General features: G+C 51.1%; 3 protein-coding genes, 1 non-coding gene and 1 pseudogene across 7 annotated transcripts; 3 read left to right on the forward strand and 2 right to left on the reverse strand.

Annotated features, from left to right (window-relative positions):
* Window positions 1-293: 293 nt before the first annotated feature.
* On the reverse strand, window positions 294-175411 carry ABR (ABR activator of RhoGEF and GTPase). 4 transcript variants are annotated; one of them, XM_045526195.1, is made up of 23 exons: window positions 174231-175411; window positions 91207-91391; window positions 69704-69802; window positions 63641-63826; window positions 57968-58075; window positions 54778-54838; window positions 50288-50340; window positions 49578-49718; window positions 47708-47829; window positions 45999-46164; window positions 43629-43751; window positions 43185-43260; window positions 42584-42688; window positions 41499-41573; window positions 38465-38562; window positions 38000-38131; window positions 9664-9723; window positions 9268-9377; window positions 8415-8554; window positions 7201-7335; window positions 6197-6302; window positions 3627-3774; window positions 294-2960 (listed from the first exon to the last, which is right to left on the reverse strand). In XM_045526195.1, the coding sequence occupies exons 1-23, from the start codon at window positions 175273-175275 to the stop codon at window positions 2871-2873; spliced, it is 3564 nt and encodes a 1187-aa protein (XP_045382151.1). In that variant the 5' UTR covers window positions 175276-175411; the 3' UTR covers window positions 294-2870. The 4 variants fall into 4 exon arrangements, with proteins under 4 accessions (XP_045382151.1, XP_045382152.1, XP_045382153.1 ...); XM_045526196.1 differs by lacking the exon at window positions 174231-175411 and adding an exon at window positions 135660-135783; XM_045526197.1 differs by lacking the exons at window positions 91207-91391; window positions 174231-175411 and adding an exon at window positions 77536-77895.
* On the reverse strand, window positions 145152-145365 carry LOC123620716 (annotated as a pseudogene).
* Window positions 175412-196260: 20849 nt separating the features above from the next.
* Window positions 196261-196469, forward strand: LOC123621296. The gene has a single exon (XR_006729038.1). It is a non-coding gene; the product is annotated as a small nucleolar RNA U3 (small nucleolar RNA).
* A 25639-nt stretch (window positions 196470-222108) lies between these two features.
* On the forward strand, window positions 222109-222834 carry BHLHA9 (basic helix-loop-helix family member a9). Its single transcript, XM_045525475.1, has one exon. It carries the CDS (start codon window positions 222109-222111, stop codon window positions 222832-222834), a length of 726 nt encoding a protein of 241 aa, XP_045381431.1.
* Window positions 222835-230292: 7458 nt separating this feature from the next.
* Window positions 230293-242270, forward strand: TRARG1 (trafficking regulator of GLUT4 (SLC2A4) 1). Its single transcript, XM_045526988.1, has 3 exons — window positions 230293-230679; window positions 241772-241948; window positions 242049-242270. The coding sequence occupies exons 1-3, from the start codon at window positions 230293-230295 to the stop codon at window positions 242268-242270; spliced, it is 786 nt and encodes a 261-aa protein (XP_045382944.1).
* Window positions 242271-283617: the final 41347 nt, after the last annotated feature.

Here is a 283617-nt window from a genome sequence, read left to right on the forward strand (position 1 = left end):
ACATCTGTCCTTGGTGGAAGGAACTGTAGCAGCAAATGCAGAAGGCGAGACCAGAAGCTGCCTGGCTGGCGCTTGACCTGGAAGGTGGCCTCTGTGACGAGCAAGGACAGGGCTTGGGCTCACCTCCCCCACACTCTGCCCCCGTCCCCAGGGGCCAAAGGGGAGGCTCAAGGGAGAGAACTAGGTAAATAGATTCCTGGAAACTCCCATCTGGATGCAGCTGGAAGAGTTAAATATTTAGATTGGTGGTCTTCCCTGGACTACTGAGAACACAAACATCCACACCACAGGGATGAGTTTTGTGCAAATGTTGGGGCTTTGCATTTTTTTTTTTATTAACATTTTCCTCTCACATGGTTTACATCAATTTATAATAATCTACATAAATTGAAACAGAACATAGACAAAAAAAATATATCCTTACCAACTTATTAAAGTCAAATATTAATGAAGGGTCCCATCCCACCTGTATCAGCAAAAACCGGCAGCCATCAGCCATTGCCCAGCAAGGACAGGCATACCTGGGATTCCAGTAGCCTGTCCTGGGCTCCTGTTGGCACAGCCCACCCTGCTGGGCAAACTGACTGGGAGTTCTGAGCTGCACAGTCCCTGTCTCTCAGGAGAACCCACCTAGTATTTCCTTGGTACAGCTTAGTCCAAGTCTGGCACCCGACCCTCCCCACTCAGGGGTAGAACTTATAAATATGAGCCTTTTGCATTTCTTGGCCCTTCCAGCCTTGCTCCTATTCACATGTTGCCTAAGCAAGCTTGTGGGCTGCAGGGCTCCCTGATGCTAAGAAGCAAACATTCCTTGTTTAGAAGGTGGGAGGCACCCACTTTGGGGTGTAACTAGCTCTGCTGGGCCTCTAATTCATTACTGTCAATCACTTTGGAAGCAAGCAAGAGCTTTCCATGCCACGCACCAACACCTGAGTGCCAACCAGACCTCAGGAGTGGTCAGATGCTGGATTTAGATCCAAGTGGCATTCCTTCCCCTTCACCTCCCATCCCAGGGAGCAGGACTCCTTGCTAAGCTGCTAACTGGCAGCTGGGTGGTCAGTATTCCAACGTGCACAGAATATACACCGTTCTGAAGGCAAAAGGTACACACAGGATCAGAAAGGACCCTGCCTCTCACTGAGCAAGCACTACAGCTTTAGGGCCAGCAGCCCTTCTTCAAGACCCAGTCCTGAGTACAGCAATGAGAGCTGTTCTCCCCAGTCCTGAGGGCCTAGAATCTACTCTCTGCCACATGGAAGAGGCCAGGAGCTGTGCTATAACGCAAGCCCTTGTCACTGGAGTGTCTGCCCTCCTAGGCTGATTGCCACAGCTGACAGCTGCTGCTCAGAGGGAAATTGCACTTTGGGAATACTCACTCCTTTCCAGTACTGAGCAGTGGTTCTCGAAGTTCGGACTGGAACCTGCTGATCCCTTACTCAGGACTACAACGTCAACAAGGCGGGCCCCTTGCAAAACCTGGTCCCAAGAGATGCAGGTGCCTGTGATTCCTTGTCCTCCCCCAACTTCTGAAGTTTCCCAGAATTCACTCAAAACCTACATCCAGAAGCCAGGGGTGGGGTGGGGGCAGCACCATGACAGCTGGCTGCTGGACTGTGCCTTTCTTTCCCAGGTCCTGGAGAACACGTGGCAGTGGGGCTGCCCCGTGGCAGTGCTTGGTTGTACAGGATGTGTGTAAAGTCTAAGGCAAGAGCACCACGAGGTACTGAGGTGCCAGGTGGCCTCCTGGGTAGAGCCTGCCCATTTCTGGACACCCGCTTTAGCCATATTAGCTGCCCTCCAGGAAGCCTGGCTCCACGAGAAAAGCCGTGACAACTTGCTTCTAAGAGTGTGCCCCCCACAGCTCAGGACACCCCGTGCCACTGCCGTTGCCCTGACTGCTCATCCTGTCTCGCTCCTCAGCAGCCTGACTGTGCCCCCGCCTCCCCCAGGTTCTCTCCTGACTCTGGCTGTCTTGCGAGCAGGTCACTTGTGAGTCTTCACACTCAAAGGAAATAGAACACCAGGGGAAAAGGAACTGAAAAGCAGTAGAAGAAACAGTCAAAGGTGCCTCACTGGTAGGCAGGAGACAGAGCAGATAAACCCCAGATATGGAGATTCTCTCGTGGAAAATTCCAGAAATGAGCTCTCCAGCTTTGTGCTAAGCTGAGGATTAGTGTGAGTCTGTCTCCTTGTCCAACATTTGCACAGGCAGCAAGGCAAAGCAGATGTGCTTCCACAGGTGGGGGCAAGGAGAGGGCCGGGGCAGCAGGCGGCAGCAGCAGACGGGCTGCCACCGCCGCCCAGGGCCTCTGCAGAGCTTTCACGGCGATGGAGCAAAAACCGAAGCTGCACATGCACGCGGGCAGGCTGGGAAGGAGGAGAGGGTGGAGGGAACTGGGGGGAGGCTGCCAGGAGACTGCAATCTGGGAGCAGGGCCAAGAGAGGAGAAGCTGGCAGCGGTTATACAGCGCAAAATAAAAGCCCTTGGACTGGACTCGGGAGGAAAGAAAGTGTTGGAGGAAATGAAAGAACAAAGCAGGCTGTCTGTGTGCCCACACGGAGTCGGTCACTACCTTTTCTGCATGACAAATATACATAAAACAATTCCCGAACAACACGGAGCATTAGACACAACTAGAGGTACAGAGGGCAGGAGCCCAGGGTGTGGCGGTGAGGCTGGGGCTGGTCAGCTGGCTTTGTACAAGGTGGCACAAAAGATGCACATATTCCAGTTCTTGGAAGTCTGCTTCCCTTGGAGTCTGGAGTGCTGGGTTTGGGAGTTTTCTATTGCAGTCTTTCAAGTCTGTGTTAGGCCCCTGGCTGGAGAGGCTGGCCCTGGCCACCCCCCCTGCAGCTGCCCCCGCCTTGGGCTACACGTCGGTGGAGAAGTACAGTGTGTTCCGCTTCAGTTCTGCAAAGGAGATGGGGGGGTGCTGCAGGTAGTAGAGAAGGACCTGGACCTGTGGGGAGACAGGGGAGATGGAGGCTGAGGTCCTTGTCCTCCCGGCCTTCCTCATCTACTCTGCTCAGAAGAAATGGTCCCTGGGCTGGGGTAAGTCTCCGCTGCCCCTCTTACTCCCCAGGCTGGTTCCGGCCATTGCCCCTTCCTCAGCAGCCCAGCTGTGTTTGCCCTTGTGCAGCAGTAGAGGGCGCTGCAGGGCAGACAGTAGGGGAACCTGGGGCCACTTCCTAAGTCATAGGCTTCCAACCTGATGTTGAGGTTGGCTTTGGCTTAGCAGCCCTGCCTCGGGCCCCTGCCCTGGGTCTCCCAGGTATCCCAGGGAAGCCTCCTGACCCTGGAAGCAACCTCAGAGCTTCCATGCATGAGGACGGACCCCTGGAATATTTCTGTACTGCTGAGCTTGTTCTCTGAGACCAGGGTACTCCTGGGAATGTCACCAGCACCTAGGACATTCTCTGCACCCTTGTCTAGGCTCATACATTTTGTTTTGGCCTGGGAGGGGCAGGACAGTTCATAGCTCTGCCTCCCCAGTGACACCCTGGAGACCATCAACCCAGCTTCCCATGAAGGGAGAAGAGTGGGGACTTTGAGCTGCTCTCTACCTGTAAGGGGACTTATCTCACCCCTCCACCACCCCCGTAGGCCCGGGCAGTGCTGGTGATACCTGTGCCATGACGTCATGGGACCAGATGTCTGCAGCTGACGTGAGGTGTGCTTTGCTTTCCACTTCTGAGGGTCTCAGTAACGTGGGGCCAAACACAGTAGCCAGGTTGTGAAGTGACATTTTGTTGATGGGCTCCTTCTCAGCAACCCTGAAAGGGAGAGGAGGGGAGAAGGAAGTCATTCCTCAGCAGCCCTTGGAGCTCAGGACCCTTGGCTAAGCCACTCCTGGAAGGGCTCTGGAAGGCGCTCACCTAGCCTCCCTCTCCTAAGGGTAGGGTCCGCCTGGTGGGAAGGGGGCTAAGCCAAGGGACCAAGGCCCCAGCTGTGTCCCCATGTACTGTTAAAGCAGATTCCCAGCTTCTGGGCCACCCCAGAAGCAACGGGCGTAACCAGACATCAACTCCCACTCCTTTGCCTTACAGAGAAGGGTATCACTGTTCTAAGAACTTTCCCTATGATAAGTCATACTCATCACAGTGCTTTGGGGTAGGTACTATTATCATCATCCCCACTGTGGAGATGAAGAAACCAAACCAAAGCACAGAGAGGTTAAGTGACTTGCCCAAGGTCACTTGCACGTGGTAGGGCTGGGATTTGAACCCAGGCAGTGCGCCCTAGAGCCCATGCTCTTAACCCCTCTGCTGTCTACCCAGGATCAAGCGCTCAAGCTGTGCTTCGTATCCTGGAGGAAGAGTCACCGTGGGTGGGGCAGGGGAGAAAGGAAGGGAGGGCCTGGGGCCCTGCGGCAGTTGCTACTAGACCTAGGGCTCTGTCTGCTATGCTGTGGCAGCAGCAACCCTAATCCCAGATGAGCCCAGGGGCTGTCTTTCCGTGCCTTTCCAGAAGGGTCTGCCTCAAGGGACCCCAGAGTTGCCTCCCTTTGGATCTGTCCCTGCTTCTCTTGCGTAACAGGCCAGATGCTCCGAAGACACTTCCCCTGAGTAACAGCAGGAGCTGCCCTCTGGGGCTGGCGTCCAGGCAGGCCCAGTACCACCAAACACATCAGAGAGGCTCTGGGTCTCCCTCAGTGCTAGGAATACTTCTGGGGCTGAGACCCACTAGCCCTGAGCAGTGCTACGATGCCATCATCCCACCCTCTAGGCGGGAGCCACGGGGACGCTTGTTGCAACGCCAACAGGCAGCTGTGCGGACGCCAACGCCCTCGGACGCCAACGCCCTCGTATATCTCTCTCTCTCTGTCTCTCTCTCTCTCTGTCTCTCTCTCTCTCTGTCTCTCTCTCTCTCTGTCACACACACACACACACACACACACACACACACACACACACACACACACACACACACACACACACACACACACACACACACACACACACACACACACACACACACACACACACACACACACACACACACACACACACACACACACACACACACACACACACACCCGGCCAGGGACCAGATGTGGGAACAGACTGTGCCCAGTTCCCAGGGCGGAAAACCTTAATGAATTTTCCCTTCCTACTCCTCTGTGTGTCCTCCCCACAACGCTCGCCAAACTATTTGGGAATTGGTTAGGGCTTTGGTCCTGGCCAAACCAGAGGAAAAATGTCTCATAATGGGGAATTGGTTAGGGCTTTGGTCCTGGCCAAACCAGAGGAAAAATGTCTCATAATGGGAAAAACAAGACACCAGCCCCAGGCGCGTCCAGGTCCCCACTGGCCCCGCCGAGCCGGGCCTGGCTGAGCTGCAGCAGGGCGCAGGGCCTGGGCCTGAGGGGGTTTGAGCTCAGGGAGGAACTGGTCTGCAGAGCAGCCCCCTCTCGGGGGGGGGTCCCTGGTCCTGCGTGGCCAGTGGATTTAAGGGACGCCCAGTGACTTCTCCCCACTCACACCTGGGATTAGTCCTAGGCTCAAAAGTGAGTCCTGAGGACACATCAGGGCTAGTTTCAGTTCTGAACTTTGCTGCAGGCATCAACTTTCGCAGTTCTTGGTTTGAGGTGACTACGGAAAAGGTGGAGGAGAAGGTGAGAAGGGTCTTAGTTTAGGATTTAGAAGATGTAGGTTCTAAGGACAGATCTGCTACTAACCCAAGCAAGTCCCCGCTGGACTTGGGGACTCAGTTTCCCTATCTGTTAAATGAGGTGTTGGTCAAGATTGAGTTTCAAACTTTTTGACTGTGGCCCACAATAACAAACATTTTGTGTTGTAACACAATATACGTGTCTATATGTAACTGAACAAAACAACAGTACTTAGGTTCACTGCTTGCTGTGTACCCTAACGCTGTCTATTCTATTGCATTTTAAAAAGGCTAAATTGACTGAATGAAATAATGATGGGTTGTGACCCACTGGTTATAAAATCCACCTACAGTCCTTGCCTCCAGCTGAATCATTCTATAGCCAATATTTGAGGATGCTATTCGGACTCAAATATTCTCAAAACAAGAATGTGAGTGCAAGAAGTTGGAAAGCAAACCCTCACCCTGCTGCGGATGGGCCGACAGAGGCCAGCACCCACGAGGGGGGGCTGAGGCCATGTGCTCCGTAGCCGGGGCCTGCTCCGGCGTCCCCGCCCTCCCCTTGGCTGGGCCCCTCCCTGCTACCTTTTCAAGTGTTCCAGCAGGAAGAGGAAGGTGATGAGGTTGGGGTCGGGCAGGGAGCGGAGCAGGTGCATCATGCAGTTTTCCTTGGCAGCAGGGTCCGACAGGGCTGTGGGGAGAGATGGGGTTCAAGCAGGGTTCAGTTCCCGGGGCTCCTAGCCAGAGCCCCTGTGGTCAAGCAGCTGCCCGGAGTACAGGGAAGCAGACCCTGCAGGGAAGGGCCTGGCGTCTGGGTGGGCTGGGGGCAGCTGGCTCCTCCAGGAGGCCCCAGCACGACTGGTAACCCAGGCAGAAGGCAGGCGGGAGGCGGGCAGACCCCTCCTGCCCTGGCTGCACGGGGCTCAGCCGCTGCTGCCGCTCTCCACGCCCCGTCTGTGTGGCTAAGTTTAAGCCAATGGTGACATACGCTGCCAGTGGTGGGAATGTTTTCTTTCCACCACCTCTGATGCTGACGCATGGGAGCGAGCAGCCTTCCGCGGGGCTCCTCGTTCCCCACAGGGGCTGCCCCTGGAGAAGGAAAGGCGGGAGGGATGCACTCGGGCCTAGATTTGGCCCAGGAAGGTGGAGGCAGAAGGCCTGCTGGCCAGGGCCCTCAGCGCAGGGGACAGATGAGTGAGTGCTCCTTCTGGGAGGCTCAGCAAGAGCCATCTCCCGTGCCCTCTGGCTGGACTCAGCCTCCTCCTTGGCTCAGGGATGCTGGCTTCTGCCCGCTCACCTCAGGGCAGGCTTCCCTGGATGCCTGAGTTTCCAAGCAAGGAGACCAGTGTGCAAGTAGGAGCCACAGAGGGCTGCCCATGGGGACATGAGAGGAGAGAGGCAGGCAAGAGAGGGCCTGGCTTTTGTACCAGGTCCCAGCCAGCCACCTGTCGCCCTCTGGGCCCCTCAGCCACATGGCCCCAAGACACTGGGAAGACCACTGAGCAAAGGAACCCAGATATCTTCCCTTTTCAGTGGGCAGCGAGCCCTAGCTCAGCCCCGCCCAGCCCTCAGGCCCTCGGGAGCCTCACCGATGCCCTCCATGAAGGCTGGGTAAAGCCGGTCTGTGAGGAGGGGCTCGGGCAGTTCCCGGAAATAGAGCTTGAGGGTGCCGGCGATGGCGTTGATGTCCATGTCACTCAGCATCAGCAAGATGTCCTTGTTATCTGCAGGGGTGGGGGCAAGGTCAGAGGCTGGACAGGCGGCCCTGCCTCATCCTCTGCCCATCCTGAGACAGCCCCCACCCACTCCATCTCTGCTTCTGGTCTCCCCCAGAAAGGAAGGATGTAGGTAGTGCCCACAGGTGTCTGTAGCTCAGCTCTGTCGGTTGGGGTGGCGGGGGGAAGCAGAGACAGGCTGGGGTCTGGTCTGCTGTGCTCCGGGGAGTGGAGGGAGCATCACCCGGAGCTCTGGAGCCTCGTCCACACCCTACCCTCCTTCCAGTTGGAGTCTCCCCATTGCTAAGCCCCTCTCTATGGAAGGCACTGCCCATTTTTCACACCCAAAATCATGTCCTGACAAAGCCTCAGCTTCCAGGTTGCACAGATGAGCCAAGCGTCAGCACGTTCCCAGGCCCCGTCCTGTCCTCTGCCCCAGGCCCCCCACTCAGTCCCACACGGAACCATCACTGCCTGGCCAGCTCAGGTCTCCTGCTATGGGTCTGCTGCTGCCGCTGCTGCGACCTCAACCAGCAGGAGGAGGGGAGAGGAAACCAGAAAGGTCAGGCCTCCCCACTGTGGCCGGCACACAGTGGCAGAGCTGCCCCACAGCGCACTTGGGGCCCTGGAGTCGGCAGAGGGGAGCGCGAGCCAGCAGGCCCAGGCTCAAAGCCCTTTCATTTCCCTGCAGCCCACTGGGCACCCAGGAGCCAGCAAAAAGCCAGGAACACAGATTCTGCAGTCACGTCTGAGTTTAAGTCCAGGATCAAAACCTACAAACTGAGTAATCCTGGGCAAGTGACTTGGCCTCTCTGAGCTGCTTCAGTTTCCTTATCTGTAGCAACGGGTGAGAGATTAGAGGGGAGGGAGATTACATGAGAAAATGCAAAAAAAGCACTTGCCGCAGAGGCTCAGAAACGGTCTGCCCCATGCCATGCTGGACTGTGCGCGGGTCGCAGACCAGGGCTCCCCTGCCACGGGCTAGTGTGGGCCTCTCGTGGACAAGGGCTCCTGGTTCCCCCGTGCTCTCCTACCGGCCCTGTGGGCCTGCTCGCCCCCCACCCCCAGCCTGGGCCTCCCAGACTCACTGGCATCAAAGACGGCCTTCAGCGCCTGGATGTCCGTGGCCACCCCCGATATCCGGTAGATGCCGACCTCCTCGATGCCCCTCTTCTCCACCTCTTCCACACACTGCCGGACGATGTAGGGCACCTTGGAGCGCTCCCGCCTGGGGTAGGGATGTGAGGGGAGGGTGGAGGAAGTTCCTGCTGGCAGCTAGGCTGTAGCACCCCCACCCCGGCATACCTGGGCCTTGGAGAGCTCTAGCCTCTGGGATCAGGGGTGGGGGGACCAAGGAGAGGGCTGAGAAAGAGGCCGTGCCACCCCCACCCCACCCAGCCCACCCAAAGCCTCCTGCCGAGGGAGATCAAGGATGCTGCAGGAGAACATTTTGGAAGATAAGGCCAAAGACTCTGGGGAAGGAATGTTCCCTGAGATTCAGGGGGGCCCAGCAGGTAACCTCCATTCGGGAGGTGGGTCAGGTCCTGAGACACAGGGACAGAGGGCGTGGTGAACTGGAGGACACATGCCCGTTCCTGGGGAACAGCCACTTCCTGGATTCCAGCCTGTTGCTGCTGAGCCAGAATGTGTACCCACGGTTGACAAATCTTCCCATTTATTATGAGAAGCAGACAAGCTGGGATTTGCACATGAAACCTCCCAGTGTTTAAATGCTAGCTCATTTATTTCTAAAACATTGTGAGAGCCAGAGCACACACCTCTGCAGGCCACTGTGGCCTCCAAACTGGCCGTCTGTGACTGCTGAGCTGGGGGTGATTCATTAGGTGCCTGGCACGGGCACAGGCGGGGCAGCTGGGGGCAGGGGCTAGCAGGGACCCGGGGTGCTGATGCCAGCACTTAGACACCGGAGGCGGCACCTACTTCGTCACCACGCTGATCTTCACACCAAAGACGCCGGTCTGCTTTTTGGACGGGGTCCTCTTTAGGCTCATGTCCCGGCTGGTAAACTTCATGGAGAATTCCACTTTGATCTGGTCGGGGAGGAGGCAGGCACAAGTCCCTCAGGGCATGAGTGCCTGAGGAATGCCTTCCCAAACACCCAAACACCAGGGTCCCCCTCCCCAGGACTGTACACAAGGGCTACCTCTAGCACCCAGGGCTCCCTGAACACCTGCGAGATGGTTTGGGAAGGGCAGGGCAGAGCGGGGAGAGAGGGACCCAGCTACAGGAGGCAGGGGCAGCAGAGCGCCCAACGGAGCAGCCAGAGGGCAGGGCCACCCCCCCACCGCACAGACACCTCCACCTCTCCCTGCTCACCCCGTTCATCTCAATCACGTCTGTGTGCCAGTTCTTGGTTTCTACAGCTTGTGGGTCCAGCTGCAGAGAAATAGAGAGAATGTGAGTGAGAGAGGTAACAGCTCAGAGACCAAGCCGGAGCTCTCCCTGTTGGTCAGCACCTGCTCACAAACCAGCTACACAGGAAGGCAGAGCGAGGGGGTGAGGGGAGGGCCCTGATGTGGATCTGGAAGTCAACCTTTCCAGGTGACCCTAGCCCTCAGGCCCCCCCAACGTTGGCTAAAGAAGGACACCCCTGGGAAGGAGGTAGGGTGCACTGTTAGGTCCTTCTGCCCACCACCCTGTGAGATGGGCATTATTACCCCATTTCACAGATGCAGAAATGGAGGTTCACAAATGGTAAGCAACTCGCTCTACTCCTGAATTGGAGTCGTCAGGAGAGGATAACTTGGGTGAAGCAGTTGGCTCCCAAGTAAGCCAATACCCTAGAGGGGAAGTCTCCGATGTGGGCTGGACCCAGGGAGGTGCGGATACCAGGGGAGGGGCAGAGGCGTCCCTCTCGTGCGAATGTCCCATACTGTTTCTCTAACTCAGAGGCCTTCAAACCATTTTGCTTGTGCACTCACAAACTAACTCTGAAAACCGATGCACTCCCTGACACATTTTTAAGTCAACATCTGAACATTTCCACGGCAAGTTTAAGTAGTTGCAAAGAATATACTTTCCAGAATAATGTAAATATTGTCATTTTAAAATAAAGTGGGCACATCATTCTTTCAAGTGTATTCAGTGGAATCTAAATACCATAGCGATATAATTCCCACAATCATCCATTTAAAAAATACATGAACAAGCTCTCTGTTCCTTTCCAGAGACCCTGCATTGTTTTTTTCTCCTTTCTATTCCATTTCTCCTAAAAAATTCTGTCCCAGTTTTTATTTTTATATTTTCGAGTCTTTTATTCATCACCCTATTATATTGTGCTTCCACAAAAACATCTGTATAAATGGAAAAGAAAAATTTCCTGGGACTACAAGGCTCTGAATATTCAAAAGATATCCAGGATTAGTTATTGCCATGATAAGCGGCACACACTCAAAAACTGAGCCCACAGATGTGAATACACATTAAGCAGCAAAGTAACATTTTGGTCGACTTGTATCTCTTAACGAGATGGGTAGAACAGTTTTTGTTTCAGTTCACATATCCATATGAATATTATTTTCATATAGAGTGAAATGGAGTTCAGTACCAATTTTTTTTTTTAATTTCAAAAAAACCTTTTTATTTAGGGGGTACCGCGTGTTTTTTGTTACATGGATGAATTGTATCAGGCTGACGCCAGGGCTTTCAGTGTACCCGCCAGGAGAACAGTGCACACTGCACCCGACAGGTAATTTTTATCCCTCGCCCCTCCCACGCTCTCCCTTTCTTGGTTTCCAGTGTCCATCACAGCTCTTTGCGACCATATATATCCAGTGCCCATTCTGTTCCCGTTTTTTTTTTTTTTTTTGGTTTTGTTTTAAAAGATGTGGACGATGACACATTTTGTTCACATAAATAAGCAGATGAAGCTGAAAAGAATTTTATTATAGTGATGTTATGTGATACTTTAACTTCTTTCCATGTTATTTGCCTTCAATTGCATACAACGTACTTAGTATGGAAATTATTTTAAACGATCTCTCAGCTGACAACTAAGTCCTCCATCGGTTTTGTGGAAGGCAAAGAATTGGATACCACTTGACTTCTGAAAGGCTTTGTAACCGGCCATTAGAGATTTTTACTTTCTCAACACCTCCAGGGGCATTTCTAAAAGCCCCTCTGTTCGCCACCCAGGAGGTCTGGGCGCCCCCACAGCAAGCCTCGGGCCTTCATCTGCAGAGGAGGAGAGGGGCCGCAGCGACATGCCAGTTCTTGGGCAGGTCGCTTTTTGGCAATAGCACCTAGGGTAGCTCAGGATTTGCAGACTGAGTCCCTTAAAGCTCTCCCGGCCCAGGCAGCCCTTGGAGAGTCTGTGCACCCCAGGGGTGTGCGCCACAGCATGAGCACTGCTGCTGTAACAGGCCACCACCACCACAGAAGGGAAACTGGATCTGGGTCAGCCCAGGCTGGGCCAGGCCCTGCAGCTTCCTGCAGCTCAAGGTAAGTCCTTCCCGCACCTTCTGTCACTGGCTGGGGACAAGTGGCACTCAAGCCTCTGACCGGGTCTGGGGTCTGCACTTGGCTCACCCTGGGCCCTGCATCTGGGCTGGCTGTGGCCCAGGCCTTGTCTTCAGCAGTCAGTTCCCTGCTGGAGGAGGGATGGGACTGAGGACGGGGGTGGGGCAGAGAAAGTGGTGTGGAGAGACGCACGCACCCCTGGGGGAGAACCTCTGCCTCAGCACCTCCTCAAATGCAAGGCAGGCTTGAGGCCGTCACCAACCCAGCTGCTGCACAGGTCCTCGTCCCTGCTGGGTCCCCAAAGGAAGCCCCAACTTTCGCCTCACTTTCCTGAAACCTCCCCTCCCCTCTAAACTTCTTTTTGTTCCAAACCCTCCCTGCCCCTTGTAGCTCCTTCATCTCATCTAGGCTGCTGGCTCTCGGACACAGGGCCCGGGTCTGTCCCCAGGTCTGTGCCCCAGCAGTGGCCACACAGGGCAGAAGGATCTCAAATGCTTTTTGTCAACTGACCAAGGCAGATGATACCCTTGGGAGAAATATTCTGGAGTTATCATGCCCCCTTCAAAAATTTTTTAAAATTATTTATTTATATATTTTTATTTTTGTAGAGATAGGGTCTTGCTATGTTACCCAGGCTGATCCTGAACTCCTGGACTCGAGGGACTCTCCCCTGCCTCAGCCTCCTGGGTAGCTAGGATTAAAGGCTTGCGCCACTGAGCCCAGCCCTTGATTTTTCATTGACACATTGTAATTGTACATATTTATGGGGGGCAATGTGGTGTTTCGCTACTGCCCCTTTTCAAGGCAGATCTCTCCAGGAGTCAGCACAAGCCTCAGGCCGATTCCACGGCACCCGGTCAGAGTCCTCTGCCCCAGCTTCCCGTGACCTGGCACCTCCTGGCGGCTGCTACAGGCTGAGCCAATGGTCCCTTCCTGAGTGCTGGAGTGGCGTCGGACACGGCCCGAGCAGGGGAAGTGCAGGACTGGGAGTCAGGGACACTGGGTGTCCCACTCAACTGTGTGAATTTGGGCACGTCATGTAACCTCCCTGAACCTCGATTTCCTCGTGGGGGTACCCGTTCCTACCTCACAGGGTTGTTATGGGAAACAGTAACCACAACGGGCATATTTTGAGCACTTCCTGTAAGTCTGACAAACCCTTTACACAAAGCATCTCAGTTAATCATCACGACAAGCCTGTGAGGTTTAAGCCTTCATAGCTGCTCCCATTTCACAGATGCGGATGCTGAGGCTCAGAGAGAATGAGGAACTTGCCCGGTGCCATCCATCCAGGCAGTGAGGGCTGGGGTCCACATCAAGTCTCCCTGGCTCACTCTTTCTGCTGAAGCTGCAGGGTAATAGGCAAAGTCTCTAACCTGCGCTGACACTTTGCAGCAACGACGGCAGCTGCTGTTACCACAGTTTACTCAGAAAGGACATCAGGCCTCCTGGCCCGTGGTCTCACCCCAGGGTGTGCAGACCTGGGTGCCGGCAGGCCGCCTCCAGTGCAATCCTTCCTTCCATTCCCTCCCTCCCTGCAGCGTCTGTTCCCGCTGCCTGGTGGGACCCTACATTTTCCTGGAAGTATGAGAGACAGGGAAAGCACCGCCTGATGAGAAGGCCTCATTCTACCCCCGCCTCTTCCAGAGAGCCTTCCTGGATAGCCCCAGGCCACAGGACTTGGCAGCTGCTCTCTGCCTTCCTGGGGCACCAGCGTCCCACCCTGCACAGCCTGCCAGGTACTACATGCCCTCGTTTCACACGCTCCAGCCGTCAGAGGCCAGGCCTGGCTAAGGTGCCACCTTCTTGTTTTGCTGCGAGTCCCTCCCCTACCCCTGCCATCTTCCTAGTGCCCTCCGAGGGAGGCCTGCCTAGGCTCTCGGCGCCCTGACAACGATGCTTTGTCTCCCAGGAGGCCGGCAGCCTCCAGATACCAAGTCTATTTCAGGATGTCATTTAAATACAGAGAAGGGAGGGTGGGGAGTCGAGAGGGACAGGGCCCATTTTTCCAGAGAAATGCTGTTGCCTGAATTGCTGGGGTTATTTATAACTCCTGGGAAATGTGGACTCTGCTATTTCCTGATTAGATTAGTGCCGGGTGAAGGAGCCAGGCCCTGGCATGTCAGGGGACAGGAATACCTGCCTGCTCACCCTCTATGCCCAGCAGACAGGTGCCATCCCTGGGCCCCAGGGAGCAGGTACCTGGGGGACATCAGATCACCTGAAGGAGGGAGACTGTTGGGACTTGCAAAGGGTCAGGCTGGGGAGACCCCCCAAGGGCACCTCCTTCACACACACATACACAGTGGGGCTCCCCCCAGGTGGGGCACAGGCAGGGGACAGAAATGGGCCACAAAACATCTAGGAGGAGGTTATGAACGACTGGGCCACACACAGTCACTAAGAACAGCTCAACTATTTTCTTTTTGTCTTAAATTTAGCCACGGTCAGATCATGTCTACATGTTCAAACCTCTCCCAAGAGAGACACTGAGCTTTGGGGCTGGTGTCTGGGAGAGCACCAGGTCCCCTGCCCCAAAAACCTGGGCCTCTGCCGGGAGCCCTGCAGGTGGCTGGGGGAGGCCGCCTCACCTTTCTGGACCGAAGTGGCCTCCTGTTTAGGACAGGAAGCGCCCAAGCCACCCTGCAGGGGGGTGAGAGGATTTGAGGTTCCAAGGGCAGGGCAGGAAACTCTGTGCACACCTGCACATCGTCCAGGGCTGAGTGTCAGGAGTGTCCTGGGGTCCCCTCTGAGAGGTCTAAGCCCTTCCTCCCAGCCCGTGTCCCACCAGCCTGCTGCAGGTGACCCCATCACTGCTCCTTCCCTCTGCCCGTTCATGGCCAGCTCCCAGCGCTTGAGGTGTGGGGCACTCTCACCTGCGGGGTCTCCATTCCTGCTCCCCAACAGGTGACAGAGCCACCTTCAAACCCGGATGCTTGACTGTTGAGCCACACTTTCCACCATACCACACCAAAGTCTTCTGGGATGGTTTTTGCCACCTCTCCTTCCCATAAGCCCTTATATGGGGTCCTTCCATCTACAATAAGGGGCCTGTGGTGGCCCCATCTATGGGCAGCTGGGGCTTAAGGGTCAGAATTGGCCGCGCAGTGGACGGGAGGTGGAGGCATGAAGCAGCCTTCAGCCACCGTTACCCTGGCTGTCACACAGGGGCTGGCTGGATGAAGGGAGCCCTGAACACAGTATCGCCAGGGCCCCCAGGGGCTCCCAGGCTCCACCACTTCCCCATAGCCCCAACCTCCTGCCCCCCAACTTCCCTTCACTCTTGGCTCTACCCCACCCCTGGACTCTGAGCCCCAGGCCTGGCACCCCCGTCTTAGAAGGTGGGTGGACTTCCCTGCAAGCCCAGAGGTGGTTTTAGAGGTTAATAAAAACTAAGTGCTTCCTGACAGCAGGGCAGTAAATCCAGTCCCCCTAAGGGGCAGGACGGGAACACTAGAAAAGGACTCAGGAAAGACCTCACTGAGGTCTGCCTGCCCTGGAGAGGCCATGCACGGCGGGCCCTGCGCCAGGAAGCATGTCCGATGGTGGCTGTGTTTCCTGTGGCTCCCAGGCCGGTGGCCACGGTGGCAGCCCTGGGCCGGCTTTCCTCTGCCCTCCCCCAAGTGCAACCAACGCTCAGTGCTGGGTCCCCTTGGGACGCCGAAGCCAGCCTGTCATTGGGACGGACCGCAGGCGTGAGGGGCCTGGTAGGGCTGGCAGTGGGGAACCGGGGGCTGCCAAGAGCCTGCCTCCCCTCCCTCGGGGAGGGCACTGGAGGATTCCGTCAACGTGGCTGCTCTGAGACCGGAGAGAGGCTGGGCGGAGAGGGAGGGGCCGTGGGGCCCGCAGCCTGGCTTCCAGCTTGGCAGCTGGGTCAGGAGAGACCAGGATCAGGCCCAGTGAACTCTCCTCCTCTTCCCAGGGCCCTGGCAGCCCCACCGTGAGGCCGAACTAGCTTTGCCCCTGCAGCCCTCGCCTGCCGGGCCGGGTACAGCAGCGCCGGCCGGGTGCCCTGCAGCCCAGGTTTGGCCAGCTCCCGCAGGCCGGCCGCGGCCGCTGACTGTGTTACACGGCACCCACCCAGATGAGGCCACTCTGCCGGGGCCTGCCTCCCCTCCCCCTCCTGAGAACTCTGAAGTCCCCGAGGCCCACGTATGGAAGGGGTTCAGCAAGCAGCACAGAGTGAGGCCTTTACTGAAGCCAGGTTCGCCTCTTAGCGCCCACTGCAACCGGCCCTCCCAATGCTCCCGTTCCAGCGGCCCCACCTGCCCCAGGCTGGGCCTGGCGGACCCTGAGGAGGAGGAGACAACACTCCAACCTGGGCTGCTCCCGGAGGCCCCCAAGGCCAGGCACACGCCCCAGGCGGGCCCACCCACCACTGCCTTCCCCGCCCCAGGCAGCCTGGAGATCTCAGCAAACTCACAGCCGGGAAGCTGGGGCACCACGCAGTCAGGGCAGGGGCAGTGGGTCGCTCTTGAGAACAGGAACGTGGCGGGGCCCAAGCAACACGGAGGCAGCCCTCCGCAGCTCTGTCCCCAGGGGCCACCAAAGGGGTCAAAGTCCCAGGCAAGAGGCTTGCTGGGGTCCTGACCCGGAAGTTTCACGCTAGCTGCTATGGGAAGGCCAAGGGCCTGTAAGACCCCCAAGGGCTGAGGCCTCCCTCTGGACTCACAGTGGTTCGGTGAGACTTCCACGAGTCCCTCTTTGAAACGGACTTTATCCTCCCGGGCCAGGCCAGGAACCGTTTCTGGCTCAGAGCCTCTGTCAGTGAGAACGAGGGGTGCCGGCAACCCCACCGCCTGCGCGGGCTCTGAGGGACCCCCCACAAGCCTCGCCTCCGCGCTGCGTCCCACGTTCACTAGACACTGTCGTGCCCGTTCCCATGCACAGCCCGCGAGGCTGGGTGCCGCACACAACAAGGCTCCCGAAGTCCCCGTTTAGGGCACGCGTCCCTGACCCCAGCTGGCCCCATGACCACCCAGACAACCGGACAACTGAGAAATGGCCGCAGGGTTCCATGGGCTCTGGGCAGCCTCCTTGGAGGTCACAAGAGCTTGTGTCCCGGCTGAGCTGCCGGGGTCTGAGCCACCCACGTGACCTTATCTAGGTCACTCTCTGAGCCTCAGTTTCCTCACACACAGACCCGTGTGGGTAATAATAGCGCTTACCTCGTAGGTCATCCCCTGACTTACGTCAAGGGCTAAGAATACTGCCTGCTACTCAGCATGTGCTCAAAACGTATCATCGTCACAAAAACTGTGTTTAAACTTTCCAGTGGCTTCCCACTGCAGCAGATTAAAGGCCCAACTCCTTGTCGTGACCTGCAAGGCCCTACATGATCCGGCTGCTGCCCCCCTCACCCCGAGAATCTCCTACAGGCTCCACGAGGCCTCCGTCCGCCTCTGAACGCGCCTGCCTCGGGGTTCTTACCTGGAATGCACTGTCCCAGATCCTTCATGGCTGAACTCTTCCTGTCATTTAAATCTTAGTCCAAAACTGATCTCCTTAAGCAAGGCCTCTCCCTCCCCTCTAATCTACTACCCGGGTTTATTTTCTTCACAGCATTCGTCCGACCTGAAATGACCTTGCTTATTGACCGACGACTCCCGTGGATAGGGTCTGCCTCGGGCACCCCTAGATCCCCAGGGCCCATGGGCCCCGCACGTGGAAGGTGTCCCATCCACATTCATGGACCAAGGGAACAAACTAGGATGTGCAGGGTGGAGTCAGCAAAGCCTCCCCTCCAGGGTTCCTCCAGGACAGAGCCAAGAAGCCCTACATTCCTGCTGGCCTCCCTTCTCCCGTGTTCACTGAATGGCTGGCACTGGCCCACGCGCAGCCCTGTGACCCCCCTACCCAGACTCTCCCAGCGTGTTGAGGGTTTATGGCTTAGGACTAGGAATCTTGAGACACGGCCAAGATCATCATATGAACTGGATTCTGAGAGATCATCCTGCTCAGCTCCTTCATTGTGCTGATGCCAGAGAACCAGAGAGGTGAAGAGATTTCCCCGAGGTCACACAGCAAGTTAAAGCAGTAGACCCAGGATTAGAAAGACTGAAGCTTCTTGATGCTGACCAGCCTGGTGCCCTCCTCCTCTGGCACCCTGTGCCACACAGGCCTGAGGGCTGGGGGTGCTCCAAGGAGGAGGCCTCCCAGAGCATGGACGAGGCATTGGGCATCTGGTGGGAAGGGGCGCTGCAATGTCACTGCTCTGGCTGTGCCCACCTGAGGCAGCAGCCCCGGCTGGGGTCGCTGTCCAGGATAGAGATCATTCTGCTCTCACAGTCTAAACAGGGCTGGGAGATCTCTGCAGGGGTCCTGGGTCCCTCCCAGCCTCCCTGAGAAGTAGTCCGTGAACAGCTCCCAGGCCACTTCCCACCTCTCCGAGGCCCATCATGGGGCCAAGCACAACGGGCCTTAGTGTAAGGCTCCCTGGGATCAGAACTGACACCGGTTTTCTCCTGGGGATTGGGCAGGCAGGTCACAGGTGCGGGAGGCTGTGTGTTCCTCTGAGGTACTAGGGAACTGGCAGAACACACACACCCTCTCTGCCTCCAGCATGATTGGATAGGACAAAGGAAGCCAAAAAATAGCACCTGTTGACCAGTCCCCAACAATATGGGCACTTGGCAAGGCCACTCAGCAGAGGGCTGCAACTTGCCAGACTAGTGCCCCTTGACCAACACCTGGCAACTCCCCCAGACCAGCGCCTGCAGGAGTTTCTTTCCAAACATCTGCCCTCCTGAGCCTCAGGCCACGCTGCCTCTGGATACGACTGTAGCACTGGGCTCAGGACGCTCTGGCCTTTCAGGGATCCCCTTGGTTGGCAGGCCCAGTTCTCCCTGGTCTGGGGCCATCCAAAAGCTGGGGCGCCCAGCCCAGCACAGCTGACTGGCCAAGCTGTCTGTGCTCCCCAGGTGCCAAGAAACAGCGCCTTGCCAAGTCCACGGAGGGAAGGGGTTTCGACCTCGGGGTCCGTGGGTCCCTCTGAGATAGCACAGCTTGTCCACGTGGCTGGTCGTGTCTGGGTCGGCTCTGTGACCTTCCCCAGGTTCTCAGAGTCGAGGATTCCTGCTCTGTGGACTCAAACAGGCTCTTGGGAGCCAGCTTGACAGAGAGGCAGGACACTGTCCATGCGGACCCAGGAGTAAGGTCTTGTCACTCGAGGGGGTGGGCAGGTGCTGTGGAAATATGCATGAGAGTCACCCTGTCCCCGCTTCCAACCTACCAGCTGGCCTGGCCACAGCTGTGGCCCACATGGAGGCCCCGGAGGAAGTGGGCTGGCGGCAGGGGTTTCCAGCCTCGGGGGGAGCCCGCTCTAGTCCCCGTCTACAGCACAGGGACCGCACAGAGCTGTGGGTGGGCGTGCGGCGGTGAAGACATGGACTCAGGCAAACAAGGCAGAGGGTGCCCGGGCAGAGCGGTAGGCAGCCAAGGGCAGGATAGATTTCTGTTGCATAAGGTTCCAAGATCTTTCTTGAAGCCCAGAGCTGGAGTATGAAATAAAGTCAACAAGCCCACCCACGACATATCTGTGTCTTGCACCAAGCGCGTCCTCAGTGGCAGGAGCAGGCAGTGAATGGCTGAGTGAAACCTCTGGGGATGTGCACATGGTTTGCAGACATGTGGTTTAAGAAGAATTGGGAAGTAATTGACAGACTCCTAGAGGGACTAGGAGCTGTCCTGTGGTGGCAATCAAGCGGACACAGATGGCCTTCATCCTGAGCCTTAAGCTTACCCAGACAAGTGGCCCAAAGGGGTCTCCCCATGCTCTCCTTCCGTAGGTAGCACCTCTCACCCTCCTTGTATGCAGGGAGTAAACCCCATCACTCCGGGTGGGCTCACTCTGGGTCTCAGCAACACCAGCCTCTGGCTTCTTGAGAGAAGCTCTTTGGGAGCAGCGAACTCCCAGACCCACGGAACACCCCCTTGAAGCCCAGACAGGGTCATCAGGAACTGTCCTCAACTCTCCTCCACTCGCCTGGCCCCTGCCAGTCCAGCCTGAGTCCTACCTCTGGCCCCTACCTGGCCTGGTGTGGGTCAGGGGCAGCTCTGCCTTGGCTGCAGAGCTATACAAGGACCTCGATTTCCCCGCCAGACAAATGCTCCTGGCCTGGCCTCGCTTCAGGGCCCTCGTGACCCTATTAAAACCTTTGGAGGCTTCAGGCGCTAGGAGTGGGATTCCTCCTTCAGCCCCTTCCCCTCTTAGTTCAACCTAAGAATCTAGAAGCAGGAAGGATGGGAGGAAGAGTGAGGCACTGAGCCTGGTCTACTTGAGTGTGATTTGAGGCAAAAAAAAAAAAAAAAAAGGAAAAGGAAAGTAGAAATGCAAAGTTAAATACCGAGAGCACTGGCTGAACCCACAAACCCAAATGCCACGTGTCTCCTCTGCTAAATGCTGGCACAACAAACCAACTGCCAAGCCAGGGGCTGGAATGAGGCTTCGGCCCTAGAACTCTCCTTGGGGATGAGAACCCAACCATAGGCCCTCTGGGACCCAGAGGAGAGTCCATGAGTGGTCCCTGCCTCCTCTCCCCTGACAGTCAGAGACTCCTGGGACCAGAGGCTCCACACTATTTCAAAGGCCTGGTTTTTAATACTGGGGGCCTTCCCATCCGAACAGACTCTTCAATCCCAGCCCAATGTCCCCAGGTGAGCCACACTCCCCCTTCCAGCCTTTCATCTTTAGCTAAATGGGAGCAGGAGGGACACAGGTGTCTTTCACATCCACGACATCAAACCCTAAGGGCAAAGTTAACGAGGAGTTACTGAGGCAACCCCTCCTGCCGGGCTGGGCAGCACCTGGCTCCCTTCCCCTGCCCACCTAAAGCACCGCCTGGTCCCAGCCCTCCGCTGGCAGCGAGCCCGCTGCACTGACAAGAACAGGTTGGCACGGCTGGGGGAAGAAGGAAAGAGAACAGTGGCAAGTGGCTTCATGACCCTGCCTGCTCACCCACTAGTCTACGCGCAGTGAGACAGGCACAGCAGGGTGGATGTCCCTCTGTCACCCGCAGTGCAGACCCTGTGTCCGCGACACTGACACACTTTGTCACATAGCATGTGTTAGCACACTGAATCACCCACCACGCAGAGCAGCCAAGTGCCAGAGCCACCCCACAGTGGCACTGACGCCAGCCCGCTCAGCAGCCCAGCGTCCGGCTGGCCCGGCCGGCACCCTTGCCCAGAGTCGCTGTCAGACACAGAACTATCAGACACCAGCAGAGGCAAACCCGGCTGAAGAATTCCCAAAGTAGCTTCCTGGTATTGCCAGCTACAAATGTGCAGGGAAAGGAGAATTGAAAGTCTGGGACTTTCGGGTTTAAAAATTGTCCTCTACCTGCCAGGCACCTCCCCAGAGGGGCAGGTGAACCAGAAGGGCTCTGTTTGGCCAGCACTGGGCCAGGAACCTCACTGGGTCCGTTTCTTGCCAAGCTTGAGGTTTGGAAATGGATGGTGAGCTTTGGGCTGGTGTCTGCCGGCCTCAGCAGGGGCTGGGGAGGGGATGGCTCCATGCTGCCGGGCACAGACAGCTGCCTCAGCACAGAGGGGCTCTGCTAGCCCGGTCCCCAGGGAGGCTGAAGGTGACACAGGGGCCAATGCAGCACAGCTCAAGTTGCTGCCCTGCCCAGCACTTTCCAGGAATGATGTCACCTCTGGGAAGTCAAGTATGCCCCACTGGCAGGAGAGGAAACTAAACAAGGAGCCAATCGGCCCAAGATCACTTCCCCTCTGCAGGTGCCAGGAGCCTCGAAGCTGGCTGGAGTGAGAGCTTGCACAGAGGGTCCTCCTCTAGCTACAGGAGGGCTTTCAAATCCCCAGCACAGACTAGCTGTGTTGTCGCTACCTTGAAGGATGGGCACGGCCCTAGCCAGCAGGGACTGGCACCCTGTGACATTTAGGTGACTGATTTGGTCTCAGAGTTATCAAGCGCTTCCTGTGTGCGAGGCACTGGGTCTGGCTCTTCCTCGGATGCCTGATGCCAGGGCCCAAAGCCAGCCCCAGGGCAGCCTGCCCAGCTGCAAGACAGTCCACTTCTATCTCCGACTTTAATCCCAACTCAGGTCTGGGGCTGTGGGCAGGACGGGCAGCCTGCCCTGGCACAGTGTGGTCTGAGCTGCCTGCTGGGTCAGGAACCCCCTGGCACACTGATTGAGTTGCTTGGTGCCCAGCTGGCACTGGGCCAGCAGTCAACTTGGTGGTCCCCGAAGGGGACACCTACAGCCCCCAGACTCAGTCGCATCACTACCGCCCCACAACCCTCCCCCCTCCTCCTGGGTGGGGAACGATCCCCCACGCCTGGCACAAAGAAACCCCACATGGCAGATGGTGTTGCGGTGCCCCTCGGCAAAGGGGCAGCCAGCAAAGTCCACTGGATGCAGGGGGGTCAGGTCTGGGCTGGACACGGAGGGAAGACACTGAGACCCAGGAGCCCCTTGCCCTGCTGCCGTGGTATGGACTCGAAGCAGCCAGGCAGAGCGCACTTGCGTAGGAGACAGACTCCCTTTTCCTGAGACAGACACAGATGCAGAGAAAGCCGCCACGGTCGGGGTGGCAACCAGCATCCAACGTTAAGTTAAAGCCACTGACAGCAGACACACACATACCCCAGCCTCTGTCCCAGGACTGCAGAATGGGCCAGGAGCCGGAAAGGGAGAGGCCCCAGTGGCCCCCAACCCTCCCGCAGTCCTTCTAGCCCAGCCCTCTCGGACCCCTCCAGTCCCCGCTAGCACCTTGTGGCGGAGCAGCTTGCTGCGCACCCGGCCCCAGAGCCGGGCGCCTGTGTTGGGGGGCCGCTTGCTCCCCGGCTCCTCCAGCTGGTCGAGGCAGCAGCGCTCCAGAGGTTTGCACACCGCCTTCAGGCTGCAGTCGGGCTGAGGCAGGACGTCGGTCATGCCGGCGGCCCGGCCGGCGGGGCCAGATCCCAGCGGGGACGCAGGCACGGGCAGCGCTGGAGAGGGACTGTGCGGAGCGTTCGGCCCGGCGGTTACGCGAGCCGGCCGGGGAAGCTCATGGTGCGAGGCCGCCTCCTCCCCTGCGCGTCCCTCCCGGCCTCCCCGGAGACTGCAGCCCGCTGTGCCCCAGCAGCCGCCGGCCGAGCGCACCGCCGCCTCCCCGTGGCCGCCGGCCTCTCCCCGCCCGCTGGTCTCGGGACGCCCAGTGCGTGCGCCACAGACGGCCGGGCGGCCCCCGCCCCCACCGAAGGAAGTGACTCAAAGGAGGCGCTGGAGCTGCCCCTCCAAAAAACCCAACCCCGGGCTTTAACTCTTGGCAAGCTGGCGCTGCCTCTCACCGACTGCGACTCTGCGTCCCTCCCTCCAGCCCCCACTAAAGTTGAACAAGCAGCTAAACACAATCCAGTCCCTTCTAGTCCCTGCCGTAACTCCTTCAGCACCGTGCTGCTCCCGGGCCGGGGGTACCAGGGAGGCTGGGGGCCAAGCCAGAGGGGGCTGGCAGGGGCTACGGCTCCAGGCAGGAGCTGCGTTTAGGCCACGAACAGCTGCCCTCCTCCCCTGCAAAGGACTCGCACTGCCCTGGAGCTCTGCTCCCTGCCCCAACGCCTGCCCCAAGGCACCTCCCTCAGTGCCAACTTGGTGACAGGGCCACACACTCATGGACGGGCACTCACAGCCCTCCTTTCTGAGGACTGTGAGGGATAAAGAGGACCCCTAGTGTGGCAGTCTCCTGGGCTTTAGCACCCTAGCAGGAATCAGGCCACTGTGGGTCCCCTCCAGGGACATGAGCAAAAGCCAAAGATGAGACTGGTCACAGATGTCCAGCAAGAGATGCTCCTCAAATGGCCACTTTTAACCATGGCCCTGTGCACCTCACCAAGAAAGGCTTCTGCTACCAGGGAAAGAGGACGCTAGGGACAACCGGCCACATGCCTGTGCTGGGCACAGAGTAAGAACTTGTTCTGACCCTCAAGTCAGTGAACATTCTAACTGAAGAGTGGGAAGTGAATCGTGTCTGGAAGCGACATCGCAAGTCAGAGTATGGTATTCAGAGAAAGGAGAAAGGCCTGAACCCCAAAAGGTTGGGGTACACAAACCAGAGGTGTCCAGGAAGTCACATCGCTGCAGAGCTAGGCACATGGAGGAAGGAAACCAGTGTTTGCACAGCACCGGCCGTGGTGCTACCCGATTGCATAAGACTCACATTTGTGATATTGGTATTACTGTCCCCGTTTTAGAGACGTGAGAACTGGGGTTTGGGAGGTGAAATTCTCGAGGGAGGTCATGCAGCTGCAGGTGAGGCGTGACAAGTCCCCTCCAAAGCCCTTGGTGCTCACAACCACTGTGCCCTGCCCAAGCGTGGAGGGTGCTTTGGATTCAGGAAAAAGAGCTCAGTCAGGATGTTTCTTGGCTGTCCCCGGGGCAGGTGGGTCAGGACACAGAGACCTGTCCTTGGCATCCGGAATGCTCCTGCTAGGTCTCAACCAGCAGACGGGTTTTAGGATTTTACCTCAGAGCCCTCAGTGTTTTTTGAGCAAGGGGTGGCTTTACCGCAGAGAAAGTCAAGAACTGGTCATAGTACAAGCTGCCCATCACTGAGGCTCAGCACGGGAGCGTCGCCGTGCCAGCCCTCTACGTACAAGATTAACTCACTCAATCGCTCCCCAACGCTATGAAGGAAACACACCCCCACTTTACCTTTGAGGAAACTAAGGACTTTGAGAAACTGAGCACCTTGCCCAAGGCCAGGACGGGTTGGGACACACACGGGGGTCTGGCTAACTGCACAGCCTACGCCCCCACCCCTGTGGGACCCTGGTGTGGCAGGGTCTGGTCCTGTGCTGCCTTCTGCCTGGCTGGGGGACCCAGGGCAGGGCGGCCAGGCCAGCCCACCATTTCCGGGGCTCCACACTGCTCACCCCCTTCTGCACAGCACAGACGGGACCGGGCTGCCACGGCCACACGGGATCCCACACACCTGAGCAGAAGCTGCCCAAAGCCACGGTGGCTAAATGGAGGCTGAGCTACAACAGCTTTGCCAGCGTCCCCCTGAGGGAGAGGGGGTGAGACCGACAGAGGCAGGGGCACACCTGTGTCCCCTGCCCAGCTGAGGCCTGAGTCCCTTTTCCTGACCCATCTCTCACCCGCCACTTCCAGGGCACCTAGGTGCTACCTCTGAAGACAATCTTCCTCTGACCCCTCACGGGAAGCCCCCTCACCACAGCCACAAAAGCCCTCTCCTCCAGGAAGGCTCTGGGCCTTTCTCCAGGCTACAATCCTTCATCCCATTCATTTCATTCAAGAGGTAGTGAACGAGGGCCTGGCTGTGTGCCCGAGCCTGGGGTGGGGGCTGAGGAATCCCGGAGATGAACCAAAAGCCGGCGCTTGACAAAGCTGCGGGCCCCAGAGAGGACAGACGTGGACGTCCCAGGAGGCAGAAAGGCATCCAGCACATATCAACTCTGCACCTACTATGCATCATACCCAGGTGGACAAAGCATCACCTTTGCCCTCAAGACACTGGTATCATGCCGTCAGGACAGCACAAGTCAAATGCTGTGAGTGTCAAGAGGAAGGAGAGAACATTTCTAGCTGGAGGCAATCAGGGAAGGCTTCGTGGAGGAGATGGGGTGGCGCGGGGCCCTGGGCGCTGTGGGGAAAGGCCATCCACCCCAGCCGGGCCCCAGCTGGACTCCATCCCTCTGGCAAACATGCAGTTGCTAGTTGTGTAACTGGCTGGGGAGGTGCCATTATACTTGCTTACCATGTCGCCTGCTGCAGCAAGCACGCTTGGCACTGGCTGGTTAACTTCAGAACTAGCTCCTTGCTGGCTTTCTAAGGTTCTCTTCCCTCTAGCTGGGTCACATGCCACAGGGGTGCAGTCTGGGAGAATGCTGTGCCCCTTCCTGCTGCTGCGTGTGTGGGAGAAGGGGGACAGCATACACCCTGTTCCCAAAGCCCTACACTTGTCTGTCTTAGGAACCCCAGGCCCAACACTTGTCTGGGTAAAGCAAGCTCTGATTGGCTGAGCGATGGCTAACTGGTCTCCATGGTGACATAAGCTCCTTAGCAGATGGGTAGCCGAGTTGGGAGGCTCTTCCCTTGAGATGCGCATCTTTCCCTTCCTCCCCTGGACTGGGGGCCCCCTCTGGGGACAACACAGATTTGCTTTCTCTTCTCCAAGCCAGACTCACTCCTTCCTGGAATCAATGGTGGCGGGTGGAGGAGGATTTGTACAAGACAAACGTCCCCAGCAAGTTCCTCAAAAGCAGCAGTCTGACTTCTAGTCCTTCCAAGCTTGCCACGGACCCTTCCTCATCTCTGCTGGATGGGCCAGGCTCAGGGGACCCTGGCCCCCCCGGAAGTGACTGCATTCCCTCCTCCCACACGACTTCCATCCAGCCACACCTTGCAGAACCTCCTCTGAGGACATGCAAGGGCCCCCTGGTTGGATAAACAGAGCCTGGGTGGTACGGCCCCCACGAACAGATGTCACTGCCTTAGGAATTAAAAACATTCCTAGTGGACGGTCCCATCCTCCCTCATGCCCTCCTCAGGCTCTCTGCCAGAGGAATGAGAGGGGCTGCCCCTAGGGAGATGTGGGTGGGACCCTGGGTTATACCTAGGGAGGGGACACACCACCCGGCACAGCTGTGACCGAGGCAAAATCAGGTTAAAGTGATCAGCAGCGACATCACTGAGGAAAAAAAGGTCAATGGAGAATAATACACATCCTGAGACATGTGGGTGGGAGAGGGACCGCCACAGCACTGCCTTGGTGACAGTTGGGGGTGGGGACAGCTTCCACACAAATGCTGCAGCCTGTGAACACCGGGAGGAAGGTTCTTTCTCAGAACCTAGGGATGTGGCTACGGCTTCTCTGGAGTGACCTCCTCTTCCCACTGGAATGTCTTTCATCCCCCTCCAGCCCATACTAGAACCCAGATTCCCTGTCTTGTCCTCTACAGCTAAGCCAGGAAAGGGGGTTTCTTTCCTTTTCTTTTCTTTTTTTTGAGACAGAGTCTCACTCTGTTGCCCTGGGTAGAGTGCAGTGGCGTCACTGCAGCCTACCACAATCTCAAACTCCTGGGCTCAAGTGATCCTCCTTTCTCAGTTTCCCAAGTAGCTGGGACTACAGGCGCGCACCACCACACCCCACTAATTTTTTAGTTTTTTGGTAGGGACAGAGTCTCACTCACGTTGCTGAGGGTGGTCTGGAACTCCTGGCCTCAAGCAATCCTCCTGCCTTGGCCTCCAAGAATGCTAGGATTACAGGTGTGAGCTACCTTGCCCAGCTGGAAAGGAGGATTCTGAGCAGCCAGCTAGAGCAAGGCCACAGGCACCCCAGTGGGGACAGCTGGGAGCCAGGGGTGGGGGGGTGGGGAGAGCCACCTGGCATATAGCTGAGTGTGAGGACCGGAGGGATGTGGCCTGGGTCCCTCAAGAACACTCCTCAGCCCCGGCAGAGCACGGCATGGGGGGCGGGGGGCCCAAAGGAACAGAGCTGGAGGCAAGACGCTGGTGGACAGTGAGGCAGGGCCCAAGGTCACGAGAGCTGGAGGGAAGCCTGGGAGTGGGCTGCCCAAAGACAGGCGTGGGGGTCCAGGTGGAGAGAGAACCCAGCAGGGCCGTGCATGGGTGCCCAGCTGTGTGCGAGTTTGGGGGAGGATGGGATGTCACAGGGACAACGGCAGGGAAGTGGGGATGGGAGTGTCCTCCTAGTGTGAATGGCTCTGTGGTCCCTGTACTCCTACTGTGTGTTCTCACCATTTTCTGCACCTACCTTAACCAAAACCTGGATTATAAGGGCAGAGGTCTCCCCAGAAAGAGAAACTGAGACCCATTTATGCCTTCCTATCTGCCCATCCCATGCCCTGAATATCTGCGATGTTTGAGGCCTGCATTAGGCCCAGGGATGGGAACACCTTGCTCACAGTCACCGAGCAGCCAACGGTAGAGCAGAGCCTAGAAGCCACCTTTTCACTCATTTACTCATTCACTCATTCATCGCTGAATGGATACCCACCGCGTGCCAGGCAGGGCGGCCCTGTATAGCTTACAGTCTAACTCGGCCAAACTGAGCTCCCCAGGGGTCTGGTCCCTGCCTGCTCAACAGCTGCGCATGGGGGTGGGGTCACAGCAATCTGACCTCCCAGTCCTAAGTGGCTATTGGTGGTTATACAAAGACACCCAGGGTGGGGCCGGGGAGCAGCGTGGGCTTGAGGTTCAAGATGTGCACAACGTAAGGAAAGGCGGCAGGCAGGACTCAAAGCTAGCTGCTCCACAGCCCGGATCAAGCCTGCCCAAGGTAACCTGCTGTCCTCCATCTCCCCATAGGCCCGCGCCGGCTTCTGGGGAGTCCAGAGTACGTGCCGTTTCCCACACAGCTCTGTTCTCCGCCCTGCCTGGCCACCTCGTGCCAGTGTCTCCAGGGTGCTTGGTGTTTCTAGGTGGACAGGAGAGGCTGACACAGCCCAAGAGCTTGTCTGCTGCAGAACTGCCCTGGCAGCACATCCCTGGCAACCTCTAGCAATTCTCATGGCACATTTAGTCACAGAAAAGGGTGGAAAATCCATTTGAGCCTTTGGGAACATCTTGCTTATCTAGAACCAAACCCACCCAGGGACAGAGTGGTCAGAACATGCCTCCCCTACCCCAGGACACAAGTCACAGCCGGGAGCACGCCCAGGAAGGAGGGTGGTGTGGTGGGGTCTCCCAGCACTGCCAGTGGGCAGAGGACCCCCAGGCCACACACGGAAGACAGGACCACCTTTGGCAGGAGGGGCTGAAACCTTAAGGTAGGTCAGGGTCTGCTGAGCCTCCTGCTCCTTCTTCTTCCTCGGCTGTTGAACAAGTCCCTTTCACCCACCTCTGAGCCCAGGGTGGCCAGAGAAAGCCCCAGGGAGCCAGGGAATCTGGGCCAAGTCCTGCCTGGTCACTGTGGACTCAGTAGCCACTTTTCCTCTCTGGACTCAGTTTCCCTACCTGTCAAGTCAGGAGCTTAAACCAGACAATGGTCTTCAGTGAAATTTTTTTTTTTTTTTTTTTGCAGAGGACCCTGCTCCTGCCCCTTTCATAAATGAAATGTTGTGCCGAAGCCTCCCTGCTCCCTCGCCCCTGCCCCCGGCCCTAAGTCAGACAGAAGCAGAGGCAGAGAGTAGAGGCTCTGGCTGAAGTGAGGACATGGGACCTACCTGTTCATACCTCCTTTGTCTGCCACCCCCTGGCCTGCCCGGGGGCTCTTCAAGACCCTCCCTCCAAGTGACCACAGCTGGAACCTGCGGTTCCGTGTGTGGGCTCAGAGTCGTTCCAAGGACGGTTCTCGTGAGAATGCTGTTTCTCTTGCCCACGGCCCACAGCTCTCGGCCCTCGCGCTCCCTTGGCTGCGGGAAGTGTGGAGGTCAGGGAGGTTAGGGGCTTTTTAAGGCAACTTCCTGGTCAGAGGGCTGGATCCAAAACTCATGTCGTATCTCCACCTCCCTCCCTGCTTTGGGAAAGCGCTGGGCTTCTGCTTGGCTGGTGTGCATCTTTCTCAGTGGCTTTACAGTGAGATAGCACTGATGTAGTCGGTCAGCCTGGTGTTTCTGCTGTTTTCTGGGTCACCTTGGTTCTCAAGTCACTCTGGGGTTTGCTGTGAAGCCGGTGCAGCTCAGCTGTCGCCTCCCAGGGCACAAGCACGCTGTGCCCAGCCCACGGGCAGGATGTCCTCACGCAGTGCCACCACTGCCCACACCCCCCGGTGCCACAGCAAAGGCTGGGCTGGCCGGAGAGGCCTCTGGGGGTTTGTAGCTGCCGCAGGCTTGAGGGAGGCCAGCAGAGCCCAGCCGAAGGGGACCCCTTACTGGTATGGTGTTCAACGGCAGCCTCAGCCCTAGCTGAGTTCCCTGGCAATCCTGCTAAGTCCTTCTCTCTAAGCTTGCAGAAAAAATCAAAAGTGGGACCACCCTAGGGACCAGTTTTTTGGATCCCTAGGAGAATAAGGCAACAGCCTGTGCCTGCCGGGAGGTTAGCTGCTTACTGAGTGCACCTCCATGGCTCCTTTAATGCCCGTAGGCTTGAGAGGACGTGCTCTGGGGGTCACCCAAGGTTGGCCAGCTGGGGTCAAACCGAGTCTTCTGCCTCTGAGTCTGAGAGCACCCCCCATCCCAGAGCTGAGAGGAGAGCGCCCTTCTTTGGGTTTGTTGAGAGGCTGGATGTTCTCGGGGCCTGGATGAATCGGTTCCCAAGGGCCTCTCTGGATCGACTTCTCTGCTAGTTGTCCCTCCTTCAGGCAGGTCCGGGGCAGCGGGCACCACGCTGGCTGCCGAGGTGGCATTCCTAAGTGGGGGAGCAGGGGGGCATGGAGGGAGGCTCACGTCTCCATCTGCTCCCTATTGAACGCTTCCTGTCTCCAGAACCCACTGGGCAGAGTCCAGGCTCCCCAAATCAGGAACACCTGGGAAACAGAGGCGGCCGAGCAGGGACGAGAGGAGAGAGTTTGCGATACACGTCTGGAAAAGCTTTGGATGCAGGGCGGGCACTCTCGTGGGACCCACCCCTGGCTTTTCCGCTACCCTCCAAGTATAATGAGGTGTCCAGAACTGCCTTGAAGAGTGACAGCAGGTGGGACGCTGGGCCGGATGGCAAATGGGTCTGAAGCAGCTGGGGAGGGTGGGGCCAGAGCGGGACAATGGCTCCAGCGCCCTGGGCCCTGGGAGGAGGTGGTATCTGAGGCAAGGAGCAGAGCCAAGCCTGGTGCCCGCCTCTCCTGTCCCATGTGCCTCTGGGTTGGCACAGTGGTGGGGATGGTGGCAAAGGAAGAGCCCCATGGAGGGCAGCAGGCAGCAGGGACGCAGAACACCTGGCCCAGGCAGGTGCAGGGGAGGGGGCCATCTTCCAGGCAGGGAGCTGCCTGGGGCTATGAATGTGCCAGGCGGGGGCCTGGGGGGCAGGGGTGGTGGCATGAGAGGGAATGGCCTGCTTTCCACAGCCCACTCTGCCCTCCATTCCAGGCAAACCAAGGCCTCCTCCAGGCACCAGGGGTCCAGCTGTGGTCAGTGTGGCCCCTAAACGAGGCCCTGAAGGTTGGATGGGAGAAAGGCATCAAGGACCACGTTAGTGGCTTGCTGTCTTTGCCCAGGAGGGGCTCACTCAGGCACCACCCATGAAGAAATGGAATGGGTCAGAGCTGGAAGGGGCTCTGGGTCACCTAGGCCAAGGTCCCAGCGCCCAGGCTTACAGCTAGCCCGTGGGACCCTCAGGCAGAGTCAAATGGGGACAACAGACCCCTCGGGGGCCTGGGGAGGGGACGGGATGGGGAGCCCTTGACTCCTGTCCTAGCAGCCTCTTGACCCTCTCTTGCTCCAAGTTTCCTCATGCTCCGCAGAGTAATTGAAACCAGAAGCTGCTCCCCAGCCGCTGACAAAGGCCCCTTGTTCCCCAGCTGCTCACTCTGCACTCGGCCCGACTGCACCAGGCCAGGCTGAGAGCCGCTGGGGAGGGCCTGGAGCTGCCGGGGTGGGGCCACAGCAGGCAGTGAGGGACCAACCTTGACTTCCCCACCCCCTGAGGTCGGTTTGTCAAAGCCAAGTCTGACTCCATCAGCTTAAGGAAACAGATGCAGCCTCAGCCAAAGGCCAAAACACAGGGGACCACTTGCAGGTGACAACCTTTAGGAGAGGGAGAGGGCTGCCAGACAAGCTACACCCAGAAGCCCTGGAGGGAGGTGGTGGACAGGGTCCCTGAACCTGCCACTCAGGGCAAAGGGCCCTCGTCATTGAGTATGGACTCTGTGCCAGGCTGTCAAGGGCTCCACGGACTCTCACATTCAGCCCTCAGTAAAGCCCATTTCCCAGGTGAGGAAACTGAGCCTCAGAGAGGTAGAGTAACTGATCCTGTTCTCCCAACTACCGAATGGAGAAAGCCAGACTCCGAGCCCAGATCTGCCCAGGCCCAGCCTCAAAGCCCCTCTAACACTGGCTGAGTGATCCAGATTCCCTTCTGTTTTCTTCACTAGATGTGAGGTCCTGTCCTTCTTTGTACCCACAGCACGGTGCCTGCCGTTTAGAGGGGACTTGTTAAACAGAAACGAATGAATAAACTAGGGAAAGCAGGACATGCATGTCACAGCCCTGGACACTTCTAGGTGCATTCCATGTTTTGAGCCACACGAGCCGGTGATGCAGGTAGAGTGGGAACAGTTATCTCCACTTAATAGATGAAGAAACTGAGGCTCCAAGAGGTCAAGGGACCAGGAATTGGTCTCCTGAGCCTCTGTCCAGCGCTCCTCCCACAGCGTCAGGGTGACTGTATTCCACACTCGACACTTCTAAACCACGGAGCAGTGGAGGACACAGGAGACCCGAGGGAAGAAGGGGCAAGGAGCCAGGGCCACCTAAAGGCCAGGGGCCCAACTGTTTTCTCCCACCATACAAGGTTACTAGTGAGCAGTCACGCCCTGGGGGCACGGGGCCCTGCTCTCATTACAGCCGGGAGTAATGAACACATGGCGTGGGGAAAGACCCTGCGTCTGGGGAGAGGGAGGCTACGCAGCCTCCATCCTCAGAGATGAGGCTCTTTTGCTCACCCAAAAGCCAGATCTTAGGTGCAAACAACCCAAATGGCCATGGATGGATGGACGGATGGATAAATGCATGTGGTATATACACACAATGAAATTATTCAGCCTCTGAGAGCAAGGAAATTCTGACACCTGCTACAATGTGGACGAAGCTTGAGGACATTATGCTAAGTGAAATAAGCCAGTCACAAAAGGACAAACACTGTCTGATTCTACTTATATAAGGTTCCCAGAGTAGTCAAAGTCACAGAGACAGAAAGTACAGGTGGTGACCAGAGGCTGGGGAGTCATGACTTAGTGGATGTGGGGTTTCAGTTGGGGAAGATGAGAAAGTTCTGGACGTGGGTAGTGGTGATGCCTACACAACAATGTGAATTTACCTAATGCCACTGGGCCGCACACCTGAAAATGAGCAAAGTGGTGAATTTTATGTTATGTATATTTTACTACGGGTTTTTTAAAAAGAATATATATTAAGAGGGCCTAGATATTGTCAGGTTTGCCAGTCTGGGCTCTGTGGATGCTCCCAGTCTTAAAGGCAGGGGACTGGCTTTCATCACCTCCTCCCGAGCGTCATTTATAATGGCTCTGATCTCGCACAAGCTTCCACGCCCCAGGTAAAGAATGTCAAAGGGATCTCCCCCCTCCCTTGCCCCTCAGTCCTGTCCCCTTCAGACACAGGCTCTGAGCTCCAGAAGGGAAGGGGATGGAGGCAGCTTCCCACTGGGCCTCTGCTTTCAATCAGGGCCGAGGGTGTTACCTCCCCAGGCACGGGGACAGCTGGAGCTTTCTTCCTGGGCTGGATCCCTGCCCCTTCCCACCCAGGGTCTTGAGCACGCCTGTGCCCAGGGAGGGCTGCCCTGGAGGGCTTATGGGAAAGTCAAGCTGCCTCCCACGCAGGGGGAACAGAGATGGGGCGGTGAGGGGGGGGTGCACTGACCCCAGGCTTGCGGGTGAGCTAGGGAATGGGGGTCAGGGGAGCAGGGAGGCCGGGGCAGAAGGGCTCATCTGGCTTAGGTAGTCTGGGGTCAGAGGCAGGAGCTGAGCTGCGGGGCCCTGAGGGGAAGCTGTCTCCTCTGACCCAGCCAGCCAAGAAGGACTGGACCCTGGGAATATGCTAATCAGCCACCGGGTAGGTCCCAGTTGGGGACAGCACATCTGGAGCCTGGAGCAGCGTGGCTGGAAATAGACTAAGATAAACATACACGTCCCCTGGGACCACGGAGCCAAGGCAGACTAAGGGGGCCTCCCAGCTGAGCCGTTACCCTGGCCTAAGCTGGGCTGAGCACGGGGCAGCAAGGATGAGGTGGATATGGGGTGGCCTAGACAGCCAATCTAAGGTAAAGGCTCCTTAGGTCTGGAAAAGGAACGGAGGACCCCTGAGCCTGGAAGGGCAGACCTGGGCCAAGCTGGTGGGGTCTTTCACTAAATTTGCAGTGACAAAGGACAGACCCCTGAGAGTCACAGACTGCCATCCAAGCCTGTCCCCACCCCGCATCTATGAGCACCTCCCTCCACTCATGTGCCCTGCACCTGACCAAGCCTGACCAGCCTGGGATCAGGCCCCTGAGTTTGGAGCCCTCATGCAACCACTAACGAGCTCTGCGACTGTGGCCACGGCACTCACCCTTTCTGGTCTTGGTTTCCTTCTCCTCCAAAAGCAGGACTGGATGAAATGCCCTCTAGGATGCCTTTGGTCTAAAGCCCCCACTAACCTCTTCATTTATTCATTCCTTTAACCTCCCTCCTACCTGTGTTGCTTGAGGCAGCCTGGCTCCTTCATTTCCTGGGCTGCTCCCTGCACATTCCTTCCTCCCTGCCCTGGCCACGCAGGTCCTACCCCCGGATGCCCACCCCACTCCTTTCTGCTGACCCAGAGCCTGCCCACCTGGCTAGAATAACACAAAGCCCTAAAATGGCAATTACCGTGCTGGCCATTGTATCAAATGGCTTATATAAAGCACATAAAGCACTTTTGACAATGTATCAGAAAAGGTATTTATAAAGACTGGCAGATCCACAGCCCTAGAAAAAAGGAGGTGGATGACAATAGCACATGAAAATAGGAAAAAATATAAAATGCTCACTATGATTAAAACTATAAAAATGTATATACCCAAGGAGGGGAAAAGGCACAAAGTAAAATGGCTGTTTCAGAGGAGTGGGAGTAGGGATGGTTTGTGATTACGTTTCAAGTCTCTTTACCATTATTGCAATTTTCTTCCTAACGTAAATATTGCTTTTGGAATTAAAACAACCCAGTGCTTCCAAATCTCTCCCACTCCACCTCCTCCTGGAAGCCTTCCTAACTCCAGTCCACGGTCCCTCCCTTCTTTGGATTCCGTTTCTATTTTATGACTTACAGAACAGTTGGAGGCCGTCGAGCACCTAGAGACGGGCTCTAGAGCCAGCTGCCAGCCCGGCTCAAGTCCTGGCTGCCTGGCCTTGGACAGGTGACTTGACCCCTAGGTGCTGGCTCTCTCATCTTTATAATTGTGATAATGTTCTATGCCACAGGGTCCTGTGCAGATCCCCCGAGATAGCAGATGGAAGCGTCTAGCATAGTGCCGGGCTCACCCCAAGCTCTCTGACGTCATGGTTACTGTTGCATCTCGCACCATTCCCTGGCAGCTGGGCATGTATCGGTACACTTGCCTTTCCCATGTGACAGTGGGCGCCTCCGAGACTAGGATCCTGGCACCTCTCACTCGGCAGATGCACAGTGAGTCAGTCCCTCCCCCATCCCCCCACTCCTGTTGCTCTTTTCCTTGTGTGCTCATTCTACTTCCTCCCAGGCACCAGGCAGAAATGTCCCCTGCCCAGAGGTAAAGGACTCCAAGTCAAAGGAAGCCGTAGGCTCCCCTTATGCCATAAAGCAGGGTCCTGGTGTGGAACATCACCCAGGCGCCTTCTCCAGACCACTTGCCCTGCCAGGGCCCTGGCTGGGAGATTTCCTGATGAAGGCCTGAGACCGGGGACACGGCACAGAAGAGCAAGCATGGCCTCCCTGCACACTGTCAGCAGAGGTGCCCTGGCCACGGTGCTTAACCTTAGTGCCTCAGTGTCCTTGTCTGCAAAATGGGAGGACATGATTGTTCTTTTCCTTGTAGAACTGCTGCAAGGATCACATGAGATCACACTTGGGAATGGGCCTCCAACAACTGCCAGACACACATGGTAGTGATCAGTGCTGCCATTTGTCTGTCACTACATGCTGCCCCCACGTGCCGCCCCCAGCCTCCTGCTGCAGATGCCCTGTCCCCACTGCCACATTGGGAGCCTCGTTGCAGGAGCAAGTGCCTGCAGCTTAGGCAACCTCTGGACAGGCTGAGTGGGCGGGTCTTGGAGAGAAAGGGGGACAGCAGAGACAGGCCTTCTTCCTCCTGCCCTTCCTACAGGTCACCAGAACATCCCTGAGGACTCGGCGCTACCTCAAGACCACCTTTAGCTCCATCCTCAGCACCTGCTGGAGAGGAGCAGGGCCAAGTTCCAGAGGCTGATGGCAGGAAGGGACACGAGACGCAGCTGTGGGGACAGACTGTTCCATGGCTCTGTGGGGCTGGCCACGTGGGAAAGACTGGTGCAGACTCTCCCCCCAGCCTGGCCATCCTTGGTGGCTCTGAGGGCTGTCACGGGGCAAGACTTTATCAGCCATGGCACCCCCCGGGGGAAGGACACCCCATCGGCCTCTCTGATCCATAGGAAGGCTGGTCAGATGCTCTGTAGCCGAGGGCCAGGGGCTGTGCCTTGCAGAGCTGAGTGCTGCGAGACTTCAAAGGCCTCCAGAGGGCTGTGGCTCTGAACTGCCCGCTCACAGGCCCCGGTCAGCTGGCAGCAGGAAGGTTTGTGTTTCTTTTAATATCAACTCCCAGGCATTTAACATTCCTCGAAGCTTAAACACAGAAACATTTTCCTTACCAGACTGTGCTTTCTGCTCTGCCAAACATAACCTGGCTTCCTCCCCTTCCCCCACTGCCTCCATCTGCTCCTGTCTCCACGATGTAATGATTTATGGTGTGTCTCCCCCGGGGTTTGCGCAGCTGAGGAGGAGGAAAGCGACAGGGCTGAAGTCCAGGTGGGAGAATGCTGCCTCTGGGCCCTGGGAGCCGAGTTTTCGAGGGGTTGGGTCCACAGCGCCCACAGAGCTGGCTGCTCTCAGTACCCCCTTTAACTCTTCCATTTCCCAGCCACCAATGGCCCGGGAGTGTGGCAGCCGGTCATGGATGCACCAGCCCAGAACCCCTTCCCTACCTGTCCCTCTGGCCCAGCCCAGGAACATGGAGACAGGGCTCCTACCCCTAATCCCTGCAGAGAGCAGGTTCTAGAGACTGCGTTTAGAGAGCACTCTCTCAACCCCCATTTCCTAAATAATGAAGGACTTACAGTTGCCTAGCAGCACTGTTTCCCTGGCGACGGTGCTGAGGAACGGGGTGCAGGTGCCACAGCGTCAGGAAGGGACGTGCTCAGGAACATGGGGCAACATGAGGCAGATGGCTGGGCCCCCACCAAATGGTGCCATCCCTCCTGTTCAAACGCGGGAGCCTGAGATAGGTGGGGGAGCGGGAGACCCACACAGGTCCCAAGAAGCAATGTCACCAAGGACACCCAGTTAAGAGCCAGATGTCAAACTCTGCAGCCTCAACAATGCATCAGAGAACAAACTCTTCTTGCAAAAAAGCATCCTTCAGCTCCCTGTTGTGGACAGGGCTATCCCAGCCTGAACCCAGATGGTGTCTGGGGCAACTGTTACGAAGCCCAAAGCACTCAATGCCCTTGGCTCAATCCCAGTATATACAGTTATTGTTTCCCTTCATTTCATGGTCACAGAGTCTACCCACAAGCCAGCCCCCTTGTGTCATAAGCAGGAGGCCACACAAGGCGCCACACAGGAGTGTGGTGGCTCCATGCTGAATGTCACCACTGCCGTCCCCCTAAACCCAGCCTATCCCTCCTCCCCAAGCCTAGTTCTCTTGACAGGCAAGTGAAGAGCAGCCCATCTTCAAAACTGGCAGAATATTCCAGAAGCCTTCTTCCTACATGCAATTATAGGGAACCGAGAAACACAGCTGAGGCACATATGCTCTTAGCCTGACTGAGGACCTGCCTCTGCCAATACTCAGAGAGCCCACCCCAAGCCGATGGCTCCCAGCACAGGCAAGGTCCAGCAATCCTAGCAACAAGTCAGATACCAGCCCCCCAGCTGGATCGTAAGCCCTTCTGGAAGAATGGCAAACGCCTGGGCCACGTGCCCACTCCTGTCCCATGCCTATGGCAGACACTGTTCATCAGCACAGCACTCTTCCCCCTGCTCACGGACACAGCCTCAGCATCCTTCTCAACACAGCACTCCAGGAAAAGCCACCCTAGACGAAGGCTTGGATGTACAAATGAAGGGAGCTGCTCTTGGGCCCTTCGGTCCAGCTTGTGGAGGTGTGGACGATCCACCTGAGCCAGGTGTGGACGCCGGAGGAACTGGCACACGTGGGTTTCTGGGGTTACCGTCAGACGCCATCTCTAACAGGGAGAACAACCACCTTGGGGAACTTTTCTCAAATCAGCTTTAAACCAAAGTCACAAAAGGCATAAAGGGCACCTTGACCAAGACGAGTGAGAAGGACTCTCAACTGGCACCACCTCCTGGCAGCTGTCCAAGCCTCGCCTTGGTATCCTGGACCCTCACCTGGATCTGCCCTTTGCCCATGATCTTGTCCACGATCTCGTTGTTGTCCTTGTTGACCTTGGTCTTGTCGTAGCACTTGTCGTAGCACAGGATCCTCAGGGACTGAGAGCCTTCCAGTTCAATCTCAAACTCCTGGGGGAAGATGGGACAAGGGGTCTTGAACCTCCAGAGCAGGGAGACCGGGCTCCCTTGCAGGTACAAGCCTCAACTTTGCAAGGGGTGGGTGAGCAGGGCCCACGAGAACCACAGGACAAGACGTGGAGGGGCACCTTCCTGGAGCTCCCAAAGTCCTGCGCACCACTGATGAAATGGACTTTGGGCTGAAACTGCAGCGTCCCACACCCATGGACACAAAGCTGGTCCAACCAACCGCCTTGGCCACCCCAGCAGATGGGAGGAGGGGGGTGGGCACACTCAGTGACAAACTCAGGGGTCCCTGCAGGGACACCAGCCCCCTCCACTCACCTCATCCCACTTGGGCTCTGTCGTGTCCCGGAACACCCTAGTTTTGGCTTTGCTGACAAAATAGCCAAAGGAATCCACCTCCAGGGTACAGTACAGGTCTGCAGGGGGAAGGACAGATAGAGACACACTGAGTGAGGGCCCTGAGGCCCAGGAGCGGGCCAGAGTGGGGCTGCTGGTGGTGAGGGCTCGGGAAGGAAGGGGGACAACTCACCTGCCCCTCCCAGCTCCCCATGGGGTGGCATCTTGGCATTCTCCTCCCGCTGCCCTGTGCCTCCTGGCTCCTCCTCCTTCCCTGCCCTCTTCTCAGGTGGCTCTGGCCCTCCCCTCCTCGTCCCTGCACACTGCCACACTGCATGAAGTTCCCTCCCCAAGGCCTTCCCTCCGCACGCTGACTGAAGGAGCCCCCAGCCCCCAGTGCTCCTCCCAGAGTTTCTCAACAGGGGCATCATGGGCGCTTGTGGTGGGAGGCACGGCAGGCGTTTAGACCCCTGGTCTCCGGTCCTGAATGCCCGCAGTAACCGTGACTATGATGACCAACAAGGCCCCCACATTCCCGGGGCTCAGCCTGCTGTTGTTTTAGCTTTAACTGAAGCGATCTGTGTGTTCACGGTCGCTCTTCCCTCCACCATGTGAACACTGCCGGGAGAGGCCTTGGGTTTTCTTACCCACCAGCGTACCCCTGGTACCAAGATCAGGGCTTGGTACACAGCAGGCACACAGCGAATGCTTGTGGGACAAATGAAGGAAGCTCTTACCACCACCCGGGTGCTTTGAGTAACAGAGCGGTGGAGGGCTGGGGCGAGACGGCGGGGGCAGGGCTCGGCCTAGCGTTTCCATCTGGAACCCTGGCCCTGGGCTGAACAGCTTCTCCTCTCTATCGGACCGGGAGACCACAGCACTGGTGGTGCCCCAGGCACTCTGCAAATCCACGCATTCCCTCTGGGGCTCAGACCCTGGCAGCCCTCCCACCTCTAGGGGCGCTGCCATGGCTCTCTCCCAGGGTGCTGGTGGGGGGATGTCTTTGAGACACTGCAGCCAACCCTCTGCAGCATGAGCCAAGGAGCAAGGGGCAGAGGTCAGAGGATGGCTGCACGGCTCAGGCCACCTCTCTGATCAGCCCCACGGGCGGCCCAGCTCTCCTATGGAACGGGGAGTCGAGCTTGCCCCCGCGAAGTCTCTAGCTGGGCGCAGCACAGAGCGGGTCCAGGTGGGTGTCCGAACACGCAAGCACGTAGCACGGATGAGCAGGTGGACAGTGCTAGCGGCCTGTGCACACGCCTCTGCCAGATCGGGCTGGGGAGCAGGTCTGTGTGGCCGAGAGACAGCCATCAGCACCGACTGACTTTAGTGTGAATGAGGCCTCCATCAGGGGACAGGGGAGAGCTCACAAAGTGAGGGCTCTGGAGTCAGACTGTCTGGGTTCAAATCCCGGCTCTGCACAAATGTCCTAACTTCTCTGCCTTAGTTCTCACATCTGTGAAACAGGAACAATGGCGCTGCCTGCACCCTAGGCCCGACTGTCCACACACAATGAGTTTACTAGGACAAGAAGCTACAGCTGAAGACACACAAGGCCTAGCCTTAACCCCTGAGTCAGAGTGAACATCTGAGTGGGTCAGGGCGTGGGAAGAAGAAGGAGGTGAAGACAGTCTGCAGGGAAGGAGAGGTTTGGTAGCAGCTCATCCTCTTTCTCACCACCCAACCCAGTCTGGGGGCAGAAGACCTGCTCCACCTCAATGGGCCTGTGCTCTGAGGGCCACCCAGCCAACAGCAAGCGGGAGGGGCAAGACATCTGGGCACCATGGAGGTGGGAGGCGCCTGGTGCAGCCTTGGGTTTGTTAACCGGGAAGATTCCTGAGTAGCAGCCCCCAAGGAAGGGGATTCTGTGGGTTCGGGGAGGGTTCACGAAGCATCCATGTTAACAAGCAGCCTGGTGATGAGAGCGGTGGTCCCGGCCAGACTTTGAGAAACGCTCTCAAAGGAAGAGCTTGGGCTTTGGTGTCAGCAGACGTGGAGTCTACGGCACCGCCTGCTGCCTGTGCAAAGGCCCCTGGAGCCCTCTGAGCCTCCGCCTCCTCGAGTGGAAAAGGGGAATGGCACCAGTGACCTCAGAGGGACGCCAGAGGATCAGAGCAGATAACGAGCCTGAAAGGCTTTGAACGTGCCGAGGCACCGTCCCCACGCTGCTCGTGTTCTCGTCTTCTCCGGGTGCACGGCAGGTGCTCTGTACATTAACCACTTCAGCATTCCCGAGCCCCTGTTCATCCAAGAATAAAGGAGACCTGGTTCCTGCCCTCAAAGCCCTCATAGCGAGAGAGGCAGCTTATGTGACAAGCAGCATGAGAGGTGCCGAGTGTGATGGGAACACAGAGAAGGGAGGCCGATTTCCCCAGGGGCTCGGGGAGGCTTCACAGTCAGTGTGAGCTGATGGCTGTCTGTGGGCCAAGGGCATAACCTCTGCGTGGTGCGCTGCAGGGAGAGGCAGGGGCAGACCTCACCGGCCACACAGGACAGAAAGGGAGTGGGAAGGGGCAGGTGGAGAGGAGGGGCCCTGGGTTTCTGATCCTGTGTGATGTTAAGTCCTTTCACCTTTCTCAGCTTCCTCATCTGGCAAATGGGTAGAAACTGTTAGCTGTCTGACTCACAAATTCCTGTGTAAAAGTATAATGTCTGAAGCTCAGAGAGATTAAGAAACTTGCCCAAGGTCACACAGCTTGTAATGGGCAGACACGGGGTGGGAGCCCAGGTGTTTGCAGCTCTGGAGTTTCAGACACCTGGACAGAGGACTTGAGAGAAAGCAGGCCTTGGAGACAAAGGGCAGGGGTAGCCCCTGCCCAGAGGAGCCCGTGCCTGGCCTTCGGGGGAATGTCCCGCATCTCAGGGCATGCTGGCAGGGCAGGGCCCCAGCCTGGGCGGACCAGAGCAGAGCAGGTGGGCAGTGGGAGACCCCACGCAGTGGTCCCACAGGGACTTTCTGTGAAAGGCTGACAATGGTCCACACTTCCTCCTAGGGCGGGTAGGCAGGGGCACTTACTGGCCGATTGCTTAAATCCCTTGGCAGAGTGGACGATGACATGAAGGAAGCCATAGAGCCCAGGGGACTCGTCGTCTGCAAGAGAGAACAGTCCCCAGGCAGGGGTAGTGAGAGGCGCACCCCCTGCTCCATCCCAGGCTGGAGGGGAGGCAGACGGGGCGAGACGCAGCCTGAGCCTTGGTCTGACAGCACCACCTGGTGGCCGCATGGAAAGTTCCCTAAGCGCACTGCTTCCTCCAACACGAGCACCCCAGGTGGTGCAGGGGCCCTTGTCCCCTCCCCTCTGCCCAGGTAGCCGGCCTCCACCTACGGTCCTGGCCAGGGATTTGGTACCATTCCCCTGAGGCACTCTCCCTCCCTCTGAATCCTGCCTATCCCGTGCCTGCCCTCCTCAGTCTAGCCTTTCAAAGCGAAAATGGACTAATATCGTAAGTCACTCTGTGCTAACAGAAGAGAGAAAGCCCAGCTGTGTGCCCTGCTTGGGACACAGAGGTCCCTAGAAAACCTCCATATGCAGGGGAGAGCGTGCCCTCAAAACTCCTTTCGCAGAGCAGACCTTCTGCCAGCACCATGGACAGCTAGAATGGACAGCTGCCAGCCCTGGTCGCGGCCCTCCCCCGCCCAAAAGCCTCCCACAGGCTCCTCGGCTTACAGCACGAACACCAAACTCCCTTGCATGGCATTCAAGGCCTTCCAAGAGCCGGTCCCTGGAAACTTCCAGCCTTATTTCTCAGATACTACTCCACCTGCCCTCTTCCCTCCCCCTCCCCATGCTTCAGCCTTTTGCTTCCATTATCAGACTGTTTCCATGGATATATTAACAATACAGTCCCCGTGCACCAGAACGCCAGATTCTTCTCTCAAGCCAGAGGGGGCCCAAGGAGAAGTTGGGGGCCATCCTGGGACTCAATGCACTGTAACCCCTACTCAAGCTCTCTGCGTACCTGGCAACTGAATAGTCCCAGCACAATGGAGCAGGGATCAGTCATTTGCAGGCACATGTCTATCTGGGTACTTAAGAAAGGCCAGCAATGCCCTGGGAGCCGGGACCTGCCGGCTGGGCAACCTCAGGTTCTAGTCCTTACCGTCTTTATTGCTGGTGACAGGAATGTTGTGTACAGTCCTAAGCTTGAAACAGGATCCCGTGAGCACCTGGAGCTCCACTGAGCTCAAGACAAAGGCCTGGAGATCTGAAGGAAGAGCCAAGAAAGAAGGGAGCATCAGTACTGGTCCACTAGGACCTGCTGCCTTTCCTTGGGGGCTGCTTCAGAAAGATACCTTAGTTCTAGGAGCAGAGTTTGGTCTTTGGGTAGGAGGGAAAGACTTGCAGATATACAAGGACTATTGTAGGTGCTGTTAGAGGGGTCAGAGTAGAAAAATCTAACTGAAGGGGTTCGTGTATGTATGTGTGAGAGAGTGAGAGCAAAAGAGAGAGGAAAAGGGGGGCGGGGTGACCTTGGGCTCTGGGTCCAATCCTATTACTAATTCATCATGTCTTCAGCAAATCACTTAAATTCTTTGGGTCTCAATTGATTGGTAACATCATCAAGTGCCACCTCCCTTGCACCTTCTAGGGTGACTATGAAGGCGGAAGAGGAGATACTGGACATAAAAAGCTTGGAAATGCAAAGGCCCATCACTGCCAAGAACACCACCAGGGCAGTGCAGGACGGAGCAGGACTTTACCCTTCTTCTGTAGTTTCTGAATCGCTTCTCTCCATTCTGACCTCTCATAGTCCGAGGACAGTAGGAACAGGTAGCTCTGAAGAGAGGAGATGAGAATTCAGGGGGGTGACCACAGTTAGGACAAGCATATTCCCCGATTCTGGGGCTGCTAATAAGCTCCTTCTTACTCAGGCACGCCTAAACTTGGAGAAAGAGGCAGCTGGGAGGGGGGCCCTCCTTCCTGGGAGGAGTTGACAGAAGAGGCAGTGCCAATGATGGCCAGCAGGGGGCACTGGCTCCACACCAGTGGGGAGAAGGAGTCTGGGGCTGGCGCCATGGCAGCTTCCTTGGGGAGTGAGGGCCTGAATCCCTGATTTCCACAGGTCAGGGCCAGGAGCTATACAGAGTGGGCAGCTCTGGGCTAAGGAAGGTGCCTGTCTTTGTCCCACCCCTCCCCTTCCTGACCTTTCCATTCCGACTGTGGATCCGAAACGGGATTGTGGGGGAATTGAGCAGCAACAGGAACTCATTCTCAAACATCTTCTTTTTCAGGCGCTCGATGGCCCGGCTCTGCCCTTTGTTGGCTTTCTGCAGGGACGGAGGGCACAGTGGGTTTCCCTCACACTCAGACACCACCACTCACCCAGCAGCTCTAAGTACAACACTCCCCTGTGTATTAACCACCCCTTTTCATTTTCTACATTTTGTGATGTTTTGACATCTTGAGGGGTGTGGGGCAGCCCTGGGTGAGGAGAAACTGCTTCCCCAGGGCTGGCTAATTCCTAAGACTGTAAATGATAACCCTGTGAACGCACCTTTCATATGCAAACCAACTCATCTCCCCAGCCACCTCCTTTATCCAACACTCACCCCCCAAACCAGTATTTCCTCTGCCCTAATCACCCAGGACCAGGGGCCAGGTAACTAGAGACCACCTAGAGCCTGCCAACAGTACTCGAACTATCCTAAACTGCTTCCCCTGCCCCGCCTTGCTTCTCTGCAGAAAACACAACGAAGCTGGCCCTCCTTGCCCCTCACTCCTGCCTCCTGTCCAAACCTGGTGCTTCCCCATGTGGCCATGTGTGGTGTGGTGTCTCCTTCTCTTGGGAACTGTAAGTAATAAAAAATCTTTCAGTGGTATTAGCTTCTCTGTATTGTCGCTCTGTCACCTCTTTAAATTAAATCCTGGGTACGATAGAGACACCTTGCTTAAAAACCTCAGATACCTTTCAGCATAAAGCCCTATCTGCTGGCCTGGCACCCTAGTCCCCCACGGCAGGGTTCCAGCCTCCCTGCCCTGCCTGACAGCACACCATGCTCCACCCTGTCCCCTCGGCTCAGCCTCATTCTCCAACAAGCCTGCGTACCCTTCTCTTTCTATTTTCCAAGTTTACTTTATAAAGATCCGCCCCCCTTATTAAGCACTGTTACACTTCAAGTCTCAGTTCCATTACCATCCTAAAGCTTCTCAGTTAGAATTAATCTCCGTAACATTTTTTTTAAAACCCATCAGGACTGGCAAAGTTGTAACAAATGCTCACAGCCAGTGTTGTGACAGTGTGGGGAACAGTGACTTTCATTCATTGCTGGGGGAATGTAGCGGACACAACTTTTTCAGAGGTAAATCTGGCAATTAAATGCACACACCCATTGCCCCAGCCATCCCACTTGTACAGAATCTACTATGGCAGCGGTCCCCAACCTTTTTAGCACCAGGGACCGGTTTCATGGAAGATAATTTTTCCACAGACGAGGGGTGGGGAAGCAGGCAGATCTCAGGCAGTGATGTGAGCGATGGGGAGTGGCTGTGAATACACACAAAGCTGTGAAGCTTCATAGACAACACCTGTGCCTCTCCAATCACTCTCATCACAAGTGTCATGCTCTGTGGTCAGTAATGGACGTGTCTGCCTGCTCCACTGGACAAGGAACTCCATGAGGCTTGTGGCACACTCCTGGCGGCCAGCAGCCAGTGGAACTCAGTAAACTTTGAATTGAAACTCTTCCTTCCATTTTTGGGGAAGGCTTCTCCTGCAGTGCTTTCTTCTCGCCACTGTTTTAGAATATATGAACTGAAGGCTATACATTTTCCTCTAAAAAGTGCTTTGGCCATATCTCGTGGGTTTTGCTATGTAGTGCTCTCATTTTCATGCAGTTCTAAATGGCTTGCAGTTTCCATTTTGATTTCCTCTTTATCTTATAAGTTTTAATTTTCCAAGCATATAATTAATATTCTACTTGTTGATTTCTAATTTTACTCCACTGTGAACATGACCTGTATGCTATCAATTATTTGAAACAATTTGAGATTTCCTTAGTGGCCTAAAATAGGATGAACATTTGTGAATGTTCTGCGTAATGTGACAAGAATCTCAGTTCTCTGCCAGGGCACTAGCTTCTATGCGTTTTTAGGTCAGGCATGTTCATTGTGGTATTCAGGTCCTCTCTCTCCTTATTTATTTGCTTACTTGGTCTGTCAGTTTCTGAGAGAGGCTTTCCAGGTCCTTTCTCTTGCAGATGTCCTGCTTGTCCCTAGGAAGGCCTTGTTTTTCTCTTGCTTACCTTTTCTATAGTGTTCAACATACACTGTTCTCCAGGAAACTTTCCATAGTTAACCCACCTGAATCCTGACTCTCTGGCCCTCCCTCCATCTGCTCACAGCTACTTTGACACAGGCTCTTTCCCTTAACACACTAAAGGGCTCCCACTCTTTCATCCTGCCCCCTCTATCAAACTCTCAAACCTTACAACTTCCCCTTCTTCCACCTCCCCAGCACACTCGGTTCAGAGACCCAGTAAGAATGGTCCCAGGTCCAGACGCCACGCTGTACTCACCTCCTTCTGGATTTCACTCTTGAGGGCAGAGATCTTCATTTTCATGTCCTCCAGCTCGTGGTCTGGGAAGGGGTGCACCTGTGGGCTGGCCTCAGACTCCTCGGGGGATGGAAACACTAAGTCGGCCAGAGGGATGTACCACTTACAGTCATATTGCTGGTGCTTCCTGCAAACAAGCCAGAGGGAAGTTGAAGGGCTCTTCAAGCCTAAACTGCTGGGCCCAGAACCAAAAAACCACTGGAAAGGGATTTACTGAGAACTTGTCACAGGCAAGAATGATCTTGAGGAGATGATCAGGAAATACACACTTAGAGTAATGAGAACAGATTCCAGGGTCAGCCAGCAGTGAGGACTCAGGTTCTGCACCTTGCCAATCTTCCGACTCAGTACAACTGATGCTTTTAAACATCCCAAACCGCTTGAGTGTCAAGAAGAGGGAAGCCTTCCTGGTTGGGCCCACATATTTCTATTCCCCATCTCACACCCTTCCCTCCCTTCTAGCCTATCCATACTTAGCTCACATTCATCATCCTTTAGGCTAGAGATAGAATACAGATGTTACTCTGAATGCCAACTCTGATCAATGGGGTACTGGATTAAGGATGATAAGGCCACGTCCAAGTCTTGTATGAAAGAGTGCCGTGATTGATTACTAATGTCTGCTGCAGGCAAAGGACTGAAGGCAGAGGCATGTATGCTTATTATTACCATCACTGCTTTAGAACTATCTCAAATGTGATCTAGTTCCAGGGAGCCATGCCCTTTATTGAAGTTCATAATGACCTCTCCTTCTCTGACTTCCCTGAGGACTTAGATTTGCACCTCTCATTCTTTCCCTTAGTGTTACAGTGAGTGCATGGGCCTGTTGCCCCCTGTACTGTAAGGTGGTGTATGTGAATGTGTAGAAGAATGTGTGAATGATACTGAATAATCTTTTCTGTTCACGGCACGGAGCAGACCCATATTTGTAGGTATAGAGATGGAGGTGGAAAAGAGCTTTCAAGTTAGACAGGGTTCAAATCCCATCTCCTCCACTTCTAGCTGTGCGACTTTGGGCAACTGATGTACCTTCTGTAAGGCTTTTCTCTCATCTGTGAGATGAGGATAATAATAACTACTTTGTGGAGTTTTGGGAAGAATAGGAAATAATGCATTCAAAGCATTTGTCACGGCACCTGCCATGGCATAAGCCCTCAATAAAGGGTAGCAGTACATTGAGTGAATATTCACAGAATTGCGGTTAGCAAAAATTCAGAGATGTCTAATAAAAGGAGAATGCTTAAGTAAATTATGGCATATCCACTTGTAACATCATGCAGGAAAGTAAAATGATGATTATGAAGATTAGGCAGCAACAGGGAAAATGCTTATGACATGAAATAGAAAAAGCAGAGCCCCAAATTGGGCATTCACTCTGATTACAACTGTACGAAAAAACATGAGAACATTTTAAATAAGGGAAAGAAATATAGCAGCAGGAGACTGATGCTGATGTGCGGGTGGGTGATGGCTTTCTTTCTGTAACGTCCTTATATTATCTTTATAATTAAAAACATGACTTATTTTTAGAAGTCTACGTAGTGAAATAAAATTAATTAAAATATTTTTTAAAAGGAAAAAAGCCAACAACTTGCCCCAGGTTGGTGAGGGCTCCACAAGGAGCAGGGTCTGGTCGCCCCCACCGCGCCCCTGGGCTCCCACGCACTCACCCTGCGGAGGTCTTCTTCAGCTTGGCACACAGTAGGACATCTGTAAAGAGGAAGACGTGCCGCAGCTTCCGAGAGCTCTCCGACACCTCCACCAGGAAGCCATCCTTTACCAGCTGCCGCGTCTAAGGGAGATGACAGACCCCCCCAGCCTGCTCAAGGGGAGAGCAGCCGAGGGCCCAGCCTGCGCCAGGGGCACTGTCCAGCCAGGGAGGGCTGAAGGCACGGGCTGGTCACATGGACACAGGTTTGACTCCAGACTGCCACTTCTCAACTGTGATCTCAGGCAAGTCCTCTGACCTCTCTGAATCTCAGATTTATCATCTATAGAATGGGGACAATGAAATCTGCCTCATAGGGTGATTCATCCAGATGGTGTATGTAAAACAGCAAGCAGAGTGCCTGGTGCATAAAATATGAGCAACCAGTGGAGCTCTCAGCAGCTCCCACCTGGGTGCACCCCATCGAGGACGACCTGGTTTCTCCACCCTGGGGTACGAACAGCCCCCGGCAACCCCTCCCAACCGAGCCTAAGAGGTTGGTCTAGTTTGAGCTCAGCCTTGACCTGGAGACCCTCTCAGGACTGTTTATGCTACTTCTCGGTGGATTCCTCCACCCCTGCCAGCAGATGGGAGACCCTAGGCCATCCTCAGTGGGGCTGCAGCAGTGACCTAGGGGACCTGCAGCCAACTCTGACCTGGGCTCTGGATGGTCAGGAGCATTTTGCTACAGGTGGGATTTCCAGAGTTTCCTCCCGGCCAATGGGCTTCTTGGGAGCTGTCACAATCCGTCCCAGCCTTTCCTGTGTGTCTTATATGACTGCAGCAGGAATGAAAGGAGCCGCAGCCCTCACCCCTGCTGCTCTGACTCTCATTTTTAGTTGGGATTTGGCAGCCACACATATGTGTGACCTACATATGCTGCAATATGTAGGTGAGCATATTGAAAGTATACGATTAAGATAACCTGAAACTGATGGTGCTCTAAGCCCTCTGGAGATTTTGCAGATGTCCCCAGAGTAAAACAAACTAGTAACATTCCCGGGTGTTGCAACCCAGCTCCAGGAACTGCACAGAGACAATTCTCCATGCCCCATTAGTCACTCTCCAGACCTGTTCCTCATGATTCTCTCCCCAGGAGACACTGCAGCCTCGTAAATGTAACAAAAGAGCATAAACCCAGTCAGCCTTCACTCCTAAATGCCACTTAATTACGTCTATTGGACAGGAAGCATTTTATCTGGGCCAGGCTGCTGATCCACGAGGGCAGTTGTCCCTCTGATTCTTCACACTGCCTCCCCTCACTGGGATGCCCCCCACCCTTCTGCCAGGAAGGCACAGGGGACTGCCATACCACATCTAGGTGCCCACATGGGACGTTCCAGCAACCTGGGTGGCCGCAGCCACGTCTAGTCCCAGCCCTTACCACTGCTGGGCTCACTCCCCAGCTCCCCCTGCTGTGACAGCCCATCTAAAGTGGCTCAGAGCTCCTGTTCCCCCAGCCTCCCAGGGGACCCTGACGGCATCACACTGGCCAAAGCGGGGAGTCTGCATTCAAGAATGAGGTACGCGGAGGCCAGCTTCCCTGGTATAGGGGACAATGCACGGGCCTGCAGACAGACGGCCCCAGGTAAAGAATCCAGTTCTAATACTTAAGGCTAAGAGACTCTCCAGGCCTAAGTTTCCTCTTCTGCCTCATTGGATTATTATGAGGATGAATGAGATGCTGGACTTAAAGCTCTTAGCCTTGGGCCTGAAATGCCATAGGTAGTCAGGGTGGCCAAGGACTCAAGACCTCTCCTTGGCGGGGAATGGGGGTCGGGGTTGGAGAAGTCTCAGCCTGGGTGCGAGGCTGCGCTGGGCCCTGAGCTCACCTCCCCCTTGGGGGTTGTGACTGCAGTCCGGCGGGGGTCAATGTCCTCATTGATGCTGGACAGGAAGTTCTGGGAGATGCGGAGGGCATCCTGGAGCAGTGGGTAGTCTGGGTGGTCCACAGGTGTGTGCTTCAGCAGGTCCTGGGAAGGAACGGGGGTGGTGAGCTGGGGGCAGCGGTTCTGGGGCTCAATGGGAAGACAGAGGGGAGTGCTCAAGCCTCACTAAAAGAATTCAAACGGTGGGCACTCAGGGACCCACACTCACGCCTGCCAAATCTGAACTAAAAATGAGAGTCAGAGCAGCAGGGCTGAGGGCTGTGGCTCCTTTCATTCCTGCTGCAGTCATTATTCTTTCCCCTGGTGGGGAAAGCCAGGTGGAGGCTCATCTCACCAAGCAGCTGGGAGAGAGACCCCTCTACCCATTCCACAGCTGCTCCAAGGACACTGGAGACCTCAAGGCAGGGGATGAGGAAGCAGGAAGTGCTTGCCTCCTAGGGAGTATTTGGCCAAATGTCAAGCTTAGTAGCCAAGCTATATTTAGCCCCCGGCCCCGTTGGCATGGTTACCATGGGCCAGGCAGGCGCAGTCAGGCCAGGGACCCTCTGCCCGACTCCTTGCATGGGCTGTTCTCAGTGACTCCAGCGCCCCGGGTGTCGTCTTCCACCAAACTCTTAACCCCTCCCTAGCCATTGAGAGGACTTGACACTCACGTGTAGGACCAGGGTGCTCCGAGTGACTCGGTCAATGGGCTTGTATAGCAGAGCTGTTGGGAGAGGCAGGGAGAAGGGGACAGGACGATGACATACCAGGAACAACTTGACACCTTAGAGACCGGCTCTATCTCCCAACCCACCTTGCTTCCCCACATGAAAACCCACTTGCAGGAAGCCAGAGCGGGCCCATGGCAACCGCTGCCTCCGGTCTCACTTCCCAGGGTAGGCCAAGGAGCGGGACAGGCAACACAAGTCCTGGCAAGGCTCCCCCACCCCTCCCTCCTTGTCTCGCCTCCCACCAGGGCCATCCCCCAGGCCTGTACCCCCACCTGAATCCCACAATGACACCTTGCCATGCCCCGGAGAGGTCCAGCACACTCTGAACCACACCCAGGACCCCAGGATGTGGGGAGGAGACGTGCAGTTTTTCCAGGAAGAGCAGCTCCCCCGTGCCTGGTCATTCTCCAGTCACAAGCCTGGCATGGCTAGCCAGCATTGGCATTGCCCATTCTGACCCCCACAACTGGCCACACCGACAAACCCCAGACAGGACAGGCAGGAGGGAGGCCAGGGAGGCAGGCCAGAGCGCCACTGAAAGGCTCTGCTTTCAAGCAGGTGGCAGCCTGAGGGACAAAGATTTCCTGAAGGAACTCAGGTCAGGCCTCCCATATGGGAGCCCCAAATAGGCTGGAAAATGTAAGCTCAGCCAGGCCCCCATGTGCCATACCCCTCTGCCACTCAGATACCAAGTGAGGATTGCTGGGATTCAGCAGGGACAGGTGGAGGTGGCAGCTGGCAGACCAACACTTCCAAACATCCCTCCTGCGGAGCAGCTGTGCCCCGCCCCTCCCAACATGGGGGGCGGTCAGCTTCAGTCCTGCACCTGGATGCCTCTGTCCGTGGGATCATGACCTTTGGCTTCCTGCCACAGAAGCAGTAAGAGGAAGGAGGACTCTAGACTGGGTGCCCCATAGGATCAGGTTGCGACAGATCCCAGAGCTGACACTCATGCCCCAACCAGCCCCCAAACCCAAGAGTCCCTCAAAGCCCTAGATATAAATACCCCACACTGCTAGGCAGAGCTTCAGGAAACAATCTGCTGGCTGGGAAGAAGATGCGGGCTCAGCGGGGTGCCCTGAGCCTTATCTGCAAGTCTCTGCTTGGCTGCCCATTTAGAATCACTGGGGGAGCTCTTAAAAGATACAGATGCCTGTGCCCCACCCCCATCAACTAAATCCAAATCTCTGCTGGGTGAAATAGGGTATCAGCATCTTTAAAAAGCGCCTTTGCTGATTTGAACATATAGTAAAGGTTGAAAACCACTTCCTATGACTTATTTGTAGCCCTTTCTTGTGTAGCAATTTCTAGAGACCCTCCCCATGGGCTAGGAGGGCTTGAATGGGCAGGACCAGGCTTGGGGTGTCCTGGGACACTGAGGGTACAGCCCAGTTCCCAGCTGAGGGTGGACCCATTTCTAAGGCTGTTTAAAGCACCCACCTGTGGCCCAGCCCATCTTTGGGGGAAAATCACCCCTGAGGACCCGAAAGACCCAAAAGAAAGCACAAGTCCAGCGGACACCTGCCAGGGTGGGCCCTTGAGTTCCAGCCCCAGGGAAAGCTGACACTGCACCGTCAGCTCCCTCCAGCCCTGTCCAGGTCCCAGGAGGAAGAGGTTTCTGACTAAGCTCAGAGGTCTGCACAAATGGCGGGTCGGCTTTCAGAGGGGTTATTAATATGCCTGTGGTCATCTTAAGAGTCCACCTGACTGGGGCTGTGGAACGAGTCCTAGGAGGGCAGCTGGGAGGAAAGGTGGGGACAGGGGAGGTACAGGGGCAGGGTGCCGGGGCCACAGTCAGATATAGACGGAACCAGGCCAAGAAGAGCAACCCTGATGTTTGAGCTCCCATGGCCCCCGCATGTCTGCATCCCGGGGAATTCATGGTGAGGAGGTCACTGTTGCCCTAGGAGCTCCTGTCCCTTCATCTGTTCCCAGGCCCTGGCAGGCTGGCCTGCTTCCTTCCGCTGCCTGGGCCACGCACCAAGTTGCAATGCCTGTCCCTCCCCCTCCTCCAAGAAGCCTTCCCTGACCAGGACCTTTGCAAACAACACCTGCAGTGTCTTAAAGTCAGACCGTGGACGTGCAAGCTGGTCTCGCTCTAGTTTGCAGGGTACTCATTCTGCCCAATGGTGCTGAGTTAACTGCTGTTGTGTGTATTATTTCCTGGGATTAAAATGGAAGCAATTCTCACTAGCCCCATTTTACAGATGAGGAGACTGAGGCACAGAGACATTAGGCAACACGCTCACAATCACCAAGCTATAAGTGGTAGCTGGGCTTTGAATTTAGGTCTACGCATACTCCTAACTTTGAACCTTCTCCTTCCTTAGTGGGGGGGTAGCTACTGTAAAAGCCCAGTGAACCGCAGGAGAGTTCTCAGGAAAATTCACCAGGGATGGGTGAGCCTCCTCCTTACAAGCCAGCTCCTTCATTCCTTGCACCCCACTTTGAAGCTGACTTCAAGACAGTATGGCAGGGACCGAAGATCCAGGTCCCAGGTCCGTTTCACTAAGACCAAGCTTCCTCTGGGGAGGGAGGAGGAAGCGAAGGGCTCATTTCCCTTCTAGTGAGGCAGCATCGAGACCTGACCAATTCCCAGGCCAGACCAAAAAGAGCATTTCCCCTCTGGTTCTCCAATGGGCCTTTCAAGTGCAGCTGTCCTCCTGCCCCAGGCCCTTCAGAACAGAGTTCCTGTGGCTGTCCTGCTGAGGCCACCAGAGGCGGCGGCTCGGAGCTTGCTTCCGTCATGAGTGGTCTTCACACAAGATGGCCTGAGAAGGTGAGGGGACAACGGCCCTGCACAGCCCCTCTTGCACCGCGGCCTCTGGGAAGGAGCCCAGGAAACCTCATCATCTCTCCTCCAGCAAATTGCCACCCCCCACTCCCTTCAGCCTTCAACAAGGAGCTCTGGGTTACCACGGAGATGGGAAAGCAAAGTGACTGAGAAGGGTGCAGAGACAAAACACCTGGTAGGAGGGAAGAGGAAGGTCCTAAAACCAGCCGCCTGCCGCTCCAACACAGGGGCCCAGAGCAGCTGGCCTGGAGGCAGCACTTGCCCCGCCATCCCGCCGAAGGCAGCGTGGGTCACCCCTTGGCACTTCTTGCCTCCAAGAGCAGGGCCCACGGGCTCCTGGACAGCTCCCTGCCCAGCCTGCTGCAGCCTCCTGTGAGCAACAGCCTGGCTGGCGGCATGCACCTGTCCCAGGACACCGGCCCCCCGTGGCGGAACGGCAAAGAGGATGTTCCAGGTCCGTTTCATCGAATGGTGGGCGTGTGACCTTCACAAAGCAGCAGCCTGCCACACCCCCCTGTCCACAGCAGTGCCGACCTGCCTTCCACACTAAGCGCCCAGACCTCACTCGAGGGGCTCCGGTGGCTAGAAACACGCCTCCCCTACCTTCCTGCCCTCACAACCGCCCCATGGCCTCCCGCTGCCGCCGTGGTGAGCGGAGGCGGCCAGCGCGCTCTGCGCACACAATACCCTGGCTGCTCAACCTCCTCTCGTCTCCCCAGAAACAAAGAAACTCCCAACTTCTCCCTTCAGTCTGGGCTGGCGCCCTCTCGGTTCGAGGCGCTGCTGCCCAGACCATCTGCCACTCTCTGCCCGGCCCTGTGGACCCTCTCTCCAGCCTCAGGCTTGCCCTGCCTGCAGGTAAGCCTGACACTTTCTCTCCTTAGGAGCCTCTCCAGGAAGTTGCTCGAAGCCTCTCCTAACTCACCAATTCCCCACGGATCCTCAGGGGGACCTGGACCCATCTAGCCCGGTCCTTCCACTCCAAGGCCACCCTGCCCTGAGGGGCCCCCAGACTTCAACTCCAGGCCGGACACTGGCTGGGGTGGAGGCAGATGCAGGTCCGGCCACTTGCCCACCCTCCTTCCCTGCTGCCCCCAAACCTTGCCGGCCACATTTAAGCCCGCGCCAGCCAGCCCCCCAGAGGCGGGAAGTGCACCACCTCCCATGGAGGGGCGCGGGTTACCATAGGTGCAGTTACAGCAGAAGCGGATGATGAGGAGGATTTCCATGGCAGCCTCCGTCCCTGCGGCAGGAGCGTGCAGCCATCGCTCCCGGCTCCCCGGCTCCCATCAGCAGCCCGGCCACCCAGCCACCTTGCCGGCTGCTGCTGCACAGCCTCCAGAACCAAGCAGCCGCTTCCAAGTGCTCCTCCAGCAGGGAGGAGGGGAGGGGAGGCGAGTGGAGAGGGGAGGGGAGGGGAGGGGAGGGCGGGAGCAGCCTGCTGGCACCCTAAGGAGGAGCACGTTTGTAGCTGGCTGGCTGCCTGGGGACGAGGCTGGATTCCTCCCTCGCTCTCGTGCACGAGCACACGCTCACACGCGCACATAAGCAGGGAGGGCTCTGCTCTCACACAGCCCGTAGTCCACAAAGCCAGACAAAGGAAGGTGACTGTAATCCAGCCCGTTCCCCAAAGTACCTTCCATGGTGACTGACGTGTGGCTGTCCTTGGAGTCCTTGGGACCTTTCACTTTGAGTTCCTGCCAAAGGGAAGAGAGGAATCACTACCTGGTCTGTCCCTCCACCTCCCGCCCTCCACTGTGCACACTGCAGGAAGAGGGGCTCTGAAACCCAGGGGTGCAAATGCGAGAAGAGAGACAAAAAAACCCCATGGACATGGGCCTGCCTCTGCCTCACCACCTAGATCCCCTGTGCCCACACCTGCGATCTCCTGGAGCCTCCTGGAGTCCAGAGGCTGGGGTGTGGGCAAGAAGGAGGGGACTCTAGGTAGCAGAGACAGGACAGGTCGGTAGGGAGCACTGGGAGAATGGGAATGCCTCAGCCTCGTCCCCTAAGACCCGTCCCCAGCAACCCTGAGGGCCTTCCAGAGAATGAGCAGTGGCTAGAGCAGGACCCCACCCCGCCATCCCCCCAGCAGCCACTACTGAGGGATCCTGCACATCAGCCCCGTGCAGACTGGGCTTGAGTCAACGAGCACCAGGTGCTCCAGCTGCTCCTTGGGCCAGGAGCAACCCTTGAAATAAGGCAGAGGGGTCCCACACACCTGCACGGGGGAAGCAGGGAGGTGGCGGACTGGGGCAGAGATGCTGAGCTCCACAGGGCAGTCCAAGCTACATCCTACTCTTATCAGGGGGGACTCAGCCAGCCCCCAGCACCCCCTGGCACCCCCTACCCCCCAGTGCCTGTGCTGGGCAACACAGAGGAAGCTGCAAGGGAGGAACAGTCTACACCCCTCCTGGATCCCACGCCAAGTGACCCAGTAGTGAGTGCTGGAAACAGACTCCAGGGATGGCTTATCTCATCCAGACCTCTTCTATCCTCCTGTAGAGAGAGAGGTTCCAGTCCCAGCTTTTGCTAACAGGACAGTGTGGCCTGCAATTGGAGCTGTAATGCAATCCCCACTTGGCAGACCGAGTGCACAGAGCCTCGAAGAGGAATGTCAGGGGAAGGCAGGGGCGAGGTGAGGCCAAGGTCAGGTATATTGCCCACTCTGCTTGGGAGAGCAAATGCCCGGAGGGCAGGAGCCCCACATTTCCTACTTCTGTCTCAAGCTGTTTCCAGAGAGAGGAAACCCCCAGGGACTGAGCTCGGGGCGTGTGCGTGTGCGTGTGTGTGTGTTCATGCATGTGTACGCGGGGGTTTACTCAGCTTCTCCAGCCTGTGTCTCAGGCTGATGCCTGGATTCCCAGATTTAGGGATTTTTTCTCCAGGCACTACCCCCCCTCCAGTGCAGCCTGGAGGTATGAAATCACTCCTGCTGCAAAGCAGAAGAGTCTAATTGCAGTAATTAAGTGGCAGTGCCAGCAGGAAGCAACAGCGTCATCGAGTGAGTCAGAATGAGGAGCCACCTGGCAGAGGGCCATGGGCCTGGCTTTGCCCTCTGGGATGGGCAGGCTTTGAGAGGGGCTTATAGATGGGGGTGCAGGGGTCTCTGCCTATGCACAGAGAGCAGGCAATCAGCCCGGGCTAAGAGGAGATCCCACACTTTTGGGACCATATTTGACCCTGGGCACTTGGGCAGCCTTGGCAGGGCCACTCTGAGCACAGACCAGGGAGTCCACTTTGTTCCAAGGGAGGCCTGGAAGCTTTGAGGGGAAGCACTGTTTGTCCATCCTCATGACCATGTGGAAGGACTTCCCCACCCCTCACTCTGTCCTCCCAGGCAAAGGGTAACTCATCTGATCCATGGGTTCTGGAGAAGAAACTGAGCTCAGCCCTCCTCTCTCTGTACGCTGAGTTAGAGGGGTAGGCTCTGCCCTCGTTGTAGGGAGGGGTCTGTGGCTCCCCACCCCTGCCAGGGACTCGACAGATACACTTAATTCCAGAGGTGACGTGTTAGCAAGCCCAGCGTGGCTACAGATCCAAATCCACATATTCCAACCCAGCTTTTAATAGTAATCAAGCTGACATTTCTGACTCCATCTGTCCAACTCTTGTGCTGCCTCTCAGTTGATTGCAAACTTGGGCATAACCCATAACCCCAGCAGTTTCAGGAAAACCATCCTGTGTCTCACCAACTTTTCTAGTGTCAGAGTTGACACAGAGAAAGCAAAGGGCCAAGACAGGCCTTTGAGGCAGGACTTCCAAAACTGCAGAAATACCGGCCCCTCCTCAGAACCAGAGGTTCTCTTGCCCTAAGCTTGGAGCCGGGTGCTGTTCTTACAAGGCCAGTGGTTTAGGGGTGTCACTGAGGTCATTTGGATAAAAGGATGAGCGAGGCTGTGTTCCTGAAGGATCCTAGAGCAACCATGCCCTCCACAACTCAAAAAATAGGAAAATTAGCTGGGGGTGGTACCACACACCTGGAGTCCTAACTACTTGGGAGGCTGAAGCAGGAGGATCACTTGAGCTCAGCAGTTTGAGGCTGCAGTGAGCTATGATGATGCCACTGCATTCCAGCCTGGGTGACAGAGTGAGACCCTGTCTCAAAAAAAAAAAAAAAAAAAAGGCAATGGCCGATGATGCCACACCTCTGCCCTGCAGAGGAGCATGGAGGAAAGGCTTAGCTGCAGTAGCAAGAACAGGTATGTTCCCAGAGGGTCTAAGGCTTCTTCTCCACATAAGTGGTCCCTGCCCTTTGCCCTCTCTCTATAGGATTATAGTCCCAGAGTTGGCAATGATCTTAAAAGACTACCTAGTTCAGACTTCTTCAAATCTTCCTCATCATAAAAATCATCTAGAAGCTTTTAAAAACAGACTCCTAGGCCCTACCCCAATCTTTCTGAATCAGAAGCTCCAGGGAAGGTGCCTAGAAATCTGCATTTTAAACAGGGCCCCAGTGATCCTTATTAGGCACGTTTAGGATTAGCTGGACACCTCATTCTACAGAAGAGGAAACAAAGGCCAAGAGAAGGGAAGTGACACACAAGATCACCACATTGTGGGAGAATATGACCTTTTTTTATTCCTTTTTTTTTTTTTTTACCTCCCTTGTTCCTCTAACCTGAAATTGAATAATGATAAAAAAAATCAAACAAATCAATATTTCTATATTGAAAGGGAAAATGTAAGGTGCATGAAAACAGATATCAGGCTAAGTGTTACCCATTAGGGTAACCACTTCCCCGACTGGCAGGCAAGGGCAGGGAGACCCCAAGCAGCCCCCAAAGCCCAGTGTTGTTGGGGGGGCTGCGAGGGGAGCTGCCTACCTCTGAGATCTTCTGGAACTGGTTGTTGGACTGGCTGCACTTCTCAGCTGTCTCCAGAGCAACTTTATAGTTATCCACAAAAGCTTTGTACACACCAAGCTGGCTGGCCTGCAGGGAGGAGACAGAGAACAGGGAGAGAGGAGGGTGGGTGTCGGGTGGGGAGAGGATTAATGAATGGATGAAAGCGTAAACCGGAGCAGCTGGGGCTCCCTTCGCGCTCAGAACCTCTCACTCAGCTCCAAAGGGCTAGCTGGGACCTGGGGGAAAGGCAGGGATGAACATATTACAGTATCCTTTTGAACTTGACAGTTTCCATGGAAACTGGCTCAGCCAATAAGGTTAACAAGAGGATACTGGGGGTGGGGGGAAGGAGGGTAGGGCCTTTGTTGGCATGCTAGAAATTCAACTCATCACAACATTTGGCTTCCCTTAGCATCATGAAGGTCTCCCAGGGTTTGAAGCCCCTTCATGCCTCACATTTCTTTCAACATCCTAGAATTAGCTGGAGCAGGGAGAGAAGGGGGTGGCGTGGGGTGGGGTGAGGGGTGAGCACGTGTGACCTGCTCAGCCCTCCCTCCCCATGTGGAGTGTGGGGCACAGCATTTCAAGGTGCCGTCTTTCCGCTTCCCTCTGCCTCCAGGTCCCCGTCCCCACCTCCTCCCGCTCCAAGGAGGCACGGCCCCCGCCTTACTACAACATCCGCATGTCACTCAGAATCTAACACAAAGCTTTCTGTGACTTATGATCACAGAGAGCCTCGCCTCCTCTGGGAGGCAGGGCAGATCCCATCACCCCTTACTGCAAAAGGGGAAACCGAGGCTCATGAATTCAATTCCTCAAATAGTTATGGAGAGCCCTCTCTGGACTGTGCGTACGCATTTCCTCTTAAGAGAGCAAAGGGTGGAAATTCAAATTAAAACCACAGTGAGATACTATTTCATATCCATTAGAAGGGTCAAAATTTAAAAGTCTAATGCTATCAAGGGTTGGCAAGAATATAGGGAAATATGAACTCTTATAAACTCCTTGTGGGGTGTAAATTAGTACAATTATTACAGGCCAATTTGTCAATAACTAATAAAGCTGAAAATAAGCACAACCTCAGCCTACTGCTTAAGCAAATCCACTTCTACACACACACTGTAGGGCTACGCTATTCAATATAGTAGCCACTCGCTGCCTGTGGCCACTAAGCACCTGAAATGTGGCCAGTCCAAACTGAGACGTGCTGTTACGTGTAAAATACAAACTGGATTCCAAAGGCTTAGTGTGTAAAAGAGAATTCAAATCACCTCATTAATTTTTTAATACTGATCACATGTTGAAATGATAATATTTGGATCTGTGGAGGTAAATAAAATACATTCTTGAAATCAACTTCATTTGTTTATTTTTACTTTTAAAAATGTGGCTACGAGAAAATTTTAAATTATATATATGGCTCATAATATATTTCTCTCAGACAGCGCTGCTCTAGAGAAACCTGCACGTGTGTGTGCCCAAGGAGATGTGACAAGGGTATTCACTGCCTGGTTCTTCCTCCTCCTGGTGGAGGTCCCGAAAAAAATGCTTACGAGTACACACATGCCAGTGATACTGAACGAACTAGGGCCGGGCACGGCGGCTCACGCCTGTAATCCTAGCACTCTGGGAGGCCGAGGCAGGCGGATCGTTTGAGCTCAGGGGTTCGAGACCAGCCTGAGCAAGAGTGAGACCCCATCTCTACTAAAAAAATAGAAAGAAATTAGCTGGACAACTAAAAATACATAGAAAAAATTAGCCGGGCATGGTGGTGCACGCCTGTAGTCCCAGCTACTCGGGAGGCTGAGGCAGGAGGATCGCTTAAGCCCAGGAGTTTGAGGTTGCTGTGAGCTAGGCTGATGCCACAGCACTCTAGCCCGGGCAACAGAGTGAGACTGTGTCTCAAAAAAAAAAAAAAAAAACAAAACAAAACTGAATGAACCAGATTACGTGTAGCAACACCAACAAGTTTCAAAATGAAGGCTGACTGAATTGCAAAATATGATATGCATGTACACTTATACACATTTTAAAAGTACATGCAACCAGGTGTGGTGACACGTGCCTGTAGTCCCAGCTACATAGGAGGGTCACTTGAGCCCAGGAGTTCAAGTTTAGGCTGGGTAACACAGCAAGACCTCGCTCTCAAAAAAAAAAAAAAAAAAAAAAGTACATGCAAAGCCAAAAAAGAGATATAGATACATAGTAACACTACAAACTGCAGTCTCCAAGGCTACACACAAAATTCATGCCAGTAGCTGCTTCAAGAGGAACGGAACGCAGGGAGCAGCTTCAGCTTCATCTGTAATGCTTTATAGCATTTTCTTGATTAGAAAGTTTCACTATGTAACTTCAGAGCTTGGCACCTGTTAATTCTCAGAGGTGAGTACACAGTTGTTTGCTATGTTATTCTCTAGATTTTCTGATTAAAAAATTTTTTTCAACGAAGTAGCAAGGGTATAGCTGCTGCCTGGCTCCGTTGTGGGCACCTGCTTCCCACCAAGGTGCTAGAGAAAGTGGACTGGCGCTGGGCCCGGCACAGATCACTCCGCTTTCTGCAGAATTCTTGTGCTCCTCAGCGACCCAAAGAGGCCGGGCTGGGGTGATGGGGGCACTGCCATCACCCAGGCCTGGAGCCTCCCAGGACAGAGCCCTTCTCTGAGGAAGCTGGCAGGGTGGGGTGGGGCTCTGAAGGGTCCAAGGCAGCCAGGAGAGTGAGAACTGGGTGCCTGGGGGGAGTGAGGCCAGAGCAGTGCAGGTCTCAGCCCCAGAGGGGCCAGACTTAAAAAAAAAAAAATTGCAGGGGAGGGGCAGGAAGGGATGGAGCCTGTTTCCCTGTTTCCTTTTCCAGAAGGAGCACTGGCCCATCGGAGCCCCAAGCTACAGGAGATGTGCTAGACAGTCGCTTCCTACGCTAGAGTATAAATCATTGATATTCTTCCAGAAAAGGGTTCTCCTTGTCCCCTTCCCCACGAGAAGGATAAAGCCTGGGTGCGCAGGTTGGTACACTGCCCTCCCATGAGCCAGGAGTAGGAGCCACCTGTGTGCCACAGGTCATCCCAGGCACTGCCATCTCCATGGTCACCCGAGGCTGTAGGGCCCGAGGCCCAGCCTGCCAGGGTCATTAACTGGGAAGTGGAGGTTGCTTGGAAACAGCAGCTTGGCACTGGGGTGATCTCATAAAACAAACAGCGGAGATGCTAATTCCCCTCTCCTGGTAATGAATAATCAAATACCCAAAGACTTCAGCTGAAAATAAACTGCCTCCAGATGCCCAGGCCTCCACCAGGCCCTCCCCAGCCTGTAGCCTCAGGGGCCTCAGACACCAGTTCACGGTGCTGGGGAGGGAAGGTGGGTAGCAAATGCATGACCAGGCCTGCGGAGCAGAGCCCAGAACAGGCAACAGCAGGGTCCAAGCAATGAAGATAAACGGCAACAGCCTTCCCTCCGTGCTGGGCTACTCGCCCTCCCACCTGGGTTTGCTCTGTCTGCCTCCTGAGAGCTGAGGACAGGCTGCCCCTCCAGCCAGTCAGCCCAGACCCCTGGGACCAGGGAGTTCACCACCCTGAACTGAAGGAGCTGGAAGCATCTGGGTCAACTACGACCAGAAGCGTGGAGCTCCCCAGGAAGGATGCCTTCCTTCTGGGGTGCCTCTTCGTAATAACAATGACAATAATGGTAGCAGCAATGATTAGTGCGTATTTACTAATTTATGCTGTTCCGGGCCTGTTCCAAGCACTTTCAGTTATTAACTCACTCTCTCCTCGCAACCACCCGATGAGGTAAGTACTACTACTAACCTCATCTTTACAGATGAGGAAGCTGAGTCACGGAGAGGTTGGGTAAGTTGCCCAGTAACAGGTTTGGTCTGGGATTCAAACCCAGCAGTGACCTGGTTCTAGAAGCTGTGCTCGTCCCCACAACACTGCTGGTCTCAAGAAACAGGGCTCTCAGGATGCGGATCTCAGGCCCTGCCATGTGTCCCTTATGCCCTTCCACGTTCTCCCTGGACCCAATGGTCAAGGTCATGGTGCATTCATTCGTTCATTCATTCATGTATTGACCTTTGGGATGGTTCTAAGGGGTCTAAGGAGAGGAAAATACAGTCTGTCCTCCAGGAGCCTGTGGTTTTGGGGAGACAGGCAGTTACAAGCTCACTGAGGGGATGACACAGAGGCCACATTCAGGGGCTGGGGAAGGCTTCTCTGGGGAGGTCACTCCTAAGCTGGGAACTGACCAGGAGAAGCTGGACAAGATGGGGAAGGACATTTCAGGCAGATGGAGCCGCAAGTACAGAGAGGCCAGAAAGTGCCTGCAGTGTGAAGTGGGAACAGAAAGTCCAGTGTTGGGGGCATGGTAGGCGGAGGGAGCAGCCAGAGGCCAGGGCTGGGCAGGGACCAGCATGCAGAGGGTCCCATGAGCCCTTCCTCGGAGCCTGGCCTACGCAGTGGGCAAGGGGGAGCCGCGGAAGGGACTGGAGCTGGGAGAAGCAAGGTCTGGTCGGGGTTAGCTGACCCTCCTGCTGCTGGACAGCGGGAGGTGGGAGCCACTCATGAGGGTCCAGGTGAGGGTCACTGGTGGCCAAGAGGGAGGGCACCAGAGCGGGTGGAGAATGAGGTGGCTGTGAGTGACATGAAAGATGTGGGCTCCATGGGACGAGGAGGGGGTGGGGTAGGGCTAGGGTAAGGCGGGGAGGCACCAAGGATGAGTCCAAGGCACCCACTGAGATAAAGACAGGAAGCAGAGCAGAAACTTCAGAGATGCTGAGTCCAGTTCTGAACATGCTGAACTTGAAGCCCAAGGAGTGTCCAGCAAGGTATTTCTCCAGCCTAAGCAAAGCCGAGCTCTGTCCATTCAACTGGTCTCAGGGCAGGGGAGGGGAAGGGGTTGTGCGCTCCCTGCTCCCCCAGCCACGCACACCCAGAGAACCGCACCCACCACCCACCCTCAGACTCCTTCCTCTCCTCCTGGGCTGTCAGAAGTTATGGTAGGAGAGCCGGGTGGGGGGCTCTGTGGGTCTGACCTGGGAGTCCCCCAGGGGCACACAGCCAGAGATAGAGGGGGGAGATTGCATCATGGAAGCCCTGGGAACCAGACGTCTGTGAGCATCTCCCATCACTCAGGCTGGACATTAATCCTTCCCTCTCCCGCCTTTGCCCTCCTCTGCGATGGTTGGGGGGGCTGGGCTTTCAGTGTCTTCTGCTCTGGGACCTCAGGGGAGGATCATTAGCTGACACAGTCTCCCATCCAACTGCTTCATTTTGCAGAGGCAGTGCTGAGATTCAGTGAATCCCCAAGGTCTCAGGTGAGCAGTCTTTGCCCCCCAACCAGGCACATGCCCCTCTGTCGGCTGAGGGACAGGGGACCTGAAGCCCAGCAGGGAGCCTTCATTCCAGCACTGGCTCCACGGTGCCCCCATGGGGAGGGCGACACGGTGCTCTCCCAGAAGCACCCGTGCACACAGCCTGCATCCGCCATCCCTAGAAGCACCCCCGGCGCTGCAGCAGGGGAGGCCTGGCGTCAAGGCACCAGGCCCAGGCGCCCCATAAAGAAGAGGCCCAGGCTTTCCTCCAGGACTCAGAGATAACCCAGGCCTCCAAGGAGGCCAAGAGGGCTGGGGCGACCAGTCCCCTCCCTCACTGGGAGACTCACCAGCTTCTGGAAGAGGTGGCCCATGGTGACCTGGCTGTCCCACTGCTGCACCTTGGGGCAGAGGTTGTCATAGAACTCCTTGTGGATCTCGTAGATGTCCTGGATCTTGTAGAAGATGGTCTCGATCTGCTGGATGGTGAGCACGGGCTGGGAGGTGGTGGCTGTGGCCTTCAGGGGTTTCATGGGCTGGGAGAGAGAGCAGAGGTGGGGGGTAAATAAGCCACTGTCAGCAGGCCCAGGGCAGATCGGGCACTGATTACCCTTCCCACCACGCGAGTCCTGCCTAGACAAGGCTACCAAAGGCAGAGCACCCGAAGTGTGGTCTGTATCAAGGAGCTGCTGTCACAGGCCCCAGCAGGCCACAGGCTACTGCAAGGAGAGGGATCCTACCAGGCCCAAGGGGTGGTGCCAGAGCACACCCCTGCCACCCGCCACTTGCTTGACCTCAACAGCATCCTGCCCACAGCCTATACTGGGTTTGCTTGTCAGTTTAACAGGATCCATGTCTTTCTTCCACAATGGCCTCATGTCCTGAGTCATAAGCTTCCTTGTCACACTTCAATGGAAGGGAGGGTTGATTGGGAACTCACCCCTTAGCTGTTTCCTTTCAAGACTCAGAGGGTAGAGTCTTGAGGAGACTCAATACCAGTCTCGGCTTTACGGATATACCAAGTTCCCATCACTTAGCACAGGGAGAGAAGCAGGTGGCACACATGCCCTCTCCTACTTTCCACACCAGTGGCAGACATCGCTAAGCGACCACGATGATCCTTTCCACTGAGCGTGGTTGTAACCTCAGACTCTGAATGCCCGGGTTGACATGAAAATGAAACCTATCTGTCTTCCCTGCTTGTTGGCACCAAGAGGCTCCAGGACCTGCAAGTGAAGAGGCTGAGGTGACAGACTGAGGACCTTCCTGCAGCACTGGCTGGGAGCTGGAGCCATCACCTTAACGCCCAGCACTGCGACTGTGGATAATGGGGCTTGGGTGCGTTTTCTTCAGTGTGATTCTCTGTGTTTCCTACATCACCTACCAGTAAATATTAAATGTGTGATTGGAAGAACCCGAAAGACGCCCAGACTGCAGGAGACAGGGTCTGGTAACCAGCCACACAGAGAAGGCATGGCGGGGAGGGCACGTTTGCCCGGATGAGAGAAGCCTGAGTCAGATGTGGTTGCTGTTCTTCATGTACCCGAGGGCCGTGTGGGAAGAGGCCACTTAGTCTGGGTCGCTCTGCGGACCCACAGGCAGTGGGGAAAAGTGATGGGGTCAGATTTGGGCTCACTAGAGCTGTCCTCCACTGTCTCAGATTAGGTAGTGAGCTTTCTGACAAGAGGAGCATGCTAGCAGAGAATGGGTGACTCTGCTGAAAATGCTGGACCGCAGGGGACACCTACACTGAGGGAGACCAAAGCTATCGCTGGCTCCCCCTGCACGATGACCACCAGCTTGAGACACCCGCGGCAGCCACACTTCCAGCCACGCTTCACTCCACCCTCCCGCCTGCCTCACTCCGATGGCGGAAGGGCCCAAGTCAGTCCAGAAGAGGAAGTCTCATCCACTCCAATACCCAGACAATGCTCCGACTTCTGGCTGCCTCATCTTCTGAGCTCTAAAAAGTCCAGACACAACAATGAGGGCAGGAAAAAGCAGAGCCCCTGCTTCTGACCCTTTCAGTGCTAGAACCAAGCGACCCTCAGCGTCCAGTTCTTGCTGAGGAAACAGGACGAGGTTCAACACGGTGCAGGCTAGGCAGCGTGGGTATGAGTCCCAACTCTGCCACGTAATAGTTGTGGGCACGTCACTTAGCACCTCTGGGCTTTTCTCTCTGGCAAGGGAAGGAGTGTCGCTTTTATGCCCATGCAATGATTTATTTGGCTTTCCCTGGAGGTATTTAGGCAGGGGGGTGATGGGGGTCCAGTTTTCTTTTTAGGAGATTATTTTTATGATCCATGATCTCTGCTCTTGAAAACTTTATCATTGATTTGGATGAAATGGACCAACACAAATGAAACAACTTAGTGGATAACGCTAGGGAGGCTATACCCAACTTGGACCATAATACCAACCACGTGGTTCCAAGGTTGTGTGGGAACAGCTCAGAGGGCTTCATGGAGGAGGTGGACAGGAACAGGGTCTTGGAGGTTGGGGAGGTCTGAACAGGTGGAAGGGTGCGGTGGGTAAGAACGCCAGGCAGGGCAACAGAAGGAACCAGGAGGCAGGACAAAGGGAATACTGCCCTCCCAAGCCCAGGGGGGTGGGTTGGGAGCGTCACAGTCTCCTAACACTCCGTGGAGGATACAGAGCCTGCTTCAGGATCAACATGATAGAGTTTATCCTTTCCACCTCTACGCAGGATCCAATGGAGGGGTACAAGTCGCCACAGAGTCCTACAACCACTAATCCTGTCCCTGCCCTGGTGCAATCCACACAGGAGAGGGAATAAAGGAAACAGGGAGGGAACAGTCCTGGGAAAGCAAAGGGGACAGGGTTTCTCGGAAACCACTGAGGTGGCGCTCATCTGCTGCCTAGGGAGACAGACACAGAGCTGTGCTTCCTCCTGAACCTCCCACTCTGTCTACAAAAGGGGAATAAATGACACTAGCCAGCAGCCAGTCACATGCATGGGGCCTGCACTTGGGGCATCAGAAGATTCTCATGACAGGGACCTTTGCTTTTGCTCCTGACTTCACTTCAGGGAGGAGAAAGAGCTGGGCGTGTGCCTTTGGCTGGCCAGACCTCCAAGGCAGTTATTTTCATCTGGTGAAGCTCCACACATAGGCCTCAGGGGCAGGAGGGACCCCCCGAAAGGAAAGGTGACCCATACTGAGCTTTGACCCAGCACCGCTATTCTGCCGAAGCACTAGCACACTGGTCACCCCTTGCCTCCTCTCCAGTCCTGCTGCAGAGGGCACGGGTGGCCCTGGCTCTCTATTTTATCAGGGGAGAATTCTTTGAGGACCCGAGTGACCTCAACCCTGGCTCTCGATTTCCCAGCCCCAGTGCTTCTCAGGAAGAGGGGCTGGTTCTGACTTGCCAGTGGGACTTCACACAGCCATTTGTCTGCTCTGTCCTCCAGCAACTGGCCTTTCTTTCGAAACAGGGGACAGAAATCTGCCCACTTCCTCCATCTCCTACCCCAGAAGGTCTGGAGGCTGCTGGGAACATTTGCAAACTCTCACCTGGGTTACTCCTCCCAGGAGCCCAGAGAGGAAGGTGTCATTAACCTGGTTTACAGATAAGGGGCCTGAGATGCAACAGGACTATGAACTCTTAACAGCCAGAGCAGCATCAGAGAGAGGAGGTCTGGTGGTGGCCTGGCAGTGGGAGGGGCTGTGGGCAATGGCCCCACACCCTTCGGTCCCAGTGCAGAGTCTGGCAGATGCAGAATTACAATGCATTTGGTTTTGTCTTCCTTCCTTAACCCCCCACCTCAGCACAGGCTCCCAGACTGCACTTGTAATCTGAGCCCACCCAGAACCCGGAGAGTTCCAGAAGATTACCAAACCTGGCCCCAGCCTGCAATGGGGCAGGAACAGAGGCTCCAGAGTGGAGTCCCTGTCTATACCTGTGTACACAGTCTTAGGTACACACCCTGCCCTTCCCACATCAGGAAGTGTTAAACTGAAAGCAGACAAGCAGAGCGAGCTGTGGGAATGGGGGAGGGAGCATGGAGGAAACAGATTTTGTTCTCCTCTGAGCCGGCCCCTTTGTCAGACCACCCTGAAGAGCAGAGGGTTTTAGCTCCCTGGCAGCTGAGAGGGGAGGGAGCGAGCTCAGGTCTGGAGGAGAGGAGGGAGGGCTTGAATCCCCAGCCCAGAGGTTTATCATCCGAGGCTTTGGTTGTGGAGGGTCCTGCCCCTCTTCCTGAGCCCTCCAGCCACAGCCTGGCCGCCCAAGTAGTCCCTCCCTCCCTCCCACCTGGGCTCCAGAAAGAACCAAGCAGGGGCCCCATGAACAAGCTGTGGTGGTGTGGAGGGAGTCACAGTTTTTGCCTTTGGGGCATAAACTGTTAGAAAGGCAAGGCAAGGAGGGGCTGTCTTGGCCCCTAAATCTGTTATCTCTGCCCAGATGAGGTGGCAGGTTGGGACCTAAGAGTTTCATGTCTGATGAGGACAGGTGCCAGGCCCTCCTTCAGGGCAAGGGTGTGTTGACAGAAACAAATAAGCCCTAACCTGTCTTCCCTCCCAGCCCTGGAGAGAATGACATTAGCAATTAACATTAGGCTCTGTTCTCAGAGCTTTACATGCAAATTCCTTTAGTCCTCACAACCCCATGAAGAGAGCAGTATTTGTATACCCAGTTTGCAGGTGAGAATAATGAGGCACAAAGGCTCATTCTCCTGCTGAAGGTCTAAAGCCAGTAAGCAGTCAAGCAGGGATGTACAGCCAGGCAGCCCGGCTCCTCTGCTAGAATGCCTTTCAAATACGCATCCTGTTAGTAACAGCAACCATGCTCCCTTTTTTGGTACAGCTATTCACAGCTTATAAGGTATATTTCACATATGTGTGACTGGCGGTCTGCCTGTCCTCCTTCCTCCAGCCAATATTTGAGTGCCTTAAGGACCTGGCATTATACGAAGTCCCAAAAGGATCACCTGATCTTCTCAACCCCATGAAGAAAGAGAGAAAAGGTATGGTATTATTCTCATCTTCAGGTGAGGAAACTGAGGCTCAAGGAGTTTATGCATAGCTTAACCAAAGCCAGTGGTTTTTGAACCCACAACATACGTAAGAAATAGTGGGGCCCAGTAATTACATACATATATGTACACACATACATGCACATACATGCAACAAACCAAAAGCTTCATGAAACAGTACCCTTACTATGTGTGATGCATGCCATTTTGTCTTTCATTCAATTTACGATGCTGGTTCAGCCCACTATACTGATTTCACAACCAACTGTACTAATTTCACAATCCACTAATGGGCTGAGATGCACATTTTGGGAACAGTGCAACAGCCTACTATTAATGGCAGAGTCAGGTCTCGCCCTGGTTCTGGCTGCAGACCAGAATCTTTATCCACCTGCCATTACTGTTCCTCACTTGGAAAACATCGCTGTGCATACCGATAAACTCCTGGTGAGATCTAACACTAACGTAGCCCGGAGTGTTGCAAAGTATCTTCACATTTCAATAGCCATTCCTTGGGTAATAAATACCAGGTCCCCTGGGACACTGAGAGACAATATTTCATGTCATAGCAAGTACAGAAACGTGTATCTTATAATTCTTGTGAGAATGAGTTTCCACTGATCCACACTTACTTATCTTATCCCCCTTTTTCTGATGATTATCTTATGTCTCACACTGCAAAACACCCAGAGGAAAGAACTTTATACACCACAATCACTCTGCATAATATCCAGACGCATCTAATAAGCACTTTCTTCCGAGGCAAAAACGTCCTACATCTGTGTAGTACTTTTATCTTTGGGAAACATTTTAATATTCCCCTCCCAATCTGATTCTCACAACAATGCCTCCGCTTTGGAAAGAAAATGGAGGCATCTCTACCAGGGGCTGAGGCTGGTCTAGTGCCTCAGAGCTATGGTGCTTCTCAAAGCAACATGGACAGCCTCGCACCTCACGTTTCCGGACACAGGGCTTTAGGACAGTGCTAACGGTCCACTTTCCCAGGAAGGAGGAAGGACTTGGACCAAGGATGACAAAGAGGTCTCAACTTGATTGACTGGTAGAGACTGCCCAGAACACAGCGCGGAGGTGGCGGCCAGGCCCCCTCTGGGACAGAGTGCTGTCATGGATGTGCCAGGGTGATGGGCAGGGGGTGTGTCTGCCATCCCTAACCTGGCTGTCCTTCTGCTCCTGCCTTTTCCAGAGCAGGGTAATGGAGAGATGGAGCCGAGAGGCACAAGCCCTTTCTGGCAACAACCCTGGCTGCCTGATGCCCAGCTATGAGCAGAGCAGCTGCAGACCGTCCACAGGGAAGGACTGAGGCAGGTCCCCATACCTCTCCAACTCCTGAAGCAGTTTTAGAGCGTGACATTGTCCACCGGGGGACCGGAAGGGGCCCCAGCGCATACGCTGTACTCACCAGCAACAAGGCTTCCAGCTGGTTGATGTAGATCTCTTCGCTGGCCAGGAACCCCGAGAGAACCAGCTTCCTCATCTCCAGGCCTTTCCCTGCTTCCACCTGTACCAACACAAACCCAAAGCCAACAGCTCATTAGAAAAGAGGCCACAATTTGGAGTGGCCTATGTCTGTTTTCTTGCCTTTTGTCTCTTCTTTTAACTCACACTTTCATAAGGAATAAAAGCCAGATATTATTATAGAAAATTTGGAATATACAGCAATATAAAAGGAAAAATACTCATATCCCTGCTGCTAACATCTTGCTTTGTTTCCCTCTCCACTTTTTCCCCACATTTCCTTATTTTATATCCATCCATCCATCCATTCACCGAGACAACCTAATAGTGGTGACAAGGTACAAGGGATCCACCCTTTGTCTGTTGGGCAGTTTAATGGGGTGGGGGTGGGGGATAAGGACATTTAGGAGGGAAAATCAGAGTCAGGACTGAGGCAGGGCATGGTCACAGCAGGGGCCCAAGTGTAAGTCTGGGGGACCGAGGGGGCTCCCAGAGGAAGTGATGTATAAACTGAGAGAAGTGGGGTACAGAGAATGGAATGGAAGTGGGCGTGGGAGCCCAGACTTGCGGCCTTCTAGCTACACTTTTGACTATACATTCCTTCCTGCCCCCAGGGGCTCAATCCCACAACAGAAGGTACAGGCTGTGGGCCCCTCAAACTTAGCTCCACACGCCCCCAGCACCTCCTGATCACCTGTGTAAGGCACAGACCCCAACTAGCCCCCTCCTCTCTCCAAAACTGCTGCCTTGTTGGCCTTGGCTGCCTGTCAACTAGCACAGTGCCTGGCACAGAGAGAGAGCACCCAAAAGACCTTCTTTAGTGAAAAGACTATATGTCATTCTTCTTGTCATCCAGGAGCCCTAAGTGTCACTCTTAGCCCCTTCTTCCTTCTCTCTCCCTCCCCTCTGCCACATTTAACCCCCAAGCCCTTCAAACTTCCTTGCTAATCTCTCCTACCTCCTGTTCCCTTCTGTTCCACCCTCCCCTCCTCTCTGCTGCGGTTTCTCCTAACTGACCTCTACCTCTCTCCCTCCCTCCTCCTTCCTGTCCACACACCGGAGCTGGATCAATCTGCAGAGAATGCACCTTCCCTGATGCTTGTCAAGGACCTAAGATTAATACTGCAAAATGTGATCATTTGGGGATTCAACTAGGTCATTTATTCATTCAACAAATACATACTGAATGCCCACCAGGCCTGTAGATGCAATGGAAACAAGCAGACAGTAGTTTCTGCTCTCGTGTGGTTTAGAATCTAGTGGGAGAGACAGACATTTAAGAAAATGAGTGAGCAAATATATGACCCTAAACTGTGACATGAGGTCCAGCATGTGCTTTACTTAAACACCTGCAGTGGCCCTATGTCTCTCCCTACCCTTCCCATCTCCCCACCAGCCATGAGGTCTCTTTGCCTTCCCAACATGCTAGGAGTGTTTGGCCTCTGACCTTTGGTTCTTGATATTCCTGCTGCCTAAAATGCTCTTGTCTAAATCCCACCTTTCCTTAAAGGCACCTCATTCCCTGCCCGGTGATTTCTGGAGGCCTTTGCAGCCCCCGAATCACACTCCTCTTCCCTGAGGCTGGCACCATGTGATACACCTAATGTTTACCAGGGCTTATGAGTCCTCTATGCTCTTGCCCCCCAAACACCCCATCCAGGTAGGTACTATATTTTATCATTATACAAAGGGAAACATACAAGACTCAAAAAGAGAGAAGTCACACGACCAGGAAGTGGCAGAGCTGGGATTCCACCCCAAGTCCTCCAACACCAAATTCCGCACTCTTCCATTGCTCTGATGATTTCTTCACTCCCCCATGCCTTTTTCAAGCATCAGATGCTTGTCTGGAATCTCAAAGAGATCCCTTTCTTCTTCTTTTTTATTTTTATTTTTATTTTTTTAGAGATGAGTATCTTGCTGTGTTGCCTAGGCTGGTCTTAAACTCCTGGCCTCAAGTGATCCTCCTGCCTCAGCCTCGCAGATAGCTGGGATTACCGGTGTGAGCCACCACACCTGGTCCCAGATCCTTTCTGGGTATCAAATGCACACCCTTAACATAGGCTGGGAGAGACAATGAGACCATCAGACACCCATAAGCCTGAGAAGAGCTGCTTTCCCCCAACTGGATGACCTGTCCCAGTGTGTTCTCATCAGCTTTCCCAGGTGCACATTCTTCCCACCTGGTCCCCAGGTGAGGCGCCTTTGCCTCCCATCAGCAACCTGGATGGCAGATCTGTGCTGGAAGCTGCTGCCCCCAAAGTCTCTAAAATGTTATTAATATCTGATCCTGGGGTAGCTATGTTACCCTATATGATAAAAGGGACTCTGTAGATACGATTAAATTTGAGATAGGGAGATTACCCTGGTCACCCAGGAGGGCCCTATATAATCATAGGGTCCTTGCAAGAGGGAGGCAGGAAGGTCAGAGTCAGAGAAAAGATGTTGTGACAATGGAAGGGGAATGCTACGCTGTTAGCTTTGAAGACAGAGGATGAGGCCATGAGCCAAGGAATGCGGGGGCCTTTAGCAGCTGGAGAAGGCAAGGAAACGGATTCAGTCCCCTAGAGCTTCCAGAAATGACCAGCTCTGCTGACCCTATATACAGACTTGTGTAAATGAGGATAAATTTGAGCTCTTGCAAGCCATTACATTTAATGATGATTTGTTTCGGCAGCATTAGAAAACCAATGTAGACTCCAAGCTTTAGGGAAAGACAATAGTTATTTATCAATGACTTCATAAGTACCAGGAACTGTACTAAGGGCTTCTCATGGGTCAACTAGTTGGAATCTCACAATCTGGTAGGTTAACCCCCGAGGGGAAACTGCCAGCTGCCTGAACGCAGCCTGGGGCATATCCTTGAGGAACAGATCAGAGCTTGGAGCAGGGCCCCCAGCCCCACCCCCTTGAGGTCAAACCCTAGGTGGCTTCCCCTTGCTGCCCAGGCCTGACAAATGGGAACGCAAGCTCCACGCTGGGGGTTAGTGCTCCCCTACTGCGCCCCACTCCCCAGCTGTTCCCTGCTAACCAAGGATTTGCCTGAAGGCTTGGCAAACACCCTCTAAAGGAAGTCACTTGGTGGCACACTGAAAAATGAACTGTAGAGCTGGTTGGACCAGGATGGGGTGAAGAACTGGTGATCTGCAGGCCCAACCACAAGCCAGCCTTCTTGTCTCCTGGCATGACCACGGACCCCTCAACCCTGGCATGGTCCATTTCAGCCCTCCCCTCCGGACTGCCATCTCATGATCCAATCTTGAAGGACTGGTTTTGAGGAGAAGACAGCTCAGGAAGACCTATCCCCGCCCAAAAGGCAATAAAGAGTCACCCCCAGGAGTCCCCACTCTGGGCCACATTCACTCTGAAGTTCTGGCCGGGATGGGAGTGAAGGTGTCAGAGAGCTTAAAAATGTGGAATTAAATGTGGTGCATTTTACTAACAGGAGGTCTGTTGCTCAGTTACCACCAAAGACTTCTTCCTTCTCTGCTTTGCTTTCCTCAGACCCCATATAATCCTGGTTTAGAACTGTCTGGAAATTCACAATTTTTTTCAATCCTTGTGGGCCTATTCTTGTCTCAGAAAACACCAGGACTCCACATTCATCCATCCACTCCCCGCTATGTGCCGGGCACTGGAAATACGAAGATGAAGGAGGTGGTCTCTGCCCCGCCCAGAATCCCCATGTCAATTCTTTACAGAGTTCAGGGCCCCCCAGCCTCTGCCACGCTGCCCGCCAGCCCCAAGCACGGGGAAGCTGCCTGTCCCTACTGCCTCCACGGGCAGAACTCAGCCCCTGCTGGGCTCGTTCATCCATCCTTGGCATTTTACCAATCTGCTAGGCTGAAAGTTTTTCAGCTTGAAGCTGCCAAATCAAAGATGTCAGGTCACTCTGGTAGGGGCAGTATCTACAGATAAGGCTTGGCCAGCTCTGGCTGGGTGTTTCAGAGAGTTTAGAGGCTAAATAAAGCCTCTAAAGATTTGGTTCTAGGCCAAGCCAAGACAAAATCTCTCCAGGAGCCTTGATCTCCTTCAAGACAACAGTGAGGACTGCCTTTCTGGCTTGATCTCCTCCAAGACAACAGGCAGGGCCGGCTCTTTGGCTGCGATTCAAAGCTACGGAACAAGCAGCAAGGGACTGAGACTCCTCGGAAACAACAGAATTTGGCTCATGGGCCACACTGCAGGATCTGCTCAGAGTAGAGGCCTGGGGGTTGTGCCCATGGCTGGGGTTTTATACCTACACCAAGCATCAGCCCCTCCCGAGCTGAGGCAGTGCAGGGACATCCAGAGACTTTCTCTTCTTCCTAACAGGAGGCACTGGGAGGTCTCTATCAGCTACTGCCTCAGCAGAATTTACAGCAGAGAGGACAGGAGCAACCATGGGGGAACCAAGACCAAATTCCGGCTGCCCTATTCTGAAGGGTGGATCCCCATATGCCAGGCTCCCTGCTGCTGTCTAAAGTTTTAGGCAGGCCCCAGGGGGTCCAGGCAGTGTTTAGAAATTTCAGTTATTCATATCCTACCTTTACTATTTTGCCATACTCATACACTACTAATATTATTTACTTAATATTTTCTTTACAATTGACTTTTTAAAAAACACCGTCTTATCCTAAGCATTATATTTGTAATCACAAGAAAGATATGCAAGTCATATTTTTTTCTAATGTACATTAAAATATATACTTAACTACTAAAGTGCAAAATAAATATCCAAGTGCCACCTAAAATCATCTCTTAAATCACCACATGTGGCCCACACTTTGGAAAACACCCACATGGGGGACACAGGCATGGCCACTGCTTCATGGGGAGGAGGCAGAAGAGCCCTGGGCAGGTGAAACAGAAATACAGACGTTTCAGGCAATCCATTAAAAACTGGCACAGAATCACACCTGAAGGGTTAATCTGCATTACAAAAGGGTTTTTTATTCCTGACAAATGAGTTCCTTTAAATAGCAGCTGCTACAAGGCCCCCATCAGCCCTGCATACTTTTAAATAGAACTGTATGAAGGATTTTTTTGGAAAGTGTACACCGTTTTACAGATGGGAGGTGATGCTGCTGTCAGTATTCTCATCGTTAGTTTGTAGATCAAAATTCCTCAAAGGAAGTCTGGGTTTAGAGATGCAGTAAACTTCAGCTACAGCTCTGGACAAAACCACTACCAACTTCACATCTATCCCCCAGGAAGATAAAGCATCTTGGAAATTACACTAAAAATGGGATTGATTTATAGGACTGGCATTTGGGCATATGCTCAGAACACAACTATTATTAATATTTAAGGTAAGTGCCCCTGAAGTAAAGTAATAGGAAAGACAGAATTGTCTTGGATTCCTGCCAGTGGCCAAGGAGTGTGCCAAGACTACTGGCAGCCCAGGACAAGAGTGCACCGTCCAGAAATGCCCCTCGGCCGTGCACGTGCGTACACGCATATGCACACACACGTGTGTACTCACACACCCTGTCTATCCCTCACTCACCTGGAAGTGGTCTCTCCTCCTCTGAATTTGGTTCCTTTTTATCAGAACTCTTTGCATGGCCCTGACTACTTTTGCACTATATTCCTATTGCCTGCGTACTCGCCCCCTTGCTCTGAACTCCTTATGAGGAAGAACCATGCCTTGCTCATTTCGTCTTCTCTACAGCGACAGGCAGAGTGCTCTGAATAGAACACACCTGACAGGTTTGTTAATGATGAATCAATCATTCCCACCTTTCTGCAGCCACTTTGCTTGTCTTCCGTCTCTGAGGCCAAGCCTGGTAGAGGAGGAGGGTATTCTAGGATGAGACAGGGAGCTTGGATTCCCCCAACACTTAGGCAAGGTCCCCTTCCCCCATGCTGGAGACAAGTTGAAGAACACTGTGGCAGCAAAGCAGAGGGGAAGACTTCATCCAGGTGCTCATGGGGACCTGGGAGGAGTGGCATTTTTAGGTATGATGCGTGTCCAGGCCCCCTGGCATCCACGTGCCACCTCCTTAGAGCACCTCTGAGATGGAACAAGGCCAAGGACTTGGTACACCTTCATGAGCCCCAATGGGCCTCATTCATTCTGCAAATTCTCAGTGGCACCATCCACACACCAAGCACTGTGCGGTGTTTAGCAATGAATACAACGTGGCCCTTGCCCTCAAGGAGAATAGGACATAACTAAGAAGGCAGATGTCTAGAGTTCCAAGCAGAATGAAATGTGGGCTGAGACTGAGGTATAAGCCAGAGTCCAGAGACATGGCGGGCCCATGAGGCAGCTATGGGTGGGCCCCCATCTGTGCCGGGGAGGGCTTCTCAGAGTAAGCCCATTAAGAACCCCACATCCCACCCATCCCACACACTGCTTAGCTCCCAGCCAGTGCTCATGGCTCATGAGCAGACTTTTCCCATCCTGTTCCTGGTGGGGAGGCTGGTCAGACTTAAGAGCAGAGGCCTTCGTGGGCCTACTGAGAGATGTGACTTACCCCCAGCGCTCCAAGCCAGCACCAGATTGGAGAACAAGGGGTGGGGGGCCAGGGGCCAGCCACTGCCAGCCTCCTGCTACAGCGGCTCTCCACTCCCCACCCCAGCCTGCAGCCACTGCTCCACCCAGACTCCGTGCATCAGCCATCTACCATGGATCTGCAGTCTATTTTTACCTCCACTAGCTCCTCCTCAGAGCCACACTGTAGTGAGGGCGGGGCAGGGCTGTGATCCTCATCTTCCATGAGGAAAGGAGAGGCTCAGAGAGGCTTAGGGACAGCCTCCCATCCCCAGCAGTGCTCTGTGTGCCACGCCCTCTAGGGCCACAGATGGGCACTCTCTGCTGGGCAGCCTGGCTTGGCAGTCTGCAAACTCCCTGTCATCCATCTGTTCTCACTGGCCCTCCTTCTAGCCACAGAACAGAGAGGGGCTGAGCAAAAGTCTGAGGTTAAAGCCTGTAGAGGTGGATCCAAGAGAGATAAAGGAAGAACTGTGTGGTGTGCCATGCTAGACTCAGAGCTGGCTTGGTTCCAAGGGGGGAGCCCTGCGCCTGGGGAGGGGGCAGAGAGAAGGCAAGGGGATTAATGCATCCACTCCCCTCCTGTTCTACCTCGACAGGACAGAATTGCTGCAGAGAATGCGCATGGCCCCAGAGTGGGTCCAGCAGATGCTTCCTGCCTGTTCCCACCTTGGCTGCCCACCTGGCACCTGCCTCAAAGCCAGTTGTTACCTCCCCTCCCTTCAGCTGATCCAATTCTTTCCATTGAAGGAAGCTCAGTGACCTCTGGCTCTTGACCTTTCCTAATGTTCTCTTGCCTCAGCCCCAATACACCAAGTCTCCAGTGTCCTCACTAGGAAGAAGGGGGCTCCTTTGGCCCCTACTTCATCAGTGTCCATATCCTATGGATGCCACGGAAACAATGAATTATTGGCCACCGGTTTCAAGTCAGTCAGCTCCTCTGAGGACAGCAGGCTCACCCCACTGACATGCCCACCAGGTGACTCATGTCACTGTCAGAGAAAGCCCTCAGCACAGCTGGCCTGGGGAAGGCCGGCAGCCACTCCCCCTGAGGACAACTGGTCCAGGAGAGGCAGGCACTGCTCCTCTCCCCCAGGAACAGCTGCCGGTGGGCACAGCCCCTAGCATCCCCTCGCAGGCAGGCACGCGCCAGCCCCGCTGGCTGAGTGCGGGGCTCCCCCTCGCCCACGAGGTCTGTGCACGAATCAGCCATTTCTGCCCGCACACTGCTTCGGCAGCGAGCGCTGCCAGCCCTGCCCCCTCCCCGACAAGCATCCAGGGCGTGTCACGGTTCCCACCTTCACAGCCACCAAGAAGGGGGACCCTGAGCCGGGGCTGGTCGGGGTTCCCAGCTCGCACTCCTCCAGGAGAAACACATCTTCATCCTCCAGAACCTTGTCCAAAAAGCCTATTGCCTCCTCTTCCTCTTCCATGGCAGCCGGAGCCCGCGGAGGGCAAACAGGAAGCAGGGTCCACGCAGCAGCAGCAGCCGCCGCCGCCGGCGCCGCGCCGCCCAGGAGGCAGGCGGGCGGGCGGGGAGGGGAAGCGCGCGGGGCAGGCCTACACCAGCACGCTGGCCTCCCCGGAGTCCGTCCTGGCACCTGGCCACGGGCTCCCGATGAAAGGCTCCATTATGAACCTTTTCCTGCTGCCGCTTTCCAGCCCTCCTGCGCGCGGGCCGCGGGCCCGCCTCCCGCGTCCCCACCCCGAGAAAGGGGAAGCGAGGCCTCCGGGCAGCCCCTGCCGGCCGGCTGGCCGGCCGCCTCTCGCGGGGAGCTCGGCCGCCGCCGTCGCAGGGATGTCACCGAGGCGAACGCGGCCGGCGGCGCCGCAGCCAGCGTCCTCCGCGGCCCTCCGGGGTGCGCGCGGGTCGGCCGGGCGCAGGCGGGGCCCCGCGGCCGCCGCCCTGTACCCCGCTCCGCTCGCCGCGGCCGCCCGCCCCCCGGGCTCGGGCTCGGTCCGGGCGCCCCACAGCCGCGTCCCCGGCCCCACAGAGCCCGCCCTTTCTGGACTCCGAGGTTCGCGTTTGCTGCTCTCAATACACAGGAAATGCACGTCTTGACTTGCGAGGTGGAGCCGCTCGTTCCCGCTCTGTGGTCACCGGGCGAGCGGCTGGCGGAGGCTTCTGGAGCGGAGGAGGGAGGGAGGAGGCCGCAGCCGGGCCGGGCGGGCGCAGGGGGAGGTCTGCTTCCCAGAGACAGGCCTTATTTACAGCTCGCCGCGAGCCGAGCCGGAGCAGGCGAGCGGGCAGGGGGCCGACAGAGCAGCTTCCCCGCGCAGCCGCCCCCGGAGGCTCCCTGGAAGCCTCGCCAGCCCGAGCCCCCTTCGCACCTCGGCCTCAGGCTCCAGCACCTTTGCGGATGGGCGGCCCAGGCCTGGTGAGAAACCACAGCTGCCATCCCCAACACGGCTGAGTGAACAAGGCTTTGTAAAAGAGAGGCCGGCCCTGCCTCGCCCCAACAGGCGCACAGTGCCAGCCGGGGTCCCCAGCCAGAGGAGCAACATCCCCACTCCCAGATGCTGCCGAGACTAACAGTACCACCCCCCTGGAGCAGAGTCCCCTCAAGAGAGCCAGGCCCACAAGGTGAGGGAACACATGATCCAGGACAGGTACCATCGCTGGCCCTGCCTGCTCTCAGCCTGCTTCCCTGGGCTTCTTCCACGGTTACAGAATCTAAATTCACCCAGAGAGTGAAGCTCACGTCTCGCTACCTAGTACTGATCCTGAGATGCACATGCCCCTACTTTCATGGGGGAGAAGTCTAAGGGCAGCACCTAGGAGCAAAGAAAGCTCTTTCACAACACAACACCCAGGGCAAAGGTGGCAAAGGTTGCACACCCATGAGGCTGCAGGTGCTGTAAACCAGTGAAGTCAGCCAGGTAGGGAGGGACTGGGTGAGCTGAAGACACCACTGCTCAGCTCCAGCTGACGGCTGCCCAAGGCAGTGCAGGCTCGATGTTGCCTGATCTCTGATTGTTCAAGAGAAGCTAGAATCTGGATTCTTACATGAAATCTTCTGATTTTAAAAGGATGGCAAGTCATTTACATTTTTTTAAAAGTGCAGTCTAAATGAATCACATCTGTGCCCTGAATTAGGCCCACAGACCAGGGGACTGCCTTTCTGCTTGCAGCTGGTTGTTTCTTTGGGAAGGTCAGGAGGGGAGTATGTGGGTGGGCGTGTGTGGTGGGAGTTCCCTGAATATCCCCTCTGTCCCACTTTCTCACTGGACCTGGCATCTTGGAATCAAAGTCACCTTCACACACAACCGACCCACTACTTTTCTTTGTAAACCTGTATAGTAAGTCCAGGTGATGCAGTGTCCGAGGCTGTCCATCAACGCCTCCTGTGTCTAGCACCAGCCTCGCACGCACATATCACATTTCTTGTCAGATGACAACCGTATGGCCACAGGCTAAAGAGTCAAACTGTCAAACTGTTTCCAAAGGAGGGTCCACTGTGCACCATCCTGAGCCCACGTGGTGCCATCTTCTCTCTGCTCCACTGGGCACCTCAGCTGAGACCAGGGCCCTTTATTGAGCCTCCAAGCTGGGTGGAAGACTGGGAGGAGAGAGGAGGACAAGGAAAAGAATGGACGTGGTTTCTTATCCCTACTCCCTCCAAAATTCTGTGGAAGCTCTTGCCATTCCATTAGCAGCAGAGAACCTGCCTTCACTCAAGACAGGCCCCATCCTGCTACCAAAGCTGAAACACAGACCAAGGGATTTGGGGTGGGCTCTCTGGGGCCCCAGGGCTAACAGCCTTTGGTCCCAGCAGGGTTCAGCAGAGGCACACCCCTGTCCCCCTGCTCCAGTCCCCGGTTTTCCCCTGTCCCTGCCCTGACTAGGTTATAAATAGCCCAGGCACATCTGAAGGGCCTTTTCAGCCACAATTCCTCATTTGGTTTGGGCGGGTGAGGCTGTTCCCAGGGCTTGGGAACAACCGGGCCTGGCATTCCCCAGGGCACAAGTGTGCCAGCTCAGGGCCCTGTGCCACAGGTTCTTCTGTCTCCCGCCCTGTGGCTCCAAGTGCATGGCTGGGCTGCCCACACGGGTCAGACAAGCAGGCGGCATGCAAGAAGGACCTAAAACCCCAAGGGTCCCTCCTGTGTCCCTTCCCCCACCCAAGAGAACATGAGGTGCCTTTAGAAGTCTCCTGGAGCATCTCTCATGGCCTTACCCAGGACGGTGAGATCGACACCCACTTCTTCCCTAAAACCCTGAACCTCACAGAAGCTGCTCCCCGAACATCCAAGGCATTTCTCCCCACCCCACCCCAGTTGGCTGGAAATTCCAATGAGTAACTCAAATGCCCCCTCCATCGGACAGAGACTCCACTCAGGCCCTCAGTCGTCCCCCTGGAGGGGAAGTGACTCACAAGTCCCATGGTGTCCCTCCTTTCCCTTACAAATGCCCTGAGCCAGCCCTGGACCTGAGCGTCCTCCCTGTGTCCTCCACATTGCCTGCTTCAGCCTGCTCCAGAGTGCCCCCCAGATTGCCTTATTCCAAAGCCAGAGCCTCCCCCTCCCACCCCCTGGCCTCTGCAGCCTGGACTTCCTCAAAGCCCTCAGCTCCCATGCCCATGCAAGTGCTACTTCTGACAACTCTCGGGTTTAGGGTGGCCCTTCTTTCTCCTGCCTCCTGTAAACGTGGGCATCACCCACTGGGCCCCAGGCCTCGGCCCTTGTTCTCTGCCCTTGGAGAACTCATCCCTCCTCACTTCCAGCCCAATGGCAACCTGTCACCATCTCCAGGTGTTTTGCTGGGTTCTAAGTCTGACACCTACACTGTCTGCTGGATCTCCTCATTTGGAAGTCCCCAAAACAGCCCACATACCTGGACCCAACGACCCTTCCTCCTCCTTAGCCAGCTTCCCCTTCTGCCTTCTCCGCTTCTCTTAGTGGGGCCACCATCTTGTGACTCTTCCTTCCCTCAGTCCCCACATCCCTTTTACTAAGTCCTTCAGTTCTTCCTTCTTTTCCTTCTCCAAAGCCACCACCCCAACCAACGTTTGCAGCATCTGACACCTACACAGCCACAAGAACATTCTACTTTGACTCCTGATCTTGCCTGTCCATCTATCTGTTCATTCATTCGCTCGTGCATACCCAGAGAAGGCCTGGCATGACAGACACACAGATCTGTGAGACAGGGCCCTTGACATTAGTGGTTCTTGATCTGCTAGGGGTGAAGGACGTACGAACAAACGAGGCAGCGTCCTCATTTATCAGCCACAGTGGGAACAAAGGACAAAGGCACTAACCCTGCCTGAGAGGCAACGCTTCAGAGGAGAGTGGCTTCTGAGCAGTGTCTGGAAATGAGGAAGGGTTTCCAGGCAAAGGGAGGAAGCCTAAAAGGAAAAGGCTAGAGGACAGAAGAGAAAAGGGGCAGGAGATGAACTTGGAGAAGTGGCCTGGAACAGCACTGGGGAGGGTGAGGGGCATGAACTCCTCCATGGGCAATGAATGGGGCACCCACGGAGATTTCTGACACCCACCAAATCCACATCTCAAAGTCTCCAGTGGGTTACTTCCCACAAGTGGCTTTCTCCTACCCTCATCCTCCAACCCCTCATTCCCTTACCCACTCAATCAGCAAGTATTGATCAGTTGCCTACAATGCATCAGGCACTGTGCCAGCATTCAGAATGCACCAACAGGGGACAGTATGCCTACCTCCGTGGAGCTGATGGTCCCAGGGGCAGACTGACCACTGTGATTAACTCCTGGGGCAGTGCCAAGGGAGGGGCAGTGCCAGGGAAAGGGCACAATCTTAGAGCTATGCAGTTGAGGAACAACTCTTCTAAAAAGGATAACATGGAAATACCTATTGTGATTTTAAATGTTCACACCTTCTGACTCAGCAATTCCACTCGAGGGAAAGTCTCTGAAAAAGCATTTCTATAAGGGCACAAAGATATATGTACAAAGATGTTCACTGCAGTGATATTTATACCAGCAAAAGACTGGAAACAGTCCAAATATCTATCCAAGGGGATTAATTAAATGGTTTATGGTACATCCATACAATGAAATACTGTATACAGTCATGAAGAGGAATGCGGTAGATCTTTAATCACTGGTATGCAAGATGTCTAAGACTCATTAAGTAAAACAAGAGCAGGCCAGGCACGGTGACTCATGCCTGTAATCCTAGCACTCTGGGAGGCCAAGGTGGGAGGATCATTTGATGCCAAGAGTTTGAGACCAGCCTGACCAAAAGCGAGACCCTGTCTCTACTAAAAATAGAAAAATTAGCTGGGTATGGTGGTGTGTGCCTGTAGTCCCAGCTACTTGGGAGCCTGAGGCAGGAGGATCGCTCAAGCCCATGAGTTTGAGGTTGCTGTGAGCTAGGCTGATGCCACAGCACTCTAGCCTGGGAGACAGAGCAAGACCCTGTCTCAAAAAACAAACAAACAAACAAAAAAAAAAACCAAAAAACCAAGAGCAAACTACATAATAGTATCAATAATACAATCCCCTTTAAAAAATATATGTGTATAGTTTATACACGGAAGAAATAAGGAGAATCATACAATCAACTCTTAGCAGAAGTTCTTTCTCTAGGATGCAAGTTGAGGGGACTTTCACTTTCTACATTATGTATTTCTACAAGATTAGAATTTTTAGTGATGCAATAGGAGAAAATAAGTGAAAAAAAGAAGTGTGGTAAGTGCTACGATTGGGAACACAGACTGAGCTCTGAGGGCACAAGCAACAAAGGGGGAGTCACAGGAGCCTCTCTGGAGGGGGTGACATTAAAACTCAACCTAAACATGAGCAGGTTAGCCATGACAGTGGGGCTGGGAGATCAACAGGAAAGAGACTGCGTGAGGCACAATGAAATGAACTTGGTCTGGCTAGAGGGCAGCGAGTGTTCATTCAACCAATATTTACTGAGCACCTACTGCGTGCCAGCCACAGTTCTAGGCACTGGGGACTGCAATGAGCAAAAGTTGTTATAAAACCAACAAAATTTCTCTCTTCTGGAGCTCACATTTTAATAGGGAGCTGGCCATGAGGCTGCAGAGGTAGGTAGGAGTCAAGTGGTCAGGTCAGGCAGGGCCCTGACAGCTATGGTAAGGGTTTGGATTTTACCAACTAGGCAAAGAGATGGTACTGAAGGGTTTTAAGCAGGGAGTGATGTGACCATTCCTTAATGCGTCCCTCCCACTGACATCAGATTACTCTTTCTGAAACACTGCTCACTCTGTGCCCACAGGAAGCCACTAAGTCAGCCCAAACAAGGGCAGTGTGGCTGATGACTCAACCGATCACACTGCTGATAACCTCAGCAAGGGCCAGGCACATTCTCACCTCCAGGCCTTTGCTAGTTGCAGTTCTTCAGCTGGAAGCATCTTCTCCCTCCACTCTGCTTAGCCCTGGCACTCCCGACTTTCTCGGCAGAAGCTCAAGCCCCACCTCCCAATCTGATGGAGCTCAGTAGATCTTGGGCCGATGAGAAATGACTCTGAGGGGCCAGTGCCAGGGCAGGCAGAGCTGCTATAGCTGCAGATGGAAGCAGATGCATCATCTCCCCAATAACTTTACTCTTCTCTCTGCTTCCCTTTCTCTGTGATAATAGAAGTTACTCCAGAAATCGTACACAGAGTTCAACTCCATAAAGCAAATGTTAGGTATGAGCCAGTGCGTGACACTGCTTACACAGTAAAACAAATGAACAAAAACAAAACTCCCCTGGATTCTGGATTTGAATCCTCTGCCTTCTGCCAGCTGTGTGATCTGGGCAAGTCATTTAAGGTCCCTGTGCCTCAGTTTCCTTGTCTGTAAAATGGGGATAATTGTAGCACCAACTCTAGGGTGGCTGTAAGGACTAGTACACGTAGCGCAGTGCCTGGCGCATGTTAAACCTTCTCTGGCACCAGCTGTTCTCTCCTTTGGCAGGTGTGTGTTGGGGGTCAGAGGGGAAGCCCTGGCCCACTCCCAGGCTCGCCTCCTACCTTGCCCAGTGAACCCAGTGCCCCACCTATCCTTTGCTGTTGGTTCCCCTTAGCCCTGGGATCCTCTATCATGTGACTGGTTTCTGAGGAACCATCCACCCCACCTGAACACCTTGACTGATCTTCCCTGGGAGACCCTGTAAGCCTTCTGGGCATTTCCACTCACTAAGTATTTTCTGAGCACCTACTTTTTCCCACTTAGTAAATGCCAAATGTCCCCTGGGGGACCTCTCCAGCCCCTGGAACTGCTGTTTTAGACTCTCACCTTTCTAACCTCCTTCTAGACCAGTAGTTCTCAACCAGGGGCAATTTGCAACCACCCAGGAGACATCTGGCAATGTCTGCAGACGTTTTTTGGTTGTCACAACTTGGGGGTGCTGCTGACACTCGTGGGTGTGGGCCAGGGATGCTGCTAAACATCTACAACGTGCAGGCCGACTCCCCACGACAAAGAAATACCTGCCATTTCCAGGACACGAAGCCTGCTCTGAACATACTCCGGAACCAGAGCTGGCTCTCAGGAGGGAGGCGGGGTGAGCGCTTACCAGTGCCAGACACAGTGGGCCGAGCACCCTTTCAGCTGTGCTTCCCTTCTTCCTAAGCCCACAAACCTCAGGTAGGGGTCAGTGTCCAGCAAGGTGGGCTCAGGGCTTTCAGGGGACTTTTCACAGTGGGGAGTGGGAGGGGCAAATGGTGGCAGAGAGAGAAACGGCCCAGATCAAGTCTAAAGCTCTTTCCCAGCCACTGCGCTCTCTTCTTTGTACCTCTCTCTTCCCCCTGAATTCCCTACCGTGGTGCCCTCCGGAGGGGCCTTCACCGTGCAGGGATGCTGCTGGGAGCCAAGCCACCCCCACCAGGACTAGTGAGAGGAGGGGAAGGCCCAAGAGTAGCCAGAGCAAGGGGCCCACGAAAGAACTGGGGTTCACATCCTGGGAGACTCAAATGCAACTATCACCTCGGGAGCAGGTTGTGTGGTGCAGCACCAAGCACCTTCAGTTGTTTACACCACTTGGTCCTTGAAGCAATGCTTCCAGGTAGGACGTACTGATGCCCAACTGTAGTTGAAGGGACTGAGGCTCAGCAGGTTGCCCAAAGTCACACAGCCAGAAAGAGGTAAAACAAGGACGAAAATGCTCATGTTCTGAGAGGTGGCAGAGGGCAGTGGTTACGAGCGCCCCACCACTTACTAGCTGTGGGACCTTAGGCGGTTTATGTAACCTCTTTGCATCTTAGTTTCCACATCTGTAAAATGGGGCAGTAATGGTGCCGGCCTCGCCAGGCTGTGGCGAGGACTAAATGAGCTGATGTTTATAAAGCACCATAACAGTGCCTGGCATTGAGTAAGTGCTATGAAAGTGCTTCTAGTCTTTCTTTTCTCCCTGTTTCCAAGAGCATCTTTCATGTGAAAGAAAAACGCTCTGGCCTCACTAGCACCTACTAGTGGAGAAACGAGGTGACAATGACCAAATAACGTCTGTAGGACAAGAGCCTACGGGTTAGTTCTCTGCAGCCCTTCTGCACCCAGAGACAACACAAAGTCCAGCTCTGTCCTCAGGTGACTCACCTCTGTGTGGCCAAATACCTGTGAGGACACTCCTAATGACTTTCATAGCACTTGCTTATTTGGGCCAGTCGCTTCTGTCTCTCTCCTTTCCCAGATTCCAGGGCTCCAGGGGCAGAGAACGGGTCTGGACCTTCCTACACACAGCGCCTGGGACCTGCAGGAGATCAGCTGACCTTTACTGAATAATGTTACTCTGTGAGTGGCCTTATTGGCAGATGTGAAATACATTAATGAACCATGACCCCAGCACACTAGCAGGGAGAGCTGAGAGCTACAGGGATGAGCCAGGCCAGGTGTGGTTAATCAGGGAAGACAGCATTGGGGGGTGAGCAAGATTCCAGCCAGGTATGAACTAGGGATGGGTCAGAGAGGACAGGAAGAGCCAGCTACAAAAGGGACTGAGGGTCACAACCAAGGCACGGTGGCTCCCTGCTTCCTACTTACCTCCTTCCCAACCTGGACAAGCCAAGGGGCCACCCTGACCCTTAGTGTCTTCATCTACTAAACAGGAGAGGGGCTCCCCCAGTGGCTGGAGGAGTTAGGTGGCAATGAAGCCCCTGGGCTCCTAGTACACACCTGGCACATAGGAGGATCCAGTTAGTGTTCTTCTCTTTGCAGCAGGGACCAGAGATCCACACAGGGGAGAAATGAGGAGGCTGGCTGCCAAGTCGAGGAGGGTGACAACTTGAGGAGATCACGTCCCTGACTGCACCCCGGGCACCCATGACGCAGCCCACCCAGGCCTTGAACACAGTCTCTAGAGAGTGGGGCAGGATGCAGCCTCAGAAGCTCCCGGCTCCCCACATGGCCTTCCCATCCACCTAGAAGCAACCTCTTGGCTTTGCAACCTCAAATCCCAAGCCCCAAGCCTCCACAAGGGACCAAGAAAGGGAAGAGGGGCAGCGACTCTTCCCAGCTTTACCTGCTGGGACTGCACCTGCCCTCCCTTCCTCCTGACCGGCCATCCCAGAACTACTTGGTTCAGTTCCACAAACACCAGTTGAGAACCCCTGAGTGCCTGGGAGCCACTGTGGGAGGCCACAGGGATGGTCAGGGTTGGGGCTCCCGATCTCGCAGAGCAGATGTGCCCCCCAAATAACTGTGCTCACCTCCCAAATGGTGAAGGGATCAGCCACGGGCCATGAAAGCTTCACAGGGAAGGGACGTCTAAGTGGGACCTGGCAGCACCGCACAGCCTCCGGCATCAGAAAGATTCAAGTTTAAATAGACTCTGGCCCCCCGGCTGCGTGGTCTTGGGGGCAAATTATGTCATCTTTCTGAGTCTCAGTTTCCTCAACTGTAAAATGAAGATGGTTATAGCACCTACCCCATAGAATTGTCATGGGCCTTAAGTGAGACAACACAGACAGAAGGCTCAGCAAAGTCTCTCTAGGTAGCTGTGATGGGGAGGAGGAGAAGGGGAGGAAGATGAGAGGGACAAAGGCGATCATTTCAATCCACCTCCACCCTTATCTTTGTATTCTCCTGCCAGCTGGAGTCTGACCCGTGCACAGACTTTACAACTGACAAAGTGTTCTGCATAACACCATGTCATAGAAGCCTCGCGACAGCTGTGTAAGGTCAAGAGAGAGGAAATTCTGTGTCTTCACTTTACAGAGGAACAAACAAGCTCAGAGAGGGTGCATGCCATCCCTCAGGTCACACAGCTAGAAAGTGGTAGAGCTGGGACAAAACCCAGATCTCCTTCCTGCCTTGCGGCCCCTTTTCACTGAGCTTCCTGAGAGGGGAGACAGAAGAGTCTGTGGCCCGTGGGGAACGAGATTTTTCTGTAAGACCACTGTCCTGGCTGAGAAACCTACGCCCCACTTGTGAGCTGAGATTGAGAGTCCCTGCCCTCCTTCTCGGGGTGAAGCCAGGCACTCTCAGTTGAACTCAGCTACCGGTGATCTGTGGCCCTGGCCCTGCCAGGGTGCCCTGCTCAGACTGGGCTTGAGGAGGGTCTATGGGGCAGGGCTTCAGGTTTCACCCGATCCCTCTGCAGGCTGCACATCTCGGGGACATAAACTGGGATGACAGTAGCAGAGTGAGGCTGTAGAGGGGTGTGTCAGGGAGTGAGGACTGTGTGTCCTGCTAATACCACAGACACCGGGCTTCATCTGGGGCCACCACACTTGCCAGGACTGATCCAACCCCAGAAAGGAGGTTGGCTGCAAAAGGAGACCCAGTCATTGTCCAGCAAATATTTATTAGACGGGGTCCTTGCAATGCTCTTATCTCCCATCCCTCCAAAAACCAATGAGAAAAGTCTTGTGGGCCCCAGTCACCAGGGACTGAGTACTGCGGTGAGCCAGGCCTGCCACTGCAGGCCTCATCCGAGCTATCCTGCTCCATCCTCCCAACTGCCCTTCAGGGGAGTGAGTTAGCGCTATTTAGAGACCAGCAAACTGAGGCCCAGTGGTATTAGGACACCCATCCAATGTCTTATAGCTAGGGAGTAGTAGATTTTCATCTATCCAAAGCTTATGTCCTTTCCATTCTCTGGGCTGCTCAGGGAGCAAGACTGCGATGGTTCATTTTATATGTCAACTTGACTGGGCCACGGGGTGCCCAGACATTTGTCCAAACATTAATCTGGGCATGTCTGTGAGGGCATTTTTTGGATGAGATTAACATTTGAATCAGTAGACTGAGTAAAGCATCTTCCCAGTGTGGGTGGGCCTCGAATCCATGGAAGACCTGGATAGAACAAAAAGGCTGAGCAAGAGGGAACTCCTCTTGCCTGAACACTTGAACTAGGACACTGGTCTTTGGACTTGGATTGAACGTTGGCTTTTCTTGGGCTTCAAGATTACTGGCTTTGGGGCTAGAATTTATACCACTGGCTCTCCTAGTTCTCAGGCCTTTGGCCTTGCATTGGAACTACATGTCGGCTCCCCTGAGTCTCTGGCAATTGACTGCAGGGATTGGGACTTCTTAGCCTCCACCATTGCCTGAGTTAATTACCTCTAATAAATCCCTTTTTTAATATATATATATATGTACACACACACACACATTAAATACATACACACACCCTATTGGTTCTGTTTCTCTGGAGAACCCTGACTAATACAAAGACCACATCTTGGGCTTCCAGGCACAAGTTGGCTGCTTATTTGGGTGTGGAAGGCTCAGCTATCAGACTGTGCCAGAGGCCAGATATATGAATATCTAGAACAATTGTCTAATTTGATCCAAAAGTTCCCTCTGTTCCCAAGGCCTCAACAGGAAGCCTGGCAGAGGAGGAGACCTGCCTGGCCAAATAATCACAGCCAAGTAGCAGATATCTTGGCCTTTTATTATTTTTTTTTTAACCCAAACATCCCCAAGTACTTGGGAAGAGGTGTCAACTCCTTCCAGGCAGCCCCGTGGAAACAGCCATACTAGCAGAGTCCACTAGGTGGGGCCAGTGACACAGTGGAAAGAGCAGAAATACAGGGGATGCAGCGGGCTGGAATCTCAGAATCCGCAGGTTGGATAAATGCTCCCTACCCCTATCTCAGGCGGCTTCTAGCCAATGGTGTCAAAAATCAATCCTGGGGGCCCCAAGCACTTTAGTGGGTTGTGTCACTCTGTAGTGTCTCTAGATTTCAAAGTTCTCAAACTGAGTTATTGCCACCAAGCAAAACAGGCAGCTACAAGTGAAGTCACTGCCGCAAAGCCCAGGAGCACCAGGTGGGGCATCTCCCCGCTGAGCCTCTGATCTCTTCACTAGAGAAAGCACCTGACAGTACCTTTCACTGGGGAATCTAAAAATCAATGGACAAACAATCCAGCAAGGTGGTCGTGTGACGAGGGAAGGAAATGGGGACAGGAAGCAAAGAGGATGACAGAAAGGGGACAGGGAACAGCAAAGACCCTGGCCCTGCAGTGAGATCCACAGGGCATCTTCCTGCCCTGCTCACAGAGGGTAAGAGCCGAGTCCCTGGGGGGCCTCTGAGCCCTGCTGTGGTCTGAGCCCTGAAGGCAGGGGTGGGGGGCAAGTTGCCTCCTTTTTGTTTTCCCCTGGTGGGTCTCAATTCAGGCCCTGGAATACCCTCTCCTTTACTGGTAGCAAAAAGCCTGCCCCTGCATGTCCACGACGGCTGTCTCTAACCGGCCACCCCTTCTTAGGACAGCAGGGCAACGACACCCCAGACTGCTGGCTGTGGGGGGCCGTGGGGATGACCAACACCTTTGCTCATCCCCTCCACCTCCCACCTGCCCCCATCATCCCTTCCCAAACGTGCACTGCCTGCAGTCACTAAGCGCTGCCTCAGCCTCTGTTGCCATGGCAACAATGTGGCTTCCCCCAAGTGGGAAGCTGTTGCCAAGGCCCTGGTTGCCAAAGGCTATAACAGCCACCCCGGTGTGTGAAGAGGGGGTGAGAGCTCTGCAGAGGGGTGGAGGGTGGCCAAGGAGGCTGGCAAGGGAAGGAGCCGGGGGGTGGGGGGGTTCCTCAAGAATGGTAATGTCTAGGAGGCTCGCGCTGGAGTGGGGGGTGCCAGGCCCCTGCAGGAGGGGAAAAAGCATCACATGGCATCTCAGTGACTGCTCCTCTGGTGGCTTTAGGGGGAAGAGAGGAGACCCCCACAAAACACACCTGGACCAGCCTGGACCAGGCAGGATTGGGCACTCGGAGCCCCACCCCCACCCCTGCAAAACACATGCTGCCGAAGAACAGCTTTGGTTCTTCTCCCCAACTACAGGAAAAACAACCTTCAGGAAGCTCTGTCTTGCTTGCTCATGTGTCCCAGACGTGCACACACAAAGCTGGGCCCAGACAGAGTCAGTCCCTGTCGCCAAGAACAGCATCAATTACAAGGATTGCAAACTCTCCCCACATTTCTATCCCCCTGGCCTGTCTCAGAGCACATACTTAATATTCCTTCTCCAATGCTTCTCTTTGGAGCAGAGCTCTTGCCTCTGTCAACAAGCAGAGGGGTGGGCAGCATCAGGGTTTATTCCCTCCTAGAGGGAACAGAGTAGGGCTGGAGGAGCCCTCTGTCCTCAGGGAATGCCACAGAAGCAGCTCATGCCACCCCTCAGGGAGCATTCAGGCCAGGCTTGGCTTCTCTGGGGCCAACATCTGAATGTTTACAGCCCACAGGCCACATAGGCAGCCCCTGGCCCTGCCTGGGTGCGGGAGAAGAGACTGGTCCCTGCTAGAGTCCTGTCCCCATCCTGCCAAGGAAAGAGACTGCAAGGGAAGCCAAAACAAGAGGTGAGGGGGCCAGAGGCCTGGGGACCAGATGGCTGCTGGAGGAGGACAGACAGGTGCAGGGTGGCAAAGCAGGTGGAGGAGGAGCCTGGGACCAGTTGCTATGATCAGGGTACCAAGGACAGCCAGGTCCAAATGTCCCCAGTCCCATTCCTTCGGTATCAGCCCAAGGCAGAGCCTGGCCCATGATGCCCATGCCTTCCTCTCACTCCTCCCCAAACCCAGAAGAAAAAGCAGGTGTACCTACCCCAGGTGCCAGCCCCTCGGGTGGGGTGGGGGAGATGCTGTCCCCGCCGCCCTGGCTGCGGGCGCTGAGCTGGGGGGACATGGTTGGCGACTCGTCGATGTACGGCATGGTCTCTGAGCCCTCCGGGGGCCCTTTCTGCTCCTCATTCCCCTCTCCGTCGTAGTCGTCTGCCCCGTAGCTGAAGTCTGAGACAAGGAACAAGAAAGGCCACTGAGAGTCCTCCACGAGGGCTGCCAGGGACTGGTAGCGCAGTGGGCGCCTGCGGCGGCCCCCGGCTGCCATGACCCCGGCCGCACCATGCACGCCTGGCCCGGACAGGGGCTGCGCGGGGCCCGGGCCTGGTGAGGGGCTGGGCACTGCCAGCAGGCTCTGGCTCTGCACGTTCAGAGGCTGCTGGGAGTCGGGGGGGAGCGGCTCTGCCGTTGCCGCCCGCTTAATAGCATGTCAGTCGCGTATTTCGAGCTGCTGTTTCCTTTGCCTTCTGCCTAATTCCAAGTCTAAAAATTAACAGTGGGAGCAGGAGGCAGGCCGCTTCCAACTCTCCTCTCTGAGTCACCATTTTGCTTTTTATAGGGAATAAGGAGGTGGGGGCGGGCCAAGCGATGTCACTTCCTGAGCCCCTCCTCCTTGGGTACCACTTGTACACAGAGCCCGATCCCTCCAGGGGGCCAGGGCAGGTTTTGGGGTGGGAGGGTTGAGAGAGTGTACTGAGGGAGCCGTCACCCCTTGGAACAGGGCCCTGCAGGGAGGACGGAGCCCAAGGCAGCAGGGTGTGGGCGCGGGGGCTGTGCCCAGGCCTGGCAGGGACATGGGTGAACGGCACACTCCTCAAAGCCGGCACTTATTTCTATAATTTCAACGTGGGCTTCCTTCAGAGGAGGAGGGAAGAAAAGGCTGCGTTAAAGCCCTCTGGGCTGCCAGCACCACCAGGCGCCAGGGCCCACGCACAGATACCCCCTCCTAGGGACGGCAGGCTGGACCAATGCGAGGGGCACCTCAGGGCTCCACAGTGAAAGGGCTACAAGGGTGGCCCCAGAAGGCCCTGCGTCAAACCCCATCACTGCCCACCCCACCCCATGCCTGTTTGCTTCCACCAGCCCTGACCCGCCACGGCCAGGAACGGAGAACACGGCAGGGCTGCTGCCAGGGCCTGTCTTGGACCACCCTGCGCTGGGGCCACTACCCGGAGGGGTGGAGACTCCTTTCACACTCGTCACTGGGCAGGGGTAGGAAAGACTCAGCATGTTTGGAGACCAATGGGGCCAGCACTGTAGTGGGTATGGAGACACAAAGAGCACAGCGCCAGTCCCCCTGGGCTCCACAGTGGCCTGGGACCAGCGGTGGCCCCCCACACTCTGGACTGCCCAGTGGCAGCATCCATTTGTTAAATACTCCCCAAGCGTTTCTGGGTGGGATTCCCCGGGCCAGGCATCTTGGGCTGTGGCCCCATGTGATGGTGGAGGCTGGGAGTCCTGTCCCACCATCTGCTCAGATACTACTTCCTCCGGGTTGTCTCCCCTGGTGGCTCAGCTCAGAACTCTTTTTTTTTTTTTTTCTTCTTCTTTTTTTTCTTTTTTTTTGAGACAGAGTCTCACTTTGTTGCCTGGGCTAGAGTGAGTGCCGTGGCATCTGCCTAGCTCACAGCAACCTCAAAATCCTGGGCTTAAGCGATCCTCCTGCCTCAGCCTCCCTAGTAGCTGGGACTACAGGCATGCGCCACCATGCCCGGCTAATTTTTTTTCTATATATATTTTTAGTTGTCCAGATAATATATTTCTATTTTTAGTAGAGACAGGGTCTCGCTCAGGCTGGTCTAGAACTCCTGACCTCGAGCGATCCACCTGCCTCGGCCTCCCAGAGGGCTAGGATTACAGGCGTGAGCCACCATGCCTGGCCTTCAGCTCAGAACTCTTATAGCACATGGCCTCCTGGTGCCTGTGTGGATCCTGCTCCTTTGTCCCTGAGCCCCTGGGCAGGAACTGGGTGTCTCGGTCATCACTGTGTGCCCAGCACCCACAGGCCAACACGCAGCAGGCTCTCAGCAAACGTGTGTGGAGTGGATGAATGAGCAGAGGAATGCACTGTCCGGCTCAGGTCCGAGGTCTGAGACAGGTCCCAGCCAGCCAAGCTCTCCATGGGGGCCCTGGCTCCTCCTCCTCTGTCACAGCACACCAGCCCACGGCAGCCAGCAGCCTGAGAATGGTGTCAACGGGTCACCAGGACGCCTGGCCACGGCCTCACTAAGTCCAATCTGGCCTGTTGGCAGCCGAGCGTTTCCCGAAGCTCGCTGCACCTGCTCCTCCCGACTTCCTCTTCTCGTCCCTGAGCTGATGCCCCATTTAGCTGTCAGGGCATGTGGGCTATTTTTTTCCCCAAGACAGGCACGTGCATGAAGAACCACATGACTAGTGACACCCCAGCCACTGAGACGTGTGTGTGCCATGCACCTGGGAAACGGGGCCCACTGCCCTGGAGGCCACAAGGCCAGTGTCCGCGGTGGCAGGAGGTGAGCTGACTCTGGCATCTGCAGGGGGCAGGAGGAAGAGGAGCAGCACAGGAGGGAATGGAGACATCGTGGTGACCTGCCATCTCTCCTCCAGGAGGCTCCAGCTGCCCAGCGAGTGCTGGAGTCAAGGCCAGGGGAAAGTGAGCAACAGAGCCAAGAGCTCAGATTCCATCAGCCCACGCTGACTCTTCTGTGCACTGACCAATCCCCAGGAGTCATAGGGATGGGGCCCTCACAGTCGAGCTGTTAATATTTCCCAAGTGCAGGGGCAGAAGGGACAACAGGGAAGGTGGTGTGGCTCGCCTCCACGTCACAGCCTGGCGTTTCCCTCGGGGCGGGAAGGTCTGTGCCAGTCTTCCCCGATGTGTGGACAATTCATCCTCATCAGAGATACAGACCACGGGCTCCGCCATCTCTTGCCGCTTTCAGCCTAACCATATCTCTGCCAGGCAGTTCTTATTCTCCCCAATTTACAGACAAGGTCTGTAGAGATATTTGCCTAAGGTCACAGAAAGGACCTGAAGGAGGTCTGTCTGTCTGTCTCCAAATGTCATCCTTTTCCCTGTGAATCTCACTCCAGAGAAGTCCCCTTCCACAGTCCTCCTTGTCAAGGGAGGCTGACCAAAGGGGGGAACAAGGGGTACCTGAGGATGAGGTGCTGGCAAAGTGGGAGGCCCACGAGTGCAGAAAGTGCCCATGAAGCAGTCAGTTCCCTCCACATTCCACACCTCTGTCCCTCCTTCTGTTGCCAGTTTGGAAAGTAGATGGGATGGCCGGAGCTCCAGCAGCTATGTTAAACCATGAGGTGAACCTGAGGATAGAAGCCAGCACTGAAGAAGGCTGAGCCGAAAGTTAGGAGTGGCTGGGCACGGTGGCTCACGCCTGTAATCCTAGCATTCTGGGAGGCCGAGGTGGGTGGATCGCTCAAAGTCAGGAGTTTAAGACCAGCCTGAGCAAGAGCGAGACCTCGTCTCTACTACAAATAGAAAGAAATTATCTGGCCAACTAAAAATATATATAGAAAAAATTAGCCGGGCATGGTGGTACATGCCTATAGTCCCAGCTACTCGGGAGGCTGAAGCAGTAGAATCGCTTAAGCCCAGGAGTGTGAGGTTGCTGTGAGCTAGGCTGACGCCACGGCACTCACTCTAGCCCAGGCAACAGAGTGAGACTCTGTCTCAAAAAAAAGAAAGCTAGGAATTACTAATGGCACAATGGAGCCCCCATACCACCTCGGGATGGTCTACTTCTGGACTTTTTTATGTGTGTGAGAGAGAGAAAAATGTTATATAAACCATTGCTACTTAGTTTTTATGTTATATACTGTCAAACCTAATTGTAACTGATCCAGATGGTTTTCCTTGATATCACTGTTTGGGTGCACAGGAACTATGATCTTCACTGTGATCTTTTTCTCCTTAGTGAAGTCTTTTTCTGCCCACCCCTTAAAAATTGGTGTTCCTTGTAGATCCTTACAATAGAATGCCACTCAGCAATAAAAAGAAACAACAACATTAATGACTCTCTCAGACACTATGCTAAGTGAAAGAAGCCAGATACAAAAGAATACATCTTATATACTTGCATTTGTATGAAGCTCTAGAAAAGACAAAACTAATCTATGGTTAAAAAAATCAAAATAATGGTTGTCTCAGGTGGGAGGAGGAGCAGACTATAACAAGCACAAGAGAACTTTCTGGGGTAATGGACATGCTATATATCTTGACAGGGATTTGGAGTACACAGGTGGATGCATTCATCAAGAGTTCTCAAGTGATACACATAAGATCTGAGCATTTTACTACTAAATATTGAGCTCTAGTTAGTGATATGCATGAAGTGCACCGATGTCTACAACTTACTCTGAAATACATGAAAAGGGAGATGGATGATGTTCAGAGGGATGGATAGATGCAAGTGTAGAAAACTGATAATTACAGACTCTAAATAGCAGGCAAGTGGGTGTTCACTGTGCAATTCTTTCAACTTTTCTGTATGCTTGAAATTTTTCATCATGAAATGATGGGGGAGAAAAACCTCGTACTCTCCTGGCTTCTGTCACCCCTACTTCACTTCCTCTCCCAAAGTTGATTTATACTCCAAGGAGAGGTGTGGGCTGCAGGCCCATCTCTGATTGTTTCCTGGACATCTTCACCTGCAGGGACCTCAAACCCAACCTTTTCCTGAGGCTGATACACCAGATCACTCAAGTGGGAAATCCAGATTCCTGCCTATTCCTGTCCCTCACCTCCTGCACCGTGAAATGTCCCCTCTTCCTCCCCACTCTTATCAGCTCCTGCAGCCAAAACTCCTCAGCTCGAGGCCCTTCGTGGTCAGCACCTGCCTCTACTTTTACAGGGAGGGTCATAATCTCCTGCCAAATGTCAGACTTCTAGGTCTCTGTGGCGGGTTGAATGGTGGCGCCCCACAATGTATGTCCAAATCCTAACCCCTGATCCCTGCTAATGTGACCTCATTTGGAAAAAATGTGTTTGTGGAAATAATTAAGGATCTCACGACCAGATCAGCCGAGATTAACTGTTGGGTCCTAAATCCAATGATGTGTCCTTATGAGAAACAGAAAGGAAGCGGACACAGACACAGAGGAGAAGGCCCGAGGCAGAGTTTGGGGTTATGCTGCCACAGGCCAAGGAATGCCTGGAGCCACCAGCAACCGGAAGAGGCCAGCAAGAATCCTCCCCGGAGCCTTGGGAAGGATTGCCACCCGCCCAGAGGACGCCACGATTTCAGACTTTTGGTCTCCAGACTGTGAGAGAATACATGTCTGTTGTCCAAAGCCGCCAAGTTTGTGGTAGTCTGTTATGGCAACTCTGGGAAACTAATACAGTGCCCCCCCCCCCACACACAGAGTTCCCCATTTCTGGACTTTCCCACATGCTATTCCTGTGGCTGAAACACCTTCCTCACTCTTGTCCACTTGGGGAGATCCTTTTAGCCTTCAAATCCAGCTCTGATGTACCCTCTCCCATGAACTTTCCTGTGTTCTGCATATCATGACAATACCTGAATGTATAAAGCACTTTTATAAACCCATGAAATAAAAAGAATACCTTAACTTTCTAAATGAGTATGGGAAATGAATAGAAAATTAAAAAGAAAACTACAAATGCTCAAAGTACAATTTTTTTTTTTTTTTTTTTGAGACAGAGTGTCGCTTTGTTGCCCTGGCTAGAGTGAGTGCCGTGGCATCAGCCTAGCTCACAGCAACCTCAAACTCCTGGGCTTAAGCGATCCTACTGCCTCAGCCTCCTAAGTAGCTGGGACTACAAGCATGTGCCACCATGCTCGGCTAATTTTTTCTATATATATTTCAGTTGGCCAGATAATTACTTTCTATTTTTAGTAGAGACGGGGGTCTCGCTCTTGCTCAGGCTGGTCTCGAACTCCTGACCTCGAGCGATCCACCCACCTCGGCCTCCCAGAGTGCTAGGATTACAGGCGTGAGCCACCGCGCCCGGCCCCATATTTTTTAAAAAAATGTTAACCTCACTTAAAGAAAATGCAAACTTCTATGTTTTTCAATTTTCCCATCAAATTGGCAAGGATTTTTAAAGAAGAAGAAGAATATCCAGAGTTGTCAGAGAAAAGGCACTGTCAGAAACTCTTGGAGGGTGTATATAACTGGCACAACTTTTCCAGAGTCAACTTGGTAACTGGTATCAAACATTAATAGCTGGTACAGCTTTTAACCCAGCTTAATCTAAGACTATGACCTATGATATTAATTATAAATGTACATAAAAATGAAGCTGTAAGTCATACAACTGTTTAAGATTATGAAATACTAAAAACCACCTGAATGATTAATTATAGGGCATTGGTTGAGTAAATTATGGTATTTCTACAAGATGAACAGTTATGTAGCCCTTAAAAACTATACAGATGATGTGTATCACCTTATTAAGTGAAAAAGGAGATTAATAACAGTAATGTATGATGTAGTGTTTGAAAAAAATAAGAATGTCTGTATGCGCACAGAAGAAAACCTGGAAGGCTACAACACAAAACAATTATAGAGCATTCTGATTCTGGAAACTTGGAAGAAATTAATACGAGGTCTCTCCTCCCTAGGACACTAGCAGACTCCCAATATCCATCTTCCCTTCTTCCTTGTGTACATTACCCTGATTTTATATGAGGTGGCAATGGACCCAGTCCCAAGCAAGATACCCACTTTCTGTCCCTCTTACAGCTAGGAGTGGCTGTCTGACATCGTTCTGGCCAATGAAGCCCAAGTGAAGTATGCTGGAGCCTCTGGCAAGGCCTTTACTTTGAGGATTAAAAGGGACTTCCTATCTTGAACTCAGATGTGATGACTGGAGCTACAGTGGCCCTATTGCTCCCATGAAGAAAAGATCAGGAAAGAACAGAGACATTTCTCTGATGCTGTTCAGCTACTGAGCCACACTAGAAATAGCCCATCTCATTTTTTGCCAAACAGGAAATATAAGCCCCTATATATTAGATTTTAAGCTACTTAAAATGCACACATTTCCCAAGTGATATGCATACAGCCCAGAAGAGGAAGACAGTCCAATAAGCAACAAAACCTGAATGCTATGACAGAAGAATTTCATAGGCACCGCGAGGCAGAGAGGAGGGAGCAGCAACAGTCAGAGTAAAGAGATGGCTGGGAGGGCTTCTGTGATACTCTAAGGAAGATGGTTTATCACTGCGGCTAAGAGTGAGGACGGCCTAGGTCCTAATCCATGCTGCATCACTTCCTAACCTCTCTGTGCCTCAGAAGAGCGCCTGGCACAAGGCAGCCACTTATAAAGAGATACTGATTAAACAATGCATGTGAAAGGGGATGACACAGGGACTGAGTGCACAGGGCCACTGGGAGGATTAAATTGGACAATGCATGTAAAACACTTAGCACATAGTAAGCACCCCATATATCTTAGCTGCTATCATTAACATTATTAATTGAATCTTGAAAGATGTGTGGGTGCGTGCCAGGCGGGTGGGGGACGGGAGCAGAGTTCTAGGCAATGAGAGGCGGCCTGGCAATGGCACAAAGTGTGAAACAGCAGGGTCCCTGAAGGGGACTATAAATAGCAGGGAATGGCTAGAACATGGAGTGAGCGGAGGGTGAGGGGATGGCGCTGGAGCGGCAGGCACGGACCAGCTCACCACGGGCCTTGCCGGCTGAGCTGAGTTGGGCAGGGCTCAGAGGGGACTGCTGACCTAGTCCACAGCCCTCTGTGGGGTCTTGCCACCCACATCAGGGTTGAACATTGCTAACTCTAGATAATTCCTCCTGGTGCGTAGGTTCCTCTGTTGCACTACAATGCAGGCAGAATCCTGGGACTTCCAGATCTCCTAGGAGTTACCCAGATGAGGGACCACATGTTAATACAGGGCTACCTATTCCAAACCTGTAATGAAGCCTGTGTCCTTGAGGGTGGCCACATGACAGGACAGGAGCCAACCAGTGACAGAACAGCCATGGTGACCTCGGACATGCCCTTTTTGTGCAATGTGGAGAGCTGGCCTGAGAGAGGTGGGTTAAACCCAAATGACTGGTCCTGATTTCTACTACTTTAAGCTCTGGTAAGTGCCAAGGGGCAGAAGAGGTACCCAAATGGCAGGAGGCAAGTTGTTTACAATAGTTCTCTGAGACTGTCCAGCACCAGTGACCAATGGACACAGCCAAGAACACATCCTGGTATCCCCAACCCCCAAAACAGATGCTGAGAGCAGGTCTGAGGGCCCTTTCCACCTCTTCCTGGACATTCTGAGAACCTGTGGATACAAGGTAACGTTAAGTTCCAGGTGTGGAATGGTCCTGCCCTCCTAACAGGGGTGATACAAAGGCTGATTGTAGGTAATACACTTATTTTCTGCCCGAGAACTGAGGATGGGAGTGGGGGAGGGACGAACGGCTGCGGGAAGCCCAGGCCTGAGCATCATTCCCACCAAGGCCACACCAGAAGTGTCTAGGGAGCCCCAGCTCTCTGCATGCCACACACTGTGTCAGGTGGTGACAGAGCAATAGGCTGCAGGCTCCATTCCTGTCCTCGAGGATTTCCCAGTGTGGTCATATGAACACTCACATGTGAAATTTGTTAACTCTATGCTGGGCACTGGGCTGTACATTACTTCACTTCGTCATCAAAGTGATCCTTTGATGGGTAAATTACACAAACATTACATGGAGCAAAAGCAGCCAGACACAAGAAAGCACGTAGAAGCACACCTCAGAGACACAGCAGGTTGGGCTCCAGACCAATGGGATAAAGCCAGTGTCACAATGAAGTGGGGACACGTGCTTTTTGGTTTTCCAGTGCATATAAAAGTTATGTTTACACCATACTGTAGTCTATTAAGCATGCAATAGCATCATGTCTAAAAAACAACATATATCCCTCATTTAAAAATATTTTATTGCTAAAAGATGCTAATGATCATCTGAGCCTTTTGTGAGTCGTAATCTTTTGGCTGGTAGAGGGTCTTGCCTTGATGTTGATGGCTGCTGACTGATCAGGGTGGTGGTTGCTGAGGGCTGGGGTGGCTGTGGCCATTTCTTAAAATAAGACAACAATGACATTTGCTGCATTGATTGACTCTTCCTTTCATGAAAGATTTCTCTGTAGCTATTTGAGAGCATTTTACTCACAGTAGAATTTCTTTCAAACCTGTAGACCATCCTCTCAAACCCTGCTGTTGCCTTAACAACTATGTTTATATAACATTCTAAATCCTTTGTTGTCATTTCAACAATGTTCACAGCACCTTCACCAGGAGTAGATTCCATCTTAAGAAACCACTTTCAGCCAGGCACGGTGGCTCACACCTATAATTCCAGTACTCTGGGAGGCCAAGATTGGGGGATCACTTGAGGCCAGGAGTTTAAGGTCAGCCTGGGCAATATAGTGAGACCCCATCTCTACAAAAAATTAAAAAAATAAAAATTAGCCAGGCGTGGTGTCACACGTCTGTAGTCCCAGCCACTCAGGAGGCTGAGACAGGAAGATCACTTGAGCTCAGGCATTGAAGGTTGCAGTGAGCTATGATCATGCTGTTGCACTCCAGCCTGGGTGACACAGTGAGATCTCATCTCTTAAAAAAAAAAAAAGCCACTTTCTTTGCTCATCCATAAGAAGCAACTCCTTATCTATTAAAGTTTTATCATGAGATTGCAGCAATTCAGTCACATGTTCAGGCTCCGGTTCTAATTCTAGTTCTCTTGCTATTTCCACATCTGCAGTTACTTCCTCCACTGAGGTCTTGAACTCCTGAAAGTCAACCATGAAAGTTAGAAACAACTCTTACAAACCCCTGTTAATGTTGCTATTTTGTCCTCCTCCCGTGAATCATGACTGTTCTTGAAGGCACCTAGAATGGGAAATCCTTTCCAGAAGGTTTCCAATTTACTTTGTCCAGATCCATCAGAGGAATCACTATCTATGGAAGCCATAGCCTTATAAAATGTATTTCTTAAATAATATGACTTGAAAGTCAAAATGACTCTTTGATTCATGGGCTGCAGAATGGATGTTACGTCAGCAGACAGGAAAACATTAATCTCCTTGTACATCTATCTCCATCAGAGCTCCTGGGTTGACTAGGGTCATCGTCAGTGTCCAGTAATATTTTGAGAGAAATCTTTTTTTCCTGAGCAGTAGGTCTCAACAGAGGGCTTAAAATATTCAGTAAACCATGCTATAAACAGGCTTTGTTGTTCCATTTAAAGAGCACAGGCAGAGTAGATTTAGCTTAATTCTTAAGGGCCCTAGGATTTTCTGAATGGTCAATGAGCATCGTCTTCAACTTTAAGTCACCAGCTGCATTAGCCCCTAACAAGAGAGTCAGCCTGTCCTTTGAAGTTCTTTTTAACCTCAGTACACACCAGAGGATCTTTGAAGCCAAGCATTGACTTCTCTCTCTAGCTAGGAATGTCCTAGATGGCATCTTCTTCCAATAGAAGGCTGTTGCATCTACACTGAAAATCTGTTGTGTAGTGTAGCCACCATCATCAGTGATCTTAGCTAGATCTTCTGGATACCTTGCTGCAGCTTCTCCATCAGCACTTGCTGCTTCACCAAGCACTTTATGTTGTAGAGATGGCTTTTTTCCTTGAACCTCATGAACCAACCTCTGCTAGCTTCCAATTTTTCTTCTGCAGCTTCCTCACCTCTCTCAGCCTTCAAAGAATTGAAGAGAGTTAGGGCCTTGCTCTGGATTAGGCTTTGGCTTAAGGGAATGTTGTGGCTGCTTTAATTTTCTATCCAGACCACTAAAACTTTCTCCATGGCAGCAATAAGCCTGTTTGGCATGGCACAAGAGGCCCAGCTCTTGGCCTATCTCGGCTTTTGATGTGTCTTCCTTACCAAGCTTAATCATTTCTATTCAGAGCTTTTGATGTAAAGTGAGAGACATGAGACTCTTTCTTTCACTTGAATACTTAGAGGTCACAGTAGGGTTATTAATTGGCCTAATTTCAATATTGTTGTGACTCAGGGAGTAGGGAGGCACGAGGACAGGGAGAGAAACAGCGGGGGGAGTGTTGAGGGGTGGGAGAACAGCCAGGGAGTGGAGCAGTCGGAACACATACAACATTTATTGATTAAGTTTGGTGGGCATGGTTCGTGGTGCCCAAAAACAATTACAATATGGTAACATCAAAGACTACTGATCACAGATCATCATAACAGATGCAATAACAGTAAAGAAAAATCATGTTGGGAGAATTACCAAAACGTAGCATAGAGACATGAAGTGTGTACATGATGTTTGAAAAATGGCAGCAACAGGGTTGCTTGATGTAGGGTTATCACAAACCTTCACGTTGTAAAAAAAAAATGCATTACCTTTGAAGCACAGTAAAAGGAGGCACAATAAAATGAGGTGTGCGTGTATCACAAGGTTCCTTATTACATCAAGTTCAAGAACAAGCAGAAAGAGCAGATGGCGACAGAAGTTCACAGCAGTGGCCACCTGGGGGAGACAGTGTTGACTGGGAAGCGGCTTGAGGGAACTTTCTGGGGTGCTGAGAATGTTCTATATCTTGATGTGGGTGCCGGTTACACAAGTCGACGTACATAAACGTTCATTAAACTCTATGCTTAAGATTGGTGCACTTGAAAAACGTTTTAAAAATTTAAAAACTAAGTTGTATCACTATGACTCCTTTACAGCGGAGGAAATGAAGGTGCAGGGAGTTCAGTTACTCGCCCAAGGTTTAACGGCTGCTACGTGGAAAACCAGATTAGACACAAGTAGTCTGACTGCAGGACGATGCTCTTAACCACTGTAACATGTGGGACCCATACAAATAGAAAACACGACATGGGTGGGATGCTCTCAAGGGCCTGCAAGTGAAAGAAACAACCTGTCAAAGGGGTGTGAAGGAGGAAGAGGTCTATTTGCTGAAGGGTCTGAGCAGGCAGAACCGGGGCAGGACAAGCCTGAGTTTGTTTGGGGCAGTGATGAATAGATTGGTGTCACTGAATCTGAGGTCCAGTCACACTGTGTAGGTTCTGCAACACTGGGCTGAAGAGTCCGATTTCGCTCAGTAACCAGGAGACACAGAAGCCAACAGCAAGGTGGTTTTAGGAAAATTAAGCTGACCGTGGTGTATGGGAGATTTGGAATGGAGCAAACAGTCCTTAGAAGGGCTGTCAAGGGTGGTAGCACTGGGAATGAGACTTGATGGGGGAGACTTTACTGGAAGTGCAGCCAAGGAGGGGCTTGGATGACGGAAGGCGCTATGGACAGAAATGAGCAGTTGGTTACCAGGGCACAGACCCTGAGCTCAGGTCAAGACACGTCTGGACTGAGAAAAGGCAAGGCCGTCCCTGTGGGCAGGTCCAACAGGCAGCCAGACAGCTGGGTCTGGACTGCAGATGTGGATCTGGGAGCCTGGCCGCCCTGGGTCCAGGATCCAGCCAGTGGAAGCTTGGCTGCCGCTCCTTGGGCAGCACATGTGAAGATCACATTCGCTGGGACAACAGGAGCAGGGATGGCGGATCAGATACAAAAACTGCCACCCCACCTGCAACTATAAGGTCATTGTCTTCTACCGCACTTGGAAAGGACAGCTTTACCACCTGGACTAGGTGGCTCCAGAGTGAGAAATGGGGACAAGGCTGAACCCAAAATGTACCATAACTCAGAATCACACCCAGGCCTGACCCAGTGCTCTAAAGACTGACAAGGTCAGAACCCAATGAGCAAGAGTCAAGCCACATTCAGCCCCTGTACCCAACACCTGAAGGAGAGGTGTGTCCTCTATGGGGTCTTCTCTAGATCAGGGCATGACAAATTCCCAGTCCTCACCTAACTTCCCTCATCAGCAGCATTCAGGATGGTGACCATACCTTCCCCCCCGAAACGCTTGGTTCACCTGGCTTCCAGGAGGCCTTCGTGTTGGTTCCTCCCCCTCACCCAACCCTGCGTCCCAGCCTCCTTTGTTGGTTCCTCCTGGTCCCCTCAACGTCTTGTCCTTGGGGTGCTGCTGGACTTGGAGCTGGGACCTCTTCCCTATCTTCTCTCACCCCCTCCGTGTCTCATCCAGTCCTGTGGTTTTAAATACCACGTACGTGCTGACAACTCTCAGATATACATTTTCAGCCTACACTTCTCTTCTGTACTCCAGACTTGTTGATCCAACTGCCTACTCAGCTTGAATATCTAATAGGCATCCCAAATGTCACACGTCTAACTGACGTCCTGGTTGTCCCCGCCCCCTCAGACCAGCTCCACCGCAGCCTTCCTCATCTCAGCTAATGGCAACCTCCTCCTTCCAGCTGTTCGGGGTCACGTTTGGGTCCTCTCTTTCTCACGCCCACGTCCAATCCATCAGCAATTCCTACTGGCTCTACCTGTGGAATGTACCCAGCTTCCACTGCTACCGCCTGGTCCAAGCTACACAAATTCTCCCTGGACTAATGAAAATACCCTCCTAGTCAGTCTCCCAGCTGCTGTCCTTTCCCCTTCAACGTATTCTTAACACAGCAGCCAGCGTGATCCCTGGAAGACATAAGATCATGTCACTCATCTGCTCAAAACCTGTAAGGGCTCCATTTTGGAGTCAGTCCTTATGGATAACGGAGCCCCCGTGACCCACCTACCTGCCTCCCACTGCTCACTTCACCCCACTCAGTGGCCCCCTTGCGGAGCCTGAGACCCCTCAGGCATGTGCCTCTCACTTTAGCACCTGATGTTCCCTCTGCTTGCAAGAGACCCCCCTTCACCCCCTGGCGGCCAACCCTCCCACTCCTTCCAGTCTTTTTTTTTTTTTTTTTTTTTTTTGAGACAGAGTCTCGCTTTGTTGGCCGGGCTAGAGTGCCGTAGTGTCAGCCTAGCTCACAGCAACCTCAAACTCCTGGGCTCAAGTGATCCTACTGCCTCAGCCTCCCGAGTAGCTGGGACTACAGGCATGCGCCACCATGCCCGGCTAATTTTTCTATATATATATTTTCAGTTGTCCAGATAATTTCTTTCTATTTTTAGTAGAGACGGGGTCTCGCTCTTGCTCAGCCTGGTCTCGAACTCCTGACCTTGAGTGATTCACCCGCCTCGGCCTCCCAGAGTGCTAGGATTACAGGCATGAGCCACTGCGTCCAGCCTCCTTTGAGTCTTTGCCGAGAGTTATTTCTCAGTGAGGTTGACCCCAAACTCTATTCGAAATGACAATCTGCCCCCATCACACTGCGAGCCTCCTGACATGTTGTGTACATTTTCCTGCAGCACTTCCCACAGCACCTTCTAACAGACTAGATGATTTACTCAGATGTTATTCTTATTGTTCATTGCTTCCTTGGGACTAGAATGTAAAATCCAGAAGAGCATGGATGTTTGTTTACTGCTGCATCCCAGCATTTAGGAAGTGCCTGGCACACAGCAGGCACTTGACGAATATTTGTTCAACTGAATGAATGAATGGATGGTTTAGGGCTGGCCTAACCAGGGTGCGCAACCTGACACAGGACTGGATGGCGAAAGATCTAACCTTCCTCTTGTCATTTCTAGTCTATTCAGAGGTGGGAGCCAAAAAGCTGCTGCCACCCCCTCTGGGGGGGCAGTTCACCACCCTGAGAATAGGTGGCAGCGACACACAGGTCAGGGGAGAGTGGGCAGAGAGGAAGAAGGCTGGGCTGCCCTGAGAGTCACCCTTGATGAAGGGGTGGGCAGAGGGAGAGAAGCCACCGGAGACGGGGAAGGAGCTGCTGGGGATTCCGTGGGACGCAGGAGAGAGTGATCACTGGAGCGAGGTGCCGCAGAGGGTCCAGGATATAATCTAGGTGGAAGAGCATGTGGTTCGGGAATGTGGAGGGGCCCTGAGACAGCACTTTCAGAGGCTCAGAGCGAGGAGAGGACAGGGTCAGTGGCAAGAGGAGCGAGCACCGGGATGGGGAGGACATAGATGGTGAGCCCAGAGGCCCAGGCTTGGGAAGACAGGCCCAGAGGAGGCCCAGTGGGGACCCCACCCCAGAGCCTGGGCTGCTTCTCCTGGGGAGCAGATGTTTCCCTGTGCACAGGCTGCTGCCTGCTCGCACAGAGAAGGTGCTTGGTCCCTCAGTGTGCCGAGTGATGTGGCTGTTTCCCGATCACAAAACTGGACAGCAGAGCAAAGATGCACACAGTCAGATGCCCGAGGCTAAGGCCATGCCAGGATCTCCACGGTTCTGAGCCGTGGCATAACACCAGGCAGTCAGGGAGGTGGTCGGCTGTCCCCTCCATGCCTCAGCAGCAGGAGTGGGGAAGGAGCCCACAGCCACCGAAAGAAGAGGAGGACGTGTGGACCCTGGCCTGTCCACTCTCCCCACATGGCGCTGCTCTGGATGGAGCCCTCAGTGTCTTCTGGCCGCCCACCTCCTCCTACAACCACAGGCCTCGCTCCTGCTGAGTCTGAGTGAGGCCTGCACCTCTGCAGTCTCCTGGTGGGCCTCCTCTTGGCTACTGGGACTTCTGCTCTGTTCCCACCATCGCCAGGCCCCAGGATCTAGACCAGTCCTGGGAGGCCTCCCCCTCCATGGATACCGTCCTCCCAACTTCCCTTCCTGTGGCTAACTACCAGAACATGCTTGCAGTCCCTGCTCAGCGCTCCCCTGGGTGCCAGACACTCGACAAAGGCCTGCACTGACCTTATTATGATCCTGTACGGACTCAGTTTTCTGCTGCCAGCTGCTCTGCCAAGTGAGACACAGATCTGCCATTTTCCTCAAACTCTCATAATCTGAACTAAGCTGGGTCTTCCCCACGTCCCCAGCAGCCCCAGATGCTGGTAGACTCAACAGCTGGGGGCAATTCTGAGGCTGACGACCCCCATCTCCCTCACACACAGGCCCAGCTTCTCAGCCCAGTGTCCCCCCAGCAGTCTGATCCCCCTCGGCCTTCCCCCACAACCTGGTGGAAACCAAGACCCCAAGGCAGACTTGGAGATGAGTCTTCTCACCCATGCCAGAGCTGAGCTGCCGCAGAACTGGGACAACTGGGTTTGAATGCCAGCTCTGCACTACTAACTGGTTCACGGGGGGCCTCTCTGAGTCACAGCCTCCCTGAGCTTTGGTTTCCTCGTAAGGGTGGTTGTAAGAGTGACATTGAATAACATAAGGTAGGCTAAATAACTTGGCATAGTATCTGGGGCAGAAGAGTCCTCAACAGAGGTCAGCTGAGGCTGAGCTGGAGCCCTGCGGGAACAGGAGAGTGGGGTGGACACCTTCCGGGCCCAGGTGACCCCAGCTGACCCAGGGGGTACCACTGGGAGCCCCTCAGTTGTGGCCTGGCACCAAGGTGAGGTGTCCTGGGGACCAGCATCTTTCCCGTGGGACAAGTCACCTTCTTCTCAGCACTCCCTGCTCTGTGACTGACGGAAGAGGGGTGGGAGCCAGGACAGCACGGTGGTTAAAGGAATAGGCTTTGGAACCAGACTTGGGTTCCATGCTTAATTTTAGCACTTACTAGCCATGTGACCTCGGGCAAGCTACTTAACCATTCAGAGCCTCAGTTTTCTCATCTCTAAAATGGGGATAACAATGCCTATACCTCATGGGGTTTTTTATGGGGTTGCAATGAGAAAATATACACAATACCAGCCACCTGGCCCAGGGCAGGCACTAAATAAACAGTAGCTATTAACATGACTACCCTGGGTCTCCTTCCTGAGTACTAAGTACCCTCAGAAATCTCCTGGTCCTGAAACATCAAAACCAGGGCTTTGGCAATTTACAACTGGGTTAAGGCTACAGCAAGGCTGGTCAGTTGGCCCAGACGTTAGTCAGCAGCCTCCACTGAGCACAGGCCATTGGAGTAGTTTACATCTTGAAATTTAAGATACTTGTTCCAACCTTCCCGACACACTGGGATCCCCTGGGGGGTTGGGAAGCTACTGATGTCTGGCTCCTACCCCAGAGATTCATACCAAATTGGTATGGGACAAATTGGTATGGGGTGGCCTGGGCATGAGACCTGTTAAAAGCCCCCCAGGTGATTCTAATGTATGGGGATGCTGAAAACCACCAGTTTAAGGTAAGGACCCTGAAGTCATGGCCTTTAAAGATGAATGGAACCAAGACTCTGAAACAGCCATCAGCCATCAGCCAGGCAGCATGAGAAACTCAGCACACACAGGGAAGGCTGCGTGTAAGAGGCAGGGCTTGAACCTGAATTGAGGGACCGTGGGGTTAGCCTGGGAAGAGAGGAGGGGCGGACAGAAGGGGCTTGGCTCTAACTGTAAACCGCGGGCAGTTATGCTCCGGGCCCTCAGCCACCAGCACCCTGAGGCCTTCAGGTAATCCCGGAGCCCGGCCTTAACCCAGCAAAGAGGCAACTGGAAGACGGGGCAGAGGCAATGGGGCAGCTCGTTCCTGGAGGTGCAGCTGGTGTCGCTAGAGTTCTCAGTTCTGGCTCCGCCCCCACTGCTGGGAACAGATTTAAGGCCCCGCGGGGGTGCGGCTCGGCCTCTCTGGTTGCTATGGAGACGAGATCTGATCAACCACCTCCAGGATCCCTCCGGGGCGGGAGGCAGAGACCGTGGCCGCCCGGAGAAGCTGAAGGCTCCAAAGCCTGAGATAAAGGAATCTTAGGTCTTGGACATGAGCAGCAGGGGCCAAGGTGGGGGCTGCCAAAGGCCCCCAGGCAGAGAAGGGAGCGTGGCCTCACCAGGCTGCAGGCTCTGAGGAATGGGCGAGAAACGCCATTAGTTGCGCCATTAGCTGCACCGTGTTTTACAGTGTGCACAGCAAGCCCACAGCCCGGATCTCATTTTATCCTCACAACCCACGGAGGTTATCAGGGTAGCTATCACTGGCCCCGTTTTACAGGGAGGAAACTGGGGCTCAAGGAGATTTTCGGTCCCAACCAAGGCCACCTGGCTTATAAACAAACTGAGCCACAACTTAAATCCTGCTCTTTGGACCAAGTTCATGGTTTTTTTGTGCTTTGACATAATCCCCCACCCAAGCAGAGTCCTAAAATTCCTAAGTACTCTGTAGGAAAGACAGCTATGTGCCCACTGAACACATAGGAATAATGGTGCACAATGCCCAGAGGACCTTGCCATGAGGGAGGGACAGCTTACTGCATGTGTAAATAAGCAATAGTCATTCAACGAACACCTCCTAAGTTATTATGTACCAGTCGCAGGGATAGGAACAGATCCCCGGCAGGACTCGGCACCCCAGCTCCATTACCAGGGGCCTGTCACCAGTCAATGGGATTCAGTGAGACTAGCAAGAGGCCAGCAGTCAGACAGATCTGGGTCCTGCGTCCTGTTCTGGCAAGATGCTCCTTCTCTTGGAGCCTCCGCTTCCTCATCTGCAAAATGGAGATGACATTCACAGGGCTGCTCTGAAGAGCAATAAGAAATACCAAACAGAAAGAGCATTTCACAAACAATAAAGTGTCTGGTTGATCAGACACACACAAAAAATCCTCTAAAAAGAAATGAAGCCTATATTGATTTGGGTGTTGGTATATCCTGGTTTCTCCACTAGGTGGCAGGAGTCTGGCAGGCAAGGGACGGTCCCCTTCTATTTACTACGTACGATTTGTGGCACCCAGGACAGTATTCACGCACAGCAGTTGCTCTCTAACTGCTGGCTGGCTCATACAATCCCCTAAAAATCCCTTCTCATCTCGTCCTATCACAACCAATTCAATTATTTAGGGTCTGGGGGCCAGGAGGTCACTGTGACAGACCCTACAGGAGCTCTAACCCTCATTAGAGTTAACAGCTTTAACCTGCTTCCCCACTGAACCACCTCAAGAATTGATAACAAGTAATGATGCTGGACTGATTTGATTTAAGGCTCCGCTCTCCCTCCCCTCCTCCCTGGTGGGCAATGCCGCTGGGCCCCACAGCAGCAGAAGAGGGAGTGGCCAGGAGGTGATGACTCAGTGACTCGGGAGAATCAAGGGACCATTATGACGATGACCTTCAAATCCAACCGCACTTATCACCCGCCTGGGACGGCCTCCTCAGAGCCCCTCTCCCGTCTACGGTTTCATGAGTCCTTAGGGTATTTGGGAAAAATTAAATGACTCTCCATCGAGTGCTGAGAAGTAGGAAGGGACAGTTCAGAGAACAGATAAGTAATGTAAGGTCCAGAGAGCTCAGTACGACTCTCAAAGTGGCCTTGCCGGCGGGTGGCAGCCAGGACAGAATCGAAGACCCCTGCCTTCCTCCCCAGGGCTCCCTTCATCCCCAGAGCCACATGGCTCCTGCCCCTCTCTGCAAAAGTCAGCCAAGGCATTGCCAACACGCATACACTCGCACACATACCCACGGAAGCGCCCGCACCTCTGCCCAACACTGCCGGGCAGCCACACTTGCTGGCGTGCGGCTCAAGGCACTGGCTCTCCACCAGAGCCTCCAGGACCTTCAGTACAATTCTACCATGGAACAGGGCTCTACGAGGCTGCCTCACAGCTCTCCTCCCCCGCCCCTCCTTCAGCTCCAAGTCCACAGTGATTGCGCCTATTCCAACTTCTTGTGTCATCCAAGGAGAGATGAGAGGACAAGTTAACAGTCTTTTCCCTGGACACCAACGTCACCTTTCCTCTGGGGTGGCACAAAGCCAGGTGAGGGCTGAGCTGGGGAAGGGCAAAGCCCAGCCAGCTTGTTTCTGCTGTTTGCCCACATCCACACACATGTGGACACACACATACTCATGCACACATACACACGTGTGGACACGGACACACACACACACACACACACACACATACACACCCCTCCTGGTGGTCCTGCCACCTCTGGCTCCCACTGTCAGCCCTTGGCCTGTCGACTAGCCTTAAGCACCCACCTGCCACCAATTACAGCTGCCACTTACAGGATGTGGACTCAGGCAAGCGTGTGGCCCTGAGCTGAGGTTTCCTCAGATGTGAAATGGAACACAGGATCGCTGTGAGGATTCCATGTGATCCTCCTGTAAATAGCTCAGCCAAGGGCCTGCCATGTGAAGAAGATGACAATGATTCTGCCACTTCTTCTAGAAGTCAGTGGCACACGAATCCCCTCAGTGCCCAGGCACTGCCACCCCGGCCACAGAGTGGGCTCCTCAAGGGCCGTCTTCCGTCACATAACCCACTTGCCCCTGTGTGATCAACACCACCCGTCCTCAACCATACCCCATCCTCCTCTCCTTCTAGGCACATCGAGGACCATACTTGCCAATCCCTTTGCAGTTGGTCAGGGCCACATGGTCAGTTCTGGCCAACAAAATATAAATGGATGTGGCACAGGCCACTTCCTGGCTGAGGTGGTAGAAAGCCATGCACAATTCTTCTTCCTCCCTCTTCCCTTGCTGCAGGAACCCGGGAGGCCCTGGGTTCCAGGTGGCACAGTCTCCACCAGGCTGGATCCCTGAGTGACCCTGTGGAGCACAGGCCACTGCCTACCTGGGATGGACTAGTGTGAGCAGGAAACAACCTGGCTTGCGTTAAGTCATGGGGATTTCAGGATTAATTTGGTTCCACAGCATAACCAGTCTACCCTAGCACCACCAGCCCTCAGCTCTTCCATGTATGGTCAGCTGGCCAGCCCAAGTCTCAAAGACGCTCCATACACACTTCCCAATATAGTACCTGACAGTCTAATACCACCCATGACGACCATACCCTTTCCCTATTCAGGAGAGAACAGTTCCCTCTTCTGGGGGAGGAGTGGGAGTAGTCTGGAATGTCTTCCAGCAAGTGGGTTGGAGCCAAGAGCTTAGGGTTTGGCAGAGGTAGGCACCTGAGAGCCTTCCCTACCAGCATGATGACCCACCTACTGTCCCAAGACCAAGTCAGTGGGCCCATCCAGGTTAAGCTCCAAGGATGGCCTACTTCTGATGTGTGAAGTAAGCCCACAAGTAGTCAGGGGAGTACTCATTTTCATAGCAGCGTTATTCACAATAGCAAAGCTGGATGCAACCCAACGGATTATCAATAGACGAATGGATAAACAAAAGGTGACATCTACATATAAAAGATTATTATTCAGCCTTAAAAAGGAAGGAAATTCTGATACATGCTACAACATGGATGAACCTTGAGGATATTATGCTAAGTGAAATACTGTATGATTCCATTCAGATGAGGCACTTAGAGTAGTCAAATTCATCGAAGAAGAAAGGAGGAGAGTGGCTGCCAGGGGCTGGGGCAGGGAGGAATGGGAAGTTGTGTAACGGGTGCTGACTTTCAGGTCTGCAAGATGAGAAGAGTGCTGGAGATGGATGGTGGTGACGGCTGCACAACGTGAAGGGACTTAAGGCCACTGACCTGTACACTAAAAATGGTATGATGGTAAATTTCATGTTATGTGTTTCACCACAATTTTAAAAATAGAATAAAATATACATTTTTTAAAAAGTAGACGGGGAAGGAACAATACCAGAGATAGAAACTCCTGCATATTAGCAGGAAGCAAGGGAACTGAACCCAGCCCAGAGCCCACTCAGCTTCCAAAGAGGGTTTTGGAGTCACCTTCTGAATTACAAAGGCAGGTTCCACTTCCAGAACTCATTTCTGTTTTGCTGCCAACTTCCTGGCACAAGATAAGCCTGGCTCAGCCCTAAGCAGGGGCTGCCAGGCATCTCTCGGCTCTACTTCCAATACTGCCTCCCCCACCAGGCAGCACCTGGACCCCCACTCTAGAGTTCAACCTGTCTCTACACCCAACCAATGCTAATGGGCAGCGTCTCAGAGAACATGGAGAATGGCCCAGGGTCATGGCAAGAAATGAAACTTCCCCCAGGTCACTGCTTTCTCTGGCTTTGCCCCACCCCTCTGTCACCTCCTGAGTCCTCCATTCAGATTTGCATAGCTCCATCCTCCCACCTGGCATTAAGAATGCCAATGCCAGCTGCACCTCCCACAGGAAGGCAGCCTCCTCCAAGAACTGAGCTCAGGACCAGACCTGGCTCAGGGGTTGACAGGGGATGCGTGGATAAGATGTCTCAACTTGGCCTCCATAACAAGGGTGGCTGGAGACCACAGGCCGGAGAAGACAGGCTGAGAGAGACAGGCACCAGGCCCACAGGGCTGGCAGGACCTGCCCTGCCACAGGTGTTTACTGCAGGGCAGGTAGACTAGCGGGATGAGGCTGAAGCAGCAATGGCCACGGGTCAATCGCCCCTGCTCCTAGGAGAGCTCCTGGAAAGGTCCCTTCCATGCCTGGGCGTGTGAGCATGAGGCGAGAGAAGGGGCACAGCTCCTCCAAAAATCAGGGCCTGGCTGATGTCAGAAGCCACATCTCACACATGGGACCTGTGGGCAGGTAAATGGGCACATCCCAGGCTCCAGGAAAAATAAAAGCAAGATTCTGAACTAGGAGCAAGAATAGGGTTTCAAAGTCCAGAGGCTTCCTCTAGGAGCCATGAGAGGAAGATAGTAGGGTATAGGCTTGAATTGTTCTGGCTCAGGAGCCAGGCTACCAGAATCCAAATCCCAGTTTCAGCTGTGTGATCTTGGGCAACTTGCTTAACCTCTCTTATCCTCATTTATAAAATGAAGATAATAATAATAGCACTATCTCATAGAGCTTTTGTAACAGTTAAATGAGTTAGTTCAGGTAAAGCCCTAAAAAAGTACCTGGCACATAGTAAGTAACGTTAGTGGCTATTATAATTGTCACCGACATTATTGTTGTTTTTATTATCTCTCCCCACAGTCCTGGCCCTGGGAAAGATACCAGGAGGAAGCCCAGCTTGTTTGGTGTCTTCTCAGGGGCTGTATTCAGCTGCATACTCCTGTGAGCAGCACACAGGTTGCCCAAGGACCAAGACAGCCACGAGGATGGCCCCACACAGCAACTGCACCTCCTGCTTTCACTGCCTGCTCCTCCTGTGGCTGCCGTCCACTCTCAGCCCTAGATCTCAGCTCCTTCCCGGGAGCCTGGAGCCCTTCACCAGGGTTGGATGAGCAATCAGAGTACACAGTCTGTAGCAATATCCTCCATATCTCTCAACCAGAGGCAGCAAGCACCCCACCTCCTGGGAGCCACATGGGCAGGGAGGGGAAGAAGGGAGGAGCATTCATGCACACAAGACACAGGTCTCCCTGGGCTCGCACAAACACACACGGCAGAGCCATCAACACAGAAGCTCACAAGCACAGTCCTGAGCCCTCACTCCATCCCTGGTATATTGGTACATGCATGTGCATACACAGATACATACATACACACACACTCCTTGACAGCATGCCATCTTGCTGTCATCTTTCCAGAAAGTAAGAGCAGAGGCAACAGAACTTTTTGGATAAAAGCTCCTGTTCTGGAGCCAGACTGCCTGAGCTTGAATCCCAGGCTCCACCTCTTACCAGCTGTGTGACCTTAGGCAAATCATTAACCTCTCTGTGCGTCTGACTCATCTTCAAAATGGAATAATAATAGGACCCAAACTCACAGGGTTTCTGTGAGGGTGAAATGAGTAAATATCTCTAACATGCACTTAGAAGACTATTAACGACTACCACTATGCCTTCTAAGCTCAGCAAGTCAAATCTTATACCTGCCTGGCTCTTGCAGAGGTCCTGGTTCTACATCTCATTTACCCTGAACCAGTTCACCGAACCCTTCTCTGCTGAGCAATCTGACATTTAGTCTTAAAACCTAGAGGGTCCCAAGCAAAATTCCCAAGCAAAGTCCATGTACCAATTCTGGGCTTTGTCAATGTCCTGCCCTGCTCTTACCAACTGCTTCCTGGGTTTTCCTTTGTCCACAGGCTACGCCCTCAGTGCTCCCACATCTCTTATTCCCCTCAATCAGGAATCAGAAAGAGCCTCAGTCAACCATTCCTCACACAGAATCTGTGCTCTTCCCTGGGGAGGGAGTGTCATGGTTTTTCCACCAGAGGAGGTATAATATGTTTCTTCGCTGGACATCCTCAGAATGCCTCTTTCTGGAGATATCTGACATCCAAAATGGACATGGAGCCCAAAGATTTCGGTTTAATTCTGTGGGCAAGTCACTTAGATCTCTTCGGGTCCCTGAGCTTGCTCTTCTGCAAAACAGGGACAGCATTACCTCTTCCCTAGGGTGGGGGAAGGGGTATAATGAAAAGACAGGACACTGTCTATTGCCATGCCCGGCACACAGCAGGCGCGCAGTGTGTCTGGAACACAGACTTCTGACCTCTGTTCCCACTGTAGGCAAAAGATGAGAGGAGAGACGTGAACCGAGGTATTGTGCTGGCTTGGCCAAGCCGCCTGTTATGTTTAGCAAGATGATTAGCTCTGTCAGGTGGTTAAGAAAGATTCATGACACAGCCTGGGCAGGTTTTATCAGCTGGAAGTCAGAGCAGCCCTCTGTTCTGGGAGAGGGGGTACATTCTGGACCCCTCTCATTCCCCAGAATCAGGTTTACTTGGTCAAATCCCCATCTCATCCCTCCTCCCAGAACTAGGCAGGAGGACCAAGGGAGGCCCCCCTGACACCGAGTGGGCCTGGCACGGTCACTTGTGTCCTTCGGTCCCACACACCCAGCCACACGGCTTTTGGACCAGCCTCCCCATCGTGCCCACCCAAGCAGACAGCACATGCGTGGGAGGGCTGGGCATGCAGTGCCCACCAGACCTGTGTGCCTATCACATGACAGCATCACAAGGTGAGGAAACCACACCCTGCGACTACCTCATCCTTCTCACTGATCTGAAGCCTGGTGGTCACCATAGCAACAGGCTCCGCTCAGCCTGCCAGGCGGGGCTGACGCAATCCTCAGCAGTGAGCAACTCCGATCCTCACCCCCGCGGCTCCCACTGGGGGCGGGTGAGTGGGCAGAGCAAGTGGAGAGGGAGGAGATGGGCGCACTGCCTACAGGAACCTCTGCTTCCCCCGGTTCTGTTCCCAGGGCTGGATCTAAGGGATGAAGGCCGTGAAGTGGGCAGTGGGTTCTCCTCCCATGTCCCATCACCGAGGCCTTAGGATACCTTGGGGAGGGGGAGACAGACTGTACCATGGGCTTCTCTACCCCCGCATGGTCCCTTCCCCACCCACTGAGCCAGCACCCCACCAGCTGAGCACCCCCACTTCTCTGGGCCCACAGGCAGCCAGGCTCTTCAGAATTCAACAGGTGCAGCTCTATCGTTCTCAGCTCAGTTGTGTTTTCTGCCTTATTTTCATTTAAGTGCCCACAAATCCCAGAACTCCCCTGCAAGCTAAGTCCCCATGACACCACCAAGCCCCCGCCTGGCAGCTCTCTATCCCACTCTGCAAGGGTCTCTTGCTGCCCTGGGGAGTCTTATTCACTCTGCACCGAGGACACACCAGCCAAGGGCCACCGACCTATTACAGCATCCATGTCCCCCAAGCTCATGGAACAAGCACTCAGAGAGGAGGAGGCCAGGTCACCCAGTGCCACCCATCCACCCACCACGCACACACTGAGGAAACAGGGATGACAGCGTGGTAATGCTACTGTCCTCCAGCCTCCCGGCGCCTACCCATGGATGCGGGGCTCTCCCTCCCAAGGTTGCTGTCCTGGTGAAGATGCCTCAGGTGCCAGGAATGCTTCCCTCCTGCAGGCCCCGTTCCCTTCTCCATCCCAACAGCCACGTCCCACTCCATGCTCCCTCCTACCTGGCCCTCATGGAGGGCATCCACCCAATAGGAGCTGGGCCTCAGCACAAACAGGCGCTGCCCTGGGACCTTGCACCCCAGCGCCAGGCGGGCACTGGGAGGAGGAGGGAAAGCACACCTCCCTAGCTCCCTCCCCAGTTTCCCTCGGGAGCCTGTCACACTGGGCCCTCCCAGTGGTCACCCTAACAGATGCGAGAAGTGATTAACTCCAGGGGCCACTTAAGAGATGGCACTCAGCTCTGGGGTGTCTTGCAGGAGCCTCCAGGCCTGCTGAGAGCAGATGGGCAGAGCCGGTGAACTGTTAGGGCTGAGGTGGTTTTCTAGACACACAGATCGATGGAGTAGACTCCAATGAGTCCAGAAATAAACTCCCCTATCCATGGTTAACTGGTTTTCAAACAAGGGTGCCAAGACCATTCAATGGGGAAAGAAGAATCTTTTCAACAAATGGCACTGGGACAACTGGATTGCCCCATGCAGAAGAATGCAGTTGAACCCTTCCTTCGCACGATATACAAAAACTAACTCAAAATGGATTGAAGACGTAAATGTTAAAGAGTTAAAGCTATAAAATATGTGGAAGAAAACACAGGAGAAAATCTTCATGAGCTTGGGTTTGGCAAAGGAGTCATAGATATAACACCAAAAGCATGAGCAACAACAACAAAAAAAAAACATAGATAAGCCACAAGTTAGCAAAGTTAGAAACTTTTGTGCCTTCAAAAGACAATGTCAAAAAAGTGAAAAGACAACCCACAGAATGGGAGAAAAAAATTGCAAACCATTTATCTGATAAGGGACTTGTGTCTAGACTATATAAAGAAATCTTACAACTTTACAATGAAAAAAGAGACACCTAGCTCAACTAAAAAATGGGCAAAGGATCTGAATAGGCATTTCTACAAGGAAGGTGAAGGCAGCTTTCCTTTATCCAACTGAAAGATAGATGACGTGCACCTATTATGTACCAGGCACCATGCTAGGTAACAGGGACATATCTGGGAGGTAAAACAAACTCAGCCTTCATGCTCATGAGGCTGACATGGGATGGACAGATAATAAACATATTGATTATATGCCCAGCATATGTATTGGCTCACTTAATCCTCACAATGAGCTAGGTACTCCCAGGGCTGGGTGTGGTGGCTCATGCCTGTAATCCTAACACTTTGGGAGGCCAAGGCGGGAGGATTGCTTGAGGCCAGGAGTTCCAGAGCAGCCTGAGCAAGAGTGAGATCCTCGTCCCTACAAAAAATAGAAAAACTAGCCTATAATGGTGGCCCACACCTGTAGTCCTAGCTAGTTGGGAGGCTGAGGCAGGGGGATCGCTCGAGCCCAGGAGTTTGAAGTTGCAGTGAGCTATGATGAGGCCACTGTACTCCTGCCTGGGCGACAAAGTGAGACCCTGTCTCAAAAAACAAAAACAAGATATGTACTCCTAGAGTTCTCATTTTATAGATGAGGAAACTGAGGCACAGAGAAGTTAGGTAACCAGCCCAAGATCACACAGCTAGTAAGCGGTGGGGCCGAGATTCACACTCAGGGCAGTCTGCTCCAGAGTCCATGTTCTGAATTATTACATTAAGTTGAGCATTATCAGAAGTGATTCGTTCTGTTGGGGACCAGGGAGCTTCTTGGGGGAGGTGATAAGTGGGTTTGAAGGTCCTCATCAGGCAAGCAGTAAGGGAAGGTGACTCGCAGGGGCACAGAGCCAAGAATCAATGTGGAGCACTGAGGGCTCAGTGTTACTAGAGCTAAGGTGTAGGTACGAGGGGAAGGAGGAGTGAGTGACAGGCTGGAGAAGCCAGCAGGGCCAGGCCAGAGGCCAGAAGGCTACACCAGGTAGCAGGACTCCTCCCAGAGAGCAATGCAGAGCATGGGAGGGTTTAATCAGGAGGTAGCCTTGATCTGATGCTGGTTTAGGGAAGCCATAAGGTGGCTGGGGGGGTTGTACCCAGGGAGGGGCTGACCAGCCGGGGAGGGTTGGGGAGAGATGCTGACTCAGGTGCATGTGGTGGACAAGAGTGGCCTGGGAACATCCCATACCATCCTCCTCCTCACTGCATCCACATCTATAACAAAAATAGTGTGGGTAGATGGGTGACCAGACACTGCCGGCCATCAGGGACAGAAGAAAAGGTGCTCCCTGCCGGGCTGTGCGTGCCTGGTGCCCGGGTGACCTCTGGTTCAGCTCCAACAATGTGATCCTCCCTAGGACAATGGGAGCCCCGAGGGGACCCGAACTGAGATACCATCACCACCAGCTGACACCGGAGGGAAGGTGAGGCTCTAAGGTGCACACACCTTGTGGGGACGCCAGGCCTCTGGCTGCAGCAGGCTCATGAAGGGGGCAGTTCCAAGATCTGAGAGGGAATCTGGGGCCAGGTGGCTGCTCCCTTCCCACAGGGTAACAGTGTCCTGTGAGAAAATAAACCTCTCTTCATGTCTGAAAAAAAAGCCATCTCCCAAGTTTCTGGCTGGGTAACCGACTGAAAGATAGAGCCGAATGCTGGACTAAAAGCTTTATGTGCATTATCTTATTTAATCCTCTTAACGGTTACATGGTGAGTTCTATCATAATCCCCATTTTGTTGATGAGTAAATCAAGGCACAGGAAGGTTAAATAACTCACTCGTAGCCACATGGCTAGTTAATGGTGGGGCTGGGATCTGACCATTGGCAGCCTGAGTCCAGAATCAGCTCTTCTATCCACTTCCAGCTCCCTTCTAACAAGTATTTTAATCTCGTTCCAACATAGCCATTGTGTCCAGAGAGACTAGCAAAGAATTAGACCAATTTCAGGCCCCTGTGCACAGGCAGGCTCAGTAATAATAAAAGCCCACATTTATGTAATAAATTAACTCATTGTATCCTCACGCCACCCTGTAAGGTAGGCAGTATTATTATCTCCATTTTACAGATGAAGAAACTGAAGCACAGAGAGGTCAAGTGTCTTGCTCAAGGTCACACAGCTGCTGAGTGGCCAGGCTTAGAGCTCAGGCAGTCTGATCCCAGACACTACCCTCTCTCTTGCTACCTGACTAAATCAGTAATGCTACAGTACACATACTTGTAACATGCCCAGGGGGCTGGCCTCTCATGCCACAGCCCATGAGATGCAACTACAAGGGCAAGGCCACAGCTAGGACAGGCCCTGCAGGAGCAGGGAGAAGCTGACTGTCAGGACAGATGGAAGGCATGGTGGTCTTGTGCCAATGGATGTGTGAGAGCAGATAGCTCGGTAAGAACAGCGGGACCATGGCCCATGCCTGCCTGCTGGGCACAGAGGTAGACCATGATGGGGTGCATTCAGCCCTGTGTTATTTCAAACTGCAGGTCAGCCCATTAATGGATCATGTAGTTTGGTGGCTCACCTTTTGGAATGGATTGAAAAGGAATATCTCACCTAACAAGGGTAGGTATTGTTTTCTGGAACTTGCTTCAAGTGTGTGTGCATGTGTGTGCGTGTGTGTGTGTGTGTGTGTATGGTGCATGTGCTGTGCTGCTGTGTAAATGATTTTCCTGCTATGGATTTTTGTCCCAAAGTGCAGAAGTAACATTATTACCACTAAATAAGTTGTAGTTTATTCCTACAATGAAATTCTAGGCAGCTTTGACAATGAATAATTTAGAGCTATAGGCAAGAATCAAGATGAATCTCAAAAATGTAATTTTAAGCAGAAAAAGGCGAGTCACAGAAAAATATTTATACTGTAACTATATAAACTGTACTTATATAAATAACTACACAGTTATATTATTTAGGAATAATCTATAAACATTATTTGTATAATTTATAATTATATAAATAGCAAAGCTCTAAAGAAGCGGGAAAGCTGAACATGAAATTCAAGATAGTGGTTACTTCTGTCTGCAGTGGGTGGCGGGGGCAGTGAGCGGGAGTGTTATGGGTTGAACTGTGATCCCCGAGTAAGACATGTTGGAGTCCTAACCCCAGTGCCTCAGAATACCACCTAGAGGTAATCATGGTAAAATGAGGTCATTAGGGTGGGCCCCGATGCAGCATGACTTGTGTCTTTACACAAAGGGGAAATGGGGACACAGAGAGAAGGCCATATGAAGATGAAGGCAGAGATTGGGATAAATCCAGACCAACCATCGTTCATTCACTCAATTGCTCACTCACCAAATATTCCTTATGTTTCAGGCACTGTTCCAGTGGCCAGAGGTATGATAGAGAAAAGACAAAATTGCTGCCCCGAGGAGCTGAGTTCATGCAACAACCACACCCTGAGTGCGTATGAGGCTCCGGGGAGGGAGGTGAAGCAGGTGACTCAGCCAGTGCCTGCCCCCAGGAGCCCACGTGTGGGTTCATAGCGGTGTTGCTGTTCTCTGTTGAAGAAGGCAGGGGAGGAGAGATGTAGTACATTTTAGAGCATTTTCCATCGTGAATTATTAAAACTTTTAACAGAGTCCCCACATCAAGAAGGAAACTTCAGTTATATGGAAATCTCTCATGGTGGGACACTTGTCCAGTGGAGATACTGTCACTTGATCAAGGTGTTGGTTGTTAGCCTTTCCGTCTTGAGGAGTGCTGCTGGTGAGTGCCTTGGCTGCCAGAAAGGGACAGGTGGCAGCGGGTCTGTACGGACAATAAGGACTCCCAGCCCAGGTATACCCTCCCTTCTCAGGTATACAAGGGATGAGGATGCCTAACTCTCACTTCCTTCCAAACACCTATCCTGGGCTTTTCAGAAAACCCCAGTCATCCAGAAGTGAAGTCTTTTTAAAATTGGGCTGAGGACGCCTGTTAAGTCCTCTAACCATGCCCCATGCCACTGGCTAATAGTAATAATAGCATCCATTCTCCTCTGAACCCCAAACCAGCCCTGTGAGGTGCATTTCACTGCTGAGCGGCTTATTAAGTGGCTTACCCGATGCTGCACAGACATTAAGTGGGAGCTCTGGGATTCAAATCCAGGCTTTGCAATTCTGCAATTTCTCCTTCCTTTACCCACTTTACCCACATATCCTCCAGAGGTTAGAGGCTCCCAGCAGAAGTGAGAATGTTAAAAGACTCAGGGTACTCGCGGGTACCCAGCGAGTGTTTATCAATAACAACAATTATCCCTTACTCTGGCATAAAACAGTACGGTTAACACACATGGTCAGCATTTATCTTCTTAGCTGATTTTTGCAACAACCCCAGGACATACACAGGGCAGGTACTTATAACGCTTACTTTGCAGATAGGGAGAGATTCAGAGAGAATGATTGTACCTGGACACAGGCTAGTTTCCTGGAGTGTGCTCCTCCAGGTCCATTGTCTCTGCTTATCCACCCAGTTTTCTGCCCCAGCAGGAGACCAGAAGCACAAGGGGCATGAGGCTGGGGTATTCTGTCCCTGGCTCCTCCCTGTGACCCACCCAGGCCGTATGCTCCATTGAAGGTTGCAGCCCCTGCCCAGAAGCCCTGACCACATGGCCTCTGTCTCTAGGTCTGGGAACCCCCACATCTGGTCCCCTCCCCTGCCCATGTTTTGGTCACAGTCTTGTTATGAGCTCTCCCCAGACTCCCCAGTGTGAGCATGCTCTCTGTTTCCCGAGGGACCCTGATGGATGCGGCAGTAAGTAACCAGGCTGGGGACTCTGGTCTCCTGATGGATGAACCAGGGCTTCTCTGAATCAAGGGACAGGAAGAAAGGAAGATGCCAGAGAACTAGAAGGAGCTGGTAGCAGAGACAATATTATTTCTCTTTGAGTTAACCCAATTTAATCTTAGGAACGTGAGAAAAGACCACGATACTGAGAAGCTGGAGGCCCATCGTGGGAAAAGAGTTGGGGAAAACTTGGCACCTGGGCTTCAGGCCCAGCACGGTCACTAGGGCTACCCACTTGAGCACTCCGCAAACTCTGATCTCTGGTCACAAGCTGGGAGCAGCACTGGGGCAGCCCTTTGTAGCTGTCCCACCCTCTGCTTCTGGGACAGGCCTGGGGTGAGGACAGGTTGGCCTTGAGGGGAAGTTGCAGGCACCTGAGGCTCAGCTCACCCTGTCCCAAGGAGCCAGCCAAGACTCTGGGAAAAGGGAGGTGCCACCTGCTGGTTTTCAAACCTTCTTTCCCATTCATCACCTTGGCATAAAAGCACCCAGGGTTGGTTCTGGGATGGAGGGCTGTCAGGTTTCCTCCAGCTTTGTCCATGCCAGGAGCTCACTGCTGGGCTACATGGCCAGACCCTAGCGGCAGAGAAGAACAAGGAGGAGGGCTCTTCTCAGGGGGTGGGACAGTGGGAAGTAGATTTCCTTCCTTCTGCTTTTAGGTATTTTCCTAATCCTCAATAACTGCATACATCCATTTGATAGTGGGGGAAAAATTCCATCCTGGAGAATCATGAAGATTCTCAAGGAGAGGGAAGACATCACATTGTAGCATAATTCTTTGTGAATTACTAACTCTGAAATGGACCAGGCATTAGGGTTTGCAGGTGAGGACTTCACACAGGCCTGGAAGCCAGGCTTTTTAGGGATGCTCAATTCAAGGATGCTCTCTGTGAACACTCCGGGATGCGGTGCGGTTGTTTACACCTGGAACAGGCTGGCACAGGACCAGTGTCTCCAGGACAGCTAGGGTTGTGGGCAGGAAGATATAAATCCCAGTGTGAGCTCCTCATGCCTGGTTGAACCCTCTGGCTATGAAGTCACACCTCCTCTGGGAGCAGACTGCATTATCACCTGCCTTGTGAGATCATCCCTGTGGGCTGCCATGTCCTTGACCTTAAAGAAATTGAATGTCCTTTAACTGTAGCAGCTGGTAAGCAAGACGCACTGGAGGGGCCTGGCTAAGAGCAAGAACATTAATTTCTTGCTCTTTACAGATGAGAAGACTGAGGCATAAATTAGTACATTTGTAAATTAGTATTAATAAATTTGTGCCTCAGTGTTCTCATCTGTAAAGTGGAGATAATAAGTTTTTTTCATGGATTATTATGAAGAATAAGGGAGTTAACATACATAAAGTGCTCAGAAGAGTGTGGGACACACAGCAAGTGCTAGGTTAATGTAGCTGTTATCACTGGCCTCTTTCCATTAATCACATCATTATTTTTGTGTGTCGACTTTCTAAAAACAATCTTAGTATTTCTGTGACAACTCCACAGAAACTTTCCCTCGGCTTGGCCTCCGGGTGCCAGGGTGTGGCACAAAGGACAGAAGAAAGTAACGAAATGAGCAAGGAACATCTATCCAGATGGGACCCTTGCGGAGTGTTCCGTACACACCACTTAATTCAGTGGTAGAAACACCAGATAAAATGCAGGACACCCAGTTAATACAAACTGTGGATGAGCAACAAATAAGTTTTTAATGTGAGTACATCCCAAATTTTGCACGGGATATACATAAAACGTATTTCCTCGTTTATCTAAAATTCCAATTTAACTGGGCACCCTGTATTTATCCAGTAACCCTTTAGGTAGGGTTGATAAAGTTGTTTCCACTCTATAGGTGAGGAAAACGAAGCGCACAAGAGCTTAAGTAGTTGCCCGAGATAACAACAGTCCAAGCCGGTACTCAAAGGCCACATTCCGGTTCCCTGTTAGCGGCACCCTGCACCACCTCCCTCCCACTGCACCCCTCCTCTATAAGAGGGAACAGGCCTGGAGCCCCGCAATGAGAACCTGCCCCTCGTGCCCTGGAGGGGGAGCGTTGGTGCAGGAAGAGCCGTTTTCTCCCAGAGAGAGGGAGCTACTGCTCCTCTAAAACCAGTGCCCAGGAAGCCTTCGTGGGCGGGTGGCCCGGGTAGGAGGTGCCCAAGAGGGCTGCAGTCAGCCAGGGTGGCACCCACAGCCCTTCCGGGAGCTGCCCCTGCCTGGGGTTGGGACCCGGAGGCAAAAAGCCCAGGAGAAAACTTAGGAAGCTCCAGAGGAAACCCCTCAGGAAGTCCTGAAATAGTTCCACAGCTAAGAGAGAAAACTTGCAAGCGAGAGCAGCCGTGACAGCGCCCCAGCCTGTCTGAGTCCGGGGCCCAGACCCCAGCGCCTCCCCAGAGCCCACGCAGACGGCCTTCCCTGGGAGGGCCCTCCCTCCGCTCTCCCAGACTCCAAGGTGGGGCTTCACTTCCGTCATTCTCAGCTCTATTTTTATTCAAAGGTGGCAAGGAACAGCAAATGTTCAGAGCAGAACAATCGAGTCACCTGATTCTGTGCCTCTGGGACCATGGCTGACCTTTGCTGGGAGGGGGGGTCTAGGTCTAGAGCCCACTCCCCAGTCATTGATTACCCAGGGAGGTAACACTCAGCCTCCTCTTCACCTGGCTGGGAAAGGCCAAAGGGTATCCCTCCAGGCAAAGGAACAGCATGTGCACAAGGCACCAAACTATGACCGGGCATGGTGTGTCTGGGGAGCTGTGAGGAATTCGGTATGGCTGGGGGGGTCAGGAGTGTGGTAGGAGCACCAGGAGGTGAGGCTGCGGCTAGGGATGGGTTGGAGCCAGTCTCTGCAAAGGCCCCCACACTATGCTAAGAGTTTAGACTTTATCCTCCCTAGGAAGACGCTAGACTGGCCAGTGACTGAATCAGGCTCAGAGGACGGATGCTGCAGGAGTGTGGCAGCAAACCTGGGGGCTTGTTAGAAATGCAGAGTCACAGGCCCCGGACCTGCTGAATCAGAATCTGCATTTCCACCATGAGAGACTTTAAACAACGGGGTGGGGTGTGTTTCCCCAGGTTAATCTACTATGATCTAGGCAAACCCTGACTTATGGCTGGGGCACAGAGAGGGTCCCTGTTTTGATCTCTCCAATATCCTTTTCCGATTGCCCTTCTGCCCTCCTCATGCCCAGCTCTATCTCTCCCTGGACCCTCCCTGCTCCACGATCCCCTGAGGTGGCCCTGGTGCCCTGGAGCACTGCCTTTCTTCATACCCCTTGACCAACACAAAGCATTTCCGAGCTCCCACTTGCTCAGTGTTACGGGAAAGGGAGAACCACGCAGTGGTTAAGTGTCAGTCCCCAAATGGGACTAGGCAAGTAGAGGAGCTTTTCAAACATACAGATGCCTGCGCCCCACCCTGAGGTCTCATTCCAAAGGTCCTGGCATTTGGGTACCTCTGGCAAAGGGCACAGGGTGGGGCCTCCAGACCGATCTGGGTTTTGTGCCCTTAGGGAAGTTGTATGAGAAAGAAAAGTTTCCTCATCCATAAAACAGGATAAAAATGGTTAAGACCTCAGCAGGTCACGGAAGAGTAAATGGGATATCTTTTGTAAAGTGCACAGGAAATGTCTGGCACCCTATAAATGGCAGCCTTTGTTATTATTCTTCATGCCTCTAAGGAGTTTAGAATCTGGCAGAGAAGAAATGACAACTGGCATGAAACACTAGCAAAACAACTAGCAAAACACAATAGATAAGAAAGTGCTATGTGACAAATGGCCCGGAGCAAGTAGCATTAGGGATTCTGAACTGGGGAATCTTACTAAAAGGCCTGGAGGGCTTCCTGGAGACAGCAGTAGCTGAGCTGATGCTGGTTAGGAGCACACCACCACACAGAGGTTTGGTGCAGCTCGCTGAGGGGCCTCACTGGCGGGAGGAGGGCGGTGTGCTGGGAAGCTGGAAAATCAGAATAGATAACAAACATGGCCCCCAGCCTGCGCATCTTGAAGGCGGTTTGGATCAAATGTGGTGGGAAAGGAAATGCCCCACTGAAGGTTTCTGGGCAAACGAGAGGCAGATGAAACGGCTTTAGCACAGCTACAGCCAACTGGAAAGGGGGTGGGATCCTTCACTCAGGGAGGGGGCTTGAGGATACTGCAGGCATCCGCCACAAGGGCCTGGCTATGGTGGCTGCTGACCAGCTATGACGGGTCGTCAGCCTAGAAACAGCTCTTTTGACAACAAATTGTGTTCCACCCTTCCTTTCCGGGAGCAGGAGATGAAATCAGCTCCTGCCTTTGCTCTCTGGAGGCTCCACACTCAGAGATGGCACATGGTGCCCGCTGGTCCACCCAGGCCTCCCGAGGGGGGAACACTGGGTCAGGAGCTGCCACGGGGTCTGCAAAATGATTGCAGGCTTAAATCAAAGGCAAGTGGCTGTTCCACATGGCTGGGTGGCACGCCAGCTGGTCTCATCAACCCTCTCAGTGATGCACTGGAAAAGTAACAACCAAGGCTTTCTGCTCCATTAACACCAAAGTTGGCCCTTCAGGGAGAAAATGGGGGTGGGGAGGACGTGGGTTTCATCTAGACAGAGGCACTCACAAAGGCCAGATGTTTGAGCTGTCCTCAGGACGGGGGTGGGCAGAGGAGGGCAGAAGAGACCTTGTGTGCCCCCCGTGGCAAAAGTCACCAGCAGAGGCCAATCACAATGGTTACCCTCTTCTCATCCTTAAAATGAGGGTAACAACCTTTCCCAGGTTTACTGTGAGGATGAAATGTGATCATGAATGTGAGAACACTAGCTCAAGTCTGGTACCCATTAGGTGTCCAATCAATTGCTTTGTTATTTTCATTTTCATTGGGAAATGGGCTCCGAAGAGAGATGTGTCAGGGGTTGCTTTTCATCTGGCCAGAATCCAGAGCTACAGAACAGTTTGACTTGGCTCAGGGTCCCAGCCAAAGGGGGATCTGCTAAGGTATAAGCCCTCAAGGCAGAGGCTTCTCCCCCTACCCCCTGACCCTCACTGGCCTCTCAGCGGGGGACCCTCTGAGCTTGGAGGCCATAACAGGTATGGGGAGTGGGGCCAAAGGATCCGCACCAAGCACCCCACCATTAACATGCTGTGCGTGGGTGAGTTCAAACACAGCTGCTGGGTCTGCAGCCCAACTGGCCCTGGGCCTCAGCAAAGGGCCCTGGTGCTCAGTGGCCTGATTTATGGCTGAGGGCTCTTTTTATTTTCCTCTTGAAACTGTGGAGGTGAATTTTAAAAGGCCCGAGAGCAGGGCCAGTGCGCTTAGGCTCTGCCAAGTCCTCTCTTCTTCCCAGTCCCCACTTCCTTGCCCCGACCCCACTCTGCTCTGGAAACTGGGCACTAGTTATACCCCACCCTTCCCCCAAAGTCTATTTTCTCTCCCTTTTTCTCTATCAGCACCTCTTGCCAATAATCCCAGGAACAAGGTAATACTGGCCTATGGGCTCCAAGTGCTCACATGGGGAGATTTCCTTAGGACCACCTAACAGGAAGGGGCAACCCCATGGGTGGGTGTTTACAGGATACCTGGGGGCAAAGAGCTGCCCACATACAATGGGGGAGCCAAGACGTGGTCTTCATAACCGTCACTCTAGCTAGAGAGATGAACCAGATCAATCAACCTCAGTGAAATACCAGCTGCCAAGGGGCCCTCGCTGGCACTGCTGTGAAGGGCCAGGGAGCGTGGGAGAAGGAGCACAGTTTAGAGTCGAGCCAACCTGGTGCTCAATTCCTGGCCTGCAATCTGGCTCTATGACCTTAAAGTAATTCTTAACTTCCCCAAGCCCCAGTTCTCTTTCTATAAAATAGAGATAATAATTCCAGCCTCATAAGATGGGGGCTGCTGAGCCCTGGTGATGACAGGTGTGAAGTGCCTGGGCCAGTGCTGACACACAGTAGGTACTCAGTTGGTCCTGGCTTTAACCATTACTGCTGTTGGAAGCTAAATGGGCCATAGAGCCAGAGAGAGATCAGATTTGATCCACTTCAAACCAGAAGACCTTCAACAACAACTTAACCTCTCAGGGCCTCGGTTTTCTCATCTATAAAACAGGAGGCTGATAACAGGTCCCTTCTTGGGTTGTCAGGATAATGTGGGAAGTACCTAGCACAGCATCTGGCACATAGTAGGGCTGATTAAATGTTATGTCCTCTTCTTTCTAGACCAAGTGGAAAAATCTAATTTCTATGAACGCAGCAGGACAATGGGTCCAGTGATTCTGGAAGATGCAAGGATGCAGTTTCTATGTACCCCTGTAGGACCCAGACACATTTCCCAAAGAGGTCCCCGTTTGAGTGCCATCACATAACACACACCACCACCCTGACCCCGGAACTCTCATAGAGGGGTCTTTCTCCTAAAACTGCACTCTTTGGGTGTGGCAGACACTCACTCAAAAAGATGGCCTACAAGCTGTCTGGGCCCAGGGTACCATGCAGCTGGACAGGGTAGCCACAACTGAAAAAATCAATTGCTGCTGTGGGGAGTAGATGTTCCTGTTCCCCAGCCAGAGAAATAACTGGGCTTAATTACACAGCATCTTTGGTCCCCATAATCTTGATCCATTAAACCCTTGCTGCTGCCCAGGAGGCAATGCCCAGGAGAAAGGGGTTAGCCAAGCACACTAATAGGATCAGCCCTCCAATCCCATGAAGGGAATTATGGTCACATCCTTCCCTAATAGCCCTGAGTAAACCCACAGATCCCCAGTCAATACTGGGCTTTTCTAGGCAGCCCCACTCCACCGACAGCCAAGCCGCCCAGAGTGACGAGGACTCTGAGCTATTTTGGCACTCACTGGTCTACCTGAGGCCTACCAGCCACCCACCCCCTTCTGGAGATCTTGCTCACTTTAGGCAAAATGCTGGATCACACCTGCCGTGTCTACCTATAATCTAGGGGGACATGAAGACATCAGAAATGAGGGCAGAGACAAGAAAGAAGGGAGTGGCACCTGGTCACTCAGCTCCCCATGGAGCCCACCCTATCTGGCCCCCTCTACCAAAGACCAGGCTGAACCTGACATTTTCTGTGTGGCCAGTAAACCCACGTTCATCTTCTGTTCCGGTGTGTGGTGGGGAAGGAAGGGCAGGAGAAGAGGGAATACAGCACGGGGGCGCAAAACCGAGGGAGAGGCCCAAACCAGGTCTGAATCTGGGGACCGAGAACTGACTGCCCCACCCACAGGTGGCCATGGTACCAGCTGGTCCCACCTCACAAGGCTCTCTGCCAGATGCCTTAGGCTGGGGGAGGGTTGGGCATTATCCCCAACCCCCATCTGGGGTGCATTCTGTAGTCTGCCTGCTGCCCCGATTGCGTTCTTCTTCCCCATTCACAGGGTCTGGATCACATTCTCCCCAAGCTTCAGGGACCAGTGGAACATGCCCCCTGCCATCCAGGTGCACCCATGTCTCCAACTGACTATATCTTGCCCTAAAAGATGCAGCCTCCTCTATTGCAGCTCTAGAGACAGGTGAGCCTGGAGGCCTCTTCCATGGGTACAAGCAGTCACTCAGACCCTGCAGGTAGAAAGTATCGGGGTCGGGTACTCTAACCCCCAAGCATCACCTCAGCCTACCACTGGCGAGGGCCTGGCAGGAGGCAAACGACCTGGAGTTGTCTTAAAGCTGCCTCGTTCCAGGCTTGCCCCAAAGGGCTCAAGCTGAGCCAGACAGCTGCAGCACAAACACTGGCAGTGAAGCCTTCCAACCACAAGCCCTCGCAAAGCGTGGGACTCCCTCGGGGGGTCTCTGACTACACTACAAGCTACTACAATTACCAAATCCACACACCAGGAAACTTGTGAATGGGCCAGCTAACAGGTTTCTGGGATTTCTGTTGGAGTTAGGAGTTAAAGGAGCTAGGAACCCAGAAGTTTTCTTTTCCCTCGCATATTCATGCAACTGAAAACTATCTCGTGTGGCACTGGGCTAGGCACCAGATAGAAAACTGGTCCAATTGGCCGGGCGCGGTGGCTCACACCTGTAATCCTAGCACTCTGGGAGGCCGAGGCGGGTGGATCGCTCGAGGTCAGGAGTTCGAGACCTGCCTGAGCAACAGCGAGACCCCGTCTCTACTCAAAATAGAAACAAATTATCTGGCCAACTAAAAATATATATAGAAAAAAATTAGCCGGGCATGGTGGCGCATGCCTGTAGTCCCAGCTACTCGGGAGGCTGAGGCAGTAGGATCGCTTAAGCCCAGGAGTTTGAGGTTGCTGTGAGCTAGGCTGACGCCACGGCACTCACTCTAGCCCGGGCAACAAAGTGAGACTCTGTCTCAAAAAAAAAAAGAAAGAAAAAAGAAAACTGGTCCAATGCTATTCCTGCCAGGCCCCTCGCCCCCTTTCCAGTCCCTTCCAAGCTCATCTGCAAGCCTTTCACAGATCTCTGTTCAATGATGAGGGCCATGACGAGCTGGACAGCTGAGCATGTCAATAGCACTCATCTTCAAAGCACTTTATAAACATTATTTTTTTTTTTTTTTTTTTTTTTTTTTTGAGACAGAGTCTCACTTTGTTGCCCGGGCTAGAGTGAGTGCCGTGGCGTCAGCCTCGCTCACAGCAACCTCAAACTCCTGGGCTTAAGCGATCCTACTGCCTCAGCCTCCCGAGTAGCTGGGACTACAGGCATGAGCCACCATGCCCGGCTAATTTTTTTTTTTTGTATATATATTTTTAGTTGGCCAGATAATTTCTTTCTATTTTTAGTAGAGACGGGGTCTCACTCTTGCTCAGGCTGGTCTCGAACTCCTGACCTCGAGCGATCCACCCGCCTCGGCCTCCCAGAGCTAGGATTACAGGCGTGAGCCACCGCGCCCGGCCTCAAAGCACTTTATAAACATTAATTAATTAATCCACACGACACCCACAAGAGACATCATAGCTTCACTGTACAGAGGAATGGGCACAAAGAAGGTACCAGAATTGTCTCAGAAAGCAGATCATATCTCAGGATGGCCCACGTCTTCTATCCTACCCCCAAGAGTGAGGCAGAATTTTCTCACCATTCCCCCATCCTTTGTCCCCCTAACAGCATTTTCTAGCTAATTCTCCACAGATTTCTTCCTTTTCCCAAAGAACAATAACAGCAACAGTCACAACAACAACAAATTAAGTTTCTTTGAGTAGAAGACTTAATTCTTCCGCCAACCCCACCTCTGAGACTCCAGCAGCCATGACAATTATGGGCTGCTGTTCACAAAAAGGAATCAATTACTGGGGCTATTCAGAGACAAGAAAGCATCCGTCGGCAGGTGTTTACTAGCACATCAGGGTGACCTGATGCAGCTGGGGCCAGTGAGCTGCTCTGACCAAACTCACCCGGTCTGTCAGGACAGCGGCTTGGTCCTTAGTGTAGCTAATGCAGGACTGAGATGGAAGACTGAGGCTGGGTCATGACCACCTGGAGATAGGTTTGTTTCCTCACAGCCCCAAATACTTTCCTGGTCCATGGATGGGGCACTGAGTCTATAAAGGGCATGAAAATATCATAAGAGACCAAAATATCCCTTGGAATAAGAGAAGTTGGCTCTAACAGGCAGGCTGTAGTACCAACAGATGGTCACGTTCTGTCTTCTACAAGGTCCAAGAAACTGCAGGCTTTTGATTGGCTCAGTAGGGTAGGTATGTTTGGGACCAGAATTGAATTGCTTGGGACTGAAAAAAAAAAAAAAAGAGGCTGAAATGGCAAAGGCAGAGAGCTGAAATGCATCCCTCTGCTTCTCTTCTAAATAAATCCTTGAACACATAATTTAAAGACTTTCCTTTTGAAGAGGGGCCAGATTATTAGCCTGCCTGGGGCACACATCAGTCTCAACCCAGGTCTCGCTCAGAGGGCTGTCTCCACTCTGAGGGACAGAGAAAGTTTCAGAGCCGCTACCCATCTTGGGGGCACTCCACAGAATTTAATTGAATGTAGCCTAATCCCATGGTATAGACAAAAACAAAAAGAAAGTGGTAAGTGTTTAGTGGAAGGGTGGTGAAAGACACAGAGGAGTTAAGATAATGAAGAAAACAGCCCGGAAGAGTCATACCAGCCCCAGGGAAAGAACCTAGGCAAGGTACTGGGGGGTGAAACTGACATTATTACATCAATGCAGGAAAATGAGTGGCACAGAGACAGGAATTTGGGGAGGCTGGAACTGTTATCTGCCACTCCAGTTTGTCTGGGGCAAAAGACCCTGTTCTAGTCAGTCCCAGCTCACACTGGCAACTAGGACCCAACCCATCTCCTTGAGTCAGACACATCAACATGACCCCAGCCCTTCAGAACTTCCACCACAGGGGAGAGAGGGGACTGGCTGCCCACCCCTTATCAAATGACCATCACCCTGTGATGTAAGTGGGCATGCACGCTCCTCCTGGCACAGATGCTGAAGCCAGAAAGAATAAGCTGACAACTCCAAAGGCAAGAAGTGTGTGGGGACAGGGCTGGTTGGCAGGTTGGCACCTGAGCAGTAGAGAACCACTGGCCTCAGTGGACTCAGACAGAGCCTCAGCCATCCCCACCTGGGCTCCTGGCCCAGTCCTCAGGTACTGCAAGAGGCACAGGACAGGTTGGGATCAGAGTCATTGAAAGCCACTTACCCTGCTGGACCATTTCAGAGAGAACTCTGCGACAGAAGTCCAGAGAGACAGGTGTCCTCCATTCCATGACATCCCAAGGCCTGAATAAGCTCAGACATATCCAGTGACACTCAGAGTCCTCCTCACTGCTCTTAGGGTATGATCTGAATTCCAGCTCTGTCACTGATCAGGTTTGTGGCCTTGGATAAATGATTTGTGCTAAGCCCCTGTTTCCTAATCTGTAAGAGCTGCGAAGTTGTGATGCTTGGAAGGAATGGACAAAGTACCTACCACAGGGCCGGGCATGCAGTAGGTACTCAGGAGACGCAATTATCACTGTTACCAGCAGCGACACTTAGGAGGCACCTCTATCATAGAGTCATTCACATCTTTAAGTCACACTGGCTGCCCTGTGTCCTGGGTGTACCCCCTCTACAATTCCTGATGGATCTGGCACACTTGTAGGGACTTGCTACCCCAGGATTGTGAGCCTTGCAAGCAAACAGCTTCCCGAGAGGCAGAGGAACTTCCTCTGGGAGCCACAAAACCATGCTGCCAGGCAAATGACAGCCCGGGTATTTGTTTTAATTTAGGCTCTTGTCAAGAGGAAACTTGATGGCTAACAGCCCAAACATGACTGTACAGCACCTCCCCAGGAAGCCTCATGCTACGGCTCTCAAAGAAGCTGTTTTGAAGAGGGAGGCAGGGACTCCTCACCCTGCTGCCAAGTCAGTGCCCCCCTCCCATCCCATCCCCCAGGCTGCTCCAGGAGCCCAAAGGCCAGGGCAGCAGCAGTAGGGAGGCAGCTCAGATGCCAGCGGGCCCCAGTCAGGGCTGGTTAGTGGTACCCCCCTAAGACGTCCTTGGCCTCATTCCCTTTTCCCCTAATTCCCTTTTCCCGGCATTACTCTGGTCAGGAATTTCCAAGGCGGCCTCAGGCAATTTTGCTTCTCTGCTCCAGGCTCCAGAGGAGAGGGGTTGGGTGGGGAAGACTTGGAAATGATCAGGTCAGGAATCTTCTTCAGCAATGAACAGAAAGCCAGAGACAGGTTTCCACTGGATTCCATGCTTTGGGAAACAGGGAAACCGGTACTGGGTTTTGCAAAGAGCCAGAAATATTCAGGAAGATAAGCAGCATGTGAATATGAGGCATTGTTATGACTGTTATTTGCAAGACCACAGCTATGAGAAGGTCACTAATCCTTCCTTTGGGTCAGGAGCTGATCTACATCAGGGCTCAGAACAGATGTGTACCCCCATTCACACAGACACACGTGCATACACACGCCACACAGCCATGGGCCTGACCTCCACCCGACGACACTGGCCTCTGCCCGGGAAGGAGCAGATGGAGTGGCTGCGCTTGGCGCAGGACCCATGCCCAGGGGATCCAGCTTTGCCCCTTTGATGTTGAAAAAGCAAAGCAGAATGAACCATCACTAGGAGAGCTCCTGGGGGGAGGAGAGGAAGGAAAGTGGGATGGAGGAGAAGGGGGAGGGAAAAGAAGAGAGGGGGAAGGAAGAGGACCCAAGGGGATGCAGAGGTCAGAGGCTGAAAGTTGAGCACTGCAGAGCCTCTAGGGCAGGACCTTGGGGCTCAAGGCAACATTCTTTTCCACTCCCCACCTCAAAATATGACTGTTATCAAGGAACTTGAGCCAGGTTGACCCTTAAAAATGCCTTTGTCCCATGGCATCCAGTGTCTAGAACCAGAACCTGGCTCCATCTGCCTCCCCAACTCCTATAATACATCAGAACTCTGGGCTGAGAGAGGTTGCAAGAGAGAGCAGGAGGGTCCCACTCCAGTGGATCAGGAAGGGTGAAATCCCCTCACTGTCTTCCTCAGAGGCCAGTAGGACCCTCTTCCTACATCACCGAAAGCATCTAGGGAAGGCGTCTCAAGGGAAGGGTGGGGAGTAGGGGCAGGGGTGTTTCAGCCACCTAAGCAAGGCGGCGTGAGGGTGGGGGCGGCTCACGGTTTAGCCCAAGACCCCAGGAAGTACCGGTGATCAGTTACACATCCCCCCTCACACCCCCCCTTGGCCGTGCAAGAGCAATCACATGCTCGCAGCAGATTTGGGAGCGAGGGGGTGGAGAACCGGAGGTTTTTTTTTTTTTTTTTTTTTTGGAGGTGGTGGTGGTGATGAGGGTGGGGGTGGTGATGAGGCTGGCAGGAAAGATTGCTGAGCCCGGGATTTTAGCTCCTTCATCCAATGGTCCCCACAGAAATCTGTACCTGCAGTCTCCTTTCCCACCCCCGCCACCCCAAACCACACAACGGGCTAAGGATGTCCCTGAGGTGGCAAACTCGGGTGCCAAGGACTTTTCCCAAAATGACCGTTCTGCTCCAGTGTGGACCGAGAAGCTGCCAGTCTGGGAACCGAGGTAGCACCCTAAAAGGACTCACCCCTCTTCCTGAGGGTTTGGGAATGCTGGATTACACAACAGGTGGGAGGGGGTGACACAGCTCTCTTGGCCCCGTCGGCCCACAACCCCCCACCCACCCACCTGAAGTCCGCAACGGGAACCCCATCTGCGGTCGACCGCGGGAGGCCCCACGCCGCTCCCGACCGCTGGGCAGCTGGCCAGCTGAGCGCGCAGCCCCCCGCCCGCGCGGCTCCCACGCGAGCCCGGCACCTCGAGACCCGGGGCCGTCGGGGCTCCGCGGGCCCGCTCCCGCCCGGCCTCCCGGGCCCCAGCGCACACGTACTGCTGTAGAGGGTGTCGATCCAGGACAGGCGCGGCAGGCCCCGGTGGCTGAGCGGCTCCATGCCCGCAGCTCCGCGGCGGCAGCGGCGGCGGCTCCGTCAGATCGGAAACCAGACCCTCATCTCACAACAAAGGAGGGAGGGCGCGGGCGGGGAGCCGGGAGGGGCGGCCGGCTCCGGAGGCCGAAGTTGCCGAGCGCGGGGTGGAGGCGGGGGAGGCAGGGAAACAGGTAGCTGGGAGGAGCGAGCCCGAGCTGCCGGGGGAGGAGGCGAGGGCGGGCGAGGGCAGGCGAGCGCCCCCGGGAAGCCTTCCGGCCACTGCGGCCGCGGCAAGCACCGCGGCGGATCCCGGAGCCGCGGCCCCCGCAGCCCGCCCGCCAACTAGCAACTTCCCGGGGGCTGCGCGGCGCCCAGCGGCGGGGGGTGGAGGCCGCGACCAATCGGCGCGAGGCTCCGGCGCGCCCCCACCCCTAGCCGCAGCACGCCTCCGGACCCGCGTGCGGGGTGGGGAGCAGCGCCGTGCCCCACCGACGCCCAGGCCAGAGAGGCTCCATCGGTACGCGAGGAGGGGTCCCGCGGGGGTCTCCGGGCTGCGGCGCAGACCCGGGCTCCCTCTCCTCCCCTCGCTGGGCTCAGCAGAATTCTGGCAATCCGCACACTAGGTGCCGCGAGGAGACCTATGGGCCCGCAGGGTGACATCACCTGCCACCCCAGGATCTCTAAGCGCAGTTTCGGGTGCCGGTGCGGCTGCCAGGCCCCTCCCCTAGACAAGCCTGGGAGGCGGCGCTGACGGGGTTAATGTCCTGAGCGCCGCGGGAAGGCTCAGCTGCCGGGTACTCTCCTTCCAAACCTCAACAGAGCCTCAGCCTTTTAAACACCCTTGACCTTAGAGCGCGCCAGTTCCCGCCCTACACACCAGGGGGCGGAGGTCAACGAGGGGCTGAGGAGGAAAACCAGTCTCCAATACGCCCCTTCTGGGCGGGAGGACAAACTGGGGTACAGGAGAAGCTTCAGGGTGTCCACTTGATCCCCCACCCCGGGTTCCTCTCGGGGATGCCTAGCCGCAGCCCAGGAGGCCCAGCATGTATGCATGATCCGTACAAGTGGAGGGAAGTCTGGGGTCAAGATGCCTCTGAGAACAGAACCTTTAGAAGCAAAATTCCTTCTAACAAAGACTCCTTCCCCTAAGGGCAGTGAGGAGATTGGGGGGTCCTTATGCCTGTTCCCTGTGTGCTGGTTCTATGGGACCCTCGGGAACTTTCCCATAGATCAGGTCTTGCAGACCTCCTCGGAGCAGGGTCAGTGGGGCCTGCCAGGGAGCCCTGCACTGAGCCACTTATTTACCTCAGACAGTGACATTTCTGATAGTGGAGCAGTCCTCAGCCCACCCCATCCCCAGGCAGTTAAGGGCAAAACCGTCGTGGGACCCAGCTCCACAGAGGCCTATAGGAAGGTTAAGCTAAGCCTGGCCTCTGTGGAGGGCAGTGTTGTCAGCATCTACCGGGGGGGGGGGGGGTCCTCATCATTCCAAACAGCCACAGATCAAGTTCTTAAGGGGAGAAGCAGACCCTCACTCATGATGCTGAGAGGAAGCCTGTGCCCAGCCCCTCGAGCTGCTAGGGCAGAGGCCTCTGCAGCTGCCCAAGAGGTGGCCACCAGCTCATGGCAGGTTGGGTGAGCCCCTGGGAGGTGCAGGGGGAGATGCTATGGGGTGTGGAAGCCTCTACAGGTGGCTGCAGCAGATGTTTTTCAACAGTAGCCTCTTCCTAATAAGTCCACTAGGCTCTCCCCGACCCCAACCCTCCTGGCTCAGGCACTGGCTCTGCCTCTACCTGCCCCTCCCTGCTCAGCTGTCACCCTCCCACCGTCCCTGACTTGCACATAACACAGGGAGGACCAAGCAGGCACCTGGAGCTTGGCATGGAGGGGGGCGTGCATCTCCAATGAGATGCTCCAGAAATAGAGCTCCGGCATGGGAGAGGGAACAAGCAGGCTCTCCGAGGAACAGATGGAGGATGGTGAGGCCAGAGGGGCAGAGAAGGGCAAGGGCTTCTCTTCTTCCCACATGGAGCCCTCTGAAGGCATAGAACCCAGGAGAGAGGTGGAAACAGGAGCATGAGCTGCAGCCACCAGCAGCCACCAGCCCAGAGAGGCAGCAGCACTGTCCCCTGCCCAATGACAACAACAACAACCAAGAGAGCCTGGGCCCTCTCCCCACACTGTGGGGGGTTTTCCTGAGGGCCACATCCGGTGCTGACTGCGAGGAAGCCATGGATGTATGTTTCTGTGTGAGTCACATACATTTGCATACATTTTACATTTTTATCTACAAAGGCTTGAACACTATTTTCGGCATCTTTCAAGCTAAAATGTTGCAGTTGCTCTCCTTAGCTTTGCTGTAATTTGCTTTTTCCTACATTCTGTTTAATCCTGCCATGGACCTTCCACTCCACACACAATATTGGGTAGCGGGAGAGATGAATCTCGGAGGCCATAAGGAGGAAGACTTCTAATAGCTAACATCGAATGCCTACTGTGTGCCCGGCTTGGATTTCAGTGCTTTGTTCACAGGAATTATCTCACTGTGAACATTACTGTTATCTCAGTTTTCTCCATTTCCCAGATGAGAAAACAGAGGCACTGAGCAGCTAAGTAACCCACCTGGACAAGTTAAGTGGGGGCTGGGACCTGAACCCAGGCAGTCTGTTTGTGCTCTTAAATGCCAAGCATGCTGCCTGCACTGCCAGCTGACTGGTGAATGCAGGGTGTCAAAGGTCCCTAGAAATCTTCGTTGGTCTGTGGGTTAGAGATCACCTTCTAGGAAACCCTGCACCAGCCCTCTTCCATCTCCGGATATCTATATCAGACACATGTGTCTTGGGAAAGGGTAGTTACTTCAAGATTCTCTTGATGCCTTTATTGGACGTCTCCAGTAGATGTTAACACTGCATGGCCTGATTCTAATGTTGGCCATAGAGACAGTATGTGGGCCCTTGAATACCACGGTGATTTGGGACTGGAACAGAAGCCTCCAGATCCCTGGCACTGAGGACACGTAGGAGGTTGGGGAGACTTAACACCATGCCCTGGGAAGGAAGGAGTTAAAGAGTCATTGTCATCTATACTTTGCCAAAGGTGATGCTACCCTGAAGTGCTCTTAATCCCAGGCATCAGCCCCAATCTGTCAGAGCAGCAGGGAAGTGTTCTTGTAGACAGACCTCCCTGATTCAGCTAAGTACAGACCTGGACCAGCCCATGCTCCCCCAGGCACTGAGTCTGCATCCATCATTCCGCCTCCCCCAAGTGCTCCCTAACCATTCCCTGTCCAGTCCATGGGGCCAAACTGGATATCTTCACTTTTCTTCCTGTCTCACATTAGCAACTCAGCTCCACCATGCACGATAGGAAGGCCCCAGGAGTCCCTGCATCCTTGACCATGCGGAGGTCACCGCTGGTGAAAAGGCTGTGTTCCCAGGCTGGGGCCAGGCAGGGAACACCAGTGCGTGCAGAGGCTGGATACACAAATGGTGGGAGAGGGGGAAGAGGAACCCTCCACATTCAATTGAAAACAGACTGTGATGACCAAAAAACCAAGAGTTTGCACCCTCCCTGGCAGATTAGCTCTTTCAAAGCTGGGATTGCATCTTTTTCATCGGAGCATACCCAGTGCTCAGCCCAGTGGATGAATGAGGCTCGGATAGGCCTCCAAAGCAGCTATAACTGTACTGTGCCCCCAGGTTAGTGCTTTCTCTGCCAAAAGCCCAACATACATTACTGGCAGACTGGCATCCAATAATGCATGTTGAATAAATAAAATTAATGACAGCTAGCATTTACTGAGTGCTGCTTAGGTGCCAGGCACTGCTCTATGTGCTTTAACATAGGTTATTTCACCCAGTCCTCACAATAGGCCAATCTACTATCATGTCCATTTTACAGAACTAGAAATTTAGGTGCAGAAGGGCTAAGCCATTGACTGGCTAGCAGATAGCGACACCTGGAAATGAACCAAGTCTGAATCCAGAGTTCACTTGCATAATCTCTGTATTGGGCTGCAATGAGTGAACAAATGAATAAACAGAATGAAGTTAAACTCAGGCAGGAAGAAATCTGAGCTATAGGAGGAATGCAAGGCAGTGTTATTTCAGAACCCCCCAGGGCCACCAATGATTAAGCAAAAAGAGCACTGGTTCCCAAAGAAAACTGCATCTACTACAACAGGGCAGATGACCCTGGAGACAAGCTGAACGCAATCCAATCACAGTCTCCTGAATGCCCGTGCCTGCCAAACCCCACTGCTTCTATGCCTCGGGCCAGTCTCTAGCTTTCCCAGCCTCAGTTTTCACATCTATAGATGGTGGGCACCCAGGTGAATTGGGTAGATGACCTCCAGACCTCCTGTCAGCCCTAGCAGACTATAGACTTTGCTTCCTAGCAGATCCTGATGTGGCCTGTTTTCCACTCCTTGCTTCATTTCCTTTTCCTTGGTACAGTAAAGAAGTATTTACTATTTTTTTTTTTTTTGAGACAGAGTCTCGCTCTGTTGTCTGGACTAGAGTCCCATGGCGTCAGCCTAGCTCACAGCAACCTCAAACTCCTAGGCTCAAGCAATCCTCCTGCCTCAGCCTCCCGAGTAGCTGGGACTACAGGCATCTGCCTGGCTAATTTTTTCTATTTTTAGTAGAGATGGGGGTCTCACTCTTGCTCAGGCTGGTCTCAAACTCCTGACATTGAGCGATCCTCTCGCCTCAGCCTCCCAGAGTGCTAGGGTTACTGGCATGAGCTACTGTGCCCAGCCTAAGTATTTACTATTCTAAGATTCATCCTCAGAAGAAAACTCCCCACGCCTCCACAGAGTCAGGTCTAAGGGAGAAGGCCTGGCCTAAGAGTCTGCCTTTTGCCCTTTTGCTACGTTGCCTCTTCTCAGCTTCTTGGCTTTTCCAGCAGGCAGTGAGATCTACAGGCAACAGAGATTTACGCAAATTATTCATTTCTCTACCAAAGTTTTGCATCAGCTTGAGTCATGGGAAAGATCTGCAGCTCTGGCAAGACGTAGACCTGCTCTCCAGAGAACTGCATTCGCCCCCCTGCTGCCTCCCTCAGCATCCCTGCCAGGAGAGAGCACAGTGAAGTCCAGGTCCCTGTAGCTGTGACACTCCCCACACATACCCACACATTTCCCAGGGGCTGTGACGGCTGGAGGGTCATAGCAAGTCCAGCATTCTGGACAGAGCAGCTGGTTTAGATTATACCAACAAGCTGCAATTTTAGGAGGGTCTCTTGCCAAGCCCCAGCTCAAACGGCCCTCCCCTGACAGTGCTCAGATTGCAACACCCAGGGGTCAATGAGAGAGTTTTCCCAAAGAGTCAGTCAAAGGGCTCCACCACAGGGTCTGGAGCCCCCTTCCCAATTTACTCACCGCCAAGTCCCCATCAGCATTTGGAAAGACGCCAGCAGACGAAGAGATGGAAGGATTCTCTAAGTCCTCAAAACCCAGAGACCTAGTTCGATGGCTCCAATCCCATCAGTTCCAAGGGAAGCAGGAGCATGTCCAGTGGGGGTCAGAGCTCCCAGGCTGGCCCTCTGCCTTCCTGTGGTCACCACTGCCCTGAAGCTGGCTGTGCTTCTCGCTCTTCCAGCCAGAGTTCTGCAGATGTGTCCCAGCCCTGTGCTGCTCTGCCAGAATCTCTGACGCCACCCACCAGGCTGGCCCTGTCCCCGCAGGCCCAGAAGTGGCCGCAGGGGCTGAGGGCAGGCTGTCAAGGAGACTGGCTCCTAAGAGGTGGCGGCTCCACATTCAGGAAGGCAAGGACAAAGGAGCCTCACAGCCTAGCAAGTGGTGCCTGCCATCAGTGGATCCTGCTTTGGGGTTGTCTGTCAAGTATGCCGGTGTGTGGCTGTGTCTCTTTAAGGACCAGGCCTCTTTAAGGCAAGTTCCCTCTGCAGTCAACTCCTGCCACAACCGGTCCTGCGGCAGAAAGTGTGGGCTCCCGAGCGCCATCTGGTGGCCCAACAGAGCGGCACTTCGGCCACCAGAGGTCTTCTAACCAAGTGGCCTGGAAGTGCCCGGATAAAACCTCAGCTTCCCGACCAGATTCTGCACAGGGCTGCAGGTTACAGTTGAGAACAACGAGACTAGGGAAGTCAGGAGGAACTCTGTTTGGTCAGGAGGCAGTGGGGTCCCCCAAGAGTGACGTGAAGCGAATGACCACCCCTCAATCAAAATCTTCACTAAGAGATTCTCAAATGGGGGGATTTCCCCAATCTCCCTGCTTGCCAGCTGCAGAGACCTGAAGCACAGCTGCACATAACCTTGTCCCCTTAATCACTGAAACAGTCGTTCTCAATTAGGGCAGGGGTAGTTGGTATTGCCCCACCAGGAAGTATTTAAAAATGTGTGGGAGTGTTTAAAGTGGTCACAAGAACTAGGGGGAATTACTGGCATTGAATGAGCAGGAGCCAGAGACGTTAAAACTTCCTGCAACATGCAGGACTGTCCTAAAGAGCATCTGTACTAAATGCCAACAGTGTTGAGAACACTACTGGGTTACGAGGAACTGAGGACGGTTGTTGCATGGCAAGCTCATACACCCACCCCTTCTTTTCCCATCACGCTGTCTTTGCTGTTCTCCCTAACTTGATTGCGCCTTTATGAACTTAGGGGTTGAGAGAGGCCTGGGTCAGACCATCTTCACAGGGGATGCCAGTGCTTGTGGCTGCCCCTCCCCAGAGGTCAGGCACACACACCTGCACCCAGCCTGCACTGGCTCATCACAACCCTTGGAAGGGAGAGGCTGGCAGGCCAACTCAAACCGTTAGGAGCCAGCAGATGGTCTCTGAAAAGAAATCATACAAGCACCAGCAATGCCACTCCCTAACTCCCATGGGACCATCCCTGCCTCCCTTCCCACTGGGATGACTCAACCTAACCCTGTTCTCTGTCCCTGAATTGCACCAGGAAATGCATCTTTTATATAAGGCAATTTCAAGTTCTGATCATGAAACCTGATGACTCCTAATTTCCTCTTCCCCAAGCTCTCTGCACCTTGTCCTGAGCTGGTCAGCTCAGTCTCATAAACACAGCGCCAGGGGCTGACATCAGAAACCAATACACATGACGTGTTCTAATGAAGAAAGAGTGGAAAAAGACAAGACTCCGGTCACAGTGGCCAGTGAAAGCTGCACAATGGTCACGTTTGAGCTGGGGCTGTTGGTTTGAGCAGTCCCAGGCTCATGAGGCTGACATCATAGGTACAAAGATTCAATTGGAGGGAAAAGTTTCCCGCTTCCCACAGCAACTAGAGAGCACTCTAAAACAAACCTGGCATGTCAGTCCTCTCCTACCAAGACTCATCTACAGCTTCCCACTGCTGTCAGCATAAAGGCCCACATCCTTTTGGTGGCCTACAAGGTTCTGTGGCCTGGCCTCTGTATCCATGTTAGCTTCATCTCCACGTTCTCCTCTTTGCTCTTTTCTGCTTTTTCCTGCATCAGAACTTTTGCACAGGTTGATATCTCTGGCTAAAATGCTCTGCTTCCACTCTGCCTGGGTGTCTGCTCTTCACCCTTCCTGCTTTAACTTAAATTTCACTTCTAGGGAGCTTTTCCTAACCACCCCACCAGGGAGGCCTGCATCTCTCCTTCCGAATACTCAGTGCTCATATAAATCGTTCAGTGCCTGTCTCGTTTGCTAGACTGAGAACTCTGAGAGGGTAGGAACCACATCTCTCTTGTTCACTGTAACCTTAGCACCTTGCACAAATAGTAGTTTGAATGAATGGATGAGAAAATGTAAATGAATGAATGAATGACCAAGTATGTCAAAAGAACCTGGAATGAGGCAGTACAGATGCTTCAGCTGGCCCCGTTCCACCAACTGGAAGAGAACTGTCTGGGCTGGGTGGGATGTGCATGTTGAGAATGGCCACACTCTGCAGAAAGACTCAGAAAAAGAACAACAGGATGCTGAAATCCTGGGTGGGAGAACTGCTGCTCCAATTAATTCTCTAACTGCTCAGAAAAAACCCTCAACTGAAAACTCCCCGATGTACAGGGCTCCCCGGCTAAGCAGCCAGCATGTGATGCTGGACTCTTTTTCACCCAATCAGGCTCCAATGTGCAAATGGAATAGAAACCCAGAAATGGTTCAGCCCACCAAGGGAACTTCAGTCTCAATTCTCAGAGTTCTTCTCCTCAGCCTGTCCCAAATTTGCAATGAAACTGTTTTTTAGAGAAGAGAGGCAAACTGTAGCCCTCCCCTGGGAAAAAGCAGCCTCTGGGTATGTGCCTGTCCTGTCTCCTCTTCCTGTGTGTGGGGGTTCTGAGAAGCAGCTAGTTGCTGGGAGTGATGCTGAACTCCTCTGCCCTGGGGCACTGAAGGCTGAACTGTAACTCACCGGTTCCCAGTAATGGCTTTGATGCACCTCCAACCAGACAGATGGGAGATCTTGCTTTTAGTTCAGTGATGGGATAAATATGATGGAAGCTGATTCTGGGTGCTCACCCTCCCAAGGGCCTAGCTCGAGAAGAGTCTGCAGGCAGCCTGACTGACGGGCAGGGCTTCAGCAGACCTTCTGCAGCTGCTGATTGCACTGGGCCGCGGTGACCAACGGACAGGCCCGTGAGCCCTGCAAAGTACAGCTCCAAACTGACCTGGTCTGCTGGGGGCCTGCAAAAAGGGAAGGTGGTAACTTTTCATTTTCCTTCATCCAAACAAAGAGATAAATAAAAAACGCAATTATTAATCAAGATCTGGCTTGTTGGACCTTGAGTCTGTGATGGCCCAGGAAATCACCCTAGGCCACTAGGGTTAGTGATCCAGATGGTTAGTCCTCTAAGCTTCCTGCCAGCTTCCCACCTGCTGCCTGGTGAGGATATTCTGGCACATTCAATATTCTCAGAGTTCTCTCTCTTAAACTGAGAGAACCTAGTGAGAGGGAGTAGGGGGCGTCAGTGAAGGGCAGAGGAATAATAAATAGTAAAGGTGATGGCAACAAACACTCATATTATTTATATATTTGTTTAATTTTTATTTTAGAGATGGGGTCTCACTCTGTGACCCAGGCTGGAGTGCGGTGGCATGATGATAGCTCGCTGCATCCTCAAACTTCTGGGCTCAAGCGATCCTCTCACTTCAGCCTCCAGAGTAGCTGGGATTACGGGCGTGAGGCACCATAGCCGTCAACAAACACTTATATTGTGCTTACGGTGCCAGGGCTGATCTAAGGACTTTGCATGTATCAAATAGTTTAATTATCACAGGACCCACAATTGTTCCAGAATCCATGTTTTAGCCCCTCAACACTGCTGCCTCTCTCCAACAAAAGGGGAAGAACAGGAAACTGAGCACACCCCGAATCCAGATCCTGCTCAGCCACTAACTTGCTGCGTGACCTTAAAGAACTCTCTTTCCCTCTCTGGGCCTTACTTTCCTCACTTTTTTTTTTTCTTTTAATTTTTAAAAATTGAATACAATTCAAATCAATGTGTCTGGTTCATTTCGGCTCCTTTATTGCCATACCAGGGGGCAGAGACTGCTTCAGTTTCTCAGCCTTCTCTTTATCTTGTGATGACCACGATATAAAGGTATCTGCTGCATCGAACTTTAAACTTCGTATTATCCTTATTTTTCTTGATCCTGACGGACCTGGCATCCTTTTGCCTGGCTGTGAGCAGAAAGTCCTTGCTTTCCTCAGTTTTCCAAGGCATGTGGACAAGGCCCGCAGAGAGGGGGCGCAGACCTGCACCCCTCTCTCCTTGTACTGCCAGGAGCACTTTCCTCACCTTGACATGAAGGAACGTAAGTCCTCCCTGGTCTAGGATTCCTTGAGAGATATATGACCAGGAAGTAGCTGATAAAGGAGTGGAAAAATCTTCCTATTTCCCACCCCTCAGTTCCCATATACTCCAGGAAGTTTAATGGCTTTTGAGGGCTAGAAAAGTTATCCGTTATCTCATTGAACATTTCCTGGGCCCTACTATTTAAGACAGGGTTCCTTTGCCCAAGTTGCTCATGATAATGGACTTGAGACTTGCCCAGAAATTATGAAGAGGCAAAGCAGTGCCTGGTGGGTCCAGAGAGTGGTCTGGACAGTAAGTTATGGAGGGGCAGGGCGTAGGGGGTGGACACCACTTCAAATTGAGTTGATGACTAAATCCTTCAGAAGGAAGAGCCCAGAAGGAAAACTATTTCATTGGTAGAAATAGTGTGTGTGTGTTACGGGGGTGGGAGGGGGGCATTCCCCGGGGAAAGGAAAAGCATAAGCAATTGCACAGAGGCAACGGTGGGGGTAGAGGGCGGAACTAGAATGGATGACTGGCACAGAAGTTTCTTTTGGGAACTGGGGGAGAATATAGAAACTGTTGCTAATCTAATGTGTGCCTCAGCATGAATTTAGGGACACAGCAGGATTTGCAGTGTTTCTTAGACCCATCTTTATAAAGAAGCCTTTCTGGAACACCCACTCCCTCTCAATGCATACGAGGATTTAGGACTCCCTTCCTCTCCTTGTGAGTTTGCTGAAAGCCCCTCAGCCAATGTGTTCCTGGCATCACCAGTACTTATGTTCTAGGCACTGCATTAGGCATGCTACTTTCACTTTTTTGGTAGGAAACCCTCTCTGTGGAAGACACAATCATTACCCCTACTTTATAGAAGAGGCTCAAGGTCAAACTTCTAGTAAGTGATGAAGCCAAGTTCACACTCTGATCTGGCTGGGTCCAAAGTGATTGTGCCTGGCCACCAGGCACGAAGTTTCAGAAAGTATCGTAACCAGATGTCCCCTTTGACATTCACTGGTGAGGAGCTGAGTTCCCGCATGCCAGGCAGCACTGGTACCCGATGCTAACATGAACTTATCAGCATAGCTCTTAAAGCTACTCTCCAGGGTCTCCAGGGGAAACAGCAGGGCAAAGAAGACACAAAGAGGGATTTCCATCCTCTTCCTCCTCAACTGAAGTCTGACAAGCTCCTGGGTCTTTTGACTACTCCTAGGGCACGAGGCCTATACCTGGAGGATTCCTGGTAGTAAGGGTGCTTCCAGTGCTGCAGCAGTTAACTAGTCTCTGGGGCATCTCTCTCTCTCGTCTCTCATCTCTCATCTCTCTCGCAAAGGCAGCTCCCAGCCCTGCCTGACCCAGGCTCAGCCAGTAGTTATAAGAAGCATTTTAAAGACAATTATCCCTTAGCTAACCTCTCAGGAGAACTTGGGAAAAACTGGGGTATCAGCTCCATATCCTGTCTCACCTAACCCCATCCCCAAATTTTCATGTTTCTTTTGCCCTGGGCTTAAAGAAGAGTACCAGCACATGCAGAACTTTGGGGAAAATTCTCTGTTCAGTGCTGTGAACGGCGCTAGAGGCCCTGGGAGAAGATAACACCACATGGTAAGATAGAAGAGATTCATTTTCCTAAGAAAGGACCCTGTACTTCTGAGAAATCTTCCCACAGAAACTAGAATTTCAGTTCCCCGGCAGTGCCACCTGGGCAGAAGCACTTTGCAATTTTTAGTCTGACAGGTCAGAGACAGGAGGACACTGACCCCGTGCCTCCTGACCACTCCGAGGTCTCAAGCTCTAGGGGCCTCCTCAGATCTTGGCCATGACTCAGATGAAATTTGGCTCCTCACCCTAACCCCCTTCTCACAGCCCAAAGTCTTCTAGACAAATCATTGCCCAATCCCCTGCAGAACCCACTGAGTTATCTTCCAGGTTCCTATTTCTGTCTGATTGTGCAAGTTTCTTCCCTTCAGGAAGCCACATGCTTGTCACATGGGCAGCAACAGAGCACCAGCAGAGGGGGGAAGGGTGTTGGGGAGTCTCTTCTCCTGGACCCCAGGCTGGTCCCCAGAGCCTTGGTAGTGGTTCCCCCACTCCCTATAGCCAACATCCCAGGGAGCTTTGGATCACCCTGGGGAGAAAACCAGCACAGGCCCAAATGAACTCATGACTTGGTTTTCAGTTTCACCAGTAAGCAGTTCCTACAGTGCATCCTCTTAATACTTCGCTGGACTTGGGCTCCAGGCCTTCTGTGCCCCTCAGATCCCTGGCTCTTGGGGCAAATACACCTTATTGACTGTCAGATCAATGTCATGCTGCAGGCTGCTAAGATAGCAACATGTGCTGGGCCTGCACCTGGCTGGCCCAAGCTTCCATAGTGGAGGTTAGTTCTTTGGGGGCCCTTAAGGAGGGCTGAGCTGCTTTTTACTGAAGGTAAAGTGGCTGCTTTTATAAAAGAGACACTCTTTGCCTCCTGCCACACTAACCAGAGATGAGGAGGCTGCCACAGAGAAGCATCCTGGTCCCGGGGGCTCCTGGTTTCCTGCTGCTCTCTCTTGGAGGCCACAGATGGAGCTGTACACATGAGCAGGCCACATTTCCTTCCACGCCTGCAAGGAACCCCGACTTCCTGCAAAGACCACTAACCCCAACGTTAGTACACGTGGGCATGTCTACCCAAGGCAGAGCTGCCGCTGACTCCTAGTGTGGCTTCCAAAAAGGAAGAGGTTCTGTTTCGCCAAGGAGGGTATGACCTGAGACACCAACAGCAGCTGACTTCCCATCTGGGCTGACTAATTCTGCAATCAAAGGTGCCTGGTTCCAAGCACAAAGCACTGCCTCCTACCCAGACCCTCATTCTTCTGAGGGAGCTGGTGAACATGTAAAAATTTTGCATAGGAGTGGTCAGGGTCACAGATACCTTGTTCTGGGAAACAAAACCTCTCTCCAGCGCTGCAGATGGCAGGGAAGACTGGGGAAACAGATGAAATGTGCCAAGGTCCTGCTACGAAGAACACCCAGGCTGTTTGTTAGCTCAGAAGCCACACCACAATTAGCATCCTGTCATTTGCTCATTTGTATGCATTTCATATATCATCAAAAGGCCACATGGAAGGTATAAAGTATATATATAGGCTGTTGGGTTTTTTTTTTAACTATAAATATATGCAGTTATTTTCTGTTGTAAAAATCATAAAGCCACAATAAAAAAAACTTTTAGACAATAAAAGAGTAAAATATGACCCATAAATGCACTACCCCAATTAGCATTTTCCAGCTTTTGTTGGTATGCATACAATGGGGACCTTTACATAGTTATACAGTCAGCCTCCCTTAGCTGAGGGTTCTGCATCTGTGAATTCAATCAACCACAGATCAAAAGTATTTGGGAAAAAAACTCAAAAAAAAAATCACAATACAACAATAAAAATAATACAAATAATACAGCATAACAACTATTTACGTAGCATTTACATTGCATTAGGAATTATAAGTAATCTAGAGATGATTTTAAGTATACTGGAGGATGTGCCTAGGTTACATGCAAATACTACTACCATTTTACATGAGGCATTTGACCATTCGTGAATTTTGATATCCATGAGGGCTCCTTGAAACCAATTCCCTGCGGCTATCAAGGGATGACTGTAACTGCCTCTCCAGGCTGTACACAGGAATTTCTCAGCCTGATCCTTGGCCAGTCCAGCTTCATTTTCTACCCCTGTCCTATTATATCAAGAAGGGCAAGTTCCACCTGGATGAGCTAAAACACAAAGAGAGCCCCTGTGTGGAAACTGTAGTATATCACCCAAGTTTGTTCATGTAACGAGATGTCTCTGGTTGCTTGGGGAAGAGAGGAACATCCCCCAGGTGTCAACACTGTCCAGGGACACCAGAGATGAGGTCTCATCTGTAGTGTCCTCAGTAAGAAGCTGTATACTGCTCCCGACAGGGCCCTAAGCCTCTTCCTTCCTCGGAACAGGGCTACAGCTTTGAGATTATCTTGGGGTTGGCCAGGGTACCCATCTGCCTCAGGTAAGGCTATATTAGGGACATCAGCCTTTCAGCAATGGAAACTGAGGAGGAGACAGGGAGGGAGGTGCAGGAAGAATATAAAGAAAAAGTTAGGTTTGGATTCACTCTGCAAACCTCAAACCCTGATAGGAACAAAGTGAGCAGGGAAGGAGCAGCTGCTCATTCCCCCGGGACACTGCTGCAGAGGCTTTGGTCCCCTGCATGCAGCATCACTCAAAGCTGTTCACGTCAACAGCAGCTTCATGGGGACAGTGTCTGGGCTGCTGCTGCTGCAGATGCAAGGTGTGATGGTTTAGGTCAGGATGTGGGTTCTGGAGAGAGACTAGACATGGGTGCAAGACCCGATGTCCCTAAGTAACTTAACCTCTGTGAGCTTCAGTTTCTTTCGCCGTAAGATGAAGATAACAATGGTAACTGCTTCAACTGAGATGGTTGAGAGGACCAGATGAGGTGATGGATGTAAGACACCCAGCACGGTGCCTGCTCCATCGTAAGCACTCAAGCAGTATTAGCCACTTTCATTACGTTGGTTGAGTTTTGCATGCATACATGCACCTACCACACCTCTCTCTTCAAAAGGGAAACAGCCCCCATGAAAAGATTACAGCAACCCTAGTGAAGCGATATTGTGCATTGTGTTGGGGTTGCCAGAGCCAAACCACACCCTTTGTTTTCTGTGGGTATCTCATTGTCATTGTAGGGTTAGCTCATCACTATTTTTTAAAAATTCGAAGCAACCCTATCCCTTATAGTGCATTCCCTCCTTTCTGTGCTAGTCCAGAGCAGCAAGGGTAAGAAAAATAAGATTCATTAGAAAAACATAATTCCTTTCCCTTAAATAATGGGCTGTCATGTCTGAAAGCAGCAGAAACTTCCAGCTTGCTAAATCAAAGATAGAAGACAATGAAAGATGAGAAAAGTTGAGTATAAACTTTTTTAATAAACAGAATTTTCTCTAGGCACTGAAGTAGAGTCTCCTTGTTGAGCAAAAGGGAAATTGAAGACTCCATGTGCCCAAGTGTGTTTCAAAGAGATATACGAGTACTTTTATGTTAAAATTGTAAACCTTAGCTTATCCAAAGTAAACTTTAAATCAAAATGTTAGAGCAAGAAAAAATTTCCTTAAAATCATAAATTAGTGTATATCCATTCATACACACACATATACACACAGTATATACATGCATCCACATGTAATAAATTTAGAACATGCCTGAGTATTACAGCAGGGACATGCTACAATCCAGAAGAACCTCTTCATCGTAATAGATTCAGCTATACTAGAGCCGACAGCTCACATTCAAAAGAAAATCTCCAGTCTATTTCCATTACTCATCTTCGACTTCAATGTGATCACTCATTCTAAATTGCAAATTGAAAGGGTGTCCCTGCTGCCTCTTTCACATACGCTTCGGCAAACAGTCCCCAACCACACCAGCACGCGAGAGCAAACACACACACATGCACACACACACTCACGAGATGAAGTCACATCTAAGGGCATTTCCCCTGTGAACGAGGAGCCACAATTCCCAGTCCTCTTCTAAACGGCCCCAGCTGTGGTGGCCTCCACCCCTCCGTATGCCTAACGCCCTTTCCATGTTTTCACGTATTAGCTCTTAGTAAATGTTGCATGCAATTTGATGATCCTGCTAGGGAAGGGAAGATGATTCATGATCATCTCGTCCTAATACACAGACTCTTGATGAAATCCCGTCTAAGTTTAGGGTTTGGAAACACTGCAGCTGGAAACAGCTGGCTAGAAGACAAATGGCCCTAAAATTTCAAGGAGGAGGCCTCCCGCTGATACAAAAATGGCAAATTCAGCTCTCCCTGAACCCTACTGGCTTCTCCATGTGCGGATCCGGGGAGGCCTCTGGGAAGGGGCTTCTGACCCAGCCCGGCTCCCCGCTGCTCGCCGGGGGCGGGGCCGGGGCTGCAGGCTCCTGGGCACGTGACCCGCGCTGCGGCATTTCAACAAAATGCAAAACCCACCACAAAACGTCACGGGCAACCAGAGTTGCCTCCTTCTTCATGCACCACCGATCCAGCATCAAAATCGCAAGCCCTGTCGGTCCGGCCGGCTGCTGCGCAGAGCCGGAGCTGGAGCCGGGCTGGGAAGGCAGCCCTGGTTTCTGACCACCCCCCTACACGGTAGGATGCACAGGCATCAGGGACGGGGGCTTGTTTCTGTGACTCGAGCAGGAAGGCAGATGCGCAGCCCTCTGGAGGCTTGTCTACACCCTCGGAACCTTGCCGGGTGAAGGGAGGCCCAGGCTTTCTTAATTGGACGAAAGCAATCACCGAGGGGGTGTGACATTTGCGTGGGTCCCGCCGCACCCGGCCTAATGACCATCAGGAAGCAGGAAGCGCTCACTGATGCGGGAGGGGAAACCAGCTACAACTCTATTCTGGATTTGAAATAAACAGCTCCAAGTGTTTCCGTTTCCTGGGCTCAGTGCCGAGTCCACTGGGGAAATCCCTGGAGCAAAGGGGAGAAGAGCCAGAAGGCACAGCCCACCCGCCCAAGCACGGCCAGCCCACTTCCTCCTGGTTCCTCCTGCAGCTGCGGCTCCTCCCCGTAGCACCCAAGGCCAGGATCTCCCGGATTCCCGCCAGGGGGATGTCAGCGTCCCCAGCACGTGGAACCTTACCTGGTGGCCCTTAAAGACATCATGTCACAGGGCTTAAAAAGATCTAGAAAAAGGGAAGATGTAAAATCCAAATGAGGGTCCCCTGAAATTCAAATTATCAGGCAAGGGCCTGCCCACTCAAGTCTCAGAACAGAACCGAATGCTGCCAAAGGAGACTTAGCTGAGCAGGGAGGCCTCAGCTCCACCCCAAGTGTCGCTTGGGCTCCCTCAGACCATTCTTGGTTTGTAAGAAATGCACCACTAAGCAAGTCTCCTTCATTTATGTTTTCCAGAGCGGTGCCTTGATCTCCTTCTGAAAAAGAGGCACTGGCTCTTTTCAAAATGAGAAGCATGGGTTCAAACTACCATTATGTACCATGCAACTTCTGGGTCAAGATGGACCACATATACAGAGGTGGTCGCCTAAGATTATAATACCTTTTTTTTTTTTTTGTGAGACAGATTCTTGCTCTGTCATCCTGGCTGCAGTGCAGTGGCATCAGCATAGCTCACTGCAACCTCAAACTCCTGGTTTCAAGGGATCCTCCTGCCTCAGCCTCCCGAGTAGCTGGGACTACAGACGTTTGCCACCAGACCTGGCTAATTTTTTTCTATTTTTAGTAGAGATGGGGTCTTGTTCTTGCTCAGAATGGTCTCAAACTCCTGACCTCAAGCAATCCTCCTCCCTCAGCCTCCCAGAGAGCTAGGATTACTGCACGTTTTCTATGTTCAGATATGTTTAGATACACAAATACCACTGTGTTACAGTGTTCAGCACAGTAGCATGCTGTACAGGTTTGAAGCCTAGGAACAACAGGCTGTACCATATAGCCTGGTGTGTAGTAGGCTACACCATCTAGGTTTGTGCAAGTACACTCTGTGATGTTCGCACAAGGATGGAATCACGTAAGGACACATTTCTCAGCCGTATCCCCATCATTAAGTGGTGCATGACTATTTAGCTATAGGCTCTTTGGCACATTACCCAACCTTCTTCAGCCTCTGTTTTCTCATCCATAAAATGGAATTATAACACTAACTGCTTATGGTAGCTGTGGGAATAAATGAATCCATGCACAAATTAGATACAAATACTTCTAAGTGTGCCATAAAAGACTGGAAGAATATATATAATCTACAACAAACCATTAACTGCAGGTTTCTTCTAGAGAAAAGAATGGAAATGGTGGGGAGAAGAGACAGGAAATAACATGTTTCACTCCAAAGACTTAAGTACTGTTTGATTCTTTTATATTGAAAATGCATTTATGTACTACAGGTGCTTAATACAGGGCCTGCTTCATAGTAGACACTCAGATGTTAATTTTTAAAACTAAGATCTTCATTCTAACTTAATTTTCATTTGGCTTCTGGCTCAAAGTACATGGAATTTATGTGTTTTACATCACTATGATAAATTTGTCATATGTATCTTCCTCTTAACCCAAATCCCTAAACATGATATACATTGCATATTAAAACAAAACCTATAACAGCCCAGGGGGATAACACAGGGTGCTCTCGGGGGCCATTTTTTGTCCATTAGATTGGCACAAATGAAAAATAGTGACAAATGTTGTTAAGAGTGTGAACAGGTTCTCTCAAAACTTATGGTGAGAATATAAACTGGATCAACCTTTTTGCAGGACAATTTGACAGTAACTACTAATATTTAAAATGCACATAGTTTTCAACTTTGCAATTGCATGTCTGGACAGTCCCTAGAGAAATATTCATGCATGTGAACACATGGGTCATGCACCATACATGGTTTTTCATTGCAACATTGTTTGGAATAGTGAAAATTGAGATACCCTGCCAAGGGTTAGGTTTCTCCCCTTTGCAATTTCTCTAACAAGAGAAGTGAAATAAAGGGGTGGGGGGAGCAGATGCTCTTGGAATCACAGAGCTTATGATGTACGTGACTATAATTTCATGGGCAGCCTCTCTTAGATCAACCACTTTGGAGCCATTGAGATCAGAGGTGGCCTCTGGAAAGAGGGTGTAGCAGACCCTTTGGGTTATGAGGGTTTAAAAAGAGAAGTTAGCCAGGAATGGTGGCTCACACCTGTAATCCCAGCTACTCAGGAGGCTGAGGTGGGAGGATCACTTGAGCCCAGGAGTTTGAGGCTGCAGTGAGCTATGACTGCACCACTGCACTCTAGCCTGGGTGACAGAGCAAGACTCCATCTCAAAAAAAAAAAAAAAAAGAAAAAAAGAAAGAGAGAGAGAGAACGAGAGAAAGAGAGAGAAGTTGCCAGACCCCCAGATGGGTCCCTGGGGATGGAAAGGAAATGGTGGTGGAGACTAGAATTTGTCCTGCCTGGCATTCCCAGGCAGGCTGACACGTGGGAGGCAGCTCTGTCTGTGACCTGAAGGAGCTGGGGATCAAGAGCAGCAACTCAGGGCACCCAAGGGTGAGGTGCCCTCAGCCAAGCTCAGCACTGAGGAACTGATATTTTCCTTTCTCCAAGAACAATGGCAGCCTGTGCAGGGTCTCAAGCATATGACTCCCACACCACCATCGTGTACCAGGGTCATCTGTTGGCCTATGAAGGACCAGTCTCAGAGCCACACCTGTGGCCATGAGAAGCCCTTGCTTCTAGTGAGATTAGAGTCCTCTGCCAACCTGGAGGTATAGCAGCACAGACCACTGCTCCCTTTTTGACTCTGTAAAGGAAGCTTCAAGAGGGAGCTGCTGGATTTTCTGCTGGTAGGTATATGGGCGCTGGAGCAGAAGAAACAAGGAAAAATGCCAAAGGATGTGCCCCCAAGATTGTGGAGCAGGTGCTACCACTTATGTCCCTACTGGTCAGCCAGCAAATATGTGGTTGTTGCCATTCAGTACTTGAACAGCAACACTGTTAGAGGTTGCTAACAGTTTATAAAGACTTACCTTGTGTCTTGCAAACCCTTAGCGTGGGTCTCTCTTGTATGTACATTTATGCAGTGAATACCTGTTTACTAGCCTGGTCGCATAGTTAGACTCTTGAATTGAAGCAGCGTTTTGAACTCTTTCCCCTGTAGCACTGCTTGGCTCAATTCAAGTGTCAATAAAGTTTGCTTTAGTGGTGCCTGCAACCCTTTCTCCTACATAGAAGGAGTTTATGGTAGCCCAGAATAGACCTCTCATGGTCATAAACAGACAAACAATGCTTTACTCTCTGGACCTGCTTTGAAGTGACTTTTTTTTGTCCACATCCTTCTCTTTTAACCTTCTAATACTTGGTGATTTGGATACTCCATAAACATTGAGAATTATACCATTTTGTTGATCTTTTTTGTTGATCAGTTTGGAGGTATAAGCATTCTATGCTCTCCACGGTGGTTTTTTAAAATACCAGGAAAAGAGTCTAGCAGGTATGCCCAACTATATACAAATTCAGAAAATTTACAAATCACAGCAAAGCTGTTGTCTTTTTTTTTTTTTTTTTTTGAGACAGAGTCTTGCTCTGTCCCCCCAGTTAGAGTGCAGTGGCATCGTCCTTGCCCACTGCAACATCAATCTCCTGACCTCAAGTGATCCTCCTTCCTCAGCCTCCCAGAGTGCTAGGATTACAGGCATGAGGCATTGCACCGGGCCCACAGCTGTTGTCTTAACTCCACAATGGTCTCTGCTCCTGAAGAAAACATATGCATCCATTTTCCACGCCAACTACATCTAATACATCTAAATTAGTGCGGGCTGATATCTCTGAGAGAAGAAGTAGAGGCAGCGAGTAATGGGATTCAGAGAGGCAGAAGCTCAGCCCAACTGTGTTGGGACTGTGGGGCTATCCCCTATCATCTGGGGAGAAAGACCTGACCCTAGCCCAGTGCCCTCCTTCCCCAGAGCCTGACAAGGGGAATGAATGTGAGTGAGCATTCAAACCCAGAACCTGACACCTTCTAACACCATGATGACTATCTGGGGGCAGCAAGAGGGTCACCTACAAGATTCAAACTCCAACCGGCCAAGTGTTTTGAAACAGCAGACCTGAATGGACTTCTCTGTTCTGTCGGGCAAGTGTCACTCAGCTTTCTGCTGCTGTTTGCTCTCAAGCCAAAGGTCATGTTGAGCTTCTTTCCACTCTCTGATTGCTTGCTGGCTCCTAACACAAATGGATTACTTTATCACTGTCTGGCAACTCCTTATCTATCCACACACAAACTCAAAAGGGCTTTTTCCTCCAAGTTTTACTTAGAAAAACCTTAAGTTCTTAAGTAATTGGGGACTTTTTTTTTTTTGCATCCTTTTAATGTCAACTTTTGAGAACCCTGTGTTTAAAATGCACCAGACATTTACCACCACCATAAAAACCTGCCAAACACCGGGGTGCTGAGCTGGCTGCTAAGAACCCCCTGGGCTTGTTAACATTGTAGATTTCAGGTTCCGCCCAGACCCACTTCAATGAGACTGGGCACCAGGAATCTATCTTTTTATAATGTTCCTGCAGAGGATTCTAACTTGCTGTCAGTTCTTTTATCTAGATTATTCCAGAAGTAGAAGAATAATCATTTAGTAATTTCCTCAATCTTTCTTTCAGATTAATTAGCAAACACTTATCAAACAAGTAGGATGCATAAGGTACAATGGCAGATGCTAGGAAAACAAAGGGTAAATGAGTTATTATTTATTGTTCACTGTGTGTCAGACAGTGGATTTCCTCACTAATCCTCACAACCTTCCAGGAGATAGATGCTGTTAACACACTGATTTTACAGATGAGAGGCACAGAGAGGTGAAATAACTTTTTAAAATCCTCACAGCTGTTAAGGGGTAGGACTGAGGTTCAAACCTGGGCAATCAACCCCGGACCCTGCACCCATTACCACCCTGCACCCATTACCACCGTAAGCCAGTATCTGCCTTCAGCAAGCCTAGCAAGGTGAGGGTAACATATAAATTACTATGATAAGAGGCAGCATAAAACAAGTGTTAAATTGAGACAGAAAGAAAGGTATTTGGGGAAAAGCCTTATCTGGGATGGGAGTTTAGACTCAAGAGATTTTTCACCCTTTTGCCAAACAGCTAAAGTAGTGTGAAATTCCCCAGGAAATCCTTGAATGGAACTACAAATAATTTGAGTCAACCCATCTAACCACAAGCAAGGATCTTTCTCCAAGATGTGGCACTAAACAAGCTGCAGCCCAGAAACCGAGGGAGAAAGCTGGTTATTTCTACTTTTCGGTTTCTGAAAACCTCTTGATTTTCTAATGTGCTCAGGGTGCGAATCAGGTCAGGCTGAGAAATGGTCAGACGTGACACTACAGATTCTCAGTTTTCTTTGCAAACACTGTGCCTGCAATTGGTTCACCTAAAGGCTGTGATTTGGGGGGCAGAGAAAGGCCAGTCAATCTGGGACCCAAATAGCAAACTAACGGGCATCTAAGGAGCAGGAAGATGACCCAATTTTATGCAGATATTACTTAGTCTGAATTAAAGGTTGAAGGTCATTGTCCTCACTGGGAAGAAGTTCTGTGCTAGCTTCTTTCTCAGAGATTGTGTGCAAACTGCAGCAAAGATATGGTCTTAACCTCACAGTGATTTCACTTCTTCAAAGACGACAGGCTGTGGTTCCAAAGAAACAAAATGGTTAAAAACAAAGCAGTCTAAGAGGCTGTTTCTATTTGAAGAGATGTGAAATATTGTTTTTCCTCTCCCTTAAACCTAAAGATTAGCTCTTAAAGTCTCCCTTCAACCTAAAATGAAAATTTATTTTGGCTTCCATCAGTTTTTAGAATCTGATTTAGTAATTTATTGACATACATATTTCCCCTCCGTGAGTAACCACCACCCTGGGGATGAGTTAGGCAAAATATTTAAATTATTCCTTAACAAGTTTAAGTTACCTACCCTAACAAAGGCAAATGCTAACTGTCTATGGTTAATTCAACAGCAATTTAAAAACAGGAAAAAGGAGAGATTTAAGATATGAATATAAAAATTCTGATTGTAGACTTTTCTCCCTAATTTGACAGCTATTTCAATGTATATAAGCACAATGGCTAAGTTCTATTTCTCTCCAAATAAAAAATTCAGATGAAAAAATAATGCCCATATCTAATTTTCATATCTTAAATCAATGCTTTTACAGAAAATAAAAATTTGAAAGCAGGACACAGTGGCTCATGCCTGTAGTCCCAGCACTTAGGGAAGCTGAGGCCGGAGGATCACTTGAAACCAGAAGTTCTAGACCAGCCTGGGTAACATAGCGAGACCTTGTCTCTACAAAATGTTTAAAAAAAAGTATGGTGGTGTGCGCCTGTAGTCCCAACTACGTGGGAGCCTGAGGCAGGAGGATCACTTGAGCCCAAGGAGTTCAAGGTTACAGTGAGTTATGATCACGCCATTGCACTCCAGCCTGGGCAACAGAGCCATACGAAAGAAAGAAAAGAAAAGAAAGAATTTGAAGCATGAAAAGTAAAATCGTTTTTTCTTTCCCTCTTTCCCCAATAAACCAACCAAACAAAAACAAGGCAATCACCCCTTCAGCCTTGTTTTTCAGGCTAAAAGTAGCAACGAGAAGATAGGTCTGAGATGTTTGTTTGGGGCATATTTAACATGACTATGGTGGCAAAGACAGCTAAGGGTCCACCAAAGATTCATGCCTCTGCCCCTCCCCAGGGTAGAGCTGTCACTGGGGAGCAACTACAGTCTCAGTCAGGGGCTACGCTTGCCAGGACCCCTGCATCTAAGAGGGGACCTGTGCCTAGTCCTTGCCAATGTAATATGAGCAGAAGAAATGGGTATCACTTCTGAGCTGAGAGAGCTGAGAAGCAAGTATGTCTTCACTCCCTCATTCTCCCAAGCCCTCTGAAAGCTGAGAATGAGCAGGACCTAGAGGAGGGCAGACCTGCGAAAGTGCAGGACCTGGGTTCTGAGTGACTGTGGGAAGCAAATCTGCCCATTAGGAACACCTACACTCACTGCAGTGTGAACCAAAAAGAAACTTGCCAGGTTCGGCCACGGAAGCACTACTCTAATACAATTATTACATTCCAAGGTGCTGATATGGGGTGGGGAGTGGGGGAGGGAGAAGAAGTTTATTAGTGAGTTCAGAGGCATACTAGGAAAGAAATACATTTTTTTCCTCTATGGGAAATTCTTTAACACAATAATCTCAAATGCCTATAGGGACCAGACAGGTAGCTTAACACAAGAAGGTATTACCACCTAAATAGCACTTACTATGTGCCAGGCTAAGCCCTTATACTCACTTATTTAGATCTGACAAATTTGTGAGGTAGGTAAACTATTACAAACCCCCGTTTGCAGAGGAGGAAGAATGAGGCCCACGGGGGCTAAGTAATTTGCCTAAAGTCACACAGTTAGTTAAAGGCAGAGGCAGGATGTAAGGCCAGACAGCCCAGCTCCGGAGTCTTGCTCTGTTCCCTGCACCGTATTTACTCTTCCACCATGTGAGTGGACAAAGGGGCCACAGGAAGGCTGAAGCGTTTAGCAAAATCACCTCTGGTCTGAAGGGGCCAGCCATTCAGTTTTACCTGACTCTGTGCGTATGTACTGTCGATCTTCCTGTCTTTCAAGAAAAGCCAGAAATCCAGATTGTTACATAAAATCTCCCGATTTTAAACCGATATGGTTTTGTTTAAACCCTCTGCAGCCCAATAAAGCACATCAGCAGATTGCACTTAGCCTGGGCCGGCCACTGGCCACCCCTGCTTTCAGGGCAGCTGAAAAGCGTCTCCAAGGACGGCGCCATCTTCTGCCTGCTCAAAGGCCCCGGGGAATTCTGGGTCTGGTGGCCAGAGGAGAGTCACCTCAGAGTACAACAGCTCCTTCAGGCCCACAGATATGAATAATTAATTCCTGTTTTCTCAGTGCCAGCTCACAAAGGTTCCCAACAAGCCTGGCATTCAGGGAGTTGCAACTCCGTGCCCTTCTGAGACAATGACAGGCGTAGGGGGGACCCTAGGGGTGCTCGGGGAGCCCCATAATGAAGTCTGGCCTCGTGGCCTGTGCTCAAAGGGAGCCAGTGGATGCCGTCCTGGCAGGTGTGCCTGTTCCCTGCCTGGCTACCTAGGTAGGGCCATGAGAGCGTCAGTGAGGCTCATTAGAGGCATGACATGCTGCGGCTTTCCATGCTGTCAGCAGGAGTGGGCTCTGGATTCCTCAAGATGCTTTAAAATAAAACAAAAAAGCGCAATTATGCAGCCAAACAGAAGGCAAGGCAGCTGCATACAAAGCAGGGCTTTCTCCATAATAGGACCACAACCCCAGCTAGACAGTGCTAAGGCCTTCACCTTCCTCCCCAGGCTGCAGCTGTCAGGCAACGGTAATTGGATGCTCCATTGCTCCAGCTCTTGGATTATTCAAACTGCAGGATTTCGAGATTCAATTAAGGATATGACCAGGCAACAAGATGAGCAAGATGCCACCTTTCACCGTTATCGTCTATTTCAGCAATATATATGGCTAAACTAGTAATGATGGTGATAATAATAAAATTAACCAACACATATTGAACTTTTATTATGTACCAGGTGCTATTCAAAGTACTTTATATATATTGATTTATTGAATCCTCATGCCAACTTCAGTATTGATATCATATTATTATCACCCCCAGTCTACAAATAAGGGAGGCACAAAAAGGTTAAGTAACTTGCTCAAGGACACATAGCAGTTAAGTGGCAGAGCTGGGATTCAAACCCAGGCAATGCGGTCCTAGATGGCATGCGCTTAACCATTGTGCCAGTGGCTGTTTGTGTTTATACAGAGCTTACTGTATGCTAGACGCTGCACTACCTATATTCTGTACAGTATTTCATTTAATCTTTGCAGCAGCAGGTAAGGTATAATCATCCCATTGTACAGAAAAGAAAATTGGCTTAATAGAGAGGGGAAGTAACTTGGTTAAAGGCACAAAATAACAAGTGGCCTCTAGCCTGGATCTAAACCCAGCTTCTCTGATTCAAAGCCAAGCTCTTAACCTTACTTAGTACAGAGTCCCAGCTCATTTAACTTCCCGGGGTTCATAAAATTTAGGTCTGGAGAACCATCTAGTCCAATCACCTTATTTTAGAGGTGAGGAGGTATAGTCTGGTGAGATTAAGAGTTAGTGGTGAGACAGAGTAGAGAATAACTTTGGACCCTGATATGGTTTGGATGTTTGGCCCCTCCAAATCTCATGTTGAAATTTGATCCTCAGTGTTGGAGGTGGGGCCTGGTGGGAGGTGTTTGGGCCACTAAGGTGGATACCTCATGAATGGTTTGGTGCCCTCCCCGAAATAATGAGTGAGTTCTTGCTTTATTAGTCCACCGAAGAGCTGGTTGTTAAAAGAGCCTGGCACCACGCCCTCTGTCATGCTCCTGCTCTCACCATGTGTCACACCTCCCCCTTCACCTTCCACCTTGATTAGAAGCTGCCTGGAGCCCTCACCAGAAGCAGATGCTGGCACTATGCTTCTTGTACAGTTTGCAGAACCATGAGCCGGATAAACCTCTTTTCTTTATAAATTATCCAGTCTCAGGTATTTTCTTTATATCAATGCAAAACGGGCTACCACAGCCCCAAAAAGAGTTGGGTTCCAATCCTAGCTTTGTCCTTTGTTAGCTGTGTGACTCAGGTAAGTGACTCAATGTCTCTAGACTTATGACTATAGAATGGGAATAATACCTAGTCTCATGGGATAGTATGGATTAAAGTATGTGTGTAATATACCTCTACTAAACACTTGACATGGCACAACCATCTCATAGTCAGTTGTTCCCAAATTACAAATGGATCGTTTCAAACTTTTCTTTACAAGTCTGTTCTTTAAAATTGAATTGATGGTATAAATGGTGGGTAAGTTGCCAAGATGGCCCCATAAGTCTCATTAACAGGTAAAGACCTTAGAAAATTGCATTGTATTTCTAGAACTATTCTGAGTTTCACATACATTCCAAATGTGCAAAATCCCAAGGAAATCACATTTCTCAGAGAGGTGGGCAATCAGATATTTAGGCCCTTCATCCTCACAAATAAAGTTAATATACTGCTAGATCAATGGGCCCAATAGGTTTCCATGGTTTTTAATTCTATTAAACAGTATCCTTTTCACCATGTTAGTGATTTAATGATTTTGCACCTGCAGCAATGGACGATTCTGTAATGGCATATCATTTTCCTTTACATAGCATCAGGATTGATGATCTGGTTTTATTTCATTGTTAGGTTCTTATTTTCGCTTGCCATGGCTGGTTGTGTGGCAGGATGGGCCTATATGATTGGCACCCCCATAAAAGTCTCAGACTTTGAGACTCAAACAGACTTCTCCGGGCAGAGATATTCCACATCTGTTTCTGTAGTTTGCTCTTAGAGAGAGAGAACCAGAGGATTACTTTGTGTCTTCAGATGAAGAAGTACATTGAAAGCCTGAGCTGGATTGTTTTGGAATCTGCTAATGCATATTTTTTTCCAGCTGCTTTTGCTCTGTGTCCCCTATAAAAATATCTTAGCCATAAGTATAATCTGCCATTGAGTCTTATAAATTCTTCTAGCAAATCACTGAAGGAAACAACAGTGAAACGAACTTAGCCATTTCTAACATTGTTTTTCACATTTTTGAGACAAACCCTTTCATTTACACATACTAACAGTTATAGGTAATACTTGCCTTTAGTAAGAAGGGGACTTATGGGTTTTGAAGAAAATACTTTGATTTTTGGAGGCTTAGAAATAGCCATTCTTCTGTATGAATGTACGTCAGATGTCTGCATCAGTCAGAATAAACTAGGTAATACTCAGTAACGAACAGCACCAAACAATTCACTGGCTTAACATAACGACAGTTTATTTCTCACTCACACTGCATGTTCACTAAAGGTTGATGGGGAGCTCTGCTCCACTGTCCCCTTCCAGGGCCCAGGCAGACAGAACAGCCACCAGCTGAAAGGTACATTTCAGTAGCAGAGGGAAAAGAGAGCTCTGAAGATTCTCATACCAGCATTAAATGCTGTGGTCCAGAAGTTGCACACATCACTTCCATTCAAATTCATTGGTCAGGACTAGGCAAATGGTCCCACCCAGATTTAAGAGAACCAGGAATATAACCCTACCTACCATGTTCCCAGAAAACAAGGGGGAACCAAAATATTTAGTTTACAGTCCTAATGACTAACATAGGTCTCCGTTAGTTGGAGAGGGCTGATTTGGCTGGGTTTGAAGTATCAGCCTTTTTCTGCACTGCCCACCTTCAGGAAACAACACACTCCCATGAGAAGGAGGAGTTCAATTGGTGGGCAGGGACTCTCAACCGGTGGGCAGATGGATATGGTGGTAGGTTAGAAGGGCACATCAAAATCTCCTTGAGGGCATGTTAAGTATGAAAAAGGCTTCAGGAAGAAAAACCTACCACAGCCCTCAAGAATCACTGCTCTAGAATTTGTCTTACCAATTGATCCTATCAGTCCAGAAGAGAAGTGGGAGGAAGAGGAGGAGGAGGAGATAATGAAGATGAAAACAAAGACAACAACTATCACCACAAAGAAGAGGAGGAGCAGAAAGCGAAGAGGAAGAGGAGGAGAAGAAAAAGGTCTTTAAATGCTTAAAGATCCCAGTAGTCTGCCCAGGTATTCCAAATCCCACAAGATCCTCACTTCGAAATGTACAATCATTCTTTTATTTGTTTAATAAATGCAAAATGTCAGTATTTTGTTAGGGGCAGTGATACTAGAATGAAAAGAAGTAATCCCCTTCGAAGACATACACATCCAATGGGGGAAACAGAGAGGCAAAGCATTTAAAAACAGTTTTATAATGGCTCCAATGAAGGAATGCACAAAGTTCAGGGAAGGCTCATAAATGGGGTTGACACTGGGCTGGCTTTCCCAAAGCCATCACAATTGCCTTTTCCCTGAACATTCTTTGCAACAGAGGCTGAAGAGTGAAAATTCCACAGCTCTCGCTGCAGCTGACAATGGCCACGTGGCCGAGATTTGGCCAATGGCATGAAAGCAGAAGTTGCTAGGTAGGGCTTCCAGGCAAGCCTGTTTTAAAGGGACACATAACCAGTATGATCGCTGGAGCCCGTTGCACCCTTTTTCCTCCCTGAAACACCAGCAGGTTTCTGGTGAGGTAACAGGTTTTGGGTTTTTTTTTTTTTTTTTTTTGTAAATGTGAGGTGAGGAGCAAGAGGACAAATATTTTCCTGCTAAATAATGAGGGGTCTGACTCCCCGAGGGCATCTGCTGAGCCGTGCTGGAAGCCTACCTCTGGAGTTCTTGTTATAGGAGGAAAACAAACCCCTATCTTGTTAAGCCACTGCATTAATTTCTAACTGCTGCTGTTAACAAATTATCACAAATTTAGTGGCTTAAAACAACACCAATTTATTCTCTTATAGTTGTACAGGTCTGACAAAAGTCTCACTGGGCTAAAATCAAGGTGTTGGCAGAGATGTGTTCCTTTCTGGAGGCCACAAGAGATCACCTGCTTCCTTGCCTTTTCCTGCTTCTAGAGGCCCCCACATTTCTTGGCTCGGGCTCCCTTGCTTCACCTTCAAAGCCAGCAACAATGAGTTGAGCCCTTCTCACACGGCATCACTCTGACCTATTCCACCTCCTTCTTCCACTTCTAAGACCTTTGTGATTACACAGGGCCCACCCAGATAAACCAGGATAATCTCCCCAAGTCAAAATCCTTAATTTGATCATGTCAAAGCCCCGTTTGCCATGTAAGATGGCATACAGGTTCCAGGGATTAGGATGTGGACTTGTTTGGGAGCCATCATTCTGCCTACCATAGCCATTGTGATAAGGGCTTTTCTGTTACTTGCAGCCAGATGGACTCCTGAGACCCAACTCCTAGGTCTACCTGGGGAAGGAAGGGAAGGCTTCACGGAGGAGGGAGCCTCCTAGCCAAGACCAGAAGGATGAATAGGAATTTGCTATGTGGACAATATGGAGAGGGCATTCCAGGCAAATGCTGAGAAATGAGTGTGCAAGGTATGTTTGGAAACCATAAGCAGTTCAGTATTGTTGGAGCATAATGAGTCTGCATGCATGGGGTAGGGGAGGGTGGACATCACGGGTAACCTGGCACATTTCCATCTACAGAGCTCAGATTTTACTTTGTAGGTGACAGAGAGCCATTGAAGAATGCAAGCAGGCAGTGCATAATTTGACTTAGGGGCTAGAGCAGACATTTGGCTTTAATGTAGAACATAAAAACCAAGCGCTGGAGGGAAAAGGCTAAAGGCAGAAGAATCAGTTATTGGGGTGGTTTAGATTAGGGGTCATGAAATGAATATCTAGATATTCAAAAACATTTATTGAGCACCTCCTAAATGCCTGGCAATGGGACATTCTGGGGCTACGAAGACAAGGCACAGGTCAGAACAAGGTGCCCTGTCACCATGCCAGCCATAGCCCCAGGACAGGGGCTGGGTTGAACGAGGGGTGCTCATGGAACCTCAAGTTTAGGGCATTCTAACCCCTACCCCACGTCAGGAAACACAAACAGGGTGAGGTGGGACCCTGAGGAATTAAGGCCAGCCCCACTGTCCAGCAACTCACAGGGGCCCCAGGACCAGTGCAGTGATGGGGAAGCACTGAAGAGGCTGAGGGCTCTTTCATGTTAGAAAGAAATTAGACAATGGTGATGGTTATGCAACTTTGTAAATGTACTAAAAACCATGACCGCATACTTTAAAAGGGTGAATTTTATAATATGTGAACTATCTCTCAATAAAAATTATTTTTAAAATTGGAGGAAAAATAAGCCCATCACTTAGCACTAAAAGATTTTCAGTTTCCTCACCTGCAAAATGAGAACAGTAGTGCTTACTTTAGAAGACTGCTCTGAATATTAAATGTGACAGTGTAGGTAAAGAACTTAACATAGTGCCTTACAGATAGTAGGTGCTAAATATATGCTAGTTCCTTCTCTCCTAAGTACCAATAAAAATTCTAAAACAATCGTTTTCTCAGCAATTGAAAGATGTGACATGAGCTCTAGGCAACCTCCCTGCAGGCAGTGTTATCTCAGGCAGACTGCAGCACGGATCAAACAGGAAGACAGGAAGGTGCTCACTGTGGAAAGACTGCAGATTTACTCTGCAGCTACACAGCACAGAAATAACAAGGGAGATTCACGTGGTGTGAATACAGCTACACAGACAGAGCCGTGGGAAGGAAAGTCAGGTGGGCACAGAGATTTCTGCTTTTAATTCTACTATGGTATACAAACAGAGTCCAGTTTCCAAAATAGCCAAATCTGCCCCAACACCTGGACAAGTCCAGATCGCCACGATGCAGCCCTGATGTTTAGGGAGCAGCCACACTCCACCTTCCTTGTTATGGGCTCCTCAAAACCAGAATGAACCCAAAACAAACCTTACACAACCAGCATTTTCCAGCACCAAGGCAGGAAATTTATTTTTTTTCATTGAGCTTCTTATTTGTGACTATTCTAAAAATCAACCAGGTACTTATTAAGTGCCTGCCATGTGCTCAGCCCCGTGAAAGATATTGCTGTGAGAGAGAAAAGAGGCATAAATCAGGGTCCCTGCTTTCAGGGAGCCAGCTAACCTCTTAGTTTGAGAGCAATGCTTCACAATAAACATATAAAAGCCTTCGTGTCTTGCACAGAGCAGTGGTTCAGTTGTTATTTGTTCACTGGGTCAATAAATTAATAGATAGCATAATAATAAGACAATTGTGCAGTGTGGGGCTCACTCTAAGAACCACAAGATGGGTTGGAGTAGTTGGAAAAGGCTTGTGCCAGAGGCTGCTAGCTGCCTACTCAGTATGAATTCCTCCATTTTTCCTTGTAACAGAGCCCCTATTTTATTTGAGGTGGCCATAACCCCAGATAAAATAAATACTACATTTCCCAGCCTCCCTTGTAGCTAGAGGTGGCTAATGAGATAAAAACAGAAATTGTCAAGAGAAGCTTCCAAGAAAGTGCTTTAAAAGGCAGACTGACAGCTGCCACACACTCTTATGCTCTTCTTCCTATTCTTCTAATTCCTGCCTGAAACATGAATGTGATGGCTGGCCCTCCAGCAGCCATTTTACACCAGGAGGCAATCTCAAGCAGCATTCCTCACCTCTTTGGCACTAGGGACTGGTTTCATGGAAGACAATTTTTTAGCAGGGTGGGAGGAGGCAGAGCTCAGGCAGTGACGTGAACCATGGGGAGCAGCTCACCTGCTGCCGCTCACCTCCTGCTGTGTAGCATATCCCACCTCATCCCACTCCCCCCCACCCCCCACCCCCCGGCCAAGTTTCATGGAAGACAATTTTTCCATGGACAGGGACAGGGAGGTGGAGGTGGAGCTCAGGCGGCAATTCGTAGCCTGGCTCCTAACAGGTCACGGACCAGTACGAAACCATGGCCTGGGGGGTTGGGAGCTATAGATCTTGAGGGCAAAAAAGCAGAAAGACCAAAAATGTCTGAGTTCTTGATGATCAGGGAGTTACCACTTTCCCTGGACTGTTTACCTCTAAAATTTTTTTACACATGAGACACACCTCTATCTTGTTTAAGCCACTTTTTTTGGGTTTTGTCATATGCAGCAAGTCCATATCGTAACCAACACAAGATTCCATGGCAAAGCCAGGCCTTAAAGGAAGGGTTGATTTGGGGATTAGGGAATTAAAGGTACAAGGATACCTCATATGCCAGAAAAAGGACAGAAAAAGACACTGGCAGGAATGACCATTGACTGACAGCAAATGGGTAACATGTAGGAAATAAGGAGAAGCCAGATGATGGCTTTGCAGACGTCAGGGGAAACAGGGCTTGACGGGGGAAGGACCAGGGACCAGAATGGATTAGGAAAGGTATTTTCCTCTGAAGCAGCAAAACACTTCTATAGGGAGAGGGGTAAGAAAGGAAAGAAAAAGGCAGACAATAAAGCTTGGGGAACTTTATGACATGAAGAGGTGCAGATATGAGCAATGGCCTGGTTTGGCCAACTGAAAATCCCTGGACTTAAAACAGTAACAATAACACCATCTAAGATTTATTAAACTCTTATATATCCAGCCCTGTGCTAGGTACTTTATGCACATTATCTCACTTAGGCTTCAAAACAGGTCTCTGAAACAGACCCATTATCACCCCCACTTTGTAGACAAGGAAGCTGAGGCTTAGAGAGGGTCAGTAACTTGCCCAATGTAAGCCTCACAACCCTGTAAGAAACTCTAAAATTTTCTTCCAGTTCTAGGCCCATTTTTCAGATGAGGAGAGTGTTTGCACCATGATTTTAAAAGCCAGGAAAAAGTATGAAGATCCTGACTTTAAAATATAAAGATGTGGAGCCAATGGCTTTGTGAATAGTCTCTTAATCAGAAGAAAAAGAGATAGACCAGGGGAACAGAAAACTTTCCAGACTTGGTTGTGTTTACTACTGGTACAGGAGGAAGCAATTGTTAAACTAACTCACCCACCAACCTCTGTCTGGCGGTAAAGTGTTCATGTGGGGCTGGGGTGCAGTGTCAGCATCACAGCAGACCTCCAGCTCATGGGTCTCAAATAGCTTCTTCATATCTCTCCACTACAGGGATGGAGGAAAAAAATTATTCTATCACAGCTAAGGCTGGAAATTCAATCCTTTGAATTAAATTATTCAGACATCCACTGAACACAAGGAATTCTTCCTGGAGCAATAATCTCATTAGTCACTGATGGGAAGGGGGAAAAGCCCATCAGGTTACAGATGAACTAGGTAACATGAGTACCTAGTAGGAAGTGCATTTCCAAATAAGATTAAAAATAAAAGGACTCGGCCAGGCACGGTGGCTCCTGCCTGTAATCCCAGCACTTTGGGAGGCCGAGGCAGGAAGATTGCTTGAGCCCAGGAATTCAAGGTTACGGTGAGCTATGATCAAGACATTGCACTCCAGGCTGGGAAACAGAGCTGAAACGTTGTCTTTTAAATACCTATATTAAATAAACAAACAAACAAATAAAAAGTCTCCACTGGCAACCTGGCTGGAAGTTAAAAGTGTCAGCTTTGTAAACTGACCCAAGTTCAAACGCTGCCTCTGCCACATGCTAACTGTGTGACTCTGGGTAAGTTTCTTTACCTCTCCAAGCCACAGCAACTTCACTTATAAAATTTCTACCTGCTGATATGGGTGAGGCTACATGAGATGGTCTACTGCTCCCGTTACTATGACTTTCACAGGACTTCAGTGTTCTCTGCTTAAAATTCCACAAAAGAAGAGGCTGCAGGATACAATGGACAGAGCCTATAGGGGTCTGGTTCCTAAGCCCCACCTTGAGGGTCATGAGTAAGGGAGCTTGAGGGTACTTTCGGGGTTCCGGGGGCCTCATCTGTCTGGAAAGAGGCAGGGGTACATCAACTCTAAGATTTTCTTCCAGTTCTAGGCTCTTGACTGTTGCTAAGGTTCTAAATAACATTCCTTAGTCACTCATTTCAGGATTTAACAACAGTTAACTATTGGGAAGTTGTTCCTTTATCTAAAAACCTACAGTTTCTACGTCAGGAGCCAAAGAGCCAGTGAGAACCTTGAGGGTGGGTCACCAACCTGCGCAGTCTCAGCCCTTAGCACAGGCCTGGCATGAAACAAGACCTTGGTAAATGCTTGCTGAGTGGAACGGGTGGATGGATGGGTGAATGAATGAATTCCAAGGGCCAGCAAAAATAGAGAACTTTGCTCCCAGAGCAAACCTTAACACAAAGAGAAAATTCCACCAATTTAAAATATTAATATTTACTTTGTCATCCGAACTGAAACCGGAATATCAGATGAATAGTTTCTGCCAGTCAAAAGGATGCCTGACTCTGAAAAGCCACTTAGGACTTTGCTAGAAGAGTACACTTTGGTCCACAAGGAGGACAGACACGCAGGGACACCACAGGTTACAGAAGGGATGCATAAACCCCGAGAAGGACATGTCACCCAACTCCTATAGCAGGGGTGGCACAGAAGGATGCCAACATGCACAGGAAAATACCAGGGCCCCCACATGCAGACTTGCAGTTGTGTCTGCCCAAGACTTCCCCGCCAAGGAGGGGAGGTCTGAAATCCAGGTGATGGCCTGCCCACCTGTGAGGCTGAGCCTTCCCAGGAGCTCTATAAGAGGGTGGCAGCCCTGAAGGTTGACCTTAGCAGCCGATGGTCTTGGGTCTGCCAGGGACTTTAGTTATAAAGGAGACAACAATAATGACCACACACATGCACATACACATGTATATACTTCATGGTCACTATGCAGCAGGTGCTCTGCTAAGCTCTTTAAATATTTTCTTGTATTTAATACTTATAACTATCCTGAGAGATAAGTACTAATATTTGAGGCAGTAAACCTTGGCATTTGAAAGTATGGACTTGGGAGCCAGGCTACCTGGGTGCAAATCCTAAGTGCTACTTATAAGCTGGGGTGACCATGGGCAGGGTCATTGAAGCTCTTCAGGCCTCAAGATTCTCATATGTAAAGTGGAAATAATAATAGCATCTGTCTCACAAAGTTGTAGTGTGGTATAAATGAATTAATATGTATAAAGTGCTCAGAACAGGAGCTGGCAAAAGTAAGCCAATGTTGGCTATTCTTGTTAATCCTGTCTGATAGACACTGAGGCTTGGAAGGTCGTGTTGCCTGTGGTCTCGCACCCGGGGAGGGGCAGAGCCAGGGCACAGCCACACGTCTGACTTCACAGCACACACGACCCAACCCGGCTGATTCTGGCTCTGCCCGACCCCCTTCACACCACCATCCTCCCCCCTACTCCCAACGATGCCAGCATGCCTAGTCTTTTCTGGTGCCAATCAAAGCTGCAAAATGCTGAAAGAAAGATACTAAGTGAACTGGCATACTAACTTAAATTCTCATTTTGCTATCATGTGTGGAAAGAAAAAAAACAAATGTGTTTTGGTGTAGGAATCTGCCCCTTATCTGAAAGAAAACAGCCCTTTTCTCAAGAAGGCCCTTTTCACTCTGCCTCTGGGCCTTTGTATATGAGGCCTCAAGTGCCCTGAGACTAAGGCCAAGCCTGGACTGCCCTATAAAACCAGGCCTTCAGTTAGTGGGCATGATTGCTGGTGGAGGCCAAGCCAGCAAAAGAGCCTCATGAGTCAAGATTACCACTCTGCCTTGGGTCCTGCCCTGCTGCCTGGAAGGTTCTAGAAAGAGCCAGAGCCATGCTAGAAAAACAAACAAGCAAACACACACTTGCATCATAGAAAACCAAACCATCTGTGATCCAGAATGATTTAGGAAGTGGAAAGCTTTGAAGAGTCCACTCAAAGAAAAACCACCTGTAGTAGAGGTTAGTTAACACTTACAGGTGCTTACTATGTGCCAGGACCTGTTCAAAGCCCTTTAGAAATATTTCATCCCATTTATTCCTCACGTCAGCAGTATGAGGTAAGCAGTGTTTATTAATAGCCCAATTTTACAGATGAGGAAACTGAGCCACAGAAAAGTGAAATAACTTCTCTCAAGGTCACATCAGCAGTCTAGCTTCAGGGACCATGGTCTTAATCCGTGTTTTCAAACCAAATCTTTTTGTCCAACCCACAGCAAGAAATACATTCTGTTTTGGCACCCAGTGTAGATGCACACATTTATATATAATTGAAACTCAGTTCTAGAACAGAATAATACCATTACCATGTGCAATGCTCACTGATGTTTTCCGTTCTATTCCACCCCGTTAAACAAATATATCGTTAAGCAACTATTTTTGAGGGAACATTTAATATGAATTAGACCGTGTTCTAGGCTTTGGGGGCTATGGCAGTGAATGAAAGAGACAAAAATACATGCCCTTCCAGAGCTTGCATTTTACTGGAAAGATAGTGAATAAGTTCCACATGCAAGATTGTAGAACCTGAGGTGGTAATTTGGTGAGTGCTGTGGAGAAACATAAAGCAAGATAGGCCAAGGGTGGCCAAGGAAGATCTCCCCAATGCCTTTGTTGCCTGCTACACTGATTTTAGTGGGCTGTCACCCACACTATGTAAACCCCTTTTCTTAATCGCTGCATGCAAATAGTAAGTGCAGTAGTAAATACTGGCAGAATAAATGGAAGACTGCATTGAATTGAATGTCCACCCAGCTCTTCATAGGTCAGGGAGTAGGAATGGGGCTAAGGAGGAAAGGTCAGATAGGGATTCTGGGGGAGGCGGGTCCCTGTATGGTCAAAGGCTCTTTCTCCCAGATTGCTGCATATGAACACTCGTATGTGACTGCAATTCACACGCATATACATGTATAGGCATGCATGTATGTGTATGCACATATGTATGCAAATGCATGTCCCCCCATTCACTTCCTCACTGAGGAGATTTTGGAGACAGGAAGCAGGGCCCCCACAGGCAGCTGTGCAGGAATTCCCTACACAAGTTTGCCCTGCACAAAGGGACTGGAATGGGACCTGAAATACAGCCTGGGCACTACCAGCCTAGCCATGAGTGCCAGACATGTGCCCTGGCTGGAGACTTTAGTCCAGAGGAAGGAGAATCTTTTTATCCTTTGGTCCTTCCTTAAGGGACACCTTTTGCAATTCATTAGCCCAGAGGCAGCTCTGGTTCCAAATTTGCATCAAGGTTCTAGAATGTGGTTAGGGAAAGAGGAGACCACCCACAGACATAAAAATCACTCCTTGGGGAAAATACAATGCACGGAGCACACCTGGCAGGGTGATTGATGTGGGTCTAGGGGAAGATGAGATTGAAGCCAGCTCTGAAGCAGGTGGGGGCACTTGGGTAGCCTCCACTGAAGGCATATGGAACTTGGCACTAGAGTGAAATCTTTAGACTCTTCCTTTAAGTTAAAGGGGCATATAAAAATGTTACTAGCAGGGGCGACAAAAGCATTACCTATGGGAAAAGCAGCCAATCTCTGCTAATGAATAAGTGTAATTGATCAAAACAGATGACTTGATGGACCTTCCAAATGTGCTTTTAGCAAAGTGGACAGTTTTTCATTCAAATGCAAACTCACCCAGATAAAATCTAATAATGGAGATTTTGGAACAATCCCAGCATCAGTGATTTCTTTTTTTTTTCTCCTTCACTGAACAGGAAGGTTTCTTAAATTCCTGGTTGCAGCCTGACCCAACCAGACACCCATGTTGTGCTTTCCATGTGGCTGAGGAGACCCTGCTGGTTTCCAGATGCAGCAAACGGGTCATCACATGCCCCCCCACAATCCCTATCTGACCGTTCCTCCTTAGCCCCATTCCTACTCCCTGACCTATGAAGAGCTGGGTGGGCATTCAATTCAATGCAGCCATCCGTTTATTCAGCCAATATTTACTACTGCACTTACTAGTTGCAAGGCACCATTTGGACCACCATAAGGGGATTCAAAGATGACTAAGATGGAGCCCTGTCCTCAGACAAGAAGGCAGATGTGAGGGGAAACAACAGATGACAGAAGGTCCTAGTGAGGGTCTCAGCTCGCCCCAACATGCACTTAATCTTTCTGAGCTTCAGTTTCCTCCTTTATCAGATGAAGGCACTGGACTAGACATGATCTCTGGGCACCCGGCCAGCTCCAAAACTATGTGATTCTAAGCCTTCCCCTTCCTCTCAGGCTCCCAAGCTCCTAGGAAGCTGACAGACAGGGTGCAGCCTTCTACGAAGGGAAAGACTCAGCAAAGGGGGTAATGGGCAAGTGAGGATTAACTACCTTCCCTGGAGTGAGAGGCTGTTTCAATTTGGCTCCAGCACCCAGCCAGGCTGGAGAAGATGACATAAGTTAAGAAAATAAAGTGGGAGATTTAGACTTCCACACCAAAGAATTTGGGGAAAATGGGGGACCACTGGAATTTGTGAGAAGGATACTATCAGGGTGGTGCAAAGGAATCTGGTGGACCTGTGGAAGGTGGGCTGGAGGCGGAGGTGGTGAGTGACGTTGCAGTAGTCAGAGCAGAAAGGCTGAGGCCTTAAGTGAAGGGTTCCTCCCAGGGTCTGGCCAAACACACCATTCTGTCACCCCCTGCCATTGCCATAATGCTTATTTTCATAAACTCGCCAAAGTCCCAGATCACTGTGCACCATCTTTTTTAAAGTTCCACAAGTGGCTTTAGGGTAAACAGGTATTTCTCATCCTCCTCCTTCCTAGGTGCCTGAGGTTAAACAGGACACTAAGGTCTGTCAGGAAGGGACGCCAGCAGCTCCGGGGACGCGCCGGGCAAGGATCTAAAGAGGGGTGCACCTACCTGCAGACAGGCTGTCCTCGTGATCGGAGCTGTTGTGGCTGCAGTCGCTGCCCCTCTCCGGCGAGCTGTGGCTGGGCGAGTCCCGCTCAGGCACCCGCAGGAACCTCTTGCGCCGCCACGGGGGGAGGTGCTCGCGGGCCCCGCGCCTGTGCTCATCCGCGGCTAGGGGCGAGCCCCCACCGTCCTTAGCCTCCGCCTCCAGCTGGTCCGTGTCGCCGCTCCGGCGGTGCTGCCTCCGGCCCCCCGGGATCAGGTGCATCCAGCGGTGGGGGCTGCACGCCCGCGCCGGCTTCTCCGGGTCATCTCGAGTCCCGAACCGGCAGGGGGCCACTAGCAAGTGGCCCAGTACGAATTTCTCGTTCAAATCCACCATCTCGAAGTCGTGGTCACTGCTGTCGCCCCCATCGTCCGCGCCGGAGGCGTCCGGCTCGCCTTCCTCTGAGCCCCGCCCCGTGCGGGTCCCGGAGGACAGATCCTGTCCAGGAGCCTTGGGAACACTGCCATCGTGGCCGGGGGGCGCGCAATCCTCCCGGGGGCTGAAGAGGAGGCGAGGCTGCAGCAGCTGCTGGTGGATGGCTGCGGTCAAGCTGCGCACCGCGCCCCCGCCCCCCGCCGCCCGGGGACAGCGGGGAAGGTCCAGGCACACGTAGGGGGGAGACTCGGCCTTCGCCGCCACCTCCGGGTCGGGGCGCGCGGGGCCCGGGGGGACTCCGCCGCCGTCCTCCGCGTCCTCCTGCTCGCACGGTGGCGGCGCTCGCTCTGGCCCGGCTGGCGCTGGCTCCTCCGCCGAGGCTCCCCCGCTGCAGCCGTCTCCGCCTGCCCGGCGCCCGCAGCCGGGGTTTAGCTTCTCCCCGGCCAGGGCAGCCTGCAGGTATAGGACTTTGAACTTCTCTTCCGCCAACACCTGTTGCAGCCGCTTCAGGTTGAGTTTGCAGTGCTCCAGCTCCCGCTCCATGTCCTGCACCGAGTCCAGCCTCATGGCCGGCGCCTCCTCCCCGGGGAACTCGGCCTGCCAGTGGCGCTCAAACTCCTGCGGGTCCCACATGCCGGGCGCCCCGTCGGGCCTCCCGGGCCCGGCTCCTGCGCGCCGCAGCCGGCTGGGATCGCGCCCGGCCCTCTCAGGGACGCCCGCGCTGGCGCAGTCGCCTACCCTTCCCTGCAGCCCCACAAGAGAAAAAGAGAAAAAATAAAGTTTTTCCCCTTCCGCCCTCGAGCCTTTTTTTTCTTCTTCTGGGTTTCGCCTCCCTGACGTAAGCGGCTGCCCGCGGCGGAGGCGGGCGCCTGGGGGCCCTGGGCCCGCCCCGGGCAGCCCCCGCAGCCGGCTCGGGCGCCCCGCGGGCTCGGGCGTCTGGAGCGCCGCGGCGAGGGCGGAGCCTCGGTGGCGCCGGGCCAGGCCTGGCGGGGCGGCCTGCGGTGCTGCCCACCGCGGAGGCGCCAGCGACTCGCGGGGCTGGCCGTGGCAGGGCCGGCTCTCTTCTCCCGGGCTGGTCCGGCTGCGCAGCTCCGGCCAGAGCGCGCGGTCTGCGCCGGCTCCCTGCACCCGAGCGCGGGCCCGCGCGGCAGGCGCGACGCGGGAGCCCGGGTGAGGGACGCGCGGGGGCGCCCTGGGTCCCAGCCAAGCCCCCGCCGCCGGCTCCCCGCGGCCTCGCCTGCCCGGGGTCAGGGCGGCGCACGGCAACAACAGGGAAAAGGTGAGGGAAAGGCGGCCTGGCGCGGCGGGGAGAGCAGGTGTCGCAGGGAGCCGTCTGCTGACCCGCAGGGCTGCCCTTCGCGGGGATTTATTGAGCGTCTTGAACCATCCTGTCCAAGATCACAGAGCAGTTTAATCCAAAGCTGGGGATAAAGCTTTGGGTTTTTTTTCTTTTTTGGGGGGGTGGGGTCCAGTAAGCGTTCTCTCCACTGCTCACTAGAGCTTTTCCAGGGGAGGAATAGCCAAGGGTGACAGCTCCAAGAGGCTCTGCTGAAGGCTCCTGTGACTTCAAAGCTGAGAGTACTCCCGCGTGACTGAATCAAACCATGGCTGCAGGGGCCTAGTAGAGGACCCTAGTGGGTGTCTAAAGGGGACCCTCCACTCCACCTCCCTCCTCTTTGTGGCCTCAGACAATTCCCCTAGGGAGGAAAAGAAAGGAGCTGGGGAGAGACTCCTGGCACGGTGGGGTGGGGACTCCCCCATTCCTCTTTCTCCCATTCCTCTTCTCCAGGGTTCTGGGTGAGGCCCCACTGCGTGCTGAGAGAGGTCCTGATGAATTGTCTCGTGCTTGCCGGAAGGGGGGACCTTATCAATGATTCACGTTTCCTTCATAGTAAGGACGAAGAAATTGGTGCTGTGAGAGCCTAAGTGACTTGGCACTGGGGAAACTCTTCCTGGCCACAGTGCCCTCCCGGGACTCAGCCACCTTCTCTGCAGGCTCTGCCACTCACCTCTCACCTCAACCGTGCCATCCTGCTAGCACTTTTCAGTCCTCTTCGATTCATCCCTCAAGGTTACAAGGAAGATATTTCTTAACCACAAATGAGATAGTGCCATGCTTTTGCTCAAAGCCCTTCAGTGGCTCCTTATTTCTTACAGGGTAGAGTCCAGACTGCCTTGCATGACAGAGGAGGTCCTCCCACATTTGGTCTCTGCACACCTCTCTGCCTTCCTCCTAAAATTTAGCCTTACCAGCTCAATGCTGTCCCCAAAGACCTTGCATTCTTCCTGCCTTTTCCTCTTTTTTGGAACTCCTGTTTCCCCCCTACACACATGTGAAACTCCATGCTGCCTGGGAATCTCCACCTCTGAGAAGCCTTTAGGGGGTCCCTACTCCCTCATGTTTGTATCACCATTTGAACCTGTATATGCCTTTATCTTTGCTCTGTTCCATTTTAAGGGCAGGGATTGTGTCTTTTGCATTTTTGTATTCCTGCTCCTTCTTGCAGAGTGTGACATAAAGGTGATAATTGTTGAAGAGACAAAGTGAATGAAGGAAGGAATGAACAGACAGATGAATGAATCTCCCACCTTCCCTTTCCTGCTCTGCTTCTGTTGCGAATCACTCCCAACTGGGGCAAATGTGCTTCCCACAGAGGCTTCTCAACTCCAAAATTTCCTCTCTTACCATAGTCTCTGTTTACACATTTTGCTAATATCCCTCTTCCTTCTTCATTTTCTTTTTCTTTTTTTTTTTTTTTTAATTTGGTGTGCCACTGGCATGAATCATCACAGTGTTTGTCTTCATGCCAGACTGCTGTGGGGGAATGGATATGTTATAAAACACACTAATTTCGTATTCCCCAGTTTGAGTGATTTCTGAATCCTCATTCTGCTTTCTCTCCCACCTTTGCTTCATACTTTGAAGACCCAGCAGCCATCACAATCTCCTTTGTCCGCTGAGAAGCTCCCAATGCCTATAGCCAGCTGGCGCAGGGATATTCCATCAGAGTCCACAGGCATCTTGGCCTCTATTAAAATTTCAGAACAGGAGAGAAAATGCAACACCACAGTGATGGATGACCCCAGTCAACAGCATATTGATTGGAAGATGTTTCAATATGTATATTTACATGCACAAAGAAAAAGAAAACTATAATTTACTGTAAGCATCAATTTCTGAATGTGTAAGTTCCCTGGGAGGATAGTTTCAACCCTGTCCTTTAATTAAAGCAGCGGTATGATTCCCTTTTGGCCCAAGGAAGTTGTTACCAATACCACTAATTTTTTCCACAAGGACCAATATAGCTGGAAATGCCAGCATACATGTTCCATAAACAGATCCCAGGAGCAGCCTTCATTGTCTCCAGCTGGTGGATAGTTCAGCTTTATTACTTGGCTTTGGGTCATCATGGGCGCAGGGCTAGGGTGGCTGACATTTATTGAGTCCACACTTCTAGTTGCCATATGTCTCTGATCTCATCTAATTCCTCCCAACAACCCAGTAAAGAAGGTATTATGGTCGCCTCTACAGAGAGAGAGAAATGGAAGGTCAAAAAGGTGAGGTCACACGCCTAGTCTGCTGGATTCTAAAGCCCAGCAGCTTTGCAAGAGCTTGGTCCAAATGCATCTGTCACTGGCATTTATTCATTCAAGAAATATTTGCCAAGCACCTACCAGGTGCCAGGGCCTGGCAAATTAAGTTTAAGCTTTGTAGCCTGGCACATCAGACCCTTTGCCATGGATCCTCTGACCCCAGCCTACTTTTCCAAACTCTCTTCCTGAATTTCTTCTGCTTGCTGCACTCATTTAGTACCCCCAACCTGAGTGACCCTTGGTAGCAGATGTCTTTTGTGTCCCATGCCACCTCCCCTTGGCCTAGCTTGGATTTCTGCTGCAGCTGCAGCGGACAGTTCCCATGGGCAGCTGGGGTCTCACTTCAAACACCCACCTGCACTACGCTCTTCTGCCTTAGGGCTCTTTTCAAGTTCTTTTCAAATCCCAATGCTCTCAAGAGCAGCCCAGATAGAAACGTGGAAATTAACACCTCCAAGGACATCCCATGGCCAGTGGAAATAGGCATTGGTTAATAAATGCCCCCAAGCTCCCATCTTTGGAGGGACTTCCTGAGGCACATTTTATATGGTTGCTCTGTGGTCTCCAACAGGAATGAGCCCCAGCTGCTCACAGTAGTAACAAATCAGTAATGACCTTCTATTGGTTTTCCCTTCTTGTTTGTTTCTGTCTCCCTTCTACTCCTGCTTCCTGGCATAACCTCCCAAATAAAATACTTGTACTAGATCCATGTCACTGAGACAGCCTCCAGCCTCTCCATCCCCCCTCTGATGCAACCACATGAGGCGCTTCACCCCTCCCCCAGTTAATCCTTAGTCTCTCATGCCTTCCTCCACCTGGCTGCTTCCTCTTCTACTTGGTAAGACCCTTTTTCACCTGTCAAAGCCCAGCTCACCTGTGACTTTATCTCTGAAACCTTCCCTTCCCCATGTTATTGAAACCATAGGAGGTTTTGACCCAGGTCTAGTTGCTCACTGCATAAAGATCCAGTTACTGAGACAATGAGGATCTCCAAGGAAGACAGGAATTTTAAACAGGAAAGACATCTTTTGGGGAGAATGGAAGAAGCTGCCTCAAATCCATCTCCCAACTAACACAGGTCATGGATTTTTTTAAGGAGAGGCCGTGTGCGTTGGGGCAGGTTGTGCAGGGTGGTGAGTCTTGGTGTCACGAAGTCTGCCCAGGGGCCTTCAGAATTTCAACTTCTTTGTCTTGCAGAAAGTCTACCATTTCTGGGAAACAACTCAAAAGACCAGGTAGTTAGTTAAGGGAGAGGATTATAAAAAAACTTATTTGGGTCATTGAAATTTGTTCATGGACCCAGTTACACCCAGGTCCAGTTAGGCATGACTGTTTACAGAGGGACTTATCTTGGTTCTAGCACTGGTCACACTACACTATAATTAATTCCATGGCTCTTCAAGTCCATGGCTCCTCATGCCTTAGGTCCACAAGGCTCTTCAAGGATCCTGGCCATTTGACACTTCTTATTCCTCCAACTGACCCAGTACCTAACATGGTTCAAAACAGAGTCAGTGCCTAGTACATGTCTGCTGAGAGAATGAATGAATGATGAATGGGTGAATGAATGATAAGCACTCATCTGGGCTTTTTGGACTTTATACTGTCTTAAAGCAGGAGTACCCTTAAGCAATGGGTAGAGTAGGAAGACACTTTTGAGAGTCATGCTGCCAGGAATTCTACCTTTTAAAGAATTCCTTTGGATGAATCAGCAGCCTCTACAGAAATATAAAATTTGGCCATCAGTCATTCACACTTAAGTATGAACTGCTTTCTGCCTCACTTTCTTCTTGCTTATCTGAGGTCAGCATGAAAGGGCTAGGAGTTTGGATGGGAGAAGAGAATGAAAGCAGAGTGTAGCTAGGAGGAAGATACCTGGGGAAAAGTTGGACTGGGATGGAACCTGTATCTTTGAGTGCTAGAGGTGTGAACACACAAAAAAGGCCCCTCCCTTTGAATACCTCATCCACACGGGTTGTATTCTCTAATGCAAGAGTCTTCCTGACTACAACTTGGAATAACCTGGGAGAGCTATTAAGACTATTCAGTCTTGGGCTTCCTCCAACATTAATTCATTCAGAATCTCTGGGATGGGGCCCCCACATCAGTATTTTATTTATTTCTAGCTTTATTGAGGCATAATATGATAAAATTCACTTGTTTTAAGTATACAACTTGATGAATTTTGGTAATGGCAAACAGTCATGTAATTTCCACAATAATCAAGATATGGAACAGTTCTATCATGGTAAAAAGGTCCCCCCTGACCATCTGTGGTCAGTCGCTTACCCCAGCTCCCAGCTCCAGTCAGCCATAGTTTTCTAGAATTTCTGTCACCATAGTTTTGCCTTTTCTAGAATTTTATATGATGAATGTAGTCGTTGGTGCTTGATTGTTGAAACTTAGCATGATGTTTTTGAGTTTGATCTATGTCATATATATTTATATTTCCTTCATTCCCTTCCCTTCCCTCCAGGGTCAGAAATAGGCATTTTAGTATACTTTATTGCATTCAACCTTGTTACAATGCTATGACAAGCCAGGTGCATTGGAATGCCCATCGTCCTAGCTACTCAGAAGGCTGAGGCAGGAGGATTGCTTGAGCCCAGGAGTTTGAGGCTGCAGGTTTATGCCACTGCATTCCAGCCTGGGCAACAGAGCAAGACTCTATCTCTTCAGAAAATGTTTTTAAATGCTGTGACAGAAGTATTATTTAATCTTGCAGATAAGTAAATTGTGCTTTGATGAGATTAAGAGAGTCATTAATGGTTATATAATTCCTTTTTATCAATGAGGAATATTGTGTTGGATGACTATACCCCTATTGGTTTATCTATTCTCCAGTTGATGTACATTTCAGTTGTCTTTGTATGAACATATGTTTTCATTTATCTCAAAAAAAAAATTCCCTACATAAGAATGGGATTACTGGGTCATACAGCAACTGTATGTTTAACTTTGTAAGACACTGCCATGTAACGTTTTCCGAAGTGGCTGTACCATTTTCTGTTACTACCAGCAATGTATGAGAGTCCCATTGCTCTGCGTCCTTGTCAGTACTTGGTGTTGTCAGTCTTTTCATTTTAGCCATTTTAGTGGGTATGTAATGCTATCTTATAGTGGTTTTAATTTGCATTTCCCTGATGATTAATTATGTACAACATCTTTTCATGTACTTATTGACCATTTGCATATCTTCTTTTGTGAAGTGTCTGTTCAAATCTTTTGTTTGGTTTTCTATCAGGTATCTTTTTATAATTGAGTTGTAACCATTCTTTATAGTTTTTATTCATGCTCTTCGTCAGATATATTTTTTTTCAGATGTGTTTTGCAAATAATTTTCTCCTAGTCTGTGGCTTGCCTTTTCATTTTCTTACCTGTGACTATTTAATAGTGAGTGTTTTTTATTTTGATGAAGCGCCTTTTATTAATTTTTTAATAGTTTGAACTTTTTGTGTCCTGTTTAAGAAATCTTTGCTTAACCCAGTGTCACAAAGATTTTCTTGTATGTTTTCTTCTAGAACAGGGGTGGGGAACCTTTTCATGTTGGAAGGCTGCATTAATTTAGCTGTAATCAAATAAGGCCACATTCAAGAAACTTCAATTAGATATACTTAAAAATGCATATTATTTTGTTAAAAATCTAACTATTATGTAATTATTTCAAAAAATGAAAACTATTTGTTGATTTTAAAGTCAACCAACCTTTTAGTGACTTTGTTATGTCTGCTTTTTGTTGGAAAGCATTTGAATATTTGGTTGCAGTATGGAGGTCCACTGTTTTAGTTGATCCTGTAGATGGGTATCAGTCATTTGTGACCTTAAGGGGGTCTTGATTTGGGTTAGGTAGGACAATGTAGATTCTCAGCAATCTACATTGAAAAGACAGCGTTTTCTGGGCTTGTTGCTGAAGGCATGGGTATTGTACTGCATTTTTCCATATTTCAATTGGATCTTTCTTAGCATCAAACAATGACTTTAAAATGTCATCTACTGCAGGAGTCCCCAACCTATGGTGAGTTGTATAATTATTTCATTATATGTTACAATGTAATAATATAGAAATAAAATGTGCAGTAAATGTGATGTGATTGAATCATCCTGAAACCATCCCTCCAGGCTCCCTGATGGTGGAAAAATTGTCTTCCATGAAAATGCTCCCTGGTGCCGAAAAGGTTGGAACTGCTGATCTACTGAGAGCTCAGTTGATTCCATCTGTAGTTCTTTAGGTGCCTTGGTGATATCAACTAGGTGAGGCTGAAATGCTAATTTGAGTGTGATGTCATGATTCTCAAAGTCAGTGAACCTTTCATGGTATTCTCCAATTAATAGGTCTATAACAGTTGCCTATTCTTCAAATGATTCTCATATATCATCCTACTTATCAATGACCTTTGCTAACTGGGGAAAATGTTCATCTGAAATTTCCTTTTGAAGAAGTGTTTTGAAAAAAGGTGGTTTTTTTTTTTGAAATGTTTGGATTTTTTGCCACATATTATATATAGACTTAGTGTTTTTGGAAAGAAATATTCAAGTTGTTTTGATTTGACATGATATCTTGCAGAAATGCTGCATTCCTACAGAAATCTTCTTTCAATAATTCACATTACTGATTTTGTTCTTAATAAAATTTAACTATCTGTTCTCACAGAGATAAAATTTTGGCTAACACCTGTCCCTGTGATAGCCAACGCACTTTAGGATGAGATGGCAAATCCGCACTGAATACCTCATCATTCAACTTTTACATTATAAAACTGATGATGCCACTTTGCATGAATATAGTTAGCAATACTTATAACTTGTTGCAAAGTATCACTTAAAATAGTTGCTTTAGCACAGAGATTTTGCTGATGCAAGATACAATGAAAAGAAATGAGAGCATCTGGATCTGTTAATACTATTTTTAATCTGTGCAATAAACCCTTCATGTTTTCCTGTCATGGAAGGTACACCATCTGTACATACACTCAGTAAATTTACCAAATTCAGTCCAACTTCACGACATTTATCTTGAAAGTTGTTGGAGATATCCAGTCCCTGTGTTGTGTTCACAAGAGTGCCCAAAGTGAGTTAACTCTTCATAGCAAAGAAAATCTTCTGTTATGACCTAATGAAGTATAAAAACTGTGCTGAATCTGTAGTATCAGTTGATTCATTGAAAGTAATTGAATAATATATATTTTCCTTTTGAAGTATTGCATGAAGTTGTTCTGTTAAGTTGAAGGCTAATTCATACTGCAGATCAATTATAGGTCTCCTTAAAAGAGGCTGTTGTTTGTACTTTGAAACGCAATCAGGGTCTAAGCATCCTACAACATCAACAATGCATTCTTTCACAATTTCTACATCACTGAATGGTTTCCCTTTTTTCCCCAAGTATATAAGCCACTTTTTAAGTTGCTTCAGTAGCATTATTTCTACATTTTATTGCTGCTTGAACGAATTGTCTTCACTTTTGCTTTTCATCTTTTAATTTCTGCAGTACAACCTTTCACGCCTCTTCCTCTAATTTAAAATATTCGTGGTCCTTATTAATGTTATAATGCTGATGAACATTGAATTTCTTTAATGTTGATATTCCAGTATCATGAAGTAAGCAAATCATATCTTTAGCAGAAACAGGGTAATATTGCAATTCCCAATCCTCATTTAAAAATCTGTTTTCTTCCTTCAGTGTTCTCTTGGTTTTTTGACACGATGGGGGCTGTTAAGCAGACAAATTAATACAAATACAAATTAATACAAATACAAAGACTGTCCAGCTGTGCAACCATTCACAAATTCCACTTCAAACAGAAACACAGTGCACCATTGTCAAAAGCTGATAACAGACTGGCACACTTGACCCTCATAAACTCTTGCCCACCAGCCTTGTGCGGTAGTGGTGCCAGTCAGGCAGGGGAGTTAGAACTAAATCATGAGCATAGCAGCCATCAATTTAGCCCTTATGGCTTACTAATGTTCTAATTGTGCCAGTCAATCTGGGAGGATTATTTTGTTGAAATTTATTTTATTCTTTGGTATTTTAAGTACATTCATTTTAAAAATAAAATAAAAATATAAAAGGTGAACAAAAATGTATTAATAAAAATAAAAGGATTTGTTCTATAAAATTTGGATTCAGTCTAAAGGCCACACTTAAGGACCTAGAAGACCACAGGTTCCCCACCCCTGTTGAGAAGTTTAATATAATAGTTTTAGATTTTATTTTTGGGTCTATAATCCACTTTTAGTTAATTTGGGGGTATGATATAGAGTAAGGATAGAGGTTATTATTTTTTTTCCATGTGGCTATCTAGTTATTTCAGCACCATTTAGTAAAAAGACTGTCTTTTCCCCACCAAATTACTTTGACAGCTTTGTCAAAAATCAATTGACCATAAAAGTGTGGATCAATTTCTGGACGCTGTCTGTTCCATTGATATATATGTTTGTTGTCATGGTAACATCATACACTGTCTTGATTACTAATGTTTTTCAAGACCTACTCTCGAATTAGGTAGTGTAAGACCTCCCACTGTCCTACTTTTAAAAATAATTTTTTTGATAGCACAACAAAGTGTCTATAATCAACGGTAAGTTAGCATATACTTTAAAATGACTAAAAAAGTGGAATTGGAACGTTCCCAACATAAGGAAATGTTAAATGCCTGAGGTGATGGATACCCCAATTACCCTGATGATTAATACACACTGTATGCCTGTATCAAAACATCACATGTACCCTATGAAGATATACAAATATTATGTACCCATAATAATTAAAAATAAAAATTTAAAAAATAGTTTTGGCTATTTCTAGATTCACTCAGGTTTTAGTATATTCCCAAGGTTGTACAACCATCAGCATTATTTAATTCCAGGATATTTTCATCACTCCAAAAAGAAATCCCATACTCATTAGCAGTCACTTCCCATTCTCCCATTCCCCCAGCCGCTGGCAACCACTAATCTGCTTTCTGTCTTGATGGATTTGCCTATTCTGGACATTCATATAAATTGAATCATATATATGGTCTTTAGTGTCTGGCTTCTTTTGTTTAACATAATGTTTTTAAAGTTCATCTGCATTGTAGCATGTATCAATATTTCCTTTTTATGGCTGAATAATATTCCATTGCATGAATATCTATGTTTTATTTATCCATTCATCAGTTGATGGACATCCAGTTTGTTTCTGCTTTTTGGCTATTATGAATAATGCTGTTATGAACATTCATGTACAAGTTTTTGTATGAACATATGTTTTCAGTTCTCTCTGTTTATATGTAAGGAGAGGAATTACTGGGTCATGTGGTAACTCTATGTTTAATTTATTGAGGAATCACCCAACAGTTTTCCAAAGTGGCTGTATCATTTTACATCCCCACCAGCAATGTATGAGGGTTCCAATGTCTCCACATTCTCACCAACACTCACTATTGTCCATTTTGTGTGTCATAGCCATCCTAGTGGGTATGAAGTGGTATATCATTGTGGTTTTGATTTATTTACATTTCTCTAATGGTTAATGATGTTGAGCTTCTTTTAATGTGCTTCTTGGCCATTTGTAGAAGAAATTCTCTCTTCTTTAGAGAACTGTCTATTCAAATACTTTGCCTAATTTTTAGTTGCATTATTTGCCTTTTTATTGTTGAGTTGTAAGAGTTTTTAGATTTTTTAGATATTAAACCTTAATCAGTTAAATGAATTGCAAATATTTTCTCCGATTCTATATATTGTCTTTTTGATTTCTTGATAGTGCACTTTGATATAAAGAAGTTTTAAATTTTGATAGACAACAATATATCTATTTTTTTCTTTGAAATTTGAATTTTAGAATCAACTTTTCAATTTCTGCAAAAAATATCAGATGAGATTTTGATAGGGATTGCATTGAATCTGTGTGTCCATGTGACGAATATTGCCATGTTACCAATAGTAGACATTCTAATCCGTGACCATGGGATGTCTTTCCATTTATTTAGGTCTTTGTTAATTTCTTTCCGTGATATTTTGTAGTTTTCAGTGTACAAGTCTTACACGGCTTTGGTTACATTTATTCCAAAGTAGTATATTCTTTTTGATGCTATTGTAAATGGGATTGCTTTCTTCGTTTCATTTTCCGAATGAAATGAAGAAAGCATTGTTCATTACTAGTGCACAGAAATACAACTTTTTTTTTTTACTGGCTCCAACTCTCAACTTCAAGACAACTGATTTTTGTATAATGTATTATAACTTTAAAAAATATTAATATGTTGTTGATTCATGATCTAAACAAGGTTCACATCACACATAGCTTTTGTTGACATGTCTTTTTAGCCTCCTTTAACCTAGAGTAGTCCTCCTGCCTTTTTATTTATTTATTTGTATCTTTCATGGCATTGATGTTTTCAAAGATTCCAGGCCAGTCGTCATATAGAATGCCTGCATAATCTGTATTAGTCTGATTGTTTCCCTATGATTAGATTCAGATTAAGCATTTTGGCAGATGCTGGTGTGTGTTTCCCATTGCATCTCGTCAGGAGGCGCATAATGACATTTACTAATTACTGCAGAATGGTATCGGTTTCCTCCTCATGCTGCCAAGGTTCTGCCGATTTCAGTCTTCTCTTTCTAGGAACAAGCAAGAAAAGGTCTCACGAGCATCGTGTATTTTTTACATTGTTTAAATTACAAAAGCAATAAGAGTTTGTGAAAGAAAATTTAAAGAATCCAGAAATATATAAAATAAAAAATTAATGTCTTTCCCCAATCTGGCACCTTTCCCTGGGGGTAATAACTATGTCCAATTGGGTCAGTTTCCATTTGGAGCTTTTAAAATGTATTTTCATTTATACATATGCCTGGCACAGCACTCTGGTACACAATTGGTGCACAATAAATGTTGGATGAAAAAATGAACTAAGAATAGATTTGGCTTTGTTTTATAATAATAGAATTGTGTTCTGTTCAATGAACTGGAACTTGCTTTTTTTTTTTAATCTCAGTGTTGGGCTGGGCGCAGTGGTTCATACCTGTAATCCTAGCACTCTGGGAGGCTGAGGTGGGAGGATCACTTGAGCTCAGGAGTTCAAGACCAGCCTGAGCAAGTCCCAGCTACTCAGGAGGCTGAGGCAGGAGGATTGCTTGAGCCCAGGAGTTTGAGTTTGCAGTGAGCTATGATGTGCCACTGCACTCTACCCAGGGTGACAGAGTGAGAGTCTGTCTCAGAAAAAAAAAGAAAAGTCTTGGAGATCTTTCCATGACAATACATGTTGGGTTTTTTTTTTTTCCAGACACCAACCAGTTCTCTAATTCTTCAACGCCAACTAGGTGTCCAACAATTCAATTCAATTCTGGCACTAACTTCCCAGAGTTAGCTCAGACCCCACAGGTTAAGGACTGTACCTCCCAAACAGAGGGGTTCATTTGCTTGGCAGTTATCAGGCCGATAGACACGGCCAAGCCAGTTATAGCAAGGGGGTTTTATTACTTGGCACAAGTAAGGAGCCACATCGGGGATAGTTCCCAAAGCAGTGTGTCGCTGAGCAAAGGCTGGTTTGTTTTATAGTCAGAGAATAATGACGAGTGATCTGATTGGATCTTTTGATGAGGTGATGTCAGGAGACAGGATCTGACTGGATCCTGCCATGGGGTGCCAGGACTCAACATGATTGGATCCTGGATCCTGCCATGCAGTGTCCACTTCTTAATTCAGTCCTCGCTCCTCAATCCAAGCACTTAGGTTCCATCCCTGGTTGCCCATTTGGTTTATCTGGGCATGCTCAGGTTACATGACCTTCAACCTGGGGGTCCATGGGAACTGAAAAACAACAGGGTTCAGCCCACAGGACTGCCCACACTTCAGCACCAGCTGCAAATGGTGTGGCCAGCCAGCCACAGTTCTGCCCAGCAGACTACAAATTCCGGGTTTCCGCAGCCCCCCCCACCCCGGTTTGATAATTCACCAGAACAACTTACAGAACTCAGGAACACGCTATACTTACTAATATGGTTTATTACAAAGGATACAAATGAACAGCAGATGAAGAGATACCTAGGGTAAGGTCCCAAATGATCCATGGACAGCAGCTTCTGTCCCCATGGAGTCGGGGTGCGCTGCCCTCAAGGCACATGGATGTGTGGGGATTTTTATGGAGGTTTCATTATGTAGGCATGGTTGATTAAATCAGTGGCCACTGGTGACTGAACTCGATCTCCAGCTTCATCCCTCTCTGGAGGTGGGGGGAGTGGCGGGCCAGAGGGGTAGTAGGTGAGGGCCCTGAAAGTTCTAACCCTTGAGAACTTGGTTTGTCCCACTCCCTGCCTGCATCCTGAAGCTAAGAAGGTCTCCTCTTCCCCAGGGAATCATCTCATTAACATACAATAGATAGTAAGTTCCAAGGGACTTAGGAGGTCTGGGCTGGGAACCAGGTACAAAGACCAAAGATTTAATTTTTATTATAGCATAGGTGTGGGCCTTCCTCATTCTTTTTGACAGCTTCATGGCATTCCATTGTATAGATGTACCATAATTTATTTTAATACCCACTATTGATGGACATTGGGGTTGTTTGCTATTTCCCTGCTATCACTAACAATGTCTCAGGGAACATCCTTGTGAGCATTTCTTTAGGTTACAATCCCAAAAGTGGAACTCCTGGGTCAAAGTATAGGTACTTCAACATTTAGATACATTTCAACATTTGTTGCCCAGGCTGGTCTGGAACTCCCAGGGTCAAGGATCCTTCTGCCTCAGCCTCCTCAGTAGCTGGGATTGTAACAGAGGGAATGCCCTGAAATTAAAAAATGGTGAAGAGATTTTTCTGTCTCCTTAAAATTTCCCCTACTCTTTTTGGGACCTGCATTCTGGCCTGCATCCCTGAGGCAGGTTAAGTCTTTTGTTAAAACTCCCAGGTGGCCTGGCAGCTGGCAAGTTCACAGGCTTTGTCTTTGGCAGAGATGGGATGATTAGAATAATTAACCACAATAATTGCCTGAATCTGAGAACACTCCCTTTAAAAGCTCTGTGTTTCTCCTATGTTTAGGAAATTTGGGATTTTGAGATGAGGTCTACCATTTTTCCTCCTTTGCAAAGTAAACTCTCTCTCCTTCCTCCTCAAACCACTTGTCCTTGTTCTCCTGATTTGGCCTTGTGGACAAGTGGGGAAGCTTTTGGTAACAGGATTAAGGGCATGGGCCACCACACTGGGCTCCAAAGTCCCTTAAGTCTTTTTTTAAATTTACAGGTTCTCCTTCCTTTCTGTATCTCAATTTATTTGTTGAAGAAGTTAGATTGTTTTCCCTGTAAAGTTTCCCATAGTTTTTTTTTAAGAGACAGGGTCTTGCTATGTTGCCCAGGCTGGTCTCAAACTCCTGGACTCAAGCAATCCTCCTGCCTCAGTCTCCCCAGTAGCTGGGATTACAGGTGCATGTCCTTGCAGCAATATTTTGCTGATTGTAATCCTGTGGTATCATTTAACGTGTTCTTCCTGTGAATTGGTGGTTAGATCTAGAGTTTTGATTAGATTTAATTTGGGGACAAGGTTAGAATACTTCATAGGTAGAGCTCTGTTCTTCCCTCAGAAGGCACATCATATCTAGTTGGGTCTCTTCTTGTGATGTTAGCAGCCATTGATGATCGCTGCAAAATGGTGTTAATTCCATCATTCCATCTTCATTTAGTAGCTGGAAAATATATAGAGAAATATCCCCTCATCAACTATTTGGTTACCCAAAGGTACAGTACATATAGGAAACAGACAATGAATGCTTGATTCTTCACATTAATTTCCAATTTTAAAAAATAATGAGTTAGTTCATTAGTGTCCTTGAAAGGTAACCAATGAGGTTTTCTTTTGTTTTGAATTGTTTTTAGTATAATGATAACTTTGGGGATTGAAATATATTTATGCCTTTTGTTCCACTGTAGTTTTATCCTTACTGATGTTCCAATTGTCCCATTTTTCACCAGGGAGAGCCTCTTCAAGTTGGCTTTGAGGCCTTTGACATCACTCTAATGATCTTTGATAGCTTTGTTGCTTGCTTTCTGGTTTGAAAAAATGTTCCAAGCTTATCTTGTATACTTTCTGTATCGAACAAGACATCAGCCATTTCTTCAAAGAACCCTGGCTCCTTTTAGTGAGAAATGGCATTCGGAGACCTCAATCAGGCTATTAGAGGTATTTATTTCTGCTGGGTTGGTCATTAGTCTATTCATTATTTTTTTCCAATGGACAAAGCTAGGGAATGTATATATTTAAACTATATCATGAGTTTAGAGTGAATTTTCCAATTAATAATCAGGACAATAGAATTTTTACTTAATCTCAAAGATCTCACTTTTCCCCCCTCTCCTTTTTCTTGCTCAAAAAAAAGAGTCCTGTTCTCAATAACACCAACTTGATTACTGACTCAACAGTCTCATGGGACTTGCCATTAATTTGCATGTCATCTGCACCCAGAGACTATGCAAATACTCTCTGTGTTATTCTAACGTTAGTACTGTGTATGCACTGCCAAAGTGAGAACACACTAACTACCATTCTGAAAGGTGAAAAATTGTATCTCACTGTAGTTTCGTATTTCTTTGGTAAATTAATGAGCTGGGAGTATGTCTTTGCATTGTAGGTCTCTAATTTAAGTCTCTTCCCCCATATCATTGGTATTCTCCAGAACAGCATTTTTCAAACTTCAGTCACCAGCATAGATATTTTTTCCAATCCTCAAATCAGTCATGCTATTGTTTACTGATTATATATATATTTTTACTCTGCCTCCTCTTAGGCAGTCATATACAAACATAACAAACATTAATAGATTTGGTGTCTACTTAAATACTTCCCCACTGTACATAACATAAATGAATTACACTTAAAATTAAAAAGTGAGTACCATCTGAAATCATCTTATGCCTCACCTACTTGTGGTGCGAGTACCTCACTCCAGGAATCACTGCCCTACGGGCTTTGGCATTTCATGACTAAAACAAAATAAGAGATGTCAGTCATTGCCCTGTGTCAGTATTTTTAATAAGAAAATGTTCAGAGGAGAGCCAGAGCAAATCCCCACGCTCACTTGATATCAGAGGCAGCCGCAAAATAACAGTAACGTGCTTCACCACTTGATGTGGAAAAGAGAACCTGGGATGCTGCTGTGAGCCAGCTGGGTGTGTTGGGGAAACCACATTGCCTCTCTAGCCCTCAGTTTCCTCATCTGTAAAATGGGAAGTTGGAGTAAATGATTTGCAATCTTTTCGCGAGTGGAAGGCAAAGTTTGTAACCCCTTCCATCTTTGTGCACTGCGTGTTCCTAGTTCCTAGTTTAGAAGTGAGAACATTGCCCCCTTATAGCTACCCATTTTCTCTCATTTGGGTTCCCACATCAGGAATGGTGGCAGGTGGGCCCAGTCCACACCAGCAACCCTCTCTCTGGCACCCATCACAGAGAACTCACACCTAGGGAGTTAACTAGCTCCTAAGCACAGGAAGCATCAAAGGGTAGCTGAGCCCTAGCGCCGTGGCTCATGCCTGTAATCTCAGCACTGTGGAAGGCGGAGGCAGGAGGATTGCTTGAGGCTGGGAGTTCAAGACCATCCTGGTCAACGTAATGGGACCCCATCTCTACAAAAATTTAAGAAAAATGTGTAGCTGAGGAGTCCAAGCAGCCCTGCTCAGATCCTGGTGGAGCTGAGGTTGGGGCAGTACAGGCTGTGTGATCCTCACAAGAGGGAGAGACCTGCCACCAGCTAGGCTGGGACGACCCTGGGCAGGGTAGGGGCCGTGCCCCGTAGGAAAGGGCACACTCAAGACAATGCAATGACCCCAGAAGCACAGGCCATGCCCTGCTGGAGCTCCTCCAGCACCTAGGGCCAGGTGGCTGAGGATCGGTGTGGGCGTGGGTGATGTCTAGAGAGGGAGAACAGCACAGTGGTTATGAACCAGAGAGCCAGTGATCGAACATCACCCTTGATACCCACTCACTCTGGTCTTGGACAAGTTACTTAACCACTTGTGCCTCAGTTTCCTCATCTGTAAAATTGGGATTATAATGTTACCAACTTCATAAAAAATAATGATAAGGATTAAAAGGGTTAACACATGAAAAACAGAGTGGCCATAAACATCAGTGTGTGCGTTGCTGTGTTTACATGCCCCCAGAGTCGTTGTGAAAGCCCTAAGGAGCATCAAAACTTCCTTCATAGCTTCACGATATTTTCCTTGCCTCCTGACTAATGTTTGCAGTTCCTATTTCAAACCTTTATGTTCTACACCAAGGGTCAGCAAGCTTATTCTGTAAAGGGTCAGATAGTAAATATTGTAGGCTTTGTGGGCCTTACTGTCTTTGCTGCAGCTACTCAACTCTTCTCTGATAGCTAGGAAGCAGCCATAGGTAATATGTAAATGAAAGAGCATTGTTGTGTTCCAATAAAACTTTATTTACAAAAGCAGTGGCCAGACGTGGCTCACTGGCTATAGGCTACAGACCCATTGTTCTGCATTTACAGAGAAGGGCAGTGTGATGGGGTAGGGAGAACTGACGTTTATAGAGCACATACCACATGCCAGGCACTGTGCTAGCAATTCGATACATGGCATTTCATTTAGGCCTCACAAAAATTGTGTGGAAGGTACGATTGATATCCCCATCTTATTGCTGAGGAACTGAGGCTCAGAGAGGGTAAGAATCTTGGATGAGGTTGCACAGGGGATGCTGGCAGGATTTCAGTTCAGGTCTGTGGAGTTCCAAAGCCTGTGCTCTTTCTATAGAAACTAAGATCGGTAGAATGCTGGAACTAGATGGGCCTCAAAGCTCAGCAAATCCAACATCCTTATTTTATGGAGAAGAAATGGGAATAATAGGGGCCAGCAGACTGAGACAAACTTGTCCTCTCTCTCTGACTTAGGCAGGATGGCCCTAATTCCACGACCCAGGGCACAGCCCCTCCCCCGTCCTCTCTGTTCTGTCTTCAGTGGGGACTCCCCTCACCCTAGGGATGCCAAACTCCCTCCTTTCCTGCTTCCCATTCCCTTGCCCCTACCCACTGCTGAACAGCTGAACATCTGGTAACATATCACAGAAACTGCTAACAATCCATCCTTCCTTCCTTCCTTCCTTCCTTCCTTCCTTCCTTCCTCTCTCTTTCTCCTTTCTTTCTCTCTTTCCTTCTCTTTCCTTCTCTCTCTCTCTCTCTCTCTCTCTGTCTTTCTTCTTCCTTTCTTGACAGAGTCTTGTTCTGTCTCTCGGGCTAGAGTGCAGTGGCATCATCATAGCTCACAGCAAACTCAGACTCCTGGCTCAAGCAATGCTCCTGCCTCAGCCTCTTGAGTAGCTGGGACTACAGGTGCGTGCCACCACACCTGGCTAATTTTTCTATTTTTTGTAGAGATGGGGTCTTGCTTTGTTGCACAGGCTGATCTCGAACTCCTGGCCTCAAGTGATTCTCCCTCCCTGGCCTCCCAAAATGCTAGGGTTACAGGCATGAACCACCATGTCTGGCCAATTTTCTCTCACTAGCAGGTCTGTGTTTATTATGGTACAGATTATGGAGGCTTGAATTAGCTGGACAACTTTAGGCTGCAAATAACAGAAACCTCAACCCAAAATGGCTTTAAAAATACAGGAAATTTATTGACTCACATGTCTGAACAGTTTAGGGATGGGGCCAACTTCAGGTGTGGACTGATATAAGCTCAAACAAAGTGCCAGGGACCCGACTTCTTTCTGTTGATTTCCCACCTTCCTCAGGATTGGTTTAAATCTCAGGCATAGACTCCCTCGCGGTTGCAAAGTAGCTACTTGAGGAACTCTTGAGGCTACATCCTTCCTTATTTCCATACTTCCCCAAAAGAAGGGGGTTTTCTTTCTCAGAAACCCTAGCAAATGTTCCCTTGCATCTTATGGGCTTGGGTTAAGTAATGATTTTAAACCAATCACTGCAGCCAGGGACTGGCTTAAGCCAATCAAGATTCATCCCTGGAACTAGGAGGAGTGGGGCTCATTGTACCTAAACCGCATGCCTGAGAACCAGGGAAGTGTTCATTTCCTCTGGAGAAATCAGGGCGGTGTTGGCAGGAGCAGAGGGTATTGGCAAACAAAAATGTCCACTCTGGGTTGAGCTAAGGGCCCTCAAAGAGCTCTTCCAGTCCCGAGACGAGAGTTCACTATTCCATTGTTTCTTTCCCATCTAGGCAGAGGAGGCTGGCTTTGCATGCACTGTCCCTCCATTATCTTCTTGGAGCTAAGGGTGAGCCCCCTCTGCCATCTGCCTGGCATGCAAGCCATGTGCAAATTGCACCCAGGGTGAATGTGGAGCAGCTGTGATCCTAATGGGCACTTCTTGGTGACCAAGTGTGCATCTGAAAGTGAGAATGTTCAAGTGATCCACGGTAGAAAGGCTTTGAGAGGTTCTGAGGTGAGGAAGCAGCCTTAAAAACAGTTGCTCACCTACTGCCCATGGTGAGTAAAAACTGATGCCAGAGAAGTGAGCAGGCGGAGGACTTTTTCACTGTTTCACTGATACCTTGGCACAATTTTAATGTTACTTAGGGTGCCCCTGTCCGGAGCCCTCACAGAGCAAGTCAGAAGGCAATCAGCAAATTACTGAGCTTGCAGCCTTTTTCAGAGTTCTTGTTAGCAAATGGGTACATTAGTGTCACCACAGGCCACCTTTGCTGAGTGCCAAAAACCCCACAAAACACTGTGCTGTTAGGAGGCACAGTGCTGGTTATAATTCATCTTAGAGCAGGCAGAAGTTGCCGACCCATCTGTCCTTCCTATGCGGGTGGGGAAAGGGAGGGGTGCCAGGTGTCCTTTGAAATCCTTCGGGCCCTAGGATGAAAATGACATAAGATACGAACATACAAACACAATTGTAGCTCATCTGTGGAAACAAAGGGAAGGTGTTAAAGCCTGTGGCCATTTGCTGGCCACCCTTACATTGTTATTTTGCCATTTTGGTTGTCATGCATTTATGTCTCAAAGGTGCTTGGCTGTCTTATTTTGCTTAATTGTATGTATTTTAACTTTCCCCAAATTTTCCTTGCAGTCAAAGTTCTTAACATTAGTCCTTAATCTTTGAGGAGTGTCGAATTGGGTTAGGTCATTTGGTTAAAAGCCAAAATGAGGGCAATTCCACCTCCAGGTACACATACCAAAAAGAGAAGAAATCAGGGACTCAAACAGATACGTGTGCATCAATGTTCAAAGTAGCATTATTCACAATAGCCAAAAAATGGAAATAACCCAAATGTGCATCAACAGATGAATGAACAGCAGGGTGTGGAGGCTCACACCTGTAATCCCAGCACTTTGGGAGGCTGAGATAGGAGGATCACTTGAGGTCAGGAGTTTGAGACCAGCCTGAGCAAGAGTGAGACCCTGTCTCTACTAAAAATAGAAAAATTAGCTGAGTGCGGTGGCATGCCTTGTAGTCCCAGCTACTTGGGAGGCTGAGGCAGGAGGATCGCTTGAGCCCAGGAGTTTGAGGTTACAGTGAGCTATGATGATGCCACTGCACTCTACCTGGGGTGACAAAGTCAGATTCTGTCTCAAAAAAATTTTTTTAGAAAGTCTGTGCTCTTTTTCCATTACTGTATTTGTTACCATAAAATATACCATGCATTCTTAACTTATCAAAGCTTAATATTAATCAGTACTCTTTGATATTAATCAATACTGGCTATGTCATGTATTTTAATTCCATGCATATCTATATTTGAAAACCCTCAGGAAATTATTATTATTGTTTTATATAGTCAATGTTTATTTAGATTTATTCTCATATTTACCGTTTTTATGCTCTACATTACTTCATGCACCTTTGGTGGCAAATTCTCTCATTTTTGTTTGTCTGAAAATGTCTTCTTTTTCCCCTTTCATTTTTGCAGGATATTTAACTGGCTATAGAAATCTAACTTGGCAGCTATTTTCTTTTAGCACATTGAAAACATCATTCCACTATCTTCTGGTTTCTATCATTACTGTTGAAAAGTCAGCTGTCAGTCACTTTCTTTGAGGGTAATCTATTTTTTTCTCAGGATGCTTTAACATTTTTCCTAAGACTGTACTTTCAGGGGTCATGTCTGTAGTTTGTTACTTACAGAGGAGCATGTAGAGCAGCAGAAACCACGAGGAAGAGGCACAGTGTCCTCTCCTGAGTGTGAAGCCAGCTCTTGGTATTGCTTCACTACAACTGTCACTTGCCATTTATAATCATTCTTCTCTTCTTTGGGGAGAGTGAGAGGGAGAGAATGCAGTCTGAGTGGTTCCTGGTTAAAAAAGAAAATTTTTCCTTATCTTACATTTACATAATACAGTATTATATGATGTGTCCAGGCATGAACACCATTTTTAAAAATCTTGTTTGGAATTTATTTGGCTTCTTGATTCTGTGGATTGATATCTTTCACTGATTCCAAAGACTTCTCCACCACGTGTCTTTTCATATATTGCTTTTTCTCTGTTTTCTTTCCTCTTCTGGGACTCTATTTAAACCTTCCAGTGAAATCTATGTTAACCTTTCTCACAGTAGATCTTATGTCACTTGTCCTCTCTTCTGTATTTTCCACCTTTTGTCTCTCTGTGCTTCATTCTGGACATTGTCTTCTGAATTATCTTCTAGTTCACTTATTCTCTATTCAGCAGTGTCTGTTGTTAAATATGCCCACTGAATTTTACATTTTAATTATCATCCTTTTTAAGTTCTAGGATTTCTATTTGGTTCTTTTTCTAATCTGCTGTGCTACATTTATAGTTTCCAGTTTCCTGGTGTTATTTTCAAGCTTGACTTCTATTGCCTTGAACACAGTAAACATAGTTGTTTTAGAGTCATTGTTTGCTCCTCCCGTTAACTGAAGTCCTTGAGTTTCCATTAACTATTGTTTCTGCTCATTGTTACTAATATTGTTTTGTTCCTCTTATGTCTGGTTACCTTTGATTTTATGCCAGATATTGTTTCTAAAAAATTACATGTAGAACTAATTTGAGGCCCAGGATAGTATCTTCCTCTAGAGAGGGTTTTCTTTTGCCTCTTCCAGGTGTTCTGGACCTCCTGACCCCAAGTTCAAAGCCTGAGATTTTTCTAGATCACCCATATGATCAGAATCCAGATGCAGTAAGAGGATTAGTATACTTCAGGTTTACTTATCCCCTTATCCCCTCAGAGTACCAGCCCAAAGCTTTGGGATAGAATAGTTTACCAGAGTCCCTACCCTTGTGGGATTCTAACTTTGTCCCCCATCCCTGAGGGACTGATGAAAGTACATCTTAGACTCTCATCAAATATTTCTGGAAAAAGTGATCCGAAGGGCTTTGCTCAACACTTTGCATTTCCAACCTCTCCCAGATCTCATTCAGTAATTGATCCCTATCTTGTTAACTCTTTGATGCTTTAAAAAATGTTTTTGTTATCTTTTGTCCAGCTGTTAACTTTCTCTTCTAAATTTCATTAAAAGGATTGTTCCCAATTACCTAGTCCACTGCTACCAGAAGAGGAAGTGCCAGGTTATGGTAGTAGAGTTCCATATGATGAGCCATCCTTGAATTCCTGGGAAAAAACCCACATGGTCATGATATATTAATTTTAATATGCTATATTCTATTTACTAATATTGTGTTTGTACTTTTTTACATTCATATTAATTGGTAAGATCTATATTTATATTTTTAGTGGAGACTTTCATGGGTTTAGAAGTGTTCCTTCTTTTCCTGTAGCCTGTAAAAATTTAAACAGCCCTGGTATTGCCTTTTCGTCAAAGGTTTTATAGAATTCCCCTGTGAAACCATCTAGTGTAGTGGTTTTAATTGTGTTCATTGGGACCCTTGCTGGGGGCTATGGAGGGAAGAAGTGTAATCTAAATGACAGACAGTATTTGATTCACACCAGTGCACACAGCTGTAGCTGGAACAATTGTGTGGTTAAAAAATAACGACAAAACATGTAGTTACAGTAAATTTTCAATACCATGAAATTATAATGATTAAATTTTTGGTTTTTGTTGTTACAAGAGTAAAAAAGCTTTAAAGCCTTTTCTTTTACTATTTTATGCTCTAGCCTTTTTCAGAGACTAAAATCTGTGCATTGAACCACTTCCCAAACATTTAATCTGCCATCAGAGCTCTAGAAATGAGTCTATGTTGCTTCAGGCCATAACGATAACCCTCTTTCCCATCCCAAAGCTCATCTGTAAAATTTGACATTTGGTCATCAAAAAGCAATTCCCGTTTCTGAGCTTCTTATCTGTGCTGTTCTCCCCCACAGGGAGAGGGCTGCATCCCTTTGATTACTCCTGTAAGTGGAGTAAATGTGATTATTAAGCATAAAGATGAAAGCAAGGAGAGGCAGAGCATCAGATCCACACGCAGATTTTGCAAAATCAAAACAAGTAAACAAAGCCCCCCAAACAGCAAAAGCCCCAGATTCCTTTAGAACAAAGAGCTGTTTATGAATAGGCTGTTTTCTCATCTCCCCTTCTGGGAAAACTCAGAGAAACCCTGATGCACAACCGAGAAGCCTCAGGTCAAAAGTGACCTTTGCAAGGTGTTCTGGTTTCATAGGGAGTACTGGATGCAGAGTATAATTTAGGGCTTCAAAGTAATATATAATAGAAAACTGAGGACATCTGAATTGGAACTCCATGCCCCCCTCCCCAAACCCTGGGAAAGAAGATGGGAATCAAGATCACTGCCAAGACACGTGGTTGAATTTCGGAAGGACAATGTCGGTCCTGCCAGTATGCAACCCTCCCATGTGACTGTCGGGTGGATAAAGTTAGTTAGCCACTAGCTGGGGGAAGTTAGAAATTCTAGCTGCCCAGATTCATGCCTTCTCCAGATTGTAATCTTGAGGACAGGGATTATACTTTTTACTTCTGCTTCCCCAGTCCCTGGCGCAAAGGACATGCTCAGTAGGTAAAAGAAAGAATGAACTAACTAAAATAGCAGCTTACGTGAATGTACCTACTCCTCCATTGAGTATTTATTGTGTCCGCGTGTCAGGCACTGTGCTGGGTGCTGGTGACAGCTGAGAGAAGGGGACCACCCTGGTCCCCGCATTAATGGGGTCTGTGGTCCAGTGGCACAAGATATGGAAGTGCCGGAAGCGGAAGCGGGGGTGGATGTGGGCTCAGCCCGTGCCCTGGACAGGCAGAGCACAGAGCAAGGGCAGGAGGGCATTCCGAGCGCCGGTCTGGGGAAGTGGCTCAATTCCCAGGTCCTCCCGTCGCCTCGGCCCCCGGCGCAGTGAGCCGCGATGCTCTCCTAGGGTGTGAAAAGAGGAAGAAAACTGGGGCACCCGCCTCGACAGCCGCTGACAGCCGGAGGATGTCATCTGCTTTTCTGCTGTTGCCGGAGTAGGAAAGCCAGCCCAGACGGAGAGCAAAAGCCCACGGCTCGCGCAGGTGGCGGGGGCGCGGTTTGCCGAGGGCGGGAGGCAGGAGCATCCAAATCAGGCGGCGGCGCGCCCCCTGCTGGAACCACGGCCGCCCTGCACCCAGCGGAGCACCGGGGACGCCAGGTGGGGCAGGTGGGAGGAGGGAAGCTCAGACCCCAGGAGGGAAGACCAGCCCGCCCTTGTTCCTCCCGAAGGCAGAAACTAAATCTTCAAGGGGCAAAATCTACCAAGGCTGATCCAGCACTGCACCCCCATCTCCCCAACTTTGCAGGGAAGCAGGGGAATCAGGAACCGGCGGGTGGTAAACACAACTCCATCAGCAGCCAGGGTCTCGGCTACCCATCTGCTGGCCAGGTCACTTGCAGCCTCAGTTCCTTCACTGGGCACACCCTGAGGAGCAAGTATATGAACTATTATGAACCATCTGTTCCCTTCTTTTCCGCAAACACAAGGACCCAGGGTGTGGATAATAATACAGACAGCATCCCTAGTGAGGTCCTGTCTAGCTCACTGGCATCTCCCTTCATCCCCTCCCCCACCAGCATATAATTTGAGGATTTTCTTAAAAGAAAGACTTTAATGCCCCCAACTAATCTTTTCCAAACAGCGATAATTATAAATTCCAAACAAAAACTTAAGAGGCGTATGTGTGTATGTGCCTCTCTCTGGCTTTTCATTTCAATAGATCTGCTAATTAAAAGCTATAATTTAACAAATAATGACCTAACTATCTCACTTTGAAATCAAACAAAAACCTACCACTAAAATGTTGGACTAGATAAAGATAATGAATCCAGGCGCAATTCAGACTCCTGCTGGGCCCAGGCTGGCTCCTTGCCAGCAGCCGGCCTGTGCCTTTGATTAGCAGCAATAGTTTTTCCAGCCATTTGGAGCAAACTCTCTACAGGGAGGATAAGTGAGCAATTTATGAAGCTAAGTGTTTTTTTGGACCCTCTCCCACTGCTGATGGAGCAGGATGCAATATTTATCCCCTCGTTGGCTTCATTCATCGTCACTTGGTCAATTTCATTTTCTTCCGACTCCTCTTTGGCCCCTGGGGGAGAACATTGTTTCTAAAGTAACAGGCAGGAAGGAATTGTGAGAAGGAAAACTAGCAGTGAAACCAGGTGATTCCCGCCGCATCCAGCATCCTAAGTGGTTAATAAAATAATAAACGATGAAAGCAAGATTGCTTCCCACTACCATATCCCCTCCCTTAGCTGAGAACTGGGCATCTGTGCCAGGCTAAAAATAGCCTTGTGTTCTGGAACCTCCTCCGCAGCCCAAGCTCACGCCGGTCTCCTGCCAGTGCCACCCGGCTGCTCTGCGGGAGCTCTCATTCTCTGTGGCGGGAGAGGCTCAAACACTGGCCCCTTCCTGGAGTCCTGGTGGGAAGGGGGGAGTATTGGGTGCTGAGAGAGCATCACGGAGTGGCAAAGGGCTCCCCGTGGAGCTGAGACAGGAAGAGTGGACGCTGGGTGACACCCCAGGAGAGCCCAAAGCTTGGGCACACTGGACTTGCCTACAGGTTCAGGGAGGAGGGCACTTCTGGGTGGATCCAGGTCACATTCTCACCTCCAGGACCCTAGCCTGGGAGGTTACATCTCCAGGAACTGCTCCTGTTTTGAAATCTTAAATCCCAATGTCCCCTCTCTTGAGCACAACTCCTGTCCTGTTTTCTCCCCATCCCCTTCGTTCTACCAGTTCCTCTTCTTCAGCCTCAAATAGAACTCCAGCCTGATACCAGTTGTCATCATCATCACTCCCACTCCAGCTCTCCACTTCAAATTCAGCCCTCTATTATCCCTTATCTTTTGCTTGGAGTCTTGCAGTAGTCTCTTTCCTGGTCCCTCTGTTTCCAGTCTCCCTGACCCAGTCTCCTCCACTCCTCTCAGATCACACTCAACACAGTTTTAAGGGTGACCTTTCTAAAATGAAAATTTGATCGTCTTACTGTCCTGCTTGAGAGTAGTCAGTGGCCCCACCACTATCCTTTGGGATCGAACTCCTTGGCCTGGAATGAGATCTGCAGCCTCCTCTCCCACTACACCCAGCCTTGAACTTTCCATCGCAGGACACTGACCCGCTGGTTTTTCACTCTGTGGACCACTGTTCCATAGCTTACACCTTTGTCTGTGCTGTTCTCTGTCCAGAACGCCCTCCCGACCCTTCTCTACCTGGCTGTCTGCTGCTCAGCTTAAAGACTCTCTAGAGGATCACCCCCTTAGCAGCTTTCCCTGAGCGCCCGCTCCCTGTGCTCCGCAGCACTTTGTGTAACCCTTGCAACACTTTGCACACGCTCTTCCCTTTGTCAGGAAGGCCTTTCCCCACCGGTGACAGTTTGGATGTTTGCCCCCTCCAAATCTCAGGTTGAGATTTAATCCCTAGTGTGGCGGTATGGGGAGGTGTTTGGGTTGTGGGGGCGGATCCCTCATGAATAGATTAATGTCCTCCCTTGGGGGTGGGTGAGTTCTCACTATTAATTCCCTCCAGAACTGGTTGTTAAAAAGAGTCTGGCACCTCTCCTCTCTCTCTGTCTCTCTCTCTGTCTCTCTCTCTCTCACCATGTGATCCCTGCCCCTTCCACCACAAGTCGCAGCAGCCTGAGGGCCTCACCAGATGCAGATGCCAGCACCACGCTTCTTATACAGCCTGCAGAACTGAGAGCCAAATAACCCTCTTTTCTTTATAAATTACCCAGCCTTGGGTATTCCTTCACAGCAACACAAAACAGACTAAGACGCCACCTGTCCATCCTTTGAGTTTCCATTTAGAAACCATTTCCTTAGGCCATTGTCTCTAATCCTCCAGGCTCTGTAAGACCTGTCTGTTAAATGCCACCAAAGCATCCTGAACTCCTTTGTGTTACTCATCCCACATTTGTTTTGATTTTTCCCAAGAAAACATTTGCTCCTTGGAGACAGGGGCTGTCTGTTCACCACTGTATATCCAGTGCTTGGTACACAGTAATCACTAAATTAAGTTGTTAAGTGTTGAGTGACTGAGCAGGTAAATGTGTATTCGTTTTCTAGGGTTGCCGTCACCAAGTACCAAAAACCAGGTTGCTTAAAAAAGCAGAAATTCATTGTCTCACCGATCTGGAGGCTGGAAGTCTGAAATCAAGGAGTTGGCAGGACCCCGCTTTCTCTGACGGCAGCTCTAGGGGAGGGTCTTTCCTTGCCTCTTCCCACCTCTGGTGTTTACCGCCAATCCTTGCTGTTGCCTGTCTCCAGTCACATGTACTCACATCATCTTCCCTCTGTGTGTATCTGTCTCTGGGTCCAAATTTCCCCTTTTTATAAGGACACCAGTCATGTCGGATTAGAGCCCACCTAGGGGTCTCATTTTAACTTGATTACGTCCACGAAGACCCTATTCCAAAATGAGACCACATTCTGAGGATTTCAACCTATCTTTTTGGGAGGTGGGGAGATGAATTTAACCCATAACAGAATGAAAAGCAACATTGTATTGAAATGATGTGTTTTCGAGTCTGTCACCTTCTGTTAAGACTCTCAAAAGCAGGACTGGTCTCTAATCCAACTTGGTATCCCCCTGTGGTGGCACATGCCTTTTCTAACCTTGTTGTTTTTTCTTGTTCTTAAGACCCAGTGTCCCCGAAGCTATAGTCCCAGCTACTTGGGAGGCTGAGGTAGGAGGATCGCTTGAGCCCAGGAGTTTGAGGTTGCAGTGAGCTACAATGACACCACTGCACTCTACCCAGGGTGACAGAGCAAGACTCTGTCTCAAAAAAAAAAAAAAAAAAAAAAAAAAAAAACAACCCCCACCCCCCAGTGTCCTGTAAAGTAAGGGTAGCTTTGTAAATTGCTCAGCGGTATTCCAATACAAAGGGCTTGAGAACTCTCAGGCAGGTGAATGGTGCCAAATACTGCAGTCCTCCCTGACCTGCAACTGTGGTCTGCAAATATGAAGCGGAAAATTCCAGAAATAAACAATAGCTAAGTTTTAAGTTTTAAGTGTGATGAAATCTCCCACGGTCTCACTTTGTCCTGCCTGGGATGTGAATCATCCCTCTGTCCAGCCGTTGACATTACCAGCCCATTAGTCACTTAGTGGCTGTCTCGGTTATCAGATCAAGAAAACATCGTGTATATAGGGTTTGGTACTATCTGAGGTTTCAGGCATCCACTGAGGGTCTCAGAACGTATCCCTGAGGATAAGGGGGAGATGGCTGTAGCTTTCAGTGGATCCCACATTCTAGACTGCATGGCAGGGTAGAGCTATCTCTGGCACTCGTGCCAAAGGTAACTCAAGTGAAGAGTGTGACTATGGTATCTGCTTTGCTTCCTCCCACCAAATTCTGGGACCTCCTGTTCGCTGTCCTTTGCCACCTTCCCCAGCTCTTCCTATATCAGGCACCTCCCTGGATCTAGCTTATTTTCCTAATCAAGTTCTCATCTGACTCCAGTTAACAGGCTGCCTTTAAGAAAGAAAGAAAGGAAAAAAGCAACATATCCATTTTTTACTATTACAAATTCATCAGGAACAGGAGCAAAACTCTATAATGCATAGGGATCCCAGCAAATATTTTATATTAATTGTGTCCTCAAGTGAGAGGGAGGGTATCGTGATAGCATTTGTTTTATGCCCTATCTTCTCATTCTTGAGGATGTGTCTAGGATATAGAGACATCTGATCCTGTAGAGCTGGAAGTTTTCTTTAATACTCTGAATGTTAAAAAGGTCAAGCCAGGTTAATGTGTAATGACAGTTTGTCTTGTAATCTAACTGCCTCTGTTTTACCCAAGCCATATGTCAGTCGTGAGTCAATGCTCTTGACGTTGCTGTTTAGCAAAGTCAAATTTTGCAGCTTTTAGGTGCAAAATTGGAGGCTCATTTCCTAAAATAAAAAACAAAACTTTGCTAACCACATTTAATGAAGCGAGTTTTGGGTTTTCAAAGGCTGCTATTTCATTGACGGACACATTGTGTCGATCCCAAATCCTTAGAGCAAAAACTATCAAATATCAATTTTTAGTGTCAGCGGCCTTTCCAGCAGTGACCTGAGACAGGCTTTCACAGCTGGGCTGCCAAGGGTAAGTCTATTAATTAATTGATTATAAGATCCGTGTGATCACTACTTAGGGATGTTTGCATTTCAAAAGAGGCAGAGTTCAAGTTCAAACCATTCTTCTCTTCCTTCCTCTCCTGACTGAGAAGGACTCTTTAAGGACAGAACTCCATCTTGTTTGTCCTTGCATCTCCCCAGCACCTCCTGGTCCTGAAGAAGATCAAGCCCGATGACAAAGACATGCCCATTAAATAGAATCTGACTACCTGTATTCATTAGGACTCCTTACACAGCAAACTATTACTACAACTAAATACACTGCTTAAATAAAAAAGAGAGTATATTGGCTCATGTAACTGAACAGCATGGGGGTAGATCTTTAGGTATGGCTTCATCTAGTCTTCAAATAATGTGACCAGGAAACTGGTTTTTCTCTTATGACATTTCCTGGCTGTCTTTTCTTGGTGTAAGCTCCATTCATTCTCAGGGCCATTCTCTTCTTCATGGTTGCCAGATGGAAATAGCCATTCGCCAGAGCTAGAGCCAGGCTCATGTATGTCCAGCAAGTAAGATTCTACCTTGGCAATTTGCACACGAGAAGATGGAGGCTTTATATTCCTGGGAGCTCCAGCAAACATCTCTGGGCATCTTATTGGCTTTGCCAATAGGGTAAGGGTAACTTAGGGTAACTGCCCATAGGGTAAGAAGATAGGATTCCCCGACAGGCCTAAGCTGATCCCACCCAAAGTGCTCGGAATGAGGAAGTGGTGAGTGTCCAACAGAAAATTAAGATCATTTTGGTGACAGAAAGGGGAGTGGATGCCAGGAAAACAAACAGAAACCCAAACCACACCAACCAGCTCCTCCTGCGGGGTGGGGGGTGGCTGGGAGCAGCATTTCCTTTGTGGGTTCTCTCTCGTGGGCTCTTTGGCCCCTTTGCACTGCGGCAGCTTCAAGTGTGAGAGTTGGAGGCCACAGAGCCCTGGGCCCATCCGGCTGCCTGAGAGGGATGGGCTGAATGGGGGCTGAACTTCCCCTGTTCACATGTTCCCCCCACAACTGGCCATGTCTCCCCAACTGGTCAAGACTTCACTATGCCGTTCCCTCCCCCACCAGATGCCTGTCTCTGAGGCAGTTTTGAAATCTTTGATAATATCCACTTGCCCCTATTTCATGCACATGGGGGAAAGTTTTCTGATTCTCTGTAGGCCTGGGGCTCGTTTTTATTTTCATGCTGGAAAATAAAATTTGGAAATTTCGGTAGCACTTCCAGAATAAACAGCTGAGGTACGATTCCTGCTCTGCTAAGCTTCACCTCTGTGACGTGGGGGGTTTTGGCAAAGGCAAAGAAAGACTGCCTCCAGTTAAAGGAGACAAAAGAGACCCGACAACCAAAACCACCTCTGTGGTCTTCCTCTTAAAAACCCATAACCCCAGTTTAATCATGAAAAAAAAAAACCTCAAAAACATTCCAGTAGTGGGGCCAGCACTCCTCAAAAATATCAAGGTGATCAAAAACAAGGAAAGTCTGAGAATCTATCACAGCCAAGAGGAGCCTAAGAAGACATGACAATTAAATATAATGTGATATCTTGGATGGGATCCTGGAACAGAAAAAGGGCATGAATAAAGAAATTGAATGAACTATGGACTTTAGTTAATAATAATGTGTCAGTATTGGTTCACTAATTGTAATAAACATACCATAGTAATGTGACATGTTTATAATAACATTGTTAAACTGGATTTAGGGCAGTGGTCCCCAACCTTTTTGGCACCAAGGACCAGTTTCATGGAAGACAATTTTTCCACGGATGGGGGTGGGGTGGAGGGTAGGGGGTAGTGGTGATATCAGCACAAGGGGGACTGGGGAGCCGCCGTAAATACAGATGAAGCTTCGCTCTCTCCCTGGCTGCTCACCTCCTGCTGTGCGCCCCCCACCTCCACGAATGGGGGGGGGGGCAGCAGAGCTCTGTGGCCTGGCCCCTAACAGGCCACAGACCTGTACCGGTTTGTGGCCCTGGGGTTTGGGCACCACAGGTTTAGGGTTTTTGGAAACTGGGTTCAGGGTATATAGGAACTCTCTTACTAGCCTCTCAAATTTCTGTAAGTCTAAAATCATTCTAAAATATAAAATCTATTTAAAGAAACAAAAAATGGAAAAGAGAGGGAGTACTAGGCAGTGGAACAAAGTCTAGCTGCTGCAGGGGGTGTGGGTGGAGGACTCCTCACAGCAGCAAGCGCTAGCTCTGGACAATAGGAGGAAAGGGGGTGCAAGAGGGTGCATACAGATACTTCTGTGGGCCCAGGCAGGAAGCTGAGGATTCACACCTGATGGTCTCAATTTTTCCTCTGTGTCAGGAGGTGGGTTGGCCACACACCAAAAGAAGGGCCTATGAGACAACTGTGGGTTGCAAGTGATGACGACTTGGAGATCCCCCGACAAGAGTGCAAGAGGAAGCTGACCAGGGGCAGAAAAGAGCAATTTCCTCTCAGGACACGGAGGAGAAGCGAATAAAACTTCCGTTTTCGCTGGGCAGCCCCAAGCAGAGGGCACCAAGCCCTGGGGCCAGGAGCGGAGGCTAGAGGCGCAGAGGCCCAGGGGCCCAGGGGCCCAGGGTGACCGCCTCCTTGCAGTTCCACGTTCTGACCAGCAGAGAGCGCAAAGGCACCGCCTAGCTTTCCTTCTGCCTTTCCCAAATTTCTCTTTCCAAAGTTCCAAAGCTTTTGATTCTAAACAGTTCTCTTCTGAATTAGCTATGCTCAAAGAACAAGAAACTCTTTGAAATAGGAGCACCTCTGAAGAGAGAGAATTTACTAATACTTCTGACAGCTAATTTATCTCACTTGCCTCCCCCACGAGACAGACCGAGCACCTACTGTGCGCCCGGCCATGCTCCGAGGGCCGCCCCATCCAATCCTCACGACCTCTGCTGCGGTGGTCCTTGGCATCGCCCCCACTTACGATGAGTCAACGGAGCCTCAGAGAGGTTAAGGAATCGTGCAGTGGAAGGCGTGTGAGCGGGGTCTGCCCCACTCCGAGCGAAGCTGGGTTCCTACCTGGTTTTCGGTGACCAGCCATTCCGCAGGTGTGTGTGCTGGCACAGGTGTGTGTGCTATACACTGTCCTGCGAGATGCTCTGGGAGGAAAGGGCCCGGTGACAGTAAGTTTGGGAAAGCTTCACACTGTCTCTGTTCCCGTGCAGATCAGCACTTGAAGAACGTGAGCAGTCAGGTAGCAAAAAAACGACAACAAAAACCTGTCTGGCTTCGTTAGACTTAGCATTTCGCAAATTTTCTGCCACGAGGCCTGAACAGGGCAATGGCCACGAGGGTGAGGAGGAGACAGGCTGGAGAGTGAACCGGGACATAACAGTGACAAGCTCGGGAGCCATGGCATTGGGGGCGTGTGGGAGAAGGTGGACAATGAGGGCAGGAGGCGTGGAGGATGGCACCTGGGTTTTTGGCTGGGTCAACTAGGTGAGTGATGGTTTTGTTCATTTGTTCACCTTGTTCACAAGGGAGAAGAGTTTTGGTTTTGGGCTGAGATGGCTGCAGAACAATGATCCAGAAATTAGGAACGTGTGTCTGAAAGTTAGGAGAGAGGTTGCAGCTGGAAGTAGAGATTTGACATTTCACGGGTTGGTGGAAGAAGAGGAGCTAATAAAAGAGACAGAAAAGAAGTGGGAAGAGATCCCAAAGACAGGCATGCCAGGAAGGGAGCCCCGTTTCTGGAAGGAGAGGTCAGTGGCTTTGGAGCTTATGGGTGGAGCAAGGAGGGTGAAAACTGCAGGTGGGCATCATATCAGCCTACTGGGAGGTAGGTGATGAGCGGAGTGGAGAGAGGCTAATCCAGATTATTATGGGTTGAATAAGAGAGCAGGGATGAGGCAAGGCAGTGAGGGGGTTCTGGGGTGAAGCAGGCTCAAGGGAGTTAAGGGGTGGATACCTGAGCCCTTCTGGTAGTCTCCAAATGTTGCCGCAAACAGTTCCTCTACTTCATACACACACACACACACACACACACACACACACACACACACACACACACACACACACACATGCTACTCGGCCTATCAAAAGGTCGAGTCTGCTTTCCCTCCGCTTGACTCTGGGCTGGCCTTGCCACTTGCTTTGACCAATATAGAGTTGGCAGAATTGATGTTCCTGGTCTTCCATGCTCTGTCCTTAAGAGAACACTGGCAGCCTCCTCTTCCTCCCTCTCGGAACCCAGCAGCCATGCTCTAAGTCCAGAGGCTCCTACCAGAGTGATTGGCCATGTGGAGAGGCCACAGAGGATTAGAGCAAGAGAAGCCTCTTGGGCATTCGAGCTTTAGACAAGCTCCTAGATGGATGAAGTCACATGTGTGACCCTAGCTGATATCACACAAGGCAGAAAAATTGCCTGATTATCAACCCACAGAATAAATCACAAGAAATAATAAATTGGTATTTTAAGCCACTAAGTGGGATAATTTGTCACATGCTTATGGGCTGAGAGGAAGAAGCCAAGGGAGAGATGCTGATCCATGACAGAGGGGACATAACTGCTGGAGTAAGTTTGTCCAGGAGCAGAAGGGCCGGGTCTGGAGGCAGGCAGGGAGGGAGGACCATCCCTTCCTCTGGCACAAAAGCGAGGAGAGTGTGTGTGTTACAAAGTGGGAAGAGGACTGAGGCTGGGGCTCCCCTGCACCCACGTGACTTCTTTCTTTGTGGACGCAGAGTGCAGGACCTTGCTAGGGTGAGGTGCCAGGATGAGGTTGGGTGCAGCTGAGCCCTTGAGGGCTGGCTGTGTGATGGAGCCTGCCAATGAAAACGTGACCCACAGGACACACAGAGCACCTGCCGGGCTCAGATGCACCCGGGGCAAATGTCGCACTGGACACTGGGCAGTGGTTTGGGGCAAGTTACTTCCCCCTTTTGGGGGACTGGACTATATTAGTGATTCTTAGCTTTGGGGGGGGAGTTATGGATTTCCCTGGAAATCCTATAAAAGCCCCTTGGTGTAACATTTTAGATATACAATGCATAGTTTATATGTTAGTCTGTCTCCACCCACTAGAATGTAAACTCCATGAGGGCAGGATTTTTTTTGTCAGTTTTATTCACTGCCATAGACTAGAACAGTGCCTGGCACATAACAGATGCTAAGGAGTGGGGAACTTACAGCCTCGGGGCCACATGTGGACTCCTGGATCCTTGAGTTCGGTCTTTCGACTGAAGCTAAATTTTACAGGACAAATCCTTTTAATAAGGGGATTTGTTCTGTGAAGTTTGGATTCAGTCAAGGGTCCGCACTTGGAGATCTGGAGGGCCACATGTGGCCTTGAGGCTAGAGGTTCCCCACCCTACACACACACCTGAGGTTAGCCCAGGTTCAGAATCCTGGAGTTAGAGGATCTATTTCTGTCCCAACATTCTCAAAGTCTATGAAATCCCAGCCTGAGTCATTCTGACATACAGTATGCAGTTCACACCAACAAAACCCAACACAACTGCAGCCCTGTATTCTGGGAGAAAATATTTGCTATGTGCCAGCAGGCCAGGAGTTGTCTTAAATGCATTCCATATTTTATCTTATTTAACCTTCATACCATCCTATGAGGAGATTTCTGTTATCTTAGTTTTTTAGAAAGGTCTTTCTTCTATGTCCTAATGACCCTGGAGTGAGGGTTACGCTCATTCCTCCCAGCTGAGTACAGAGGGGGCACAGCTGGGTGGGGAGACCCAGCCCCTCTCAGGAGCTGCCACACCGCAGTGGGTAGGGGCTGGTGAGTGGCTGTATTTGCAAACAGACTTCATTTCCCACTTCTCCTCTAGGAGTGGCTGCCAGGCACATTACCGAGAGAGGGAGACCTGGTCGCAGGCACCTGGGGGCCACCTTCATCTGCTGACAGGCCTCTGGCCCCAAAACCCCTTTCGTCACTGTGGAGCCCCCACGAATCCCTGTGAGGTGGTGAACTCAGCCGCGCTCCCTTCGGTCCTTCCCCAACCCCATGAAAAACCCTTCAGACTCCTGACCACACGGGAGAGCTGTGTGACCGCCCACGAGCTGCTTAGCAGCCTCTGCCCTGACCCAGGCTCTGTTTACCCATCTGCGAAATGGGCATAGCAACACCCAGGCGCAGGGCGAAAGCTAAGTGAGCCTCCGCAGCGCCTGGGGAATGCCGCCCCTCCCGTCCCCGTCCCGACCAGCCCCAGGCAGGTGCCCCGGCCTGGCCCCCGCTCTTTCCCTTACGCGGGAGTCACGTAGCTAAAGGGAGCGGGGACTCTACCCACGAGAAGTAACTGGGGACGGAACCAGAGACGGACCCGAAGCTTTGGAGTCAGGGCAGACTCAGTTGCTGAGACTCAATCTTCTCATCTGAAAACCAGCGCGACAGACACAAGAACCCCGCAGGTAGTGGGGAAGCAGCAGTGCGCGCGAGGAACCCCCCAGCTCAGAGCCTGGCCCGGGAGACTGGAGACCGGGCGCGGGCAGCGCCAGGAGCTGGGGGCCGCGAGCCTGCCTGGTGGCGGGATTTAAGCGGGTGACCAGCGGTGCGCCCCGCGCCTCCCTGCACGGCCCCGGCTCCGGGTCTCAGCTCGTAAATCTCCTTCACACAGAGGGCCATAAATCAGGGGGCCGGCGGAGAGACCCCCTGCGCCCTGCCCGCCCCTCTTCTGGAGGGGGCAGGAAGCCCCCGGGACGGCGGGGCGGGGTCGCCCCGGGCCCGCCCACCGCGGCTGGTTAATTACAGGTCACTGGGCCTGATTTACTGCGGGGCGGGCTGCGGGCTGCGGCGGGGCCGGGCACGTCTCGGGGAGCCCAGGGGCGTGGGCTGGAGAGCCGAGAGGCCCCGAATTCTCAGGGGCTGTGGAGATGACAACCTTGATAGTAATAAACTCTAATGTGTTTATGTTTAAATAAAACATAAACATAATAATAACAACTAACGATGACTGAGAAGACTGGGTGCCAAGCTGTGCTAAACTCATTCATCAAATATGTATTGAATGCCTATTCGGTGCCAGGAATTTTGCACATATTATCTCCTGAACTTCCCCAAACAGCCCCGAAAATTAGTTTTGCAGATGGAGAAGTCGAAGGAAGCATTTCACTGACTTGTCCCAGGTCACTTGGCTAGTAAGTAGTGGGCCCAGCAGTCATGCTTCTGGCCATCTGTCCCTGAAGCATAAACTGTTTTGATTAGGTTATCCTGCCTCTTCGCTACCACTGGCCTCACTGTCTTCCTGCTCCATCTATGAGCTGTGTGATCCTGGGCAAATGCCTTAGCCTCTCTGAGCCTCAGTTCTCGTTGGTAAAAGAGTGCTCTGCCCTACCTGCTTCTTAGGGAGTTAAGAGGATCAAATTTAAAGGATGCTTACGGAAGTGCTTGGAAATGATTTGCAAAGTTCTCTATGAATTAGTTCAGGTGATTTTAGGTACTGTAATAGATAAATCCCCAAATCTCAGTGGCTTACACATAAACTTTTGTTTCTTGCTCATGTCATTGTTCAGTGTGGTTTGTTCCTGGTCAGGCAGCTCTCCTCCAGGCATGCTGAAGGGCCCAGATTTCGTCCCCCTTGTGGCTCTGCCATCTTCAGCTTGTGGCTCCCATGGCTGCCTTAAGGGTCCTGGAGCCAGCAGGAAGGGGAAGGAGTGTGGGGGCTGCATATGAGAAGGCATTCTGGGCAGGCCTGCAAGTGGCACAGGGCACTTTCTGCTCACATTCACCAGAGAACTCAGGCAAGTGCAGGAAAGGCTGGGAACTGGCATAACTGCTGTATTCATGATCTCTTCTTGGGTAACAGGGTACCTCAAAACCGACAGGTAAAACAACAATAAACATGTGTTATTTCACAGTTTCTATGGGTCAGGATTTTAGAAGCATCCTTCCTGGGTGGTTCTCTTCCCCTTTTGCACATGATGGAGTATGTGTGTGAGTCCTAGAACTCCTGCAGCCTTTTTGCCACCTTGAGGGACGCCACCTTGAGAAAGAAAATACATAGAAAAGGTATGAAAGAATAGTCATAGAACTAGACAAAGGGATTCTAAAATTTCCATGGAAGTGAAAAGGGCCACAAATGGCCAAGGTGATTCTGAAAATGAACAAGGAGACTGCTAGATCACCAAACCAGATGGGCATTACCCAGGGATGGTGGGAAGTGGCATGGCAGAGATGTGGCATTACAAATAATTGGAGAAACAATGAATTATTCACCAAATGGAGTTGGAAAAATTGGTGCCTAGGTTCCAAGAATAACAATAATAATGAAAGCAATTTAACAATAATAATAGCAATAATGATGGACACCATTTATTGACAGCTACCAAGGGCTAGAAATTTACTTTTGGTTTATTCATTTTATCCTCACGACAACTCTAACAGGGAGGTATTAGCATTTATTATTACCTTTGGACAGATGAGAAAACTGAACCTAAGGAGGGCAGAGATGGCTTCTTCAGCCCACATATGGCACTTAGCCTCCTGGGCACTGGGTCAGATCTCTGTTTCCTCTCCCCCCAATAGCAGAGCCCTTTCCTGAGAATTCCTGACCTCAGCAGCCCTGGTCCTAGGGGCAGGGCCAGCTATCCACACCGAGCCAGGCCCCCAGACCTGGAATTCCTACTTTACTCCCAACTGACTCTGGGGCAGATCTAAAGCTGATTAGACCCCAACTAAAAGCACAGAGGCCTCTTTGTCATTTCTTTAACGAGAAGCCAATCACCAGGTCATTAGCGGGTGGAGTGATGAGGAGGTTGGTACTGGAGTGGGAGGGAGGAGGATGCTCTTGGTTATCTGGATGATTTACAGCTGCTGTGGCCAGGCTGGCTGGGGAGGGAGCAGAGGGCAGGAAGAGGAGAAAGTTACTTGTCATGGAGTATCTTATGGGAGCCAGGCCCTGTGCTGAGAGCTTAACTTGCTCTGTTTTATTTAATCCTCACAACAAATCTGACGAAGCATCAGTATTTCATATGCCCATTTTACAGACAAGGAAACTGAGGCTCAGAGAAGTTAAGCTTTTTGCCCAAAGCTATACAGCTAATAAATGATGGTCTTATTTCAGAGCCCAAACAACCACTCCATGTTCAGTGTTATAGGCACGGCAGAGGTGAGTGTAGGTGAAGGGCCGAGAAATATTCTGGCATTAGACCAAGAAGGAACAAACTATCAGGAGATGCTTGATTGAGGGATGTTGCTCTATGGGCTGGGAGTGGGGGCAGGGGAGAGAGCCAACTGTGTGCACGAGCTTGGAAGAAAGACCCTCTGGGGTGCTGAGTAAGTTTACCAGAAAGAGGATAATAATAATATAATAATAACTAAATAATATGAAGTGCCTACTATGTGCCAGGTACCGTGCTAAGGGGTTTCTGTGCAGGGCATCATTTAATTCTCACAACTCCCTTGTGAAGCAGTCAGCAATCCTTTTTATAGATGAGGAAACTGAGGGTCAAAGAGGTTAAGTCATCTTCCCCAGCTGTTGACGCTGGTACATGGCAGGTTCAGGGGACTGGCCTGGGTCTAAGAGAGGAGGACAGGCTGGCTACTTACTCGCTACTCTGTGTTGTCAGGATTCTTGGTTGTAAATGACAAAACCCAACTTTGATCACTTGAGCAGAAGAGGGTGGGAAAGTAAATTTGGGAAATTCATAGGAATTACAGGAAACTTAGCAGCTGGACCAACAGCCTAGCCAGTCACCCCTGGATGCTTGCACAGGACACTGAAGGCCACTGACTCTGGTAAGGGCACAGCGATTTCTCCACTGTTGCCTGTTTCTTTGGGATACCTGCTCCAGATTCAAGTAAAAGAGTCAAGTGCTTGGACTCCAGTCTGTCCTAGCTGCCAGGAATCTCTGCCACCCAGAGCCCCAACATGGAGGCACCCCTCCCCCCAGGTAGGAAGACTGTTCAAATGCTACATAGCAAACAGCAATAATAACAAAACTATTTGTCACAAGCCCGAGGTGCCCCAGACCACCCCCCCCATCACCACCAAAGAGGTGACCGTATGCTATTGGCTTTCTTGCCCTTCCTAGGTCCTCTCCTATGTCCACGGTTGGACCTTAGTTCAGAGAGCCCATCACTAGGGCTTGCTAGAAATCTCAGGCCTCCAGTCTCAAAGGAGGATATGGAGATAACACCTCCTTTTTTGTCATCTGCTACATCCAGTTGGCACCCCACATGCCGATTCCACTTTCCAAACAGGTGTTGATTCCAGTCCTCTTCTCTCACAACCACCTGCATGACCCGGGCCTCTCCCCTCTCCTGGATCCTTGCTTCCTAATGAAGTTTGTCTTAGATCTATTCTCTACAACGTCTGAAGGAGCTTCCGCTACAATAACCTTTTGTGGTACCCAGCTGCCTACAGGACAAAAACCAAGCTTTTTGGCCTGATGCCTGGTGAGCCCAGCCTCATCTCTCATCATCCCATGGTCTCACATTTCATGGTTCAGCTAAGTCAATTTACTGCATTTTCCACATCAATCTGTGATGGCTTACATTTCCAGGGCTTGGCACACGCTGTCCCCTCATTCTTCAGTGCCCTCCCACTCCTTGTCTGCTTGGCAAACTCCTATTTGTCCTTTGAAACCCAGTTCAGGCATGATCTCCCCTGTCAGAACTTTTCCTGACCCTTCAGAGAAGTTCACACTCCTTCCTCCGTACCACTTCCAACCCTTCAATAGCATAAGCTTTTATTTCATGCTGTTAAAATACTTGGTTTACCAGGTGGCCTTCCCCACTTTCTGCAAGTTCCATGAGGGCAGGAGGCATGTCAGGTTTGTTTGTCATGGTATCTTCATTAACTAACCCAGGACTGGGGAAGTAGTAGGTGCTCAATGAATGTGTAACTTCATTGACCAGGAGAGACTTGCTGAGGTCACATGGGATGAATGAAAGAGAAGAGGGTTTCAGTAGGGTGGGGGGCAGTGGTAAGAGCCAGACTTCCATGGCTTATGATGGGTGAGAGTCGAGGCAGGGAAAGGGAAGGAGAAGGCGTACATTCTGGGATGTAGGGAAAGGTGAATGTGGAGAAAGCAGCCTCAGCACATCTGTATTTGCAAGGAAGGAGCCAGTGGACAGGGAAAGCTGTAAAACCAAGGTAGGGCCAGCTGATGACACCAGGTCCCCAGAAGAGATGGAGCAGAGGCAAGAGAGGAGGACATGACCCCCACAGAGCACAGGCAGGGAAACCTGGGGAGGGAGGGAGGACACGAAGACAAAAAAGATGGGTGCTAGCTGGAGGGGGTCAGTGGAGGGAGTCCTCATCTAGCAGTCAGGGGAAGAAAAAGCCAATGGTTTTTCTTTTGTTTTTTAAGATCCATGAAGTAAGGGAGGAAATAAATATTTAACAGCTTCCCAACTCTTGACAAGTAAAAGCTGAAGATGTTGCAGTGTTCTACATGAGCATGCGCCGTTTGAGTCCTTGTCACCAACATGAGCTCACTTCTCACTCAGCCCCAGCCCCACTGGTGACCTGGCTGTCCCTGGAACTTGGAGACACTCTCCTGCCTCAGGGCCTTTGCACATGCTGTTCTCACTGCCTGGATGCTCTTCCCCAGAATAGCCATGATGGCTGTCCCCTTCAAGTCCTCACTCAGATGGTGGTACCTTCTCTGGTGGGCTCTCTCCGACCCCACCTCTGCCCACCCCACACAAGCCTATTCACACACACTCTTTCTCTGGTGTTATTTTTTCCATAGCATTTGTCACTGTCTAATATACTCCTAATAGTACTTATTGACTACATAAATTATTTTCCTCATTATTTGCTCTCCCTAGGAGAACACGAGCTCTGCGAGGACAGGTGGTTGGTTTTATTCACTGCTCCGTTACGAATAACTACATCAGAAGGCAGTCAATAAATGTTCATTGAGCGAATGCATGAAGGGGCAGAGCCTTAACTTGAGCTCAAATCTGCAGGATTCCAAATGCCAGGGTGTAGGGCGAAATGCGGAGGGTCCCGGCCTGGGAGAGGAGGGGACCGGCCCCGTGGGTCGGTCCCGGGCTTTCTCTCCAAGGTGGGAGTTCTGTCCTCCCTCGGGGAGCGACGCCGGAACTTCCAGGGGAAGAGCAGGAAATTTTGAAACCCAAGCCCAGCCGAGCGGTAATAGGCACCTTCGTGGCCGCCGGCGGAACCGCCCGGCCCTAAATCACGGCCGCCGCCGCCCCTCCATCCCCCTCGCGCTCCGGGCAGGGGCGGGCGCCAGCCGCCGCTGCAGGTGCCGCGGAAATGCTTGTGCTACCGCCGCCTTTGAAGTGGCCTCGCGTGCCCCGCGCCCCGCAGCAGCCCCCGGGACCGCAGCCGCCGAGCCACCGCGTCCCCTCGGCTTCCCGGGACCGGTGGGAGGAGGGGTGGGGCGGGCGGGGCGCGTCGCCGGGGAGCCCCGGCCATTTGTCAGGAGAGTGTGGCCTCAGAATTATTAATCTGGAGCCGTGGGCCATTTCCTGACCTGTGCAGGGAAGGGCGGGGCGGCCGGCCCGGAGATGCACAAACACGGGAAGGGAAAGCCCGACTGTGTTAGGGAGGAGGTGGGAGGGTGGGCCTGCTCCCAGCACTGGGAAACCGGTGCTGTTTGGGCTTTTTTTTTTTTTTTTTTTTTTACTAACCTCCTCTTAATGTCGAACTGAGGGATCATGTTGGACATGTGGTTCAATCTCATTTCTTTTTCTTTTCTTTTTTAGAGACAGGATCTCACTCTGTCGCCAGGCTGGAAGTGATGTGATCACAGCTCACTGCAGCCTCGAACTCCTGGGCTCCAGCGATCCTCCTCCTTCAGCCTCCCAAGTAGCTGGGACTACAGGCGCACCACCATGCCCCGCTAATTTAAAAAATATATATATATATTTTTTGAGACAGAGTCTCGCTGTGTTGCCCGGGCTAGAGTGAGTGCCGTGGCGTCAGCCTAGCTCACAGCAACCTCAAACTCCTGGGCTTAAACGATCCTCTTGCCTCAGCCTCCCGAGTAGCTGGGACTACAGGCATGTGCCACCATGCCCGGCTAATTTTTTCTGTATATATTTTTAGTTGTCCAGATAATTTCTTTCTACTTTTTTAGTAGAGACGGGGTCTCGCTCTTGCTCAGGCTGGTCTCGAACTCCTGAGCTCGAGCGATCCACCTGCCTTGGCCTCCCAGAGTGCTAGGATTACAGGCGTGAGCCACCGCGCCCGGCCTAAAAAATATTTTTTTTTGAGACTGGGTCTGGCTATGCTGTTCAGGCGGGTCTTGAACTCCTGTCCTCAAGCGATCCTCCCACCTCGGCCTCCCAGAGTAGCTGGGACTATCTATAGGTCCTGGCCACCTGGCCTGCTGTCATTTTTTTTTTTTTTTTTTTAGTATGGATTTTCTGTTACTGTTTTGTTCCTCTTGAGTCCCTTAGTTGTCTGTTGTGGTTGGGCCCCCATCCATCCAACGCATAGATGGTGATGTTCTAAAGTTAAAGAGCAAGAAGAAAATTATGTGTAGTCAAAATTATCCTTAATAGGACTTAAATTACAGTACACATGAATTATGTATTTAACCCTGAACAGTATTTTTTTAATGCAAGCTAAAATTTAATAACAACTGAGCTAGATTCTGGAAGAACAAATGTATATATATGTATGTATGTATATGTGTATATTAGCATTAAAATAACTATCAAATTCCCCCCAACTGATTGGGGTGGGTGGGGAACTCTAAAATATTTCTATTTGTTGCAAGGTTTACTTCCTTCTGTTTTAACATTGAACCTTTTAGAATTAACACATGTTTGTGGTTGTCTGCACATGTGAAAGCCTATAACACCCAAGTCTGGTATTTAGTAGGTGCTCAATAAGTGTTTACTGGATTTGAATATAAAGCTTGCTTGATCAGATCAGTGTGGAATTTCCAGTTTCATGAATATCTTAATATCAGAGGTTGCACCATTTATTCAATATTCAGCAAGTATTTCCTTGTATAATAACTGCCACGTACCAGGTGCTGTGCTAGGAACTGGGACTGTAGAGGTGACCAAGAAGTGGACCCAGCATGAACATAAAAGTTCGACACAAATTGCTAAATTCTATGATGGAGTTAGGAAGCACAGAAGGGGAACTCGGTGGGGAGGGCTCAGGGCCGGCTTCAGAGAGGAAGAAAGGTCAGCAAGCAGCTAAGGCCGGTGACCCATTGCAGGCCACCCGAACTCCACCCAGAACCCTGGCAGGTGAAAAGGCCCAGAGCCTTCGCAGCAGACTCAGGCAGGGAGCTGCAGAATTCCTGAATTCCTTCAGGCTATTCCTGTTCACTGGGCCCTTGCTCACCTGTAGTAGGGGGCAGCAGGTGGGCCGTGGCCTGTCATTTCTGCTCTCTGGTGCTCTCCCTGGCATCCCAGCAGCCATCAGCTCAGCTGGGGTCAGAGAGGGTTAGAATTAGTGAAGGAAACCCCAGGCAGCAGATCTCAGTCCCAGCAGGCAGGCAGCTGGACTGCTCTGGCTTTCTTTTGGCTTCTAGTCCGTATTCTCTACTGCTTGTCCCTCTCCATTTGGGGGTCCCTCCCCTCTCTCCTCCCAAGGCCTTCCAGGTTTTCTCTATATTAGCCCTTTTTCTTTTTCACACTTGGCGGCAACTATTTAAATATCTTAAGGGCATTTGTTTCAAAGGGCAGATGCCAGGCCTCTAATGGCTACAGGTGGTCACTGGGAGCTTTGGGTGCTGGGTGGGGGCCGGGGGGTGGGGTACTCCTTGAATGGGGAATGCAGGCCTAGCCCAGAGGGGTTAAGCGCTTTGCTTAGAGTAGGAGCACACTGCCTGATCTGGGATCCTGGCTCAGCTACAGCTCAGCCCTCTGACTTGGGGCAAGTTACTTAACCCTCTAGGAGTCTCAGTCTCCAGTCTGCAAAATGGGTAATATAATAACAGGCCTTCTGTGTAGGGTTGTTGTGAGGCTAAGATAACGTATATTTAAAAGCACTTAGTACAATGCCTGGCCTATGATAAGCACTCAGTAGAAGTCAGTACCAATACTATTAAGATTATTATTATTATTAATTATTACTAAGTAGCATCCTGTCCATAGTGGCCTGTGAGTTCTAGGAATGCCGAGTCACTGGAGGAAGGAAAGCTGCTGGAAGCAGCTTAAGCTTGTTTATCACCCACCAGCACCCTGCCCTCAGCTCCTGCACTGCCCCAGGCAGATCCCCTCCGTGAGGCTGCCCTGGAGATGACTGATGACCGGGGAAGGCAGGCTTCCTTGGACAGGTCACCTCTACCCGTCCGTGCAGATGAAGGGCACCTCTGGGCTTGCCCATCTATTTCCTCCGGATCATGGCTGTTTCCATGGGCATCCCAGGAACACCACAGGTGAGGAAAACCTGCTAATGAATGGCCACGCTCAGGCTGAGGGGTGCTAGGCCCTCTCAAGATAACCAGATGCAGGATTCCTTGAGGGTCTCTCTCTGCCGGGTTCCATGTCATTGAGTCCTCTGAGGCTGGTTTCATTTCTACTTTGCAGGCAGAGAACTGAGGTTCAGAGCTTTTCTCAAGGTCTTTGAAAGTGGCCAATTACGTACCCAGGGAAGTGTAGCTCCAAAGCTGGAGCTCATTATCTACAGACAGGGCCAGCTTCATGGGCACCCTGGATTTGGTTTAATGCTGTGCTTAATCTTCAAATTCTTAATACTTTGGAACAAGGGGCTGCACTGGGCCTGCCTGTACTTTCATAGAGAGGATGTCTTCCATGCAAAGAAAAGGAAGCTGAGGTGCAGAGAGGGACACATGATGAGATAAGGCCACATAGTGAGGAGTCACTAGTTGGGGAGGTGGGGGAGGAGTTCTCCCACCTGCTACCACCTCTCCCACCTGGCTCTTCTAGGACTGAAGGGTCCATGTGCTGCCTCCTGGTCTTCCCACCTTTGAGTCCAGGGGCCAGGCTTTTCTGAGGGGCTGGGCAAGGCCCTGGGCCAGTGTCTGGGCAAATGGGGCAGTGACTCAACTCTCTCGAGTGGCATCGAGGGGCTAATAGACATGGGTGGGGGTGGGAGCAGAGGTAGCCATGGAATATGACACTTAGGAACCAGACTGCCTGGGCTTTGGCCTGTCCCCTGCCTTTCACTCTGAGATTTGGCAAGACTGACATCCTGTCACAAGCTGGATGGGTAGACAGGAGAGCTCAGACGTCTGTGGCCCACATGCTGTGTAGAATCCTGCATGAAGCACGTCTGTGTGTGTGTGTGTGTGTGTGTGTGTGTGTCAGAAAGGTGGGAAATAGATTGAATAGAAAGGACAAAACACACAGTTCTAGCTGCTCTATAATCCCGAATATACTGCATACTGGGGAGGCATAGAGCGTAGGAAATACAAAAGTCCTGAGGATGCTTCCAGTCTGGTGAGCAAGACAAACAAACAAATAATCACCCAAATAAATACATATATTCAGTTTCCTAGTGCCCTATTCTTTTCCTCCATGGAGAAATTCATAGTTTGAAATAATGGGATTATTGGTAAGGTGCTTTTGGCAAAACAGATGTGAACTGCATATCCATCCCAGGTGATGCCACAACGGACCTTGGCATTTTGGAGGTATTTCGATTGTGGCTGGGAATGAGTGACCTTAAGGTACTCCAAATTTTAACTTACCTGTAAATGCCTGAAATTCCACTGGGGGTCCTTCTCTAAAAGTGAAAATTATTCTTTTTCTGAGATGCTGTTTAAAATTCTAATCCTTGGGGAGAGCGAGGGTGGAGGGGTTGTTCGTTGAATTCATAACATGGCAGTGCTGTGTCATGAAATAGGGCTGCCCAAGGACCCTGGACCCCAAAACATGTCCCTGATGGGCACATGTTTCTCCATCACCCTCTGCTGCTGACTCAGCCCAGCTCTGCCTGCAGAAAGGGGAGCCTAAGTGAGGCAGGGGGAGAGTCAGGCCCAATCAAAACCTGAACCCCAGATCCAGCCAGCCTCACTCTCATAGCTGAAAAGGCCAGAAGCCCCCTGTGAGTCATACCTGCAGGGCCCACCTGTATCAGATCTGCCCCTTCTCTTACCAGGGACAGTCAGGCTTGTCCTCAATGACAGCTCTGTGGTTGCCCACAAGACTTGACAAGAACTTGCAAGGTTCTTAAAACACACCCAACTCACCACTGCTACCCTTTTGTAAGCCTATCAGCCCTCCTGCTGAGGGGCCAAATTTGGCACTCTGTCTGGAGGAAGAATGTGGAACCCAGCGAGCCCAGGGGGGCTCCGGAGAGAGGCAGAGCAAGCTCCCTGTGGGGCTGGAGCACGGCAAGGTGTGCACAAGAATCTGCAAGCTTCCTTCCTTGCCTGCTTCCTTCCTCTCGGTTCCTCCCTCGCCAACCTACCTGGGGGCAGGTAATAAAGCAGGAGGAGGGAGATGGATGGATGGGGAGGGCGGGGAGCCACGTGGTGCTACAAAGCCCAGCTAGAGAGGGCCTGTCCAGGGAGTGTCCGGCGTGCAGGAGCCAGCGCTCGGGGGGACAGTCAGCCTCGCGAGCCGGAGCAGCTGGGCCTGGGTGGAGGCCATGCTCCGGGGAGCGCCAGGACTAGGCCTCAGGGGCCTGAAGGGGGCCGAGGGCTCTGCGGAGGACTTGGGGAGCTCTTGCCCGGAGCCCGGGAGGGAGTGTGGGGTGCTGCGGGAGAACGGCGGCCCCCGCGGCCTGGCCGAGGCGGAGGAGCCGGCTGGCAGGAGGCGCGCCCGGCCGGTGCGGTCCAAGGCGCGGCGCATGGCGGCCAACGTGCGGGAGCGCAAGCGCATCCTGGACTACAACGAGGCTTTCAACGCGCTGCGCCGGGCGCTGCGGCACGACCTGGGCGGCAAGAGGCTCTCTAAGATCGCCACGCTGCGCAGGGCCATCCACCGCATCACCGCGCTCTCCCTCGTCCTGCGCGCCAGCCCCGCGCCCCGCTGGCCCTGCGGCCACTTGGAGTGCCACGGCCAGGCCGCGCACGGCGGGGGCGCCAGGGACGCCGGCTGCAGCCCTCCGCGGCCCGAGCTGGCGTCCGCAGGGCCCAGCCTCGCGCGTCGGGACGCTGCCGGTCCCTTCGTGCCACCCGCGCCGCGCTGCGCCTCGTGCTCCCAGCACACGGACCTGGGACGGCCCAGGCCACCGGTGGCCGAGGCGCCAGGCTTAGCCCAGGCCTCCGGGGGAAGCTGGCGCCGGTGTCCGGGGGCTCCCTCTGCTGGGCCGCTTCCCTGGCCGCGATGCTACCTGCGAACGAGCCCGGGGATGGGCTACCAGCACTCCTGACCCGGCCACCGAGCTAGCGTGCTGGCAGACCTGCAGGGAGGCCTGGCTGACAGGATGAGTACAAACGGGAAGACTGCAAACACGTCCTGGACAGAGCAAACCTGAATGGGCTGAGACGTGGGGGACCAGGGGGGAGCAAGCGGCCTTGCCAGCGGGAAGGAACTCTGGGGACTGGGGCTGTACCCCTACATCCCAGTCTAGGGTGGCAGCTCTGAGAAAGGAGCAAGATCCTGCTTGGCTCTTACGTTTGGACTTGAACTCGTCTTGGAAAGTGGCCTATGCATTCCTGTGCCTCTGGGCCCTATTTTCTCTTGCTGCTTTTTGGGAGAGCGAGGGCTTTTCCACAGGAGGACTTGTGTGTAGGAATGTGGGCGGGCACCTGTGGTGTGGTCTGATGGCACAGTGTGGGTCCCCTTCCTCTGTCTGTGCTGCTGCCCCAAGTCTGATCGGGAGAGGCAGTCAGAAGCAGCCAAATAAAAAGGAAAAACTATGATCTCTGTCTGCTACCACGACTCCACTGGTCCCCGTGGTCAGGGTGGCAAGAAAGCCTGGAGGCTGGGGGCTCACCGTGGAATGTTGGGCCAGGGTCTAAAGCCCACAGGTAGGTACTTGGGGGCATCAGTTCATGGCAAGACCCCAGGTGTGCTGAGCGCTGTGGGGGGCCCAAGGGGAGGAAAGCAACATCCAGAGATGACACTCCTCCCTGTGTCCCTGGGGGTGGGAGAGGACATTATTTGAAGAGGGGCAATGGGGCCTGGGAGGCTAAGGATGTGGTCAGCCTCATCTCTGTCCCTCCCTGCAGAACTGCTGTCTGCTGTGAGCGCAGTGAGGGCAGCCAAAAAAGGAGTCTGGGCCAAGGGGAGGAACCTGAGGGCAGGGCCAAGGATTGGGGATCCGTAGACCTGCATGGACCCCGAGTGACAGGCAGATAGTACTCTCCGGGCCTCTGTGATGAGGGGCAGACTTGGGATCCAAGAAGGATTCTGGGGAGGGGGTTGAGAGGAGAGGGGCTTCAGGCCAAGGCTGCTGAGGGAGTGGAGGCACATCCAGCTCCCCCCAAAATCCTGGAGAACTGCCCGGCCTCTCAGATGAGCCAGCGTCTGGCCTAGCTCAGGCTGAGGGGCTAATGTTGCAGGTGTTGCTTGTGGGGCCAGATGCTGAGAACCCAGATGCGCTAAGGGGAGGCCTGACGGCTTTCTGGTCTCTTTGGAGAGCTCAGCATGGGGGCTCCACAGAAGCTGGAGAAATGCCCATAGGCATGGACCCAGGGGGCAGTGAGGGTTCCTCAGAGCGGCTGAGGAGAGGCCCACTGCCATAATTCAAGATACCTTTGCTTTCTTAGCACTGCTTTCCCAGCACTGGCTGGCACACTCAGCATCCTGTCCCCAGCCACAGGCTTCAGGGCTCCCAGTTTCACAGTCAAGTCTATGGCACAGACCACAGGAAGTCTTTGACTCTGGGGCAGAGAGGGCACAGGGTCCAGCCAGGAGCAGCTGGGACTCTGGCCCCAGCCCTGCCCACCAAGCCTGACAGCGCCACCGTCTGACAGTGGAGAGGAAAGAGCCAGATCTGCCGGGGACCCGGCCCCTGCTGTGCCACCTCTCTCAGCCTCTAGTTCCTCACCTCTGACACGGATCACGACGATCCCACCTCAGGGTGGCTGTGAGGATTGACACTGGCTGAAGGTGTGCAGTTTCTGGCAATGAGCGGGTGTTCCACAAATCGTTACTCTTTGTGTACTCTTAGAATCTTGTGCGGGACCAGCCTGGACAGTGCTTCAGCCTTGTTTCAGCCTCAGGTGTTTATTCTTTGGAAACGTGATGAAATGGCCAGCAAGTCCCGCTTTCCTAAACTGCAGGATTGCAAGAAATCAGGGTTCTTCTCACCCAGCTGCTCTCCCAGCCTGGGAGCAGTGAGGGCGCCCTCTGCAGGTGGAAGTGTGGCATGCAGCAGCCGTGTGCGCTGCAGGAGGGATGTGACAACACCGGGCTTCTGTTTTCTCCTTTCTGTCCAGCTGAGCGACCTTGAGCAAATCACCTAGGCACCCTGAGCCTTAGTGTTCTCATCTGTATAATGGACTAAAATAAGTACTTACAGCATAGGCTGCTGTGCAGACTAAATGAGATAATACTTTAAAAGCACTTAGCATACTGCTCGGCCCACATTAAGCACGCACAGAATGGCAGCCACTAAGACATTCTATTCACAACGTTGTTATAAGGAGAGAATGCATGGGAAGGAGTTTTATAAACTTTAAATTTCAAAACACATTAGCTATTATCATTGTTTTACCAGGGCTGTGTGTTTGGCTGCACACATCATCTATTTGCATGCTGATAAGTATTTGCTTAACATTGTGAGGTTTTTTTAAACGTGTGCACACTTGTGTGTACTTATATAGGTGTGTGGGTGTGTCGATATTTTTGTGTGTATACATATACATATCATCTAACAGATACCCCTCATCTCCCTGATGATGTAGGACAGCAGTCCCCATCCTTTTTGGCACCAGGGACCAGTTTCATGGAAGACAATAATTTTTCCATGGACTGCAGGTGGGGGTGGGGGGATGGTTTTGGGATGATTCAAGTGCATTACATTTATTGTGTACTTTATTTCTATTATTATTTTGTAATATATGATGAAATAATTATACAAACCTCTGTGCTAATGATAATCTGTATTTGCAGCTGCTCCCCAGCCCTAGCATCACTGCCTTAGGTCCACCTCAGATCACCAGACATTAGATTCTCATAAGAAGTGTGCAATCTAGATCCCTCAAACGCGCAATTTACAGTAGGGTTTATGCTCCTGTGAGAATCTAATGCTGCCACTGATCTGACAGGAGGCAGAGCTTATGCAGTGATGCAAGTGATGGGGAGCAGCTGTGAATACAGATGAAGCTTTGCTCACTCCCCACTGCTCACCTCCTGCTGTGCAGTCCGGTTCCTAACAGGTCATGGGGGTGAGGTGGGGGGTTGGGGACCACAGTTGTAGGGGTTCCTAGGCCAGAACAGCCTTCATTATCTGCCTTCCAGGTTTTCTGGAACCCTTGCTTGATTTTTTAATCTGCTTCCCAAGATCATATCCATTCTCCAAGATGACTGATTTGCTGTGAAGAAAAGATGAATTTGTGAGTTGTTTTTTTTTCTTTTTAGACAAGGTCTCACTCTTTCACCCAGGCTGGAGTGCAGTGGCACAGTCATAGCTCACTAGAGCCTCAAACTCCTGTGCTCCAGCGATCCTCCTGTCTCAGCCTCCCAAGTAGCTGGGACTACACACTTGCACCACCATGCCTGGCTGATTTTTCTTATTTTTTTGTAGAGACGAGGTTTCGCTATGTTGCCCAGGTTGTTGTCAAACTCCTGGACTCAAGTGATGCTCCTGTCTCGGCCTCTCAAAGTGCTGGATTATAGGCCTGAGCCACCACACCCAGCCAAATTTGTGATTATTAAAGAAATAGAGGTTATCAGCCAAGACCAGATATGTTTGTCCAAATATAGGGGAAAAGTACAATGATAGACATGAAATGCATATGAAAAGAAAAATGTCAGAAAGGGAAAACACACATGTAAGACAGAGCTGCTAAGTTATGGCCAAAAGATATGAAGAACTGATAGACACACACAAAAAATAACCTATACATATATAAGGTTAATACCAACAGTGCACTCAAATGGTACTCAAAGGAGAGGTGACTTTTAAAGGGCAGGTAACAATAGCAATCGTTCACAGCACTTTTAGCAGCTTTATGGCTCACAAAAGGCTGTTGCATGCTCAGTCTCTTGGCTCCTCTTAGGAAGCAGGAGCTTTCCAACCCCTTCCTTTGCAGCTGCCTTCCTTGCAGGGAATAGCACCTGCCTCTCTAGCAATGAATGAGAGAGACATAACAGCAAAAACAAATAGCAATGACAAAACGCAGTGTTTTCAGGGATGTGGAGAAAAGGGCACATTTTACAGATGTCTAGTTGTACCGTGTATCTGTTCCTTTTCTGATAGAGAACAATTTGGCAAAATCACCATAAACCTATTGCAAGGGGGTAATCCAAAAGGAAAAACACATTTGCAAAAATGTGGTCACGCAGCCCTGTACATCATACTGAAAGATTTGAAACAACACAAATGCCTGATCATAAAGACGTGGCAGCGCAAGCTCTGTTATTCTAACAAAATGAACATAAAGGTGAGTTAAAAGAGCAGATCCCAGTTACCACGCAGACAAGCAAGCAGGTGTGTGAGCAGACCTGGAGGGAACTTGGAGGGATAAATGCACCTTCATTTTCATTAGAGTCTCCATATTTCTTACTAAAAGGTGAAAGCTCTGTCTCCTCGGGATAACTCCGAAGAGCAGTAGGGGTATATTTTGATCAAGGACAGAAAGGACGAAGTATCACCCGGTGAAGGGACCCCCTCCCCTCGCTGGATGTGAAATTCTGGGGTACTTGCTAACGGGAGCATGATCACATCGAGTTTTCTTCACACTCGCACAAGCGTGTGTGTGTGTCCACAAATGCCAGGAGGCTGCTGTGGCCCCTGAAGCGAGGTGAGCTGGATCCGAGAAGGCTTCAGCAAGAAGAGGGGGTTGCTGAGTCACAGCTGCCCTGTCTGCCCCGTGGGGTTTCCTGACACCCAGTGAGATGCCAAGGGTCCAAAGGGCTGTAGGGTGCACACATGGCAGGGGGGCGTTATTTCCTCTTTCTCTTGGGCCAGGCTTGATCTTACCTACACTTCTGAGGTTTCTTCCCTGCCCCACCTCACCCCCCAAAGGACCTGCAGTTTGCAGGGCCACTGTTCACACCCCAAACCTCTCTCAGCATCCTTCACATGTAGGGTACACAGAAGGTTGGGGGTGGGCAGAGGTGGAATTAGTGTCAGTGTGGACACGCCCTGGGCATTTGGTTGGTGTTTTCTTCTTCCTCTGGCCACCCAGCCAGCCTTACCGGTGAGCCAGGCCCTGGCCTAGGGAGCTGGGGTGCACGTGCCCCTTTCTGGGAGCTCACAGCCCAGTAAGGAAGGGGAAAAGACAGAAGAATGACTTTCTTCAGTTCCCTGCATCCACACCAGAGGGCAGCTAGGCCAGCCAGCTGGGGAACAGAAAAAGGCCAGGCCACTTGTCCAGCCGGGCCAGGACCCCCGACTCAGGCCCCCAGAGGCAGACCACATAAGCATGGAATTGGCCCAGGAATTCAAATCCCTTCTAAAGGCTGCAGCTGGCCCAGCTGTTGCAGGAAATTGGCCCAGGATTCCCAGGTCTGCATGTTAAGAAAATTCTGAAACCCCAATTTTTATGTGAAATGAATTTTTAAAAAATGTGTTGAGTCAACACTGTGCAGGTCAAACTCACTTTGATGAATATAGCCCGTGGGCCTTCATGTGAGAACTTAAATGGGACCCTACCTGGGGCAACTGCAGACTGGAGCGGGACCCTGTGCAGCTAGCCCTGGAGCCACACCCGCTGCGGCTTCTCCGTCCCCCGGGTTTCTACCCGACTCTAGTCATCCTGCTCATCACCACCGTGCCACTAGGTGGCGCTGCAATCCTCGGCATCTTACACTGGCGGAGCAAACCGGGGTCCGCAAGAGCCCCCACCCCAGCCCGTCCCGGCAACCTCGCTGCCAGGGACTACTCTGGGGACTTCTTGGCTTTTTTGCCCCCTCTTTTTATTTAATCAAAATTTTAATAAATAGTAAATGTATTATTTAATAATAAATAAATTCTTTGTGTCTGGTTCCTTTTGTCCTCTAGGCCAGGACTGCCCAATAGAAATCATGCGAGACATTTTTAATTTGAAATTTTCTACTAGGCACATTTAAAAAAAGTAAAAAGAAACAGATGAAATTAATTTTAATAATGCCTTATTGAGCCTTACATATCCAAAATATTATCATTTCAATATGAATCAATATGAAAAGTTTTTATTTATTTCAATAGATTTAGGGGGTACAAACGTTTTTTGTTACATGAATGAATTGTATCATGCTGAAGTCAGGGGCTTTCAGTGTGCCCATCACCAGAATAGTGTACATTGTACCCAATAGGCAGATTTTTATCCCTTGTCCCCCTCCCACACTCCCCCTTCTTAGTTTTCAATGTCCATTACACTGATTTATGACCAGATATATCCCTTGTTTAGCTCCCACTGGTAGGTGAGGACATGTCGAGTTTGTTTTCCCATTCCTGAGATACTTCACTTAAGATAATGCTCTCCAGTTCCATCCAAGTTCCTGCAAAAGACACTATTTCATTACCTTTTATGGCTGAGTAGTACTCCATGGTATATATATACCACATTTTCATTATCCACTCATCCATTGATGGGCACTTAGGTTGATTCCTGAAAAGTATTAATAAGGTATTTTACTGTTTTTTTTTTTGGACCAAGGCTTCAAAATTCAGTGTGTATTTTATACTCACTGCACATCTCAACTTGGACTAGCCACATTTTAAGTGCTTAGCAGTGCTAACATGTGGTTAGGGGCTACCAAATTGAGCTAGGCCACCACAGGCCCTGCCAAGGACTTTGGAGGACTTTGGAGGACTTTGCTCCCTGCTCTTTGACACGGCAGAAAAGCGCTGTTGGGCCTGGGACCCCTTTTACCCAGCCAGGTAGGACCCTCCAGGGGCTGCACTGCTGCTCGTATCTCCCCTGCCCCTGGAGCCAGGACCCAGGCTTTGGCCTGGATGTCTCTAGGGATTGGGGGGGGGGGTCAGGGTCTGGGTGGGATGTGGCAGGTGGGCCCCGGGCCCAGCGTTCCCAACTGAGAGGAGGAAGCACGAGCCTGCTGTGGCAGAAGAGAGGAGGGCTCAGTCCCAGGACACCTGGAGACACACCCCATTGTGACCCACTTTGTCTTGTTCCTCATCCGAAGCCCCCTGCCCCGAGGAGCAGACCCTGGGGCTGTGATGGAAAGCAGAGGCCGTCCCAGGTCCTGCTGGGCTGGGCTGGGCTGTGCCAGGCCGGGCAGAATGCTGCTGGGTGATTCTCTGGGGAAAGGAGAATTGAAAGGGAAAAGCATCTCCAAGGAGGGCGGAGAGGGAGGGAGGCTGTTGGTGCGGGCACACACACACACACACACACACACACACACACACACAGCCTCCCTGACTTAGCCTAAGCCTTACTGGGAAGAGGAGCACTCTTTGCTCTGCTCTCTGAGCTTTCTATTGCTTCCCTGCCCATCTGAGCTGTCAGCAGCGCCAGCAAAGTTGGCCTCCAACTTGAACGGAGCTGAGGGCTGGCTCCAGCTTCCTGCGAGCTCCCCGGGGCAGCAGGCAGGCCCCGGCCTCCGAGCTCACCTGGCCTTGAGAAGCCCACGCGACCCTCCCAGCACCCAGCTGGCCCTTGGTGCCCTGGGTGATGCTTCTGCCCCTCCCTGGGGCCAGGGAATGGTGCCCTGAGGTCCCTCTGGAGCCCCTTCTCCCAGCCTGGAGCTAGAGCAGCGCGAGGCCCAGGCCAACATGGCCAACCTCCTGCAGCCTCAGTTTCCTCCAGCACAGGAACCGGGCTCCACCTCACCCCTGGACCTGCCGGAGATGGAGAAGCTCCTCACCAAGGTAGAGGACAAGGATGACAAGACCCGGAATCTGTCCAAGTCCCTCTCAGGGGGTCTGGATCTGGAGCAGAATGGCCATAGCGTGCCCTTCAAGGCGATCTCTGAGAAGCACCTGGAGGCCTCACTGCCGCGGTCCCCGTCGCGGGCCAGCTCGAGGCGAGCATCCTCCATCGCCACCACCTCGTGTGCCCAGGACCAGGAAGTCCCCAAAGATTACCTCATCCTTGCCATCGCCTCTTGCTTCTGCCCCATCTGGCCCCTCAACCTCATCCCCCTCATCTTTTCTATCATGGTAAGTGCTGCTGCTTGTTCCAGGGGCTGGGCCCAGGGGTGGGCAGGCCTGTCCCCCGGGCGGGCACCAAACACACTGCCCAGGGTGTAGAGAGAAGAGAGCTTCGTGCTGGGGGCTGGGGAAGGAGCCCCTTCCTTCCTTGCCCTAGGAGAGGGGCCGAGCTTCTGTTTGCTGTCCTCTTTCTCCTGTGCTTCAGGGCCTCACAGCTGGCTTTGCACCTATGGCTGCTGGGGACAGGGACTCGGGAGCTGCCTGGGGCTAAATCCTGCAGCGCAGACACATAGCCAAGTCGGGGTCTTGCTTTCTATTGAGGGGCAGACTCCCCCTAAAGGCATTCCTGAGTGGGGCTCTGTCTCAGCAGAGGTTGTAGCCAGAAGGGGGTCCCAGGGCCGGGTGATCCCAGGAAGGGAGCCAGGCCCCCTGGGCATCCTACCAGCCTTTGCCAGCTCTGGTTTCCAAGAGCCAGCAGTGGCTCCCCTGAGGGGCACACAAAGAGGGGAGGGTTTGCAGGCTGCTCCGCAGGACGAGGGGAGTTTGCCCTGGAGGCCTCTGGACCTCGGTGGTTGTACTGATTTCAACATCTGACTTCAGGGCAAGGAAGGGCTGGGTCACAAGTGAAAAATTTGAGTCAGAGAGCACAGCCAGCCATGCCAGGGAGGGGCATGTGGCCTAGTCTTTACTTCGGTAAGGTTTTGAGTGGATCATCTTATATTGTCCTCAATCTAAGCCATTTGGGGACAATATAAGACATTAGAGCTACTTACAGAGGATCCCACAGAAAATGTTGGTAGGTGTTGGCAAGTGACAGTTCCAGGAAAGGGGGAGAGAGAGAGAGAGAGAGAAAGAGAGAGACAGAGGAAGCTAGGCATGGCAATAACTTTCAGAATGAGGTTAGGAGCCCAGGCTGGTCAGGGCCAGAGCACTGGGTGGGGTGACACTGTTTGCTCCCCTCTGGAGTGACTGCTGCTGAGTCATCTGTCGCCAAGCCCCCAGGAGCTGTGCTCACTCTGGGCTGTCCTCTGAGACATGTTTCTTCAAACACCTCTGTTCACTTCACCAAGGCTCAGGCCCCAGCCAGGGAAGCCTTCTCTGCCCCACATGGAATCCAGTGCCACCTTCCAGGACATCAGGGGACACTGGCAGAACTCCTGAGTCCAAGGGACTTGGCATGGGCTCAAGAGCCAGGGCTGGGCAGGGCCCAGGGCCGGGGCCTTCCATGGAGCTTCCTGTGATGCCTGCTACACTCGGGGACGGCTGGGGGCAGAGCCAGGTCCCGGGGTGCAGCCAGTGGCTCTGGGCAGGGACAACCTCTTGGTTACAGGGAAAGGCCCCAGGAGGGAAGACAGGCCTTGGGGAGGGAGCCACGCAAAGGCTCAGGAGAGAACAGTTGCTAGAATCCGTCTCCTGGTGGGGGTGGCAGGGTGCAGGCTGGGTAGGAGCCGCTCTTGTCAAAGGGAGCCCGAGTCCAAGGCTGTGAGACCACGGAGCCCACCCCAGAGCATTTCTACACCCTTTTAAGGGTCTTGAGTCAGGTCTGATGGTCACTGGGTTGGGTGCAGGGAATATGGTGCTAACCAGACACCACTGCCAACTCCCAGGAGCCTCCAGCCCAGTGGGAGAAACTTGTAAACAAATCCTTACAACGTATGGTAAGAAGCACCCATGCTAGACATAACCACAAGGTAATTACGTGGCCTTGGGCACGTCATTCAAATTCCTCTTCTCAGCATTCCCATCTGCAAAATGGGTATAACCGTTAATACCTACATTAGAAGTGAGAGGCCCACAAAGTGCTTAAGTGCACAGTGTGCTGTTATTACATGGTAACAGTAATTAAGTGGCAGCTGGGCGGCTCCCTGGTGGGGGATGGGAAGCCATTGTGGGCTTTTAAAAAAATACCTTTATTGAGATATAATTCACATACCATTCAATTCTTCCATCTAAAATGTGCAATTCAATGGTTTTTAGTATATTCACAGACAGGTGTGACATTAACCACAATCAATTTTAGAACATTTGCCTCCTCTCCAAAAGAAACTCCTTTAGCTATCACCCTCCACCCCAGTCTCCCCCAGCACAACGCAACCACTAATCTTCTTTCTGTTTCTATAGATTTGCCTATTCTGGAAATTTCAAAATGGAATCCTATAATGTGCAGCCCTTTGTTGCTGGGGTCTTAGCGTAATGTTGTCAAGCGCCACCCCTGCTGTAGCACGCACGTCACACCAAGAGGGGTTTGGTGCAGGGTGAGAGGAGGGGCTGAGGGGATGAGGCTGGCATTCAGGAGAGGGGGCCTTTGCAGGAACGTGCAGGTGACAGGTGAAGAGAGGCCCGGACCAGGGTGATGGCAAGGGGCAGAGGGGGTTCTGCTGGATGACCCTCACTCATTCAGTCAACTCAGATGGCAGCTTGCTTGTTTCGAGGAAAGTGAGTGGTAGAGGGCAAATAGGCTCCCCTGGGAATGAATGAACCAGGCGCTGTGCTAGGCACTGGGGAAGTGGATGGATAAGATAAGTGGATGGCCTGTTTGCCAGGGTACAAGGATGTGAGGGTGTGACGGGGGAGGGAGGCGGCCAGGGACTCGCTCTAGCAATTTGTTTTATCCTGGTGGTTCCAAAGAGCTGCTGAAGAGTTTTGAGCAGAGGCGTGGTGTGGTCAGTGCATATTTTAAAACCAACTCTCAGCTGCGCTGTGGGAGCTGGGCTTGAGCAGGAAGACCCGTGGGAGGCTCCTGAGATAGTCCTGGCACGGTTGATGGGGATGTGGACTCGGCACGAGGCCCAGCAGGAGAGCTCTGAGCAGAGACCTGCAGGGAGGTGGGAGCAGGGTTTGCTTCCGGCCCTGGCTGTGGCACTCGGAAGTACTGGAGCCGTCCTAGAGAGCTCTGGGGACCTACAACATTTAGGGCGTGGGCAGAGGGACACGGACAGACAAGGGTTTGGAAAGGAGACTCCGGGAGGTGGGAGGCAAACTGGAAAGGAGGGAGACACGCCAGGGAGGAGCGAGTCTGAGGAAGGAGGGAGACAGTCTGATGTGGTGGAGAGGCCAGCTTCATGGGGGTGTCCACGGGCTCAGCCATTTATTCATCCCTGGTGCCCTGGGGATGGAGAAGCCTGGACAAAAGGGAGAGGGTGACTGATGGGGAAGCAGAGAGATGGGACCCAGAGCCCCAGAAGGAAGACTCCCCCACCTCCCCTGCTCCCTGGGAGCCTAAAGGCCCAAAGGCCACATGGGCAGGGGCAGATGGAAATACTGAGAGAGATGGGAACCAGTTCCTGCTGCACGGCCTTCATGGGGCACATGGGACAAGGTCATCTGCTGAGAACTAGGGGCCTGGTAGCAGAGGGGAGGGGAGGTGACCAGGAACAGGCTGATGGCCAAGGGCTCTGCCGAGGGCTGGGTGGTCACCAGCCTACCCGGGTGGGATTTTCTCCACCTATAGGTCTAGGTTCACAGACGTGGGTATTGGGTAGATCCAAGGCTGAGGATGGCAGAGATGCCTCAAGAACAGGCCCAGGTGGCACAGAAGATGCTGGCAGGGGTGGTTGAGATGATCCTTGGAAGGGTTGGGCTGGGAGTGAGGCTGGGAAGATGGTGACATCCTCAGAGGAGAGGGAGGGGTTGTGGGCTGGGGCTCAGAAAAGTCAAAGGCCATGGGTGGGGGGTGAGAGAGATGTTGGGGGCTGAGATTTCAGAGCAGGAGCCAGGTGGGGCGACCTCAAGGGGTGGAGTGTAGTTGTGGAAGGGAATTTCTAAAGGGAAATATCAGGAGCCAGGGAGAAGGAAATCAAGGGAACACAGTGTTGAGGGATGATATTATTAATTTTCACCGAGCACCTGCTAAATGTTAGACACAGTTCCAAGTCCTAGTTCCTAGGACACTCCTGTTTCCCAGGCAGGGAGGAGGTCAGTTATCCATGTAAGGTGGTGACACTCAGTCCCACCCAGTGGCAGCACAGGTGAGAAGGACAGAAAGTGTGGTAAGAGAGGAAGTCGCCCATGCTCATGTCTCCAGGTCCTGAGGGTGGACTTCAGAACTCCTCATCGGAAGTTCCCGCATCAGTTACCAAGTGAAGGCTCAAGCCGTTGACCCCAGGGATGGAAGGAGACCCACAGCCTCTCTAGAGCTTGTTACTGTCTGCAGAATGCTCCAACGTGAGCTGGACAGAGACTGGTTCATTGTCCCCATTTCACAGATGGGCAACTGAGCCGAGCAGAGCAGTGCCTTGCCCACAGTCCCACAGCTGGTGAGGGGCATGTCAGCTGGATGCAGAATCCACTATTCTCTCCACGGCCCTACCCGCACCTAGGTGAGGGGACAAGGACGGTGTGTGCTTCCCAGGAAAGCCAAACCTTTCAGGCATTTGGGCAGGGAAGGAGGAATTCCACTTCCTTCCCTCTTTCTTTGCCTTCCCTCCCAACTCTCCTTCCACATGACTAACCCCATCAGTGGGAGACCAGTGGGCCAGCAGCCTCCCACTGAGGCTTTGACAGGGGCCTGCTGTGACCAGGGCTGGTGGATCAGGGGTCCCACCTGAGAAGCTGTGATCACAGGTGTCCAGACCCAGTCCTGCTCAGCCTGGAAGCCTCCTGTGAGCCTCCAGGGCTGGCCAGATTTTACTTCCGGGTCACCTGAGAAATAGCGGTGTTCCTCCATGTTGGTCAGGTCTGACAGTGAGGGCAGCTGGACCCCAGCAACGGGCCTTCAGTCAGCAACAGCGATAGAACAAGCGTCAGACAGCCCTGGGTGCGCATCCCAGCTCCGGTCCCTTTGAGCCACGTGACCATGTCCACATCACTCAACCTCCCTCCTCGGCCTCAGTTTCCTCATCTATAAAACAGATATAATAAAACCATCCACCTCATAGGGCAGTCCGGGCGACTAAAGGAGCTAATATGTATGAAAGAGCCTGGCACATACTAAATGCTTAATAAACGGAAGTGGTTGCTGTTATTAACACTAAACGAACTTTGCAATGTCAGAGGGAAGGGCAAATCCCCAGTGGACAGGCGATTTTGACCTTACCCAATTTGGGGATAATGGAGTCTCACCCCTCATGACACCACCTGGGGGAGGGGACAGCCCTGCTTGTGGCTTCGGTGGGGCCCCGAGCAGCCCCTTCTGTGTGGGCTGTTGCTGCAACATGTGGGAGCGCCATGGAGATTGAGTGGCTTCAATGTTTCCCTTTTTAGGTATTTTTTGTAACCTAATTGTGTAGTGGATGTGCTGTTGGACAGCACATTTTGTCACACTTCCATTCACTTCCGAGTTCGTCCTTTCACTCAGCAAGCGTGCTGAGCCCCAACCAAGGCTGGCAGTCAGCTGGCACGCAGACACATGGCTTCAGATAGTGACAGACTTCTGAATTGGTGGGCAAATAGCTGCTGTGTCAAGCCCTATGCATGGCCAACCCCTCCCTTCCACCATTGCAGCTGCCCGGGCTCCTCCCCCGGGACCTCCCCCACCCCTTCCCACTCTGCAGCCACTGAAGGGTTAACCTGTAGTCAGGGCATTCCAGACACAATGGCACCGGAGGGGAGAGAGGGGTGTGAGGGAGCATGGAGGAGCACATTGCTTTGCCTTGACCTGCCAGGAGATGCTTGTCTCCGTGGAAGGACTAATGGCCCATCAGCCCCGGCACATCATATCAGCTCTCCTAGGATGGGCTGGGCTTGGCCCAGGGGTCTCCGGTGACAGAAGCTCTTGCCCCAGAAGTTCTGTTGCCACCCTCTGCCTGGTTTCAGCCTTTGGCAACTGTCCCCTGCACCCTGCCTGCCCCACCCACCTGCCCCCACCCGCTCTCACACTCTTCCCAGTGTCTTTCCTTGCTGATCTATTGACCTGAACTCATTTTCTCCCACTCTGTTTCCACAGGTACTGCAATCACAAGTGATCTATTAATGCACAGCCAGTACAACCACTTGTGCAATTATCATTGTTGTGCCTTTACTTTGAGTCATTTTGTATATGGGGAGACGATGCCATTGAGTGGGGATGGGAGAGCAGCAGGTAATTTACTCATTAAAAAGAGATGAAGGGTCTCCTCCCATCCCTGGGGCCACGGGCTGGTTCTTCGTTTGGTAACTAACGGGAGGACTTCAGAAATGAGTGCCAGCGGAGGTGAGGCGCTTCTCTACCTTGACAACAGCCTGTGAGACAGGCACCTTATCCTCATTTTACAGGGGAGGGACCGAGGCTTGCAGAGATCAAGTAGTTTGCCTGAGGCCACCAGCTAGCAGGAGGCAAGCCCAGGACTCAGCGCCAGGAGGCGTGACTCTTCCGTTCTGCTGTCATAGGACAAGAGGCCCGTGCCCCTCACTTCTCAGTCCTGGTCCTCCAGGCCAAGGAGGCATTGCGGGACATTTTCCTTCCACTTTACAGACCAGAAAACTAGGATTTGCAGGATAGTGGTGAGGTTTACACTGGACAGTGTGTCAAAAGTGCCTGGCACAACAAAACGATGCAATCAGATCGGCCTGCTCTACTCATTCGGTCCCAATGCATCTCCTTCAACGGTGTCTCTCGGGCTCAAAGTAATGTGTGTGACCGAGATGCGTGGCCTCATGGCTCTGTGGATAAAGGAGAGGCTGGACTTAGCTTCCCTCTGTCCTCCCCATTCCACCTCTCTCACACCCCAGCCGGCACACTGTGCCTCTCTCCACGGTCCTGAAGGCACAGCTGTTCCTCCGGAAAGTGGGGAGCAGGCCTCCTCCCAAATCCTGCTCCTTTCCCCCTGCATGTCATGCTTACAGCTAAGAAGTCCCTTGGTAACGATTCAAGGTGGCCTTAGAATTTCTAAAGGCAAAGTTCCTAGAAATCCTTCATGCCTTTCTGCATGTCGCTCCCTCTTCCTCCTCTCTGTGGAGTCACTGAAGTCCTGAGTTCAGTGACCTGAGTTGGCTGTACAGGGAGCTGGAGGTGGCATGGGCTAGTGGGTGGGGCTGGGCCCCACATGCCAGGTGTCTTTCCAGCGGGACCTGTGGCCCTTATTTCTTTCACAAATCTTCTATTAATTTTGAACATTCCATTGGCTAAGTTCTGTGGTTAGAAAACAGACCCTCCTCTTGTTCCTTTTCTTTTACTGCTTATTCTTTTCTTACTGAGAACTTACTGAGAACCTCCCAGGGCCTGGCCCTAATTAGATGTGAGGGATACCAGGGTGGAGGCTGCATGGTCCCTGCCCTCAAGGAGTTTACATTCTAGAGAAGGAGAGCGACACAGCCACAAGAAACGATGACACAAGGTGGTAAAGGAGAAATGAAGCGTTGTGTCGGAGGCTTTCGGAGCCCCAAGGAGTAGCTGATTAATCGCCTGTGGGAACCCAGGAGGGTTTTACTGGAGGTGACTCTTGAAGGATGAGGAGGAGCTGTGGAGGTGGCGATGTGGTGACAAGGAAGGGTATTCCAGCACGGAGAACAGGACGTGCAAAGGCACCGAGGCATAAAGGTGTATCCTTTTCACGGGGAGTCCTGTGACCAGGCTTGGCTTTTTAAAGATCTCACCTTGGCTATAATATCAAAGAAAGGTTGGAGGGAGCAAGGCTAGGACAGAGAGACCAGGAAGGTGGTGGCTGATGAAATCTCCAGACGAACAAATTGAGGAGTGGCCTGGAGAGGCAGGAACAGACATGAGGGACAGACATTAGAGAGGTGAGGTGGCCAGGATTTCATACCTAATTGTATTTGAGGGTTGGGGGGAGACAGAGAAGCAGTCCAGGAGGGGAGATACCAGGATTCTCTCCTGGAAATGGAGCTGTAGGGAAGAGCCCTGCAATGCATGCCAGAGTGAATTTTGCTCGTTGCACAGGGTTAGGGGTTAAAGGTGAGGGTGGAGGAAGCACCGTGCTTGATGGGGAGGATGGAAACCAGGAGGAGCCTCCCACATCCTCTCATCACAATCAGACTGGGTGGACAGGAGAGAAGGAAGAAACAGAGAGGGAAGAGGAGTGGTAGGTTCCTGGACACAGTGTGAACATATCACTAACATCCTAACTGGAACGTTCCTGCAGGTGAAAGGGATGCTCTCGGTAATTTCACCCAGGTCTACCGAGCTGACTGTTCTCCTAGAGCAGACCCTCCTCCTCTGCTGGGGTGGATGCGTTGTGGTTCTTTTTCCTTCTCAGACTCGAGGAGGGGGAAGGGACTCTCCTGATAACACAAACATTATAACATTACAATGCTTGTGGGCACTTGCTATTGCCAGGCACCAGGCTAAGCCTCTCTACTTGGTTATATCATTGGATCCCCACAACATCCCAGTGAAGTGGGTACTATTTTTATCCTAATGTCACAGAGGAGGAAATTGAAGCATAGAAAAGTAAGTCCCTTGTCCAGGGTCGCACAGCTAGTAAATGGTGGCGCTGGGACAGGCGCCCAGGTGGCCTGGCTGCAGAACCTGTGCTCCTATCCGACTGCCCTGCTGGGAGGCTGGAGACCACACCTGCTCCTGCTTGTGTCCCCTCCATGTCCAGGTGGGCTTGTGAGTCTCAGCAGGGGCTGGAGCCTGAGCCCTACCTGTGCCTCCTCCTCAAGCCAGACCCACTTTCTCTTTCCTCTAACTGGTTGACATTGGTCCATTGTCACTAAGAACTCTGAAGCCCAGAGGCATGAACACTTACAACTTTGTGCCCAGACCCAGCTACAGACCTGTCAGGGTGTGAGCCCACCTGAACTTGCCTTCATCCGGTCCCCAGGAGCGCTTTCCTCCTCTGTCCACGGGTCCTCCCTGGGCTCAAGTCCAGACCTCAGCCTCTCTCTGCTGCCCTGGGACGTCGTGGCTACAGTCACTCTTTGTCTCATCACCCTCTCCCTCTTTGGTAGGGCTTTTCCTCTCCCATCTGGAAGAAATCCTCGGCTTGTCTCAGCCTCAGCAGCTACTCTGCCTCCCCCTCCCCCCATCCACAGCTAAACTCCTGAGAGCCGTCTCCACTTGCTGTCTAGACTTCCTCGTCCCCCACTGCTGCACATACCCCTCCATTCCAGTGTCTACACCTGCTACTCCTCCAAACCTCTCCTGCCAAGGATGTGTACATCCTTGCATTGTCAAATAGTTTAGTTTTGGTCCTTATATTGCTCCACCTGTGTGCATGACATGGCACCACCAGCTAATCCCTCCTTGACACTTGCCATCTTGGGCTTCCCGGATGCCGCTGTCTCCCACTCCCTCTGTCAGCTCCAGCCGCACTGGCCTTCATCCAGTCCCGCCTGCTTTCTCAGTCAGCAACTGTTTATTGAGCCGCTATGTATCAGCCATGCAAGGCCTTGGCGTCTGGCGTCCCTCTGCCTGGAACCCTCTTCTTCCTTTCGGAAAAAAATCTGTTTAATCCTTTCTCATCCTTCACATCTCAACTCAAATGTCCTTTCTCCAGGAAGTCTCCCCTGACTCTTCCATTTTATGGCTCTCATAGTATCATGCACCTCTCCTCGGTCACGCCACCCACAGTTACAATTTCACCTTTGTGTGATCACGAAGGGGGCCGAGAGCGCAGGAACTGGGGCTCTCACACCCGGGGCCCAGCACAGTGCCTGGCGTGAACATCTGTGGTGTGAAGTGCTGGTGTGTGGAATACAAAGAACAGAGATGGGAGCTGGGGGATATCTGGGGGCTGTTGCCACCGCTCAGGTGAGAAGTGGTGCTTGGAACTAGGGCAGGGGCAAGGAAGTTAGAGAGGGCAGGAGCACGGGAATGGACTAGGAGAGGAAGCTCGGTGGCAGGTGGGATGGCAGACGAGTCGTCACCAAAAGGAAGGAATCCGGGCTGCTGCCAGTACCTGGGGCTTGGGCAAGTGGAGGAGACACACGGGCAAGGAGCAGAGGGAGTTTTCATTGGGGTGAGGGTTGTGAGAATCTGAGAGGCGAAGAGGACAGGGCCCTGGGAGGTGCGGGGGCAGGGAGGGCACCTGCACGAGAGAACAGAGAGGAAGGTTCTCTGAACTCCAGCTGCTGCTTCATCAGGGAAGTGGGGTGGCACTGCCAACCTCCTGGGACGGTTCTGAGGCTAAATGAAATAATTTAGGTACAGTCCTTAGCAAGCTGCCTGGCACAAAGTAAGGGCTCAATAAGTCATTGTCCTCATCATCTTTACTTAACTACATTCCCATGCTGAACTCAGGAGCCTCAAATAATCAGAAAACAAAATCAGCGAATGACTGCCCTGAGGCCCTGAAAACAGCCACTCTGCTAGGGACCCCTGCCGTGCCCCTTCCTAGGCAGGCTGGGGTGAGTCCAAGAAGTCTGAGGAGAAAAAAGGGAGTTCAAGAGCTGGAGGATCGGGAGGTCTTGGGGACACCCCTAGCCAGCAGGTGGGCCCTGATCATCACAGGCAGGGCCACAGGGCCACCCTTGGAGATGCTGGGGACACGTCTTCTGCCAAGGCACCCTCCCAGGATCCTGTCTGCCTTTAAACTCTCCATCCCCACCCTCATCCACCTGATCAACTGGGTTCAAGAAGAGCAGAGCCCACAGGGAAGGAGCAATACGTAAACTGGGCCCTGCGAAGCCACGGCTCTGCCCGGCCCCAGCCTTCCCAGGCAACCTCAAGGCGCCTCACCTTTCCCGTGCAATCTGGAAAGGGGGCGTGGTTGAGCAAGGATGTGGGTCTTGGATGGGAAACAGAGGCAGTGAAGATAGTGCCCTTTTTCTCCTTCATGGCAAGAGGGGGGCTTGCAGAGGAGACAGGCACGTCAGGTTGTAGGAAAAGCCCCAGGGCATCCCAGTGTGGCTGCAGAATTGAGTCTGGGGCTGGGGTCCTCAGGGGCCTGGCCAGTCTGCTCCTGCCAGCTGGCCTGGACCTGATCCATCCTCTCAGACCTCCACCTGACACCTGCAATGCCACCCTGCCCTGTCACCATCCTGAGGAAGTGCCCTGCAGTGCTGGGTTCTGCTCCCAGCTGTCTCTGGTGGTGAACCGGGCGCTTGGTTACAGGTCCTCACAAGAGGTCCTCTTAGTCCCCCCTAGGGGGGCTGCTGCAGTGTGGGCTGCCATCGGGACAGGGTGTGTTGGGGGGCCCAGGCTAGCGCTGCCCCAGGGCTGCCGAGGCCCGCAGAGCTGACAGGCAGTCTTCCTGAGGTCTCTGCCGTCCTCTCTCCGCAGTCTCGAAGCAGCGTGCAGCAGGGGGACCTGGATGGGGCCCGGAGGCTGGGCCGCCTGGCCCGGCTGCTCAGCATCACCTTCATCATCATGGGGATTGTCATCATCATCGTGGCTGTGACCGTCAACTTCGCAGGTGAGGCCCAGTCCCTCGGCCCAGAGGGAGCCAGCATGCTTGGGGTGAGGCCTGCCCACAGTGTAGCCTGGCCCCAGGGGCAGCGTGGGGGGTGAGGGCAGGGTAAGAGCCCATGGGGACCATAGCCTTAGCCTCTCACTCCAGGAAAGTGGCCCAGTCCCCGGCAGTGACCGGCTGAGTAGGGCTGTTTTGCTGACTTGTCTTATGCCTGAGAGTGGATCAACAGAAAAGGGTGTGGGAAGAGCACAGGCCCAGCAGCTGGCTCTGATGGCCCCGGGACCTGGGCCAGCGTCCTGCCTGGCTGAGCCTCACTGTTTCCAGGTACAAAGTGGCAGGAAGGAGCCTCCAGCACAGAGGCTTTTGTGAGCATCCTCGGAGATAATGGATGCAACTGTGCTCTGTCAACTGTGGGCTCAGTACATAAACATCCCTGGGGAGACATCAGGATATGCCAGATGCAAATTGCATATGGTGCAATTCAGGAAGTAGCACTTCTGTGGGCACCAAAGGTGGCCCAGTGAAGTTACCCAAGCAGGGCAACCATTTTCAAAGGGGACCCTTGGCTGCTCACGAGGCCCATGCAGCTTTGTGAGTTTTGGGGCTATCCACATTAGAATTTTCTATCTTCTTCCATCCACCCACTCACGCTGGGAATCCTCCGAGCATCTCTGCCCATTCCAGGGATCAACCTAAGCTTTTCCCTTAAACACCTTGCAACTCAATGTGTGCCCCATGGACCTGCAGCAGGGGTCACCAGGAACATATCGGGAATACAGAACCAGGCCCCATCCCAGACCCACTGAAAGGGAATCCACATTTTAATAAGATTCCCAGCCCAGTTGTTAAGGTTTGGGCGTCCCTAATCTAAAGTGTGGAGTGCTCAACTTGGGGCAGAAAGCCTGGATGCAGCTATGGATCGTGAGCAACCCTGGTCACTTAGGACAGGGAGGAGACTGGATGTATAACCAGCCTGCCTGGGTTCCGAGTCCAGGTCCTGCACTTTCTAGCTGTGTGAATTGAAGCATGTTCCGTGAGCTCTCTGAGCCTCAGTTCCCTCCACCAGTGCAGAGTCTGACTGACACACAGGTATGTGTGAAGCAGGAGCCCACTGGCCCAGGGCACTAGCTTCAATGTCACCTTATGATGGCTCAGTCTCCTTCGCCCTGCTGCTACTTGTCATTTAGCCAGGACTCTTTCCATGCCAAGTGGAAATTCAAATTGGCAAAGGAAATTTGTTGCCTTTCACTAAAAAATTCAAGCACAGGTTGTCCTATCTTTAGGCATGGCTGTATCCAGGTGCTCAAACGATGCTGACAAGAATCTGTCTCACTCTCTTGTCCTGCTTTCCACTGTGTCGGCCGCATTCCCAGGCAGGATCTCTCCTTAATGCTGGCAACATGGCAACCAGCAGCTCTAACAGTGGCCCTAAGAGTGGCACACATTTTAATCAGTCTGGTAACTAAACAAGGAAACAAAGTGCCTCTTTTGTCAACAGTTACAACAAAAGTCCCAGAACTGATTCGGATTGGCCTGTTAGGGTCACATGCCCACCTTTGAACCAATCACCAGGGCTGCCGTCCTCTCATTGGCAGGAGTTCAGTTCCACCAAGAGCCCCAAACCAAAGAGATCCCCAACCCTGTACCTTATCCCTGTTATCATTTGCCACTAGGAAACAAAAACCCAAATCCTTAAGTCAGGGACTTGAAGAGCCAATGCTATGAGCTCTGTTCTGCCATGACTGTTCTCTTTACAGTTCAGAAGAAATAACACTAACCGGGGAGCTGTGCCAACAGAGGCCGGCCCGGCCAGCCCGAAGGCTCTGAACACACATACCCACGCACCACAGAGGACAGGGTGGGTGCTGCCAAGTGTCCACCTGTCCCCAAGCTCCAAAAGCACAAACTTGGAGGGAAACCCCCAAGTCACCTCATTGTCAGCCCACATCAGATGGGAAAATCTGGAAGAAGGAAGAAGGGAGGGAGGAAGGGAGGGAGGGAGGAAAAATTACTGTGAAACCAAGAATAATGTGGTTTAATTTCATGGACACGTCCCAGCATTTCGACCCCAGTGCTCTGGCTTGTTTCACACCCCCACTCCTGGGCTATCCCAAGCAGCACAAACTGCCCGAATGAGAAGAAAACCGGCCCCACGAACAAGACAAACTTTGCTGGAGAAAGACGCGGCACAGTCCCTTGGTGTCTGTGGACCAGGAGCAAAGAAATGGGACTTTACCTTTTGTATTTTTCTGGAGGCGGAAGGAAACAGACTGTTCGCATGCTTTGTGCCACATGCCTGCTGTGATCCCAGCCGGTGCCCTGGGCTCAGGGGCGGAGCTGCCTTCAGCACAGGCCCTCGGTCCCCTCAGGCATGCGGGGTGTGCAGCTGCCCTGGAAAGAGGCATCTGTCACACTTACATCCTCCGTGGCAAGGTGAAGACAGGTACAGGGACAGCATGACCCATGGGCCTCTTTCCAAACTTTTCAGCTCAGGAGTGTCTCTGTTGAGGACTCTGGTCCCAGCCTATCTTCCAGGACAACCCAGTCTGCCTCTTGCTTCCTACCTGTGCTGCAGCCTGGGGCACTAACCAAGAACTCCCGGGACCTGCCCTGCCCTAGGTCAGCCAGTGGGGAGGTGTTGAGATCGGGCTGGGGTCTGAGCTCCTGTCCTGCTATGGTCGCCTCTGTGGTCTGGGGTACAAACTTGGGGCCCCATGCAGAGTGGCTCAGGTGGGACATGACTTCAGGCTCCCATCCCAGCCCCATCTGATGCTCTGTGCTTGGCCCTCTGTCGCTGGCCGTCCACAAACAGCAAAAGCTTTCCCTGGATGCGGCTTTGGGACCACGCCTGGGGGGACTTGCCATGGGCTCCCAGGCTGTTAGGGGCGCTACCTGTAAGGGAGTGTGCCAGAGAGTTTTTATGAAGATTTATTGTTTGGGGTCTAGGGAGTCCTAAGACAGAGGGAAGGCTTAGCTGAAGGGTCCAGTCTGCAGGTGAGTGGGGAGCCCCTGGTTTGGGGATACACTCATGTGTCCAGAGGCAGGGGCTGGATGCCGTGGCCTCTATGTCTTAGGACCTAATGGGAAAGGAGCCAGGCAGGGCCCTTGGCCTCCTCCCTGGTTTTGAGCCCCATGATTCTGCCCAGATTTCTCCCTGGCACCTGCTGTACACACAGGGGCCTTGCCTGCTCCTGCCTGCCCTGCCGGCTTCAGCTCCCAGGCCCTGGGGAGGGATGCTCCCAGCTTTCTTGCCCTGTGAGTCCCCACCAGGGTCACTCCCCTCGCTGGATGGGCAGGTTCCCAGCCACAGCCAGACTGGCCTGAGGTTGGCAAAGCCTGTGTCCCCTGCACCCTATCAGGACCCTTGTGCCTCCACTCCAGGGCCTTGCCTGCCGCCCCAACCCTCCTCAGAGGCTGCAGGGAGGAAGAGTGGGTCAGTACAGAGGCTCTGCCTGTCAGGAGGGGCTTTGGGCCCTGTGTGCAGCTGCAGCTCAGCCTTCCGGAAAGGGCCCGTGTGACCACCGGGAGGGCAGGGGTGCAGGGCCCAGGGGTGCTGGGGGATCCTTTGGCACTGGTGTTTCTATGTCTGTCCCCCTCCTGGGAAATAAGCTCCAGCCTCTCCCAGTCCTAAAGCAGGGACTGGTTGGGTTTACTTTGTGGGATCTTTGAGGCCAAAATAGAGATGTCCTGTTTGTCACAGGGAGGGGTCTGTGAGCCCAGGTACTTGTGTCACTGGTGAAGTCAGGCCAGGCCAGGGGAGGCAGAGGTCTCTGGAGTTGGCCGCTCACAGCTCCAACTCTGGAAGGAGGGGGGTCATGAGTGACTGTCTCCTGGTAGGCCCAGGGGTCCCCAGCTTCAGCAACCCAGGGAGAAGAGAAGCAAACTGGATGGTTGAGTGACAGTCACATGGGGAAAATGGTACAGAGAAGGGACTGTGTGTGCAGCCTGTGTGCAGGGCGCAGCACTCCCAGACCTTCTCTGCCCTCAGCAGTCACAGCCACACAAACAGGCTCTACTATGCACTCCTTTTGCACTCGCATGCGCACGCACACACGTTCATTCAGACTCAAAACCAGGACAGCTGAGGGCCCTGCTTAGGTGAAGCCTGCAGAAGCCAGGAATGGGCACAGCTGGAACATTCAGGCAAGGATGGCTGGAGAGCTTCCTATTGGTGCCAGGGACAAAACTCAGAGGCCCCAGAGCACAGGGCAGGAGGAGGGCTCGGTGCCCTGGAGGAGAAAGCCATCCTGGACACCAGGAGACCGTGAGGGAGGGAGGGTCCCCACAGCCCCTGCCCCAGGCAGCCTGGCATCTCCAGGCTAAGTGGAGGTTGGAGGGGACAGTGGCCCTGCTGTCGCAGCTCCAGCTTGGATCCAGCCACCAGCTGTGTAAAGACAGTGGTCCCTGCCCCAGCCTTTCCCCATATCCCATAGGGAGCAGCAAGAACTGCCCCTACCACCGCCACCAACACATGCACCAGTGATGCTTCTGTATTTCTTAGCATGGAAAGAAATAAAGCTGAACATACATCCTCACCTCTGGCCCACGTGTTGTGCTGCTGGGGTGACAGGGGTTCCTGACAACTAAGGGGGAAGCAGTCACTCAGCTGGGGCCCAGGGTTGGGGCTGGGAGCCGGGCACTGGGGAACCTGGGCACCCTGGGGCTCCATGGCCAACTCAAGATGTTCCTCTGGGCATGTCACTGGGCTTCTCTGGGCCTCAGTTTCTCCAATGTTAAGGCAAGTGGGTGATGCCAGTGCCATCTTCCCTACTTGTTCTTTCTGTGTAGATCTCAGGCCTGGAAGGAGGAGGGCAGGGAACCAGCCCTTCCTGACTCCTGGCACATGCTGGGCACCTTACACCCACTGGTAAAGCCACATAGTGTCCTATGGGGTCACTAGTATTCTTATCCCAGAGTTCAGATTGGTAAACTGAGGCTCACAGAGGTTCAGGGACTTGTCCAACGTGACATCACACAGAAGGTACTGAATACATGTTGACGAACTGACCCAATCCCTAGGCCTATCTGACTCCGCTGCCCGGAAAGGGAAAGCCCCGGGGAGGGGAGGTGCCGGTTAGTTGTTAAGGGACAGCCTGGGAGGGGGATTCACTTTCCAGCCTGCAGTGTGAAGGTGCAGGGGCCTGAGGAGGGTGGGCCAGGGGGGCAGGTGGTGTGGCCGGAGCACCAGGCTGGGTGGCCATGGGAGGGGGTGCCTGAGCCGGGGGAGGTGGTGGCAAGGAGGGTCCCAGGACCCGGGAGGCAGCAGAGCAGAGCTTATCCGGGCTGGAGCCGGAGCCGGCCTACCTGGGTCCAAACCGTGCCCGGCCACTCACTAGCTGGGTCCCGTGGGGAAGCCCCTCAGCCTCTCTGTGCGTCTGCGCCTCCCCAAATCCCAGCACGGGAGCAGCCAACCAGATAATCCGCCTAAAGACTCCGGCGCTGCAACTGGGGCTGCCGGGCGCTGCCCTGCCCGTCTCCTTCCATGGGGTGAGCCACTTGCCTGGGACAAAACCAGGCGCTGAAGCTGCGGTGGTCATGGGGACCAAGCACCTGTCCAGGCCAGCGCTGTTCCTGCTTCTGTTGTCACTGCGCCTCACCCCGCCCGTGTCCCTGCGTGGGGGGCTGGGCCCTGTCCCGTCCACCTGCACAGGCAGGGCGCGTCTCACAGGCTCCGTGAAGGTTTGTGGGCGAGCGGGGAAACAGCTGCCCCTGTGGTCCCCCACCCCACTCCCCTGTGTCTATTCAGCCTGCCGGAGGGGTCAGTCGGGGTGGCCTGCCCACCTCCCGTCCGTCCCCGAGGCCGCGGCTGCGCAGTCGGGAGCTGACCGTGTGCGCGTCCATGTCATCTCATGCTTCCGCCCAGCTCAATTTAATGCAGCTCAGCGAACCCTCCACGTGCAGGCCGGGGGGCGCGGGGGGCGCGCACGATGCCGGAGGAGGGCAGGCGGCCGGGGTGCTCAGCCCAAGCCTGGGAGGGCGCGTAAGTGCTTCCCGGTGCTCACCAGAGGGCCGGGGGGGCGAGGGGGAGCGGCAACCTTTGCCTGGGGGTAGGGTGAGGGGGAAGCTTCCCCAAGGGGCCCTGGGGTGGGGCCCCTGCCCTCCCCGCCTCCTTCCACAAACCTGTCCTCAGCACCTGCTATGTGCCAGGCCCTGGACTGCACCCTGGGGACACAAAGATGGAGGACAGGCTTCCTGGACCGTCTGACCTGTGACCTAAAGGAGAAGCTCTGTGGCGGGCAGGGGAGAGTTAGTTGCTGGGGACGGGGTGCCCGGTAGGTGAGGGCAGCGGAGTGCGGGACCTGGTGGTCCAGGGGGCTGTCCCAGGAGGTCCAGGGAGGCAAAGGTGGGAAGGTGGCCTCCACCGGGAGTCTCCCGGGCTCTGTGTCAGTGGAGGTTCATCCTGGCCAGGGTCGGGACCCGGGGAGCGCCCGCTACGTGCTTTGCATGAATTCTGTCATTTAAGCCTCACACCACCTCCTCAGGGATCATCCCATCTTCCTGAGAAGAAATGAAATTTAGTGAGGTCCAGTGGTTTGTCCACGGCCATACCGTCAGGTGAAGCAGGACAGTCCTTGAGAAGCGAGCTTTGGTGGCAGGAGCCTCTCCCCGCCTAGGCAGCCTGGGGGCTGTTCCTGGGGTGTTGGCCACTTCCCGTCCTTCCACTGCACGGCCTGGCCTATGACAGGCATATTTCTCCGCCGCTTTTTGTTTCTGTGCTGCGTCAGCGGGAGCTTTTTAAAGGCACTTTAAGCACCACCAGGGGGTGCAAATTAAGATGAAATGCCACCAGTGTAATGCCACCAACTTAGTAACACTCCGGTGAGCTGGCCCCTTCTACATCAGTGACAGCCACACCCCTGTACCCCTGCCTGACTGGGTGGCCTGAAGGTTTCTTTGACATCGTTTGTCAGACATAACCCAATTTCAGAAATTTAAAAGGAGGTTGGAGGGAGGACGTGTGCTTTGGAATCAGTACGGGAAAAGTTGGAGCTCCCATAACAGAGAAGGCTTCGGATGACAGGGGGCTGTGCTGCTGGGACAAGGACTCCGGCTCACTGTCCATAAGCAGGTGGGGATCTCTGCGGGGCCACATGCTGTCGGAGGCCCAGGGGAGAGCTGGGTACACGAATGGCGTGTCCTGGAACACAGCTGGCACCTCCTCCCTTCCCAGAATCTGGGAGGTTCCGGGCACCCAAAGCTCACCCTGCAGTTCTACTCTCTGCCATTCCCAGCCCTACCCGGCTCCTTCCCTTCCCTGACACATGCCTGTGTGCCCAGGAACCAGGAGCACCTGGTCCCCATCCCAAGCCTTTCACGCACTGGCTGTGCGATCTCGGGCGGGCCCAGCCTCTCTCTGGGCCTCAGTCTCCTCACGTAAAGCAGCGAGCCGGTCTGAGCAGGCATCTCGATCCTGCCGCACATCAGAATCACCTGGGAGCTTTACACAATCCTGACAGCTGGGCGCCATGCCTCGTCAATCTGGTTTCATGGGCCTAGTGTGGCCGGTGCATCCTGAGTTTTAAAAGCTTTCCAGGTGAGGCCAGTGGCCTGGCCCCTGGAGCCTTGCTACTCAGAGTGTGGTCCCTGGACCATTAGTGCCGGCATTACCCCCACAGACACTCAGGCCACGCCCTTCCCTTATCAACTGGAATCTTCCCTTTAACAAGATCTTCGGTGTTTGTATGCAATTTAAAGCTGTACAGCTCTGGTTAGATGCCTGCAGCTGCCTGCCTGCCTCCGTGCTCTCAGGCAGTGGTCCCCGGCACAGGGCCAGCATCGTCACAGTCTCAGAAAGACTAGAGGGAAACTTTAGGTTTGGGTTTTGCCTTCTCCAGCGCGTCCTTTATCTCCGCTCTGAAAAGAATACCCGTCCCTTCCTTCCAGGGTTTATCGTAACGAACCGAGAGACCTGGGCAATCCTGAGAAGCCAAGAGAAGGACGGAGAAAGCCCAGATGAGTTTGGGGTGTCACAGCAGAAGAGGCTTGCACACCACCTCCCAGCATGCTCACCAGCGAGGCTGTGGCCCTGGTGGAGAAGGCGCCCTGGGAGTGTGGGTGGGAGGACATCGGGCGGGTGGGGTGGGTGTGCCCCCAAATCCCAACTCCCCAGGAGCTTCTGGAACCCTCCCAGGGTGGAAGAAAGCCAAGCAGGTGTCTTAGAGCTGCTCGATGGAAACTGCTACTCACAACCAAAATGAACACTTTGGGTTCCCCTGGGTCTCCACCCCCAGACCTTAGGCCTCCAGAAAGAAGGAGGAAGAGGAAGGGACCTTGAGAAGCTGTGATACCTCTTGCACCCCTGTCCTGGGGCAGGAATTCCTACTCCTTGGGTCAGCCCAGCTTTGCTGGTGCCTTTGTTCTGATTGCAAAATGGGCACCTCCAGGCAGAGGAAGTGTGAAAACTGCCAAAAGTCTCCCCTTGCCGGGGATGTCCGGGAGCCAGGCCTGGTGCACTAAGAGCAGCTGGATTTCGGGGGCCCCAGGCACCCCCTGAGCAGCACAACCTGTGTGGTCTTCCCAGGCTGGTCTGCCACTGTGCCCTGTTAGCCGCCGTCCCTGTAGCTGGTTGTAGAGCTGGTCAGCTGGCAGCTGGGCCTGGCCAGAGCTTCTGCTTCCTGCATTATTGATCTGCCGCCTGGGCTGGGCTTGAATAATGCAGCAGGGGAAGGAAGCGCTGAGGTTTGCAAACTGAAGGCTCCCGGCTCCTCCCGCCTCGCCTCTCAGCTTTATTCTCTTTGCTTAATGGGCTTCGGAGGAGGAGGCTGTGCTAAAACTCAAGTTTCTCCTACTCCCACAGGAAAGGCCTCACAGGTTTGGAATTTCAACGACCAGCCCTCACCAGGATAAAGCTGCCCACAGCCCTGGACCAGGGTGGCTGTGCTTCTGGTCATCTGGCACTCGGAGTCAGGCAGGCTGAGTCCAGACACTGAGTCTTTTAACGAGTCTGAGCCTACTCTCCTTGTGTGTAAAAAGGGAACGATGCTATCAGGTGAACTGAGTCATGCATGGGCAAAACCTAGCATCGTCCTGACCGCAGCATGAGTTCAATGAACATGAGTTTTTATTGTTGATGTCATTTATATCATGACATCATGGCTCTGATGGCTCCTTCATTGTGCCAAGGGCTTGGGAAGGGGCGATTGCTGGGGAGCTGACGGGCCTGCTTGGGGTGGGGATGCAGTCAGAGCTTCAGGGGAGTGGGTGCGAGCAAGGGTGGGTGATGCCCTGTCTGGGGTGTCTCTGGGTGGGGCAGGGGTGGAGGTGGGAAGACATCAAAAGAATTATCCAGAATCCTACATTGATTTTCCCTCCCTGATCAGAGTTCTCCAAACTACAGTCTCAAGAGCCTGAGAACCGGGGAACACTAGGACATCATGGGGGGAGAGCAAGTGTTGGGGATGTTGGACTCAGGTTCTGTTCAAAAGGGCCATTTAACACACATGTATTCAGGGTAATATAGAATGTACGAATCTCAGGGCAAACTCAAGTGTGCAAGAAATGTTAACTTTTCATAACCAAATTTAATTGCTCCTCTGCTTCTATTCTGCCAAGTGGCAGAAACTTCAGCTCAGTAAGTTCAGATTCCTTCCCCTCCTCCCTGGGTCACAGCAGGCTAGGATGTCAAGGACAGGAGTGGCAACAATCTAGTCCTTGTTGTTGTCACTGAGATGTTCTCATTCCATCGTCCTTAGTCCCCATGGATGGATGCTGAGTTGACCTTTGGTCCCCCACCTACAGTCCCAGCTCTTGCTCCACTACTGCTCTGCACCCTCCTATGCTCAGGGATAATTCAGTTGCTTCATCCTGAATTCACAGGAAATATATTTGGCTGAGCGTAACAGAGGTCCTCCAAACACTGGCTTACACAAGATAGGGTTATCTTTTCTCATTAGCAAGAAGTCTACAGGTAGGCAGCCCCGGGAGGTGCAATGCCTCCATAATGTCACCATCCATGTCCCAGGTGCCTTCAAGTCTTCTTCCTTCACCATCCTGGCCTAGGACACTTGATTTTATGCCTTCCACCTCATGGCCACAGAATGGCTGCCACAGCTCTAGCCATTTCAGGTAGCAAGAAGGAAGAAAGAGGGAAGGGCATGAAAGGGTGTGTGAAAGCTGAGTAGGTTCCCTTTAAAGGGCTTTCCTGGAAGTCCTATCTAGTAACTTCTGCTATACGTTCTTTGACCACAACTGTGTCACATGGCCACCCCTAGCTGGAAGGGAGGCTAGGAAATATAGTCTTTTTAACTAGGCACACTGATGCCCCAAGGAAAATCAAAGTTTTGTTAGGAAGAGAATGGATACTGGATAGCAACTAGTGTTTCAACTAGTGTGAAATATCAAGGTATTAGCTAATTAATTTAAGAATAAAGTGTCAAGTCCTAGTTTAATCATTGAATAAACAGTTGTTGAATGCCTACTATGTGCCAGACACTGTGCTGCTTTGGGAACTTACAGTCTAGTGTCTAGAGAGAATAAACAAACGAATACATAATTATTAAATACAATAGGTGTTAGGAAGTGTCTGTGAAAACATGTGATGGTGGGACCTAATACAGATAGTGGAATCAGGGAAGCTGTCCCTGAGGAAATGGCATTGCCACCAAGTCCCGAAGCAGTTGTCCAGGTGTGGAAGGAGTGAAGGTGTTGAGTCAGAGCCAGCCAGTGGCAGACATAGGTCCGGGTCCAAGCGGGAAGGTGCTGGGCTCCTCATACGGCAATGTCAGTGCCCGGCCCGTGCCCGCGCAGCCATCGATCCCTTATTGCAGGTAGGTTAGTGACAGTGCTGCAGTTCATTGATTGCTCATTTCCAACGATAAACACCATTTAAAGAAGAAGGAAGGAAAAGTCAGATCATCGGTATCTAAATCGAAAACAATTGATTTAATTCAATCCAATCCTACAAGCTCTCACTGAAAACTCGAAGATGGGGTGAGCGTTGAGGGTGGGAGGGTGTGGGAAATGTTGCCCCAGCATCACAGAGTGCCTGGAGCCTCCAGGGAGGTGTGAGGAGCCAGCTACCTGCTGGATACAGCGCGACCACCCCAACAGGGGACAACGGGACAGGGTGGCACACCTCAGTCATGTGGCTGGGAAAAGGGCTCTGTCACCAGGTAGACCAGGAAAACACTGAATTAACCAAGCTAAGTATAGTGGCCTGACCGTAAGACTTCTCAGCGACTTGAATACACTAGAGTGCCCCACGTAGCTCCAAGAAAGAGTAGATGTGCAGTATCTCCTAAATTTGATAGGCTGCCAAGCCCCTTCTTTGAGGGACATTTTCTTCTAAACCTACTTTAGATTTGCTGACCCAAGAATTTCTCTGTTATTAAAAACTCTCTGTAAACATCGTTTTTAAATGGCTATATGATACATATAACCCATAACTTATTTATTTACTTATCTTTTCTCTCATTGCTAGGCATTTAGATGTCCAGTTTTTCTCTCCAATTTTTTTTCCACCTATAATTTATAAACAGGGTTTAAGCACTAGGGAGCAAGTTCAGAAGGTTCTTCACCCTCTCCGGAGCGCCGCCTCCCTATGGGTCAGCTGATCATGTTGCCATGGCAACCACCTGGGTCAGGAAGAGGGATGATGCTTTTGGCATGGGGCTAGGCAAGGAAGCCCCAGAGTGGCTGGGAGCCTGACCCAACGGTTTTGGGGGAGGTCCCCCGGGAGTGATTGGCAGGAGTCTAAACCACTTTTACTTTTTTCATGGCTCCGGAGAGTGCCAGGCTGACAGGGGTCTCAGCCAGAAGCCTCCTTCTCCCCATGAGTATGCCCGTCGGACAAAGGTCACACTGGAAGCTGGGTGGCTGGGGGCAGATTCACCCTCATTCCCACCTCAGTTTGTACCTTTGTCTCCAAAGTTTCTCTACTTGTTTTTCCACTGGATGAAGACATTTCTTCTGCAAATTTCTCAATTCGGCTTGAATTCTAAGTTCTTCAAGGAAGTTGTAGCAAGGGTGCCCTTTTGCACAGTTGACGGTCAGAGGAAGAAGTTTCTGGGTGAGAGGAGACCCTGGTCTTCTTGACACACTCTCAGGAATGCAGTGGGCAGGACTGGGGAGCAAGGACCTGTGTCCCAGACAGAGGCCTCTCTGATGGTGCAACGATTGGCTCTCAGATGGGCACGCCCAATTCTGCAGAGCAACCCTCCTCTGCAAGAACTTCCCGAGCTCCCCAGCCCATGCAAGATTCATTCTTTAAACTTATTTAGAACAACACACACAAACAACCAAACTGGCATCAGTAGTCACCAGGGGATGGGGGAGCGGGATGGCGGTGATAAGGCAGCCTTGCAGATTTTATTCCATCATCAGAACGTTACAACAAGCATTTGTATCTGTGGTACTTTATAATTTATAATTTAATTTTGAAAAAATAGGAATGTGTGAGGGAGGAAAAGTGATTCCCTGTCATCCATTAGCCGAAGCGATCAAGGTGAGTATCTGAGCATTTTCCCCCCAGACTTTCACAAAGGAATCTGCTTTTGGTAAACAGCAGCAGTTGCTTTATGACAAAAGGGCTCCACTTAGTGCTCTTTGTGTGGTCCCCGGACTTTGAAGAGCTTCTAAGTAGCAGGCCTCAGTTTCCCCCGAACCTGCCTCCTGCAGATGTGCCAGCCTCGCTTGACCGAAGGAGTTGTCGGGGGGCTGGGAGCCCTTAGAAGCTCGTTCTCCTACCCTGGAAAGCTCTCCAGGAAAGCTTCCCTCCGTGCACCACTTCCAGGACCCTCCCCGGGGCTCACATCTTCCTGACCTTTGCCTCAGATTCAGTTCTTGTGCGTGGCCCTCACTCTAGAACTGAGTGTCTCATCCGGCCTCTCGCCTGCAGACTCCCTTTGCTGTGACCCTAACCCTCCCCTTACCCCAGCTGAGGCCTTTGGTACCTCCTCCTTCCCCTGCTCAAGTCAGCCCTTCCCCCTCTTGCTAAGCCATGCTGAGGGCCTGTGGCTGCAGCAAGATGTCCATTTAAGGGGCAGTGTGGATGCTGGAAAGTCTGTGTAATGGAATTGAACCTGGATCTAAGAATGGGCTGGTGGGATTTGCTTTCACCCCTAAAACCAGACCCCACAGTCCTCCCACAACTCATCCCTCTGTTGGGGGCTTGGGAAGTTGAAGGGCAGGCATGGAGGACTCAGGGCACAGAGGCCCCAGGCCTGGCTCCCTCCAGCTGGTTGGCCCAAGGAGGCTTTCTAGGGGACATACAGTTCCAGGCAGGGCCGGGATGCCCTCCCAGAGGAGCCCAGCTTGATGAACTCGTGTTTTGATCACGACCCATGGGAGCTGCTCCTGGGCTGGTTAGATAGGCAGGAGGTAAACACGCACCAGGGCGACTGAGAACAATGTCTCCCTGAGCAGCGGGTTTAATTATAAGTGCCACATAATGAAGACAGGACAGAAAGTGGGGGAAAGAGAGGGAAAGTCTCTCACCAGCCCGTGGCCTCTGCGTTTCCTCTGCCTGGCTGTGTACCTTCTCCCTCCCCAGTGACTTTCGCTGGGGTGTGGAGTGGTTTTCTCTTCTTTAATTTCTTTCCAGTAACAAAATTAATGCAAGCTCATTGTGGCAAACTTGGAAATGCAAAAAGCCTAAAGAAGAAAACAAAATTTTCCCCCAATTCCATAGTCTAGCCACTCTCTTTCTATTAAGTGGCCTTATTTTTGTTATAGCACTTGCCACCCTCTGAACGCACCTTGTTGATTTTTTTACTTGTTTACTGTTTCTCCCCCACCACCATCTTCAGTCCCACGAGAGCAGGGACCTTGTCTGTCTGTACACACTTAATGCTCTGAACCCCGGACAGGGCTTGGCACATAGTAGGTGCTTCACTGCCTGTTTGATGAATGAATCAACAGTGTTTATGTTTTCACTCAGTTGTGATCACCCAGTTCGTGCTGTTTCGTGCACTGACTTTGACACGTGAGATGTACTTATGTTCTTCATGCCAGTCGGGGTGTGGCCGGGGAGGGTGGCTCTGGGCACAGGCCTAGGCCCAGGGAGGACAGGGAAGGCACCGAGAAGGCAGATCCCATGAAGATGATGTTGGAGTCACACATGCACCCAAGGGCATCCGTGAGAGGGGCAGAGGGAGGGCAGGGGAGGGCGCTCACGTTAGTCCCCACCATGTGGGGACTATGTCCTCATAACCCTGTGGGTTGTTTGTGCAGAAGTCAGAGAGGTCTGTTGACTTCCTCAAGAACTCACAGCTAGTCAGCAGTGGAGTTAGAATGAGAACTGCCAGTAGGACAATAAAAGCTTCATCTTTTAGGAAAACATCAAATCAGAAATATGGGCTACACTTTAAAACGGCTTTTAGTTGAAAAGAAGCTGCAAAGCACGTCTTGGGAGGCCTAAATGTCCTTTTCATTTAGATATGGTTCTGTCAAAAGCCTTAGTTTGTGCTAAGAAAATGGATTTCACAAGATTGAATTCAACAGAAAGGGCTGGGGCTAGCTGATTAACTAACAGGCAAAGCCTCACGGGAGTTTAAAATTGGGAGACACTTTGTTCTTGCTCACGTAGGAAGATAAGGACTCTCGTGCTGTCAGATTGGCTTGATATAAGAGTTTGTCTTTATCCATCTGAAATGTAAAGCTCAATGTTTGTAAAATATTTATTTTATTTTATTATTTTATTTTAGAGAGAGGGTCTCGCTCTTGTTCAGGCTGGTCTCAAACTCCTGAGCTCAAGCAATCCTCCTGCCTGAGCCACTGTGCCTGGCCTTGTAAAACATATTTTAGATCATTGTGAAAAGAGTGTGGTTAAGGTAGGAGATGGTAATCATTCATCAATAATATATATTCATCACTTCAGGTGAAACTGTCAAGCGTACTTGCTAACTAAAAATAGACTGTCCCACTTCTCTTGGTCTTTGTTCTCCTAAAACTGCAAACATCTCAGAACAGCTTTTGAGACGATCAATCTTCATTGTCGATGTCAGTTGTCTCCCTCCGGCAAGAGTTTATAACAAAGGAGCCTCTGGCAGTTTCTAGTTTACAATTCACAGGGCTCTTCCCCACGCCTCCTCCCATGCTGCCAGTCTTCTTTCTGGCCAGCTACAGCCATCAGCATTTACCCAGCCAGAACTATATCTGCTATGGATTTAACTTTGCAGGCCAAGCCATCATTTTCATGAGAAGCCGTTGGATTCTCATCTCATCTCTGGATTCCTGCTCATGTTTCTGGGGAGGCTGCACCCACAAGTCTCCTCGAGCTCAGCCCTGGCCCCATCGGTGGCACTGACTGGTCCCGCCACATCAAGGACAGAGTCCCACCTGTCCAGGGAGCCTCCTTGAGGGACCGAGTCCCCAGCAGGCTGTGCTCCCCGGACAGCCTCTGCCTCTGGATGCCTCCCGTGCTCAGAGGCACCTCCCCAGGGCAGAGCACGGGGAATCCGGGCGCTGAGGCTCATCCTTGGGAGGATACTGGGTCCTGCAGGGAGAGAAAACCACTCCCTCGAGCTTGTCTCCTGCTGGATGAAGGGATTCAGTGATGCAGAAGTTAAGAAAACCTGCATCTGGGGACATGCAGGGCATGTGACTGGAAAGCAAACAGACGTGAAAAAGTCACCCCCACTACATGTGGCTAATACAGGGCAGACAGGCAGAGCACAAATGAATGAGATCCACAGTAAGTAGCATATTTTCATCTTCACCAAAAATTTCAGGGAGACTGACATTCAACTAACATTTATTGAACATCTACTATGTATCACTTACTTTCACATACATCTCATTTGGCTCATGACAACCTATTTTAAATAGAAATTAGTCTCCCCATTTTACAGATGAGAACAAAGACTTATAACTGTCAAATTATTATCCAAGGGCACACAGCTATGACCACTGAAGAATAAAAATCGACATATTTGCCTTCTCCCCTGACAGCAAAGAATCTCCCCAAATCAGTTTTAAGCCCATGGGTTTTTAAAAAACTTTTTAATTATTATGGGTACATAATAGTTTATAAGAAGCCCACAGTTTTGTTCTGTTTCTTTTAAAAATATTTAATTGTGGTGAAATACACATAACATAAAATGTACCACCTTAGCCATTATTAAGTGTACGGTTCAGTAGTGTTAAGTACATTCACAGTGTTGTGCAACCATCACCACCTTCTATCCCAGAACTCTTTTCATCTTGCAAAACGGAAACTCTGTACCCATTAAACAATAACTCCCCATTCTCTCCTCCCCGAAGCCCCTGGCAACCACAACTCTACTTCCTCTCTCTGCGATTTTGACTACTCTGGGTCCCTAGGTACCTTATGTAAGGGGACTCACACAGCATCTTTCTTTTGGTGTCTGATTTCTTCCACTTAGCATTATGTCCTCAAGGTTCATCCATATTATAGCATGGGTCGGGATTTCCTTCCTTTATGAGGCTGAATAACACTCCACTGTGCATATGGATTACATTGTGTTTATCTGTTCGTCTGCTAATGGACACTTGGGTTGCTTCCACTTTTGGCTATCGTGAGTAATGCTGCTATGAACACGAGTGTACAGATATCTCTTTAAGACTCTTTTGAGCACATAACTAGGAGTGGAATTGCTGAATCATGTAAAATTCTGTTTTTAATTTTTTGAGGATCCACCATACTCTTTCCCATAGCCGCTGCTCTATCTTACATTCCAATCAACAGTGCACAAAGGTTCCAATTTCTCCACATCCTCACCGACACTTGTTATTTTGCTTTGTTTTGTTTTTTGATAGTAGCCATCCTAACGGGCATGAGGTTAGTTTTATGTCCTTTTCATTGTCCCCAGTATCAGGGAGGATGGAACGGGAATGGACATAGGGGCTTGATCAGGCAGACATCAGGATCTGCCAGTAAAGGCACTGAAATATTAACAAGGTCTAAATAAATGGAGGGAAATACCATGTACATAAATGGAAAGATTCAATATTGTAAAGATGTTGATTCTTTTCCAATTGATCTGTGTATTCAGTGCAATCCCAATCAAAATCCAGAAGGTTTTTCTTGGAAGCTGATAAAGTAACTCTGCAATTTACATAGGAATGCAAAGGACCAAGAATAGCCAAGACAACCTGAGGAAGAAGAACAGACCTGCAGGACCTATATTACCAGATTCAGGACTAAGAAGATTACAGTCATTAAGGTAGAGTGATATTGAGTCAGGGTAGCAAAACAGACCAATGTAAAACAATGAAGCATCCGAAGAAAACTTACACATATATAATTGCTTGATTCATGACAAAGTTGACATTATGGTGCAATGAGGAAAGGGTGACGTTTTGAAATAGTGCTGGGTCAACTGCACATCCATATAGACAAATGAATCTTTGTCCCTGCCTCACGTAATACATAGAAATGAATTGCAGAATATTTATAGTTCTAAACTGAAAAGCAATCCAATATAGTTTCTAGAAGAAAACATTGGAGAACATCTTCATGGCTTTGGGAGCAGGCAAAGATTTCTTAATAGGATACAAGAACACCAACTTTAAAGGAAAAAAACAGATAAATGGGATTACATTAAAATTAAGAATTTCTATTCACCAGAACCACCATTAGCAAAGTGAAAAGACAAGCCACAGAATGGGAAGATCTTTTTGCAATGTATTTATCCAACAAAGGAAAAAACAATTGGACAAAAAGACAGATCATCCCATTAATAAATATGCAGAAACTTAAATGGGCATTACATTAAAAAGATATCCTAATAGTTAATGAGCATGTAAAAATACTTGACCTCATTCGTCATCAGGGCAATGCACATTCAGACTGGTGACATTAAGTGTTGGTGAGGACATGAAGGAACTGGAATATTCATACGTTGCTGGTGGGAATGGAAATTGGTGTGATCACTTTGAAAACCTGTGTGACAGTATACTCTAAAATTGAATATATGCATAACCTACAATGCAACCAGTGTTCTCTTCAGTATATATAATCAATAGAAAAGTGTAGATGTGTGTCCCAAAACTCATGCTCAAGAATGTTCAGAGCACCACAATTTGTAACAGTTCCAAACTAAAAATATAAGTTACCTGTCTACAACAGAATGACTATATAGGATGCGGGTGTTGTACAATGTCATACTTTAGGGCAGTGGTTCTCAAACTTTAGTGTTCATCAGCATCACCTGAAGGCTTGTTAAACTGCTGATTGCTGGGTTCCACCTGAATGTCCACACATAGCTCACACGTCTCCCTCTTAGCCACCCTTATCAAAGGTGATGTCTTCTGATCACCTCTCTTCCCCCACATCAGCAAGAGAGGGGACAAAAGAGACAAAAGAGACCTGGTTAGAAGAAACACAAAAATCTCTATGTCAGGTCAGCCCTGCACCCCTGACTTTGTTGATAAAAGCATTGCCTCATATAACTCTGATGACATAATTGGAGCATAATTATGGTAGTTGTCTTTATCACCATCTTATAGAGAAGGAGTTGACTGTTAGCAAGGTTAATTGCAAAGTCTCACTGCTAGGCAAAAGTTTAGATGAGATTCACACCCATACCCCTGAGTCTCGGTCGGATGCTTCCTCCTCCACGCTGGCTGCCTCCCCACAACATCAGGCACACTTGTCCCTCTTCTGTGTGTTTCCAGGTGCTACCAAGTTCCCAGTCCAAGGCAAGGCCCCCTTTCTCCAGGAAGCAAATACTGCCACCCAAAGTGAGATGTTTTTCGCCTGATGTGAATATAGTATCGTTTAGCTACATAATGTGCTCCTGGACGTTAAAAGCTCAGCCCTGAAAAGGGCTCGTCTAGGCAGCGTCTGCTGTTTCCGTGGCTAATTGGCTGTCTGGGGAGGTGGATGCAGCAGCAGCAGCAGCGAAATGCTGATCTTTCAGCCTAATCACCTGGAGAGAGCTGGGATACTCTGCTCCTCCATGCATCAGCATTTCTGAAACAGCTGCAGAACCCGGTGGGGAAGTGGGGACTCGTTCAGAGCAGCCTGTCGCCTGAAGATATTCAGCAGCAAGGCCAGCGACCCAAGCCCCCAATGGAGACCAAGAAGCCATAAAGCAGAGGTCCTCAACCCTGGCTGCAGGCTAGAATCATCTAGAGAGCTTAAAAAAAAAAAAAAAAAATCCAATGTTTGGGATTCCCCCTAGTCTAATTGGATCAGAACCTCTGGGAATAGATTCTGGCATTGTTGTTTTTTTCTGAAATCCCACATCTGCAGGTGAAGCTATATGCAACAAGGGTTGTGAGCTACTGCAGTAATGAATCAACAAACAGGAGGTGGAGTGTTCCAAAGAATAGGTGGCACTGGGGGACCATGAGGCTTTGAGTTGAAAAGGATTCTTGCAAGGGAGGTCATTTAGTTCTGTCCCCTCTGCCCTGCTCCCATGAAAACTATTCCTGGCCCACTCTAAATGGGTGAGTGCTACTCTCTCCACTCTTTGGTCAGCCTCTTTAGCCTCCCTTCTTTTTATATCCACAAGTTCAAAAAATAGCCTAGACATTCCTCCTGACAAATTGGAGAGCTCAACTGGGTCCAATTCATAGAACAAACACACAGACCCCCAGAAAGAAACCATGAGGCTGCAAACGTAACAGTGATTTGAGAGTTGGTAGAACGTATCCTGCTTTCAAGATTTTTAAAAACAAAAGTCATGTGTTGCTTGGTTATTTGTGAGACAAAAATTGGAAACTCTTTGTAGTTAAAAAAATAGGGTTATAAATTTGAACAACTAATTAATCAGGGGTTGGGTATCTGCATAATGAAATTCAATGTAGCTATCACAAAGCGTGCTGCATGTGAAAATTTAATGACATAAGAAGCGTGCATGCTGTATTACATGAAAAAATCTGGTCATAAAACATTATGTACCGTATCATACCACTTTTGTAAAAAAAATACATGTAAATGTTTAGACATTTAAAACTAAACATACGCAAATTATTAACAGCCACTATCACAGAATGTTGGGGAAATAGAGAATTTTTATTTTCCTTATATTTTTCTATTGGATCTGTATTTTCTACAATAAATGCACATTGCTTTTTGTCAAGAAAAAATGTAATAAAAAAATCTTAGGTGCTGAAGCAATGAATTGATCCATAAAAATCTGCCATTTTCAACAGAGGATTGCAGAGGGGTTTTAAGTTGAAATAAAATTTCATGCCATAATCAAAGACTTTCAAATAATGACAACCATATAGATCTTTCCCTGTATAAAGAATTTCTTTATGTCCAATATCCATATTTCCTTGGAGTTAAATATTAATCTGATGGAACTCAGCTTAGGAGATGAATTTTAGTTTATGTGAAATTTTTATGAATTAATGGGTTGGATCAAACAGCAGGACAAGAATAGAGTCACAAAGAGGTTTTGGAAGATAAAGTATTTCTTGTGAATTCTCCGTTGCTTCCTTAAAAGGACATGGACTTGGAGGAGGCACTTACCTACCCACAGTCTGCAAAACAGCACCCACACCGTGTCCCAGAAGGGAAGCAGTGCCGGAAGCAGAACACAGGCTAGAAGGGAAATGAGCAAGACCCTTTATCAGAAACAAGCTGTGAGAGCCACTCCTCCTGCGTTCTCTTTGCATAGGTCACCTTCAGCAGGGAAGAAGCAGGAAATTAAAAATCTGGAACCATAGTCACTTAAATATAAATACCACGCCCTGCTTGCTGTGGTCTCGGAGGAGCCACGTCCCAGACATCCTCATCACCAACCGTGCACGGCCATAAATGATTGAGTATGATACGATGTACAATGCTCATGGCTCCATTAATGGTTCAGTGCTCCAATTTCCTACCTGTGTGGAGTTGCTGAAGTGCTCTTGGCTATGTAGAACAGTCTCCATCCATCCATTAAGAAACATGCTTTCAATATTGATGTTTTCAAAGCAGCCTATCTCTCTTGTTAAAAATATAATTTAAATGATTAAAAAAGGCAGTCTAAGAAGAGTGAAAAATTAAGAGTCCTCCTCTCCTACGACCTTCCTTCTGCTCATTCTTTTCCCCAGGCAACAGCTCATACCATTTTCTTGAACATCTTTCCCAATATTCTACACATAAAACCAACAACCTATAAAAAGTGGGCAAAATATTTGAGACATTTCACCAGAAAAGATACATAATGACAAACACATGAAAAGATGTTCAACATCGTCAGTCATTTTTTAAAAATTGTTTATTTATTTATTTTTGAGACAGGGTCTTGCTCTGTCACCCTGGCTGCACCCGACCTTAGCTCACTGCAACCTCAGACTCCTGGGCTCAAGCGATCCTCCTAGCTCAGCCTCCCAAATAGCTGGGACTGTAGGTGTGTGCCACTATGCCCAGATAATTTTTTTATATTTTGTAGAGATGGGGTCCCAATATGTTGCCCAGGCTGGTCTCGAACTCCTAACCTCAAGCAATCCTCCCACCTTGGCCTCCCAAAGCAAACATCATTAGTCCTTAGGGAAATGCAAATGAAAACCACCATGAGATGTCACTACACATCTAATAGCATGATTAAAACTTTAAAAACTTATACCAAATGTTGGTGAGGATGTGGATAAATTGGAACTCTCTTACACTGTATTTTAAATTGGTACACTTAGGAAAATAGTTTGGCAGTTTCTTAAAAAGTTAAACATATACTTGCTAAATGATCCAGTCATTCTACATGCCGGTATCTATCAAAGAGAAAAGGAATTGCATGTCCACATGCAGACATGTATCTGAATGTTCATGGCAGCTTTAATGTACTAATCCCACGCTGGAAACAACACAGAAGTCCAACAACAGAGAAGCAGATGAGCAACTTGCGGTACGTTCACACAACGTTACACTACACAGAAATAAAAAAGAACGGACTATTGGTTCTTGCTACAACACGGATGAATCTCAAAATGGTTTTGCTGAGCGAAAGAAACCAGCTCCCCCTGCAAAAGACTGCATAGTGTATGAGTCCACTTACATAAAATTCTAGAAAATGCAAACTAATCTACAGTGACAGAGAACAGAGCAGGATGGTGGGGGGGGGGGGTGCCAAGGGGCTGAAGGAATTTCAAAAGGGCACAAGGAAACTGGGGGTCGTGGACATACTCACTATTTTGATTATGGTGATGGTTTCATGGGTGAATCAAAACTTATCAAATTGTTCACTTTAAATGTATGGAGTTTATTTCATGTCAAGCATACCTTAATAAAGTTGTTTTTAACAGCTGAATATTAATCCAGTATATAGACTTAATCTAATTTATTTAGCCATCCTCCTACTGATGAACATTGAGTTTAGCTTTTTCTCTTTATTTCTTTGTTAGAGATGAGGTCTCACTATGTTGCTCAGGCTGGTCTCCAACTCCTGGGCTCAAGTGATCCTCCTGCCTCAGACTCCCAGTGTGCTGGGATTACAGGTGTGGGCCACTGTGCTCGGCCTCATTTACAGTCTGCTCTTCTACAATTAATGCCAATATGAATATGCTCACAGATACATCTTTTTGTATCTATAAGACAAATTCTTAGAAGTGGAATTGCTTGGCTGAAGTTATGTTTATTTGTGATTTTGACAGAGACTATGAAACTGCCCTATTTTTCTCACAGACTCCGGCCCTGCCTGCCGGGAACTCGAAGGTGCGGTCCGCACGTGGACTAAGGGGCCGCAGGCAGCTGCGTGCGCTCCATGAAAGGGGACGTCTCGCTGATCACCTTCCTATGAACTGACAGTGCAGTCCTGGTTCGTAGTCACTTTTGTCTCCAGAGTTTTGATTCCGTGGCACCTAACACAAGTGACTCCATTTTGGTCACTGGTCTGCTGGGCCTGGTATAAGATCTTAGCCCAAAATAATCGCTTCCAGTGAATTTATTTACATCAGTATAAGGAAGTGAGTCCTAAAGAGCAGGGCTTTTTCCTGGCTCTAAGCTCTAAGAGGACTTTACCGCCACCTGTATCTATGTGAGGGACACGAAATCAAAGACCCACATCTTTTTCTAGTGCCATTTGCTATTTGGCTCGTGGGAGAAGTGCAATTGCCAATAACCCATAGTGGGACGAGAGCACACAGACTCTGAGCCAGAATGCCTGGGTTCGAATCCCAGCTCCACCAGCTACTAGCTATGTGACCCTGGGCAAGTTCTTTCAATTCTCTGTAAGATGGGATAACAAGAGTTCTCGTCTCACAGAGGTTTGGGGAGGATTAAATGAGTTGGTGTATGTAAAGTGCTTAGAGTAGTACTTGGCTTGAGTTAAAAGCCATATAAGTGTTTTTTGTTTCAGTTGTCTTTCGGCCTGTAATTTCATTCCCAAGAATTCATCCAAAGCACAGGAAAATCACACTAAAATGTGCAATATAAGGATATTCATTGCAGAGTTGTTTAGAATAGCCAAAACATGGGAAACCAACTAAATGTCCAGGAATAGGAGATTAAATAAATGGGATACTAGGCAAGCATGACAAAGTATGACGTGGACATCAGTAAAGTGACTTGGAAGATGCCCAGGCCCTATTTGTAAGAGGACCATTAAAAGACACCATATGTATTATTATCCCATCAATTTTGTTTTCCTGTAAGTAGATATATTAATAGAAATAGACTAAAAGGACGGATACCAAACAGATAAGCTTAATGCTCTCCAAATGGTAGGACTACTAGGTGTTTTAAAAACATTTTTCTCTTGCCTGCAATATGTTAGGTCCGGAGCCGAGAGAGACACACACGAAGCCTCATGTGTAGCAAAATGCTGTTTATTCTGAGCATCTGGGTACAGATGGGAGGAGGCCGAAAAAAGGAGTCCTCGAGAGAAAAGGGGAGAGCCTTGGGTTTTATAGAGAGTTTTTCTGGGAAGAGTAAATAAATTCTTTTCAAACAACCCGGAGGGATAAGGAAAGTAAGTTCCCCCCTTGCATTCCATTCCTGTATCTCCCTGGGGAACAAGCAGAGGGATAAGCATTTGTTCTTACCAGGAGGGATGAGGAAAGTAAGTTCCCCTCCTGCATTTCATTCCCTTATCTCCCTAGGGGCCTGGCAAAGGCTGCTGCCTAATACACCCCTAGGAAGGGAACAGGGGTGGGTCTTATAGGAGGTTTGGATGGAAGTTTAAGGAGGGTGAATTCTTTAAACCTAACAGCATACAAGTCACTGCTAACAGGAAGCACACAAATACAGAATATCTCTTGCTGTAACTGGCTTTACTCATTGATAAAATGGGCACGATCATACCTGCTCTGCTTACCTCCCAGGGCAGTTGTACAAATCCACTGAGAAGGGTGGAAGAAAAATTATTTATAAATTAGACAAGCAAATTTGTTATTTACAGTTGATGCTAGTGTGGAAAGGGTGAGTGCTACGAAGCTCTGCCACTCAGTGTCAATGCACTTTATTGTTGCTGGTACAAAAAAACTAAATGTTGTACCTTTCATCTCTCGTTCCTTTCAGTTTTGAAGGAGCTTCTCTCAAGTTCAGAAAAGGAATCTTATAAGCATTTGGGGAAAAGCCTGTTCTATTGAAACTTCTTGTAGGTTTTAAGTCTAGGCACATATATGCTTACAAGGCTATCAAGCCAAGGAATGCTATTTGAAAAGAGAAAAGCTGTTCTTTGACCATCTTCTCAAAGAATCATTAATTCATATCAGAAAATTGGGGAGGGCAGACGTTCAGGAACGCTCTGCTAAGGAGCATGATGTGTCTGAGCAGTTACACCCCACAGTATCGGATTTGTCCCCGAGATCACTTGGCAGTTACAAAGGCTGGGGGTGGGGAAACTTCTTCTCTGCATTTGTGTAGCTCTTCAACTAGGCAGGACGTCACGCTAAAACTGCGTCATGAGGTCAAGGGCAGATCCCCCAACTTACACATGTGTGTGACTCCTAGTTTCCAGGAGTAAATACATATTAAATGAAACCCTGACTGAGGATGCATATCAAAGAGGGGAGGAAGTGGCACCTCTTGGCAGATTTTCTCCTCAAGGCAGATTACCTGCCCCTGCGGAACTGGAAGGCGATGTGGCCGGGCTGGAAGGCTGTCTCACCCCTCCAAAAGAGGTCAAGTCCCAGTGTTGGCCCCTGGGTGCCAAGTAACAGGCTGCACAGTTTAAGACAGACAGGAGAAGTTAGGAGACAGCTCAGAGGACAGCTGTCAGCTGATGAAGACCTTAGAAAAGAAGGTGTAGGAAAACGGGTGGGGGAATGTGACGATTATTTAAACCTGACAAGAAGAGACTATTAAGTGTGACATACTAGTTGCTATCTGGACATTTGCAGGGGTGTTTACATAGAGCAGATCTTCTCAACTTTTCTGTGTGTGTGTGTGTTTGTATGTGTGTGTGTGTGTGTGTGTCCACACCAAAGCATTCTTAAGAAAAGGTGACATTCAAATGGCCCGTGGGATAATCAGGTGAGGCTGCTCAAGACTAGATTTGCCCTAAGGCTGTGACACTCCTAGGTCCTACCCTCTCACCAAGGCCTGAGGGAGTCAATAGCTTATCCCACTGTGAGCTGTGCGTGGTTTAGGGGAGTCACAGAGCTGTTGTGAAACTGATGTGGAGGGCGGGGACTACCTGTATTTTAAGAAGGGGTAGAACCAGTGTGGTCAATATAATGAATACAAGATTGAAATAAAGGAGGAAATAATTGATTCCTGGATTTGAACATACTGGACTGATTTGTCAAATAGTGTGTATGTGTATGTGTGTGTATGTGTGTTTGTGTATCTGTTTTTGTGTATGTGTGTGTGTGTGTGTGTGTGTGTGTGTATGTACAGCATGTCCCAAAAGTCTTTGAACAGTTCAAGCTTCACTAACTTCAGAAAAATAAGTGCTATAAATTTACTGCCCAGATCACTTGATGTTTTAATTATACATGTTTATTTTACACTTATTTTAGTTTTCTGGATGTTGAATGATGAATTATTAGTTTTAATTACTTGAGTCAGTCGTCTGACTTAAAACAGTAAAGGCTGACTTTTAAAACAAAATGTTTGCTAGTCAACATTCATAAAACTAAATAAGTGTAAAAGAATGTTTGGTTTGCTGTCTCCGTTAGAGTAAGGCGAAAAACCATTCTGTAGATACTAAGGATTCACAAACGTGTGTGATCCTGAGAGCGCAAACGTCTGGGCACAAGGGGAAATCCCAGCTAGTGTTTCAGACTCTCGAGGTCCAAGTCAAGGGCTCTTCCAAGGAAAGGAGGACTCAGGTCACATCTAGACTCCAGGTGGAATGAACAGCACATTTCACTGAGGCCAACACACGCTAGGAAGAAAGGGTGGAGGTGGAGAAGGGGATGGCAGGGGAGGGCAGAGGGACCCAGAGGGCCAGGAGGGCAGCAGGGATCTGCTGGGCTGGCAGGTGGGGGAGGGGCTGTGCCACACCCTCCTTCTGTTGTCACCTCCAACACCCTAGGACCCCTTTGTGACTCTCCTGTCCTGGGTGATGCGGGTCTGAGGCTATAGGCAAGCCCGGGCCCCCTCAGCACTCAGTTGCTTCAGGCAGCCCTACTGTTCCCATGATGGAGAACACTGTTGACCTTCTCAATGACACTGAGGCTTGGCACAGCCTTTATGGACGACAATCCCCAGCCTCACCTTCGGGAGGGCTCTGGGATTGTTAATCATATGGATTTGCTACGTTTTTAGACAACACCTAGTTATGACCATCAGAAAATGGAAAACCTTCCAAAAGGTAAGGGACACCCAAGAGAGATCCTTTGCTGTTGGCTCCCATTCCTACCCCACATTTCTACCTGCGTCTGGGTGGCTTGGAGAGTGACAGGACATCACTCTTGCAGGGGAAGAGGTTGGGCAGGGCTGGGGGCTCGGGAGGACGAAGGTTCCACCTCAGGCTCACAGGCTACCTGGGTTCTCAGGAGAACAGTCTCCCCTGACACTTGATCGTCACTTTCCCATGCCAAGTGTCCCTTGACCAAGCCTTCCCTCATGGTGGGCTGATCAGGAGAGCACTGTCGAGAGCGTCCACGCTCTCTCCCCAGGATACAGGGTCCTCTGAGGGAGCAGATGTGACAGTTGCCTTCTGATTGTGTCCTGGAGCTCAGCACTAGTGAGAACACCAAGCAGGGATTTCACAGACAAAATCCTCCTTTGAGTGTCTCAAAGAAGGAAACCTTGGGATTCATGTATCACTTTTAAAAATGGGTAAAAGAAACACATTTCTATTGATGAAAATGGAGAGTCACGCTCTCCTTGGAGAATGAACAGCTTCTTAGAGAAGAGGAGGGAGAGAGGCGAGTCCCAGCCCCTCATTCTTTTCTTTTTGTTCCCAGCGCCAGGGCAGAGTGAGGAGGAGGAGGAAGGGCGGGACGCTGAGAGGTGAGGTTCTGTCTGTGTGGCCTGAGCTCTCCAAGGGGGAGCCTTCCTGTTCCTTCCACGGGGCCCCAGGTCCGAGATCTCGGAGGACGGCAGCGGGGCACAGTCCCTCTGGGGAAGAGACCCTCAGAGGAGGCTCACGGGAAGGCAGTGGGACCTGGGACACTTCCCAGAGTCCCGCTCTGCCCACGGGTGCCCCCAGTAGGTGGCCATGGGAGGTGTCCAGGAAGGACTACCAGTGGATCTGGAGTCAGCACTTCTGGCTCCTGACTTTGTCTGAGAGCCCTGACTTCCTGGGTGCTCGGGTTGCTCTGAGGTAACCACTGGCTTCTGTGCTTCACCTGGGGCTTTTGAGCATCACGTGGAATAATTTGTGGGAAAGAACTTTCTAGATGAAACCACATACACACATGACCCCTGTTAATATTATTGATGACCATTTGACCTTGTCTGCTGACCTTGGGGGCTGCCAGAGTTTAACAGGCCAAGGTCCCCCATAAAGGGAGCCCTGTGCGATCCCTCTGCTTCTGCCTTCCTCACATGTCACCTTCTCTCCTGGGTTCCCAGCTGGGAGAATGACCCCGAGTGAGGCCGAGGAGGGAAGGAAGCCGCTTCCTTCGATGAAAAGGTGATGGATCTTTCCCCTTCTCTCCGGGTCCCGTTGAAAGCATGTTCTGTGCATTTCCGGGATTCAGTGCCCCCTGCCATAGTCACGGGAGGGGTTGCCATGGGAACGGGTGTGTGAGTGAAGGGTTTGTGGGGAGGTCAGAGAGTGGATTGTGATGTCAGGGGAGGGGGGAGCAGGCTTCAGGGGGCCCCAGCCCCGCTAGAGGAGCAGGCTCCCCTTCCCTTGCCATGGTCCTGGCTGCAGCTTTGTACCTCCTGTCTTCTGCAGCCCCCTGGGAGAGTATGATGATGTTGTATTCCACCTTCATCATCCCGCACACCCACACCCGGCCTGTGAGCTGTGCCGCAAAAGAACAGCTGAAGTCAAACTGTCAACATCCCGGGAATCCCTCCATGACGCTGCCCCCCACTCGGTGGCCCCTTTCACTTCCAGCGTGACCTCGCTCTCAGCAAGCCCTCCAGGACACCTGCCTCCAGCCCCTCCGCCTGACCCTTCTCCACCCCAGCCACTTGCCTTTCCCCGTCCCCGATGTCACACTCCACGAGCAGATCCTCTTCTCCAACCAGAGGATACTTTCTCTCGAAAAACCATCCTGCTATTCAACCCCAGCCTTTTCAGAGACATCGGCCGCTTTCCCCATTCATCCCCGGCCAGAAATGCCACCGATGCCCCTGCCTATCATCATGCACCGCCAGCCCCATCTGCTTCACCACCACCACGCGGCACTTTGGCTCTGGCTCCATTTCAACCTGCTCCCAACTTCCTGCACCTTGCAGCTGCCAGTCAGCAGGGCGCGGCAGTTTCCCTCCCTCGCTGGGGCAGGGAAGGCAAAGCAGGGGAGCTGCACGGGCACCAGCAGCCCCTGTATTCTGAGACCTTGGAGGACGACCTAGGGCAGAGATACCTCCAGCTCTTCTGGCACCTCCTATCTCTGCATGGTGAGTCCCTGCACTCTGTGGTCCTTGTCCCAGGCGACTGTTTTTCCACATTGGCCTTCTTCAGCAAAACCTCCAATACATTCCTACCCGAAGGATCCCCAAAACTTAACCATCCCCAACTTCTGTCCTTGTCTCAAACCCCAGTCTCATTCCCTAACCCTCACCCAGGTCCGGCCTCAGCCCCACTTTCCATCCCCACTCCCGATCCTGTCACCCGGTCCTCTATCCGCGATTACCATCTGTGGGGTGAGTTTGCATAAACCCCACAATGAGGCCCGGTGTCTCATGCCGTCTGACATTCACCACGTGCAATGGAACGTGCTGCAGAAAGAACAGCAAATGGTGTGGGGTTTATCCTCTGAGATCAAGAAATTTCAGGAAGACTTTTGTCCTTCAGTTCCCAGGCTCACATGGCTTAGCCAGTCCTCCAAGGTCTGCGCTCCAATCTCTGTCCTTCCTGGAGACTTTTCTCTCGGCAGCGAGCTTCAGAACACAATCGGACTCCGCCGTCACCCGAGGCTCATCCAACACCGCTGGGGCTCATCCAACACCTGCCACTTCTGTGGGTCTCTCTCGCTGCTAAGTCCTCGAAGAGAAAGTCCTGAGACATCTGCATCCAAGTGCCATCGTGCCCTCTCCTGCATTTCTTTCTTTCAAGGTCACAGGAGCAAAGATCTATTGAACCTTGGATTGAGCCCATCCGGAAGCTTCCAAGAGACATGCTCAGAAATGCTTCCACATGAGGAGGAGGCGAAGCAGGATCAAGAACGAAGCCTGGAGCAAGGCCCCAAAGAGCATCTGGGAACAACAAAGTCTAAAGGTGGGATCCCCAGGCCCTCTACAAGAAGCTCTAAACCCTTTCTGGGAGAAAAAATCAGAAAATTAAAATCGGCTCCCAGCCTGCCTCATCCCCTCCCTGCCTCATCCCCTGCAGGAAAAGGAGGAGAGGGAACCCCAAGACAACCAGCCTCTGCTACCAACGATGAGCTGACTGAGGATGGCAAACAGACTGGTCTGCAGCCCACTCACAGTAGCATAGACGAGACATTGGAGGAGTCCCCTGGGGGCTCATCTACGCCGATCACGCCAGCGGAGGGACAGCCTCCTTCTCAACATCGCTTGAGAAAGCGAATGCTTCGACTGTGGCACTGGCTTCGTAAGCCCAGAAGAAATCGCCAGGTGCAAAGGAATTCTCTGGGGCAGGTCAGCTCCCTGTCCTGTCAGGAGGCTTCCACCACTGCACTCCGCAGGGAGCCTGTGCATCCTCCAAGCACCCCCTGCAGGGCTCAGGTGGGCCAGGGTCCTCCGGCCGCCCCTTCCAGTCCTCAGAACACTGGAAGGTTTAGGAGACTTTTCCCTTGCATTTGCTGAGGGGGAAAATCACCCCCCAAAAACATCAACACGGTGCTCTGAATAAATGCTCTGCAAGAGCAAACTGTTGTGTGTGCTGTGTTGGGGACACAAGTTTCGAGTAACCTAGAGCATGTGCTTCGTAGGGACAGGCAGGACTTAGTTCAGCACTTCCTCATGGCCTATTTTGGCTTCCAAAAGGTGACCAGTCCCCCGGAGCTCTGATGGAGAAACGGATACCATGTGGCCCACACCCCTTCCTGCCTGAGGAAGTTGGGCAGATGGGCTCTGCTCCCTTCCTCTTAGCTTTGCCTCGGGACATTATGCTGCAGCCCACACCTTCCCCTCAGGGGCTGGTTCACAGCCCTTAGAGCAGTTAAGAGGAGCCGGTCTGCCATAGCTGAAGACAGGGTCAAAGACAGGGACACATTTCAGAACAGTGTGGCTGCATCATTTTTAAGAAAAGGCTGTCAGTGACAAGAGGATGACACACGTGGGTGGCATGTGGGGGGTGTTCCTGCGGCAGTGGATACTGGGCTGGTGGGGGGAGGTCTGAGGAACAGGACAGACGCTGCCTAAGAACCTGTCCCGTGGGGCTGGCTCAGGTGTTGGGGAAGCTCACTTGGACCCTGATGGTGCGATTTCCTCTCTGCAAAGTCACCTTGGGAAGTGGTTCCCCCCCTGCACATTTCCTCAGTTTGCTGCGACTGATGACATTTGCACAGCAAAAGGGTCACCCAGTTGTCAGTGGCAGCAATGTCGCCCAGGCAGCCCCTTACCACCCAGGGCAAACTAAAGCTGATATAAGGAAAACATGCCTTACAGTAAGTGAAAAAGAAAAAAAAAGATGAATATGGGAAAGAATGTCCTTGCTGGGGGAACAAAGGGGTTTCTGCCCTTGTCGTGCCCTTGTCCTGCTCCCCGCTTCCCAGTCTGACCCAGGCACCACTTCCTTGAGGCCGATCAGGGCGCTGCACAGCTTACTGAGGCCGTTTGGCAGAAGTGTACACGGGGCCGTTCTTTGGTACTAAAGCAACAACTGCAGTGCCGTTGTGGGGCACAGCAGCCGCCTCCTTAGGGAAGGGGACCTCAGTGCCTTCCTTCCATCTATGCTTGGTGACGACTTGCAAGATCTTGCCCCTAGTGTGCACAGTTCACCTATCAGGATGGAGGGGCCACATTTGATCTTCACGGGCTTGGGGCAGCCACGGTAGCTATCCCCCAGGACACCTGCAGCTCGTGATCCACAGGTGAGCCCTGGACCGTGCACCAGGGTTACAGGTGTTTGGGGGCTCATCATGGACATTTACAGAACGCTCTTTTGGGCCACGACTGGGCACCCTTAAAATAGATAGAGGTCTGGAGAGAACGCAGCTCCACCAGTACAGACAGGGGCTGGACTCAAAAATGGGGTGAGTTTCCTGCAGGACACTTGAGAGAGCTTTTCCAGAAAAATAATTTGTGAATGCTGCTTGTCAAAACACAAACAAATAGCAGATGTCCACTACAGCCCCCTACTCTGCGTCTACATCTTGTCCAGAGCTTTGGCACTGACCCTGCAGTGCCTGAAGCTCAGGGTTGCTGAAAGGATGCAGAGTCTCCGGAGGCCCTGGGAAGGATGAAAGGTGGGATGGGTCCAGAGGGAGGAATTGGAGAGGTGGAGGCTCAGTGGAGGACCCCAACGTCCACATGGATACATCAGCCAATAACCTGGCCTCTCAGTTCCTCCACCTTCCCACCTTAGGATCCTTTACCTCCATTCCAGCTCAGTCACTGCCACTCCTGAAAGTGACCATCAGGAGCCCGGCTGTCACTTGTGATAGCGCAGCTTGACACTCCACCTTTGACCTCAGCCCTCTATTCTCCCAGAGTGTGCCCTCAATTTCTCATTGTTTCACTTCCTGACATGTCTCCCGGATAGAGATCATATGTAGTCTTTTTTTTTTTTTTTTGAGACAGAGTCTCACTCTGTTGCCTGGGCTAGAGTGCCATGGCATGAAGCTCACAGCAACCTCAAACTCCTGGGCTTAAGCAATCCTCCTGTCTCAGCCTCCCGAGTAGCTGGGACTACAGGCATGGGTCACCATGTCCGGCTAATTTTTTTCTATTTATATAATTTTAGCTGTCTAGATCATTTCTTTCTATTTTTAGTAGAGACAGGGTCTCGCTCTTGCTCAGACCTGGTCTCGAACTCCTGACCTTGAGCAATCCTCCCGCCTCGGCCTTCCAGAGCGCTAGGATTGATTACAGGCGTGAGCCACCGCGCCCGGCCCACATGTAGTCTTGATGGACATGCCCACCCCTGCCAGCTCTCCTTGTTGCCCTGCCTCCGCCTCAGGAAGCATCCACATCTTTTATTTTCAAAAGCTTTTTATTACGAACATGTTTAAACATAGACAAGAGCAGAGAAAACAACGTAACTCCCCACATACCCACCACTCAGCCTTCACAATCACCACGCATGATGAACCCCATCTTTTACACAATGATTACAGCGTAAAAGTCCATCCGACACCTTCCATGTATCTCTTCGAAGACCTGCTACGTGCCCTGTGTCAACGCTCCCATATTCCTTCGGTATTTGCCACACTTACCCACAACACGTGGACGCAGCCTCGGTGACTGAAACACACGGAGCTTTGCTGGCTTTGGGGTCAGCTCTGCTCTGCCTTGTAGTCAGCCCTGAGGACCCGTCTGCTTCCCTCCCTCCCGCTCCCTGCAGGCCGCGGTCTGCACAGCACAGACTCAGGCACGTGTTGCAGCCCGTCACTCACAAGGGAGCATAACGGGAAAGTGACACACAAGTAGAAGCCTTTCCACATTGATAAATACTTAAGATTGCTATATAGTGTTTTCAAATAGTTAGAGGAAAACAACTGTTTGCATCACACATTTAAAATGAGTACTGTGTTTGCAGTTAAATACAATAGATCCCATATACTCGTTTATCTCCTCTCCTTCCCTACATGCCATTAAGACTAAAGAATTATATGAAAAGATGCTCAACATCAGTGATCATCAGGGAAATATTAGCACAAGTCAAAAGAACTACGAGACACCACGTCACACCCACTAGGATGGCAGAATGAGAAAGTCAGATGAGAGCTCGAGAGAGTGTGGAGAAGCTGGACGCCTCACGCACTGCCGGCGGGAATGTAAAATGGCTGTTTTGCAAAACAGTCTGGCGGTTCCTCAAATCATTCAGTGGGCTTGGCCTATGACCCAGCAATTCCCCTCCTAGGTATATACCCAAGAGAAATGAAAACATGTGTCCACACAGAAACTCACACGCAAAGGTTCACGGCAGCATTATTCACAATAGCCAAACTCTGGAAACAACCCCCATGCCCACCCACTGATGATGGATGAACAACATGCGCCATGTCCACACAACGTAACACTGCTCAGCCATAAGAAGCGGTGACCTGGTAACACAAGCCACACAGGGATGAGCCCGAAAACATTACGCTAAGGGAAGAAGCCGGAAGCAAAGGACCACGTGTGAATCCTTCTGATGAAATGTTCACAACAGGGAATCCACAGTGACAGAGAGTGGATCAGTGACTGCTCAGGGCTGGGGAATGGGTGGCGGAAGGAGAGACAGCTACAGGGTACAGGGTTTCTTTTACAAGTCATGAAAATGCTGTACAACTGACTTTGGTGACAGATGTACAACTCTGTGATATAGTAAAAATCATTGAACTACACACTCTAAATGGGTGAATTGTATGGTATGTCAACTACGTTTCCGTACACATGTAAAAAAAATCCTAAAGGCTTTAAAAAGAATCAGGGCTCGCGGATGACAAGAACAGGAGCAGACAGAACAGAAGACAGGAACACAGTTTTGGAAGATGGAAATCCAGGGAACTGACTCAGCACGGCAGATAAAGCACCTGCAACCCAGTCGACACCGCAAAACCCCACAAGACAAAGGACACGTTGGCACTGAAGAAGAACTGGGGGTTACATGCTGTAAACATGGATCTTTGACATTTTTGTCTCTTTTTGTTTGACACTGTGTAAGTTTTTTAAAAAAAAGTTGTGGGGGATTTCTCCTTTTTCAGTACTTTGTGAGACCCCGCTGAAATGTCAGCACGCTTCATACATGGAAAGAGGATCCCGGGGCGAGTCTTCTCAGACTCCTCTCTTACCTTCCTCCTCCCGAGCGCTGCCACGGCCACCTGGGCTCAGCGATGCTCCAGCGAAGGATATGAGAGCCCCGGAGCTCCCACTGCCCTCGATTCCAGGTTCCAAGCAGGGTGGGTCTTGGTCCCCAGAAGCAAAGGACACACTACATCCCAGAGGACAACACCAGCGTCCTGGACATCGACGGCCTGGACTGCCAGGGAGCTGGGGGGACAGAGATCAGGAGGAGAAGATATAGAGGGAGCAGGAAGGAAGAGGAGCAGGAACAAGGGGAGGATGGAGAGAAGGGGGAAGAGAAGGAGAAGAGCAGGAAGAGTATAGCCTGCAACCAGGAACCTGCATGGACACTGCCACCCTCTCTGGGGAGGCACAGGGTTGTCCCAAGGGCTCCTGCTGCCTTCTGGATCTGGTCACCTACTTCCTGTACCCTGAGAGGCTGAGTCAGAGAACCACCGCCCCTGCCAGTGCTCGCACCTCAAATATGATTGTGGAGCTGAAATGAAACCACACATGTTAAATGACTAACACCATGCCTGGGCAGAGGGGGTGCCAGTAAATGGGGACTGTTGCTGTGTTTTTTTTTTTGCTTTTTAATTTTTTAAAAAACTTGTAATTATTATAGGAACATAATATTTGTATATCTTTATAGGGTATATGTGATGTTTTGATACAGGCATACAGTGGGAATTAATCAAATCAGGGTAATTGGGGTATCCATCACCTCAGGCATTTATCATTTCTTTGTGTTAGGAACATTCAGATTCCACTTAGTTATTTTAAAGTATACCCTAATTCACTGGGTTTTGTTTTGTTTGAGGAAGAGTCCCACTCTGTCACCCTGACTAGAGTGCCGTGGCGTCAGCCTAGCTCACAGCAACCTCAAACTCCTGGGCTCAAGCAATCCTCCTGCCTCAGCCTCCCAAGTAGCTGGGACTACAGGCATGTGCCACCATGCCCGGATAATTTTTTCTATATATTTTTAGTTGTCCAGATAATTTCTTTCTATTTTTTAGTAGAGACGGGGTCTCGCTCTTGCTCAGGCTGGTCTCGAACTCCTGACCTTGAGCAATCCTCCCGCCTCGGCCTCCCAGAGTGTTAGGATTACAGGCGTGAGCCACTGCATCCGGCCCCTAATTCACTGTTGATTGTAGTCACTCTGTTGTGCTATCAATTATTGCTGATTCTAACTATCTAACTATATTTTCCCACCCGCTAACCATCCCCACTTTAGGGGACTGCTATCATCAGTAAGTATTCTCGTGGCAACGAGCGGAGAGCTGCGTGTGGATGTGGCAGTTGCTTGATAAACATTTACTAAAAATACGATCAGAGGTCTTAGAGCAAATCTCTTAGAAGTTCCATGATTTAAGCAAGTCACCTCTTCTCTCCAAGCCTCAGTTGTAAAACATAGATAATTCCTACTGCAAAGGGAACAAATGTGCCAAAACAACTTATAAACCATAAAATGCCATAAAACATTATAGTTACAGTTAAAGGTGGGAGGCACGACACAAAACACATGCCATAAAAACACAACACAGATCGCTATATCCAGCTCCACGTATGAGCACAGCAAGTAGAAACCATTCAGTCTTTCCCCCTCCCCCCAACTTTGTTGATGTATAATTGACAAAAATAAGGAAGCTGAAAGGGCTTTCAGTCTTTTTTTTTTTTTTTAAGTTTTTTTTGAGACAGAGTCTCACTCTATCAGCCAGGCTGGAGTGCAGTGGTGTCATCACAGCTCACTGCAACCTCAAACTCCTAGGCTCAAGCGATCCTCCTGTCTCAGCCTCCCAGGAAGCTGGGACTACAGGCACAGGCCACCATGCCCGGCTAATTTTTTCTAATTTTAGTTGTTTGGCTAATTTCTTTCTATTTTTAGTAGAGACGGGGTCTGGCTCTTGCTCAGGCTGGTCTCGAACTCCTGACCTCAAGCAATCCTCCCACCTCAGCCTCCCAGAGTGCTAGGATTACAGGCGTGAGCCACTGCACCTGGCCTTGTTTTTCTTTTTACAGTGTACACTTCAGTGGCACTGAGTATATTCCCAATGTGTGCCACCACCACCTCCACGTGGTTCCGAAACATTTCATCACCCCAAAAGAAAACCTTGCACCCATTAAGCAGTTACTCCCCCCAGGTAGGGTTTTAAACCAAGGAGGGTGTGTTTCACAGGCAGGCTTGGAAAGAAGGCCATTCCAGAGAGAGGAAGTTTACAAACGCCTTGGACAGCACGTCACCTGGGCTGGTGTGGATGCCTGTGTCCCGGGGGTGAAGAAGTGAGGGGAGGAGGAGGAAGGAGAGGCGGTGCAGGGCGGTGGAGACCACGTGTGCCAGCTTTGTCCTGTGGGGAGCACGAGCCAGTCAAGGTCAGTAAGGAGGAAGCAGTGGGGGTGGGACCCACCTGAGTAATCTCTAGCCCGGCCCTACTGACATTTCGGGCTGGATAATTCTTTGCTGTGGGGCCGTCCTGTGCACTGTAGGATATTTAGCAGCATCTCTGGCCTCTGCCCATTAAATATCAGAAGCATCCACTATGCCCCACACCAGCTTTGCCAACCAAAGATGTCTCCCCAAATGTTGTCAGACATCCCCCGGCGGGGGTGGGGGGCGCCCCCAGCTGAGACCACTGGTAGGACCCTGGCCCAGGACTCTGTGGTTCTGAGGAGGAGGGTAAATCCCAGCACGCTGCAGCAGGCACCCCTCCGAGCTCTGTGGAGATGAGACAACAGGATGGCTTTGGGTCCTAAGCTTATGAACACAAGCAAATCGGTGTTAAAACTTTGTGGCATGCGTTTGCATTCCTTCCTCCATTCAACATCCGCCTAAAACCTACTGTGTGCCACATACTGAAGATACCACCACTGGGCTGAGTTCTGGGGGAGTTAACACCTCATGCTTTTACTGTCCCATCCCACAAAGGAGATGCCAACTTTCTGTTTCTAAGAGAGTAGCGGCTCCTCCTGGGAGCTGTAGGGGAGCTCCCTGGGAGACTGGGGATGGGGGGTGGAGGGGCCCCTGGTGCCAGCTCATGCCTTGCTCCCTGCCAGTGTCTGCTCCCTCATGGTGCAGCCCCTCGGGGAATGGCTGTGGGATGGCGTACCCAAGAGTGGCACAGAAGCAGAGGAACTGGTGGCTTCAAGGGACAACGTGGCTCAGATGGTGAGCACCTCAGTGGCGTCTAGTGTGGATTTGAGTGTTTGCCCCACATGTGCTGGAATGTGAAAGACTCTTGAGAGACTCTCGAGAGCTTTGCACAACCCAAGAGGCAAAGGGCAGATTCAAGTATGACCAAGACTGGTTTTATTTTGGTGGCCCAATAGGATAGGGGCTCTGGGACGGGCCTGACTGTATTTAGAAGAGGAGTTACGTGACACTTTCTGCATAAAGTTCATACACATGATTTGAAGCTGAACAGAACGCTGCCTTGGCTCTCCAGGGACTTGCAGTCTGACGGAAAACTTCCCCTGCCCTACATTATTTCTTGAGAACATTCTGAAGAATTTTGATTGCTTCCCAGCCTTTTGGCTAAGCTTGAGTGAGGAATTCTGTACCATTGTGATCCTTTATTTGATGTGATCTCTGTAACTTCATAAAGCAGCCAGAGTCCATTTGGCAGATGGGAAAACAACTCAGTGGCCTAGTGACTTGCTCATGGCCTAAAAGTATCAGATCCAGCCAGAATATAGGACTTCCGACCCAAGCCTCATTCTTTCCTCTGCACCGGGCAGCCCTGCTTATAGTTCACGAGGGATGAGGACACTTTGGTTAGGCAAAGGGAGGTGACTGCCGTCCTACCAGGAGGACGCTGTGATCTGGAGCAAAGTACTTCATCTCTTGGGCTTGTTTCCTTAGCTGTAAAAGGAGAACACTACCTCAGTGAGGGAACAGAGTTTTATTTGTGAGTGTGTGTGTGTGTTTGTGTAGGAAGCAGAGTGCTGGGCATACATCGTGGGTTAGCTCACTACAACGCATCGCCACAGACATCAGAGAGCTTCAGGGATGTTCCTGAAGTGGTGACAGGTTGCAAGCTGTGTAGGGACGATACACGAGGCAGCTCTGTGCAGGGTGGGTCAACAGGGACTAGACAGAAGGTGGGCACAAGTGCAGAGGTGGCTGCTACACAGGTCATGAACCACCAGCCACAGCGTGTAGGACAGGCAATGCGGGACGGGAGGGGAAATACAGAGGACTGAGGGCTCCAGAGAGAGACACTCAAAGTGCCATACTCATTTAGTAATAACTTGTCACTGTCAGGGAGATGATTGGGTTTAAGGCAAACCTTTTTGGCACTGAGTTACAATTAGCTACCAACCATATGTGCCTGCTGCCCCCCAAACTGTAAGCAGTATCAGTGAAAGACTCCATGTTTGAAAATATCTAAAAGAAATATACTAGGTAAGAGAAAGTGGCTGCTTCTGAAAAGGTTTCTCTCTCAAAGGAGGGAAACTGAATACCCATCAGGATAACAGATAGAAAAACAATTTTAGGAGGTTGATAAGAGCATCACCACGTGATCTCTGGTATTCCTCTAAGCAGAAAGTTAGACTTTCCAGCACCCAATCGTCTTAGCTTTTAAGTGTCTTCAGACGGTGAATAATAAAAAAGAGCTTTGCAAGCTGAGCAGCTCTGCCGAGGTGGGAAATCTTAGCCAAGCTGAGCGGAAATCATCAGGCTAAAGTGCATTCTTTTCTGTTCCAACCCAGCCATGCAAATCTCGGTCTTCAGAAGGAGGAAGATGCTTGTTTCTCTGCTGGCTTTTGCTTTAGAGAAATAGGAGACAATGTCCTGGAAGCAAACATCTTCAGTGAGATTCTCCAGCCACCCATTTGTTTATTTCTAGGCATGACTGTTAGCAGAGGATGGTGTGTCTGGGCAGAGCCTCAGGTCCTTTGCGGTAAAAGGGCAGATCAAACAGGAGTGGCAGTTGTCAAAGCCATTCTACTTGGAAAGGAGAGGCACCGGTGCCTTAGCTGGGATGGCACTGAGGATCTGTGGTGAGGTGCTTTGTCAGGCTTGGCCCTGGCACTCTCTAGGAAGAACTCTGAAGTTCTAAACCAGAGGGTGTGAAGACTTGGGCAGGAAGTTTGGTCCAAATTAAAGCCACTTAACATGTTCTACAACTTCAATGCATTAGTCCATTAGTCCTCAGAAAGGAATAGAACTTACAAACTGGAGTCCTCTTTATTAAGCACTTGACTAATAGTTAGCATTACTTGAAAATAATCAAGCCACAAGGCTTTAAATGATTCCAAATGTATCACCTTTTAAATCGGGTAAAACCGGTGATTTTCATCTTACAGCTTCTCTCCTAATCATGCAACATGAGTTAAAATATATTTTGTGGAACTAGCACAGTATTTGGCATCAAAGCGCCCTCAGGAGTCAAGTGCTTACTTTACCATTCACTCTACAATTTTAAGCCAGTTTCTTAATCTCTCTGGTCTTATTTCCTTATTCGTGAAACTGGAAGGCTGCCTCACCGAGTGGTGTTGGGTTTCACGTATGTCTACGTGAGGATGTGCACACATGCGTGGCTGGGCACACGGCAGGTAGCCAGAAAAAGGTCAGGATCCTCAAGGAAGAAGTGGCACCTTAGAAGCCACGCTGGTGGCAGGGACGGAAAAGCTGGGGTGCTGAGATAGGGAGAACAGCATGGTCAGATAAAAAGGATGAAGAGGGAGTGACTGCTTCTGGGCACAGGGTTTCTTTGTGGGTGATGAAAATGTTCAGAGGTTAGACAGTACGAAAGCCCATACTTTAAAAGGGTGAATTTTATGATACTTTCATTATATTTCAACTATACTGTTATTTTTTAAAAGGACGCAGAAAACATGAATAAGAATATCTGAGAGGTAATGGGAAATGAGGTATTTCCATTCTCTGGTGGGGTGGAGAATCAAGTTCTGATTTACAGTATAAAAAATCATTATTGAGGCAGGATGATAATCTGTTTTTCTGGCTAAATTCTACAATTTTAGATTCCCAGCATACCTCCTGAAGTTTCATGTTGGTAAGAGATTTTCCTTCACTTCTTGGGCTAAAATATTAGTGGATTTTCACAAAACGTTTTTTGAACTACATGTGACAGCTTTTCTGCACCTGTATTGTTTCATCCTGGGTTTTAGGACATCATAAAAAATATTTGTCAACACCAAAGATTTCATAATCACTAGTCTCAAACTACCCTGATGGTTATTGTTTCAATACAAACCATAGCCACAACCATTTAGATTTCTAATTTATTATTAAATTACATAACAAAGCTTCTTCTATACAGTCAGAAAATGCACATTTAGATGAGAACAAAAATTAAGTACAAATACAACAAATTGGTTCCAAGAAGCTATTTTAAAAGCAAAAAATTAGAAAGTGCATTTCAAAAAGAATCACTTTTTAAAAATCTGTATTGGCATTTTTCATGAGGAAACATCTTCCATCATAATAAAGTGTGACTGAAATTGATTTCCCTTCCTCTGTAAGAGCCAACAGGGCAGGAATGGATGCAAATATTGTGACACTAAAGTGAGATCTTAGGTACAGAGAAAATGAGAAAGACCCTTCAAGACCATGGCTCAGCTTCATTTCAGCTTCTTATCCAATAAACATCCTTAAAATTCACTTGTTCCTCCCTCATTTTCTTTTTGCCTATAAAACTTAAGGGTATGTAGGTTTATAAAGGAATAAACAAGATTAGTTTATTCAGACCATGGTGAAAAGTTCTGCAGTTTTTTTGGAGACCAGGCTAAACAACCCCTAACCTAAAAGGAGAATGGAACATAATCATTATAATTTTCTGAGTAGAATCCATTTGTTCTTTATATTAGCCACAGAATTCAGTGTAATACTAGACATGGTCATTTATCCCCAACAGCTTAATATTGCAAGTTAGAAAATTCAGTCAACCAATTTCCAAAAATCGTATCTCGCTAATGATCAAACACGAGGTATTAAAAACCAAAAGGCTAGTCCAGTTCTTTAAAGTCATTGTCATCATTAGGTTGAGATCATTAACATTCAAACAGAAAATTAATGGTGGGAATGTAACTCCAAGGTGCCTCAATTCCAACAGAGGCCAAGAGTCACTGCATCAAGAGGCTCAATAAGTATGCTTCTCCTCAGATAGTATTCACAACCAGTATGAAAGAACTAAAGTAAAAATTATTTGGCTCCAGGTATAAAAAGTGCCCCCATGATGTCTCTTCTCATCACCTGTCTCCATTCTCAGGCGTTTACCCTCATGCCCAGTCTGAGTATCAGGCAGCATGGAAAAAAGCAGAGGAATAGTGGAGAAGGAAAGCCCCTTTCTAACATAAGAAAAATAAAAGTGAGCAATGCAGGTTACAGAGAGTCCTTCAGCATCATCAATGATAATGAAAAGAATGTAGAGATTGCCAGGGTGGATACACTAAAGCACCTGG

The sequence above is a fragment of the Lemur catta genome, chromosome 15 (assembly GCF_020740605.2).
Source record: "Lemur catta isolate mLemCat1 chromosome 15, mLemCat1.pri, whole genome shotgun sequence".
Lineage (NCBI taxonomy): Eukaryota > Metazoa > Chordata > Mammalia > Primates > Lemuridae > Lemur > Lemur catta.

What these genes read in the sequence shown, in the direction of transcription:
- ABR (XM_045526195.1), bottom strand. Translation starts at nt 175,275, where the DNA reads ATGTGGGACCCGCAGGAGTTTGAGCGCCACTGGCAGGCCGAGTTCCCC. An exon ending in GGAGCACCCTGGTCCTACAC is followed by an intron (nt 49,719 to 50,287) that starts GTGAGTGTCAAG and finishes GTTCCTTCCCAG; the next exon opens with GACCTGCTGAAGCACACACC. An exon ending in TCCACAGTCGGAATGGAAAG is followed by an intron (nt 43,261 to 43,628) that starts GTCAGGAAGGGG and finishes TCCTCTCTTCAG; the next exon opens with AGCTACCTGTTCCTACTGTC.
- BHLHA9 (XM_045525475.1), top strand. Translation starts at nt 222,109, where the DNA reads ATGCTCCGGGGAGCGCCAGGACTAGGCCTCAGGGGCCTGAAGGGGGCC.
- TRARG1 (XM_045526988.1), top strand. Translation starts at nt 230,293, where the DNA reads ATGGCCAACCTCCTGCAGCCTCAGTTTCCTCCAGCACAGGAACCGGGC. An exon ending in CCCTCATCTTTTCTATCATG is followed by an intron (nt 230,680 to 241,771) that starts GTAAGTGCTGCT and finishes CTCTCTCCGCAG; the next exon opens with TCTCGAAGCAGCGTGCAGCA. An exon ending in AGGGAGCCAGCATGCTTGGG is followed by an intron (nt 241,949 to 242,048) that starts GTGAGGCCTGCC and finishes CTCTCACTCCAG; the next exon opens with GAAAGTGGCCCAGTCCCCGG.